Here is a 250,058-nt window from a genome sequence, read left to right on the forward strand (position 1 = left end):
GGATCCAGCTTCTTCCACAGGAACAGAGCTGAGATTCAATATAAATACGCTCTCTGGATCAGCCTCAGGAGGAACTGGCAGATTCTCCTCCTCCTCCTCAATCCAAGGCTCGCCATCCCTCCAACACCTTGAATACCATGGAGAGCTTGCGACTTCTCACCTCCAATGATGTCGAGGACCACATCTGTGTAATCTCCCTCTTAAATGGCTTGTTGCCTGTTTGTGGGTTTTTGGCTTCAGCATGGTCCTTTGTTGCCCTGGCCTTAAGATTCTTCCACCGCAATTTGATTTGGTCTGTGGTCCTCCTCTGGCCAGACCCTATGGCAATCACATTTTCTGTGATTAAAATCCAAACATCATTTTTCTTTTTGTTGGTATCCTTAGCAGAATTAAAACTTCCCACTATTGTTCCATAATGGCACCGAACACCCTCTAGTAGTGCATTGGTTTCAGCAGCAGTGAAGTTACAGCTTCTTGAGTCCATGGTTCCGTTGCTTTACTATAGTGAACATTGTTCATCAGTTATAGGCCTTGGGTCCAATTGCCTCAATTATCAGTTGTAATAGGTGTGTTTGAAAAGACCAACTACACAGCCATATAAATCAGCCTTTCTCAGAGGATTCACAGAGAGACAGTGAAATGGCAGGTGTTGTCCACCGCCGCCACCACTTTGCCAGGAGAGGATACCGTCAAAGGGTGTATGTTGAACGTACCAAGCCACTGGAGCAATACACCTCTGAGGAGCAGTATGTCCGGTTTCGCTTTGGGAAGGCTGATATAGAGTACCTTGTGAACCTTCTCAGGCCAAAACTTCAACACAGAACCCAAAGGAGTCATGGTCTGTCTGTGGAAGACCAGATCCTCATTGCTCTCCGATTTTATGCATTTGGGACTTTCTATCAAGTTGTTGGTGACTATATGGGAGTGGTGAAATCAGCTGTGTGTGATGTGGTGAGAGATGTGTCAATCGCACTGGCCAGCCTGGTCAATTAATTTGTTTCTTTTCCAAAGGACAACCAGATTGCCCAGGCCAAGCACAGCTTTCTTCTTTTGGGGAATATGCCCAATACTATTGGAGCAATCGACTGCACACATGTGCATATACAAGCACCTCGTGAGAATGAATGGGAGTTTATAAACAGAAAGGGAGGCACAGCATCAATGTCCAACTTGTGTGTGATGCTGACCTCATCATCACCAACTGCGTTGTCAAGTGGCCTGGGTCTGTCCATGATGCACGCATCCTGAGGGAGAGCTCTATATAGAGACCTCCAAACCAACCGACCGGATGGCATAATATTAGGAGACAGTGCCTACCCACTCCTACCATGGCTGATGACTCCTTTTCTAACAGCAAATACACCGGCGCAGGCACGCTTCAACACTGCTCATTGCAGAGCAAGATGTGCAATTGAGCGTTTAAATGGAGTTCTTAAGAGGCACTTTGCATGCCTTAACTACCTGAGAGCGGAACCACAGAAAGCATGCAACATAACCCTTGCCTGTATTGTCCTGCACAACATCGCTACTAAGCGCAATGTCCCTCTCTGTGCTGACAATGATGCACCTGAGCACCTTGGAGACCCTAACCAACCTCCTGCATTCTGCCAAAACGAGCAAACAGGACGTGCAACAAGGGACGCAATAGTTAGACACTATTTCTGATTTGGATTTGTTTTGGATTTCAAAAATCAGTTATTGCCATTCTTTGCATTTTTTTGGTTATTCTGTAATCATTGCATGCATCACTAATAAATATTCTAAAAACAAAAATATTTTCGATTGTGATGAATATATATATCAATTAGTGACAGAATAAAATTTATTGTTTTTGGTCGATTTTGACAGCTGTTTGGAGGATTATTTTATGAGGCCAAACTCTTTCTATTTTGCTGTAGGCCTATACTGAAAGGCTGAATACGTTAAAGCCTACCTAATCACTGTAGCCTGACGGATGAACAAATAAAATTAAAACCTTATGAATAAATAGGATATCTTGTAAGATACTGCATGATCCAAATATAGTATTATTTGATACATTTTTAAAGTTTTCATTACATTTTGGGCATGAAATCCACGCTGAATTCACCCTTCTGATGGGATCAGTTTAATCCAGATTTTTTGGATCAAAGTGATCCAAATCCTACAAAAAAGTTCTGAAAAACCCAAACTAAAGGTTTGATCCGGATCAAAACCAAGATTGGATTACGTGATCTAATCCGATTATGTAATCTGTTTTTTCTTTTGAAAAACCCATTTTCAAGATTTGATCCAATCCGTTATCCAAAATCCTAGTGGATTACTTTTGAAAAACCGGGCCCTTATGTCTACATAATATTGTTTTCTCTGTTATCACTATTGTTTATTGACATGGCTTGCGTATATAAAGATACTGAGGGAGGGCCGCTCACAGGAATAACATAATAAATGGACTAAGATATTTCTCCACCTAGCATCCATGGATTGTATGGACAAAAAGAGCTGAAATGTGCTTATCAAAATCTTCTGCTGAAAATAGAATGTCATACGCATCTGGGATGGCTCAAAGGTAAGTAAATCATGAGAGACTTTTCATTTTTGGGTGAACTAACCCTTTAATTACACACATAATGTGTGGCTTTGCTCTTCATTTTCTTGCTATGGTACTAAAAAAGCTTTTTGCCTTCGCCAAAAAACGTGTTTTATGTTTCTATTATTCCACCCAATTCGAACACTGCATCTACTGGATTAACAGACAAAACAATGAAAGCTGAAAAACACCTAACCAGTACTATGTTGGGAAGATAAAAGAATACATAATTGTCCAATGGTGTTTGACAATCAGGTCTAAAGGCTTTACTGAAACCGGTCAAATCCAATTTGTTTTTACTATATTTGCCTGTAGATGAGTCCTGACTTTGAACACACTGAAACCTAATCGTAGGCATGCATTTTCCAAATATAGAGCCAAAGAGAATGAGATTTGTCACAAATGTCTCACATTTTTTCATGTAAAACATAAATAAGAGGATTATGAGTCATTATAACTGCCATTAAAGCCCTTAGGCCAAGCAAACCACATGTGATTTTGATTCCCCCTAACTTAGGGATAGTTTATTTTTCTCTTCTGTTAATGGGATGTTCCCTCATTTGCAAGGTGATGGGCCATGTAGGCAAAAGGTCTTGGCATTCCTTCAACAGTTGTGCTATTTGCAAAACCACACTGAGGTACACCAGGAAAGGTCACCCACAGTGGGCAGTAATATTGTACACAATGACATGTGGGAAACAAGTAGAGGCAAAGGCTGCTCCTTGAAATAGCTCTGCTGGCCTTCTTGAGGTTTGAAAAATGCTGCCCCATGTAAACAAGACACAAGGAGACAAACTGACAACACCATACCAGCCAAGGTTTGAAGCAAACACTCAAAAGTATTAAGAATGTTGATGCCTGCTGGGCCCATTGCTTCTTTTATGGCTATCTAACCCTACCCAACCTACTTAATTAAAAGAACAGTACACCCAAAGATTTACATTCTGTCATTATTTACTCGCCCTGATGTCGCTCCAAAACCATATTACTTTCTTTCTAATGCGTAACACAGAATGAGATGTTTTAATTAAATTCATGATCATTCTTTTCAATACAATGGCAATAGATAGTGCCTCACTTTAGAGCTTAAAAAAGCACCCAAAAGTATCATAAAAGTAACGATTCACATGTCAAATTCCAAGTGTTCTGAAGACATACTATAGGTTTTGGTGAGAAACAACCTGAAATGTAAATAATTTTTCAGTTAAAATCTTGACATCTGTTGTGCATGAGTGCATAAGGGAAGCTTGTTCACAGTGACACGCGTGTACAAAAGAGTTTTACTGAAAAAGATGCAATAGGACGCACAAGCTGTATGATACTTTTGAGTACCTTTTTTAAGCTTAAAAGTGAGTTACTAACAACTACCAATGCATTTATTACAGTTTTCCTGTTGTGTTTCGCATTTGAAAGAAAAGCATATGGGTTTGGAAGGACATGAGGGTGAGTAAATAATTACAGAATTTAATTTTCCTTTCAACTAAACACTTTACAATAACGTTCCATTTGTTAATATTAGTGCATACTGTAGCATTAATTAACATGAAGTAACAATGAACAATACTTTTACAGCATGCATTAATCTCATAATTCATACAGATTTTATAGGCTGCTGATAATTGTATTTCTGATGATGATTATATCATAAGGCGGGCCGCAAAAGATCGCAGAGGGCCGCGTGCTGATTAGCGCTGCATTAAATAATGTGCTATGAACTAACATGAACAACTGTATTTTTATTACCTAACATTAACTGAATTAATAAATGCTGTAAAAACATATTGTTCATTGTTAGTTCATGATATCTAATGCATTATTATATTGTTAACAAATGTAAAAGTGTTACTGCTATTCCTGAAGCCTTGCAATAGGTGGCTTCTTCTCTGTTGGATAATCTTTGTTACAAAAGAGGAGCTTTTGCAATATTGAAACAGTGGCCTTGTCATCATAATAAAATGGTTAAAGGTCATATGTGTCAGAATGGATGCTTGGAGCTTGTGAAAATTCAAGCCAACATCACAAGATAAATGGCGCTTGCAGTTGTTTTTCACGCAATGCACATCATGATGTTGACACATCTGTTTCGAGACCACAACGGACAGCAATGCAAATGTTGCCTAAAGCCTTTTGAAACACTTTACAGCAATATCATAGTCATGTAAGAACATCTAGCTCATTGTGAATTGTCTATTAATGTTTTTCTAGGCAGAATTGACATAATCACCCTGCAGTTTCCTGCTTAATACCCTTTGGTTAAATAAAGGCAGGCACCAGTTGAGCTTACACTAATCAGCCACAACATTAAAACCGCCTGCCTAATAAAGTGTAGGTCCCCTTCGTGCCACCAAAACAGCGCCAATCCGCATCTCAGAATAGCATTTTGAAATGCTATTCTTCACACCACAATTGTACAGGGTGGTTATCTGAGTTACAGTAGACTTTGTCAGTTCGAACCAGTCTGGCCATTCTGTTTACCTCTCTCATCAACAAGGCACTTGCATATGCAGAACTACAATTCACAAGTGGCGGTTCTAGAGGGGTGGCCCGGGGGCAGAAGCCTGGCACCCACGACCCCCCGGATGAAAAAACACACAAAAAGAATTCACCATTCTGATGGTTGATGTCAACAATAACTGAAGCTCCTGACCCGTATCTGCATGATTTTATGCACTGCGGCCACACAATTAGCTTATTATGTAATCTCATGGATGATTGTTGATGCCAGACTTGCTGGTTTTAGTATTTCTGTAACCGCTAATCACCTGGGATTTTCACACACAACAGTATCTAGAGTTTACACAGAATGGTGCCAAAAACAAAAAACATCCAGTGAGTGGCAGTTCTGCAGATGGAAACACTTTGTTGATGAGAGACGTCAACAGAGAATGGCCAGAATGGTTCAAACTGACAAAGTCTATGGTACTCAGATAACTGCTCTGCACAATTGTGTTGAGAAGAATAGCACTCTGGGGGACCTATACAAAATTAGGCAGGTGGTTTTAATGTTGTGGCTGATCGGTGTATGTTCAGATGTATCGTGTCCTGAAGCGACACCGCGGAAGCGGAGAATGGGAGGAGACGTCGGTGTAGGCTGGCCGGTGTTCGGTTTCCCCAGCTCACACGTGATAGTAATGGCTGCTTCTGTGATCTGTACAGCGCATCGTTCCTCTGCCGCCCAGTGAATATAGGCTACGTCAGTTTTCTCGCTTCGCTGATCTGTCGCTGGGGATACGTGCCACACTCCAAAGCAAAATTCATCAAGGCATTTCTCACTGTTTCAGCAGAACACTTTACTGGCTGAGAAGAACGACATTCTGGAAAGAAATAAAACCGTCTCTGGGTTAAACTTCGACCAACCAACACAGCGGTAGGAGGAGTCAACAGGTATTGGCGCTCTTTATTTACGTGACAATACAATTGCCAGGCTGACAGGTAGCCAAATTGCACGACTATCCCTCTTCTGTCAATAAGCGAAAGATAGCGTCTTGACAGATCTGGAGAAGTGAATAGGCGCGTCTTTCATCCCTGCATGCAGTGTGCTACTTAACTGTAAAGCTGTCCGTAGAGTTTGATCGAAACCACATACGGGGAGAATAATGACCGCTCTGCGGCCACGTAATAAAATGCGATGTATTGTTCTCTATCCTGAATGAGAGTTGTGTCGTTGAGAGCTTTTGCAGCAGGTCTTTCATGGAAAGCATCGTTAGGGGCCATTCACGTTTCTGAATCCATCTGCTCTGCTTTCAATAGTATTTCTATGCAAACCCGCGCTGAACGGACGTCATTGGGACCGTTGCGTTTTTTTAGACGCCTTGTCAAAAAAAAAACCCTGCGTTCTGTTATATTCGTTGCCCTGCGCCTAGCTTTTTTAATAGCAAGAACACGTTCGGTCTGAACGGCCCCTTACACTGCAGTGACTGAACTGTTCTGTATAAAATAGGTTTAGCCGGCAGTCCATTTATTCGAACAATATTATTGTTTCAATATTGATTATGTTATTATGTGACGTCACATGCCCATAACTCATTTCATTCAAAAAACAAAACTGGAAATTACTATACAAGTAATTTCCAGTTGTTTCTGCTGGGATTTATCAAGTTAGAGCAGCTCAATGCAGATTATAAGCATCTGAACAAGTGAAATACTTCTGCTGAGAAATGCTAAATCTGCCTTTTAGCTGTCATTAAAGATGGATAAAATGTGTCTGGATTGTGATGCATTGAAACTATATTACGTATGGTACAAAAAGCTATGTGTTTTTGGTTAGTTCTGTTTCTACAGTTAAATGGGAAGTTCCTAGACCATCTGTCTGCAATAGAAAGAGGAATGGGTATAGTGTTCGATATATACTTCCTTAAAGCACTGCCGTTTACATGCCCATAGTCTGCAGAGACATATGCCACAGAGCTTGACATGTTGTTTTTTTGCACTCATGAAAGTATATGTATGCTCACAATATCACATTCTGTGGTATTTGTCTTAACATTTTCGTCAGGGCTCTCTAATGTTCCCTGTCATTCCAAAATAGCAGGGAGGGGAACACAAAGCTGACTGAATCAGGGCACTTTTCAATGCTGTACTCCTTGCCATCTAGAAATCTGATTTTAACAGATGTACACACTGCAGCATTTTTGCTCTCTCTATTTCTCTTTTTCCCTTCTTCTCTTCCAATGGATGGATTTTAGCATTCTTTCTCATTAATCATTTCAAGTTGTCTGCAGTATTGTTAATGGATGGGACTGATGATTAGGAACTCACTGACTGAATTACATTTTATTTGAAAAAAATACAAATGTTCTTAAACGTAGCAGATGCCCTTTTGTAATTTTGGATTGTGGCCTGTTTCTGTGCTTTGTTGCTCTGATTCATTGATGAAAAAATGACAAGCCTCAAGCAATAAAGGACTCTTGAGTTGGCAGAGCAAAATTATTTCTAGCAGTCCATTGCCAAATATAATTCTTTCCAAATAAAAAATGTGTCTTCATAATCTTTAATCAACGTGCAATAACTTGCTTTTCTGCGGAAAAGGCTGTTCTTTTCCGTTGATGTAACCTTGACTACACGGGTTATTGGATAGTGTTAAAGCTGATGTGTGTACATTTTCTTGATTCCATGAAAAGTCAAACACTGTGGTGCTATCAAAACATTTCTCTCTTTGTTTGACTGTTCCGACCAGGGGTAGCATTAACTGAAAATTCTCAGTCATTTACCAAATTTAAATATTTTTTCAAACACTATCGGAAAATATCGGTGTACTGTTCCTGGTAATATGCGTCTCTTTTGACAAGTGGTGTTCGGATTTCATCTGATTTCATGACTGCATGCTTCAATTATTATGTCAGTGGGTTACTGCAGGATAATAAATTGCAAAAAAGTATAAGAACTAAAAGAAAGTGCAAAAAGTGGTGTATCGACTATGCCATTAAACATGCATTGAATCTAAGCACAAAAATGAAATTTAGAGCAGAATTCCCAGTTACCTTTAACTGATAATCTAAGCACAAGCATGAAATTTAGAGCAGAATTCCCAGTTACCTTTAACTGAGCCTTAGATGTGTGTGCTTCTCATCTGTGCCACTTTATGTTGATATCAGGCACACTGAAAAAGTTCAGTGAACTTGTGCAAGTATGAATGCACTTTTTTAAATTTTCCGACCGGACGGTTATTTCCTTTTAAAGCTGCACATAAGCTGCAGAGTTCAAAAATCTTGTTTGAGTGCAGTGGTTGATTTACAGGTATAACGTTCACCATAGAACTCCTTGTATTCACCACACTCAATTGGGGTGTCAAAAATCAGATATCCATCCAGATATCTATCCATTAGATTTCCATTGTCATATACATGTATATTCTGTGTGCACTTGTTTCTCCTATCACCAAAAAAAAATCCTTGTGTGCGTGAGAACTCTTGGCAATAAAGCTCATTTTAATTCTGATTCTGATACCATTATAATGGATACTATGCCCCTAGTCTTAGCCTCAGGTGGCACGCCCACGGACCGAACACGGTCCATATACTAACCGTCTGATGCTTGTGGCACACAAAATTGGAAAGTGCTTTCTCAATCAATCAGCACAAATCAGATTGGCTGGTTTGATGGAACTTCATCAGGACGGTTCATCAGTCCGCCTGCAAGCAGAGTTGTGTTCACAAAGTTTCACGTTGATAGAATTGGTGATTTTTGGGCAATTGAAGCAGCTATAGACCTTAGACCTATGCCGCAGTCATCAGTCTGGCTACGTGAGACTACTACGCCCCTGAATGTAGCCCTAGTCCTTATGAAACGAAAACGGATAAAAATAGACCATAACGGAAATGTAACAACTCAATCCATCAGTATAAAAAAAAAATTCTAGCACACCCTCTTGTCCTGAGCAGCCCAACACAGCAATATTGAATCAACCAATGTCATGAGTTTGGGGCAGGACTATCTGTTTGCTCGACCAATAGCAGATGGTGGGAGTTTTAGAGAAAGCTGTTTTAAAACGTTTGTTTATTTTTGCTGTTGCATTTGTCATGCTAGTGGTGCAGAAATTATACACTAACCAATAGCCAATAGGCTTTAGTCATTAGTTTAGCAAATTCGTGATCAGGTCTGACTCCATTCTGGTATGGAATGCACACTTTTTACAATCCAAACACTTCAAGATAAAATCAGGTTCCATTCTACCCTACATTATTCCTTGCTAAATATCCTGTTTGATTTCAAAAATTAGTCACTAGAAGTAAAATGTTTTGCAATGGTCAATAAGAGTAATTTATTTGTAAACCTATCCACCTTTTTCCTGGGAGTCATTCTGGGGAAACGAATGTGGGTGGGAATTCTGCCGGAATTTGTTCTACAGCAGTGTTTCCCAAACTGGGGTACGCATACCCCTGGGGGTACGTGAGGTGACAATGGGGGTACGAGAATACAATTCTGAGATTTGCCGATCTTTTAATTTCGTCAATCTAAAATACATTCAAACCCAGTTCATGTATTTCTCACTGGTAAAAATAATTTTGTGTGCCCTCTAGTGTAGAAACACCATAATGGTTGTGTTATAAAGGTCAGATAAATATGCAATCAAATAACCTTATCTTTTGCGGTTAAAAAAACGCATATACTCATGCGTCGTGCGTCACACAAGTATCTTTTTTCACCAGCCTAGCATACTGCTAAGTGACATAGCTTAGTGATAGAAAGTTAAATTGATACATCACTGTTTTCAAAGACTCGCACATGTCAGTTGTCCACGATTTCTTTTTGCGTTGTTTAAAACATACTTTGTATTTAAGGTTACTTGCATAGGGAGTTTTGATTCTGATGGTATAAGTTCATAAGATTTTACAGGTGTCAGACATCTGGTGTGGTCAAATAATTTTCCACATTTGCACACATTAATTTTCACTCATATTTGCTTGCACGCTAGAGACCTGTTTTTACATTGTTGCATGATGTTTTTAAAAGAGCACATTGATCTGACCACGCAATTGCACAGATACTTGAAACCAGAAATGCTCGAAGTCTGCTGGCGTTGACGTACCTGCAATGATGCACAATTCCAGGCACAGAACTGAATGCTATTCTTGCATACATCGATGCGATGAAGGGGGAGTTTTCAAGTTATGCAGTTATATCATATCTAGCATACCCATCTCAATCGGTAAGCCATTTATTCAATATGTACAAAATGTACAAATATAACCTGTTTAATATAAGGGAGTTGTTTTACAATGATTATTGTGTTAAAAATACATATTTTCAAAATACCTTGTGTGAAAGTTATCTATGCGTTAGAGAGGGGGTACACAAAAGGATGTTGAATATTTGGAGGGGTACGTCACTCTTAAAAGTTTGGGAACCACTGTTCTACAGTATTATATACAGTATATAGCTCTAGCTGCAGTCATTACAGACTGTTCATAGCTGGTAATAAGATGCAAAGGTCAGCGCTAAATATAGTTGTAAACGGGGTGCAACATTTTTTGTGATTGGATCACAAAAAACACATACAGGGGTTGTCAAAAACCACATCGAATTTGAGGTTTAAAACGCCATCCCGGACAGCAGCAAAGCACCCCATCTCACCTGTCAATCACTCGCTGAACAAATGCTTAAACTTACGTGCAAATTTAAAAGGAAATAACCATCCAATCGGAAAACTTGAAAAAACGATTACATAGAAAAAGATGAGAACTTTACTGCTCTTCCTCAGAGTGTCTGTCTGATTTGAACACGCAGGGTGACAAGATGACAAGCACACACATCTGAAGCTGAACTGACACAGGTGCTCTACTAAAACAACCAATAATTTTGCTCGAAATGTTGCGTTTGTGCTTAGATTAAATCTCAACTGCATCTGGGAGAAACAACGCGCTGGTTTTGTTCGCACTTTCTTTGTCTTTATTACTTTTTTGCAGTTCGTTATCGTTCAGTAACACACTGATATAGTGATTGATATAAGTCAATACAAAATCATACACGCTCTCCTCAAAAATCCAACACCACAACGAAAGAATTAATGGACGTTCACCGCAACAACAGCTGTGTTAACTTGACAATGGAAGTAACGCCCATATTTCTCGCTAAGAATCACAGGACGTAGAAAGAAGGTGAACACATGGAGATTTAATGGGTTAAAATCAATCTGAATTCTGAACACCATTTTACTCAATACAGTCATCTGCTCTTGTGTTAAGACAAGGCTAGCTGAGACTAGAAAAATTGCTGAGCGTATATCAAACAAATATAAAATCTTTTTCAATAATAAAAAATGGCAGCTGCAAATAAAACACTTTGACCTCCATAGATAATCATAAACAAATTAAGGAGTTTGTGGCAGGGCGGAGGGCGGGGCCGGGTTGTGATTCTACACACCCGGTCCCTTATCAGGCTAATCAAGCCTCCGAGAGGGATAAAGGCCGACTGCGGAGGATGGTGCGGGAGAGAGAGAGATCGTTTAGGACATGTCCGTCATGTGTGTGTGTTTGTCTTTGGTTTAAATTAATCATTAAAATATGATTTATGTCGTCAAGCTGGTTCTCGCCTCTTCCTTTCCATTGAACTGCATTACAGAGTTCAAATGACAAATAAGCAGGAGCTCCACATATTGTATAAATCTGAGTGAGATGGTTAAAAACTGACATTGTTTTCTAGAGTCTTCTTTTTATTGTTCCTAAGCCTTGGTTTGCTGTAGTTTGTCATACACAGTTTGTGGAAGTAGTACAGTACAGATAATGTTGCCTCTGCCAGTTGCTCAGCCATGTACACGGTGTACCACAGCACTTTTGGCATCTTTATTTTCTCCTTTCTGGCCGCAGTTCTCTTTTCTTTCCTCTTTTTTGGGACTCATTCAGGTACCTCTCTCTCTCTCATTGCCAAATAACCAACCGGGCGAGAATCTGTGCTCAGACGCCCGACAATGTTAGTGCCTCATTAGACCTGCTGCTATCTTGTGATCCAGATCGTTAAGTAGTGGTAGAAAAGGTGAGAATGGGTTTCGTGACTGATGTGGATTTTTATTAGGATTGCAGGGAATGTGATTTCCTTCTGTGTAATGTAAGGACTGTGAAAATTGCTGATCTTTCTTTTAATGGGGTATTTTACCACACTGTTTTCATAGTCTACCTGACTTTCACTCTCAGCTTGGTAAACAGATGACGTCTCTGCTAGCACCCTGTCAGTGGCTTTGTCTCTATTTATGCTTGTGTGCTCTGTACACTTTTACATTTGTTGGCATGGGCTGTGACTAGATTTCTGCCTCCCTAAGTTACTAGGCCTCTTTGTAGGTAGCAATGGCATTGTTTACACCTGGTATTAACATAGGTCTCTGGTGATCCGGCCAACAACCGAGACACACTGCCATTGCTCAGTGATGGTATTTACATCTCAAAGTGCCTCATGTGTTCACGGTAGAGTTTCACTGAGGGGAGGGTCTCTAATGTCGTGACTACATACATCATTCCCAAGCCAGTATGTTACTGCATGTTGATAAAATGCAATCGAAACACCAGAAAAGTTGGCAAGCTGTTGCTTCCCAATATACTTGAATTTTATGTCACCTTTATCTTAATATCATTATGAAGCAGACATTTTAAACAGAATGCTCTTTGTTATTTTAGTCGAATATCTGTATGTACATCACTGGATACGAATGATTCACATGATCTATTATGTCAGGTAGTGGTAGATGTTTTAAAATATAATATTTGATTTTTGGAACTATCGAATTCTAAAGAATTCTTTGGTTTTACAGTATAACTGCAACCTCTGAAATAAAAATATTTATCAACTCCACATGGAATTTGTTGTACCACGTGACTACTCTATTTGTAGAGCTGGACATAAGAAGCTGATGTAGTCATGATACAGTAAATCAATAATTTAAGACAAACAAAATCTAATAATGAACCGAAGAGGTTTTGTTGATAAGTAGATGTATGTTAATCATAAGTTCATGTTAATATTTATGTTGATTGACCATTTTTTAATATTTATTGATGTTTGACCATTTTTTAATTTATAGTGTTTATAATATAATTTAAATGATTGTAAGAGTGCATGTTTTGTTTCCCTAAGCTACAATCAGAATCAGCTTTATTGCCAAGTATGCTTACACATACAAGGAATTTGTCTTGGTGACAGGGCCTTCCTGTGCACAAAAAATACAAAAACAGCAGCAAGACATAGATAATAATAAAAAATAATTATACACATATGTATAGATACACACATACACATACATAGTGCAATTCTAATACAAATCTGTTATGTACAGTTCAAATTGTTTTGTTTTTTCTCAGAGGAATGAAATGGCAGAAGAGTTTAGATGTGTTGGATAAATATAAAAAAAAGACTACCGGGAAACTGTATATAGCACATAATTATTCTCAATGGGGCAATTTTAACTGTTCATGAGATGGATAGCCTGAGGGAAAAAACTGTTCCTGTGCCTGTCAGTTCTGGTGCTCAGTGCTCTGAATCGTCGGCCAGAAGGCAACAGTTCAAAAATGTAATGGGCTGGGTGAGTGGGGTCCAGAGTGATTTTTCCAGCCTTTTTCCTCACTCAGAAAGTGTACAGTTCTTGAAGGGTGGGCAGGGGGCAACCAATTATCCTCTCAGCAGACCGAACTGTCCATTGTAGTCTTCTGATGTCTGATTTCGTAGCTGAACCAAACCATACAGTTATTGAAGTGCAGAGGACAGACTCAATGAATGCTGTGTAGAACTGTATCAGCAGCGCCTGTGGCAGGTTCAACTTCCTCAGCTGGTGAAGGAAGTACAACCTCTGCTGGGCCTTTTTCACAGTGGAGTCAATGTGGTTCTTCCACTTCAGGTCCTGTGAGATGGAGTGCCCAGGATCCTGAATGACTCCACTGCTGTCACAGTGCCGTTTGGAATGGTGAGGCGGTCAGTGTTGGAGTGTTCCTCCTAAAGTCCACAATCATCTCCCAATTTTGAGCGTTTTCAGCTCCAGGTTGTTTTGAACACCAGACAGCCAGCTGTTCAGCCTCCTTTCTGTATGCGGACTCATCGTCATCTGCACAAACACAGACATTTCAAAATAAAGGCCCGCTATACTTAATTTGAAATCGAAGAACGAACAGGTGTGACGTTATTTAGAATAAAATCCGGTCCAAACAGGAGTTGTTTTTGAGTTAGTTTCGGTGGTTCGTAAAAGCTTGTCAGGGTGAACTTTCATCATTCTTTTGTCTGTATTATGAATATTAACACTCTTTTATACACCAATCTTTGCAGTAGTGACAGTGTCATGAATTACAATAAAAGAGTGTAATCGTTCCATATCATGGCCACGTATAGCATATTAGCACATTATCGTCATGAATTTAGAATGTAAACTTGACAAATTGCGAATTTTCTTCTGCATTTATATAACTTTAAATCATCATTGAGTGGTTAAAAAGCATATTTTATTGATTTAGTGTGAATTCTACTCAGAATTGGGCATAAAGTCTTTGATAAAAAATGTTAATGTCACATTAAAGTTTTTATGTACTTAAAATTTAAATGTACTTCTAAAGGCCTCCCTCAGCAGTGTGGCGGGTGTCTGAATGTTTGCAACCAGTATGTCATTGCTCGGCTGTTTCAAACTTATTTTTAGCCCTGAACTAAGTACTGCTCCGAAAGTATATCGGGGCCTTACAGGTCCCTGGTGTATTGTGGGCTTGTTCATAGTTAAAAGTCCTGTGGTATGCGCCAAATCATATTTTTTCTGGTTATTATTGTGTTTCTTTTGTTTGCACAATAAACGGTATCTGGGATTTTATTTATTTTGGATTCATTTCACGTCTTAGTCTTTTCCTGTCACAGTAAGTGTAAAAGATTTGAAAAAATATAGGCTGAATAATCAGTTATAGGCCTTTCCCACCAGCTTATTTATCGGTATTTACAAAATCCACTATCAGTTAACCAATATCAGGCTTACTGAAAATGCTTCATGCAGTTTTGTGTATGTTTTGTGTCTAAAGTTTCCATCTGAATGGCTATTTTAGCTGCATGTTACCAGAAAAGTTTAAAACCCTTGTTTTAGCACAGTTGTTGATTGACAGGTGAGTAGTGGGTCCTTCACTGTTATCCGCGGTAAATCAGGATGCATTAGTGTTTACACTACAAATGCAATGTGTTTACATGCATTTGACAAGCTACAAATGTGGTTTGAGTGATCCAATCACAAAACGTTCACTTGTGATTGGATCACCTGAGATGGATGTTAATACCAGGCCTGTTTTTCAATTCCATTTCAAGCCTCAGCATCTTTTGATAAGTGTCACCCAATTCTTTAATCCTTCCATGTTTCTGGACTTTTCTATAACATGTCCTTCCATTTTCTGAGCAAGATTGTCTCCTGGTACATTTATAAATGATGTTATGTCTGCCCATCGATTTGTATATTTGAATGAATAGGCCACTCATGCTTTGCTCACAATTCAGAATCGTACTATAACATCCCCTAACAAAGACAAGACATTTATGACTAAACCTTTAGGACATGCAGAAGGTAGATGTGTTTATTTCCTGTCAGTCATGATTTCCTTTTTAAAGCATGATTTTTTGCTAAGCAACGGATCTTTGTTTTGAACCCAGCTGCCTGATGAGCAGCATCACATGCAGCCTTGGACAATGCAAAATGAAGACACTCGATTCTAATGACCGGAATGATTTCACAGTCTATATAGTCTGTGACACACTCGCTTTGTGTTTTTATTTTATATATATACTTAAACATGGCATTTATGACTGGTAATTGCAATAAGATTGGATTTCTTCCTGCTAGGCATGTCTCTGATGTTGGCATACTGAGTATAAAGTTGCATATGGGGAAAGCTAGTGACTCTTGCTCCTGGGCTCTGCAGCGGGAGACAGATGGGTGGAGGTAAATTAAACAGGCCAGTCTGGCCTTCTTTCCTCACTATGTCAGTGCGCCAGCCGCGGCGCCGTGTCTCTGTGTCTCTGTCATTATTTAACGGCCAGTGTTAATGGGCTCTCTCTGCCCGCCACCACCCCCAAGAGAAAAAGAGGGAGAGGACGAAATTTGACAGGAAAAGGTTGCCAGTGTCGTGTGCTTGAGCGTATAGTGTGGGTGGATGAGAGTTTACTTGTTTCCTCTCAGAATTTCCTTGTTACTCTCACTTTGTCTTTAAACACTAGCTGGTTCAGATTTAGGTTTTCAAACCCATCATTGCTTGGGCCCAACATTGCATATGCTGTGTTTTGAATCCAGATTCCCAGCATTGAATGCTTTTGTGCTGGTGTCCAACCTAGGCTTCTTAAACCTATAATGTATGTGGGTCAAAAATTTCAACTTTTTGACTATTTTTTCATGGTGATATTTTGATCTGCCACTCCAGGTTTTCCCTTAATTAAGGTGTTTTTACCATGTGAACAGCATTTTTAACATTTAATTATGACCCATATGTGTTTACTATGGAGTTCAATGCATTTGACACTTGTATTACTCTTGTAATACATTGATTGTTTTCAGTGTCTGTTTGTTGAGTAAATAGATATATGTAAAACACCATGTTCACATTCATATTTTTATTTATGTGCAGAATGCAATAATAATAAGTTGTTATTCAGTCGATGCTTTTATACAAATTGCATGGCATTACACCTATTGCAGGGACAGCCCCCATGGAGCAACCTGAGGTTAGAAGCCTAGTTCACAGTAAGGGCACAATGGTTTTAGCTCCTGAACCACCTATTAGTGTGTTTGAACTTGCAGCTTTTTGTTTTTCAGTATGCCTTACCCCCAAACAACAAATACAGCTACATAGAGTATACAGAAACAAATGTTTTGTTGTTGTATAAAACTTTTTATCCTAGTCAGTTTTACTTTTATTATGTGTTTGTGTGGGTAGAGATGTTTAGACCTTTAATATTTTACCACCAAACAGAAATTGCCCATATGTCTGTTATAAAGCCTTTTTAAATACTGTCATCCAAAAGTCCTACTTAATTTTCAAAGAACTCTTCAGAATTAAATTAGTTATTTAATAAAACACATAGCAACCCTTTAAAAATGCAAATAATGAATACAATTATCATTACAGTTAATTTACTTTTTATTTTATTTAAAAAAAAACAATTTTTACAAGTAGAAACATCTATATGGTAACTATGTTTGATTGTTCATATCTTAAAAATGCATAAATTGCTTGATTTTTGGTGTACTTCTATGACTTTTTGTAAACAACAAAATGATTCCACTGTGACATCGTGAGCAGCAACTTGATACAAATAAATAAGTAAATCGTTTGGCCCAAAAAACAAACCCCAAACCACATTGTGAAAGAGAAGAACCTAAGTTTGCTGCCATTGAAAATGTAGCTAAATGATTTACTTATTTATTTGTAGCTAGTTGTTGCTCTCGATGACGTCACAGTGACATTTGTATTGTTTATTTTTTGTGCCACCTTTAGATTTCTTTTTCAACATGTTGTTCCAAACCCATATAACTTTCTTTCTTTCGTTAGGCAGAATGACAGCCTAAGTCACCATTTACTTTCATGGCATATTTTTTCCAAAATGAAAGTGTTTGTGTGGCTAACATTCTGCCTAACATCTCCTTTTGTGACCCACTGAAGAAAGAAAGTCTATGACTAGAATGCTATGCCTACCACTCAGATACAGAAAACACTGAAGTCCTAATCAAAATTGGATTTCCTGTTATTTGCTGCAGCCCTTTAAGAATGAAGGGACAGTAGGAATAATGAATAAAAAGGGATATGATAAAGCTGACAGGTCCAGAAATAGATGAAAAGTGAACACACTTATGATGAATTGTTTGCGATTTTTCTTTTTCTTTTCTTTTTTCAAGTGCAGTGTTTGTGTGCATGCATGACTGAATGGAGCGAATTAAAAATGTCATGCTGGAGGTGAACCATCAGTATACAATTACTCAAAGACATACCACACCCCCAATTTACTAAATGATTTTGCCACACAGTTAATATGTGTTCCAGATCTTGGGAGTCACATGCACCTATTTCATGCTTAAAAAGCATGCCGATTAAAAAAAAGAAAAGAAAGAGAAAGGCTTTGTGTCTGTGAATGCTTAGTTCCTCATGTGTGAATGATTCATAAAATTTTACATTTAGTCATTTAGCAGATACTTTTCTTGAAAGCAACATACAAATGAGGAACATTGTAACAGAAATTAAACCTTTACTTTTCCTGCAGAACTTTGTTCAAAGCATTCACAGACACAAAGATTTTAGCATTTTGTGTATAAATTTACCTCCTAAGAAAATTGGTTTTAGACCCCATTACATCATGTCTAATGATCTACAACAAATTCAAGTGGGCTTTAGAGATAACCAAGCACATTTTTAGTTAGTCCAATGCTTGGAAGAAAGTTTGAAAGCATCTTAGTAGATGGAATGTTACGCTAACATTGGATTCGAACATGCTTTGTTGACTGCCTACCTCCGTATTTCTTGCAAAGGTTGCATTTTTCAGCTTTAAGGCACAGCCAGACAAATGACAAATGCATCTGACAAATGAAATGTATTGTTTTGTTAAGAAATGCTATCTTGTTGTTCTTGTATTAGTCCCCTGCACAAAGCGAATGAGTGCCGTTATGTTCAGAGGTGGAAAAGGTGGAAAATCTGTTGAAACATGTCAGACAGAGCCCCTGATCTTTAGAGGTGCATGACACTGGGCCTATGCACATCTCACCCGTGAGTCTTTGAACCTCCTTGTAGCATGACACAAAAGTTCAAAGGCTTCTCTCCTTGCTCAATGCGCTCGTAAAAACACAGATAGGGTGTGTATATCTGGAACAGAAGTGTCACTGCGCTGGTTCCCTCACTGATTTATGGCCCCCAGTGCATCAAGTTGTAACCCAGCCATGGCAGACCGCTCCCCTCCACCATGTATGTGGAGCATGTAAAAGTGCTTTTAGCTTAATCATTCTATACATTCCTCATTCGCTGTTCATCAAACTAAATAGGGGTTTAAGATTGCAGCTAGAAACCATTTAAACTTCAGATATCAATGGTTGATAAGGTACAGGAAACTGTTTAGTTAGGAAAGTTCAGTTGATAGATGTTATGAAAAGCCCTTTATCAGCCTACAGTTACACTATGTTGTTTGTTAATGTATAACAAATAAAATAATTTTGCCAAAGGTGATTTGAAATTCAGATTTACACTAAATTCTCATTTAGTGTACTGCACCGCATTCTCATCATTGGGATGTCATCATATTATGTATCTGGTTACTGGTCATAAAAGTCACTTGCTACCTCTGTGGAGCACAGTAAAGAACAATTTGATTGCTGTAATGTTTTGTAGTCTGCTTTGGAAATGTATTGTTAGTAGTTGCATCTTGATAATAATCTTCAATAATAATCCAGAGACCATTTCAACTCTGTGGTCTCTTTGAAAGATAAGTATAGTTGATCTGAGGTTAATGTCCTGTTCTGAGTGCGAGACTTAACAGGTGGCTGAGTTAGTGCCTGGTCTGGCGGATGTGTCCTATGATGTGATGTATGATTCCTCTCTTCTCTCCTTTTCAAATGGAGGGGTATACTAGTGTGGCCTCAGACACTCTGCTGACCCTAAAAAGAGAGGCCATTTGGTTGATTACCATGACAATGGAGCAGACCTTTCTAATGATTGCTAGAATGCAGCCCAGATGAGCTATGAGAGTAATTCTTCCATCTAGGCTCAGGCTGTTTCTGTGCACAATGATTGTGATCATTATGTACCGTCTGGTATTGGATCTGTATTGAATAAAGCAAAAGGAAGTGCTTCAATTCGTTTTGTGCTGTAAGGACATCCACATGGTTTAAAATGTACTTGGTATTTGTTATTCAGTCCTGTTGGTCCTAATGGATTCCATGAAGAAAACATTGTGATGTTGATCAGTGAAAAAGTCTGAAGTAGTCTATTTCCATCCAAATTTGAAAGAAAACAGCTGCTTTTAAGAAATATTCTGGGTTCACAACAAGGTAATCTCCAGGCAACAGATGCTGTCGATTACCACTGAAAATAATTGTGACTCATCTCTCAGTGTGTAAAAACTAACAAAAATCATGTTTACAAGAGTGAAAGTCTATGGGGAAATGTATTCCGAAGTGATTAAAAGTGGCTTGCATTAATTCATCCATTCAAAAATGTTTTATTTGAGCTGTAAAGGTGTTTCAATTGTTGCTAAATAACTTCTGTTCTAGGCAGATGATATTCAGATTTTGCTTTACTAATTTAAAAGAATAGTTAACCCAAAAATTCATTTTGGTCATTTACTCACCCTCATGCCAACCCAGGGTGAGAAACAGATACATATTTAAGTCCTTTTTTCCCTTTAAATCGCCACTTTCACTGTCAGATGTGAAGGTGGAGATTTATAGTAAAAAAGGACTTTAAATATTGACCAGTTTCTCAATTTTTTTTTACATTTAAAGTCAGGAAGATTCTAGCATTCTAGCATTTTAGACTGGCCATACATTTCCAGCCCTGGTGAAAAATTGGCTCAGAGAAAACGTGTTCCCTTACAAGTGGAGTTAAGATTGGACAGGGTCCTCACGTGAGCTATGCTGATACCAGAGACACAGGATATCCTGTGGGGCAGGGGCTGGAACAGGAAGTGCTGCCACGCCACTGGCACCAGTATAGGAAGTGGCTCTGAGGAGACGCCTGGGATCTTGGCAACCATTTTAGAGGTGTTAAGTGCTCCAATGGCATCTGTTTTAAAAGGGACTTCCCCCTTATGGTGACAGTGAATCACCTTTCCTCTGGAAGATCCTTGCAAATATTAGCATGGATGTATGTATGAGTGTATTAAACACTTCTAAAGAGATAGTACACCCAAAAATACAAATTCTCTCATTCTTTACAGAATGTTTGGATTAATAATTTCAGCATGTTCATTTCGAATCCCTGTGTTCCATGGAACAAAGTAAGTAATAACAGGTTGGGAATAACATGAGAAACTCTTATGACAGAATTTTCATTTTTGAGTGAACTAACTCTTTAAGTACCCTTTAAATTGTCCAATAAATGCTGACATGTTTTTAAACAGCATGACCATTTACATTTTATATTTTGGCAGTCTTAAATATTTGTTTGACCACAAGCATTGCTTGATGCAGCACATTCATTGCTTGGTTGATCTTGACAGTAGCATTATCGTCATGACCGCTTTTAAGACTTTTCCTGCTTAAGACTTGAACTGGACCAAGAAATCACCAGGGGCCTCCACAGCATCCCTAATTGCCTCTTGGCAAACAGAATAGGAACTAAGTTCCATTGTCTTACTGAGGTCTTTGGTTCTGCAGTAAAAGCACCATAAACTGAAAGAGGCTGCTTAAAATTCCTTAATTCACACTTTGTTTGTCACACTGTGCTTGTGACCTTGAGAAAGACATTTACCTCCATCTGCTCCTTGGTCACCCTGCTCCCCTGCTTTGACCCCCTCTCTCTTGTGCTTAATCAGAGAGGGGAAATGCAAAGCTATTGTAATTCCAAGCAATACAAGAACTAAGGACGTGTAAAACGAATTCGTCGGTTGCTTGAATGACCAGTCAGCCAATTGGTCTTAAGGACACCCTGTATAATTAGGCTGGTTTCGTATTCACTTGACCACTATCTGACACATTTAAATATGACACATTCTAGCATAAAAAAAATAACAGCAAGATATAGTGCCATGGAATGGATTAGAATGTCTCAAGATGAGATTTTAAAAGATTGACTACTTGTTACGACACGTCTAAAAAACAAAACACTTGTTTAGGGTAGGGATGCACCGATACAACTTTTTCTCTTCTGATTCTGATATTGGAAATCTCAGTATCGGCCGATCCCAATCCGATACCAGTGTTGTTGTTTTTTTTTGCATAATCAGTTTAGTATATCTTTATTGTGTGGAACTAATTGGAGTACACTTTAATATGTAATGAAACACAAACCTCTAACTACACATTATTTCAATATAAATGTATATCTTATTAAAAAAACACTTTATTATTAACTAGTATACTGGATAATGAAGCAGCAAAATTAACAGTAATTCCAGCCTTCAATCTTCAGAAGAAAAGAAAATGGTGTTTTATTTTTGCCTTTTTCTATGACTTCGGCAAAGGTCTGGTCTCTATTGCAGCATCAGTTGGTCAAGAACTGCACATTTAGACAGGAAAAGCCATCTAACTGTCATGTTAAGTGACCAATCACAGTAGGTTTTGTCATTACGTGGTGTTTAGGGGCGGGGTTATTGGAGATGTTTCATACCATAATAAAAGACAGACATAGGGAAATAAATAATTAATATAATGGTGCGTGAATCTCAGAGAGCGAGTGCACAGAAAACACATGGGAAAATAGCACAGACATAACTGAGAAAACAAAGGAGAAAATGCAGCTCTGTACATTGACGCATCTTTAAAAAAAAGTATTTATAATAGATCTCGGACAGACTGATGAATTTAATTGCAAAATAGATTGCGATGGACTGCAGGTCATATAATATGTTCAATATAATACCTTCTAAAGCCACTTTTTGTATTGCCTAATCAATACTTTACTCTTCTGCCACAATAATGCTTTTTAATTATCTGAATTATTATATTTATAATATATATTATAATTATTTAAATATAACCTTATAATTATTTAATCATTACATACGTATTATTGTTATTTGAGGGCCATTCTCCGCAAGTATTTATATATGAAATTAATTCAATGAAAAGTTGTAATCGATTTGCAACCCTATTTATAATGTTAATTATTCATAATATTAATTATTCCCTTTTTGTTAAAAACATTGTAAAACTTTCAGTTTTACTCCTAAACAAAGTCATCCCTTACAGTTGGGTGATCTACCAATGCGTTGTGTATCGGTTGGATCAAGTCAATAAAAAGAAATCGGTTCAATCAATCACTGATTATATAGGTCAATAGCTGTGTCTGTCTGGTCGATTAACAGAACTGAACTCCCTTGGGTTGGGTTCAAAATCGTTCAACAGCCTTGTCAATGGAAAATGAAAATGTTTCCTTTTCAAAACCTTTTTTAACTTTGAGTAAATGTTTTAAGTGTTTGTGTATTTCCACAATTTTATTTGCTATCATTAGATTGCATACGGTTGTTTGATGACTAATTGTTGTCTTGACCCATCCCTAAAAAGAACCAAAGGCGAAAAAGTCCAATAAATTTGGACATGCATGGAAAATAAACAGAGCAATGCATAAAACAGTTTCTAACTCCAGCAAATTGCTGGTTACATCTTGGAGCTCAAGCCAAGATCTCCGGCACAAGATTCTGGAGCAAGTGAGACAGAGCAGATGGGGTGGTAAGACTAATACTTACTTGTGTAATTTTAGCTGATTAATCAAAAACACTACTTGTGGAGAACTGAGGCAAATTGGTCCCATGAATCTGATGCAAACTGTCATGAACAAAGTGAATTACAGAATCATTACAGTATAGCAGCTCCCTCCATTTGCAGAAACAGCTTTCACCACTGCATGTATAATCCTTCACTCTGCCCTATAGTTTGGAGGGCCCTAATTTGGCTGCTTACTTTGGCACACCAAATCTAATGAAGTAAGCCAGAGTTGGAGTGTGTGGTCTTTCTAAAGCACCTGTGTGTGTTCCGACTTTTGCACATGCTTGTGTGTTTAGCATGTATGGGATTGAAGACGTGGATGTCATTGCTCTTTTGTCTTTTTGTATATCCATATTGTCTCCGCTCATCTATATTGTCTGCCTGGTTTAGCGTGTGTTTGACTGCATGTTTGTTATCTGTGGTTGTGATTTGTGAGCGTCTAGCTAAATGAATTAGAAGGGTGTGCTTGTGAGTCTCAGTCTAGTAAAATAAACACTCTAGTCCACTAGCCCAAGAGATTACACTACATGCAGTATATGATTGCCTCAAAAAAAAAAAAATAAAAAAAAAAATACAACAGCTGGAAGGACCGCATAATTTCCTTGACCTCATTCTGGCAAGATATTATTAGTGAAAATCAGTGTTTATGCGTTGTGTGTATGGTATGTAACAATTTCAAGGGCTTCTTTCCTGCATTTTAAATGCTGTTGTAAGCCCATAAATTGTTCCTGAGTAATTTTGTTTGACACATCTACTCCACGCCTGCCAAATACCTGTATTCCCATCACATCTTCTCCATGTTTTTAGTGTGTGATTGAAGACAGATGTGAATCAACATCAGTACAGCATGGGCAGCATCGCAGTGTTTCTACACCTGATGAATCTGTGAATCTGACAGTGTTGAGTATCTGATGGTGAAATTTACAACCCAACACTCAGGTTTGAACCTGCAATTGTACACATTGTACCTGTGGACATTGTCTCTAGATGCTCTGGATGACAGATCCAGTTGTTACAAGTCGCCTATGGTTTGACATTAGAAATGCATTCTCTGCACGGGCTCCTGTTTGGATGATCAAATGGATCTGCATCATATGAATACCAAATCAGGCTCCATTTACACAGCTTAATGCACAGATATGATATTTGTAGTTTTTACTTTTAAGTCATATGTGCTTACATGAATTACCTGCCAAGCCGCACTCGGCTGTTATTCAGCACTTTGTAGTCTTGTTAGAACTATGAATGGTAACAAATATGCCATTATTTCTTTGAAATATCGATAAACATTACAAGAATGGAATTCAATCTTCAAAGAATACTCCTCCTACACTTCAAATGTAAGAATTCACAGTGAAATTACATTTTGCTCATTATACATTACCTGTAGCAATTGTATAAGCTATTGTCAATTTGTCAGTATACTACTGTTGCTTTAGATTACTTTGACAGTACTTAGATGACGTGCTGGTGCTCTCCTGTTCCATCTCTGATTGGAACAGCCTCAATGGTCTAAAAGCAACTTTGTAGGGCAGGGTTTTGAAAATAGGGGCATGTCTAATTCAGTAGCTGTGTCTCACGGAAGTTCCAGAATGGCTAACGTTGCTTACAGAACCTTAAATAACATCTTTTTTCCATCCCTCTTCATGAAGCCATTGGTTCAGTTTGTGCAGTATCATGCACAGGATTCAAAATCACTTATCAGATCTTCAGGAGAACTTTTTTCACCTGTGGAAATGTCTGTTGTGAATAATAATACTTTTCTTATTCACGCTTAAGAAATAAGCATAAATATTAAGCACGTTTCTGAAAATAAAGTGCTGGGGATGCCCAAAATAGCTTACACAAAGGTACTTTCCAAGAAGCAGAACAAATCAAACTGTCAAAAATAAATAAATAAATATTTAGAAAACAATAAGTGGGCTGGATGAAACTCAGTTATTACCAGCCACAAAGAGATAACTAGACAAAATACACCAGTCCAACCCTGGTTTACATTGTGCAGCCCCTTGAATACAGCCATATTTAAAACTCATTCGGAAGAGAATGAACCAGCTCCACAACAATAAATAAATAAAATAAAAAACTGAATTTCAGGGTTTACACATTACGCACACCCAAAACATTGCATCTGAATATATTGAACTGTTCACTTACTATAAGTACAGCAGCGCACTAAATAGTGATGACGTTTGAAATATTCATTAATTAAACTGTTTACTCACTGTTTTGCGACATGATGCACCAGTTGAATGAAACTGAGTTTCCTTTTCAAAGTTGTATCTTGATACCACGTCTTTTAAAAGCAGAACGAGATACATGACAATGGGCAAAGACGTCTGTCTGGTGCATGTTTATATGCAAAAATAATTTGAAATAGTCCAGATTGGTCCCCTTTGGTGTTAAGGAATAATAAGGCCACACTAGGCCTGTTCGTTCTACTATCTCTCTGTGTCTACAAATGGAGCACCTTTGGGCAGGACCAAGGGTGCGATGACGTGTAGGCATTGGTGTTATTGCTGTAGAGGCAGTCATGAATTAATGGGCCCCGTAGTGACGTAGGGAAGTTGCGGAAATAGAGAACGAAAGTGTGGCAGATTTCGTTTATTGTACATAGGATTAAGTTTTGAGTTCTGAAATTTACGGTTTGTTTTTATAGTAGAATGACCTATTATATGTCAAAATATCAAGGAGCCTCATGACATGACCCCTTTAAAACCAAATTAGATCAAGTAGAAAGATCTTTACATTTTCATTTGACATTTGTTAGTCATTCATGAGACCACAAAAGTCACCATTGCACTAGTGTTCTTTTTGTCTCAAATGTCTTTACGGCTTCCTTTGAATATGTTCTTATCAATAAAGGCTTGGACTTCAGTACTTAGACTGGACTCTGACTGAGTACTTACAAACAGTTGGACAATACACCTGTCAACATCACCAGCCGATAGAGGCTGATCAATAATCTGGAAAATCTGGTTCCCTGGGCAGGGCAAGAGTCTCCAGTCTTTAATCCTGCTGTAATCCTCACCTTAGTGCAATGATATTGTGTGTGTCTAAGTGGAGGATTGATGTTCCCAGAGGGGAACGGAAAGAAGGTGGAGAGACTGAAGGCCTCTTTATTTATGCTCATAGGCCCGGAGGTGGGAAGTTTAAATTTTTCATGGCACAGCTCGCTGCCCCACTTTTCAGAGTTTTAAAAAATACAGCTCTGGCTAAAATGATTAGATTAGTCACAGCCTCACTTTAAATGCTCAGCTTTTTTTTGTGTGCTAACAGAGCTTCTCAAAACGAAACACAATCTGGCTTTGATTAGCTATTTCAAACTAAATGTTTATAAGCACTCATGAGTCATAGATCCTTGATAGTGATAGCCAATGACTGAAATGTTTTTTTTTGTTGACTTTAAATGAAATAATTCAATCACGTTGTAACATGAGTAAAAACTGTGCAAAGTGTGTATCAGATTTGAGGCAAATAATAGCGATTACAACTGAAAACTTTAGTGTAAGTGAGCACAACTGTTCCCAATGTTTGTACAACCTATGTACTTTGGTACCCTTTAAGTACTATCGCCTGAATCATTAGATGACTAAAGTTATTAGCTTTAATTTACCTTGGAGCTAAAAGGCATTAGAAAAAAACTGGTACCCTTTAGTAAATATCACCTGAAACATTAGATGACTAAAGTTATTAACTTTAATTTTCCTTGGAGCAAATTAGAAAAGAACAAATGTTCTGATGACATGGTGGATGGCAACAGTTGCTAAGGTAGAATTGGTCAGTAATGCTTGTAAAACAAGGTTTAGCGAAGTTATATTGAATGAAAACCTACAAATAAAGGAACATTTCAAGTTAATTATTTGTTAGTTTTAAATCTCTTTATTTTGCCTGTAGCTCCTGTTTGTTTATTGTCTTTTCTAAGATGTGGTTTCCTCACAGCACAGTGACACTCAGAACAGAAAGTACTGCCGTTGAGCTCAGAAATGCAGCCTAGTATTCAAACGTGCACAAAGTTGCACACTGCCTCTGAGGCCAGTCTCCAGAGGCTATTTCTGGGCAGAGAATCGATCTTCATGTAGTGGAGTCTGGGTAGCTGGTCGATAGCAGCCTATTAAAGAGATGTACCTGCTCAGGCTTGGGTGCCACTATGTGCGGTCGCTGGCTTGAGTCGCACTATCTTCTGGTATGTACTGTAGAAGAATGTGTTTGCATGATTGTTTGGTGAAATGCGTTTTGTCTTTTTTACGTGGAATTAAGTCGAACAGAATAAGAGCTTTATTTACAATGTGTTTGCAGCGATTGCTGTGATACAAAATTAAGCAACATTGTGAAAGTTACAATGAGTTTAGTTCACCTTTTAATTGGCCATTCAAGTTTTTTTTTTGCTAAAATGGCATTCGAATTGTAACGTTTGTGTGTGGGTGAAAAAAAACATTAAGTCCTATTTTTACTATAATTTCTCCTCCCTACCCAGTTGGTGGGGATTTGTATGAAAAATGCAAATCGACAAAATCAGGAAAATGTGAAAGTGAAGATTTATAGTGAAAAAAGACTTGAATATTAATCAGTTTCTCACCCAAATCTATCATATCAATTCTGAATATATGGATTTAACCACTGTCTTATGGATTACTTTTATGCTGCCTTTCTGGGCTTTTGGAGCGTCCACATTTTGGTACCCATTTACTTGCATATGGATCTACAGAGCTGACGTGAAAATGTCTTTGTTTTCAGCAGAAGAAAGAAAGTAATACACAGGTGAGATAGCATGAGGATGAGCAATTGATTAGAGAATTTTCATTTTTGGGTGAACTATTCCTTTAAAGTGAGTTATTTTTTTTGTGCCACTAAAGGCACAATAAAGGCACAATATTTAGGAGAAATCTACCATCAAATGTCTAACTTAGAGTTGTTTCTGTGCATTAAACTGCGATAAGTGAAAGTATTTTACCATAGAGCAGAAATTCATCACATATTGCGGTTATAGCACACATTTTTAATAATTTCTGCATTTTCGATATTCATAATGCAGGTAATACCTGCACACATTTATTCACTTTAGCATGTAGTTGAGAATTACAAATATACACAGATGAAGAAGTCATATCAATAATTTTGTCTTTCTATCAAATTATTAGTCCAGCATCAGTGCAAGTAAATTGGCGCGTCCTTAACCATTTTCAGGTAGGATTGTTATGAAATTTTGAATGTTTTTATTCCACCCAAAAGTGCATAAATCCCCCCTATATGAGGCACCCCCCCCTTTTCAGAAATGAATTTCAGGCCCTGAAAGAAAATACAGAGTGCACCTTCAAGGCTTTGCTTAATTATATTAATTATAATTAATTTATAATTGATTTTGATGCGACACTGCTGGGCATACTCTGTGATCCATGCACAGTAATGTTACACCTTTATTGTGATACTTAATTTCAGTTTTCAAGTGCATTATTGCCATTATGCACTAAGTTCTGAGAACAGCTTCCTTCCCACAATAGACAATTAAAGTAAAAACTGTAACCTGACCATAAGCCAGCTGACTCAAATACTTTCACAAACTCCAAAAGTAGGACGATCTGATCTTGTCAGTATTCACAGCAGCTACAAGATGCACCACATTTCAAACTAGTTATTTACATTCACGCTTCCCTTGTGCATTGTGCTTCGATACATGCATCATGACTTTTTTTATTGGAATATTGCATTTTCTGAGACCTTCCAATATCCGGATGTGCTCTCGCATTATGTTTGACTGTGTTGTATTGGCCGGCACCACTTCCTCCCCTTTTTACTGAAGACGACACCTTGCCTGACCTGACCCTTTAAAAGCAACTATTCAATATTATGCCTCATTTCCAAATCCGCCTCACTTCTAATACATCTTACCACTGTGATCGCTGGTGTAAGGTTTCAGACAATAGCATGACACTGATGCTGAATCAGCTCCTTAGCCCACAGCAGTGGTGGCTGGTGCCTTTTAAGAACAGGGAAGTTAGAAGTCATATATCAACTGGTATTCAGATCTACTAATCAGTGAGTTTACTTAATGAAAGTAGAGCTGCAACTAACGATTATTTTGATAATTGATTAATCTAATGATTATTAGAATGATTATTCGACTATTTTGCGATTATTGCAATGATTAATCATTAGCTCTTAACCTATTTTTCAGCTTGTGCCCTGATATAAAAGGTTGTATTAAACGTGCTTACTAACAGTAAAGAGGACAAAATCAGCTTTTAAAAATCCCTCTAAATGACATTCACTGAATTAAAGGGGGACATTTTTTTTATTAAGTTTAATTCAGTAAAGAAATTCACTGCAAAAAAATCCTATTGTTATCAAGTGTTTTTGTCTTGTTTTCCATTTAAAATAGTGTAAAAATCCTTAAAACAAGATACAGTTACTTGAGAAACAACATATAAGATATTTAAACTTGATTTAATAGTATGAATCTTAAATAAAAGTGTAATTTGTATATAAGTGTATTTTTTCACTTGATTATAATTCTGCAAGTGCAGTAAAGACAAAATATACTTATTTTCAAGATCTATTCTCTAAAGACAAGTCTAAATATTGTATATGCTGCTTCTCAGGTGAATGCATCTTTTTTTAAAGGATTTTTAGGTATTTTAATATATTTGTATTTTTAATATCATATTCAACATTCTCAGAAATTTTATTTTCTTCTGCTGTATAGCTGCTAAAGTAAATGTACATAGTTTTAAATGAGTTTTAGATATTTATATTGGAAAACAAGCCAAAAGAAAAACATATTTTGTTGCAGTGTATAATGGGTATAAAAATATGCCAGATTACGATACAGTATACAATAACGAGATTGAGCTGTGTGGTAATGAATATTAAGATTTTTTTTTTTAATATAGATAATTACATTTCCACATTTTTTATGAAATGTCAAAGGATGCCAAGCCTCCCATGCTGTCTTAAAGGAATAATTCACAGAAAATAAAAATTCCATCATTATTTACTGATGTCATCATGAGAAAATCAAGACCAATGGGGTATGATGTTTTTGACTTCCAACCTGTGCCATACTCACCATATTAAATCTTTGCTGCAAATGGGGGTTGATTCGAATCAATTTTCACAATGTGATGTTATGACTTCAAAAGACTTCAAAAGGAATTTAGTCCACAAGATGTATAGACTACTTTTGCTGTGGTTTTATGTTTTTGTCCTTTTTCGAGCTAGATAGCCCTAAGACACCATTCAATTTAAAGGAATAGTCTAGTGTAAAGGGAATAATGGAAAGGAGGAGGCAAAAACCTTAACAAAACTTAAGAAGAAACTTAAACAAAAGCAAACACACAAAGGTGTCGGACAGCTGTCCGTAAATCTCTCTGTCCCACTGCAGTCTCCAGTCGGCCTTTATCCCCCTCTGAGGCATGATCAGCCTGATTAGGGATTAGGGGTGTGTGGAATCACGACCCGGCCCCGCGCTCCGCCCTGCCACATCTAGGGTTAATACAAGTTAGGCTCAATTGACCACATTCTTGACATGATTTTGATTACCACAAAAATACATTTTGACTCATCCCTCATTTATTAAAAAGAAGCAAAAAATGCTTGGAATTGAATAACACCAGTCCATAAATGCTAAAATACACAGTAGTCAATAGTCAATCATTTCAATAGTTTAGCCACAAGGGGTAAACATGATATTGGTTAACATGATTTTACGGTTATAAAATTAGGTATTTACTGGCATTTACCAAATGACAGGGCTTACCAGTGTTATATCGCCATGAAAATAAAGTTGTAGGTTGTATACAACTTTGCACAAATAAGGTTAGTAAAATTTTTTATCAAATCTTAAAGGAATATTCTGGGTTCAATACAAATTAAGATCAATCGACAGCATTTGTGGCGTAATGTTGATTACCACAAAAATTTATTTTGACTCGTTCCTCCTTGTCTTTAAAACAAAAAGCAAAAATCAGGGTTCCAGTGAGGCACTTAAAATGGAAGTGAACGACGTGAATGACCTAATATGTAAATGCTAAAATACCCACTGTTTTAAAGGTATAGCTACAATTCATAAACAATATTTGTGTGTTAACATGAATTTAGTGTGAAAAAAAACTTTTAAAGTGTAAAGTTATATCAAATTTGACAACTTTGTTGCCAAGTCGAATGTCAACAAACCCTAAAACCCTAATTTACCTGTAAAAACAATGATAAAAACAACTTTAAATTTCAAATAATACATTATTTTAACAGAAGAATGCATGTTAGTGCATTTATAAAATTATTAGCATCACATTTCTGCCGTTAAAACCTCAAAAATTTGGCCCCATTCACTTCCATTGTAAGTATCTCACTGTAACCCAGATTTTTGCTTTTTTTTAAAGAAAAGGAAGGACGTGTCAATTATTTTTCGTGGTAATCAACAGAATTACAAATGCTGTCAATTGAGCTTAACATGTATTGTACCCAGAATATTCCTTTAAGCCAAATAAAGTTTACGTATTGGCTATAAAAACAGTGTGCATTTTAACGTTGATGGATTGGCCCCATTAACTTCCATTGTAAGGTTTTTTTTTATGAACGAGGAACCAGTTTTAATAGTTTTTTGGTAATAAACATTATGCCATAAATGCTGTCAAATGAGCTAAACTTGTTCTGATACCGGAAAATTCCTTAAATTAGATAGACAAAAGCTGTTTAAGATTTTCAAGATTTTACTTTTTGTGTTCCCCTAAAGAAAGAAAGCCAGAAAGAGTATAAAGTGATGAGGTGAGTAATTAATGACAGATTATAATTTTTTGGGTGAACTATATACCTTTAAAGCTGGGGTGCCAATACGTCGATCGCGATCTACCAGTCGATCGCAAAGGCAATGCTGGTAGATCGCACAAAATGTAAATGTACTTTCGTTAAATTTTAAGAAAAATAAATATAATGTCTTTCCTTCTTTTAGTTTCTGTCTGACTTGCACTTGACGAGTAAATATTGACCAGGGGAGGTTTTGTTTATTCAGTTGCCATGACAACTAGGTTTGCGCATACCCGCCTTCCAAGGACTTCTGAGAACAGAGCGCGAAATTGCGATACTTCTGCCCGGATTAGGCAAAACTGAATGGAATCAGACAGTTTTGCCTAATCCGGGCAGTAGCATCGCAATTTCGTGATAATTTAGTTTATTCAGTTGTCATGGCAACTGAATAAACAAAACCTCACCTGGTCAATATTTTCTCATCATCAGAATAAGGTAAATGCCCTGGCTATTGTAATCTATTGTGCTGTAGGTGTTTTGGGTTTAGTGTTAAAACTGAATGATATCAACATTGAACATTATTATATATTTTTTATTAATTAGAAGATGAATTCCATGTAGGGATACATGCAGTAGTCCCAACAAGCATTTTCTTATTTTAAATGAAACTGTGTTTTTTTAGTTGGTAGATCTTATTGAGTTGCTCATTTAAAAGTAGATCATCACACAAAAAAGTGTGGGCACCCCTGCTTTAAAGCAATTGCCATTGGTTCACAGGGAAAGCACGTGGCCATTCAGTGCAGTGGCATACACTTCAGCAAGTACAACCCTCTCTCTGGCTCAGGGGACCCAAGGACTGTTTGGATTTTATCACTCGATTCCCATCAATCGTCAGCTCCCAAGGACAGAGTGTTCTGAGCGCAGGGGCTTCCCTCCAGGGATTGCCTGTTCCCGTGATTCATCCCCCCTCTTCTCTTATCTCTGCTAAAGCCAGCGCCATGTTGCTTTTAGTCACCTGCTTCATCCCTGCTGGCCTGACTGCTGTTACTCAGCTTAATTTAGGCTAGAGTTCAGGCTGCCACGAGAGGTGTGGCTTGTCCTGTACACACAGACGACACAAGCATTGCTTCCTGTCTTCAGATCTGTCTGACCGGCTGGGGTGGAAATGAGGGAATATGTTTATCTGGATTGTCTCTCCTACCCTCTTGCTTTCTTGCCCTCTGTCTGTTTAGGTGGCTGGATTTGTGTTTTCTTGTAACTTTGTGGCAGGATCTATTTTCTGACCAATGGAAAATGGTAGGAGTGTTCAGGAAACCTGTTTAAATACAGTTATACATTTTGCAATTCTGTATGGTGGTATTATGAGGAGTGTTACTCAAAATAAGTAATCCGCTACAAATGATTAATTACTTCTCTTAAAAATGTAAACAGATTACTTGACTGAATACTTCACCTAAAAAGTAATCACATTACTAATTATTTTACTTTTTAAATAACATTTCCTAGAAAAGGTTTTTGATTTTGCTCAACTTCAAAATGTCTATAATTCCTCCTAATTATCGCACACCCTTCAGCTGTCACAAAAATACTAACAGATGTACAAATGAAGTCATAATTTAAATGTGTTAAACAGCACATATTACTTTAGCGCAAGTAATGTACTTAAAATTAATTTAATTGAAAGTCAGTAACTGTAATCTGATTACAATAATTTAAAATCTAATGTAACATTACTTTTTGACTAATAAGTAATTAGATTACAGTAACTAATTACTATAATCAGATACACTCAACATTGATTATGGGATAGTACATTGTCCAGTGTTGTGATGTTCGGGTTGGTCTTCCTGATTTTCCAAGTAAAGTAAGTAATTTTGCAATTCCATTTGGTGATATAGTAGCACAGAAATGACAAACTTCACCTTTAAGGTGGGCTAATTGTCTGGCTAACAGATACACTTTTTGTCTGGAGAGTTTGTCAAGCTATTTTTTCGTTATACTTTGTTGATTGGTGCATTTCTCTCTACTGTGTGTCATTTAGTGTAGGAGCCCATCTGCTTAGGATTTTTTGATTTCTATTCTGGACAGGGGTTGACACAAAGAATACACACAACTGAAACTCACCCCGTTGAAAGATATACACACTTACTCAAGTGACATTTATATTGCCAATCGTCTACATATCTGTTTATGTCTCTCTTTATTTCTGTATCTCTCTCTCTCTCTTTTTCTAATGAATACAGACATACACTGGGAGGTCTTGAATATAGTGTATCTCATTCAGACCCCCACTATAGAAAATTGTTTTTCAGAGTTCAGCGGGGTAGAGGTGCTTCATCTTGTGTCACTGGAGGGTGGTCCTATTTAGATAGGCCAGGATGAGGGGGGATAAGGTTGACCTTTAGACTTTACAGGGTCATCATCCATTAGGAATTGACGGTTGAATGTCACTGGTCATCCTGCTATGACAATTTATCTTCTAGAATCATTTTTTTTTTCTGTCTGTCTGACTGATCCTGTCAAGCTAAATCCACTCCTCCAAAAAACAAATAGGTTATGCCTCCATTCCAGTGGCTTGACCTTTTACTCCACTCTACACTTTCAGATCGAAGCCCCCTCACTCTATTTTAGTAATTCCATAAGTAACACATGCTGCTATTTTATCCGTAAATGACACAATTAGACATTTTGGAAGAATCGTCACTATGAACTGTACTGTAGTTTTTATTCAAGAGATGTGTAAAGATTCTTCAGAAATGTATTTTTTGGGTGTGTGTTCCCCAGAATGAATAACAGCATATGGGTGAATAAATAATGGCAGAATTTTCATTTTTGGGGTGAATTCTTCCTTTAAAAGAAATAATATTCCTGTTTTATCAAAATTTATGCCAGTACTTTTAAAAAAACTTCAATCAGGGAAAAGGCAGTCTACTGACACCATGGCCTCCACATTTGTTCTACTCTCTGTCCTTGCGTAATCATTTATTTAATGGCAGGAGTTGTTTTAAAGTGTTTAGCCGCATAGCAGTTAATTCCTGGAAAGGAATTTCTGTTCACACAACATTGTCATCACGTAATCCTAAATACATTGACAGATGCCATGGCAGCATTGGCCAGAAAGCAGATTACTTTTGGATGTCTTCCTGAATTAAGTGGAGAACACAATCAACCAATTACAAAAATGAAATCTAGGTATATGGTAGTAAATCTCACAGAGCCCATCAAGAACATGTCTGGGTCATATTTCTCCCCAAAATCAAAAAACATTTTTTTTAAGAAATGATATTTAGCATAAAGAAAATGTATTTTAATTATAGAAAAATTTTTAAGACCATTAAGATTTTTTGCATTGGCATATCATTAGGGCTGGGTATCGTTAAAAAAAACTATTTATCGATATCGACTTTTTTTACAGACTTAAAGACTCTCCTGAGCCTTCTGGTCTCCTCATGCCAGGGTCGGCAGAGGCTATAAAATGAATGTGAAAAGGAAAAAAAAAAACAAGAAAGCTAATCTGTTAATTCAGCCAACCCTAAGGATCAGTACAGTTTAATAAGATTAGTTTAATGTGAGTTACACTTGATCAGCTGCTGTTAACCTTAAAGCATTTTTAGCATCGATTTATCTAGCTATCTATAGCCATACATCCAAACAATATCTAGGTCCCAGTTTATAGGACAATGTCATCACTCACAGAAACGTTAATTTAACAAGTACACAAGCATGTACCACTACAAGTTAGCCGAATTTGTTTGTTGGTTTGTTTGCTAAACGTTAACCTTACCTGTCGGTGTCCCAGTCATAGCGCCGCTGCATTCATCAGAAGTTTTGAAGGAAGCTCTGTGGCAGGACGCTGAGAAGATGACCGCACCAGTTTCTTGCAGTCGAAGACGGAGCAACTTTCTGCTCTTAAGTTTATTCAGTACACTGTCAAGTGCTTCATCAGATTTGTCACGTTACCAATTGCAATTATCTTGTCACAAATATTGGATCACGCACTGTTGGCTTCGAGCTTGGTGAAATGTAGCCACACTTTTGATCTTTTCCACATCTTTTACATCTATGAGGGTGGAGATGTGTAACCCTGGTTAAATAATGGGTAATTGAAAGGAATTAAGTTTCATTAATTTATTATTTACTAACATCATATTTCCCTAATAAAGGTGAAAAGAAAGTATAATGTCGATTTAAGATATTTAGTTGATTAGCGATTTGACCAATGAGAGCTCTCCATCATCACGCGCCCTCCGTGTGTGTCCGCGTGCAAGCGAGACAGCGGGAGAGTGAGCTGAGCATGACAGAGGAAAGACTGATCTTTGCGAACGAAGTTGAACAAATATTGTTAAAAAAACTGAAAAGTGTACAGAAAAGTGGTTGAAGTTCATGTATTTTGTGCCAGCCAGTATTTGAAGAAGCCGATTAATTATTTTTGAGTCACTTTTTCTCACGTTCACAGACGCCATTGCTGGACACGTGCACCTGTGTAAGAGAAAAACGATTAATATAGAGGCCAGGTTTTTTTCCTTCCTTGTGTTTTCCTATTTCTTGGTTCTACGGTTTCTGTTACTTCTGTGAGCTGAATCTTCACATTTGATGGCGAGCCACCCAAATTCTACACTGGTACCTAGAAAAGAGGACAACAAATCATAAAGAAGAGGATAATTTCCTTTCTTTCATCTACCATTCCTGCTTCATGAAAGTAAGACAATTACAAATTGGAGAACTACCGCGTCTGTGGGCGTAAAGTAGTGTTTTTCCTTGATGCCTAACCACAGCCAATCACCAGCACTTATAGATTTGGGCACATCTAGCATGCTACATGCTTATCACTGACATTGACGAGATTAACCCCATAGGTATCGAAATTTGGTACCGAACGACAAGACATTTTTTGATACTCGATTGTTTAAGAAGCAATTTCGTCGGTGCCTAAAATGTATCGAACTCGATACCCAGCCCTAATTATCGTGAAAGAAAAATCTAATTTTCATTACCATAAATCTATTTTTTGTTTTATAATATACAAATTATTATTCCAAAATTACATTTGATTGGTGACTTAAATAAAGCAGAATTTTAAGTATTTATGTTGTTTTTAAGATGCCCCTCTCCCAACTCAAATGTTCATATGCATTCCAAGGTGCCATGCGATATCATGTGATAGTTTTGCTAGAGGCTCTTTACAGCTTGTACTTGATAGATCCTGAAGTGACACTTTTGGCTAGTAATACAGCAGAAATAGTTTTAAGAGTTAGTTGGGATCATTGTGTTTCCCTGTGCTATTGCTGTCACCTTTTAAAATGTCACACTCAGTGCACGTAGCAGCATCTGAAGGTCAGACAAGTGATGGGACCATAGCTGATTGTGAAGCGCTTGGACAGAACAGGTGACCTGCTGACAAAGCTCTCTCTCCTTGGTCATCTGTGTCAAACTGAGTACAAGGCGCATGTGGCCTTGACACAGCATGAAACAACATTTCAGTGTTCATGGGCAAACTGCTCTTGACGGGAGATCACTGGCACCTTGTTTTTTGTTTCTAGTTGGCAGAGAGTGGTCAAGTAACTTGGAACCAATCAGGTTCTTGTGGATTGATGAGGTCATCCTTTAGCGGACCAGTTTGATGAAGTGCTTGCTCTGGCTGGTTTTATTTAGATTAATTCTGTTGTTCTACATTTTATTAATTTAAAAAATTAGGAGAAGGAATGTTCTAGAGAGCATTTGATTGGATTAAAAATTTGTGTATTGCAAGATGAGTCATCAATATTTTTTGTTTGTATTCCAGAAATGGAAAACCGTAACTTGTAAATGTTTATATCTGCTTAAGGATATTTTAAGGATAGGAGTACATTAGCATATAGATGGCTTCAAAGCCAATAGACATGGACTATTGCCATTCACTGTGAGGAGAAAGTGCTTTACTATACATTTCTATACTGGCTTCAGTACAGGCTTTGCTGGAGTTAGAGAATAAATCTTTCATAACATTTACGTTAGTAAAGATGGAGTCAAAAGACATTACTACTACTAACAGAAACCTGCAAACACATTTGCTCACTCACTCTTAGTGATGTGAGGCTGTCAGACACCACACACACACACACACACACACACACACTCTGCCTCTCTTTTTCTGTCACATATTTCTTACTAAGTATTCAAACACAATAAGCATAAGCACATGGCAGGAGAGAAAATGTCAGAGAAAGAAAAACACTTCATGTAATTCAGTGTGTCTTCATTCTATACTGTATACTGTATTCACATATATACAGTAAATGGAATCCCCCATTTTTCATATGGTTTCTGTAAAATTTGGTAGCTTTGTTTTTTAAATGGCAACATTATAATGCTTGCCACTCTTATTTGTCATAAGCTAGTTCCATTTCCACTCTAAGCCTCTTCTTATAGAATGAAAAGTGAAACATCCATCCATCCATCCATCCATCCATCCAGCAGACAAACTGGCACATTATCCTTTCCCTCTCAAAAAGTAACTGAATGTGTTAAACTGTTAATAAATCTATAGAATCTGTTTAATCTCTATCACTGTTTCTCCTTCAGAAGCCAGTGAAGGGGTTCCTTCATGGTCAGGTGCTGTTCCATTGAATATTGAAGAGATTTGGGACAGAAAACGTCTGGGAGAGGTACAGTAACTACCCAGTTATAAAACGTGTTTTATTCTGCTTTTTTAAGGATATTACAGCAATAGAAATGGAGAAAGGAGGGTATGTGTAAAAAAAGGAACACAGAAAATGTATGCATGTAATCTTTTATTGTCATGTAGCTTCTGATCAGATTGTAGCGTCTTATAGAGTTGTTAGAATGCCAGCCAGGATATGAGCTTCATGTGAAGTCTGTTTCCCTCCTCCAAAATCCATCACAATAAATCATGTCACTCTTAGTCACACAGCAGAAGCCTATGTTAGCACAGATGCAGAGCCCTAAAATGGATACAAGTTTTCCCGAATATGAAATGAGTAGAAGGTGGGCATAGATTTGACTAAATAAAGACAACTGAACAATACCTACCAATGCTTCTAGTAAATGCATTTGGGACTGAATGCAATGTGCTGTATTTGTTGTGTGTTTCTAGGTCATGTTTTCTTTTGTAAAATAAAATAAAATGCTATTTCACTTTATAAATTAATTTAACTGTATGTGCACTGTCTAGCATATGAGTGTAGAAGATTTAGAGCTTTAAGAATATTTGCATTTAATCAAATGGCACTAAAAGTATTTTTAATAAAATCTCCAGTGAAGGTTTTTATTCAGTGTACAAAAGGTAGTGAGCAAATACTTATGTACTTAATATAAATATTCTCTCTTAAATTAACTAATCAGCTGTAACAGGTACTTTCTGTTTAGGCGAAAACATCTGTATAGCTTGATTGATTTTAAATTCATAAAATTTCTTCACTTAAGTTGTACAACAGAGGACAGTTATTAGTTCATCCCAGGCCCTTTTATTGCTAATGAATTAACACTTAAACTGCTGAAATTACTTTCTGTACTCTGTGCATTAACTTTTTAATTTGCCCTGCATTGCACCTTATGTTTCCAAGAAGGATTTATGAAACCATTGTATCTTTAGTTACTCCTAGTTCTCTCAGTACATCTTTTGCTTTTCAGAAGGTATTTAATTAGCTCATGATAACTGCATACAAGCCAGTTTTACATCAAAAAGTTGCATAATGACCTCTCAATGCCTTGTCAGTTAATAAAAAATACAGCAAATTATTTATTGTCTCTTTCACTCATTAGCATGTAGTTTACATCCTTGATAATCACAGAAGAAAACATGTGCTTTCTCCTCCACGAGCTGGTCCCCTGTGGATTCGTAGAGGGATCTTGGCTAGCATGCATCACCTCCAAACACTGCAATGTTATCTTCTCGACTTCCTCCTCATTTCCACGGGGACTCTCATCCTCGCTTTGAAGTAGCTGCTCATGAAAAAGAATCTCATGCACGCTGAGAGCTGTAATATAGAAAAAAATGTTGAGAGGAGATGGGTTTTGGCTGCTTGAGTTAGAGGGATTAGAGGTTAGGGGACTCAAAATCTGCGTGCTGCAGTAAAAGAACATAATTGTTGTAGTTGGTCAAATTTGAGCAAGTGCTGTTACAAGAAATAAGTTCTAAGCGAAGCATAGTAACCTACAAGCTGTCCATGAGATGTGACACACTGTCTTGTCTCCTCCAACCCACTCAAAATATGGAGAGCTTTTCTGTCTCTTCATTCGTTTGGAAAAACATTGTTCCCTATTGATTCAGTTCACTTGACATTGCATTTGAATGCTATGGGGAAAATCCATTTTCCATGACCTAGTTGAAGCCCTTGTATCATAATGGCAATCTTGTGATTGGCAATGATGTTTTAGCTCTACCCATTTTGGCACACATTTGCTCTATATAAGCGGGCCCTCAAACATAATTTCGGCAGAATTTCTTCCTTCAAGACCAACATCGTCTCATCTTGACTACGATGGATCATCTCATCTTGATCAGCCCGCTATTCGACATCGATGGACACCCTTCAGCGCATAGCATTTCCTGCAGACGTATCAGGACATTCTACGCCTGAGTCCAGTGCCTGCAGCGAAGATTTACCCGCCCCCTCTAGTGTTCTGGCAAAGAAGTCTATCCGCCTTGCCGCCAGATCGGGTTCTTCACTCAGTGAGACATCTACCCGCTTCCCGCAGCATCCAGGCAGGAGTTATATCCTTTCAATATATATAATATAATTATGTCCGAGTGACGTAAAACACACATAAAAGAGCCGCTTGTGTGTATGTGTCTTTTTAAAGATGTCAAATCACAAGTGTTACTGTGAGTGACACATCGCTCCGTCAGATCAACATGAGAGCTGCGTTCGCTGCCTGGGCCACACCCACACCGAAGCAGCTCTCATGGGGACAGACTGCCCTCACTGTGAGGACATGAGTCTCAAGATGCTCCGCTCTAAGTTCGCCTATGATTCCGCCTCCCACACCCTCCCAACCGCTTGCTCTGTGTTAAGTCACATAAGGAAGCATGGCGGGCCACGAGGTAGAGATGGCAGAACCTGAGGAGAATCTTGCACCTGCGTAAGATCCACGAGCCCTTCGATCTTCCCATGCAGCGTCTTTGCCAGTGCAGTACGCACGTGACGACATCCGGCCATCTATGAATGAGCAAGGTGTTGTCGTATTCTGCGGGTCTGACGATGATAACGATGCCAAGTCCCTCGCAGCATCGGAGAATGGTCCATGGAGGATGTTACAGCCCCTCCCCCCAGCAAGAGTGAGGAGTGCACACTGGCCATTGTTTCTCCACATCATTGTGTGGGCGGTCGAGGATCTCGTCCTTTCGAGCCAGAAAATTCTCATCATGATTCCTGCAGACCGCCCGCCGTCAAAAGACCATGGTTCGGAAAGCAGTGTTGTTCTTCCCTGAGGTTCACACGGAGCTTACTGAGACAAGATCGGAGGGGCTGCCGTCCTCTGGCTTACTTTAGCATACTTGTAATGTTACGCAAATAGCACTGTCAGTCCCCAGCAGGAAGAATCCCCCTGGAAGTATAGCGTATATAGGAATCTAGAGCTCCTGCCCTTTTCTATTATGTTTCGACTCACCCTTCCACACTATTCTCGCCAGGAACGTGTCAGTTTTTATTGCAGTGCTTCCTTACATTGCTTGATTAGTGTGCGCACCTCGTAGCGGCTGCTAGACGTGCACTGAAGGCTGAAAAATCTCTTTCTTCCCCTCCAACCAAACTCAATCGCCACGTTGGTCTGCAGTCAGTCTGAAATCTTTAAATACCAAAATTTTATTGAGCTCATCTTTAACCACAAAAACATGGAGAATAATAATTTTGAGTAATGATACATTTAACAGTATTGTCCTTCAAAAGTGTCAGAGATATTGGCAAAAAAAAAAAAGACTTGCATATGTTACCCGGTGGTTTACAATAAAAATTAAATAAACATTTAAAATAAAACTAAATTTATCTTGTAACATGAAGTTTAGCTGCATACACAAACTCTGTCATTGAATAATATATTTATATCCTAAAAAATATCCTAAAATTTTATTGTGAATGGTGGTCAAAAGAAGGCTTTTTAAGCAGCTCGTTAATGCTTTGAAAATAGCCAATCAATAATAAATAGGTGCGGTTTATCTGTTTAGAGTTGCTGTCTGCTTTAGCAATGATGCTTTTTTTCCCAACTATTTAAAAAGATACACAGTTAATTCCTCAAGCAATTATGGACCAGTTCAACAGTGTGTGGACCACAAGAGACTACAGAAGCTGACATGTGTTGATACATTAGGCCTAAAAAGACTTAATGTCCATAATTAATAATATTTAATTTCGATATGCTGTTTTTAGTAAACTGTTAGAGACATGATAGAGGGTGACTTGACGCAATTACGTTTTTAACCTCGGTGAAACTGCAATGAGAGCACTGTCTTGGCTGCACAAACAGCAAACGCCCGTGTCTAGTGAAACTGCCTTGTTTTATTTCTATTACGTAAATAATATATGTATTATTGGATACATACCTGTATTTTTGTTTTTGTTGTGCCAGTCACCTGTGTAGTCGATGTTATTCAGTAGTCTCTGTAGTAACATTCAAGCGTATTGGTTGATTGACGAGTGTGCCTGTGCACGTGCGTTTGTGTGTGCATGTGTTTGCTTAAACACAGTCAAACAACTCTGGCTATGTCTATGACTTCAGGAGCTAATACTGCTGTATACAGACAGAGATGTGTTCATTAATTTCTGTCTTGTTATTTACTTGTTTTTTTTATTGCACCACAAATGTCATGGACTAAAAAAAAAAATAAGTCACAAAGGCTTGAGTCCAAGTGAAGTCTAAGTAAAAATGCATCCAAGATCGTGACAAGTCCAAGTCCATTAAAATTGGATTTGTGACTCGGACTCGAGTCCAAGTCCAAACTTGAATACCCCCAACACTAATTGATGTCTATTGTTAGCTCGCTTGAGCCTTTACACTATTAACACTGTGCACGGATGCACGACTTTCTCTGAGTGAAAAGCTGCCATCTGTGCCCATTATCTGCACATTTTGCCAATCACAAGGCATCAACCCACACTTCACAGAAAATGTATTTCATTTACTCCCGTCTTTTAAACGGCTGCTCCCTTCAACACACATGCGAAACGCAGCAGTCACCCACACATTACGCGGTCGCGTGGCATGCGTTACCGAGCATTTCTCAGTGTGTTAGAAAAGTGTGCAGTTATACATTCCGGTTCTTGACGTGGCCGCGTCACTTCAACAGCGTTCTATCCTCCATGTTGCAGTGCAGGACATGCACATTATGCGCTCCGAGGTAGTAAATATCCTTGTGAGAGATGCGGTAGTGGCACAGAGAGAATGTCACAGCCATTATTTTCTCATAAAAACACAGAAAAACTGTGGCCTCCGGCCTATCTGCATCTGTGACATTTTAATTGAGTCCTCTTTGGGTTCTGTTCATAAAAATTCTCTCTGTTATGTTTGCAACCTCATAAACAATGCCTTAGTGTACTTATTAACTTTGGCTCAGGCCATTCTTTAGAATTTGCCTTTTTTCACACGCTGTGCACAACTGCTTCCCATTGGTGAGCGGCAATTAATGTAAAATATAAAGTGCCTGCTATCCCGTTATGCAAACCCGCGGCGGGCGCTCACGGGCAAGTCTGATTGGGTACTAAAAATTATCGAACACAGGTATTTGATCCAATTTGCACGCAGACTGCCTCACATCAACAACGTTTTGTCCTTGATGGTTCCGTCATGGGATGTGCCTGTTATCACGTGCAGAAATTCACAATCTCGCAAAAGATGTGATAGAGATTGTTTCGAGCTGCCACGCGGGCATCAGCCGATTTTTAGATCTGAGACAATTGAACAGCGTGCTTGCAAATGTTAACTCAGAAACAGATCTTATCTGCCCACAGGACTGGTTTGTGTTAATAGATCTAAAGGAAGTGTACTTTTATATCTGAATTGTAAGACATCACAGACTGTTCTTGAGGTTCGCGTTTGAAGGGATAACATATCAATTCAAAGTCCTTCCTTTCGGATTGACTCTGGCCCCATGCACATTCTCGAAATGTGTCGATGTGGCGCTCGCCCCTTTGAAGAGGAATTGCATGGGCATTTTGAATGACCTCGATGATAGGCTATTACTGGCCTCATCAGAGGCTCTGCAATGCAAGATCAGGGACTTGATACTTGATAACATACTGATAACAGCTTGTGTCTCAATGTCAACTGGGCGAAAAGCAAACTTTCTCCCTGCCTTTCTCCTTTTTGGGGGTTCGACTCTACTAAATGAGCATGCATGCCCATTTGGTTGCTGGTTCTGTTGGTTGCGCCAAAATAGCCCAATCAGCCATGGTTTCCGAAAATGATGGAGATATTAGGCGGCCCTCATTGGGAAATACTGCTGTGGAGGGATCTGCCCTCTCAAGCGCAGGGCACAATTTGGCATCCCCAGCCAGATCTGTGGAACCTACACATATGTCCCCTGAATGGAGCACAGCGCACAAGCCGGAATTGGCTCAGTCTATAAAGAACACCATTTTGCAAACTAGAGCACCATCTATGAAACACCTCTATTCACTAAAATGGCGCGAATTTGCAGATTGGTACTTCTCATGCAACAAAGACCCAGTGAATTGCTCCATATTGGAGATCCTTACATTCCTTCAAGAGCAGTTGGATGCAGGTCTTACTCCGCCAATGCTTAAGGTCTCTGTAGAGACCATATCAGCATTTCACACCCCAGAGGCTGGTTCCTCTATAGGCAGACATGATCTGATCATAAAGTTTCTTAGGGGAGCGAGGCGCTTGAACCCTCCTCGCCCTGCCAAGTTTCCAACATGGGACTTAAATCTGGTGCTGAGGGCGCTCACAAGCCCCCCGTTCTAACAATTGGAATCTGTTGAGTTGCGTGTGCTCTCTTTAAAGACTGAACTGCTGTTGGCTCTGGCCTAAGTAAAGCGAGTTGGTGATATACAGGGGCTGTTGGTTGACCGTTCATGTCTGGAATTTGGAAGAATATGTGCCTAAGGTGCTTTCCACACCCTTCAGGGCTCAGATGTACCTACAAGCTTTCTCTTCTCTACCGTCTAATTCAGATGAGGAGCAGTTAGCGCATTTATTATGCCTTGTTTGGGCATTGCACACATGTGTGGAGTGCACTCGCCAGTTTAGACTGTCAGATCAGCTCTTTGTTTGTTATGGAGGATCCACAAAAGGCATGTCCAACTCCAAACAAAAGCTCTCTCACAGGATCATTGATGCGATCGCCCTTGTTTATGAGTAACAGCATTAGATGTCCTATTGGCGTAAATGCACATTTAACTAGAGGAAAGACTTCTTCATGGGCATGGACAAACTGTGTATCCCTACAGGTTATATATGCTGTGCAACAGGATGGTCTTCACTGAATACTTACGCAAGGTTTTATAACCTAGATGTGGTTTCCATCACTTCGCAAGCCCTCTCTGTCAAGAGAGCTAGTTTTCCTTCATCTAGCGGGTGAGCCCAAGCTCCTTCAGGCGGGCTACCTGTTATAATTTTAATAAAGCCACCTGGGTTGGCTGCTGTCCAATTAACACCAACTAGAAATCTCAAGCACTTCCAATAGAATAAAACCTCCCTACCTCTGGTTATGAAGGGGTTAAATATTCTGTGTGGATTATATGACCCATACAGATCCTCAGATTAAGGTTGATTTTGCATCTGGGGTTATTCATTTTCATACACACTTGAAGACCACCTGAAGGGCCGTGACCTCATATACACATTCTTCTAAGTGTTTCTACCCAGGTACATCTAGGGTATGACGCTACGCAGTGCTGCGTGATGGGACTCCGTTCCCCATAGCATTCAAATGCAATGCAGAGTGAACTGAACTGATAGGAAATGTCTCCGGTTACTCATGTAACCTCAGTTCCCTGAGATGAAGACATCGCAAAACTTGTCCGCGCTACTACGTCAGAGTTTAGAGGAATGAGTAACACGTTCTTGATCCTCATCAGAAATTATGTTTGAGGGCCTGCTTACATAGGGAAAATGCATGCCTAAATTGTCAGAGTTTAAACATCTTTGCCAATCACAAGATTGCCATTATGATACAAGGGCTTCAACTAGGTTGTGAAAAAGGAAATTTCCCCATAGCGTTCAAATGCAATGTCTTATTCCCTTCATCTCAGGGAACCGAGTTTATATGAGTAACCAGAGATGTTCTGTATTGTCAGTGTTTATCCTTTCATCATACAATCTCACAAATAAGTACATGTCTTCTAGAGGTTGTCCAATATGTTTTTTTAGTCGCCGATGCCAATTCCAATATCTGGAGAACAGGATGGCTGATATAATGCAGACATATACTGTACATTATATAATTTAAAGGAATATTTCAGGTTAGAGAGATAGTTCACCCAAAAATTTTAATTCACTCATCATTTACTCACCTTCATGCCATCCCAGATGCGTATGACGTTCGTTCTTCTGCTGAACACAAATTACGTTTTTTAGAAGAATATTTCAGCTCTGTAGGTTCATAAAATGCAAGAGAATGGTGGACAGAACTTTGTAGCTCCAAAAAGGCTGCATAAAATAATCCAGACTCCTGTGTCAAATCTATATCTTCAAAGGTGATATGATAATTGTGGGTGAGAAACACATCAATAATACTCATTTTTAATATAATTTCTCCTCCGTGCCCAGTAGGCGCCAATATGCACAAAGACTGAATCGGCAAAAACAAATGAAGTATATGAAGGTGAAAGTGGAGATTTATAGTAAATAAATACTTAAATATTTATTGATCTGTTTCTCCCTATCATTTTACTTCTGAAGATATGGATCACTGAACCACTTGATTCGTATGGATTATTTTAAGCGTATTATTATGATTTTTGGACCTTCAGAATGTTTGCACCCATTGACATGCATTGTATGGACCTACAGAGCTGAACTTTTCTTCTAAAAATCTTAATTTGTGTTCAGCAGAAGAACGAAATGATCACATGTAAGTGATGACAGAATATTCATTTTTGGGTGAACTATCCCTTTAAGCTCAATCAAAAATATTTGTGGCATAATTTTGTTTATACAAAAAATTATTTAGATTCATCCATAATGATAGCAATATCTAATGATTGCAAATATGATTTACACAAAATTGCTAAATTTAAATTAATGCGTATATTACACAATATTTACTCAAAATTAATAAAACATTTGAAAAGTAACTGTTATCATACTGTTATCGGCTGATGCCAATAATCCAATTTTTTTTTTTTAAATCAGCTGCCTAGCCGATATATCAGTCTATCAATGATCTATTATCCCTATAGCTGAGGATATGTTGGGCATACTCTGTTTGTTTACATATATAATAAATATTGTAATGTGTGCTTGCCTTGCTTAATTGCTTCTGGGTTCTTTTAATCAGGCTAGTTTAGTTTTGATGTTCATTTGATGTTAATTGAAACCATGGGTAATGGCATGCTAGAAATGCTGGCAGGCATACTTGTTCTACTTTGCTCGTAGAATCAAAAAGAGGGCTGCAGCTTTCTTCACTTTTCAGTATAACATACAAGCAATCTTTCTATCAAACACGAGGATTTAAGCTGGAATAATATGATGCTACAGGCTTTGGTAATAAAGGAATATATGATGGAGGCTTGTTTTGGCAAGTAACAGCTGGCTGACATAAATGTAGGATGCCCCCTCAATGTTGTTTAGGGATTCTTCATTTTATTCAGTTTGGAAACTGAATTTATGGTTAGGAAGTATGATACCCAGTTTACTATTGTTTGCACTTGTTAACAGTTTAATATTGTATACAATGGTCCAAAAAAGTATTTGGACACTTACGCCACACTTAAAAATGTATGAATCACTTTTTCATGTCATTATGTCAGTTTAAACTAAAAATCAAACCAATGGCATTTATAAAAAATTATGTTAATAATAACAAAGCACTGACACACTTTTAAAGCAAAACATTTTACAAAATTGTCTATTATCATTTGTTTGCAGATGACACTTTTTTTAAATGTTTTATTTTGTATTTAATGTAATGACAGTCAGACAGTTTTAGGATCCAGATATGTTTTTGGAGCATGGTTTATGTATTGTTTACTATAAAATTGTATTTCTATGTTTCCTGTATTGCTAAATTGTGTATTGTAATGAGAGTATTAAAAAAAAAAATATTCAGCATGTGATTGCAAATGACCCCAGAACATGAACGGGTTGTCTCATCACATTTACGTCACATGCAAACAATAACACATTTACATAGAGAGTGTTTCAGGGACATGTAACGAGTGCATTTATTCTCTCAAACTTTTTTGACAAGCCATCTGTGTTTCCTGTCTAAAAATCTCCAAAGACATGAAAGGGTTAATAATTGCAGACTTGGTTTATGGTGAGGCATGCTGTTTGCTCCAAAGCCAATGGTGGGGGTTTGGTTATTGCCGGTAATAGCATCATTAGGGGGAGAAGTGTTCCAAACCATATTATAGCCTTATAGCTGTATCAGTCATGTGAAATGATATGCCTTTGTTACGCCAGACTCAGCCCACCGTTTCATCTACCTAACCCAGATATATGGCTTTCATTGCTACCTGGCTCCGCTGTTGTGATGGATGATGTTGTTTTATGTGCCAATGAAGGCATATCTCTCCGCTCGGCACTTACATTAGCTTCCCAGTGTTAATCAGAATGATTATATTGACTTGGTTGTTATTTAGTCTGTACTCATTTTAAAGAAATTCAAATTCTATCTTCATTTACTCACCCTCATGTTGATTCAAACACTATGACTTTGTTTCTTTTGTAAAACACAAATGAGATTTATTTTTCATAATGCTGTTGCTTAGGGGTTGTTAAGCTTCAAAAAGGACAAAAAGCACCATAACATTTCCATAAAGAAAGTCCATTGGACTTGTGTACTATATTCTTATAAGCTTATAAGCTATTTTATGACTTATGAAGACTTGGAACATAGTGCACAAGTCATGTGGTCTACTTTAATGATACTTTTATGGTGCAATTTTGTCCTTTTTGAAGCTTGATTATAGTGAAGTCCCTTTCAAGGCAGGTCTGTTCAGTCCAGTCCATCTTGTGAATGCCCTGATCAGCTATTTTCTTTTGACATAAGTGGCATATAAGTACAGCTCCTGTCTACTTGAATGGGGAGAGATAGAAATCTCCAAAGTGTGTCGTCAAGATTATGATCAAAGACCAGTTTCTTCCATGCGTTTTGACACAATAGTCCATTTCGTGTAAAAAGTGTCTTGTGATAGTCCCTGCTTACCATTTGCTTTCATTGTATGGTTTAAAGCAGCATGAACATCCTGCCTAATGTTTGGAACAACAGGAGCATGAGTAAATGATAGCAGAATTTTTATTTTATGGTGATCTATCCCATTAGCATCATTTCTCACAATGGTGTGTGAAAAGAAGCAAAAATAAATTTCACTCTGGCTTTTATAACACTTCAGTATGAATATGTATCGCTCACAGTAAGATCTTTTTCCTGTGTCATTTTGAGGTAAGGTGACCACTTGTATCTTCTGTGCAGAAACTCGGCCTTGTGCCCTTTAGTGAGGTTTTGTTGAGATGTTGTGAAAAGATATCTCTTCTTCGCTCTCTCTGGAGTAGAAGGAGTTGAAGGGAGAAGGAGGAGGGTGGTAAGGTATGCATGAGGGGGAAAGAGTTTTTCTCTCTTCAGTTAGGGTCATGTGAGCCATTTGACGGATAAGCCTCTGTGGCAGACAGAAAGCGCTAGAGGCGCAGTGCTGATTAAAACTCAGACTGCTATCTATCATCTGCCCTCCGCCCCTGCCCCTTCCACCCTCCTCGAGCGCCGTCTTCCTCATATTATTCTTTAGTGTGGGCGCCACGTAACAGATGGGTTTCCCAGAATCCAATATCGTTTGCTGGGGTAAAAAGCATTTGCATGCGCCCATCACCCACCTACAGAAAACACCCATATTCCTCACAGTGTAAGTAGCGCTCTATGGCATGCATCTTTCACTCTTTCTCTTTCTTTTCTATCCTTTTCTCTCTCTGTTCTATCCTTTTCTCTCTCTGTATCCAATCTCACCATGCTCTAATTTCTCTCAACCAAAGCTTTTTCTCTCCGCTCTTATCTTTTTATGGTTGCTTTTCTTTCACTGACAGATTCTGTGACTGTCTTTCCCTCTTTTTTTTCTCTCTCTAATTCTTTTTGACGATTCAATATTCAAAAGGAGCTCTTTTTTTTTTTTGCATGACAAACAATGTTTACGTTGCTGAAAAATTTTGTAAAGTGTGGTTTTGTTTTTGTGTTAAAGGGATAGTTCAACCAAAATAGAAAAGTATGTCTTTATTTTACTTACCTTCGAGTTGTTCCACACCCCTGGGAAACAAAAAAGATATTTAGCAGAATGTCCAAGCTGCTGTCTTCCATACAATGAAGGTGAATGGCGACCAGGGGCTGTCAAACTCCAAAAAGAACAAAAAAGTATGAAATATGCATAAGAGCAGTCTATATGTCTACCATATATGCTATATTCCACTTCTGTTGCCATATGCTAGCTTGGTGTTAGGAACAGGACAAAATGTATGCTGTGGTCACCATTTACTTTTATTGCATGAAAATTATAAACTATAAGTTTTGTAGTTTTTTTAGTAGTATTTATATCAATTTGCTGGTTGATTCCCCCACAAGTGTAAACAACACTGCGCTCTATGGTGCTATCAAAACATTGATTTTTCTGTTAAAGACAGAAACCAGTGGCATGAGTTTATTGTATGACCAATGGCAGATGGGAGAGTTTGGAAAACCTGTTTGAAATCAATTGCCAAATTCAGAATATCAACTACTGTACTTCTCTTACTATTTCTGGAATATCTATCTATATGTTGCAAATCATTATTTTTGCAATTCCGTTTAGTGTTGTTGGTCTTGTTTCTGTTCCACTGGTCCATTTCAAAAAGATTTGTGCATCCTGGGGTTTCGTCTAACCAATATGAACATTTACAGTTCATGCATTAGATTTTCACTGAAAATTGCCAGTTTGTGAAATTAGGATAGAAGGTGACCCTAATTTGTGAAGTTGGGGCACGAGGTCTAGAAATGCAAACTGTTTCGATCTCATTTTGTGTGCAATAAGAGCACAGCATGTCTTCTAGCCAGGGTCTGTCTCTCGCTCTACCTCTCTCTCTCCCTCTCATTTTCTGTGTCCTGGTGGCCTGCTTTTAAAGCCCCACAGTTATAGGATTATGTGTGCTATGGTTGACTTTGTAAAAAAGGAAAAAGAGAAAGAGAGTTGTCAGCACACAATGTTCTCGATGGGCAAGCACAAATGGAAAGGCCTTTAAAAAAAGATCACCTGGTAACATGAGGACACCCTTGAGTTTCTGGGAAACAGTCTAAGTAGGTGATCACAGACAACATGGGCAAAACAGACACAAAATCACGGTAAAGACTAAACTCATACTGTATGTTTTGTTACCATGGAAACATACTAAGTGCACACAAAATTGTCTTTAAACCAAGTCACTCATATGCTTGTAGTCATGCATGTATAGTCTCTCTCTCCCTTTCACACACATAGATACATTTTATAATTAGGCTTTATCTGAAACTATGGCATGTATGTTCCAACCCTCACTGCAAACAAATGTGGAAACGAGCTGTAGGCTGCAGATTTGCTTTTGTTTTATCCTTCCTATGTTTCTATCCTGTCTAATCCATCACTTCCCTCTCTTACATAATGACCGAAATACTTAGCTCTAAAACTCATCTGCATCTGTTGGCTACTGAAATTATGTAAAGGACTGTTTTTATTCTGTTTTGTTTCAGACTTACCCCTTACATCTGTATAATAAACTGTACATATTCTGCATTATATACAGTATATCACTGCTAGACGCACACAGAATCTATGCTCATAGAGTTTTGCATAAAGCTCTGCAGATTTACACAGAAATGGAACGCCCGTCAGTCTACATATTCCTCGCCCCTTGAATGTGTGTTAATTATAAAAATAAATTGGCTAATTTTATCATGCTTTCAGCTACCAATGAGAGTGCAGTAATTTATGCTTTAATAAATCATTTTACAATGTTTAAATCCATTCTTCAAATTGTGCTCCAAAATCAAAGTTCTATCTAGGCTGGGTCATAGCTTGTATAATCTATTACAAATGCCTTCCCTTTTTTATTTTCTTTGTCATATTAATTTCTGTGTATGCCTATATATTTGTATATGCATATATTAATGTCTAGCTTAATGCATGCACATATTCTTACATTTTTTTGTTTCGTGTCATGATCACAGGGAATGATGAGGCTCAGGACCCAAGTGCATAGTTTTAAAAAACAAAGGATTTATTAATATAATAAAAAGGGAAAAAGAACCAAAACAAACATAAATTCTCTGAATAGAATAGCTGGACTGGGACAGACAGACAGGGAATCAGGATCAACCGGACCGAACAGGGGAATCACAAACAGGACTGACACAACAACAAACAGGACTGACTGATTACACAAACACACAAGACGAACTGGCACCAGACAGCACACGAGGAGACTAAAATATGGAGAGAAATCAACACGTGAATAAGATGGCAGGAGTGAATATTAAGCTAATAATGGGCAAACAAGGAGGCAGGTATTACGTAAGACAGAGAGACATGCAGCAATACAGAAACAAAACAAAGCCATGTGCTCCCACAAGACAACAAAACATCCAAATGGCATGAGCACTCATCGCCAAGACAATAAGGCAAAATACGCTCATGCCAACCGACAAACAAGACGAGAGAATGCGTAACAACACCAAACAAAGCGATGCCACACATTATTACACTAATCAAAACCTGAGCGTACATCGCAAGGCAAACACCACATGATGCACGCAACAGAAACAAGGCAGGACACCTGTGCCACACACAATCTCGAAACCCTAGACAGAAGGGACCAAACCTCAGCACAACGTGAAGACAGCTCGTGACCCGGACGTGTATCGCAATGCGAGGCACACCCATTTTCACGAGAGACAGACATAAACTATTGACGTGAGTGCATGCCGCCAAGATGACTTAAGTGCTATGTACCCACGTCAAGAACAGACAGAATATGGAGCATGAGTGCCCGGATCCCGACACAGACCGAAGCCGAATCAGACAGGAAGTCGGAATCCAGACACCATGCTCCAGACATGAAATAAGACAGACCGAAAAGCGCACGGCAGGGAATTCAACCGAAATCATGCACGCTCACAAAGACAGACAATGAAACACAAGACAGACATGGGATGATGATGCCATGATGAAACCCAGACTGACAGAGTGACAGTACCGTGACAATAGGGTTGGGTTCGAGCCCACCTTAGTCGAGTCTACGTCAAGTCTGAGTCTTTAAACAATCAAGTCCTAGTCAAGTCTGAGTCCGAAAGGGGCCGAGTTGTACTTGAGACCGAGTTCATAACAGTCCGAGTCGAGTCTTGAGTTCGAATGAATCTGTTCGAGAATGTGAATTTAAATTGTAACCGTACACTCAATATCAAAATTTTAAGCTTATTATAACCTTCACAACTAAGAAAAACAATTTGTCAATATAAATAAAAAAAACTAATGATTAGTATGCTGCTGAACAAGCTTCAAAGTGGTTTCAGAATGAAAGCTTTAGGCGTATGAAGACAAAACTGAAACTAAACATTTCAATTATTTGTTGATTTTTTTTTTTTTCCCTTAACTCAAACATAGACTAAAGAAAGTGAAAGCTGCATCAGTCATTACAACCTGAGTTATTATTGTTTCTTATTTTATTTAGTTTTTTCAACTTCATTTTCAATTTGTCCAATTAATTCAGTTTAATCTAAAATGATGGGTCAAATACATTTAATGTGTTTAATATATTTAAAAAATGGTAATATGAAAACATTTAATAATGCCCATAAAATTAAATACAACAACAGAAAATAAAAACAGAAAAGATCAGATACCATTACAAAATATATTTATAAACTACAGTACAACACTTCAGTCCTCCTGCTGTGTCCAGGTGTAGCCTACCTCCCTAGTCAAGTCAACATAACATTTTTGAAACAATTGTACAGATAATAGGTGAATAGGGACTTTTACCCTCACTTGTGTTCTTCATTCTATTTTCTTTTTTGCCATTGAAACGCAAGTGCCAGCTTTACAGGTAACACACAACAAATATGTGACGGACTGAGTTGCACACTTACCATCATTTTCAGTTAGAAAAGACTTTGCGTATAAGCGTAAGTCTGATAAAACATGTGTTCTATTTAATAATTTGCAGAGTTGGGGATCTTACTTTTTAACGTGTACTTACATTATTGATATTTCTGGATGACAGCGGCAGAGCACGTCTGGCGATCTCTTTTCCGCACACACATACAGCAAGCGTGCGTGGGCGAGAGAGTTAAAAAAGTACTTTGAAAGAGTGCGTGCAGCTGGTCTCAGCCAGAATAATCACACTTGCTGCCATCTAGTGGAATAAAATAAGACTTTAGAGGGAGATGGTGTGAACGGAACCAGAATTACATGCTTACAAAGTTAGGACAACAACAATATATATTCTATTCATCATAAGATTGTAATACAATATTATTTATGAATAATTGGAGTCTTTTTTTTAATATATATATATGTGTAAATGGTGAGCTTTTAAATTTGAGTGTGAAAAATTACAGGCGTTAGCCCAAAAATTGGCCAGAGTTGAAGAGGTTTGAGTGAGGGTTACGGTTTGTTTGTATGTTTGTTTTTATGCCCTTTTTTCAGTTAAAAGTGGGTAAAGAGGTACAACAGAAAATCTATGCAAACAATATTTTGTGTTTTTATGGTTTCCTTTTCTTGTATTTCTTTTTGCTTAATAAAATATGTTGGAAAAACAAATGCAGCAAACAACTATAGTATTAAGCTATGAATTTTGCAGAGTGTCATGGAAAACTTGAATTTTCAGGGAAATTAAAAATTGTGATTTTCAGGCCCGGAAAAGCAATGGACATTAATGAAATCTTAAAATCTCATGGAAATTCCTATAGGAAACATACAGTTAGACGACCTATGCTCTGAAATATTTAATCACTAGAAATGGCTGTTTGTGAGGGTAGTCTCCTTCATATCTACCTACTAAGAATTATAGAAAGAACCGAATATCATAGCAGGAACAGTTTAGCATACGTGTCTTCATTATAGTATAGTAGATAGCTCAATCTTCATTTATCTAGTAAATATTTAGCCTAACAACAGGAGCTTTGGAATTTGGGAGACATTCTTATCTTTGATGGATGCCATTACTCTTGCTGACCTCCTGCCGATAAAACACACACTTAGGGGTGTATCCAGCCTGTAACCTTTTCTCAAATACCAGGTGTGTGCGTTTCTGCTTGTGTGTAGCTGCTTTCTTTCATAAAAGAAGTGTCTATCCTTGAGTGCCACTTTTCAGATAATAATCTTGCAGACTGTTCTTTTGTACGCTCTGGACCCAGCTGTTTATATTTCATCCATACTTGTAATTTGTGTGCCACTAGCATCACCAAATGGATTTGCAAAGAAAAAAAAAAAAGGTTTTTCCAACAATCCCCACATATGCCTTTGGTCACATAAATGGATAGTCCTGCCCCAAATTCACACCATTGGTTGAGCCAATGATGTCATAGGTAAAGCAAGCTTTTTTGTTGGTACATCAGAACTTCTCTTTCTTTGCTGTAAAAATTTTGCAACATAATGGCTGTCTCAAAATCATACCCTAATAAAAAAAAGTACTGTATGTGAGATTTAGAAGGTATCAGAATGTATGTCCATGGTACTGTGGCAGAGTGGAAATATACCGTGGTACTTTAAGGATCCGACACAATCCCTTATGGCACAATATACAACAGTTATTTCCAGTCCTTGAATTTGATTGGACGAGAGACGTTCCATGAGCACTGATGGTCTGACACCATCAGCACTCCGACGCTCCACTATTTGTGTGTATCACTCCGCTTGTGTTTGTGCTGTTCTAAACTAAATTGTTATAGCAGTGCAGATCTGTTAAGAGCTATGGTTTGTCTTTTTTTTTTTTTACATTTCATATGGCAAAAGATCATTTTTGTGTGTAATATGAGCTAGTTCGGTGACGTGAATCTGTGTCAGCCGTTTACATACAACAGCTCTTTGTGATCGCTTACTACACTACTCAAGCTAAGAAATAGCTTTAAACAGCTTTAAACAAACAGTTTCCACACTTACGGCTCATCACAGCTGAGAGACTGATTAATTACACAATAGCTGCTGTTTAAAAAGGTGAAGGACATTGCCGTTTCTATAGTGATCAACTCTTGCACACTGGAGAAATACCCCCGCTTGGACTCTATTTTTCCACTGAGAAAGCTGACCTTCAGAAAGCTGACAGCATCTTTGCTTTGGTGTGGCAACAGGTGATCGTACATGCTCCATCTCTCTCTCTCTCTCGCTCGCTCTCTCTCTCACACACACACATCCATCTTTGTTCATCCTATAACTTGTTCGAAACAGCACAAGCCGTGAAACTATTTCTGAAGTGACATTTTTTTAATTACTAATGGAGGCTTGGACGCATCATTTGGTTTGAACCAGCAATAGCATAATCTGATCCGTCGCATAAGAAAGTAGTTCCATGCACAAATGCATTTTTTATAACCATACTTAGTTTTTCCACATTTTTTTAAATTTACTTGTTCATTGAGCTGTTGTTTATAAGCAATATGACACTCGCAATCATGCTATATGGCCCTAAATCAGCACTGCTGTGATTACCTACAGCACTCGGCCTGCGGCCGTATCACAGCAATGCTGATGTAGGGACATATCACTCTTTTGCTCGTGTGATATTGCTTAAGTATAAAATGGCTGCTCGTTAAAGTGAACCAGGTGTGACAGGTGTGGTGGAAAACCAAGTATGCAGAGACGTTTGAGGAGCAAGATTTGTCATTGTGTACTGTGAGTAATGGGAACACCATTGGAGGAGAGAGGACAAAACCAAAAAAGGGACTGATAATCAGCACTTCCTGCAGCATGATATAGATAGAATTATATACCGGGACAAAGCTACCAAACAGGCAACTCAAGTTGATGTGGAGTACAGAACCTGACCCGCCGAAGTGCTCTACTAGTACAGAGTTTTATTGGAGCTAATTGTCAAAAGGTAAAGGTTGATCTTCTGACCTGCCTAGATTCCCTTATTTTTTTACTCTTTCTCTGCTCTCCTACATCTATTGCCTCACTCATCCAGGTACATGCAAACTCTCCAGACTCAATGCAGCCTCATTCCACTACCCCAAAACACCTGAACACATATTCTCACACACCAAAATGTTGATTGTAATGGTAATTTGTTTTTTGATTCATATGGACTATTGGCATTAACATTGATCTGTTTGATTGGTTGTTGTTTTTGGAATAAACAAACCAAGGATTAAGGTATTGATAATTGTGTTATATTTCTGTGTTTTATGTGGTTTCTTATTTTTGCTGAGATCGGTGTTTTTTTAGAGAGCTGTCCAGGGTTCAATTATTACATATAATGCTTTAATATAATGCTTTTGCACCCGAATTTCATAAAAAATAATTTTCTTAAATTTATTTTGGGGCCACCACCATTGCAGTACTTTGATATACAGTGATGTGAAAAAGTATTTCCTGATTTCTTCTAATTTTGTGTATTTTTCATACTAAATTGGTTTAGATTTTCAAACGAGATATAACATAAAACTAAGGCAACCTGAATAAACATAAAATACAGTTTTTATATATAAATTGTTGAAGCAAAACATTTATCCAACACCTTTTTGGCTCACTCTTTTTTGCAGAACTGCTTTAGTTCAGTCATATTGGAAGGTTTTTGCGCATGAACTGCCCATTTAAGGTCCTGCCACAGCATCTCAATCGGGTTCAAGTCAGGACTTTGACTAGGCCACTCCAAAACTTTAATTTTGCTTCCTTTGAGCCATTCAGAGGTGGACTTACTCCTATGCTTTGGATCATTGTCTTGCTGCATAATCCAGTTGCACTTGAGCTTTGGCTTTGGCTTTTTTGTGACTTCCTGGATGAGTTGTCGCTGTGCTCTTGGAGGTATTTTGGAAGGTCAGCCACGTCTAGGGAGGTTTGCTACTGTACCAAGTTTTCTCCATTTGGAAATAATGACTCTCACTGTAGTTCTTTGGAGTCCCAGACCCTTTTAAATAGCTTTGTAACCCTTCCCAGACTGATGTATTTTTTATCAACTTTTTCCTCATAATTTCTGGAAGTTTCTTTCGACCTTGGGATAGAGTGCTACAGGGTGAGAACTTTTAGCTAACTTAATGCTGCTTAAGAAGTTCTGTTTAGATGTTGATTTGATTGAACTGGGCTGCAGTAATCAGGCCTGGGTGTGTCTAGTCCAGCTGACCTCAATATGAATGCAGTTTAATAGATTTGGGGATTTAGTAACTAAAGGGGCAAATACTTTTTTGCTTCAATAAATAACATTATCATTTAACAACTGTATTTTGTGTTTACTCAGATTGCATTTGTTTTGTTAGATTTTGTTTGAATTTTTTAAACAAATTTTGGGGAAAATACTTTTTCCCAGCACTGTATGTCATGGTACTGCATACTTATCATATTCATATATCTTGGTATTTACTTGCTACTCCAGGGTAAATCAAAGAATACTATTGTATTACCATGATGATAAGGTCCAAAATATCTTGTTTTGGACACCATAATCTTACAAAATTACTTTGGCCATACCATGATACAGTGAAGGCCTCAGATGGTAACACTGGTACACGGGAACTCAATATGTTGCTACAGAATGTTCAGGTACCCTGACATCAACCCCATTCTGGCGAGTTACTGACAAGTGCCATCTCCTATTAGACATCTTTGCAATTCCAAAGTGTTCACCTATTCATGTGGCATGACTGAGCACATTGCGGGAGCAGGCTAAGAGACCTGGGTTCTGGTCCAATGGGAACCAGGAAGTAACTGAGTTAACAATCAATGATGAGCATGATTCAGAGGTTGCATTTTTTTCCACTAAGATTACATTTGTTCTCCACTGATGTTTAGGGTTGGGGATTGCGTTAGGGTGCATTCTTTTTGACTGTATTACATTATTTACAAGTAAAAACATGTCTCTTTACAACTCGCTTTTTGCACCACTTCAACATTTATGGGACACTTCACCCAGAAACTGAAGCTCACACAAACCCATCCTTTCAACAACACTTCCTGCTTTGGCCACTGGTTTGAATTTTGGTAAACAAAGACTGAGTTTAGCCAAAGAACCGAATTCTCAATGAGATCATTCTGTCATGTTACATGGTATGTACATGATACTCAAAGAATCAAAAAGGTCAAAGAATGCCATGTGCATGCTAGTGTACCTTTGTGTATACCGTAATTTCCGGACTATAAGCCGCAACTTTTTTCTCACGCTTTGAACCTCGCGGCTTATACAATGACGCGGCTAATATATGGATTTTTCCCGCTTTCAAATGTATAAAAACATTCTGTGACGTGCTCAATTTTTTGGCGGCGTGAAGCTTTCATTAGACCAATGAAATTGCCGAACGGGTTAAGGTCAAAACTACTTTTTTTGTTTACTGTTTAGATTAAATCGAGCGTGCTCAAACTTCCCATCATTCTGATTACGGTAGTAATTTTGTCACCCTCACCATGGCAAAGACATGGAGAAACGCATATGATGCTGCTTTCAAGTTGAAGGTGATTGATCTGGCTGTTGCACGGGAGCTTGGTCTTAATGAGTCGATGATAAGACATTGGAAACAGCAGCGTGAGGAATTGACTCAGTGCAAAAAGACAACTAAATCTGAGGCTATTCAACTCCGACACCGAAGGAGATGACTTCAGTGGTTTCAGTGCACAGGATGAGGAAGATAGTGACCAATGACTTTCTTGGTAGGCTACTATTTACTGCAAATGTTTTATTACAAGCCGTGTGTGGCAGCGGGGGCGTGGTCAAGCGCCCGTCCGGGAGAGAAAAGCTGTTAGGGCGCTTAAATTATGTCTAACACCGGTGTGTAATTTCATGTGCCCTGCTTCACATGTCCTTCTTGGGAAAACTGTCACACGGGCACCAGTGTGATAGTTTTCAATAGGGCACTTGACGTTCCAGGTAAGGCTTTTAATGGCCACAGCAATGTTTACAATCAATTTTATAAAGTTTCTCAATTCTTCTATGCGTCAACACTAGACTGACGTGTGTCACTCTCTCAGCTCTGTGGCTGCTGACTTTTTATGCCGCTCTCCCCATGCTTACTGAAATTAGACACCGGTGTTAGACATAATTTAGCTCAGGTGTAAGCGCCCTTACCGCTTTTCTCTCCGGACGGCGCTTGACCACGCCCGCTGCCACACCGTGTTTCGTTAAAGCCTATTTATTTTTGTTACAAGCCGTGTTTCTTTAAAGCCTGAGTAAAGTTCATTTGTTTCAATGTACCGGTAGGCACCTGCGGCTTATAGACAGGTGCGGCTTATTTATGTTCAAAATAATATTTTATTTAAAAATCAGTGGGTGCGGCTTATATTCGGGTGCGCTCAATAGTCCGGAAATTACGGTAATTGAAATGCTCCCTTGGCTTGCTCTATATGGCAATGTACATGTCAATTTAGCTCTCCGTCTCTTTCTTAAAGGCGATAGTGCTTGTTTAGTGGATAGATTTATTACCTCTGCTCATCTTATACCTATAGTAATGACCTTTGAAAATTCCCTCTCTCTCTCGAACCTCCCTCTCTCCCACTTGTATCTTTTACCACATGTCTGTAGTCTCAATTAATTTCCCTTCATTTCATTTGGCTGTCTTAATGGACGAGGGGAAGGGGAAATAGAGCCCATTACTGTGCTATGGACTTTCATCATCTGTGTCTGTCCTTCTCTCCCCCAACCTCTCTCTCTCTCTCTCTCCCATGGGTCTCTAATGGCTAATGCTAATGAGCATAGACATCTTTAACAAAAAGACATTGAACCAAAAACAACTCTCTATTTCCTCTATTTGAGAGAGGAAATTGTGTTTTACGGTTCTCTCTCCCTCTCTCTCTGTCTAGGCTTGTGTGTGTGTGTGTGTGTGTGTGTGTGTGTGAGTGTGAGTGTGATAGTGAGTGTGTTTTGCAAGCACTTTATCTCAGAGTGATGCTTGTAGACATGGCCAAGCCAAGTACAATGTATTGACCTCTGGCCTTGAACAAATGCTAATCAATGAGTCCAGCAGAGTCCAAGTCCAGGAAATCCTAGGGGACAACATTTAAAACCCCCTGCTTTCGTGGTCTAGACAGCAGGCCAAACCCTTCTTTAGAAATAATGTACTATATAAACTTTCATTGGCTGATTTAACCCAATAACTTACCCCCTTATATCTTGTCAGGTAGGTTTCAAGGTCTGTTCCCTTAAAGGCATAGTCGTTCCAAACCTGATGACTATCTATAACCTGTAGAACACAAAAGTAAATTTTTTGTAATGAAAGGCATTGAGGACAGGGGCTGTCAAGCTCTGAAATGTCAAAAATGTATCATAAAATTGGTCCATGCTCCTTGTGTGATATATTCCAAGACTCCTGACGATATCTGATAGATTTGTTTGAGGAGTAGACAGAAATTTAAGAGGGTGAGTGTGAACTATTCTTTAAATTTTACCTTCTACATACCCTGCCTTCATTATTTCTGCACTAGTCCATACGCCCTGTTTTTTCTTTTGAAAGGTTGCCAGATGTTCTTACCTTTACTCCCCTTTAATGTGTGGTCTTTTTCCAAGGGCTTTTGGCTTGACGTATCTTGCAGCACACTAACTGTCCCCAGAGGAGCGTTCTCATGGAACGTGTCAAATTCTTCCTTGCATGCGCTCACACATTTCTCTGCCTGTCTTTGCAGTTTGGCTGCACACATGGATTGAGGGAGTTTTTATATATATAGTGTGTGTGTGTGTGTGTGGTGTGAGTGGATGTCGGACAGATTAGGGAGTGTTTTATAAGGGCGGTTTCTTCCCCAGTGGTTTTGGTTTGTTTGTAGCAGGAGAGCAGCTGGCCCTGTGGTCGTATGTCATTGTGTGAGTATTTGTCTCTTTTTATGTCTGTGCATGTATGAATATTTTTTTACATTTTTTTTTTTATATGCCTTTTGCCAGTGATAATTTGAGACCCAATCTGGTCTCGTAGAATCATGTTACTATACCTACACTTTTGCAAAAAGACTCGTTGTATGTATCACAACAGTTTCCTGGTGAAATAAAAAAATAAGAGGCATTAAAACAACAATGGCTTTTATTCACTTTGACACAGATCACAAGGAAAGCAGCATATTATTTGTTCATAAACACTTTTCACCTGGCACACAGTGCTATATTATTTCATCTAAACACTTATTAGAGCGTGTGAATTGTAAGGTGATGCATTTTAATGTACGCATTACGTAACTAACCACATTTACATGCTTGTTTAAGATCAAACTACTCACTAGAGTAGCTACTAGAGCGTTGCACTTGTGATGCAAAGGAGCAGGGTACAATGTGCGAGTCAGGAGTTTCATAGAAGCTCCACAAAATGAGGTGGTTATTTCAGCTATTGCATTGTTTTTGTGCCCCTTGACAGGCACTGCGTGAAGGGATACCACACGAAGGGGTGTTCCAAACGAAAGTAAGCAACTCAAGCCCTCCACGAAGGGCCCTTCCTCAAGGCCGTTAGTGAAGGGTACATGCGATGGTCACTTCGAGGAAGAAATTTGACCATTTATGATCATGTGACATGTCCTCGGGATATATTTTAAAGCAAGGTTGACTATCAGAATATATTACATGTTCAAACGCTCGGGAAAGCGCTATAGCCTTTTTATAATGGATACTTCTCCTCCGCTGTTTACATTTGTACTTATGCATTAGATAGTAGACAGCCATAAACAGAGAGATACTCCAAAAACAGGGTACATTTTTTTTCTGTAGGCTAGGACAAAACCTGTTATTATTTTTATTTTATTTTATTATGTTTGATTTTTTTTATGAATTTATTATCAAGACCTCTCATACACCAAATGGCTTTCTGCGGGAAACGTTCATTCATGTGTTTTGTATGCATTTATGTACAGATATATTACTATTATTATTATTATTAAAACAGCAAATTAACAGCAATAAATTAGAGATTCCTGTTGTTAGAACAGCCGAGCTGCGTCGTTATGGTAACGTTTCAGGTGAAGTGGAAATGACGTATGTCTTTCATTACTTCCTTCATCCAGGGTGTTCCAAATGACCATACATGAGACTCGAGTGCCCTGCTCCCTTCAGAGTTCCCACTTCAAGGGCTCCGCCCTTCAAAGGGAGTAGGGCATAGGGATGCTCACTTCCCTTTGAAATTCACCCATAATTTCATTTTGCAGAAATGTCGCCACAGTCAGTGTTGGGTGTTATCCAATTACAAAGTAATTAGTTACTGTAATCTAATTACTTTTCATCAAAAGGAAGTGTAATGCTCTACTTGTAATCAGATTACAGTTACTGGCTTTCAATTAATTTAGTTATTTTTAAGTACATCATAGGGTTATGCTTCTTTCTAATATATTATTTATGTAGAATACATGAATTATGGCCCTGTCATTGTGAAGGAGAAATGTTAGGTGCTGAGTGTATGACTTGTGTGCAACAATGAACAAGAAATATTAACAATATTTTGAATTTGTTACAGAAGTAATTAGTCATTTGTAGTGGATTATTATTTGTAAGTAATTTACCCAACACTGGCCCTAGTCAGGTAATTTTCATGAGATTAGGCTGATGAGACCCCTAGAAAGATCAGTGGTAGCTATATCAGTGAAACTAATTAACTTCTTTGGTTTTAGCTACTAGAATCTTACAACAACTAGCCATAGACTAGAATATATAGAATACAGTTTATGCTTTCTGTGCACTATTGTACAACACAGTGAATCTTTTATCATGAAACTACAGCAAAGTAAAGTCTGTTTTTGAAATTAGTACTCTGAATCACACATTGTTTCATTACAGCACAACTGTGACACCTGACATGATTGCTGGAGATAATATTATATTACTGCATCAATGTAATGGTTGCACAGAGATTGGGAGAAAGAGATCCAATCAGCAGAAAGATTTGTGAAAATTATAATGCCTAAATTAAAATCACTAATAGGCCATTTTGGATAGGTTTATTGGTTATTTCGAAATAAAATCCAGAAAGAGCTGCAAACTGTTACTGCTTCTGATTCACTTTGCAGGTTGCATGTATTTTTAATGATTAAGTCTGTTGCCGGGTTATAGTTTGGCAAGGTAATGTACAATAAATGCTGTTGGCAGTTGCAATCTACCCCAACACATGCACACCACTGCTGCTGAATGCTGGTCTCAAGGTTTTACTGGCTGTGACATTCAAGTCATTAGTACAAATATGTGAGACATGGACCAGTGCCACGGGCAACTGTGGAAAGTGAAAGAAAAATATTGAGGTGTGTGTGTGTGTATGTGCGCCTAAATTAGGTCCACATGTCTTTCCCAATTATGCTGAAATAGCAAAGGTCAAGGTTCCTGAATCTTTGGTCATGAACCTTGACCTTTTATTATTGCATATTTCCCCCCAGTCCACCAATTTCTCTCTCTCTCTCTCTCTCTCTCATCCACTCATCATCACCCTTAAGATATGCCATTTTTATCCCCTGTTGTCGTTCAAAAATAGTGTGTCTCCATAGTACAAGAAACAAGCACCCAGCATGCAAGCTTGTTGTCAAGCACATAGTGTACTGTCACCTTCAGGCTTATAACACACTTTCTGAATATGTACACACACCCACACAGATGTTACGCATACTGCTGGTTAAGGCAAGTACTTAAATATTCAGAAGTGCAGATTATGAAGGGACAGAGATGATCTGTTGAAGAGCATGCATGAGAAATTTTGAGGACATTGTGAGGACAGTATGTGTATATTAAACAATATTTAAATACAAAATTCATGTCAATGTTCATACATTCTATATGTCCATATTAGTAAGATCGATAATTATCAGAGACTGTGTAGCAGAGATGAGATATGAGACACTTCTATTAACATTAATGGAATTGGAACGCCCAACGGATGTAGAAAGGAAGTCCGGCCTTATAGGTAAAATAGCCAATCCCCTTTTAGAGACAGACAGCCTGTCAATCAACTCGAGAACGTGCCTGCGTTTTAGCTATAAAAGCTGGGAAAATTAAATTTTTTAGCCTTATCTGAGGTAAAGAAGTACAATTTATGATACCAGTGTTGTCAGATTTTACTACCGATTTGAAATATGTTCTTTGATCATTTTTGAGAATTCGGTTTTCCCCCATTTAAGTAGATTGCAGCTGTACTTTCATGACTGGAAATAGCTTCCCGGGAGCATTCCAAAGATGGCAGCTAGTGGACTGACTTGCAAGAAAGACTTTGTTATTACTTACTAATTAGTTCTGATGGCAGAGATATAGATTTCTAAATGTTTTGCATTTTGCCAACTATTCTATCCAAAGCAACCTATATATTTTAGCAGTACTAGCATTCTTTGGGAATCAAACCCATGTCATTGGTGTTGCTAGCAACTTGCTGTACCAGTTGAGCTAGAATAAAACTTCTAATGAAACATTTCTATCCTATATGTGAGAGGTTGACATGTCATGTCTTTTACCCAGGACACCATAAACAAGTAAACGTATGTCTGCGAATAGATTTTTGAATTTATAGTGGAGTTTAGTTCATCAGTAGTGTGTACTTGAATTTAAGCCTGAAAAGTTCAGTTTGCAGTATGTTCAGTAATTATCTGGAACATTTTTTATTGTGTGCGTGAATAAAATATAGAAAAATGACATAACCTTTCATTTTAAAATATCCCTTCCATCATATTTTAGCAACACTGCAAATTTTGAGGTCAATGCAGAATAAACAAATCAGGTATGTTAAACCGATCATGTCTGTAAAATAGATACAGTATGGTTTTGTTATAAGTAATGGCGAATTATTTGGGTACCTTTTTATAGGAAAGTTTATTCAAACAGCCAGAAGTGATATTATCTTTAAGAACTTCGACAGGTCCAGTCAGTTTTGTCTAGTGAATATTATCAACATGGGCTCTTCATTATTATTTTTTTCAAATAATACACAACACTGTTAACACAAATATACAATATATATATATATATATATATATATATATATATATATATATATATATATTTTTTTTTTTTTTGTTTTGTAAATTTAAAACTTAAAGTTGAAGTGTGTAATTTCAGTGCCACTTGCCTCATCAAATGGAATTGCAAAAATATTGACTTTTTAAACAGGTTTGCCAAACCATCCCCCCATCAGCCATTGGCTGGACAAATGGATAATCCCACCCCAAACTCACACAATTGGTTGAGCCATTGTTGCTCTGTCAGGCTGGTTGGGATGCTCAAACAAACAGCAAGGGTTTGATAGAGCCACAGTGTTTACACTTTTTGGCAAAATCAACTTATGAATGGCTTATAGTTGACTCTTCACATTAAATTGTGATAGGAGAATGTGTTTAAACCTCGGACTAATTACACACATTATTTTATGTATTATTAATGTATATAACTTGTGAGTATGTGTACGTCAGTGTTTTTGCTGATATATGCACTTTCTGCAGTCTTGCGTGATTGATTAACATATGAAGTTGTGTGTGTGCTTTCACATGCTTTTATTGTTTGTGTGTGTCCCTCATCCACTTTTAGCAAACACAAGCACCTACAATTATGTCTGTCACTTCAGCTGACAAGTGGTTTGGTTCTAATTGTGTGTGTAATTATGAAAATGTGCATTTAAATGTCTGCATGAAAAAGGGGTGCTGATTGCAAATAATAAAATGCAACTAATCATATAATTGTGTATAGTTATGATGTGTATAGCCAATACATGGGCTTATTAATTTTTAAAGAGAAGGAGAAAGCGCTTTAAATATACTTTGTTGTTAATGTCAAAGGCCGTGCTTACAATCAATCTCTATGGCATAAAAGTTAAGCTGTGCATTTTACAAAATTTTCAGTTTTCCTATTCAGCCTACGTCATGTTAATAATTTTGCATTTTTGGGGCCTATGCAGTTCCTAGAAATAGTATATTGCAATTAATATAGTTCTTTTGAAATGAAATTGAAATTAATATATTTCAAAACACATTAGATTTTAAATGTATTTTTGTTTAATTTTGTTTGCTAAAAATGTTGTTACTGTGTTGGGTCACCAGTTGATGTCTGATGCAAACTCGGTGTCGAGGCAAAACCAGATGTGAACCACTGGTATTGTTGATATATTTAGAGAGGAGATTGGGGTGAAAGATATGACTTGTTCATTATCAATTACTAATTTCAAGTACAACTATTTGATTTCATTGAGTATATTGTTGGTGTACCAAACCTTTTCAATCAGATGTATAGCTCCTCTTCTCTTTGTGTCTCTGATTTTGTTTTTTTTCTGTCTTTATTGTTCTCCCTGTCTTTCTCTCTCTCACACATATACACACACACACACACTGGGTCCACTAATCTCTCTTTATCACACATTCTCAAACACTCTCTGGCATTGAATTAGTTTGAATTAGTGAGTTCATTGCTATGTAAAGGGGACCTGTGGGGTTTAACCTACTTAGTGTGGCGTTTAATAATATATGAGTGAGATTTGAGAGCTGTGTGCAGCACAATAAGGTGTCTTCACTTGCTCTTTTTCTGCTTTGATCTCTCCCTCTCGCTGCCTTCTACTTTTTCTCCCTCTTTCTCTCTCGCATACATTACTGCTTCGAGCTCTATCTCGAGCGGAACCACCATGATTCTTTGCATGCCTTCAGGGAAATTCATAATCCATATTCCATATGGAAGCAAATTTGAATTATATTTGAGTATATGTTGAGTAGACTGGAGAATAGATGAGTAGAGTCAAGCAAAAAGATGAAAGATAGAGATATAGTAATATAAATGGGCCAGTGAACGTAAGGACTTAGTTTGGAAGACCATAATATCTGGTCACCAGCACATATTGTGTTTTGGATGCTGGGGCCATATTGCAGAAACATCCTAGATTTCTAACAGAAGAATCCTAGATTTCTGTTTAGTAACCATGGTGTTTTCAGAATAACAACTTTGGCTTGAATATCTGGTAACACTTTAAAACAAGGTTACATTTGTTAACATTAGTAGATGCATTAGGTTTCATGAACTACCAATAAACATTTTTTTTTTACTGCATTTATTAATTTTTGTTAAAGCTGAAGTATGTAACTTTTTCTGCATTAAAATGAGCCTGTCTCCAAAGTCTATTTTTAAAAATGCGGTGTAGTTTTATTCATAATAGCCAAGAAGTGCAGTCAGATTTTGTGTCGTTTTTAAAGGCGGAGACTTAATTTTATGCTGTACACAGAAAAAAGCTTGCAGGAACCTCATTGTTTGTTAGATCATCTTCAAATTTGAAACATAACTTCTTTAGACTTGTTGCTTTGAGAACATTGTATTTCTGGGTTGTCTTGGCACTTTTATTATTGTTTTTTTAGATTATAAAAAATATTTTGTGTTCAGCACAAAATATTTCCATTACTATAAACTTCAGCTTCTCTAAATGTACAAAAATAACAACATATTACTAATTCTGAAAATTGGGAAATAAAGCCCAAAGTGTCTTCTTTCAAAAGATACTACAACTGTGTCCATACTCCAAAGGGTCCAGTATTTAAGTTCAGATATGTCATTTTCATGGTTTGTGCTCAAAAAGGGGGTGTGTATCAACAGGTTAAAAATGTATTACTTTATGTTGAATTGAATATAACCTAAGATAAACAAATTCTTTATAAGTATTGTTCATTGTTAGTTCATGTTATCTAATGTTGTTAACTAATATTAACAAATGGAACCTTATTGTAAAGTGTTACCGAATATCTTTTCTTAAGGCCATGTCCACATTAATATGTTTTCGTTGAATAATGGGTTGTTTTTTATACATTTACGTCTCTCATCCCAACTGGAATGGCGTTTTCCTCCACCGAGAGCTGTGCCACTCTCTAGTACATCCTGGTCTTTTTGTAGCAGGGGGTAGACGGGTGGTGGAATTGAGAAAATGCACAATAGGCTTGCAGACAGACCGACTGATTGCAGATAGAAAGTTCTTTTCTCATCACTGGTCCTTCAAACAGTATTTTTCTCCTTCTCTCATAGCTCGTGCGCTCACATTTCCAGGTTATGCCCGGATAGATAGTGTTAATGAGGGTTTTTGACAGACGGTCTGTGTGAAGATCCTGCTCTGTGCTCCTGAGGGAACTCAACAGTTAACAAGCTCACTGGGGAAGGCCTTGGCAGCATTTTCCCACGCTGTCAAGCTGGGTTCAGGGCTTCAGAACAACCATTGAGTGTTAAAATTGTAGTCTTCCTCTCTTTCTTACTTTAACTCGACAGTTTATTTACACTTAACTTCAACTGAAAGGCATGGTGTCAAATTCTAGATGTTTTGTGAGCTGTTCCAGATGTATTGATGTCTGTCAGCAAAACCGTAAGAAACATTCAGACTCTAGACCATATTTTAGCATCACATCTTAGCTAAACACTTGAAATAATGGTCAAATAATATAATGGTCAATGCCATTTCCAATATTTAGAGAGAGCAAGTTGGCAGATAGCTGATATATATTTATACAAAATCTGATTGTTCGAGTGTCTTTTTTAAGAGTGTTGATATTTGCTATAACAGCACTGGGACGCTTCATTTGTTGGTATCATTCCGCTTGTCTTTATTCAGTTGATACTGCTTTGACTTAATTGTGTGTAAGTTACTTTATATGAATTTTTTGCTTAATAAACTGTTGTGTAAAATCAATGTCACACTTGCAGACGTGCTGTTAGACTAGGTGTGATATTACTTTTATGCAACAGATCTATAAACAAAGTTCATATTGAGTAACTTACGATTCACAAAAGATGTGGCCAATTAGTTTGTATATTTTACATTGTATTTACTCAAAAAATAATGGAAACAGATATTGTGCATTATCCAATTGATAAAGGATTTTGGTATATATTAGATTCGACACAAGGGAGTGCAAACATTAGTGTTAATAAGCCCAACTGACTCAATATTTGGTATGGACACTTTTGCCTACAAAACAGCACCAATTCTCCTACTTACACCTGGACACAGTTTTTCTTGGTTGTTGGCAGATAGGATGTTCCAAGCTTCTTGGAGAATTCACCACAGTTATTTTAATTATTTAGGCTGTTTCAGTTGCTTCTGTCTCTTCATGTAATCCCAGACTGTCTCAATGTTCAGTGGAGGCTCTGTGAGGGCCATGCCAGCTGTTGCAGAGCTCCCTGTTCTTCTATTTTATTCTATTTGCAAAAGGAATGTTTGGGAGTCTAACATTTATATTTCCTATTGACACTGAAGATATAAATAACCATATTAAGACAAATGTTTTTATTAACAGTACTGTGTGTATATATATATATATATATATATATATATATATATATATATATATATATATATATATATATATATATATATATATATATATATATATGCATATGCATGTACACACATATTATACATGGTATTTGATACTCAAGCAGGTGCTGTTGTTTCAGTGATTGACTTGATTGACATTTGACATTACTACAGTATTTGATGAAGAAACAATGTGGGATTTAACTATAGCAAGTCCAACACATGAACAGTATGATATAACTATTGTCATTTGGGTGTACTACTGAAATTATTGTTTCAGTTGTGCATCAATTTAGACTCCATATCTGCCTGAGAAAATGCTTTTTATTATGTGTTATGTGGAGCTCGATATGCGTTTAACAGTCAGTTGTGTCTTATGAAATTTCATTGTGAAAGCAATGAATCCTGTTCTAGATTTGTCCTGATATGTTATATTTTCTCTTTGATATATGAAAAATATTTTTATTTTATTATTGTTTTGAAAAATATTTTGAAAATGTTATACTATCTGGGCATTTTGTAGATCCCTTTGTGATAGACACAAGTGCCAGGTCTCTAAGGAACCAAATGGTGTTTGGTGAAATTCCCATGATTAATCGGCCTGTCACTGCTTGTAATATTCTTAAAATGCATGCATGCAAACAAGTTTGTTTATTTGTACCTGACAACTATAAAATATCTCCCTCTCTCTTTCTCTCCACCCTTTTTCCTAGGTCAAAAAATAAATTCACTGTGTTGGACTGACACTCTGACAGGTTTGACCCAAGAGCATTTTGTGACCTCTGGAGCACCACTTCTCATTTCCTCTTGCATCAGTTTGTCCTAACCGGTCCTCCTAAAACCTGCTGGATTTGAGTCAACTCCTTAAATTTCAGTTATAGACTGCTGTATAACAGGCCCTCCAATCCTCTCGAGTTCTAACCCAACCTTAACAGAGCCATCCAGCTACCATTACCAGCCTTCACAGGAGGACATACAGACAAACAGTGCTGGACTTTACTGCCTCACTCTTTTATTGCAAGAACTTTAGTATTACATCCAGGGAGTTACATAACACCAAAACAAAGACTTGTACACCTGTGAGCACTCACTCTGATCGAATGGCGTCATAACCACTCAAACACACAAAAGATTGCCAATTATTTACCTATTCCACCTTTCTTACACACACACACGCACACACACACGCACACACACAATAGCAAGCGCACACACAGACAATACATTAGTATTTGGTAATACTAGTTGGATTACCAAAGTAGCTCACGATGGGAAAGTAGATTTCTGACACCACGGATAGCCTGCACAGAGGTCTGGGACACAGTTTTGTGCCTGAACGTTCCATGTCTGGCAACGGCAACCCCTGTCCAAGCCCTGGAGGGTTGGGCAGCCCTCTCGGGGGCTTCCCCATGCACCACTACCCTTACTTCTTCCCTCATATGCTAGGGGGGCTCTCCCCTCCAGCCCTTTCAGGACTTCCTGTCAGTGGATACAGCACTCCATCTCCTGCAAGTGAGTTTCCTTTATTTCCTCTATGTATAGTGTGAAGTGTGCATCTGCAGTTTGCTGCTGTAGTAGATGATTTTTGGAATGTGAGAATCGTGAGTATGCTATTACAAAGCATACTTAAAAGCTACACACTAAAACACTTTACCCAGGGCTAATCATGCAGGACAGTTGCAGCACAGTTAAACCTTAAAGGTGAAGTGTGTAGTTTCTGTGCCACTAGCGTCACCAAACGGAAATGCTTGTTTTACAAACAAGTTTCCTGAAACACTCACCCTGTCTTTCACTGGTCGGATAAAACGATAGTCCCGCCCCAAACTCGCGCTATTGTATGAGCCAGCATTGCTGTGTTGAGCTGGTCGGGATACTCAAACAAACAGAATAATCAGTGTGTAAACTGTTTATACATGCAAACCAGTATGCTGATAATGAGCAAATACCATCTTATTAAAAAAATCCAACAAAACAAGAACCACATTTACATGAGATTTTAAATCATCTGATTATTCCCTGCTGTTGACGTCAAAATGTAAAGAGTAAAGTGTGCAAAGCTTGCAGACATTGGTTAAGCTGTAAGAATGTGCATTAAAAAAAACATTTGTGCTGATTTTTTTTTACTTTGATAAACTGTTTAATGCGATAGCATGACCAGTGATCACACACATTGTCAGCATACAAAACACAATCAGTGTAAGATTATGTATGGAAACGTATTCATTATGTTTTAAAGTGCTACAATGTTTACACTTTTTAAGGGAAATATACCTACAAATGGCTTAATAATAGAAGCCATAAGATCATATATCTGCATATTAAGCTGGGATAAAAAAGTACAAAAAAATTTTTCATTACATTATACACTTCAGCTTTAAGATTTAAGAAGGAATATTCCGGGTACAATACAAGTTAAGCTCAGTTGACAGCATTTGTGATTCTGTTGATTTCCACAAAAATAATTTTGAATTGTCCCTGCTTTTATATAAGCAAGCAAATATCTGGGTTCCAGTGAGGCACTTACAATGGAAGTGAATGGGGCCAATTTAAAGTAACATTAAATCTTCGGTTAAAACTTGTGTATTATTTAAGATGTAAACTTTATTAAATAATTTTATCATTGTGAAAAAAACTTGCTTTACTCATTTTAGGGTTTTAGAGTTTGTTGACATTACATCCTCATGGCAACAATGTTGTAAAATTGGCTATAATTTTACACAGAAATGGTTAGTAAGCAATTTTATCACACTAAATTCATGTCAACAGGCATATTGTTTACATCTTGTGGCTAGAGTTTTGAAACATGAGTATTTTAACGTTTATGGATTGGCCCCATCACTTCCATTGTAAGTGATTCACTGGAAGCCCGATTTCTGCTTTTTTTAAGAAAAGGAGGGATGAGTCCAAAACAATTTGTGTGGCAATGAAAATTATTCTGTAGAGATAGCTTAACCGGTGGGTCCAAAGGAGGGTGCTATATTGCGAAAAAAGTTTACGCTTAAAACGTTAAAGTCTCTGTATAAATAAGTCAGGCATATGAGGTATCATTTGAATTCTTATAATCTGAACTTTCAGAAATATCCATCACTTCTGCATTTATGTTACTTAAAATAACTTAAAATTAGGCCTCAAAACATTTGTGTCAAAAATTAGCAGAAATATTTTAATAAAAAGAAAAGTCCTTCACATAGCACATAAATGGACAAGTCATATATCAAACAAAAGCCCTCACTCTCAGGAATGTGACTGTACAGTTTATATCACAAAATGAAATATGATTCCTGTAAGTCATCAAATCCAAATGTCTCTTTTATGCTCTTATAACTGTTGCTGTAAGCCCCAAATAGCTAAAAACTTTATATATGCTTTTACCACAGGAGATTCTCTAAATATTCAACCATTGTTTATTTGCCAGTAAGCTTGCTTGGCTGAATAATCCAAAGTTAGATCTTAGATGTCCAGAACAAAATATGCCATCCAGAAGAAAAAACATGCATAACAAATCATCAGAAATATATGTTTTCGGCTTTGAATGATAAAATGTTTTATATCATCATGAAGGAGAGGATTTCAGCTTTCTAATGATACCTAGATTGAGCTTCTAATAACTGGAGTCTTTTTTTTTATAATTTGGGTGTTTCTCTGAAAAATGAGACATTTCTTTGCAAGAAGTCCACAGTATTTGTGAATGGTGACTTTTAAGTTTAAATTGCAGGTGGCAGCCCCCAAATGCACCACAGTTTATGGTACTGAACCAGAAATATTCCTGTTAGGTGTTCCTGGAGGAAGAGGAGATTTTAGTAGATAGTCATTAATAGCATGGATGGTCTTTTGCATTTATGCTCGCAACAATATAGTTAAGCGCAATATAAATCTATCCTTGCAAATTTGGTGATTGATATTGCTGTGTAAACTTTACAAATCATCCTCTGGCCATATTAAGATTGTGGCCTTAGGAGACCCTTGATTAAATACTGTTAAGTGGAATGTTGAAGACTAGCTACAATTTTTCAGCAATCACTATGGGAACATTTAAAATCCTTAGAGCGTGCAGGCTTTATGGCTTTGTTCTAAGTTAGCTCTTAATATATTTTAAATGTCCTGTTTCATCTTGCAGAATGGCTTGTGTGTTCATAGCTCTATAAATGTATAGTAGGTATGCTTGTAATCAATATGCTATAAATCTCTCTCTCTCTCTCTTTCTTGAGGTTTTGGTAGTTTGTTGGTTGTGATGGTCAAATCCACAGATCTGGTTGATGTAACTAACATGCATTTAGTTTAATCAACCTATGCACATGATTCCTGCTGTTTCTCGAGGCCCATTGCTTCAATGTGTCAGATCTCTTTGGTTTAAATCAGCCTATGTCTTGTATCTGTTGTTAAGCCTGTTCTGCACTTGAGGTGCAAAAACCACTGGAATGTTTTCATGCAAAACTGAGATGCCATGCTGCCCACTGTGCCTAGGGTTATGGGCGTCCTTATGTGAACCGTGTGTGTTTGCGTATCTGTTTGTGCATGAATACTTGCATGCAAGTACTTGATGATTACTGAACAAAACATAATAGACGGTTTCATCATTAGCATGGCTTCAATCATAGCTGCTTTAAAATGACCATTACTGGGACTAGGCGACATAACCAAACAAATTATAGCTTGATATTTGGCAGCATTTTGATAATGCTCTATATAGACCTGTATCAATGTTTATGTATTTGCTCTGAATGGCTTACATTTTTTTACTTATTTATTTATTTTATTAGAAGAACCATCCAATGCCAAACAACAACCCATTCCTGCAAACACAGAATGTTTGCCTTATGTTAGCGTATGGTTCCCGTTTGGTTATTTTTTCAGAACCAATTCCTAACGTTCTAGGAAAGTTGTTTGTCTTGATTTGTAGATGTAACAGTAAATCAGTGCTCCTAGAATGTTGAAGGGAGGTTTTTGTCTGACAACCTAATAAGAAATTAAACATTCTCTAATGGTTATTTTTAGGTTTTATTTTTATAACCATATTGTTGTCCAGTAGATTCAAAATGTTTAATATAAGAACTAAAACAGTTCAAATGTAGTTAAAAGTAACCAAAGCATGTTTCCCACTAAAAGAACACAGAGATGAATATATGATTTTAATTCATTTTATACATTATAAACACTAATGCTAAAAATATGAATTGTTCTGAGTAGGGAAAAATGTAATTACTTTAATAACTTTAATTTGGAACTTCAATTTAACTGAAACTGGGCATTTTCTCTCCATGCTTTGCATGAAACTCAACAGGGAGAGTCAATGTTAAAATGAAATACTATATATTAAGTGTTAGATTAATGTAATGGCTTACCATTATGGTGAATAGAGGAGCTTGACCTTAGGATGTGGACAGGTAAAATTTCAGATTGTTCTACAGTATAACGCTTAACTCATAAAGCAATTGCTATGCTTATCAAAGCATAGTGAGTCCAATAAGCATTCTGCATGCTATCATTCACTGTTATAGCTAGTTCCAGATAGTCTTAGCTAGTTAGGTTCACTCTAGTTAAATTTAAAGTGAATTGATATTAAAATGTATGAGTTATCTTGCTCAATATTTCAAGTAAAGAGCAATTAACATGCACGTGTAGTACAAAATCAAAATCGGAATGTTCTATTAACTTAAAAAATTATGAAACTGATTGCCTCAATTTTTTTAAGTTCTGCCAACTTATTAGGGTTTACAGTGTATATGCACCAGTATAGCAATATATAATAATGAACGGTAATATTTACCTACATATATTTTACAAAAACATTTTTGAGTGAACATATTTTAGTGGCTAACAAAATGTTAAGCCATTTAATACGGACAGTTTTAACTGATTCACGGAAATTAGTTGAACTTACCTAATCAATGCTCTTATGGCATTTCCATAACAAAATTTACATTTAAATCAGATAAACTATTAAAATATATGTTTGAGTGCAATCGTACTCGTGGTTCATGAGACAAGTTAGGGTTGCAAAACTAGTCAAATTACAGTCTGTGTGAAACTTATATTAATGGCCAAATATAAGTGCATTATCATATTTATTATAATGTTGCTTTATTTTAACTAGCCAGCAGACATACCTGTATATCAGTTAGCCCTTACCATATATGAGTAAATTAGTATGAAAGGCATTTTTTTCGGTGCTAGAACTGTAAACCACAGTGCCTTGAATCAAGCCTTGAATACTAGCTTTCCAATCAAACCAGCAGAGAAAACATTAGACAATTTTAGATAACATCAACATTCCTGTCCACTGTGCACACTTGAAATGACAGTACATAATGTTTTGACTCCGTGGAGGGAGCGCATCTTGACACAGCTACTGCTGCAAGTGCCATCGGCAGGGAAGCTTTGACAGTCAGTCAGGGGCAGCTTCCTCCTGGGCCCGGAGCTCCTAATGTGCCTCTCTGCATAGTGCTATATGACAAACAACTCTGACGCTCACGGGGGCTAATTATTACACACCCCCCGCTGACTCGCGTAAAGATTCTGCAAGCTGTCAAGTGAGAAAAGGCGCACTGCAAAATTTTGATATCCCATGTGAAGAAAGGAGTCTGAGGGTGTTGTGGGAACGTTATTATTTTGCTTCCAGACGATGATGCAAAAGTTTGCATGGGATTGCTTAGGTTAAGCCTATTAGTCAAGGAGACTGTATCACTGCAAAGCCCAAATAATATTCTGTTGGTTTTGCTGTGGGCTGTGTATTTGCATGAGGTCCAAATGAGGTCTGAGAGATCGATGGGGTGGGGAGCATATATTTATCTTCTATGAAAGTGTTGAGTTTTCATTCCATATGTGGTGAGATATAGAATATGGATGGATATGGAGGAGCCTGTTATTGCAGAGCTCTCCTAACTCGGTTGCTTCTTACTTGAACAGGCGCTAGAAGGAATCCCCAGGGTGCTCCTTGTCACTTGCTGTGCTGTAATGAAGTGTCAACTGGCAGGCACAGAATTCCAGCAGCTGGAAGGCACTGTGATTAGATTTAGGCTCGCTGGAGTTATGTAGATCTAACAGACTTCTACCTTCTTTGGTCTTCTTAGTTAGGATGATATACAAGTGTTTCAGGGTAGTTTCAAGAAAAGCAGTGGGAAGGTGGACCTGTGTTCTCCTAATAAAGATTGAGAGTCTAACACTGTTCCACAAAGTTTATTATAGACTTTGCTTTTATTTAACCCTGAAAGAATCTATGAATTATACAGTGATATTGCCATACTTCATCGCATGAACAACATTTTGGTTAAAATTATATTTAATTACAAACATATTTTAAACGATATTACCAGAATGGAAGTGTGTTATTTAATAAAGTCTTGTAAAAGTAAAAGATTTTGGGTTAATTTTACCTGTCATCTCTCTGAAATTACACAAGCTAGCTAGATCATTTAATTGTAGCTTGACCTATAAACTTTGCGAGCAATATCACGCAATCTTAAATTATTTATGGATAACGTTAAATTAGATTATTCAGACAGAATGCACTTTATCAGCTGTTATCATTTAAAATGTATATACTTAATCCTTTACACACACACACACACACACACACATCACAATATTGTATCGATAATATTGATCTCTGTATTGATATTTTTATTAAACTATTTGTGTATTCATGTCATGTCTAGCAGTTTAACAATGAAGAATCAGGGGTCCTGGGTAGCTCAGCGAGTATTCCACCAAATTGGCTGGTTGCTAGGGAGGGTAGAGTCACATGGGGTAACCTCCTCGTGGTCATTAGTGGTTCTCGCTCTCAATGGGGTGCATGGTAAGTTGTGCGTGGATCGCAGAGAGTAGCATGAGCCTCCACATGTTGTGAGTCTCCGCACTGTCATGCACGGTGAGCCACGTGGTAAGATGCATGGATTGACATCTCAGATGTGGAGGCAACTGAGACTTGTCCTCCGGATTGAGATGAGTAACCGTGCCACCACGAGGACCTTCTAAGTAGTGGGAATTGGGCTTTCCAAAATTGGGGAGAAAAGGGGAAACAAAATACAACGAAGAAGCAGGTCGTCTAAATAATCACAAAATCTGAGACCGGCATTTCTCATTACAGTTGATATGCTTCGTTGATGCGTAAATGAGATTGAAACTGTGCTTGCACTGTTACTCTCTGTGACACACTGGGACTTTCTCACACGTTTGTCACATTTTCAATTGTAATCAAATTACGAAATCGTCTTGTAATGCGATTTATTTTAATTGTTACATATGTATTGCGATACATATCGTATCGTAAAGTGGCTGGCGATACCCAACACAAGATTATATGCCGGCAAAGCTGCTTTAAAGGAATATTTCTGGTTCACTACGACAGCATTTGTGGCAATAAGTTGATTACCACAAAAATACTTTGACTGGTCCCTCCTTTTCTCTTATGAAAAGCAAAAATCAAGGTTACAGTGAGGCATTTACAATGGAAGTGGAAGGGGACAATTTTTGGAGGGTTTAAAGGCAGAAATTAATGATGTATAATTTTATAAAAAGCAATTCTTCTGTTAAAACTTGTATTATTTGTGCTGTAAATTTGTTTAAATCTGAATTTTTACAGTATTTTAAGAGTTTAGAGTTTAGAGAGTGCTGAACTATCCCTTTAAAACTCTTGTATATCAAGCTCTGTCAGACTCTACAAAGTCTCAGAAAGATATCATTGGTAAATTAGTGTGTTTTTTTTGCAATACAGCATACTATGCAAAAACTGTGCATGCAATATGCACATAACTATTGAGCTCTGGAATAGCTACAAAAAAATGAGATTTAAAAAAAAAATGACAGTCCAGTCTTTACACACAATAAATTCATCCACATCTGAAGCCTGCACAGAATTCTGTGCCTTTTCACAAAGCTGTTCTTTGTGTATAAATAACAGATGGACTTAGTTTGAGGGACATCTTGAAGGATTAGGGTGTCTTATTATATTTCTAACCTCCTGGTCTGTTCTTCATTCAGAGGAAACTGACTCAATGTGGGTAATCACAATGTCATACCAGTTTGGACCTAGATTATTAGTCACATTGTTTGATACATGTAGGCATTAATTAATTACACTGTATGTTCAGATTTATGTTTGGAAATCAAAATTCTGTTAACACATTGATTACTAGATAGTAACCTTCATGCTGTGCAACCCCTTGGCAGCAGCACATGTGCTTTCTAGAATTTCTAAAGCACGTTTGTTACCATGTTTACTCCGTTTTTCAGTTACCCACTCGTTCTCTCTCAACAAGGAGCAGGCTAATGAAGTGTTCTGCTTGAGCATTCACATATATATTAACAAATCTTTGCTGCTATGTATTCTTTTTTTGTATAGCCCTAATCCTTGGTAGCTACATTTCCTCAATTTCAAAACTCTATTCTGCCCCCGGCCCCCCAAGCGCCACTTGAGTTAAATATATAATGCCGTTTAATGCCACAGATTGGATGGCATCAACTACCAACCACCCCTGCCTCCCTCCCTCCCTCCAGGGCCCCTGCAGAAAGAGAATGAAAAAGATTCAAAGCAGGGCAACCTTACTCTGCTCTGTAGGGAAATGAATATGACTCTCCTTGGTTCAGTTTATTCATTTTTAATATGTTGTTACTGCTGTGACTCATTGGCTAACAGCAAAGCAACAACAGCATCAAGAGTTGGCTAATGCTGACATGAGTATCTTTTTATACGTCTTAATTTCCCTTGATATTTGGGTGGCCTTTAGCCTTAAAGTGCGTGCTGTGTTGAATCATTCAGTACTGTGTATGTGTATAGACACACTCTAGGGTTGCATGACTAAAGTAACATAATTTTTTTTTTCCATCTCAGTGCCTAAAAGTTTCAAAAGTGCCTAAAATGAAACTGCTGTCATCGTTTACTGACTCTCATGTTATTCCAAACCTGCAAGTGGAACACAGTTTTTTTTTTTTTTTTTTATCATTTCCTACTCCATTTTCCATACAAAGTTAGTACATATTAACCAGTCTGTCAATCCCTTAAAAGGTCATAAAAGTAGTCCATATGATTTGTGCGCTTTATTGCAAGTCAACCTTTGCCATAGGTGCCATATTTTATTTGATATTAGGTTAATTTTGCTAGGTTTAACGTTATTGAACAATGCATAAATACATAAAAAATGAGGACAAATACATTTTGCTGCTTTCTGGCTGGCAAACGTTAACATTGGAACATGTCCATGTTAATATGATGAACAAAAACTGTGGTTACTCTGCCAGGACACCTGAAACGATTTTAACCACCAGTGGTTAAATTCTTATGATACTGTGGGTAAGAAACTGATCAATATTTAAGTCCTCCCTGCCCAGTAGTTGGCAACATGCAGGAAGAATGCAAATCACCAAAAACAAAAGATGAATGTAAAAGTTAAAATGGAGATTTATAAATATTTATCTGTTTCCCACCCACACTTATCATAATGCTTCTGAAGATATGGGTTTAACCACTGGAGCCTTATTAATTACTTTTATGCTGCCTTTATGTACTTTTGGCACTCCAAAATTGTGTTACATATTCAGTTGCAGTGTGAGGACCTACAGAGCTGAAATATTCCTCTAAAATCTTTGTTTGTGTGCAGCAGAAGAAAGAAAGTCACACACATCTGGGATGGCATGATGAGAGAATCTTCATTTTTGGGTGAACTATCCCTTTAAATTAATCTTATATTACACTTCTACGACTATGTCTAGTACATCTTTTTGATGCTTTCGAACCCAGTGGTTTGCAGCCAATTCCCAATGCAAGAGCTGCCTATCCTACTCCAGCTGTCTGAAACACATTTTGATAGATGTCAGGCCACAGTCAATCACTATGCACACAGTGTGTGTGAGGAGATGGGCCTGTTCATGTTAAAGCATCCCTCGATTCGCTTGGCCTCCTGGAAGTGTGAAAATGCTGTCGTCTGATATGGCAGGGGCTGCCGGTGTCGTTTAGCTTTCAGATGTCATCAGGATTCCTCTGAATGAGGAGCAGACCACTATTGTTTGTCAGGCCTGCTGTTTTTCCTCTTCGTCACACTGGATATTTTCCTCAGTGCTGGTTGTGTAAATGATGGATTTGCATGTGGCAGCCTCCGCCTGGTCTGGGCGTTCAGCCTGCGGGCTTGTCAGTGTGATATTTATGTCTCCTAACCTTCCATCCAGGACCACCGTGTCACTGGTTCATTCATATGTATGTGAGGATTAGAATGTTACAGTAAATCAGTTTCTTATGGCAGAGATTGGATTAATTAGATCTCAACTAGTAATTACTGTGGATTTTGAAACTCCAGTAAGGTCATGATAAACGGCCATCCAAACCCAAAATATTTTTCATTTAGTGTAATTTGCTATACAGTGGTCAGAGCTGTGGCTTAGATCACCTGCTCCAGACACACTGAGCTGTGGTGCTCACGCAGAAGATGCAGGTTTAAATCTGATCCAACTCATGTCCCAATCCCATCCATCATTTCATGTCATCTTTCTATTTTCATTATCAATAAAGTTGATGTACAGTGATAATATGTAATCAACTGATTTTGGACATCTTCGCCATGCTCAAAAGAGCATGTTACCTGTTTTTGCTGTAGGTCCCCAACCAGCACTAATCATTATAAACCTGTCTAAGCTGGTCTTGTCAGCAGGGTAAATATGTTGCCAAGTGCACCTGTAATTCTGGGTACTGGATAAAAAATATACCGGGTGAATTGTCACTGCTCATTTCTGTGTGTCTAACACGGTTGCCCTTCTCTGGATGCCCAGAGCAACAGACTAAGCTCATGACATTCTCACTGTCACATCTTGCTCCTGTCTAACACTAGCATGCCTATCATTATTTGAGCAGTCTGATTTGATGCATGTTGATGTTGTTTACTTGGATGTGATTTTATTGCTCAACGCTGCTGAGATTTTCAGGCATTATCTTAACCCAAGCAGTAGTTTAGGGTCTTTTACTTCTAAAACTTAATTTACTCATTTAATTGAAATAAGTGGTATCATTATTAAAGTGGAAGACTTACATCTGAAGTTTATTTCCTATTAGTTTTACCTACACTGGTAACCATGGATGATTGTTGCCGGAAGTTGTTTACTATTCTGTGTATCAGAATAGTATCATATCAGCTTTAAGACAGTCATTGCTCTCCTTAAGATTGCTTTGTCAATGCTTACTTTTCACCTGCATTATATATTATTTGCCTTTTTGACACTTTTTGATTAAGAGAGGACATGAAATAAGTGGGCAAGAGGGGTGATTCAGTCATATGATGTGAGTCAGACTTGAACCTGCATCACCTGCATGAGCAGCCCATCTCAGCATGTCAGAGCATGTTTGCTAACCGCTACTAGGCCCTGGCCCCAACTAGGCTCCTCCTTGACAGCATGGCAATTCACCTAAAGCCCATTTTGTATCAACCACAAATGTACATCATTCAGACACATTTGTTTCCAGCGCTGACATGGATATATGCAATTACCTTTAACTCGGGATTGTGTTATCAGTTCAACCACGCAGTCCTCTTATTACTGAACATGAAAAGATGTTACAAGCCGTAAAAGTGGAAGTGCTTATGAGCAGCGTAGGACGTGATGCTGCTGTATTTATTCAGTGCTGTTCATCATCAGACAGTAGCTCTGTTTTACAAGTGCATCCTCAGGCTGGTTGGCATTACCATTTGATTAGTCATAGGCCCAGACTAACAGCCATATGCTGCTCGCGTGCAGCGCATCTCATGTTGGCTCAGGCGGCATCAACTGATCCCAGTGTCCGTACGGCATGCATCGGGGGGGGACCACCAGTCCAAGCAGACAGGGTGGCGTCCATGCAGCCTGCAGGCATCTTAAATCACCCTGGGTCAGGCGGCCTTTCACAGAAGAATCTTTCCTTTGGGTCTTGAATTTCTTGCTTTCACTCTCTCTCTCTCTCTGTCTCTCTCTCTCACTCACTCTCACTCTCTCTCAGTCGCATATCTTCCTGGCTAAATGACAGCAGCCTTTTTCCTACATTAAGAAATCAATCGTGATTTGTGTTGGTTATTGTTAATACAATTGCATACAATTATTTCTCTGACGTGCAGGTTGAAGGGGACTGCTTAAAGGGATAGTTCACCCAAAAATTTAAATTCTCTCATCATTTACTCACCCTCATGCCATCGCAGATGTGTATGGCTTCTTTCTTCAGCTGAACACACGCGAATAATTCAGCTTTGTAATTCCTCACAATGCAAGTGAATGGTGACCAAAAATATGAAGCTCCAAAAAGCAAATAAAGGCAGCAAACAAGTAATCCCTAAGATTCCAGTGGTTAAATCAATATCTTTAGAAGCGATATAATAGATGTGGGTGAGAAACAGACCAATATTTAAGTTATTTTTTACTGTAAATTCTCCTCCCTGCTCTGTTGGTGGTGATATGCACAAAGAATGAGAATAGGCAAAAACAAAAGAAGAATGAGTGGAAATTTATAGTAAAAAATATGACTTTTTATTGTTTATTGTTCTGTTTCTCACCCACACTTATCATATCACTTCTGAAGATATGGATTTAACCACTGGAGACTTATGGATTATTTTTATGCTGCCTTTATGTGCTTTCAGGGCTTGAAAGTTTGGTACCCATTCACTTGTATTGTATGGACCTACAGAGCTGAGAAATTCTTCTAAAAATCTATGTTTGTGTTCAGCAGAAGAAAGAAAATCATACAGAGTAAATGATGAGAGAATTTTCATTTTTGGGTGAACTGTTCCTTTAATAAATGAACACTTAAAAGAATGGTTCACCCCAAAAATGAAAATTCTTTCATTGCTTTGTTAATGCTTACTTGTCACTGGTATAAATCATTTCTTGCCTTTTTGACACTTTCTGATATAGAGAGGAAATGACGGGGCAAGAGGGGGTGAACAGAATATGATTTAAATCCTGAATATAATAAATGAAATCCCAAAAATGAAAATTCTGTCATTCAAGAGAAATTTTATTTGTATGATAAAAGTGCTCCATATGACTTATGTTCCAGCTATGTTCCAAGTCTTCTGAAGTCATAAAATATCTTTGGGTGAGAAACAGACTGAAATTGAAACTATTCTTTTGAGTCAGAACTTTTCAATAAATCAGTTAAACTGGTTCACAACACCATTCTGAATAATATGAACTAATCTGATGTTTCTACTTTTCTTAAACATATCAGTGAGGTCTTGGGCAGATGTCAAGATTTGCCATGAATGATGACTTAATGTCCCTTTTTTACTCATCCAAAGCTTTTGTTTAGCTTCAAAAGACTTGGAATATAGTGCATGAGTTGCATGGACCATTTGTATAATTGTATAGTGCTTTTTTAAGCTTTAAAGCTCCATTTCCCTTTTGTTGCAACTGCATGGAAAAGAGTAACAGTACATTCTTCCAAATTTCTCCTTTGTGTTCCACTGAAGAAAGAAAGCAATACATGTTTCACTGACACGAGGGTGAGTAAATGAAGACAAATAATTACAATTTCTAGTTGACCAATTCCTTTAAATGTAGTCATTACACTGAGGTACGTTCAAGTGCCAATATTGCCTCAGAACCAAAAACATTTAGATGCTTTGAAGGCAAAATTGAAGACCCCTGGACCCCTCCAACGTGATAGAATGGGATGGAGGGCAGTGTTAGTGGAGGTAGGGGGAAAGATAGAGATTTCCTTAAGGAAAGTATGGTCTTAGCATGCCTTTGGGAGAAGCCTCAGGGTGACACTGTTAAAATGATGGCACTCCCAAGTCGCTAAAAGCCTGTTAAAGTATCTCCTTTTATTGCTCCTATTCTGATCCCTCGCTTACAGTCTCGACCTTCACGAGTCCTTGCATTGGAAATGAGGGCAAGCAGGAAGACTTGCCTTTAAAATACAGGGAAGTGTGTGTGCATGTGTGCGTACGTGTGTGCATGTAGAAATGTATGTGTGTGTGCACGCGCACTGATTAGTGTAGCATATGAGGTAGTGCGCACAAGTAGGAGTGTGAAAAGCACACCTTCAGTTGTGCACCAGTGAATGAAAAAAGGTACCCTGCAGTGAATGAGTTTTTACACTCAATGGACCTAATTAGAGCATCAGCTGAGGTTGTTTTGCTGTCTGACTCGTAAAGAGGCTGTGTGTGTGTGTGCGTGCGTGCTTGCGTGCGTGCGTGCGTGCTTGCGTGCGTGCGTGCGTGTTTCAAAGCTTCATTGAGCCCGTCCTGTAAAAAAAAAAAAGAAGTGTTTGTACATTCACAGAACAGTTTCTGAAAGCAAAAATATCTTTAGTCCTGTAGTTTGCTTCTGACATCAATACTGCAGAAATTTAGAAACAACAATATCAAAGTATTGTCCAAAAACATTCAGAAATATAGGTCAAATGTGATCATGATTTTATAAATGCTTCTCTTGTTACAAACACATTGTCCTATATTTGTAACTCTTAAATTAAGGGATTATAAGCAGGGTTCAAAAGTGCCAAATCATGTAAAAAATGTCTTTGGTGAGTTACTGGTTACAGCTTGTCAGTAAAATTTTTAGGAATTCCAATATTACATTCTGTTACATTACATTTCTTGTCATAAAATGTTTCATTTTGTGTTCTGTGTCTTTGTCTTTGTCTGTTTTTTTGTTTTTGTTTCGTTTCTTTTGTTGTTGTTGTTTTATTTGTCTAGTCTATTCACCTGCCATTGGCCGATGTGGCAAAAAGTACACTTTGGACAGTAATTATAAGTGTTAACCCAAAAAAGTTTATTTGTAGGTTAAAGTCAGTGTTGTTTTAGCTCTACTGATTAGTTTTCACTCACATCACTAATGGTGTAAATAATTTTTGAAGGTTAAAATCTTTCAAATGTTTCTCATTTACGGCCATAAATAAGATCATTGCAGAAATGCTGGACAGGAGGTGTGTGTGTGGTTTCCTCTGGTTCTGTGTGTGTGTGTTGGCCGATGGCAGTGAGGATGTGGGAAGTTTTTAGTGCAGAGAGAGGGACACTGGCCTCTCATACACCCATTAATATTTGCACATACAAACAGCCACACACGTACAGACTCGCACACAATGTCCCGTAAATCAGGGCCCCTGGGAGATGCCTGCTGCTGTTAACTCCTTAAGTGATTTAATAGGCCTATTTGGGGGTGAATTTATAGAATGATTTAGCGCGTGTTAATTTCCTGCACTTGTTTACTCAATTCTGTCAGACTTCTTCAGAGAAAACTTTTATGAGCTTTTAAATGTTTTCAGTAACCAATGCTGACATAAAAGGAAGTGAATTCAAATTTGTACCAACTGCATGTGCCACAAAAGATTGTGTTACTGTGACATAAACAGCTTTTGTGAGCTAAGCCAAAACAAGTACTGCTGGCACCAACTCTCTCCACCGCTTACTTGACTGCATTATGGAGTCTGATAGGTTTTTAAGTGCAACAATGGCAATTTGGGCTATGTGGCATGTTGTAGTAAAGTCATTCAATATAGCATTTGCATTTAGCTACATGAAGCCCCAAAATGTTTCACAGGCCTATGAATTTGGAGGCACAGTGTTCCCAAAGTATCTAAAACAAAAACTGAAATGTGCTGTCAGTCCACTTTGTCTGGTTTTCCCAGCTGTGATGATTTTTTTTTATTCAAACATCAAACCATAAACTGGAACATGCATTATGTTTGCTTTTGACTTGATTTGTCAATCTAAAGAAATTACAACCATGTGCCATTTTCATGCTTCTAACCCCCTTAGCGTACTACTGTACCATGTAGTTGCAGAAGCATACGTTTGTGTAAATGTTTGTTAGATGTGTGAGAAGTTATTTTTAAGTGTCTGCTGTTTGCATTGACAGATGTTCCCGATCCAGCTGTGACAGACTCAGCCTGCTCTGCACTTCATATCTCATGTGCGCATACACACACACGCGCACACATACATACATACAGGAAATGTTGGTGTGTAGCAGGCAGGATTTCTGTTGTAGCACATTAGCTGACATAGCACAGCTTTAGACACTGAAACAAGGTGAGAACTTTCAGAAAAGTCTGACTTTAACTGAATGAGTCTTACGCTATCTACCCAAGATGCCTAAGATTTTAAAAGTAATTTTATATTTAAAAAACCTTAAATGATAGGTTTGGTAATTTTATTGTACCTTTCATTATTAACCTTTGAAATAAATTCTTATAATGCCGAACAGATAATTGAACATTTAATGTATATTCAGATAGTTAGATATATAAAGATGTACATTCATATAGTTAGCAATGTCATGAAACTGATTCTTATATCATAAGTTCATATTCATATTGTATTTGAATGTACATTATTGTTATCAAATGTTTAATGCTTAACCTTTAAGCTTAAAAAACAAACAAAAAGGGGGAAGTATAATTGAAACAATTCATTTAAATTTCTTAACTGAAGTATTTAAACTTGCTAACACTTCATGTACATTTAAATACAAATAGTTTTTACAAACACACATGCCTTGAACTGACTGTGCTGGGCTGTTCAATATGTAAGTGGCCAATGGACACTTATTTTTATAAAAGAAATGGACATGACATGCAATTAATTTGACCCACGGAGGACAGGAGGAGCTTGTGTGTGTTTATGTGTTTCTATGTGGTCTGTGCACCTGTGGCCACCCAAATGTATTGCTTGTATTTGTAATTGTTAGCTGCCATCAGGAGATGAGAAGAAGCTGTTCTGTTATTGCCCAGACGTTTATGGGAGCATCTGTAATTGTTTCAGAGCATGTGCTGTTGCTGGAAATCTAAGAGTCTGCTAACAATTGCAGATGCAGATTTCAATTTAATTTGTTATCAAACTTTTGGCTTTTATGGCACTAGGGGGGAAAAAAGGATAAAGCATAACACATCTGGAAGATGTAGCTGCTTGTTCTATGCAGTGTGATGATAGCCTATTCTAGTTGTCTACCGTTATGGGGTTTTCAAATGCTTGCAGGCTGCCGAAAACCCAATTTTTACTCAAACTCACAAAAATATTTGAAAACAGAAAATGTGCATTATCTATTGAGAAATTAGTTTTTAGTTTCAGACACAAGACTGAACTTCTGCATCTGTAAAATAGGTAAGTAAGGGATAATCCACGGCTAAGTGTGCATTAAATGATTTTAAATGCATGAAATGGAGGCAAAGAACCTCCACGAAGTGAATTTAAAATAGTTTAGCACACCTAGCCATGGATTATCCCGCTTATACCATGGTCTCTTGCCAGTTACAGCTGTCATAAATTATTTGTAGTGCAAATTTTGACTGGAAAAACAAAAAATATCAGTTAATTGTATCTAAGGGTCATTAGATCAACAGCTCTGCCCATTGAGACACATTGAAAAAGTAGTGCAACCACACACTTGGTCAAAACTGTTAATTTAAATGCACAAACAAGAAATAATAATATCCACAGAATGTATAGGTGATGGCACTCCACAGAAAATGTATTATTTAATTTTTATTAATTGGCATTTTCATATAAATGTGGAAAAACCGACATTACAAATGTGGCAGTGACAGTATAAGTAGCACTTACTGTATGATAAGGGGAAAACCATTCAAAACACTTTTTTTGAATGGTATGACCTCTAAGACATCAGTATGGTATCCATCAATGCTGCACGATTGACTGAATTAAGAATAAAATTGCAATTTGTCCACAAACTGTAGCGCTTCACCAAAAAATGCTGTGTGCATTTTGTAAACAAAGAGCCCTTATCCTTCAGTGTTTGAGTCAGAGATGTGTGAGCGCAGGGGGCCTCTAGTGGCTACAGGCGGCACTTCAGCACATAACATAGACAACGCATTACAGATGAAATCGACTTGCATCGCATTGTGGGGCAGCGAAGACACATTTAGTAGGTCCTGATTTCCTTATCTCACCTTCCATTATATTAGCTATGTGGTTGAAAGTGGTTAGGAAATGTTTTCAGTTGCTATAGCTCACTCTGCTTGCTCTGTAATGGTATGTTGCTAGGGTTACAAACGGTGCATTAATATTGAAATGTGATTAAAACTGACCGGAACTACCTGTGCATTCCAGCCAATCAGAATCGAGGATTCGAACAGACCATGGTATAAGGATATTTAATTTGTACTTGCTTGGTGAACAAGCTTCATTTAGTTTGCCTAAAACATTTTTTTAAATTCACTGATATTCTGCTAAGGTCTGTTCTGCATAGGTCGTTTGTTTGGTAATATTTAATCTGTTTGTGCACATACCTCATATTCTTGACCTAGAAACCTACATTTTCAGACATTTTCATAATCGATTGTTGTGGAAATGTACAATCAATTAATCGATTAATTGTTAACATCAATACAGCAAAACACACAATAATATGTTCATGTACCCTACGGTTAAATATCATTTAAATGAATACACTTAAGAAATGCATGTACTGGCATTTTCCTCTTAAAATATTCTTAGTTCAGTGTAGTAGTTGACCGATATGGGCTTTTCAATGGCCAATGACAATACTGATATCTAGAGACCAGGATGGCCGGTGACCATTATAAATGCGAGGGGGGGGGGGTGGCTGGGGGAGAGAGATAAAAGGCAGCCAGAGGCACCAGAGAGAGAGAGAGAGAGACACACACACACACACACTTTTTCCTTTCCTGACCGAACTGAGGTCTTGTACAACATAATACAATTTAATAACAGCAAATCAGATCTATCCAAAATTTCTAAATTGAAACAAACACTTTTTTAATTCAATATTATCTCACATTGGCATAAACCTGAAAAGAAAAAACCTTGAAAACAAATTGTTGACTGTCCATTGACAAATCTTTTGTCTATAGATTTTGGAACTGCTGCTGCCGATAATTGGCCTGGCCGATATATTGGCTTATCACTAGTTTAATGTATTTTAATACATTTAGGCTGTCTAGTACTAATTTGTGAATTGTATCATTAATGGTAATGAATTACTGTTAATAATAGCTTGTATACAAGATACATTTTGTTTTTATTTGAAATTAAGTCAAATCATAATGTACTACATAAACACAGTACATAACATAAGGCTTCTCTGGTGCTGGTGTGGTAAATGTACCTTCATGCTTTCCCAGCAATTACTATATAATTGTAGGTTGGATGAAACAAGGAGACTAGCAGATCAACTGCGCTTGTTGTCATGTTCTACTTTAACAGTCTATCATGATGAATGTAGAGAATAATATTAATTTATAGAGAAACGCTCCAACAATAATTACATTGAGCCTGCTTCATGTTTACAAGAAAGGAAGTGTAGGATCCGAATCTGTGTGGTTTTTCTTCTGTGTTGCAAACAAGACGTGACATGCTACAGACAAATAGCCTCTAGTGGCAGAGGACTGTATAGACAGTCTTTTCTACATCTGCTGGTGTGATTACTGAACACATTTGTACTGAAATGGATTAATCGACGATCAATAAGCATAATCAATCAAATTATTAACAACAATTAATAGAATATCAATAAATTATTTACATACCTACCTAGGAGAACTTGGCTAGTCGACCAGCATTGATGATTGGTTAAAAGTAATTGTGGGTATGGGTTCAGCATGACATTCTGTCTTTATTTATTTTCCTCAACAAACTAATTTTAAAACGATGCTGCACATAGTATAAACGCAGCCTTTGTTCACCTAGGGTGCTTTTGTTCGTTCAGGGGGAAAAAGATCAGCTTCTTCCATTGTATAAATTAGGTTTAAATCAGATACAGTTAATTGCAGATAATCCCGAATTGTCCCAATATCATCAGATTAACCGGCCTGGCCAATATATCCATCTAGTCCCATTTTAAATTGCTATTTTTCAACCAAAAGTGAACCAAAGCTATTGTAAAGTAAACTTTAAAGTCAAGGATGCAGAAAGAAAACCCATACTAAAGATTGGTTTCTTTGTAAAAGTCAAAGTTAGATAGAAAGTCTGTAAATATAACCAGCATTTGTATTATAATTTTTCTTCATTTGATCAATTATTTGCACAGCTAATGGCACCAAATGTATCCTGCAAATGCCCATTCTTGTGGTTACACCTCCCTTGTATTTTATGTTTTACTTGCTTGACATACAGCAGGTGGTATTCCTTTAAAAGTGTAAGTTTGCTTGCCAAATTTTAATCTATGCACTCATTACAGAGTTAGCCAGTAAGCCACCATGTGGTTTTAGATGCTGTGTACTGTAAATGAGCTGAAGCAGACTGTAAATGCCATTCTAGTTATTGAAATGAAATGGTCATGTTTGAAAGATATTGTCTTTTAATTTGTGCCTTTAAATCACTTTTACAGTTGAAATTAGTGAGTGTATGATTAATAATAATTTGTCTCCTAAAAGCAGCAAAAAATCCAAATGATCTTCCATTTACTTACCCTAATGTTGTTAAAAACCACATATGACTTTCTTTTTTCTGTGGAACACATGAGGAGAATTTTTTGGAGAATGTTGACACTTCTGTTTTAGTTTTCATACATTGCAAGTGAATGGTAACTAATGCAGTTCCTAAAACTTGCCTTAACGTTTGTCTTAAATCTCCTTTTGTGTTCCATGGATGAAACAAAGGCATAGGCTTTAGAAAAACATGAGGGTAAGTGTATTTCAGTTGCAGTGTATTTGGCTAGTTTCTTTCAAACATGAGTTTTATTTGTAGTCTTGATGATCAATGTTTCATCTCCTGTGTTTATTCCATAGTTGAGCCTTTGATGTACACCATATGTAGGCCTATCTTGTCCTTCTAAACTGTTTATCTTTTGTTTTTTTTATTGTAAATTTGTGTATGTGTGTGTGCGTGTGCGTGTGTGTGTGTGTGCGCGAGCGTGTGTGTGAGTGTGTGCGTGCGCCTGCATTCCCTTCCTGTGGGCCTCCAGACCAAAGCCTCCTCGTAGTGAGAGAATAGACTGGTTTATTGGAGGCCTGTCAGGCTCAGACTGAATTTACTGCCCACAGACAATGTTTATCACTCAACAGAGGGTAATGTGAGCAGAAAGCAGTGGAACCAGAGAGGGAGGGATGGAAATAAAAGACGAGAGGGAGGCGGCAAAGCAGATCCAGAGGCAGGGAGGGCTTTCTGGCCCACTTCTCACTAGAGCTCATAAATCTCCAGACCCCATCCTGAGATACGTGTACTTACAGAGAAAGTGAAGGAGAGGGAGGAAGAGAGGAAAGTAGGGAATCGAAAGGGGAGAAGACAGCATGACACCTCTTGATGCCGTGCTTTTCTTTTTGCTGAAGCATGTAATATTTTGGTGTCTCTGTCTATCTCTGTGGTCTTTGTGCCTTTGTATGCAAGCGTGTGAATACGTGAGTGAGTTTTGTCTATTAGGTAGTTTGTGGAAATATAATTAATCCAATTTTAAACATCTGTTCATTGAATAATCTAGACATGAATAGAGGGATCAGTCTGACACTTTCATGGTCCTTTTCGAGTAATATTTGTAATGCATCAAATATTAAAACCCTTGTCTAATATAAGTTGTGGTGTTTCTTAAGGATGCACCAATATAGAAATTATAGCTGAAACCAATCCCTAATAAATACTATCGTTTATCTGTGTTACCAATTGATGTCTTATTATTATGAAATCTTATTGCTTGACATATCGAGTTCTCTTGAATTTTGTGTAAGTTCCTTGTTGTTGTTGGTGTGCGTGCGTGTGCGTACGCGTTTGTTCACGTTTGTGTGTGCGTGCATGCGTGCGTGCGTGTGAGAGAGATGGCAGGTGTGAAACTCTGTGACCCAAAAGCCATCCTCCCTCACACCTCACATTCACGCTCTCACACTTCATGGCTGTTGACATTTTACTGTGCTGTGGACGATGTTCCAGGCTGACCAGGCCTGAGGAGAATTGTGGGTGTTTCTGGATGGATAGAGGTTGATATAGCTGAGGGTGTGTATGAATGTTTATCATTCCACACTTCTGTATGTAATTTCAATCTTTCGTTTTGCTTGTTACTAAATACATACACTCTAAAAAAGGACATTCCCTTACATGATCCTTCATTGTATTAAACTAAATAGTTCGGTATGGCAACTAGGCACATCAATAACAACAAATCTCATTACCGAATGTAATGACGTCAAAACCACACAGTAGTCGCCATATTTATTTATATTTGGGTGCTGCAAACAAGAGTTGATCAATGGCTTGAATTAAAAGTGAATTACAATCAATAAAACTAAAAACAAATAAAAGAGTGAAATTACTTTAGTCTTTTTATAACAAAGTGAACATATGGCTTCAGAAGACTTGAAATATAGTGCACAAGTCATATTTATTTTTGGTCATTTGTAGAGAATGACAGCCCAGAGTCAATATTAACATTTATTATATGGCAAAAAAGGTATGTGAAGATTGTATAACATACAAACAAAAAAAAACAAAGAGGGTAATAAAAAAAAAAAATTACCCAAAAAAAATATAGATATATATAGATGGATAGATAGATATATTTCATTTTTTGCCAAAATGTACTTTTATTTATTTGTTTTGTATTTTTTTTCTTATTTGACACTGGGTGTAAATAAGGTGTCTAATAAACTGCTTTTGTTTTGTTTCCATTCATGTCAACTCTATCTGAGAATGTTTTTGTGTCGATATGACAAAGCAATCAAATGTATAAGCATTACAAAAAATTATTGATCGTAATGTCCAAAAACTTCTCCATGTGTCCAAAGGCCTCTCCAAACAAATAAAACATAACAATTCTTCATAAAAAACAATAACCAACAGTATGCATTGCATGGAGACAAGATTTTAGAAGTAAGATTTCACAGAATGAGTGCCTTTTGACTCTATGATTCTGCATAATTGAGTTTGTGTTATTTCCTTGGCACCATCTCCTGGTGGCCATATGTGCTTTGTGTGGATTTTCTAATGATATATGCATCTGATTACCTTTTGTGTAAAGATAATCACCCACTCTTAAGTAATGGTTTGTGATATTGTATGTTCAGTTTATATTTGTGAAGTTATCAAACATGGCAAGCAACACTAACATAATTGTCAAAGAAAAATGCTTAGCTATTACTCACTATATTTTTGTCTGTGAGTACAACAAATAGGCTGGCTGTATTCTACTCTTTGAGAGCTTTCCAACAACATATAACACATGGCTATTTGATCAGTTTGATATTTTTGCTGATTGCGGTAATATCTACAATGTTTTTTATAGATATAAATTATCAAAAAGGAATACTTCTGAAAGCACTTTCAAAGCACTTGTTCAGTTTTGGTCATAATGCATGCATTCATTGGAAAGTAAAGATTCTATGCTTTCAAACAATACCTATTTTGTGTTGGTCAAGACTGTAATTATTAATATTTTGACGATTATTTGATTTTTCACAGGCCCATCTGTGCTTGAAGGGTTAAAGGTATTAACAACTTGTTTGATGCCAGATGCACCCTGTGATGTATCTGAGCAATGCTACATTTAAGCACAGCATCTTTCACATACTTTTGGCAGTTTCCTCTTCCGTAGTTGTACTACTCTCCCCTCACCCTTTCTCTATTTTTTTCACACCCTCTTCCTCTCCCTCACTCTCTTTCCTGGCTGTAGGGCTCCCTATCCACTAAGGTGCTGAATAATTAATGGAGGCAGGCTGGGTTGATTAAACAACACATCAGTCTGACCTCATTTAGTAAAGGCATGACTCAATGACAGGAACCAGCAGTGTCCTCTTAATGATAGATTACTCTTGACTGGGTATGCTACTTTAAGGGGATTAGTCTTTTGTAGAAACAAACACACAAATTCAAATATACAGAAATCATGAACAATCAAGGCACATCTAGATGGTGCATGTACTAAGTATACACACACACTGAACAGTGCACATGAATGTAATTAAACTTACTGGACATGAGACAACTAGATTTGCATTTGCTGAAGGAATAACATTGCTTGCTTGTCATGAAAACAATAGTGTTAAAGTTTTAGGTAAGTTAAGCATGCGTCTTATTCTGTTGCTTGTGCACGAGAATTAACACATAATGCAATGCAATGCCATCTTTGCAGTGTAAATGTGGTTATAAAAGTAGCATGTGCATGCTAATAAAATATGTAGCATGTACATTTCTACTAGCATGTACAGGCTACAGCTAGAAAGTACCAAACTAGCCACTAAGCTAATGTAGTTTGGTTTCCACTAATACAATTTTTTTTAAATGCATGAAGGTGGAAATATGTACAGTATTAGCTTCAGGAGAAGTTGTGTGTTAACAAAACATTTCCTGTAATTTGTGTATTTGCTTTTTGAAAGAAAAGAAAACATTATCTCTTGAACATAACTTCGAACACTACCGTAGCCCACGAAAAGTGGTGGGGTGTTCTCCCATTCTTTTGTCAGTATTTTTAGAGTCTTCTCTTTTTTTAAGCTAAAATGTTCATACTAAAATTTCTGCAAGAGCAAATACAGCTTTTTTTCTGTGCATGGACTGAGAAGTCTTTGACAGTAGATACAGATGTGTCAGCAATTGGCAGCAATATTCTACAAGCTCCACATCAAATGCACCATTGATTTTCAGGGAATATCTGAATGTCTGTGTGTTTTGATGAGTAACTATAAATTCTGTCATAATTTACCCTCATGTTGTTCCAAACCAGAATGATTTTCCTTCTTCTGTGGAACACAAAATTAGATTTTAAGAAGAATGTAAGCCTCAGTCACTGGGTTTTTGTTAGCTGGGGTATTTTTTTCTTCTTTTTTTTTTAAATATGGTATATTTTTATCTGCCATTTCTGTTTTCATTTCCTTTTTTATTTTATAAACGTATATAATAAAAAAAATTTAGGTTCGTCCGATATCTTTATATAACAGTCAATATTTACATTTTCAGTAATTCCAAAGAACTTTTCATAGAAGTAGCAAAGCCAGGGCTGTAGCAACCATTATAACCTGGGGTGATTTCCAATGCCAGGCTAATTACTCTAAGGTTGTTTTCAAAACATGGTTGCGTTGCTGATAATTAAGTAATTATTATAATATAAAGTAATTCTTATAATTCATAACTTGGTATGGAGAGAGTAGCGTGTCATTTTCTTTCGAATTAAAAAGTGCCATTTTCTCACTGTCAGTTGCACGAGAGCATACACTCTCATGCTCTTTTTCTCACTCACACGTACACAGTGCACGCAGGGAGACAGAGAGTGAAGCCGCATAGACAGTGGTTCAAAGGAAAATTAACACGCTTGGTTGTATTCTTTTATGTTTTTAGTTGTCAAATAGAAGACCGCATTTTGAAAAGTCTGTCAAAGTTTTTGAAATTCAGTTAATGATGGAAATATTATGCAACCTCATTACTCTCTCACAAACTCCCTGGAGTTTCCTTACGGCCCCCAGGGGTTAGCAAACCCCGTTTGGGAAACCCTGGCCCGTAAAATGACATTTTCAGTCCTTAACAATCAGCCCGACATCTACTTTTGTGCTCCACAGAAGAAAGTCATACTCAGATTGCACATGTACATCTCCAAAATGTCTGTTTAAGTATGTTTTATCTGGAAAGCATCACATTCTAATTAACATTTTATAAACATCTTAAAAAGAGCCTTAACGTACATTCAAAATCACAAACTGTCCTTTTGACATCCAACCGAAAATGTCTTAGATAATCAAAAAATGAAGTCATTATGCTTACGTAATTGAATTTGACAACGTTTTTTTTTCAAGCAATTTAATTTCTTTCATTCAGATTAAGTCATTTTCAATGAACAAACATTATTATGGAAAAATCAGTGTACTATACTAGTTTTAACTCAACTTCGTTTGGTTAGTCAAAATCAGTTTAACAGTGTTTAATTTTCTTATGTTGGTCCAACTTAATTTATTTTATTAATCATTATTATATGCTGTGAGCACGTGTGAGGACAGTGAAACTGTTGCACTGTCAATTTGATTGCAACTGCTTATAGAGATTAGCAGCACTCGAATCAAACATCACTTGAACATCGAAGCTAAGCACAAGAAACAATTTACACCAAAATAGGAACCCCCAAAACTCCAGCCTAACAGACTTTTCTTAAATACCAATATAACAGAACATTAAACAAATATCCTCCTATTTTAATTTAGCTCAAAAATACATAAAATAGCACTTAATTTCAACATTTGTTCACCCCATCCAGTCCAGTGAAAAGCATGATGGGAAATAGAAATCCCCTGCCCAGTTTCATTAATGCTACAAAAAGTATTTATGTAGCCCTAACTCAAATGGATTAAGTAAACTCAAACGTTACAAATTTAATTGGATGGAACGCAATAAATCAAGTTGTGACAAAATGTTCTAGAATTGTGTTGCTTTAGTTTACTATTTTATTTAGTAAACTGAACAACCTGCAAAAATCTTTATTTTAATATATTGGAGATAAGTAAACAATCTAAAAAATACATCTTCCAGATGTAAACACACACATCAAATAGACGTCTAGGTGATGTATGTGTGCTTTCATGGAGACAGATGTGGAACAACATAAGGATGAGTTAATGATGATGAGAAGAATCTGAAACAAAGCCAGTAAGTATCAGTTTGGTGAAAAATGGAAATGTGAAGCATATTGATGATTGTCTAATTCTTTACCATAAGAAACGGGTGGCAGTGCTTTTGACAAACCCATTGCCAACATGTCTGTATCAATTACATCCCACTCCACCAGCTCACTGGTATGCACTAGAAAGAATTGATTCAGGAGGCTGGCAGGGAGGAAGGAGGGATGAATAAGCTGCCTCTTTCATCTACTTCAAAAAGTAAAGTTCATTTGCTAATCATTTGTGGCACATGAAGCGAGTTCCTTTTCGCTAATTGTGTCCGAGAGATGGTATTAGAAAATCTGCTTTGATTTTTTACTCTGTCCTGTGGCAGCTGACAATGGCTGTTGTTTCTTCTATGAAGCGAAGGTTGACAATTGAAATAAAATTGGACAAAATGCCTAATTGCACAAACTTTGTAACTGACGTCTGAAGTAAAATTATATGCATGAAGCTGGTCTGAACTTAGCTAATGTATTTCTGTTTTGTCAAATCAGACACTTTCTACAGCATCCCTGCCCCATTACCATTTGCAAACAACTAGCAAGTAGCAAATCACGGTTGGTGAATGTGATGCAATTAAATTCTATTGGGGGGGTGGTCCTTCGATATTTTCCATCCAGACTTGCTACTTCAATAGTAAATATGTCATCACAGGAAATAAAACTGTTGTATTTGAAAATCCCAGGAGATCAGCCGTTACAGAAATACTCAAACCAGCCCTGGCACCAACAAACATACCACAGTCACAGAAATCACTGAGATAAACTTTTTTCCCCATTCAGATGGTTGAAGTGAACATTAAATGAAGCTCCCGACCCGTATCTGTATGATTTTATGCACTGCACTGCTGCCACGCGATTGGCTGTTTAGATAACCACATGAATAATTAAGTGTACATGTGTTCCTAACAAAGTGCTATCAGAGTGTCAGCAGAGTAATATTCTCATTAGAGACTGATAAGTCTTTTGTTTTTCGCAAAGCTAGATGTAGTAGTTAGCAATTCAGATGTCGCCAAGTCACCGTGTGTACTAAAACTCTCGATTACATCACATAATCACAGGGACAATCACACTCATGAGTATGCATGTTTTGCAATTTTCCAAGCGCTCTGTCGTTTCTTGAAGCTCTTGTGTACTTAATGTGTTCAGCTGTTTCACATCAAGGTCATCTTTGACAACATACTGGTACGTGGCCAACTGATTGTGTCATGAATGTGCTGATAGTTTGGTTTTGTAATTTTTCCATGAAGACTGATGTACCATTGAATTTATTGGAGTTTGAGTATTATCAAACTTTTAGCTAATTTTATTTGTTGAGCAAATGCTGTAGTTTTAAAGGAATAGTTCACTCAAAAATGAAAATTCTGTCATCATTTACTCACCCTTATGTCATTCCAAACCCATATGACTTTTTTTCTTTTGTGGATAACAAAAAGAGAAGCTTTAATTAATATATTGAGGGTATTAACATGAGGGTAAGTAAATAGAATTAAAACAATTTTTGCTGAACTTTTCCTTCAAGAGTTAAGTTTACTGAAAGTTAAGAAATCTGAAACTTAAAAACTTGAAGGAAGAGGGGAGAAAGGCCTCAGCACAGATTTGCTGAGCTCAGCTCTTTTTGATCTCAGTGCCTTGGCTTGAAGACAAACAGAACGGTGTATTGACATTTAGAGGAGTGTTTTGCTTCTGGCATGGAGGGTATAGAGCAGGCAGAATGGGGAATGTTAATGTTTTTGTTCATGTGCTTTTTTCCATTCATAATTAGTTGAGAATTAAAGAGGCTAAAGGTGGTACTATTGTGCAATGAGTTGTGTAAAACATATTTGTTTCAGAGCTCTTATCAACATGCTAAATATTTCCAGGACTTTGAATGGTTTTGATTAGTCCTTATACTAATTCATAGATCCTATTGAACACAGATGCTATTGTACAACCAAATTATCTTACAAAGCTACAATATGAACACAATTGACCTCTCACCCTCATAGTCAGTGTTGGGTGTAATGCATTACTAAGTAATTAATTACTTTATTTAAATTACTTTTTCATTGAAAAAAGTAAAGTAAGTGATTACTCTTAATTTTTCAGTAATTTATTTACAGTTCTAATATAATAGTGTTAAATACTGTATAGGCTATAGAACAATTCTATATAAAACAATAGTGAATTTAGAATTGAAATGTAAAGTCTTATGTTATAATGTATGTTTTCTAATTTAATGCAGCCCCCTTAAATTCTTTGGCCAGTTCATGAATAATATATTTGATTTTAAAAGAACATTTTCATGTCTATCCTTGTATTTTTCATCTGGTCGAGGTTTACTGCTCATAGTAAAGATCTGTTTTCAAGAAGGTAATGTGGAGTTGGGTGTTGCAAGGGATTATCAAATTGTTAGTTGAACCAAAACAGAACAGAGCAACATTTTAATCATAAAAAGACTGTTAGGTTTTAGGGGAATTGAAGATTTTAAGGTGTATTAAAGATCCATTAAATTCACTCGACAGAACAGTTTTCTTTCCGGTGTAATGTATTTCCTATTGGAACAGGAAGTTTGGAGGGTAGAAGGGCTAATCCCCTGTTTTAAATAGCCAATAGGGTTTAGTTTATGCCACAGCCATGAACCATGATTTTCTGCTGTACTGAATGCAATATTCTCTTTAACAAAAGAAATATTGCATAGAAAATTAACTAGCCCTTTTTGATGTGCTCGAGTCATTTAGCTCATGACTTAATTACTTATTCAGAAACTTTTGATATGGGGATTGACTAATCTATTTGGCAAATCTATTTTTATTAATTATACTCACTATACTACATTATTGTTAGACATCAATGTTAAAAGGCAGTAACAATAGGCTATAACTCTTGTTAGAAGGAGACTTGAATAACATGCATTGTTTAGGTCAAAAACAAGCTGTACTTGTGAAGAAGGAAATGTCCTTTAGCTCAGTGAACATATTCTCCAATCAAACTTCCGTCTGTTCCAGAAGAAGTTGGGTTTACTGAAGTACATTGAAGCGCTTCTGGAGTAACAGTATGCTTGTTTTCTTAGACCACAGTTTGGAGACGGGAAGCGCTGTGGCTCTCGGACTGGGGACCAGAATGGCTGGCCAATTGGGCTGGGGGTTAGTGTTGTTTGTTCCTGTCCATGTTACCCAACCCCCCCAATGGGTCAGCAGCTGCTCAGGAGAACTAGGGGGAATCCCAACCTTACTCTTGATGCAAACTGTAAGACTGAGAAGAAACACATGAAGGTAGAAAATAGGACTGAATGTACATGTCCTGAAAGAAACTGAAGATTTTATTTAGACACATTTTTAGGAATGTGACTTCTGAATAAAACATGCAAGCAACTTAGTCCAAATAGCCTTCATTGTGATATAAATTTTAGTGGTCTTGATATTCTAATTTTGACTGGACAGGAACGTGCCTGCTCCTGTGCAACAGTGTCTATAATAAATTAATATCTCTATTTTAGAGGTTTTACACTGGGAGTGAGCACTTTAAATGGTTGACTTTATTTATTGATGTAGAGTTTTCTTTATCATGTTGGATTTGTTTTGCATGAGGTAGGGTAGGATGTGTATTGTAAATTTTTCCAAATAACACAAAAGAGCGTCGCTCGTTTAAAAGTAAAAGGGAGTTATTCTGTCAGAAGAGGACCCAGATGTGAAAGTTGGACTGTTGATGAAGGGAGGGGGGCTGGTTCCAGATGGTCCACCAGGGTCTAGTTAAATATTATCAGTCCAATCGCCTCCCCCACTGCCTCTCTGAGCCTGTAATCCATCGTAACTACCCAGCCCTCTTTCATCTTCCTCCTTCTCCTTTTCCCCCTTTCATTTCCCTTAGAGGAGGTGCTCCTTATTCTGCATTCAAGAAGTACACTTGAAACAGAGAGAGAGATCTCTTCATAGCAGACTGTGGGAAAGTGTGTGGGTTATGTGAGCATACACCACTGCATGTACTAAAGATATATTAATGCAATGAAATGTCCAACTTAAAATTTAAATTTAATAGAGAAAAAATTATGCTGTGTCTGCCAAAACAAAGTTGTAATACTTCTTGTTTTGTGCAGTTAAAAAAGAATTGTGCTTTTAAGAACCCAGAAATCAAAATGTGGAATCAAATAACCATAGACCATAAGCCACGTCCACACTTATATGTTTTCGATTGAAAACTGTGTTTATTTTGCAATGTTTATGCTTCTCATCCACACCGGAACAGCATTTTCCACCAACGAAAACTAAGAATTACGAATACGCTTCCTAGTACCGCTTGCTAGTGTGGAAGTGGCCATATTCCATTTTTTCACGATTGAACAAGGCTGTGAGGACCAAAATGTATACTTTTGAAAATCCTCTCCATAACTGCTTACTGGTAACCGATGGCATTAAGTAACTAAATACAGAGGTTTCAGACTTAAAATGATTAGTGTGGACATGACCCGAAGAGCCCTATACAGTGAAAATGGTTCTTGAAAAGTTAAAGGCCCCAATATATGTAATAAGAAATTGAAGAATGAACGTGTTACGTCATTTAGAACAAAATCTGATCAAAAGAAGGTGTTTTACATTCGTTTGGTGGTTCATAACTGCTTGCCTGGCCCGAACTTCTAGGTAAAAGGCTGCTAAACACCTTCTTACTGCCATTGGTCCATTTCATCGCTAGGGGTGTCCTGGAGCTCTACCTACCTTGAGTCCGACAGCTTATTTTGTTTACGTTGTTTAGTCAGTAAAAATCAGTCAACATGAACACACTGGCGTGTAAATTTATTAGCGAGCTGGTGCAAATTTACCTAGATCTGTATGATTGTTTGATTATAGAAATTTTCCATGACCATGTCATTTGATTTATAAATGTTTTTGTTAATACAAATTAATACCCATTCACCCATGAGCCATCTGCAGCGAAAGCCATTCACACATCTGCCCAATGTAAGAAGCCGTTCATCATTCTTTTGTCTGTATTCTGCACATTAACAATTTTATACACTCATCTTTGCAATAGTATCTGTGTCATCATAAATTACAATAACAGAGTGTAATCATTGCATATTATGGCCGTGTATAGCATGTAACGCATTAGCTTCATAAATGTAAAAAAGACAAATAAATGTTTTTCTTCTGCATATATATATATATATATATATATATATATATATATATATATATATATAATTATTTATAATTATTTTAAATCATCATTGAGTGGTCAAAAAACCATATCTTACTAATCTAGTGGGAATTGTACTCATAAAGCATAAAGTGGACAAAAATGTAAGGAACCATTGAAGAACTGTTTCTTCATTTTTCAACCTTTTTAAGACTGTCATTTTAAATGAATGGCATGTGAGTAGTTTTTTTCTTTTCAGTATGTCTTCTCTTTACCTCAATTTGGTATACAAACAACTCATTAACATGTCCTACTTCATTTCCATCTGAGTTTCTTGTCCCTCTTCAAGCAGTGAAAATATGATCTACTCTAGATTTCCTAAAATTCTGAGCCTGTCAATGCACAGCTTCACATCCTGCTCATGGCCTCAGTTTGCCTCTCTTGCCCAGCAAAAGTGCATGAGGGAGCTTGAGGAATGCTGTGCCTCTTTTGTAAATGTATCAAGGGGAGGGGGAAAGATGGGTTAATTACCCTCTCAAAGTGGCCAGTGCACTTGGAGAGAAGGGTCAAACATGTCATAATGGTGCATTTGCCAGGCCATTGTTAGAGTACTGTAGCAAACTGACTAGCTCTTGTTCCGAGTTCAGACTGCTTTAGGGGGCTTTCGCTGATTAAAGGGGGGATTTGCGTTGCCTGCTTTCATGGGTCCTTGGCCAAGAGAATCAATATGTCAATAGGCTTGGTATCTATATGCAAAGCAGGGGTTTGGCCCGCACATTCAGGGCTTTTTGATATGCATGGCACTTAAACTTAAGCCACTGAGCATTATCACAAAGGTTGCTTGATGTTCTTATTTGTGCTGATATGGGATCCTCCATGGGGAGTGGATCTGCTTTGATAAGATAGAGAGCTGGTGGCCTGGAAGGCTGGCTGGGTTTGGTCGACTGAGATGTGTGTATGTGAGGACTCAGAACTGTATCTCTTAAATGGAGAAATTGCTGGCCTTTATTTTTGGCCATGTATACAATGTACCAAATTCTTCCTGCCCCACTGGGTTTTTGTGAGTGTGTGTGTCCATATGAAAGGGAGTTGGAATAAGAAGAGTGAGTATGTCAGGGGTGAGGGTCTTTCCTCTAGGGGGTGTCAAGGTAATGGCCCAGTATAGAGAGAACCCCTATCTGTCTCTCGCCCCCTCAATATCTCTCGCCCTCTTCCCTGTCGTGGCCTGGAGGAGAGTTGATGGGGCTTCTTTTCATGCCATTACAATCCTCAGAAGATGGAGTAGTCCAGGGACAGTGGTTGGGGTCAACAGACCTCCCCCACCCCATACACAACTCCACCTCACTCATAGCCTCTTTGAAATGGTGATGATGATGGGGTGACCCCATGCCCCCCAGTGCGACGCCCTCAATGAGGCTGGGGTTTGGTAGATCATTCCACTGCCCCTGCTTTTCCCTCCCCAGAGCTCCACAGCAACCACTGCCTGGTCTCAGCAGCATTTGTCATGTCCAGACCCCGCAAGCTGCACCTCTATGGGGCTTTTGTTCCCCAACCTGCTGGCTAAGCAGGGGATTTCAGATGGACCATTAACATTTGAACCAGCTCGGCACATTTCCCTATTACACTCAATCTGCGCTTGGGCCATTACTTGTAAAAAGAAAGAAAATGAATCTTATCGGTCACTATATATCGCATGTAATTTGGAAAATGTCCAAATGCCCAATCTCAATCTCTCACACGTTATGAGCTACATGTGAGACTATTAAGAAGAATACAGGGTGGGATCTGTTAGATGATACAATAATCAAACGTAGTACAGGAAGAAATTTTTAAAGCCTATTTATTTGCTTATTAATTAACTTATTATTGCACATTTGCTAAATATATACCAGGGATGTGCAAAACTACACATTTTCTAAATCGACTAGTCATTGGGTTTGTCTTCACGATGCCCTGTATAATTAGGCTGGTTTGGGGTTCACCTAACCATGATTAAATGTGTTTCTTAGAGGGTGTTTACATAAGACATGTTCTTGTGTTCAAAAACAGCCAGATGGAGAGCAACGGAATGGAAATGCAAACAGGTTTTTGAGAAGCATATTTAAAAGTTGGACTATTTTTACCATGCAAACTGTGTAAAGCCAAAGTTTAATTCGGTTTTCCATGTGGTGCTATATCTCGCTCACAGTCTGCATGCCGCAAATTTAATCATCAGCACAGTACGTGCATACTATCCAATGCAGCCTAATTTTTCTAGAAACGCGAACCGTCCTTATCTGAGCGTGCCATCTGCACATGCGCCTGACATTGACTGTACTATAGAGTATCACGTGAATGCTTCCATACAGGCTCTATATATACAGAGTATATTCCATACAGGCGCTATAATATACAGAGTATATTATAATATATATATAGTATAATATACAGAGTATATTATCGAGTATAAAATCGAGGAGAATGTGGCCAATTTTTGGAGGGTTTAAAGGCAGAAATTTGAAGCTTGTAATTTATTAAAGCACTTATATTAATTATTCTGTTAAAATTGTTAAAACTGTGTATTATTTAAGCTGTAAAGTTGATTACATTTGAATTTCTATGGTCATTTTAGGGTTTACAAGGCTACATCGTCATGGCAGCAAAGTTGTAGAATTGGATATAACTTTACACAGAAAAGGTTAGTAAGCTATTTTATCACACTAAAATCATGTCAACAGGCATATTGTTTACGCCTTGTTATTATACTTTTGAAGCAGTGAGTATTTTAACGTTTACAGATTGGCACCATTCACGTCAATTGTAAGTGCCTCACTGGAACCCATTTGCTTTGTTTGATTTTAGTTTTTTTTTGTAGTAATCAACATTTTGGCACAAAATAAATATATATATATATATATAAGTCTTTCATATATTTTAAAAAAGTATTTCAAAGATAAAGCATTTAATCTCACTATTTAATCAGTCGGTTATGGGAGACCATCGTGAACCATCCCTAATATATTGTCATGGAAATATATAGAGATCGACAAAATGTGAAATATCTACTTGTAGGCCCTGAACATACTTTGCTGACCCTATACAAACACGCTGCACTAGCACTGGCTAAATAGCCATATGTGTCATTGAGCTGTTCATCTTTTGTTTGGGTCACATGGGGTCAGTGGGTCAATAGGGTGTTATGATGCATAGCCAGGGGACAGGTGAAGTGGATGCACAGGCATGGACTTGACCGTCCATGCCACACGCTAATCTTGGTCCCCATCACACTGGCGATTGAAATGCAATTAAATAAAATGTGTTGTTACTGTAAGGAGATAGAGATGCATTACAATCTTGTGATGCCAACAATGATTGGAGTGAATTTTTAATCTGTAAATACCTCACATGCTTCACCTCAAACCACACTATAATTCACCTTACAAACAACTACAAACCATAAGTATGGCTTGTGCAGGGTTAAGAGATGTATCTATTCTCATCTCTTAATCCTTGACCTTGAGCCAGTAGTAATAAGAGAGGACTGCTCGAGCAATCAGGATCATCAGCGGCCCGGCAGATTAGTCAATAGCCTTCACCACAAACATTACACATCTGGAAGAGTGGATCCCAGTAGCTAATTTTCACCATATGTTCACCACAGCAATAAGCACCAGCTGGCACATAGTAGCAGTCAGTGTGAACAAACACCAGTTGTAAGGCATAAACCTCTTAATGCTTTTATATTGCACCATAACTCATGATCTATGAATTTTGATTAATAATGATACTCTGCCTTATGGCTTTTCTGTGCTATAGCCACTCTTTTTATGTAACTCAGTTTCAGGAAATTGCTACAAAGAGGTTCACAGAAGAGTTAATTGTGTGCATGTTTGGAGATTGCGATCAAGGTTATGTCACAAAGATACTCTTCTATGTGATTGAATTTTATTGGACCATGTAAAATGGTTTGCTTTGTAATATACAGTACTGTCCAGAAGTCTTAGGCACATAAGATATCTTCAGCTTTAGTGTGTCAATAGGAAATATAAATGTTAGACTCCCAAACATTCCTTTTGCAAATAGAATAAAAAATAGAAGAACAGGGAGCCCTCAACAGCTGGCATGGCCCTCACAGAGCCTCCACTGAACATTGAGACAGTCTGGGATTACATGAAGAGACAGAAGCAACTGAAACAGCCTAAATAATTAAAATAACTGTGGTGAATTCTCCAAGAAGCTTGGAACGTCCTATCTGCCAACAACCAAGAAAAACTGTCTCCAGGTGTAAGTAGGAGAATTGGTGCTGTTTTGAAGGCAAAAGTGTCCATACCAAATATTGAGTCAGCTCTTTTTCTGTTTACTGGACTTTGTATGACATTAATTGATTAATGAAAACTATTTATATCATAATTTATTTATTTTTTGAATGTTTTTCACAAGTGCCTAAAACTTTTGAACAGGACTGTATATTTTTATATAGCTGTTCTTTTGGGGGTTACGAAGTAAAATAAAAAATAAAGCTGTCATTGTTGAAAATGTGCACATCCTCAGTTGGTATCTGTCTTTTGACCTTTGTGTTAATAGCATGTGGTACATCCATACTGTCCTACAACATAATAGGTCAGCACAGTCACTCATTGTAACAATACTGAATGAGGGCCCCTCCCTATCTAAAAGATTACAGGCATTGTGAGTGAATGCAAACACCCATCTGTTCATCTAGGCAGAGCATTCTGGGACAAACTGAATCATGTGACTTACAGAATAATGATAAGAATTTGCTCACAGAAGGCATTGACCCATGGCAATATGTTCTGTGAATGTCACCAAATGACATGTAGTATCTGCTCATAAACATCATATTTGCTATGCTTGTGAAACGTTGATAAGAACTAAGCTTAATAGAAAATAAAATAGCTTTTTTCATGCATATTTGGAGGTGGTGAAGTGGGGGAGGTGGATTGAGGGCAATAAATAGCCTTACACTTTCAAGTTGCCAGCAGGTTTGCTCATGCATTTCCTCCTAAAGCCCCATAAAGTCTTTGAATTCCTAATAGCCGCCATACAAACCCCCTCCTTCCCCTATATATATTGCCCTTCACAATTCTTGTAGTGTCAAGGTATTGAGAATCTCAGATCATTTTCCTCCTTTGACACATGTAGCTTATTACACTAGTCTGTTAGTTTTTGACCTTTGATGTTCTTGTGAAATGTCACAGAATTCACTGCTCTTGAAATTCACCATGCATTCCACTCAGTGCTATCATATACTGATGTAATCGCATCATTTATTAATGATAAACATAGCATCTAGTAGTAGAAGACTAGAAGTGGCATTTCTTGAGACAATTATGTCCCCCCTTGACAGATAATTTTTACGTTTCGATACTATTAAAGTGTTCAATCTTGATACTCTATTATTTAGCAAAGTCAGAGGTACAGTATAAATTAGAGATGTGGAGTCAGTTTTCAGTGTCATTCTGTGTTACAGTATACTGTTTATATAGTATTACAGTCACTTGGCCTATTGTATGTGGATGTAAGCATTATGCCAAGTGAGAAATATGTAAAGAGGCAGATATGGAAGCAGTATTCCTTAGACCCAGTCATTCAATTTTGCTGACCATTTCATAGCACACATTATGTGGGTCTTTTTGGATTAAAAGCACTGTCCATTAATAAATGTGTATTTATTGAATGAGCAGCGCTTTGTGCAAAGGCTAATATTTTAGATGGTGAAAATCAATATAGTACCTCTTACATGTCAAGGACACAAATGTGAGGGCTGAAGCTGGAAAATAAGGGGAGGCTAATACGTCATTTCACTGATGGATGGAGCTATCAGTGGATGGCAGCAACCTTGGTGCGTTGAGCTGACAGATGCTGTAGGGCTCCAGCCCAAGTGTTCATTGCCTTGTTATGAGCACTACTCTCCAGACAGTGTCTATAGATTTTGTGGTGGGAAACTAGATAGTGTTGCAATGTGATGTTTACCTCACTTTGTATTGATAAAGCAGTTTTGGAGTCAATGATTGTTTGCTTTTTAGAGACACTATAAGGTGGTTTACTTGAGTAGTCTGTGAACTGTGTAATAACACAAAACATGTACAACACATTAAGAAGACACATATGTTAATGTGTATATTTAATTACATTTTTTAATTAAAGGAATAATAAGGAAATAGGTATAATATAACCAACTGCTAAGGCTTATTTCATAGCCAGGGCTGGATAGATTACTTCTGAATTGTAATCTGGTACTGATTACAAATTACATGACTTAAATTGTATTCAGGAACGTAATCTCTTTGATATTTTTTTAAAGTAATCTAATTTTATTTCTTTTAGATTATTTTTGGATACATTCTTGTTTATAAGATGTCACAAGCATTTGACTAGGATAAGCTTGTACCTATTTTACAGTTTCTGAGTGAAATAAAAAAGGCACTTAAAAGGTTCTTACTCTGACCATTTTTGCATTACAAGCACTGTCATACTTGTTAACGTATGTAACAGATCAAACAAGTTATATTAATTAATGAACTTCCAAACAAATTTGCAAAAATTGTCACAAAATCAACTTCATGTACCTTTTGAAGCTGAGTACAAAAGTAATTTGCAAATCTAAATTAAACTTTACAGCACTGTTGCAATCGGTTCTGCATTTATGAATGGATTATTGCTCCATCTTCAGTCTAATTATGGCTAGCGGCTAGTATAAGGTTGGTATGTTTAATTCCATCTCTGACCCCCTCCATTCGAAAATGTTTTACTTACATCATCTGTAGGCTGGTTTAGAATGTAAAATGTCCAAATGTAATTCAGTACTACTCAGCATTGTTCATAGCTAACATTTATTGTCTCCTCAATACACACAATTAAATAATATTTTCATACATTTTCAGTTTTGCATAATTTGGCTAAATTAAAGTTTCATTGAAATTATGCCCCGTGAAAATATTATGCTCACAACTGAGATTTACCTTGATTTTTCTTTGTTTTCTTGAACATCACTTGTCTCATATTTCATCACTTCACACTTTCATTGACTTGGTTAACAAGTACTCTTGTTCCCTTTTGAAAAAGCTTTCTTAGGATCAAAATTGTTTGGTGTGGAGGAAATGACGAATCATTTTCGAAAACATTGCTAAATAATTTTCACACAGTAAATATTGAAATGGTTTGTTTATTTCACTCTTTGTTTATATGATCATAACATGTAATAATTTGTATTTTCATAATGGATTTTCAAAGTTTAATACTGATAGTCTAAAAAGATGGTAAAAATGAACCTTTGTGCATAAAGAACAATTAAATTGTTGAAGCACACATATATGCCTATATATAGTGTGTTATTTAGTATTTAAAGAAATATTCTGGGTTCAATACAAGTTAAGCTCAATAGGCAGCATTTGTGGTATAATATTGATTACAACAAAAACAATATTTTGACTCATCCCTCCCTTTAAAAAAAATAAAATAAAAAATCTGGGTTACCTTGAGGCACTTACAATAGAGGCGAATGGGGCCAATCTGTAAACATTAAAATACTCACAATTTCAAAAGTATAGCCACAAAACATAAACAATATGTGTTTAGGATGATAAAATCACTCACTAACCTTTTCTGTGTAAAGTTATAGTACATTTTACAACTTTGTTGTCATGATGATGTAATGTCAACAAACTCTAAAACGATTGTACAAATTATGACTTTAACAACTTTACAGCTCAAATAATCACCAGTTTTAACAGAGAATTTTTTTTAAGTGGTTTTATAAAATTATAAGCCTAACATGTCTACCTTTTAACCCTCCAAAACTTGGCCCCATTCACTTATATGTCAGTGCCTTACTGTAATCTCTGTATTGCTCCTCTTTTTTTTTTTTTTTTTTTAAGAAAATGGATGAGATTATTATTATTTTATTTTTTATTTTTTTTTTTTTTGTGGTAATCAACATTATGACACAAATGCTGTCGACTGATCTTTTGATCTTAACTTGTATTGAACCCAGAATATACCTTTTTTAACAATATGATAAAATGGGCAGTGAAATAAATTGTTATGGTGACCGATTCTCGTTGATAGATGTTACATTGATCAGACTGAGATTAGGTTTATCAGCAGCCAATGAGAGAGCGCGCAGTCTGAGTGGGAGTGGATGAAGGTGGAGTTTGTGCGCAGCTGCTGAGACTCGTCAAAAATTGTGGTGTATGTGGGATAGCCTCGAAACTGCGCGAGGATCTGAGTTACCCTGTCGATGAGCGCTTTTGTTTTTTTTTAAAAGAGAAATTCCCCAGAAGTATGTCAATGGATCGACGCAAGGTGTTAAAGACATTACTTTGAGTTTGCGTCTTCGCAGGGTCTGGAATCATTGGAGCAAGTTCTTCCCGTGTCTGACCCACAACCTAAAACGGGATTATTCACGAGACTGATCTCTCTCTCTCTCTCTCACACACACACACACACACACACACACACACACCGATGCGGACGATTGTTTGTCTACCGTAAATATGCATAAACAAATCGGATTGTTAACGAATATTATTTAGAGCACGTATCGTTTTGGGAGCTTTTCAAGAACATTCACTCCAGTTTTTGGACATTTCCACGGACTGCCCTCGTCTGCGCGCGGTACAGCGCTTATACTCGTATAATAGTTTTGCATTGATCATTAGGTTTAATATAGAGCCACAATTTCAACAGCTCGGTGATCTAGGTGTTGCAACAACTGGTGCAGGATTTTAAAATCTGAAGAATGTAGTTCATCCCCGTGGACAGCGCGAGCTTCTGTTGAAGTGACACACACACTGAATAACATTTTTTTTTTCAATGCACGGATTCTTGCTCAAGTGTATTTTGTCCCTCGTGGAAACGCTCCCTTTTCATTTTTGTTTATTGGATTTGTATTTTTTAAATCTTAACCCATCGTTTGACAATTTTAGCAGTAATTTCCCACTTACACAGAATATTTTTAGTCTTACTGAAGATCTCTACCATAGGAAGGAGGCGTTCACTTCTGGGAGATTATCAGTTGTTCTTCCATGATGTACGAGAGTGTGGACGTTGTTGGACTGACTGCTAGTCCGAACCCGTTTTTAAGCATGGATTACTACCACCACAACCGCGGCTGTTTGATCCCGGATAAAGGCCTCGTTTCGGGAGCGGCCCGCGGCTTCAGGAACCCGCACTGGAGCGGCTCAAATCACTGTAGGTGACCTTTTGTTTTCTCCAACGGAAAATATCTTATTCTTAACAGTCTCATATCTAACATTATGCGGACAATTTGATTTTGAGTTTCTCCCACCCGACGACTGAATGTTTTGGGGGTTGCGGGTCAGAGGGGCTCTAACAGGGCAACAACTCAATTTCACGTCAGCTGATACGAGTGTGGGTATTTTCCAGCATGTACATGTTGGCTGTGTCTCAAAAGCTAGTGAGCTGTCTACCTAGGTATCATGGGCGTGTTGGAACGTTCACGTGACCAGCTCACTATTTTTGAAGACTTTAGTTGTGGTTTATTCACCGTTAATGTTCCTCAATCTTGTATTTTCAAGCCTGTTATTATAGTTTAGGTTTTATTTTAAGGGAATTTTTCCTGTCAGCATTCCCATGATGTTGGTGGCAACATCATGGCCTCTCTGGACCTCAGAGTTGTTCATAATTTTTCTGGCTCTTAAAGTTAAATGCTTGACTCCATATATGCCAAACAGGTTAGTGGGTTAATTTATGTTTTATGTTAATTATAGTGGATTATTAAATGTTTGCAATTGTGTGTATTATTCTAAATAGGTGCTTTTAAATTTTTTTTTTTTTATAAATACCTAAATTATCTCTAAAATCCCGCAAAATATTTCCAATAAGAAACCGACATAATGCCACAGCTTGTACAAGTCCAGGAGATGATGTCATATTTGAGCTGGTGTCTTATGGTGTATGGTATGTGTTTGCAGCGCGAGGGTGACATTTCAGGGGGCCAGCGTATGTCTGGAAACATGGTCTCCAGTTTTTGTTGGGGCATGTCAACATTGCTAATCTTGTGTAAGCCTGTTTGTGGGATGATTTGTTCTGCAGCTCAGCATCCTTTTCTTATGGAGAACAGTCTTACCAGCCAAAGTATTTATGTCTTTCGAAAAGGGCATGGAGACAGTCAGTGATGTATCCATGGTGCACATTTGCTCAGCTTCAAAGTTTTAAAGTGGCTAACTCTAAATGAAGCCATGTACAAATGGCAAGCGGAGGTCCTAAGATCCGGTAGAATCCTCTCGAGCTGGTCCCATTGTAGTCAAGGAACATTTTAGGGTGTAAACATTTGTAACTCTAATTGTTTCCTTTACCCCTTGAAGATCTTGTTTTGCTACATTACATTTACCTTAAAAAGAGATTGGATTTGAATGCACTCTGAGTTGTTTTGTTTGTTTCTGTGAAGATCTGAGGAGTTTTTTATTACTCTATATTTGTAATGATGCCTGTCAGAATGAGGCTTCTCCCATTCAGATGTGGCATATATGGTCCATAATTAACCATAATAGTCTGCTGTCTAGGGTTTCTCCTTTAACCCATCATAGTTTCCACTTTGCAAAGTAAATCTGTGGTAACTGCACAAAGATCTGGACCATCAGAATTCTCAAGAGGGCCTTTGACTGAATTGCTCTTTCGGATAATCAGAAATAGTCAGACGGCATGGCAGTTTATTGATGACCACATTTGTTTACTTGCATACACACATACGAGACATTGAATAATTTATGTTTTCAGCAGTAGGTTACTTTAATCGACACCGAGTAAGTGGTGTGTCTTGTGTGTTACTATGTTTATCATAATTTCTTCCAAAGTGTGCCATGTGATTTGTTCTGTTGCGGCCTTCAAACATGAGCACCTTCATGGCCATCGGGAGCGGTTTAAGCCCTCTGCCTACCTGACCTCTAGGTCCTGCTACCTCTGCACAGCAAGAGGCTCTAGCGCTTCGTTTCTCAGGAGGCATCCATCACGGAGTGTTTGAAAAGCTCTCCATCATTCTGAAGGCTGCATGGGACCAAGCAGAATGAAAGCAGCCAGGCTGATCTTTCTGTTTTCCCTCCCCCACTTGAAGACCGTTAACTTGTTATTTACCACCCTCCTTATGAAATTTCCAACACCGCTTTTTTTTCTTGTTAACATGCATTAAATTGAAAGTATCCGACAGGGGTCAGGACAATGTTTGGATTGCACATTGTTTAAGAAGACTGCAGTGCATTGTTGCAGCATTTGTAGTAGTATTTACAGGATCACAGTCAGTACATCTACATGCTATGATTTCAGAGTAAAACAATAATTTTAATTTTTAACATGCCTTTTTTGTGTGTGCATGAAGTCAGACTAACAGACCTAGATAATGCAATTGTACCTCAGTGCCTTCCAGCATATATGCCCATTAATAGGGCCACAACTGGCCTTTGTGTTTTGCACATGTAAGACAGAGGTAACATGCAATATTAAACACATCCTCAGCTGACTGACTTTAAATATTAAATTATACATTGTGTAATGTATACATAGATGGACAGAAGAAGACTGTAGCTCGACTACGCTGTAAAAAAAAAAGTGCATAATTTGTACCTTTAGGGGTACAATGGCTTGTCACTGGGGCAGTACCCTCAAAGGTAAATTTGCCTACCCTTAAACATGGTACATTTTTGTACACTTACAGCTTGTACCTTTTAAGAGGCAAATATGTACCCTTGGTGACTAACTTGGACCCCAGTGTTATGGTACTATAATGTACCCTTGGAAAGGGTGTAAATTTGGCCTTTTAAGGGTACTACCCCAGTGATGAGCACTTTGAACCTTATGAAAAGCAAATTTGTGCTCAATAAAACATATTAAAAACTGCCAACTTGATGTTTAATCACGGTTATTTAATAACATGAAACATTCAATAATTTCACATTTTTGTTCACAATGTCACAGAAGTAACACTTTAAACATCTCAGAATCACAATTTGTCATCAAATACAGCAGGATTAAAAAAAAGTTTTTTAGCCATTTCACTTTAAAAATGTTACTGCACATTTCATTTTAACTTAAGCACCCTTTAATACTCACCCAAAAATAAATTTTTGGAGCACATAAAAGAGGAGGTTTTAATGAACATCACAGGCTATCTTTTCAACACAATGGCAGTTGACCGTACCTTACTTTTAAAGCTTAAAAAAAAAAAAAAAAAACAGAGAGAGAACAAAACAAACATGTGAACACACAAATCACCTTGAAGGAGCTTCTCTCATTTCAGGTTGTTTCTCACAAAAATAAATGATCGTATGCCTTCAGACAACTTGATATTAGATGCTCAATTCACATGGACTACTTTTATGACATCTTTTGGATCTCTAAGCCTTAATTCGAGGCTCTATCCACTGCCATTGTGTGGGTTGTGATATTCATTAAAAATATTTCCTTTTCTGTCCCACATAAGAAAAGAAAATCATACAGGTTAGAAAAATCATGAGGCTGTTTAATATGACCATTTTAATTTTTCGGTGTTAATAGTCTCTTCTGGAACACATGATGTCTTTTAATGATTCTTTGCAATAGCACATTTTAGAAAGTGAGTATATTGGCCGAAAAAAAAGAAATTGTGGTTGCAATTACCCCCTCTTCGATTCATATTCCTTATACACCATCCATTTGATCAGGACTTGAACCATCCTGGTGAAAGCCATTTTCATATGGTGTATTACATCACACTTTAATATGAAAACAATGTTAGAACCGTATTAAAACCATGCAACATTTGCAAAAACAACTTTCCAAGTTTTTCTCAATTTACTATGACAAAACTTACAGTATTACATCATTCTGACAAAACAAAAACATTTGTTTGACAAGATTTACTACTCGTATAATCCACAATAATGCCATAGTAAATGCCTGGAAGATCTTCCGCAAGCATCTCCTCCCAATATACAATTGCAATTTACATTGCTTCAATGTATATTTTGTCCAAAAGGATTTTTCTTTGCAAGCTCATACACAATACTAGTGAACCCCTCCTTGAAGTACTGGACAGTTGATGTATGGATTCGGTCAATTTCATCACATAACTGAGAAAAATTGATAGTAATGGAAAGTTAATGATTCACATTAAATTGATATTAAAGTGGTCACTCCAGTCCTATAGAAATAGTTCACCCAAAAATAAAAATTATGTCCCAACTCACCCTTATTTCACTCCAAACCAGTATATCTTTTTCTTCTTTGGAAAACAAAAGGTGAATGTTTGAAATCTTCAGTGTTTATTGGCCTTAATGTAAGTGACTTAAAAAAGCTAAAAAAGAAAATAGGAAAAAATAAGAACAAAGAAGAAAAAAGTAATGTTGGTTTGAAGTTTCATTAGGGTGAGTAAAAGGCAGATTTTTCCTTTTTGGGTAAAATATTAAACTTTTCAGCAATATAAAAATATAAAATGCCAGAGAGACAGAAAAATTCTGCACACTGCAAGAAAGCAGTTCAACAGACTAAGTGTTTATATGAAGAAAACATGACAAAAAAAGTCTTGAGGTGTAGCATATTTGGTGGAAGAATTGTCTCGAGTGTCGAATTATTGAAAATGAATGCAAATCTGAGGCATAATGGCAGCAATGCGATTTACCAATATGGGGTGTGCAATAATTTTTAATAATTCGACAGTCCCTTGTCAATTATTCCGTACAAAACTGATGTAGGAAAACATGTTGGCTTTCTCAAGCCTGTATTTTGGCAGGAGAGCAAATATGGTTAGCATGCAAACCTGTCAACGGCTATGTCAATTGGACAAATACATGAAATACAAGCAGAATACCAATTATAACAACACTTAAATTTAAACGTACCTCTGACTTTATGTTCAGGTTATTTTAACTTAAAGAGAAAATCCTCTGTCGACAGTCAGAAATCCATCATCATGTTGCGAGCATCGGTCTGTTCACATCCCAAACTTCCCATGCACTGCACGCGCGGTCAATCCCATTGGACGATAATAAACTGAAATTACCTGTTGCACTTGCAGCTCTTCCATTTTTCTTGTTAAAAAAAGTTTGTATTAATTTTGCATATGTTTGCACTCTTCGTTTGAATAAATTAAATGCCCAAAAGATCCAAAGTTTATTGATTTTATTTAAAGAAATGGCACGTATATTTTATGCAGGATAACATTGCATTGTTTCTAAACATGTTTGTAATTTAATGTAAAATGTAAAAAATAATAATAATAATCTCAACACTTTTTTTTTTCATCAGTTGTATGTATGAGAACGTGAACTATTTTACTGTATAGCATTTAGTTTTTATAATGTATTATTTATGTTGGTGTTGGGTGATTTTCAATTACATGTTTATTGAATTGTTGAGATCATGTATGGGGCTATGAAGTGCATTTCATGCACTTGAAGGGTTTGGCTTTGGCAACCTTGAACCACCCCATCCCCCACCAGGAAGATCATAGTATTTTGTGATCAGGTACCTCTTTTGGGTGAAATGGTACATGCATGGACCCTATGATGGACAGAAATGTATTTGTACCTTATTTATCCCTAAAGGGTACATATTAGTACCCTTTTTTCTGAGAGCGTACACAAGAACCCGCTGTTGCTTGACTATAGCTGCGCATGTAAATGTACCTACTGTAACATCTGTGGTGTCACCGGCGACTTGATGAGCCTCTTTTAGAACTGCAGTGTGGAAGCCCTAACTAAGGAAATCCATGTGCCGTTTTATTGTTTCCCATGAACCGTGCTGTGCTGGCAGGACCAATAGCCCAGCCAGTTTGCAGTTGGGAGGGGATGGAGAGTGGAAAAAGATTGATTCCTGCGGAAGGGGAGAAGTAAAAGAGTTTTAGAGGGAAGGAGTAAAAGGAGGCAAGAACTACCCTGCTCTTTTGGTAAACCGAGGCTCACTTAGGATTGGGGTTTTTACAGAACTTTAGACCACGTGGCAATCCTGCTATTGAAACATAGAACTGGAGAGCAGCTAGTTTGCATTTTGCCAGGAGCCCTTGTTGGCAATAGCAGCGATTGTGTTGCTGTGGTTTTGGCTGGCTGACCGAGTGTTTATTTCTCCTAGCCTTAAATACAGAGCAGGACTTGCAATATATACAGGGCCTGCTGGCACTCTGGCAGCACACATCCAGGCGGATCAGCAGCACACACACCCCACATCTGTGCCATGGGGGAGGCTGCGGCCTACACAAATGTGACCAGCTGGTGGTGTACCATAAATGGTTGTGGCCTGGAGTCTAGATAACCCAGTTTAAATGCTTTTTTTATTCATAAAAAAATGTGTATTTAAAAAAATGTTTGTGCCTTAAGGATGACAGAAAAAAACCCAATATCAAAGTATAGTCCAATAGAGTGCAACAGTCTGGCTCTGGAAGTAAAAGTCTAATAATTGTTTTTCTGTATTGGGAATTGATTATTAACGATATCTTAAACCCTCAAAGACAGACTTACCATGAGCTCCAAGGTTGGTAATGAATGGTATATTCGTCTGTTGAAGCCATCCATCCACATTCTCTAATCTTCATTAAAAAAATTATAATTGTGTTTTAATAGTAGAATTCCTGGTGAAAAAACTACTCCACCCATGATCCAGAGGGAGGAAAATCCACCAATCAGAGAAACAATCTGAGGCTAACTACTAATTAACTACTAATATATTTGCTAATATCTGAAGATTTTGCAATGAAATGAAAACATGTTGTTTCTATACATATAATCAACAACTTGAAATCAAAGCTTTGCATTATTTGTTTATCGTTTTTTTATCCAAATATGCCATTCACAATGCTACTCATTTAAGATGTGAAGTACACAGTCTTGTGTGTTTTTCCCTGATTTTTGTTTCAAATTTAAGTTTGAAATGCTGTGATTCTCCTCAGAGCTGTTGATTTGGTTCTACGAACTCTTATGAAGGATTTCATGTATGGGAAAAATACATCCAGAACCATGACTGCTTAAAAAGTAGATGGGCACTGTTGCTCTATAAAGATATTCTGTAGTTATTATATGCCTGATGAAAATCAAAACATAACTCAGACACTTGCCCTATCATCTCTGAGATTCCCTATACAGAAATCTCAAATATCAGTTTTCCTAGAGTGACAAAGAGGTGAATTTACCATGAATGACGGAGATGAACTAAATTAGTGTTAGTTTAGTGACAAAGAATGACCCCTGACAGGTTAATGGGCAGATGTTGTGAATGCCGTATACTTGACATACAGAACACCCGTCTGGTGTCTCAAAGATTCACATCAGAGAGATGACATTTACCTGAAGGCTGAACATTAGCTCTGTAATCATGGTGGTAGAGAACGGCGAGATTTGAACCTGCACAAGGCCATAGGGCAAGATTTTGCAACACATGGCGCCCTTCCAAATCAGATGTGCAGCCCTCCAGCTGTAATGGCTGTTGCCTGCTTTAAAGTACTGCCTTACACTAAAAAACCACAACCACATTTTGTACATTAGATCTCTTTTTAGTATGTACTATCAGGTTCTGCTGGATTTCTTTGTGGCTGGATTTCTTTGTTAGACAACATACACAAAAGGTTAGCAAGGACGAGATTACATACACACAGGGAGGTTAGCGATGACAAGGTTAGCATGATTTCCTCTGATGCCCACTTGAATACATTTGATAGGATTTTGTTTCTGTCTGGTTAGGTGTAACCTAATTATAATTTCATACACTGTCCATTACTGATCAGTTCTAAGCTAACTTTTTATAATCCATAGCCGCCTCTTCTGGTTTCTGCTTTTTCTCTTTTACTCACTTTTTGTGTAATTCAGTCAGTCTAAAGAAGTATGGCTGGAGGGGGTAGCTCTATTTAAGTAGCACTAAGGCGGATTTGGTGGGCGCTGTGCCCAAACACATTGACAGATTTTGGGCTAAAGATGGCTAAGCCATTCTGGCCAGTCCCCCATGCTTCAGATGTTCCTCGACTTGAGTGATTATCTAGATTACAGATGGATGGCCCTACATCTGTTTTACCTCCAAACGCACCAAAGAGTGACTGTAAAGACAAATGTGCAAAAGGAGCATAATGTTGCTGTGAGTGACTACGTTGAAACTAGATTTGACTGTTATTGCAGTGTTACAACAGCAGTAGTTGATCATATGTTTGGAAATAAAGTAACAAGCCAGAAGATCTTTTTAAAGATTCATGCTGCTGGTCCGAGATTAATGTTGTCCAGTGATGTGTGATTTGATTAAAAAAAAAAAACTGCATTTGACCCATTGTAGTGTTTCCTGAGAGCCAATGACATCAAGTGAATTCCTGAGGGCCAGATTTCGACACAGAAAAAAGAATTGGGGATGAGGTACTTAAAAACTCAGACAGAGGGGGTTGGGGGAGCATCTCTTATATTGCACGTCATAAAATGTCAAGGAAAATAGGGCAGAGAGAGTAACCAAGACCAGCTATAAACACAGGCAATAAAATTAAGGGAAGCCTGGGGGCTTAAATCTGCTCTGGGGAGGGGCCCATTGGGAAGGGGTTAGACAGCACCTTGTAGGGCGATTGGGGTGGGGAAGGTTAAAAGGAAGAAGGCCAACTAGGATTGTTTTCAGCATGTCTGTAATGCGGCACATTTAAAAAAAATTTTTTTTTATATAGTCTAGTCAGAGGCTCTTGAGAGAAAAGTCCCAGATAGCCTTTAACTTTTTGTTTAGTTTCATATAGGGTTGGTACAATACCAACATTTCTGTAGTCCATACCAATACTAGTACAATTTCACAATTCTCGATACCACAGCAAAAACTAGTACAGTATACTTTTGAACAACACTCTGTTAAACATTTTTTTAAGTCTTTCTCAGTCTTTTTGCATCAAGTTTTTTTTTTCTTTTTTTTAAGTAATTAATGTAAACACTCAGTGATAAAGGATAAAGAAATTAGTTCTGTGTAGCAGCAGATACAGCATTGAATCTGTTCATTCGATATTGTAGAAAAACTGGTCTCATTACATCTTTATTTTAGTAGCAGCTTGATACAGAAGTGCCGATACCCTAGTTTCAACAGCATTATTAATTTGTGTCGTAATGAAATTTGCTTTATGGATCACTTCTCTTCCCGAACTTCCCTAATGTGATGGCATGATGAAATAATGGCTTTGTGTGCACCACTCATCAGTATGTCATTTTTTTCCTGGTAAAATCTCAGATGTCAGTGTATTAAACATCATTGTGTCTGAAATATTCCTCTACACAGGGTAAGAAATGGATCACCTCATCCTGCAGAGCTTGCATTCTCCTCACTTGCTTGATTGTTAATTATCAGAATGAATTCTGTAGGTTGCCGCAAATGAACATTGTGGCCTAATGAGGCGAGTACAGTTAATAGAGTTGTGGGAATGGCTGCTCTACCCATCCTGTGATTGTCTTCATCTAACTGAGGAGTGAAATAACTCATGTCTAATGGCCTTTTGCTCGTAGCTTTAAATCACTTGACAAAAACGCAAAGAAGTGATAGAGCTGCCTCCTCAGTATTCATTATTTCACAGTAATTAAAATTTGTCACCGGAAAAGACCAAAGAGACTGATTGTATTCAGACCAAGGAGGTCTATAATACCTTGAGAAAGCTATCCATTAACATTCCCATTAATCTCAATGGAAGTTGTCCAGATGGCGCTTGACCTCTCGGGAAGTATGCAATTTAAAGTCTGCCTTTACTCATGTGCACTCGGTTCTGCAGACAGGCTTTTTTTAGAGCCGTAAATGCCATGTCAAGAATGCGCACATCCCCAAGTTCTTCACTTGTGTCAGTAGTGAAAGATGCTTTTTGGAACCAGATGCTGTTGTTATGGCATCTACCAACAGGGGCAAACTGGGCCATACTAACCTGCCAAACCTTGACCACTTGATTCAGACTAGAGCGAAGGCATTCTTGTTAATGCACCTTAAGTAATATGTAACTGTTTGTATAGACCTCTGTGAGAGGTGTGTATTTGACATTCTGTTAAGATAAAGGGCAAGTTACAGTGGTCTAACGTCAGTGAAAATACTGTAAATGGATCCTTAACAACCAGTCAAACTAAACAACTCTCTAATCCCACTTCTGACATTTGACCTAGTTTGATTTTCTTTACCTTCCACTTTGCTTCCCTGCCCTCTCAGATTTTCTCTTTCTCTCCCCCGCTCTAACTCAGTCACTCTTTCGTTATCTCAGCGGTCCAACTTATGATACAAGCTTTCTTTGCAGTGTTGCAATGAGCTGTACCTGTGTCCCATAAAGTAAGCAGCAAGCATTGAGGCCTTGGATGAGTTGAGCCATTTTTTTCTTTTGTTTCTGGAGCTCTGCAAAGACCCTCAAAAGCTGTGTGTTACATTTACTTCTCATTCCCTAACTCCTTTTTATATTTGTTTCTCTTCAACCTCTCACCTCCATCTCTCTCTCTCTCTCTCTCTCTCTCTCTCTCTCTCTCTCTCTGTCTGACGTAGATACACTCAGACCTTTTGTAAGAAATACCAAGGTTCAAAAGTCTCTGAACTTTATAGGCAGTGTTAGAAAAGTACTTAACTGGCTCTAGCAGTCAGTGAGACTCTCTCTAGTCCCTCTTTTATTTAAAGTCCCTCTCTACATATTCACTCTGGCATGGGCTTTTACAGATGAATCAGTGTTTCCCATTAATTACCTAGACAGTGGTGGCCCCCCACGGTCTAATTTGTCCTGCCACAGTTTCGTAATGAACCGAAAATATTTTTGCACTTCCTCATAATAACATAAAAAGATCTCTAACGTTGTGTTTTGCACCGTTGCTTCGGCAAAGCATCTCTCTCTTCCAGTAAGTCAGAAATTAATGAAGAACACGCAGTTTTATAATTCGCAAGCGATCTAGTAACAGCTGTGCCCTGTTTGATTGACGGGCAGCATATTTGTGTGTGCTGAACATACACATGTTCAAAAAATGCTCTCGCTAATGCGCACCTGAACAGACAAATACATTTCAAAATTCCACCAATTTTTTTTTTAAAGCTGTTAAAAATCACTGAATTTTAACATGATGAAAAGTAGATTTCATTCCATAGAAGTACCCCTGCTGTAAATGACGGTGATGGAGACTGCTTTATTTGACTACCATACGTAACATTAAATAATTGCCATACGACAATAGCCTCCTACCCAGTGCAGTTTACATTTCTGTCACAGAGAATTGAGTTGATTGCATAGGTACACTATTAGGTTGGGCATCGGGCATAGTGATTGAGGCTCAGGGTTACGGACCAGAAGGTCAGGGGTTCAAGCCCCAGCACCACCAAGATGCCACTGTTGGGCCCTTGAGCATGGCCCTTAACTCTAGGTTGCTCCGGGGGGATTGTCCCTGTAATAAGTGCACTGTAAGTCGCTTTGGATAAAAGCGTCTGCCAAATGCATAAATGTAAATGTAAATGCATAATTTTTGAAAAATATACAACATAAACCTTGACATGTTACTTGAGCATGTAACTTAAATGTCCTTTTTTCTCTCTGGACAAGTAACTGTTTTACTCGGACTAGTGCATGACCAATTTATTTGTCCGGAGGACAAGCACATGATGATGCTTAAATGTCGAGTCCTGGCTCAAATGTATTCTCTGAACTTTTTTTGTGTTTTGACCATTTGTGAACTGCGTTAAACTCTATCTCGTTTATGCTTTGTGGGTGTGACTTTTTTTTTGCTGTGTCATCACATTCATGTTTATACAACCATTGTTTATATGATTAAATTACAAGAGCAGAAAATTCTTAATAGGTATAGCCTCTTAAGTTTGCACTCAAATGCTGCCAGACCCCCCTATAGGGTCCGAGGTCCACCCACCACAGTCTCACAAAATCCTGTGGGAAATACTGGAAGAATGTAGGTCAGTAACTATTACTGGGAGATCAGGGGTTCACCCAGCTATGACTGGGCTGGCCTCATCGCTGGGACTTTTGTAAGGCCACAATATGCGAAGCATGCCTGTCTTCATATAAACTAGGGATGCACCGATATGAAAATTTTTGGCCAATACCTATTTTAACACAAAACTTTAGGCTGATACCAGTATTTTGCCACTTACCTTAGTTTGTAAAATTAATCAAATGAAAACAAATTTTAAAAAAAATTCAACAAACCATTGCATTACTTTTCTTTGGGCCCTATTTAAGGCAAAAGTAAACTTCGGTTGTCCACATTGCTATTTAGAACATGCACAGTATGCCTGATGCAAATTCTGTCGTCAACACATTCTGACTGTCCCGTACAGTCCAATTTTTCTGAACTCGTGGACATTTTTCATCTCTGCGCATCGTCTGTGCATGCTCCTGCTGTTGACTGAGGAAACAAAATAAAAAAAATTATTTATCACGTAGCAGTTGTAGTGCGCATGCTTCAAATGGATTCATATTCGCCAGGGTCAAAAGAGTATACTTTAAAAAAAAAAGCTAAGAACTCGACCATGTGCAAAACAACCCAGAACACGAAGTAGTATACCCAAACGTAGTATACCCAAGCCTTTAAAAGCAAACAAACTGCTTTTAAGGTCTTAGGTCCTGTACAGTTTGTTCTCTAGAGATCCCGCACATAGCTCCTCTTACGCACATTTAGGTAAAGAGCTAATCTCATTACTGACCTTGATCTAATTAAATCCCTTTCCTGTTTGACTGTCTTTTGTTTTGCCTGATTTTTTTTGGCTAGGATGCAGCCCATCTTGAGACTCAGCCTTTAGCATATGCCATAATAAAGCTCTTTGGTAAATGCTAATTTTGTCTCCACGTGCTGCACCACACTTATTTGTTTGCTTTCAGGACATTTCTTTTCCCTCCGCTGTCCAAGAAACCCATAAAAATGTGGCTTAATTGGAAAATTGCTACCTCTTGGTTTGGCCACAAAGAGCTCTGGGAAGCGTGTTAGCTTCACCCTGCTGAGTTCAGCTGTGGTGATGAAAAGGCACGGTTTCTGTGCTGTCACACGCCACCATGTGCTTACTAACAGTGCTGGACAAGTGCTGTTTGGTATTTTATATGTGGTGGGGTGATGCTGCTGCTGATTTTGCTACATTTGTTAAATACTGTTCTGCAAATGTTTGCTTGGTTCTTTCAACTTTCAAGCTCAAAAAGGACACGAAAAACATTCTATTTTTAAATGTCTGTTTATATATTTAGTATGAGGTTAAATCTTGGAAATAAATGCGACTCTTCAAGTATTTTAAAATAAAATATTTTAGATTGAAAGTAGAGATGTCAATTATCATACATTTTCATAATTATTCGTGGTGGAAATTAACAATCGATTAATTGATAACATTAATACAGCAAAACGCATGTGGAGGACTCTATATATCTAAATAATATGTGCATATTGCCTAATTTTTAAATATAATTGAAATTAATACACTTAGGAAATGCAATTTTTGGCTAGTTAAATGCAGTTAGTTCACTGTATTTTAATAAATTTAAGTGGTATTTAGTACAAATTACTGTGAATTACTGTTAATAATAACTTGTATACAATATATACTATTGTATACATATGAGTTCATTGAAATATTGGATCATGAAATATTTCAGAATTTATGATTTATTTATTTCTTATTTTCAATTAAGTCAAATCATAATGCGCTGTGTAAACGCAGTACATAACTCTGGTGATGGTGAGATGTCAGCTGAATGTGCCTTTGTGCTTTTCCGGCAATCACTGACAATTAATTGATCATACATAAATCATTAACTTTCCTAATTGAAATATTTGATAAGGCAGCAATATTTAGGAACTCTTTCTGTTTGAGGTCTGAATGCCATTTTAAAGCTTAAAATCATACTTGACATTGAAGTAACTGGATGATACTTCATGACTTTGTAATCTATAAAAATGACTAAAAATCAAATCATACCAGCTATCCTCCATGAAAATGTTACACAAATGCAGCCATTTTAATCAGATCATGATGGTTAAATGAGTAAGGCTATTGCTTATTTGAATAATGAATACTCAATATCTCCTTTTGTCAAAATCAAATATTTATAAAAACAAGAAGCAAGTCGTTTTAAACTTCACATTCTGTCCATCCAGCAATCTATTTGAACATGGTTAAGCTAAAAAGCAAACATATAGTAGTTCAGCACTGTATAAAAGTGGGCTTCTGATTGCTGAATTAAAAATGAACAATAGTATTGCTACATAATACTATACAGTTCATTCACCAGATTACCACTTGAGAGTGGTAGTTGAATCAGATAAAGTTTGAAACACTCAACACAGTTTGTGCAGGCCTGTAATCAAAGCCTTTTTTACATAAAGATTACAGAAGACTTTGAACAACAATACTGGTTTGCAGGCAAGTGCTTTTCTCGTGACCTTATGTGTGCTATGTGTAAACACTAGCTCATGAATCAGAGCATGAAAGGTGTACTTGTAGTCTAGCGTCTGGGAGCTGGCTAAATGATTAATCGACGTTATCGACAACGTTGACAATAAAAAAAAAATCAACAATTTTCCATTGATGAATAATCGTTTGATCTAATTTAACGTAACATGAGATAACATTAAAATGATGCGCGAGAGCAGCACTGCAGTTTGTGCCTGACTGAGGAGATGAAGGCAATGCTCACAGTCCAGATGCACTCTAAACTTAACAAAAAGCTTCAAGTAATGTTGATCACAAAGTATGAGGGAATTCTAATGCAAAAATACAAAATAAGTAAATACAGAAACACTCTCATTGTGGAATAAGCAGAGATGGAGCTGCTGCTCCGTTAAAGCAAAGCTTCTGTGTCGAGTGTCTTTAAAGGTGACATCCCGGTGTTACATCTTAAATGCAGTTATATTTAATGTGTTATAGCTTGATTAAAGTTCAAATAATACAGAAGCAGATCATATAAATAACTGCAAACTCCGAAACTGGCATTTCCCTGTTCGGTCAGAGCCTCTTCTATGAGTTGAGTCTTCGCCCCATTATATATTGCAATAAAATATGTTTTTGATTTGTTTTTGTCAAACTCATTTAAAACTATGTACTTTAGCAACTATACTGCAGAATAATTTTTTTTTTTATCTGAGAATGTTGAATATAACAAATACAAATATTTAAAAATCCTTAAAACAAGATACATTTTCTTCAGAAGCAACATATACAATATTTAAACTTGTCTTTATAGATCTTTAAGTATATTTTGTCTTTACTGCACTCGCAGAATTATAACCAAGTGGAAAAAATACACTTGTATACAAAATACACTTATATTTAAGATTCATCCTCTTAAAGGAAGTCTAAATATCTATATATTTTCCTTTTAATTCAGTGAATGTCATTTAGAGGGATTTTTAAAAGATGATTTTGTCCTCTTAATTGTTAGTAAGCACGTTTAATACAACCATTTAAGTCGGGGCACAAGCTGAATAATCCGTTAAGAGCTAATGATTAATCATTGCAATAATAGTTGAATAATCCTTCTATTAATCATTAGATTAATCATTAGTTGCAGCCCTACTGCCTAGTACCTTGCAGAGTAGGGAAATACCGTTGAGAAGTGAGGTGGACAACAACTTAAGAAGGTTGCCGCTGAAGTCATTTCTAGTATGTCGCAAGATGGAATTTGACCTGCCAACAGTGTCTGACTGTTACTAAGGAGATTTTGCTGCGCTTGTGAGTTCTCAGAGACTTATAAAACACACTCCAGTCTTCAGTGCAGCTACACTGATTTGATCTACAGCTTAAGATTTTGAGAACTTTCCTTGAAGTTCTGATTACAATCCCTTGTGTTCCACCCAAACATTGCAATGTTTGCACACAGAATCACTCTAGCCTGTATTCAAACTTATCTTTTTGTGTTCCTGTCTTTGAGTCTTCATTTAAGTTTGGTATATTTTGATATTAGCTGCATTAATATGTCTAGGCTAATATTTGTCAAGTAGGCCTACATTTCTATCGTCAGTTATATAACTTTCATAAGCCTTACAAGTCTAGACGAACACTAGCATAACGGGTCCCTGCAAACTGACAAAATTTCACCACCTCCACAAATCGCAAAACAACCCAAGTCATTCCCGTCCTTGTTGACCAATGGGAGAAAAGACTGGGAGCAAGGCGTGATTCAGGCCTGTGACTCACTGGCACTCTGGTGAAAAGTGACCTACATCGTAGTTTCACACGAGTGCATGCTTTTCATCCCACCGATCGTTCATTTTCTCTGTGCCCAGCAGCACTGGCTCATTACCATAATGGTGTTGGTAATGATGGGGCCTTGATTCCATTTGTATCCACCCCCCTCCCCCCACTCACTGGGTTAACTTTGAATAACACAAAAAGAAACGGGGCTCATTTTTTATTGAGTGTGTGTCGGGTAAGTATAGGGAGGCTTAATAGTTGTACCAGGATCCACTTTCCCCAAGAGAACTACCGCCAGCACTGAGAGGTATGCAGCGTTTTCCTTTCATGCTATGCCCTATTTTCACTCTCTCTCTCTCTCTCTTTCTCTCTCACTCTCACACAATCTTTTTTCTAACTTGGACACAAATTCCCATACACTCAATCTTTTGCACCATAATCTTTTTCAGTCTTTGTGCACTAACAATACTGACTCCCTGCAAATTGTGTATAAAGAGTTCCAAAATAATTTTGTATACATATACGTAATATATACATTTATTTTTGTGCTATAAGATTGTAAGAGGAGTGATTTTGGTTCTTTTGGCTGTCAAATTATATTAAATCACTTAGGATGTTTACAGGCGTAAAGGTTCGATTAACGTGTATACAGTTCAGAAGTTTACATACACCTTAGCCAAATACATTTAAACTCAGTTTTTCAAAATTCTTGATATTTAATCGCAGAAAACATTCCCTGTTTTAGGTCATTTAGGATCACTACTTTATTTTAAGAATGTGAAATGTCAGAATAATAGAGTAGAGAGAATTATTTCTTTCAGCTTTTATTTCTTTCATCACATTCCCAGTGGGTCAGAAGTTTACATACACTGTTAGTATTTGGTAGCATTGCTTTAACTTAAACATTTTGGATGGCCTTCCACGAGCTTCTCACAATAAGTTGCTGGAATTTTGGCCCATTCCTCCAGATAGAACTGGTGTAACTGAGTCAGGATTGTAGGCCTCCTTGCTCACACACGCTTTTTCAGTTCTGTCCAAAACTTTTCTATCAGATTGAGGTCAGGGCTTTGTGATGGCCACTCCAATACATTGCTTTGTTGTCCTTAAGCCATTTTGCCACAAATTTGGAGGTATGCTTGGGGTCATTGTCCATTTGGAAGACCCAGTTGCGACCAAACGTTATCTTCCTGGCTAATGTCTTGAGATGTCATGATGCCTTCTATTTTGTGAAGTGCACCAGTCCCTCCTGCAGCAAAGCACCCCTACAGCACGGTGCTGCCAGCCCCATGCTTCATGGTTGGGATGGTGTTCTTCGGCTTGCAAGCCTCACCCTTTTTCCACCAAACATAATGACGGTCATTTTGGCCAAACTGTCCAATTTTTGTTTCATCAGACCAGAGGACATTTCTCCCTTAAAGGCACAGTTAACTTTGTGTATATAAACATCTGACCCACTAGAATTGTGATAGTCAATTAAAAGTGAAACAATCTGTCTGTAAACAATTGTTGGAAAAACAATTGTGTCATGAACAAAGTAGATGTCCTAAACGACTTAAATTATACAAAATTATAGTTTGCTAATATGAAATCTGTGTAGTGATTACAAAATGAGTTTTAATTACTTGAATCCAAGTATATGTAAACTTCTGACTTTGTACATGCTGGACGAAGCCGAGCCATTAGTCCAATTGTAAAAAAATAAATAAAAAATTCAAAAGTGTTTACATGAAATTTGTAGAAAGACTCATTGTTTTAGTTTGTCTGAGATCTTAGTGCATGTAAACATACTGATTGCTATTTTCCTGAAAGCTCTGCTTGTGCATTTTCATGTTTCCATCACTATGTTCTTTGCTGGTTTGTCTTCTCTGTTACATTAATAGACAGGGGTCAGGGCAGTTCATTGAGTTCAGGTAACTGTCTTCGGGGAAACCGAGATACAAGAGCTGCATCATTCCCCATCACCCCACCCATCACTTGTACTACACACGGATAACTAATATTGGCATTATATTCATGCTGTATAGCCAGAGGGGAGTTTTGTGTTCCTTGCAACAGTTACTTGTGTGTGTGTGTGTGTGTGTGTGTGTGTGTGTGTGTGTGTGTGTGTGTGTGAGAGAGACCGATTACCAATATGGTGGCCTATATAGTTGTAGCACTGATATGACTATGTAAAGGTACTAAGAAGGCTGCTTTCTTAAATATTTTTATCATTGAATATTTGACATTATTATTATACATTGTCAACCAATTCTAGAAATGAACACACATAAAAATACAATAAATAGCTAAATTAACATCAGTACTGTATGTTTGGTATCAGTCAGTTGCTGACCATTTAAATAAAGAATAAATTTAAATTATAGCTAAATAAAAATCAGTACTGTATGCTTAGTCAATGGCTGACCATTTAAATAAAGAATAAATTCGAATAAAATAAGTAGCTAAATAAACATCAGTATTACTGTTTAGTATCAGTCAAATGCTGACTTTTAATATTGCCAGTCAATTAAAACAAGAAGCCTTTACACCTGTCGAGTCAAGAGATAAACAGCGGCAGCGGGGTTACACCATATTCTGCTATGCAAGTTCAGGGCAACTTTAAAAGGGTGGAAAACCAGCCTAGTAAAAATTATATTTTGTAAATGCAATGACTGGAATTGTTCAGGTACCAAACTTCGAATCCTGAACAAAACAGTTTGGTGAATACATAGTTACACATTAGCGCCGATCATGATCATTCAAGATTTCTTTCCGACCGCATTTCTTCCGCAAAGATGATGGTTCACCACTAACCTTCCAGGTTTTAATAATGCATTGGACTGTTCGTAACCCAGTTCCAGTGATTTCAGCAATCTCTTTAGTTGTTTTCTTTGCTTGATGCAGGCCAATCATTTGCCCCTTCTGAAACGCAGTAACATCTTTTCCACAACAATGGGATGATACTTCCGACATGGTTTTTTAAGAAATGAGAAGCTGCACACTGCATCAGTTAGAGTTAAAATATTTGTTGCCAGCTGAATCATATTAATAACTGCAATAATGATCAAATCATAGCTTCTTAAGTATCTGCTTATTTAAATCCAATTCTTCTTATTTTTTTTTTAATTTGTGTTTTTTGGCCAGCCAAAATCGAAATGCAGTCTAGGATTGTCTTCTCTGATGCCTTACAATTCTGTCTAGGAGGCCAGTTCATTAGGTCTTGGAACAGATTTTAAGTGTTTGATGCGGCTAATTTAATGTTACATTTACCCAGCCTGCCAGGGGTTGCATTGAGTGGCACTGCAAGATAATGTCAAACAGGTAAAACACCTTTTATAATTGATGTCGCCCCTGTTCAAGTGTGGCATTGGAAGGTGTGCCTCCAGACAAATGGTGGGGCCCAACCAATTTTACAAACCCTTACAGGGGTTAATAAAAGGTCTCTGCCGTGGGTCTTTCCTCTAGGAACCTCTGGGCTTAATTACACCTGATTTCAACACAAGTTGTTCTCTCCAGAGCTACAGGCCAACTAAAGGGTCACGACTAAGACACTTCTCCTCAGAGATGCTACACAGTCTGCACAATTAAAGTGCAGCACTTGATCACAGCTTCTGTGTGCAAGAAGCCACTTGTGCTGCAAGTTTTGTGGTTATTCAGGGTTATTCGGGTTCAAGGGAAATGCTTCTAACCCTCAAAGTTTTACTTGTATAAGAGGGAGGGATTTCTCTCAGTTCAGCTAGGGTCTAAGTTGTTTAAGTTAACACATTTTCATTATTCATTTGATCAATTTTAAAGGAAGTTTGACTCATTGTGGTGCAAGAGTAGACAGAGGCATAATTCTGCACACCACCCAAGTGTCTGCTGTCAGAATAGCAATTCCCATAACATTGTCCTGTATCTGTGCTGAGCTCAGTCCCTGCTATGGAAAATGTGCCACTCATATTGGAACTCTGCAGCAGAAAGAGGTCAGACGATGCTCTAGGGAATGAGCGAATGGCAATGAAAAGGAGAGAATTGATGAAATTGAAAGGGAAAGAGTGTAGCAGTAAGAGTAATTGTGGGAGAAAGGTGAACTCTTAAAGTCTCACCTTCTCAAAGCACTTGTATTCATGAGTGCAGGAAGTGTGATGCCAGCCGGTAGTTTTTCTCACTTCCTGTTCTCTTTTTGTGTGAAAATACAAACTGAAGCACCATCTGCAAGTGCTTCACACTGAGATACCAGATTGTTTAATATTTATATTTCTGGCAATATGGGGGTCTGTTTTCTGTTGAGATAAGCTCTTCAAGTTTAACAGCATAGACTTGTGGACATTTAAGTATATTTACAACATATGGTTGTTCCCCTCTTATTAGGGGCCAGGCACTGAAGTTGCTGTGGCACCTATTGTTTTCGTTATTATTATTATTATTATTCCTCCCCAGTGGGAGTCTATGGCAGCCCATAGAACCATACATACAGTAGAAAAATTATGAAATTTGGCACATTGATAGTGGTAGTCATGAATAGCCCCTAAACCAAATTTAGGGTCTCTAGGACATACACTATAGCGCCACCACCATGTCAATAATTAACTTTTCTTTTGTGTATCTTCTGAACTGTTTGGCCTAGAGACACTATTTTTTTGACTGATTACTCTTGATTATTCCAATGGATTACATTAAAACTCCACCCAATACAGTGGCCGCCATTTTTTGATTGTCATTCATTGTTCCTTCAAACATTACCTAATTCTACAAAGCAAGTCTCCAGACTAAGCCACACAGATTGAATAAATAAAATATTTTGTTTTAAATTTACGCAAAATAATATTTAACGAGGTGGCCATGAATACGTATTTGAGGCTGTATCTGAAGAAAACTTTGTCCTATCAAAACTAAACTTGGTGTGCTTCATGAGGACCGAAGTCTGAGGGCACATGTGACAGTTTTGCGACAGTGTCACCTGTGAGTCAAAAGATGTGAAAAATTGCTATTTTTGTCCCTAACTTTTGAACCGTAGATCCTAAAATCATGAGGACTATGGATTCTGTGGGTCATGGAGATTTCTTTGTATTTCTTTCCCATATCAACTATATTATCTATCCACCAAATTGAAATTTATTACAAAATGATATATATTTTAAATACATTGTTGGATTTCAAAGAAAATTAGTACACATCATGGACATCATTGCCTGATGATACTTGAGCAGTTTGGAGACAGCGCCACCTATAGTTCAAAAGAGAACCTAAACTTGAGTGCTGACTATTAACCTCAGGAAGTCCCTTTGCCACTAAATGGTCATGTCAACTGAGTGGCTTAGTGTGTTAAAGCACTGATTTATAGTTCAAAAGGTTGTGGGTTTGATTCCCAGGTGGACCAGTGTTAAAATTGATGTTATATTGTACCGAAAATCTTTGTATTGTTTACTGAATAGTTGCAGGGCTTATCATGGATCATTTCTTTTTGCAGGTATTCTTCTTTTTTGTCTTGGTGTTCTTCTGATTTATATATGGGAGCAATATCTTTTGAAAGGATTGAAGTTTTGAAATGGCATCACATGTAGTTCAAAAGAACATGGTTTGTTTAGCATGTTATCTTACTACATGCTATGATAGCTTAGCATGAGAATCGGTTAGCATGCTACAATCTATCCATAGGCCAACATTAGCTTAGCATGCTAATCGGTTAGTAATGTTGGGCTGTTAAATTCTGAAATTGTTCTGTTGAAAAGTTACATGAATACAAAATTAATCATATTAACTGTTGTGCTTGGCTGTAAAAAAAAAAAAAATTTCTTAGCATAATATGTTCCTTTTGGTGGCTGTTAGACCAGCGGCTAAGTGGACCATTGGTTAGAACAATGAAATGTCAAGGAAGGATCACTGTTTGATCCCCATCTCAGCAAGTCATGTATTACGTAGAAATGGGAGTAGTGAGGAGATTTTAGTATTGTTCTACTGAATGGAGCTTTTCCCCAATCATATAATGATTTACATCTTCGTTGAAAAGTTACACATGAATATAAAGATGATCATGGTAAAAGCTGTGCTCGGCTGTGATTCATTTAAGCTTGGTATGTCCCTTTTTTGATCGGTCATTTTGTGGCTCTGTGTTGCAGTGAATAGCACACTGAACTGTGGAATGGAAAGTCGTGTGTTCAATTCTGTCCAGGGGCAATGTGATCTGTGCTTGGTCTGAGATCTTTGGGTTGTGCAGTGGTTGCCATGCTGGTGCTTGGCCCCATAATTGCTGCTTGCAGCTATATTTACTATTATGCTGCTGAGCTCATTGACCACATTAACATGCACTTAAGAAAATGGTTTATTCCAGGATTTTTGCTGAAAGCAGCATTTTGAAACGTCATGTTAACAGAAACGTCATTCTCCTTACCATTTAACACACCCAGGTTTCTTCTGGAGAAGCGGCTTATGTGGCCATTTAAACACATTAGCCCCATTCTTACAAGTTTATGAAGAGTGCCCATGACCGTGGAACAGATCGGATAACTAACATCATAGGATGGAGCCGTACATCTTATCAACAAGTCAACACAGCGGACATAATTCAACATTTCTGGGGAAAATATACCTATTTATACACCCCAATTTAAAATATCAACTACTGTCCCTCACGTCCATATATATTGGGAAAACCTGTGGATATTACGTTGCTGTGGAGAAAGCTTCTAACTGACTGAGCTGCATGTACAGTATCTCACAAAAGTACACCCCTCACTTTTGTGAGAGACTGTATATAAGAGTAAAAAAAAAAAAAAGCTGATAACACAATGCATGTAAATGCATATGCCGATTTTACGTCTTTATCAGGTTTCTCACAATAAACGTCTTTCTGGTGTCCATGTAAACCAGCTCACTGAGCCCGTTTACATGCACACCAATACGTTGATTTACATTTGAGTATCTGACAAGACATGAAATCCAAATATACATGACATTTGAAATCGCATTAGTCTCTACTTTTGACATCAAACCATGAAGCATGCACTTAACACGTGCAAATTTTGGATGAGCTGGTAAGAATACCGGATACGGTGTTTACATGGCACGCAAAATCTGTGTAATGGGCAAAAATCTACCTGTTTCAGTTGGGTTATTCATAAGACGTTTATGGCTTTTATGCTGATAAAGGAATGCGGTTCATTTCATTTTACATGACTGCATGCATTGTTGGTTTATTAAGTATAATTGGTGTAAGAATGTGCTCATTGACACCTTTGGATAAGATGCGATTTTTAGTCTCCACATCATACATAAGTGGCATACAATAGAATAGTATGGGATTTAAGAAGTGTGTCATTTCTGCATTCAGTTTTCAAATAGGGATGTGCACAAGTAACCGACTAATCGATAATTCCCATCCCTATTTTCAAACAGGTCTTCTGAACTCTTTTCTCCTCAGCCATTTATGGTACAAACAGATGGCCCCGACCCAAACTCATTCTGTTGGTTGAGCCAGTGTTGCTATGTTAACTAGTCAGGAAGCTCAGACTGAGTATTGTCTTGACAGCACGACATTGTTGATGCTTTTCAGGGAAATAATCTATGAATGAGTTATCCTTGCATATTAAGCTGCAATTTGGTGAAAGTAAATAAGCATTTATTTTAAAAGTATGTGAACATCATCATTTATGCTTTCTATTCCTTATCATTGTCTCGCACACACTGCATTGAACTCTATTGTATTTGCATTTAAACCTGTGGATGGACGCGTGACTCAATGTTGGTGCCAGAATGGGTATTTTTAGTATCGTCTGTGCTTTTTCTGTACACAGGAAATAGACACAGACTGTTGTCCACTGGCTCAGCAACAGTACATGCGTCATTGGATAGGTGAGGTGAGGCCTCATCATTTTCCATGTTTACAAAGAGCAGATCAAACAAGGTGTCTCTTTTTAACCTTAACACAAAACACAAAGATGTGCATGAAGATTTTTTTAGCTGATCGTTAACCTAGTGTCAGCCATTTTCTTAAAGATGTGTTTAACGGTTGGCCAATGTAGCCTATAGGTTTTAATGTCTTATATCTAGAGAACAGTTATATAATGCAACTGATAAAATGCAGATATGTAGTGACAGCAAATACGATGTACCCAGACACAAATTTATATAAACACAAATTTATATGAACACGTATTTGCTTAAAAAATGCCAGTTCACAAATATTTGAAAACAGAACATGTGCTGTTGGCTTTGTTAATGACATGAAGCGCAGTTTCTGTTAATCAACAAATCGGGCACAATTATCTGTAGATGCTGATAGTTTCAAAATGGCCAAAATATCATGGGCCTGGGTTGCTCAGTGAGTATTGACGCTGAATACCACCCCTGGAGTCACTAGTTCGAATCCAGGCATGCTGAGTGACTCCAGCCTGGTCTCTTAAGCAAACAAATTGGCCCGGAGGGTAGAGTCACATGGGGTAACCTCCTTGTGGTCGCTATAATGTGGTTCTCGCTCTCTGTGGGACACGTGGGGCGTTGTGCGTGGATGCCACAGACGAAGCCTCCATGCACTCTACGTCTCGGCGGTAACGCGCTCAAGCCACCTGATAAGATGTGCGGATTGATGGTCTCGAATGCAGAGGCAACTGAGATTTGTCCACCACCACCACTCTGATTGAGGCGAGTCACTATGCCGCCACAAGGACTTGGAGCACATTGGGAATTGGGCATTCCAAAAAGGGGAGGAAAAAAAATGGCCAAATATCAGCCGACATATTGGTCTATCACTTGTTTAGTGTTTTTGAAAAAGAGGAATTTAGGAAATAACTCATGATTCAGGCATTTGTTTTGCTCTATCCATGTTTGCATTTATGAAGTCTATGAGGTAATATCTTTGCTGTAGGTAGATCTGGTCACAGCACATAGCCCTTTTCGTTTTTTTTTTTTTGTTAGGTTTAATTCAGATGCCTTGCTCACTTGAATGTAAAAGCAGACTGTTGTGTTCTACCTTTTTACTATGTCTACTATACAACCTTCACAGACTTCTTTTGTTAGAAAAGGTTTGATGCAGATTCATTTGCATAAAGAAATCTTAATGGTACAGTAGCAAATAAAGTAGAAAAAAGACATGGTGGGAGAGGAGAGGATGGGGGCAGTGGAGAGACAGAGGAGTCTGCAGAGTGAATGAGTCTGTATTTGTGTGTGTTTGGGGTATCGTGCGTGTGTGTTTGTGTGTAAATGTGCATTTACTTCATGAAAATATACTGGTGCCATCATCACCACCATACAGACATTAGTTTATGTGTAGGTGTATTGACATGGACACCTCGGTTTAGGTAGTACACAGATGATAAGAATTTGAGCTATTCTGCTCAATTTGTCAAGACCTTATTGTTTTGTGCCCTTGACATGTTGAGAGGGAAAGACGTACTCTGCTCATAGTTTGAAGTGTTGCAAGTTTCCCTTATGGTATGCGTCCTGCTATTTAAATGGATGGTTCACCCCCAACATCTCCTTTTGTGTTTTATGGAAGCAATAAAGTCATACAGGTTTTGGAACAACCTTAATAAATGATGACACATTTTTTTTGTGGAGTGAACTATCCCTTTAAATAAAAGTGCAGCGTATAGTCGTTTTATAAGCTCTCAGTCGTGACAGCTCTTTGATAGTATGGTTCAGGCACCCCCTCCACTCAAGTACAGCGTATGGTTTCTCCCTCCACACCCTGGCTGACTGTCATGACTTTATTAATTAAGGCTGGCACTGGTCCCAGTCGGTAGCAGCTGAAACTGGGAAGAAAAGCGAGTTAGTGTGTAAGGATAGCATGGCACTACCCTATCTGTCAGCTCTCACCAGCAATGGAGACGTTCTCTTGACAAGCATGACCTTAGCTGCTCATCGGGGTTTGCGTGCATTCTCTTGCTGAGTCTCCCCAGGGAGCAGAGAGAAGATTTGAAGGTTTATGCCGACAATGAAGGTCTCTGCAGACAGTTGCCGAAAATCTTTTCTTGTTGGCAGAATGCTATTTTCCCAAATTAACCTAATGACCCGTGCAGAGTGGGAAATTAAGCATTGGCTGGTGAAAGCTTACCACTTCAGGGGATTTTTACTAGCCTTTTTTTTTATTTATTTATTTTTTTTATATATAATTCCAATATAAAATAACGTTCTATGTATATGAAATTGAAGATGTGCACAAAGACCCTAATTTGGTTGATGGTGGGTAACATAATGTGAAGAATTTCTTAATTACTTCATATATCTGAATTAAAATGAAGCCTGTTCTCTTCTCTTGTAGCTGTGGAGACCCAAAGTACAAGCTCAGAGGAGATTGTACCCAGCCCCCCCTCTCCACCGCCGCCTCCACGGGTCTATAAGCCCTGTTTTGTCTGTCAGGACAAGTCATCGGGATACCACTATGGAGTCAGTGCATGTGAAGGCTGCAAGGTAAGAATACAAACCACCTTAAATTTTGGCAAGCGCGCAAACAGTGGTTCTCTACTGGTTTTTCTTCAAGACAAAGATTTAAATTGAACATTAGTGGTGACTCAACACAATCCCATAACCAATTTTTAAAGTAGTCTGGGTCAGATTTTCTTGGTTTTCGAGGATGAGCGCATGTCACGCAACCTGACAGTGTTGGCATCTGCCAGATTTCAGATATTAAATATGTGCTTGTTTCTACTTGTAAAATCATGAATCTTGGAATTTTCCAGTGGTGGTTAACTTTTACTCAATATATCTTTCTCTTGTTTTGAGGTTTCATTATATTTTTAAGTCTCCCACCATTGACCATCTCCGGTACTGAAGTATACGGTTATAAATAAGCCCTGAAATGGCACCATGGTGAACTCTAGCCTTTTATTTTGGTGCTCCTTAATAATTGAAGGCTGTTAGTGTATACAATATATGACCTACACAGTGTCTCCCTGAGAAAGAGAAACACACAGGGGTTTGGAGTTCATCTAACTGTGATTGTTACAAAGCCCCCTTATCTGAGAGCAGTCGCAGAGAAGCGTGGGTGGAGTGTACACAGCGTGTGCACAAGGTGGTGCTCGATGAGAAAAAAAAAAACATGACTTCATTAAATTTGCATGTGCTATCTTCTCCCTCTCTCTCTGCCTTTGAATTGTTGGAGGACATATCAGCACTTCCTTCAAAAAGCACCCATTACACACTCTCTCCCCCTCTCGCTCCCCTCCACTGCCTTGTCTGTTTTGAGGTGCACAAAGAGAGGAGTCAGCATATCCCTTTTGTACAGGGATTGGTGTCCTGAAGCCAGAAACATGGTTAGAGGCATTGTTTCTATGCATTTTCAGAGTTGATAATGCAGTCTACATAGGTAGCTACCTTCTAAAGGCCAAAGTACACTTCTGTTGTTGCACACAGTGTGCAGTACCTGAATTTTGTCATGAGCAGTGTCGTAGTGCGCATGTGTCGACCACGTCTATACAGGTTCGCAGGCAAAAGAGTATACTTTGAAAAGCTAAGTGCTTGACTGTGCACAGGACTGAACGGCACATGAAAAATGAAGTATACCCTAGCCTTAAGGGGCCATTCTCAGTGTGTGTTTTTTTTTTTAAGTTAGTCTGTGCTTTTTCAGTTGATTTTCTATGTAAACATGCGTTAGACATCTCTGAACGTTGCACCAAGTCTTGCTGTTTTTTTTCAGCATTTTGCGCAGGAGAGCCATGTTTTTTAGACACTGTCAGGCTCTGAAAAAGAGCATCAACTTATAAAAACTCATCTCAAGACTCCTGCATTCTCTTCCATTTTTTACACTGCGAATAGTATTCTCATTTTGATCTCGCTCCATATGAAATGTGTACTCCATTTCCAATGGATTTGAACACACACATAAACACACAAATACCCACTCCTTCACTTTCACAGTGTGCCTGGGGGTTTGTGCTCATGTTCGGGATTAGTGGAGACACTAAAGAGGCTTAGCAGGCCTGCCAATGGAAGTCACAACCGACTACAAACAGTTTCCTTCGTGCCCTCCTCTCCTTCATTCCACCTGGATCTTCATGGCAGGTCAGAGCTGGGTCAATCAAAGGCTTGCAGAGGTCAGCCTATGGCCAGTTAGAGATTAGGCCACAGGCTCACAGATCATTTCTGCATCTATGGTGTCCTTTCAATCATCTATGTCTGCTTTTATCATGCCACAGCACTCCCTATCTCTTAGACTGTCTGTCTCACACATCCCTCATTTCTAGCATAAATCTGGATACAAAACACATTTTTATTAATAATTCATTTATTAATTACATTTTGTATAGCACCATTCATACATAAAATGGAACACCAAGTGCTTCACAGGTCAGAGTATAAAGCACTTAGGACATGACTGAGATGGCATTCTGAGATGATATTCTTCTCACCGCAATTGTACAGAGCGGTTATCTGAGTTAGAAGTCTGGACATTCTCTGTTGACTTCTCTCATCAACAAGGCATTTCCATCCACTGAACTGCCACTCACTGGATGTTTTTTTTGTTTTTGGCACCATTTTAGAGTTATAGAGACTGTTGTGTGAACATCCCAGTAGATCAACGGTTGCAGAAATTCTCAAACCAGCCCGTCTGGCACCAGTAATCATCCATGAGATTATCTTATCAGCCATCATGTGGCAGTGCTGCAGTGCATACAATCATGCAGATATGAGTCAGGAGCTTCAGTTCATGTTCACATCAACCATCAGAATGGGGAAAAAATGTGATCTCAGTGATTTGGACCGTGGCATGATAGTTGGTGCCAGAGGGGCTGGTTTGAGTATTTCTGTAACCGCTGATGTCCTGGGATTTTCACACACAAGTCTCAAGAATTTTCTCAGAATGGTGCCAAAAAGTTCTATGGACGGAAATGCCTTGATGATGAAAGAGGTCAACAGAGAATGGCCAGACTTGTTAGGACGGACAAAGTCTATGGTAACTCGGATAACCACTCTGTACAATTGTGGTGATAAGTATACGTATATTCTCAGAATGCTATTAATACAAACATAAATACAAAACCTAAAATAAAAGGTAGGCCCTAAGCTTTAAAAAAAAGTTTTAAGTAAGCTTATTTAAATACACACCCATACATATATACACGCATGTGTTTCAGTCCAGGGCAGTTTAACTTCACTATCATGCCTGTACCTTGATTCACTTGTCCCTTTCAAAAGCTCACTACTGAAGCCCTGATCCAGTGGAATTAACCAGCTGCACTTCTGTTGCCAGAACCTTCTTCACACCTTGTGATGATATTGAGCTTCATTCCTGAGTCTTTCTGGCCCAGCCAACAGCAGCACAGATGAGAGAGTGTGGCTACAGTTAGAGGAAAGAGACCTTTTGATTGTGGATTGGTGTTACTTTTGTCACAAGATTGTTATCAATGAATCCGCTCTCCAGGTAAGAGAGCAGTTGGGAAGGTTGGCCAGGATTCATGGGATGTCAGCTTCTGATGTATACGGACAAGAAATATTACTGTAGATTGCCTTGTGAGACCGTGTTGTTGATCTGAAATATATGATCAGGTACATACCAGCCAATAATCTTGCCAATGTAAATGCTAGGGGATGTACATGAGTACTTGTAAGTGACCACAGTGATTAAGAAAGCGAAATTGTGTGACTGAACTTTGTTGAAAAGTTTTTTTAAATTAATGTACTTTTGTGTCATGGTTAGGGTATCGTTTTCTGTGGTATCTTGGGATCCAATTCTTCAGAACGCAGTAAATGCCATTTCACTGTGAAAGAAATCAGCAAGAAGCCATTTCTAACTTACACTAAACATTTTAGCGTTACCGGCCTGCTGTTCTTATACTCCATTAGAATAAACCATTTCATCTCCATCTACCACACTGACCTCCAACAATGACCTCTAGAAGAACAGAGTAAGCATGAATAAAACATGGTCCATGAATGAAAGCTTCTCTGTAGGGAGATCAGGCCTCTGGGCAGCGCATTAGAAAACCATTTCAGTTCGGCCAGGCGAGCACACGTTCTGTCACACATCTGCCATGCTCACCTTTTTCTTTATTACTTTTTCATAGCTGGGACCAAGTGTGAGAAGGACATGTCCTTTCAGTATGCAGGACATGCCCTTGGACACACGCTTTACGGAGTGCTTTGGTGAAAAGACATCAGAGTTATTAGATGGCTACCACTGGACAGACCTGTCAAAAGCATGCACACACTAAAAGCTTTCCTTTGTGTACTGACTGATATGTTGAAGGCATTTTTACTAAAAGCCTCAGGGATTATTGTCTTTAAACCAGCGAGGGATGGTATTCTTACTGCGTTTTTACTGTGGGTTTGCTTTAGGAACTATAGAATTGCTAGCGTGCATATTCTAGTATGGTTCGCCAGTTAAACATATACCCAATAAACATTTCCATGTGTGTTTTTAATTTTTTTTTTTTTTTTTTTTTTAGTAACATTCCAGTTTTACCGGTTAAGTTATTTTTGGTGATCTTGATACTGAAGCTCAAAATCTATGGAACCTAAATACAGTTTACACTTATGAAAGTCACTGAGGTTAATTGGCTTAAAGGGCAACGAAAGAACATTAGCAGCCATTCATCCACTGAGGGATCAACAGTTTTAATAAATTATCTGGAGATTACACATTGGTCAGATTTAGTTCATGGCTTGAGGGTCTGAACAGTGATGTTTATTATATCCAAAGCATTGTAATCGTCACTAATAAAACACCTATCACTTTCAATATTTTCACTGGCCCTACCACAAATTTAGTAACATTTTTATGTGTCAGAAAAATATATATTTACATATGGGTCAATGACATGACTACTTTATTTCAAAATCAGTCAATGTGTAGGTAGCCATTTTGTTGTCATTTGAGAAAAAGAAAAAACATACAGAAATTTTTTTTTGACTCAAGACTGTATAAAATATTTATTACTTTGTCATATTTTGACATTTTTATGAAAAGGCACATTTTGTTCTGGTCACATGGTGTAACCCTGAGAAAACCTGATATTCTTAACTCAAAAATTCATGTTATTTGTATATATTATTTTCTTAAAATAATTCATTTAATTTGATATTTTTGGTTATTGATTCATTGTCATTATTTTATATACTTATTTTTATTCCTTATTTTATTTCTATTTTAATTTAGCATTATATTTGGTCATTATATTATGGTATCTTAATATTGTATAAATAATTATATTTATAAATTCCTTCCCTGCCTTATTTAGTTGGATGATTGTATTAATAGTTTTTCACTTGTTGCTGCTTGAACTTTAATGAGGGGAACACACACTCTCTCATGAGGGGTGAAAGTAAAGCGGGGAAAAAGTGCATGTTTCTGGACTCCACGGGAGCTACTATTGTTAATGCTGTTTAATGGGAAGATATTTAAGATGTTTGTACATCTTGTAACTCACGTTATTACCGAAATGCCTATGCCTGACAGCAAGCTAGATTTGGGGGGCTTGCAGCATGAAGCATCTACATGTTTCCATTGATCATGGTATAAATATTGTGGGGGGGGGGTATACTTGCTTGTTTTAATTATGGGGGGGGTGTTACATCTTCCCCACCCCCCTAGAAACTACGCCCCTGCCTGTCGGAAACTGAGAAGATGCCGCCATGAATAAGGACCGTTTCACAGCTCGTGCGGTTTCTCTTTTGCCTTATCGCGTGTGAAATGCCACATTAACAGTACAGTACACACATTTTACAAATTCGCCATACCTCTCCCACTACATTGTTCTTAACTCCTGAATCAAGTTTGTTGTCTTACAACATTATGCCAGTATTCCCCACACTCCGTGATGCCATGACAGTGCTGCTCAAGTCTTAAAGGAGCTGCGTGTCTTTTGCAACATGAGTGATCGGTTTATGAGATCGTCCAGATTACTGATCGAGTCATAGGACGTGAATATCGGTCGATCGATCGGAGCATCCCTAATATGTATATGTACACTCACCTAAAGGATTATCAGGAACACCTGTTCAATTTCTCATTAATACAATTATCTAATCAACCAATCACATGGCAGTTGCTTCAATGCATTTAGGGGTGTGGTCCTGGTCAAGACAATCTCCTGAACTCCAAACTGAATGTCAGAATGGGAAAGAAAGGTGATTTAAGCAATTTTGAGTGTGGCATGGTTGTTGGTGCCAGACGGGCCGGTCTGAGTATTTCACAATCTGCTCAGTTACTGGGATTTTCACGCACAACCATTTCTAGGGTTTACAAAGAATGGTGTGAAAAGGGAAAAACATCCAGTATGCGGCAGTCCTGTGGGCAAAAATGCCTTGTTGATGCTAGAGGTCAGAGGAGAATGGGCCGACTGATTCAAGCTGATAGAAGAGCAACTTTGACTGAAATAACCACTCGCTACAACCGAGGTATGCAGCAAAGCATTTGTGAAGCCACAACACGCACAACCTTGAGGCGGATGGGCTACAACAGCAGAAGACCCCACCGGTACCACTCATCTCCACTACAAATAGGAAAAAGAGGCTACAATTTGCAAGAGCTCACCAAAATTGGACAGTTGAAGACTGGAAAAATGTTGCCTGGTCTGATGAGTCTCGATTTCTGTTGAGACATTCAGATGGTAGAGTCAGAATTTGGCGTAAACAGAATGAGAACATGGATCCATCATGCCTTGTTACCACTGTGCAGGCTGGTGGTGGTGGTGGTGTAATGGTGTGGGGGATGTTTTCTTGGCACACTTTAGGCCCCTTAGTGCCAATTGGGCATCGTTTAAATGCCACGGCCTACCTGAGCATTGTTTCTGACCATGTCCATCCCTTTATGGCCACCATGTACCCGTCCTCTGATGGCTACTTCCAGCAGGATAATGCACCATGTCACAAAGCTCGAATCATTTCAAATTGGTTTCTTGAACATGACAATGAGTTCACTGTACTAAAATGGCCCCCACAGTCACCAGATCTCAACCCAATAGAGCATCTTTGGGATGTGGTGGAACGGAGCTCGTGCCCTGGATGTGCATCCCACAAATCTCCATCAACTGCAAGATGCTATCCTAACAATATGGGCCAACATTTCTAAAGAATGCTTTCAGCACCTTGTTGAATCAATGCCACGTAGAATGAAGGCAGTTCTGAAGGCGAAAGGGGGTCAAACACAGTATTAGTATGGTGTTCCTAATAATCCTTTAGGTGAGCGTATGTTTTAAACATTGTATATGTTAAGCAATATTAACATGAACACTGAAGCAAAGTATTTAGCTAAATCTATATGCTGTAAAAAATTATACATTTAGTTCATGATACATAATGAATTAACTAATGTTAACAAAGAGAAAGTTTTCTTTACAAACAAAAGCAATAATCAAACATCATCAAAACAATAAATTCAAGAATGCACTTTTGTTGGAAAACAAATATTGCATATGGTGCAAACATTACTGATTTTTGTATCATTTTCAATCCATGCATGCTACTTGCAAGACTATGAAAAGTCATTTTCACAGATCCTCATCTATGTTAGCAATCTAGATAATGTACTCTTGTCCACAAATATTTAAATGAGCACGGTTCACAACAGTGTTCAATACATGACAAAAATCCAATTATTTATAATATTAATAATTCTTCCATGGAGTGATGTAGTTCATTAGTTTAATAGTAGAATGATTATGGTTGCCAAACAAAGTAGCAACTTAACACAATATAGAATTCAGTTGATTTATAGTCACAGGTGTTTGCATATCTGAGCAATTTCATGGTGATTGCGAGACATCCAATCAGATTTTGGAGCCTGTACCATCCATTTTATAAAGGCAGGTAAATATCTAGAAAGTGAAGGAGTGGCTTGTTTAATTGCCAAAGTAATGAATCCATATGCTGTTTTTCCTCTCAGCGCAGTCAGTGAATCCAGCCGTTGATATCCACGTGCCCAGCGGTAGTCACGAGTGAAGCTTTCGCTGTTTAATCCTCTGCAAGAGAGATGTTGCTGGAGCAGAGCAGCTTAAATCCCTGTCACAAGCCTGCAGTTACTGTTTAACATCTGCTCTCTGATTGTGTGTTTCTCTGGCTACAGCTCTCACATCTTCATTATGAGATGTGTGTTTTAGGTGTGTATACATCAAACTGACTTTCTGCCCTTGAGAGCTTGACTGAGCATTATTCATTGTGTAATTAATAATAAGAGAATAATGTGAAACATAATCCTCGTCAGTACATCTCTCATTTCTATCCTTCAGCTAGGGTTTTAGCCAGTGGGAACCTATGGGCACTCAGACTGGGAGATAATACATACCAGCCATTGTACTATGGAGTCTAAACTGAGTACACTCAACCACTAGGCCGTCTGTCTGTCTGTCTGTTTTTTGTGTTGTTTAGATCAGTGTTTCCCAACCACTGTGCTGCAGCACAGTAGTGAGCCATGAAATATTGTCATATTGAAGCTGGGTTCAGCCTCCAGAACCAAATTAAAACTGCCATGAGAAGTCATCTGTCCGAGGCAAAGACACAAAATCTACTGACAATTACCTCCGCATCAGTCTCCCTTTAGATTATGCACAGGCCAGCACCCAGTTTAAGTCAAAGCGGATGTTTTGTTCATATTTTAATCGTATTTGTTTTTTGTAATATTGCGTTGTTCTTATGTCGTGTTTTAGTTGCCTCCTGTCACTGCGGGGGGAAAATCATTCATCTGCTTCGTGTGGTGTCTCTATTTTTCATCTGTTCTCTTCATAAATAAATAAATGCATAATCTGCTATATGCTCGTCCTGTAAATTCATGATTAAAAATGAAAATGTGAACGAAAATAAAAGCTATAAAATTTCTTATTAAAATCTGACAATTAAAATTATGGGTAATATACATTGTGACAGAATTTTTACGACCCTGTCCATCTAAATGACGGACGATAAAGTCTAACGCAAGACTTTTTTGTTTTTGCATAGCCGAATTTCAAACGTTACAAGTAAACACGCTACTAAGATTGATGATGGTTAGCTTATGTGGGATAGTGCTGTGCCGTAGAATTTTAGTCGTAAAAAGTGTGCCGTGGCAGAGAAAAGGTTTGGAAACACACTGGTTTAGATTAAGGTGTAGGGTTAGTTTACTCCATTCATTTACTCAGTAAGTAAAAAACAATAGAAGTCAATGGAAAGTCCCCATCATGATAGATAAACAAACGTGTGTGTGTGTGATGGCGGTATCTATGCCACGGGTTGTTTTTCTTTTTTTTTTCCCCCCCCCCCAACTTTTCTGTTTCCTGGAGTTGGCATGTATACGATGTCACTGTAAACATTCTTATTTAGGCTTTAATAAACTTCCATGCCTCCTCTCTCCCTTTCCTTAGGGCTTTTTCCGAAGAAGTATTCAGAAGAACATGGTGTACACTTGCCACAGAGAGAAAAGTTGTATCATCAACAAAGTCACCCGAAACCGTTGCCAGTACTGCAGACTGCAGAAGTGTCTGGAAGTGGGCATGTCTAAAGAATGTGAGTACTTGTCTTAGTCTGTGTTTGGATTGTGGTTTTACTATTCTATCAGGGCCTTTACTATGTTTATTTTCCTACAATACAAGGTCCTATTTAACACTATATTTACTATACTGCACTTTCCATTTGATCTAATATGAGGGCTTTAAGCTATCATAAAATTCAGGATTTGTAAGAGCCACTAGAATACCATGTTTTTTTTAATGCTATCCAGGGCCTATAGTTTAGCGCTGTACTATAGTATACTATACCATTGCACAATAATTGTTAGGGCCTGTAGTATAGTTCTATACTATACTGTTGTATAGATATGTTTATGATTAATCAATAACCGATTTATTGTCGTTTATAATTTGATCAATTAAGCTTGTCAATCTTCGATTAATTAGTTTCACGATAAATGCGTTCAGTAATCATGCCAGCAGATGTTGACTAGGCTGTCTATACAGTCGTCCGCTGCTAGAGGGTGCTTGCGCGCTGCATGTCACGTCTTGTCCACATCACAGAAGAACCACAATCAGTGTTGGAGCGTTTTTCTATAAATGAACATTATGTTTTTTGCATACACTGTGATAGTGTGTTAAAGTAGAACATGACAACAAGCACTTTTGATCTGCTGGTCTCCTTGTTTCATCCCAACCTACAATTACGTCAGTGATCGCCGGGAAAGAACGAAGGCACATTCAGCTGACACCTCACCAGCACCAGAGAAACGGTATGTTATGTACTGCGTTTACGCAGCGTGTTATGATTTGACTTAATTTCAAATAAATAAGTCCAAAGGTCCGAAATGTATCCCATGATCCACAACTTATAGTTTTAACGAACTCAAATCTGTATCTTGTATACAAGTTATTATTAACAGTAATTCATTTAACAGTAATTAAACAATTGACAAATTCGTACTAAACACTGCCTAAATGTATTAAAATACAGTGAACTAAAAATATTTTAAGAGGCCAATGCTTACATTTATTAAGTGTATTAATTTCGATTATATATAAAAACAGTAGGTTACATGCACATAATATTTGGGGTCCTCCATGTGCGTTTGGCAGTATTTACGTTCACAATTAATCAATTAAGCCTAATTGAATTACCACGTTGATCGATTATGAAAATGTCTGAGAATTGACATCCCTTCTATTGTACAATACTATTGAGGGCGTATATGTTACGATATGCTATGCAGTACCAATCTTTACTATACTGTGTTTATTATACATTCCTATCAATTATTCAATCCAGGACATTTAATATGATGTATTCTACACTATACTGTATTATCCTTTGTTATGCTGTACTCTATAAGGCATATACTATGTTATGAGATTTTATACCAGGGGTATTCAGTTATAGTTCCAAAGAGTTATGGTTGTGACATTTCCTTCCCAGCAAAGGTCTGGGCAATAATAACTTGCCATCTATGACAGAGACAATGGCAGCTCTGCTTTTCACAAAATTAAATCAAAAATCTGTTTGTTTATTATGAAAGGTTCATAACATGCTTATTTTTGACAAAAACGTTATAGTCTAAAGGTGCTGTGGAACCACGTGAAATTATCCTGTCACAAAACTTGCTTTGCTGAACTGTTGGAGTCACGTTAGACACAAAGATAGTTTTACTTTGCTTCATTCTCGTTTTCTGCTGTGTGTTTTATCGCAAGATGCTGGTGTCTATATATATTGCAGCTTACTCTGTGTCCGCTTATGTCTACTATGACTGCAGTTCTACTATGCACCACCTTTTGTCTAGGGAGAGAGGAAACGCATGCAGAGCAATAAAGTGTGTAAATGAAGCGTGTTTTTGAGCTAGAGGAAAATATTTGAGGATACAGTGTTGAAAGATCAGTGCTATCTTTGCCCCTGACCACTTGCATTGTACAGTTCTGTTGTTTTGTCGCACTGCTCATTTAAAGTGGTAAAAACGTGAGATGAGGCAAACGTCATGATGTCTGGTGGTCCGGATGGAACTAATCCGGGGTCTGGACTTGGAACACTGTCTGCTAATTGTTGACCGCTGGTCTATACTATATTCTGTTTATTATACTACGCCAAAGTAATTAGAGCCTACAGAGTATGGTGTTTATTATACAGTGTTATACATTCCATGGCCTATGGTATAGTACTATGCTATACTATACAAAACTATACAGTAGTGTTTATTAAACAATACTATATAGGGCCTATACCATAGTAGGCTGTACTATACTGAACCATACTGTACTTTTTGTTATACAATACAATCTAGGGTCTACACTACACTATGCTATAATATGCTTTACTATACTAGCTAATAACTAAACTAAAATATACAGTAGTGTTTATTAAACAATATTATCTAGGTCCTATACTACACTGTGTTTATTATACAGTACTGTCTAGGATCTATACCATAATATACTTTTTACTACACTAAACCATACTATAGGTACTTTTTATTATACAATACCATGTATACATGATGAGCCAAAACATGACCAGTCACAGGTGAAAATAATAACTTTGATCATCTCCTAGCAAGCCCACATGTCACGGTCTGAGTAGATTATACTGCAAGCAAACAATTAGTTCTCGTATTCAATGTGTTGAATGCTGGAGAAATGGGCAGGAATAAAAAGACCTGAGCAACTTTGACGAGGGCCAAATTGTTATGGCCAGATGACTGGGTCAGAGCAAACGGCAAGGCTTGTCGGGTTCTCCTGTTCAGCAGTGTTGAGTACCTACCGACTGTGGTCTGAGGAGTGACAAACCACAAACCGTCGGCAGGGTGCTGGGTGCCCAAGGCTCATAGATGCGAGAGGGCAATCAAGGCTATCCTATCTGGACTGAACTGACAGAAGGTCTATTGTGGCACAAGTCACAGATAATTTTAATGATGGTTACTGGAGGAATGTGTCAACAAACCGTGCATTGCACCCTGTTGCATATGGGGCTGCAGACCAGTCAGAGAGACTGTGATGTCCCCTGTCTACCGTTGAAAGCACCTACTAGAGGCACACGAACAATGGAACTTGACCTTGGAGCAGTGGAAGAAGCTTGCCTGGCCCAATGAGTCCCTTTTTCTTTTACATCACTTGGACAGCCATGTACTACCCCATTTACCTGGGGTAGTGATGGCACCAGGATACACTGTGGAAAAACGGTAAGCCGGTGGAGGGAGTGTGATGTGCTGGGCAATATTCTGATGGGAAACCCTGGGTTTGGCCATTCATGTGGATGTCAGTTTGACTAATGCCACCTACCTAAACAGCCTTGCAGACCATGTACACTCTCCTTCATGGCAAATAATTTCTAGGGCCTATATTATACTGTGTTTATTATACAACACCATCCAGGACCTTTACTGTGCTTATTATATAATACTGTTCAGGGCCTTTACTATCCAGGGCCTATACTATGAGGGTGTGGCCTGATAAATATTATTTAAAGCTATATTAACATTGAGAGACATTTAAGAATGTATGAAAACACACACCATGTTTTCCCTACTTGAAGTATTTTGTGCTTTTTAATATATTATTAGCCATACAAGTCACATTGTTATCGGTACTCTGTTCTATCTACATCACAGTAAGTTTAAGCTATTATAGTTTAGTATAAAGCAAGTTTAGTTGCTTTAGTTTTTGCTTTCAAAAATATAGTTTCCAGGTACTTGTATTCTGATATCAGCTTTTAGCAGGAAAGTGCTAATATAACAGTATTTCTTTCTGTGATGCATACCAAACTATAGTTTGCTGTTTTTCTCATAACGGAATGAAATCTCTGCCCTAGATTTGTTATTTTGCATATTTAGTTCTCCCCCCACAGCTATGATAGCGCACTCTTGTCACCATAAAGTTGTTTGCAAGCAGGTTTTGTCTTTTTGCACATGTTGTGTCGTGAAAGATTACCTCCCTGCACTAATAGTTCTTTAATGGCTCCATTTAGATTGTGTTTTCCAAGCCCACGCTGGTACCCAGTTCCCTCTGGAGAAATGAATATGTGGCTGTGGGGAGAAGCATTCTTTACCACCCCTCTCCCACTATCTCTTTGTGTGTGTGTTGAGTAAAAAGAAGAGCCATCTAGTTATCTTTAGACAAAGAAAGGAATCCTGACCAAGAAAAGCAGGAAAACAAAAGATAAAGGTATGATTGAGACTGCGAAAATACAGAGATTGTGAGCTTCCGGGAAGATGTTGCGCGAAAGAGAGAGAGAGAAGGGAGGAAGGAAAGAGGAATGCAGAGGGAGAGCCTGTTTAAAGCAGGGTGATATCTGTCATGTGACGTGATTAGATTAAGTTGGATTTTAGTGAAAGCAGAGGTCGTTTGTCACAGTTATTAACAGCACCAACATTAATTTCTCATCTCTACTCTGCGCACACCATCAGCAACAACATCTGTGTGTGCTTGATGAAACAATGTGTATAAAAATGCAAATGTTTTATGAATGCATTTGAAATGGCAGTGTGGTTTTAGATTTAAAAAAATAAAATGTAACATCCCTTGGTTGATTAGCTGTTGAGAACACGTTTATCTACAGCCGTGGCCAAAAGTATTGGCAGTGACATACATTTTGTGTTTCGCACATTTTTCTGCTTCAGTTGTTGTGGTGTTGATTCACATTGTTTCTAGAATATTGTGCAGAGTGATCAGATGCTTTTTAAATAACTGCAAAAAGCTTCATTGGCCAAAAAAATGTACTTGATCACAAAAACCCAAATTTCACAGTTTTTTGGCCCTGGCACAAAATGACCAGCTTAATTTCACTAATCATATCAGCAGCACCTGGGAAAGTGTGAATGAATACTAGTCAGGAGAAATCACTCTATCATTCTGATTATAAGAGCAGACTGATTGCTATAAAAGGAGGGAACATATGCTTCCAATAATTGTTCTTGTTAGCAATGGTTACCTCTAAAGAAAGATGTGCAGCCATCATCGCTTTGCATGAAAATGGCCTCGCATGCAAGGAAAATACTGTAAAGAATATTGCACCTGAAAGAACCATTTACCAGATCATTAAGAACTTCAAAGAGAGAGGTTCAACTGCAGTGAAGAAGGCTTCAGGATGTCCCAGAGTGTCCTGCAAGCGCCAGGACCGTCTCCTCCTGAGGAGTCAGCTACGGAATCATGTCACCACCAGTGCAGAGCTTGCTCAATATTGGCAGCAGGTTGGTGTGCGTGCATCTGCACGCACAGTGTGGCGAAGACTTTTGGACAATAGCCTGCTGTCAAGAAGGGCAGCAAAGAAGCCACTTCTCTCTAAGAAGAAAAAAACGACAGACTGAAATTCTGCAGGAAGTACAAGGATTTGACAGCAAAAGACTGGTGCAAGTTATTTTCTCTTCTGACTGTTTGGGACATCTGGAAAATCGATAGTCCGGAGACAAAAAATCATAGTTTTCCAGTATACCATAGAAACATGTGAAAAAATTATCTACAAATACTGAAGCAGCAAACTTTGCAAAACACAAAATTGATGCCACTGCCAATACGTTTGGCCACAGCTGTAGATGCAAAAACTAAATTCAACTTGTATTTTTAACAACGATTCTTATAGGGAATACATTTATAGACATCTTACGTTGTGTACAAAAGCACTGCCTTTGTAACTAATTTGCCACCATTTGCAATACATTTCAAGAAATGAGACCGAAGTGATTCAGACTTCAAATCATCATCTGTGAGCAATGATCTTGTTGTTATGCGTAATCTGTAGTTCTGCCCATCTTTAATATAATGGCTTTTTTGCGAATGGTACACTGGCTTTATAAATGGTGTTCCTCTGAGGAGGACATACTCTTAACAGTTCCCAATCTCACATTTAGAAATAGGAAGACCTCAGAGAATTATATCACTAATCTTTTTTCCTAGGAATTGTTCCTGTTTTTCTGCTTGTTAAGCAATGAAAACTCCAAAACGTTAAGCTCTATTTGAACTGTCACATCAAATCTCTCAGTTCATATTCGTCTTTCTCTTTCTCTGGAAAAACTACAAGGACTATCTATAACAGTGAGAAATTCTCCTCATTGTCCTTTTATTTATATATCCATTTTCCCATATATAGGGCTTTTATGTAGATCCACATGTCCTCTTGGTCACATACGTATCTCCTCCCCTTTCATTCGTTGTTGTTTCAAAGTAAATTAGCTGCCAAAATGATTGAATCACAACAAGAACATACAGATATGAAAGCAGTTTAACAGTGTCTGACAGGAGCTCTTTACACCCCCATCTGCTCATTGTAATGAGCAGCAGATAAAGAGGATTTTACTGCCATCTTGTGGTACATGTTTTCATATCGTAGACACTATGCTGTCACACAGTTCACAATGGTCCATTTCTATGATTAATTTTAAATGGCAGTAAACTGATGACTGTTTTAATATCTGCAGCCGTTCGAAATGACCGGAATAAGAGGAAGAAGGATGACAAGAAGCAGGAGTGTACAGAGAGTTACGTCTTGAGTCCCGATACAGAGCAGATGATTGAACGGGTGAGGAAGGCTCACCAGGAAACCTTCCCCTCCCTCTGCCAGCTGGGAAAATACACCACGGTAAGTCAGAGCAGTTCTTCGCTGCTGTATCCTTAACCGGATTGAACTGTGGGAAATGACGGTGCTCTTAGCTTTTAGACCACAGTTGAGCAAACAGCCTCTCTCCTGTTATCTCGCAGAACAACAGCGCTGAGCAGAGGGTCTCCCTGGACGTTGACCTGTGGGACAAGTTCAGTGAACTCTCCACCAAATGCATCATTAAAACGGTGGAGTTCGCCAAGCAGTTGCCTGGCTTCACCACGCTCACCATCGCTGATCAGATCACCTTGTTAAAGGCAGCTTGCCTCGACATCCTGGTAAGCGCCGCTTTCTAAAGCATATCCTCACTTGTGTCCAAGTCTCACACACACAATATGAAAGTGAATGAATCGATCTACAATACATTTGTGCATCCTGATCTCATGAAATTGACGTGACAATGGCAACATTGTTTCACACCAAAATTACATGCTCCATTACACGTTTGGCTGTCTAGTGGGGGCGCCAAAAGTGAGTGAAATGATGTAATCAGACAAGGTTTTTAAGGTGAGAATTAGATTTTTATAATGAGTAAAACATCCCTCCCTAATCTAAAACTTTAACCCAAACCTAACCAGTAGTGTTAAAATAAGAGGTAAACAAAACTGACATCTTTACCCTAAATCAAAAACTAACTGATTTTAAAAGCAATTAAAAAGCTAGTTTAAAAGTACATTTACTGAAATTTCATGTCCCTTCTATGGCACTTTCGCTTCATTTTCACTTACGTTTCGAGCATCCTTAGCTGGACTCGAGGCTGTGTCTCCAACAAAAGTCAGACACTATCAAATGAGCTACAGCAAAGCTAATCACGTTGGAATAAGTGTATAAATGTTGTTGGGTCTGTAATAAGCATTAAAATGTATGCGTCAGAGTAAAAGTGTTTTGATTAATAACATGGCAGTATGTGAGTAATACAGTGAAAAAAGTCATAATCAGCCGCTGTAGTCGTGATTTGTGTGAAAGTGAATAAAACACTGTTGATGCGCCTCTAGTGTTAATTTCACCAGGAAACTGCAGGAAACCGTAAAGCACCAAATAAAACTCAGTTTGCAAAATGTAGTTATATTAATGTTCATTCTGTGAGACTAGGTTGCATTTGTGGCAATGTGTAAGCTTAATAGTAATTCGTTAAGGTTCTGCTTCATCTGTCTTTTTATTCTCTTCTGCAGATTCTGCGAATATGTACACGCTACACACCTGATCAGGACACCATGACATTTTCAGATGGTCTGACACTGAACCGCACCCAGATGCACAACGCTGGCTTCGGTCCACTTACAGATCTCGTATTCGCTTTTGCCAACCAGCTCCTGCCTCTGGAGATGGATGATGCAGAGACGGGGCTTCTCAGTGCCATCTGTCTACTGTGTGGAGGTACTGCACCTTGAACAGTCATACTGAATGCGATTTTGTGAGATTTCAATAAGTTAATAATAAGCCAAACATTAAATCGCAAATGTATAATCTCTTTATGAGCATCTTTAATAATGCAATTTAGGTGTACATACATGAGCTTACTTTTTTCCCTTGGTAGCTGTTTAAAAGCATATGGATGACAAACAGCACAAGTTTAATAAGTAGTTTATTCAACACTGTCTTCATTTATATCCTGCTACTACTTTCTCCATTTAAATTTTGAACCAGAATTATTTTTTGCATTAAATTTTCTCCCAATGATTAGTGTAGAACGTAATTGTTTTCTGACTTCTGATCAGTTGTTTATCATCTAAAACTTTGTGCACTTGTGCTCAGATCGGCAGGATCTGGAACAGTCAGATAAAGTGGATGTGCTTCAGGAGCCACTGCTGGAGGCACTGAAGATCTACGTGAGAAAGAGGAGGCCTCATAAACCACACATGTTCCCCAAGATGCTGATGAAGATCACAGACCTGAGGAGCATCAGCGCTAAAGGTGAGATTTAATGTCACTCTTGAAGTTGTATTAAGATAAAATATTGCACCAGTGTGCTCAGACAGTGGAATTCTTTCTATCTTTCAGGAGCGGAACGAGTCATAACGCTGAAAATGGAGATTCCTGGATCCATGCCGCCTCTTATTCAGGAGATGCTGGAAAACTCTGAGGGTATAGAGGGCGGTGGTGGGGTGAGAGGTGGAGGAGGAGCCCCACCAGGAAGCTGCAGCCCCAGTTTGTCACCCAGCTCAGCGCACAGCAGCCCATCTACACACTCCCCCTGACTCTCATTTCCAGATAAGGCTCCATGCAGAATTAAACTGGTTAGAAACCAGAAGCAAGCCACAGACAACCAGCGCCAGAGACCAGAATCCGGTAGACTTTGATCTGGGTGGACCTGAACTGTAAATCTGGCCGACTTTCATTAGTTGAAGACCAATTGAGTTCCACACAGGTCGAGCCTAATCAAAACTCACACCGTCATTAAAAGCACCAGTGATTCAGCGATTAAATGATCCCTAGACATTGGCCTCAGTGTAAGAGGAGCAGACTGAAGATGCTGTGAGACCCTGTGTAAGCAGAAGCAGCTCCTTACTGTGTCTTCCTGGCTCTGCTCCATTCACACAAACTGTGAAGGTTAAGGGAACTTTTCTCTTTGTCCAAGGGACACCATCTCTTGGCATGTGACATTTATTTTAGAAATTTTAATCGCTTAAGCAAGCTAAGGACATAGGACGTCAAATGTCCAAACGTCAGGGACATTTTGAACTTTCCAACCGTTTTGGTTCTGTTTCTTTGTTTTCTTACAAAAGATATATGAAAATCTATATTGACAGACATATGAGATTAGAATTTTTTGTCTTAGGTGGAATGCAGAACAATTCTTATCTTTTTTTTCTCACTTTTCTTAAAGAGTCGAATACAGTTATGGTCAACCCACTGTTACACTCACTCCAGAAGTTTGTCATGGTTGTTCTGGAAATATTTGTATTGAGACAAAGACAGATTGTCCTGTTCACTTCATGCACAAGGGCACCATCACACTAGCACTGAAAGAGATGAGATAAGACACAATTTTGTCCAGTGAGGAGAAGAACGAATGATTTGGAGATGTATTATACGTCATCAAAATGGTAAATTGGCAGTTTGTGGCTGAGAAAAGATGGATCTCATGTAAACAAGCAGCTTACACTTGTAAGATAATGTGTATGAGATCTTTTAAAGGGAGCTCTGTCTCCCTGTACCTGTTTTAATATTGTTTATTAACTTTTTGTCATTTTCATTTGTTGTAAGATATGGCAGACCCTTTTACACAGTATTAGCAGATTAGGAAATGAAATGAAAGATTTCCAAAAATAGTTAATCACAAAGAATTAGTTTATAGCTAAATGCCCAAAAGGCCACAAATAAAACCACCACGTCATTTCAAAAATATTGAAAACGATGTAATCAACTTATTTAGCATTTCACACAGAATATTGTGCAGTTTCATGCCTTTTTTTTCTGCACATGAATCTTGAAGCCCTCACTAAAAAAAAAAAAAAGAAAAGAAAATTGTTTTAAGATTTACACATTTTAGACTCATAACAAAATTCCATCAATTTGAATTGTCATTTTTAACCAAAAAAGAAACAAAAACTAAAACTATATTTTTTAATACATTTTATTTAGTTGGAAATTACACGATTCAATTTGAAGGCATTTTGTTGAAATTGAAATGTGTAAATCTTAAAAATAATCTAAAATTTTTAGTGCCGTTAATGTTAGATTTGTGTGTATTTTATCATCTCTACCACATTTTAGCTGTTGCGTGCACCCTGAGATACTTCCGCCTTGCCACATTTTTTGAGACTTATGTATCTGCAGAACAAAAATAGGCGTTTCTCAATCGGTGGCTGTTTTTTTTAACAAGGATGGGTGTTTTTCAACCGCTTGCCTTCTACATAGAGATTCCCTACTTTCATTGGATAGTTGAAAAACGCCCATCCTGGTTTTAAAACACCCACAGATTGGGAAAGTCCCATTATTGTTCCGCAGAGACCTATACTTTCATTTTTCTTACCTGGAACTTACAACATCACTGCCTCTGCTCTCCTGCAACAATCAGTTAACAGTTGTCAACAACAACACTGCCTCTGTGTGACAATCACTTTAAGTCAAGCTCACAAACAATTCTGCCTCTGTAACACACTGATCGCTGGCTGACATCTGGATTGGAGCAAGTAGCCAGCATTCATTGACTGTTGACAGACTTCCACATATGCACTACTGTTCCCAATCTCTGGAACTGTAAAATGTTTCAAAACATCAAAAAAGGACTATATTTACAAGTTGCATCTTTCTTAACGAGCAAGCATTCATTGACTGAAAGGTTTGATGATATGGTGTAATCCTCCTGTCTTGGTGTGGTAATTAAATCTCTAAAAGATAGCAACTACAAATATTTTATGGTTTTAAATGTGTTTAGTTTTATCTGAATTTGCATTTCATTTAGCAACACTGTACTGACTTAAACGCAATTGATTGCCAAAAATGAATAAAGTACTCAAGGGTTTCTCAGTGCTTATGCTACAATCATTATAAAAAAATATCAAATGTGAACCAATTAAATAAATGCAAATTTCTCTATCAAAGTTAAAAGGCTATTTCACCCCAAAATTTACATTCTATCAGTTACTCACCCTCGTGTTGATCAAAACTATGACATGCTTTTTTCAGTGGAATACAAATCGAGATTCTAGGCAGAATAACAGCCTCAGTCACTGTTCTCTAAGTCTTGGAGCAGCATGACGCCGAGTGATGACAGAATTTCAAATGTTGGGTGAACTAGTCCCTTAATAGTGTTCCTACAGATTGTTGTTTTCTTGTTGGGGGGAAAAAATCAGCATCTTTGTCCAATCTGATTCTGGCAGATCAGTGTCAGCATATCATTATATTGTTCCACTTTACAACAATTCTGCCTCTGCATTACGTCTGCTGAGCCAGTCGCCATGAACCTTTGAGCAGTGTAATGGGCAAATGACTTCCTTAACAGAGCGAAGTGTGAACTGTTATCTACAGTATGTTTCACTGCAACTATGCACACAACATGCACAAAGCTTGAGTCTAGTCACTTCTATCTATCTACTTGTTCTGAAAATCACATGCCTCGATGTATCTCAGCATGTCAGTTTGGTTTGATTGTGTATGTGGGCTGGTTTCTGCATTCAGTCACTGCCCAAAGGTTCATTGCTATTGAGCCATAATGTGTCACACACCTCAATGGGACTTTTCTCACTCAAAGGATGAAAAGCATCTTTCAGAGATCTACACAATGTACAGCACAAACTCTGTACTGCTTTAACAGTTGTTATACAGTCAAACGCACAAAAAAATGTTTCAGTTGTGTCAGGTCCCTGGATGATTAGAGTAATGTTTAATAAAGACTTCTGTTTCGTGTGTTTCTGACCATATGTTGAATTTTTTTTTTTTTTTTTTTTTTTAGATCATCTTTATCCAATAATGAATTGCACAGATAATGCTTCCTTGTTTCTTCAAATAACAATTAAATTTTGTACATTCTCGGGGTGTTAATCCCATATTAATGTTGTTTGCACGGTCAGATGTGCCATTCTGATACTGAACGGAGAGTGAGAATTTTTCTCATGTTGCACTTCGTTAGGTTTTTGTGTGTAGCTCTATTGAGCTCTGCTTATTTGAGTTTTATTATGCGAGTATGCATTTCATATTTTTTCAAAACATGCCATTACAAATAGCATGTGTAGTCTGTTTAACTGTTTAGCCAAAGAGTATATATTCGGCAAGCTGTTGAGCACTTTCTGATGGAATTTCGGATTATAAATAACCTTCTACTGTCTATACAAGAATATATACAAAATACTGTATTATATTGTACAGCTGCTCTAGCATTAAACATCCAATGGAAGGCCTAGTACATCAACAACAGTAACAGGGGTGATGGCTGGTTCTCAAGGCTTACATCAAAGTAAATTATTCCAACCATTAAAACCAACCATCTTTTTATTTCCAGCCTACTCATATCAACATAAAATACATATTACCTAATCAATACCTCCACAAGATTAGTATTAACTCTCTAAATCTTAAAGAATGTATGAATTCTGAGCTAGTAAACACATTTAATAAAAATAATTGCATTGCCAAATAAAGGGAGTCACAAGCAGATGTGGATATGACTGGTACAATAACTTTGATCCACTTGGTCCACACTTAATGGGACAAAGCTAGCTTCCCTTATTTTTAATGTCCTTTAGCCAAGTTTCATCATACTTGTTTGTCCTGGAACAACATTCCAATCAACTAGACAGATTTAGGGGTTCGGTTTAGGGCTAGATTTGGGCATGAATAACTGTTAAAGAATACAAATCAGCCTGTCATTAACCTTTGATTTTATGGGGAAATTAATGGTTGGGATTAGGTTTGTGATTAGGATGTCAAGAATATTGTTCCAGGACCAATAAAAGATGTTGGATCTTACCAACAGATGTCCGTTTGTGAAGATGCATTACAGAGTATGAGATAGTGGTGAGTAATCCTTCCTTCTCCTTTTTACTATATATATATATATATATATATATATATATATATATATATATATATAGATCCAACTTTCAATACAACAGCACTTCTTGTTTTCACCTACAAGTTTTCTGATGAGTTGTCCATTTTAGCTTGCATTTAAATAGGTGTGGTTTATTGGTTACAGAGCTGGGCTGTTAGCTGAAAGGTTGCAGATTCAAACCAAATGATTATGAGTTATCACCATTGTGTCCTTGAGCAAGACACTTAAGCCCTTGCCTTGTTTTACGAGGGGGACTTTCTCTATAATGTGTACTGTGAGCATTTGCTAAATGGCTGTTCAAACTGTTATCAGTGGATATTAGTTGGTGTACAAGAAGCTGATGAAGGACATTGCCTCTTGGTGCAGATTAAACCCCCTCAAATTCCTTTGTTTCAACCCTGCAGAAAAGACTAGCTTTGACCAAAGTAATTGTACATGCTTGTCCAAGCTGATATTTGCTGGTTAATGCTAGTCTGCTGGACCATTGTAGCTATGTTGTTCACCAGCTAAAACGGCTTCTTCTGGAGCTGGCTGTCTAAGGGATGCTTGCTGGTTAAGCTAGTTAAAGGAATAGTTCACCTAGTGCAAGTGAATGGCGATCAGGCCTTTGAAGCTCCAGAAATGAAGATAAAGGTGACATAAACATAATCTATCAGACTTCAGTGGTTTAATCAATGTCTTATGAAGACAGCCAGTTGGTTTTGGGTGAGAACAGACCAAAATGTAACTCCTTATTCACTGTACAACTTGTCAATGCAGTCTCTGGACAAAATCACGATTTCAAGCTTGATTACACTTCTTAGTGCTAGACGCATGCAAAGAGCGCTAGATGGTGCTGTAGGAAGTGTAATCGAGCACTTCCTATAATGGACCTTCAGATTTCTAGGCATCGTTCACGTGCATTGAATGGGCCTACAGTGCTGAGATATTCTTCTATAAATCTTCATTTAAAAGCACCCAGAACACAACTTATGCTGGTCTTTCCAACAGGAAAGGAAAGCAACAAACTAATATCTTGCAGGAACAAAGCACAGAGATACCAGGGAGGCCACTTAAAAAAAAAATAGACTGAATTGGACTGACAATACAGCAGTGCTGACCAGGAAATGTGAGAATACTCGCTGATGTTCCCCCAGTGTGCAGTGGTTAGTGGTGGCGTGCTTTTAAATGCACACAAGTGTCAGAAACATTTTCATGTGTCAACCCTGTTATCGCTTGACCAGTGCAGTAAAGCATTTAGGGAACAAGACCCAGTCTTCACAGAGTCTCAAAGACTCATTTGAGGAAACTAGCTTTAAAAAAAAAGACAACACAAAAACCTGTAAGCAACAACAACATTTGCAAATAATGCAGGTCTATTAGAAACTGACTAGTTATTTCTCATCAACAGAAGTCTGAAAGACTGAACTGAAAACTAGTGCAGCATTTCTAGCAATACTACGTACTCTATGTAGATAGGTATTTTCACAACAATGAGTGGTGACACATTCTGTGAGGTCTGTGATCTATAAATAGTCTAATTGAAAAAAGTATTTTTCTTTTGGAGCTATATTACACATACTTTTCAAAGGCACTTTAGTAAATCAATATGATGTAAATGTAGCAGCATCACTAAAACCCTTAATAAATATAAAAAATAATCAGGGATTGGGGCATTTCTTCAGATGGGTGGGGTGGGGAGGAGTTATATTGAACTGATTAACAATCATGTTCATGTAGAACTACAGCCTCATTAAGGGGTTCTGTCTTAAGGGCAGCAGAGATACACATCACATTCATCGAGCAAGGAAGGTACAAGGACCAAAATGCTGAGACAACAAGTCGATTTGACACTTGGTAAATATAGCATTAAAACTTCATACCACCAATTTATTTTCACTGAAGCAATAATTATATTAAGTGTTTACATGTAATTACAAATAATACTAATATTGGTGTATTGCTATATTGTATATATTGTTTATTGGATGTATATTGTGATTGTTCTGGAACAACCCACTAAATTAATTGCCTTGTTAAGTGTTACTTGATTCTGATGAGCTAAACCACTTAATGTATTTTCTAAAAAATAAAAATATAAATAAAAAAAAACAGATTATTATATAAGCAAGTGAAATAACTGCTTATTATTGTTTTCTCTATGACAGCTGTAGTTTTTAATGATTACTTGTTCACTGGTTAGTGATCCTCTAAATATCACAAAGCCTTTGATACATATTAATATATATTATGTTTTATAATGTTAAGGAAAGAGCAGTTTGTATTTGAGGGTCACATTCAAAAATAAAGACTGTCAACTGACTAAATACACTTGAGCTGAATATGTACTTCATTTTCTTGGTTTGAAAGGAGATCAAGGTGTCAGACTGGTCAATGGTTTGGACGCCTGCTTTGGAACAGTTGAAGTCTTTTACAATGACACATGGGGAACAGTGTGTGATGTCTTCTGGGACATTGATGATGCCGCTGTTGTGTGTCGACAGTTGGGATGTGGAAGAGCAGTTAGTGCACATAACCAGGCTCTATTTGGGAAAGGAAGCGGTCAGATCTTGTTAAGTGAGGTTAATTGTAAAGGAAGTGAGTCATATATCACACATTGCCCACACCCGCAAAAAGGATCCAATGATTGTTCTCACAGTAAAGATGCTGGAGTTGTGTGTTCAGGTATAAGAATTTCAGTTCTTCCTTAAAGTGTTATTTTTAAAAGCACACTCAGTAATTTTCCATCATTTAAAAAGGTCTGCCCCTAAAGAACTGAATAGTACTTTTGAAAATTATGTTTAAAATCATGAGCACTCACATGAGATGAAGAATACAGTCATATCTGTGACCTAATAAAAGCTGTTTCATTTTACATGGAGTAGGTCATCCCCTCATGGATGTTGCCATGTTGTACATGACATGCACTTTTACTTTTAAAATAAATGAATCATGGCTGACTGTGACTTGGGCATTTTTACAATGGCATCTGTGAACGAAAACAATTGCTTTTGCATGATGCTACATCCATACCCACTAAGTGTCAGCCAGTGCAACATAAACAAACAAATTACCGAGTGCACGTTTAGTAGATTATTGAGCTTTTGCTACTATTATTGAAAGGACGGTAGACAAGTGACAGGAAATAACTGAGACTATGATGCTATTGATTTTGTATTCATATTTTTCCCTATCATGACCATACTAACACTGCCATACCGTCTCCTGTGTTGAGCTTTAGTGTTTCTTACAGTTTGAATATTTCATTTCTGCCTGAACTAAGTATGTTGGAGGCTCCTTTTCTCTGGACTTCAAGGGGTCAAGCTTCACTTGGAATCTGTCTGCTGTCGATCACGCTGCCTTCTACTATATATATATATATATATATGTGTGTGTGTGTGTGTGTGTGTGTGTTTAAGAAATGCATTTTCAGTTCAAGGACCTATCTTGAGCCACTTAGCATTTTGCTTATTGCGTACTAAGCAGTATACTATATTGTTTACTGGTGGTTCTCAACTTTTTGACTACTTCTTACCACCCCCCTTTTGTTCCGGACAATATTTCATTTGAATATTTTTTTATGTAATTTAGCCCCCAATTCATATTAGTAAAATACTTAATTATTAATCATTTTGTGATTATAAAAGTTCAGAAACTCATCAACATATGATATATAGGCCTATATCTGGATTATATTTTATTTATTTTTTATAGCTGTTTTAAGCATTTTAATTAAGTTAAAATACCCTATTTGTATATAATTTCAAGCCACCTTTAAGCCACCTAATTTATTTTTGTTTGTTTATTTGATTTTTTTTTTGTTATCGCGCTGCTCCCCGGCCCGGGGAATAGGCTTATGTCGCCAACTGACGTCAAGATAGGCCTACAATATGAAATATATAGGCTATATATTGTTCTTGTCTCTATTTTTTCTATTTTTCTGGGCTAAAAATGTTTTATTCTGTTTACCATAGTTGTAGTATTTCATCTTTACTGTTAATTGACATTAACCCCACTTACATTTCAAAATGCGGCAATTGCTGCTGTTTTGCACAATATCCATTTGCGCCACCTGGCGGTCATTTCGCGAATGACTTGAAATGCGACTGGTTTATTTTTTCTGCGGCGATAATAGGCATTTTGGTTGACTACTGTAGGTGTTTGCCAATGACTGTCTTGAAAGGCATCCTCAAAACTGTAGTGAGCAGGAGTATAGGGACGGCAAAAGTAACCTATATTGCGATGGAATGCAATATAAACCATACCTGTCAACACTCCCGTTTTTCCCGGGTTTCTCCGTTTTTAGCCCTATCTCCCGGACCCCTCCGGTTTGTTATTTCTCCGGGAAACTCCGTAATTTGCATGGCCCAAACTCCTTTATGAATAATCGCCGATTATTATTATTAATCGGACCAATATGTTTGTCTAATGTTGATCAGTTGCCAGATTGTATTAAATGCATTATATTCACACAATCCACACACCATTTACAATTTCAACCCATTTGTCACCTCAACCTGGCAACCTAGTATAACCCAGTTGCGCAGTCGCGGAAAGTTTAACCCGAAAGCGAGCCGATAGACATGATGGCAGGTGAAGGCGGTGTCCCCGCAAAGAAACTGAAGTACAATTGTAAATTTCAACAATGTTGGACGCAACAATGTACGTGCATCTTACCCAGTCATATAGACAACCTCCACGCTTTTTGTACGGTATGTCGCATTGATTTTAATGTAGGCCACGGCGGGAAAAATGACATTAGGCAGCACATTAAAACACAGCGGCACCATCGCGCATATGAGGCAAGTAAGGGCACACAGGCGATCTCATCCTTCATCACGAAAGGACAGACAGAGAGTTACAGAAAATCGCATGAGCATGAATAACAGCACTCTTTGCTCTCTCCTATCCTGCAAAATAAACCACACCGGTTTGGTTTCCAAATACACTCCGTCCAAGAGGGCACTGAGAGCAGCAAAATCTGCCACATACAATTACAACACTTCAAAAAATAGTGAGCACATATTCATGTTTACAAAACATACTGTACTTATGTTTACAAAAGAGAGACAGTTATTGATGCTCAAGGAATGAACTGTAAATAAATGTGTTAAATTAGTTTGTACCACAGTGTTATGTGTTTGTACCAGTGTTAAAAACTGTGATGTTTTGTTGTAATAAAATGACAAATAAAAAAATTAAGAAATATTAATAAATTAAGTTATGTTTTCATTTATGGGTATTGCAATGTAAATAATACACTTAACACGTGCAGTACACTTAACAGCATGAGCCTACCTCTTACAGCATGAAAAGGTAGGCTCATAACAATACCCCCAAAAAATCTCCCGGATTTTGAAAACCAAATGTTGACAGGTATGATATAAACTATAAGAAGGGCCTTCTCTCCATTCAGCCTTTTGTCTGATAACCACCGTGACAACTTCAATGCGTGAACATGTTTACATTTAGGCTATTTCAATAGATTTTTTCAGTCAGTGAAGCCAAATAATTGGGTGACAAATAGCATGCATATAGACTATTAATTTTACAGGCTAACAAATGCAGTGTTTGGAAAACTCTTAATTTGAAAAACAATGAATGCATATCCTGCCAATCAGGTTTAGCCCCACCCACAGGGGAAAATCGGAATATCAAGTCGTTTTTCTGATTTCCGTGCAAGAACGGGAAAACCAAAAATCAAGTCATAATTTAGTTTTTTCGTTTTTCAAAAAAAAACGAAAAAACGAAAAAAGGAGTTGTTTTCTCGTTTTTTCGTTTTTATATATGAAAGCAAAAACAAATGAACGAACGATACCCGGACCATTTTCACAAAGCTTGCAGAGCTTGCAGAGTCCTAATCCGCCACTATATTTAGCATGCGAGAAGCTTAAATTAGACGTGCATTACATAATGACCAATTTAAAAAAGCAGCTATATTGAACAAACATCTATCTTTCATTTTACTTGATTAGCATATTTAGCATTATTATGCTGTCCATTGCGTTTCCAGCGCAAAATAAATGCAGAAATGAGATGGCATGATTTTTTTCCAATTTGTCCGGCAAACTTTATTATTCCAACCAACATTTCTTAGCGGAAACACTGGTATGTGTATAATATCTGCAAATATGAACCCTGTAAATCTGTACGTGTCATTTTTCATACACACATTTCTAAATACTTTGATAAATACTTTGATGAAACCCTGTTGTAGGCAATGTATTTGATATCTACTGCCTCCTGGTGAAAGTTTCTGTACTTCAGGAATTTGAAGACATTGTAATATAATTTCTAAGATTGCTGCCTTCATATTTTTATGCACATGTCTTTTTATGGTGAAATCTTTGATGATTTTGATAGAGTAACAATAGATAATGTTTATTATAACTTTAAGAAAGAGAGAGCGAGAGAGAGAACTTTTGACACTTTTCACTCAAGTAAGCTTCACAGATTTGACATTCATAATAGAAAGAAATATCATAAAAACCTAATTGCACTAAAACCTCTCTTTCAGCTTCTCTAATTGTTGTCATGGGTGCTGTGCTAGCAGCAGCAGTGCTCTTACTGTCTACACTGTTAATTATATTCTTGGTGAGGAGAAGAAAAAAGCAAAAGATGAAAGAAAACCAGACATTCTCCTTTTCTAGAGGTGAGACAGATTTACATGATTTATGCCATAATTTCCTTTAGCTTTATTTTGGGAGCCTGCAAAATATGTTTTTTTAACACTACCCTACTAAAGTACAAGTCTGTTTATCAATATTTTGTATCCCAAGATGCTGTTAATAGGAATGAAGATTTATCCCTTGAGGACAGATATGAAGAGAATGATGAGGATGACTATGAGAAAATAGATATTGAAGAGGGACACTCTGAACAAGATGTCAATATGGATGATGATGACAATGGCGACTCTAAACAGGACTATGTCAATGTGGACACAGATCATACTGAACAGGACTATGTCAATGTGGACACAGATCATACTGAACAGGACTATGTCAATGTGGACACGAATGACACTGAACAGGACTATGTCAATGTGGACACAGATAACACTGAACAGGACTATGTCAATGTGAATATTACATGATAGAAGTACAGTGGATAATAACTGAGGATTTATGAAAGTTCTTTTGATGAAAAATGTAATAGCTATTGATAGATACTGGGTAGGGATAAGGAATGAGTGGCAACCTCTTCTCTGCTGCTGGATACCAAATAAACACTGTTATGGAAAGCCAGATTATCTTTTAATAATTCCAGCATCACTCATCATAATACATTTTTTCTAGTAATAATTGCCATTAAAGAGCTCTCAAATTGGAATACTTACTAGTAAAAAATTCAATTACAGAGCTCTCTTATTTAATTTTTACTAGTAAGATTGTCAATTACAGATCTCTCTTATTGAATTACATACATCACTTAAAGCGTGATTACGTCACTCAAGGCCAGCTAGAAGGCCTCGACTGAGACATATCCTAAAGATCACACCCACCCAAAACAATTAAATCAATCTGATTGGCTGATGAATCTGACAATCTGACTTTAGATGCCTATTCACTTGCACTGTTGAGGGATTCTGAAAAAACTCTGAAGGCCTGAGGGGGTGGAGCTCAGACTCAAGCGCTGCTTTCTGGCTTGGGGCATGCGATTTGTGAACAGTTGTCACACTTTGCTTGTAAGCATCAAGGAATAAATTCTGACTGGATAAACTTTTCGTTTTTCTCTATTTGTTTGTAGATTAATTAAGAGTGGAAAGCGATTAAAAATACAAAGGCAAAAAGATGGTTGAGAATGAAAAGATGAAAAATATTTATTTATTTGTCATGTAAGGCCAGCAGAGAAGGCTTTGCTGGCTCTGAGAAATTGCCACTTAAGAATTTCAATTACAGAGCTCTCTAATTAAACAAAATCACATTAAAATGTTTAATTGCAGAGCTCTGTAATTGAATTACTAGTTGTACTATTTTATTCTGTTAAAATATTGTTATGATTATGCAGGCGTAATCATAAAGATTATCCCATTTTATTTTGTCATTAACTCAGCTTAATGGCAAGTAATTTCATTTTTCACAAATTTACTGAGGTGACATCATTATTAATTCAGAAGAGTGAACACAGTGAAAATGCCTTGGTCTCCCGCCATCTCCCGGATCTGCCTTGGTCTTCCGCCGTCTCCCGGATCTGCCTTGGTCTCCCGGCCGTCTCTCGGATCTACCTTGGTCTCCCGGACGTCTCCCGGATCTGCCTTGGTCTCCCGGACGTCTCCCGGATCTGCCTTGGTCTCCCGGACGTCTCCCGGATCTGCCCTGGTCACCCGACCATCTCCCAGATCTGCCCTGGTCTCCTGGCCGTCCCACAGATCTGCTCTGGTCCCCTTGGTCTCCTGGCCGCCCGCCTGATCTGTTCTGGGCTCCTGGCCGTCCGCTTGGTTTGCTCTGGTCCCCTTGGTCTCCTGGCCATCTGCCTGATCGGCTCTGGTCTCCAGGCCGCCTGTCTGGTCTGCTCTGGACCCCTGGTCTCCTGGCCGTCCCCTGAATCTGCCCTGGTCTCCTGGCCATCCCCTGGATCTGCCTTGGTCTCCTGGCCACCCTCCTGATCTGCTCTGGTCTCCTGGCCGTCCGCCTGATCCACCTTCCGAGCCTCATGTTTTCCCCTTCACTCCATGGATGATTTGTTTTTTGTTTTTGTGCGTTTTGGAGCATCTGGAATCCGCTCCTTAAAGCGGGGGTCTCTGTCATATTCCCTGTTGTCTTTTGTTTGTGTACTTTTATGTTGAAATTCTTGTGTAATTCCTGTTTCCTGTTAGTTTTGTAGTCCTGTGTAGTTTTATTCCTTGATTGGTTCTCCCTGATTATTTCTCATTCCCTGATTGTTTCCCTTGGTGTTCAATGATCCCTTGTTTGTTCCCTTGTGTATTTAAGCCCTTGGTTTCACTGTTTCCTGTGTCAGTTCTTGCATGTTTAGCTTTCGTGTTCTGTGCTTGGTTCCCTGTGTTTTGCGTTTCCTTTTGCTCCGAGTTCACTTGTTTGTTTTTCAGTTTAATAAAGCTGCGTTTAGATCCTTATACCTTGCTTGATTCATCACAAGATATATATATATATACCTATAGTATGCATAGATGAACTATGTGTTGTATGGTTTTTGGGCCTGCTTGGGATTGTTTTTTAAATTTTTATTTAATTTTTATTTTTTTGTGTATTTTTATGTCAAGCCATTTCATGTGCCATATTTACTACAAGGTAAAGCCTGAACAATGCAGAGTTTTACAGATCAATTTACTTTCAAGAAAATGGAAAATGACACTATATATTTATCTATTTTTCTCTAAACTTTTAAAAAGCTTTTTTCCTTATTAACTTGAATGGCTTAACATAAAAGTCAAAATTGTATTAAAATGACCAGATATTGCTTTAGTATATTTTAGTTACCTAGACAGGCATTACAGCTTCCTTAATGTGCTCTATACAGCAATAGAATATATATAGTTCACCCTGAATATTGAAAGCAGAAAGCCATTAGCACTTGTGACTGTTGTGATAGAAACAAAATGAAAAAGCTTTGCCTTTATTATCTCTTTGTGATAATTTTTTTTGGAATTAAATTAAAGTCTTGAAGCAAATTAGAACAAACAGGCTAAGAATGGTTGAGAATTAGTTTGTGTCAATCTGCAGGAAATGAAGTAGATTGTGTGAAAAGGGCTGTCAAATATTCTTATCACTTACATCATGTTGCTGTTTTTTTGCTTGAACTATTTTAAAAGGGAACAAAGTGTGGCTAATGCATCCAGTAGTTCTAGGTCTAGGAGTTTTATTTCTGTCTTGAAAGAGGCATTGGTAACATATTATATACAGCTCATTTAGAAACAATGCAAGAATCACAATGCAAAGACTTCTCACTTTAATATTTGGTAAACTCAGTCTTTTCACATTAGATTGTTCTTATAGATACAGTATAAAGGCTGACATTTTATTGTAGTCCATCATAAATTGCATAGCAGCATTTTCTTCTTTAAAACACTTTTTGTTGGTGCTTATGGTGTATCACATTCAGCTTTAATGTATGTATTTGCATCAGAAAAAAATGAAAGAACTAAAATTTGCATTTCTAAGTATAGTCTGACATTAGAGGATTGTATTTTTTTTTAATTTGATAAAGACAAATCTAGTTGCTTATATTTTGTGGTATCTTTAGACTGAAACACAGTATAATTATCAGAAATGTTTAAGATGTCTGTTATTAAGCCACGTGACTTGGTAATTCTTTAGATATTTTATCCTTTTTGTTTTATTGAATTTTGTTTAGAAAAATATTTATCTTCAACAAAGTTAAATGGGCTATGAGAAAAAATTATTTTATTAAAAAAGCTAAGTTTTTCTTTTTTTTTTTCAACAAGCAAGTAGACAATAGGAGAATGGAAAAATTAATTTGCATAAAGTCTGGTCAAAATTGTTTCTTACTTTGGCCAAGAAAGAAATGAAAGCCTCTATGACAGGAACGGGCCATTTGGTCGACAAATAACAGCTTAATTTTTTAATGTGCAATTTAGGGGTAGCGAATCTTAAATTGATGGTACAACAATAATAGATCATGTGAAGTAAAGAGGAAGCTCATTTAGTGAACTCTCATATAATTTAATTTTCCACTGAGAGTTATGTGTTGAGCTTTTAAATTGATCTCAACATTACACATTTTTAGACTTCGGTACTTTACTATGTTTTTAATCCAACTGTCATATTTAATTTCAACAGCCACTGCTGTCAGTTATGTAACTGGTAAGTACACTTTTAAACTGACATTTAGATGCCCATTAATACACAGACCTTGGATTATTTTAGTCTGTAATCTCAATTTACCAGATCTAAAATATGACTATTTTGACTTGTATTTAATAGTACAATACGAGAATTTGGGTTATATCATGGTTTCTTGTTTGTTAGGAAATATCAGACTGGTCAATATTAGTAATGGCTGCTCTGGGAGAGTTGAGTTCTTATATGATGGCCTTTGGGGAACAGTCTGTGATGATGGCTGGGGCATGAATGATGCTGCTATATTGTGCAAACAGTTGGGACGTTGAGAAGCTGTTGCAGCACTGGAGAAGGCTCATTTTGGCAAGGGGAGTGATCCGATCTGGTTGGATGATGTTGCATGCACCGGAAGTGAGAGCAGCCTTACAATGTGCTCACACAGTGGACTAGGTTCAAATAACTGTAATCATGGTGAAGATGAAAACTGAAGATAAAACTGGCAATAGCTATAGATTGCTATCCTTAGCGTGTTTTGTTCTTATGCGGTTATACATGAGGCCTCTGGTTTTGTACCTGTGTAACTATCAAGATGTGTTCTTGTTTTCTAGTGAACTTGCAGCCCAACATTTCCTTCAGTGCTACTGATGGAAGGTTTGACTTGGGGCCTCAGGGGCCAGTGGTTACCAGGGGCCACAGTTTCACTATCATCTGCTCCACTGAATATCAGTATCCTGGAGGCTTCTTCTACCTGTTCAGTCAACCAAATATCACCAGGAGTCAATCAGCTGTCAATCACTCTACCGCCTTCTACTTTCCTGAGGCTGATTATTCACAGCAGGGAAACTACAGTTGCAGTTATGAAGTGAATGTATCCTCACGTACCTTTAGTTCAGCAAACTCTCAACTGCTGATCATCACAATAAGATGTGTGGTATTGGCATGTAAGTAAAGACACTTCTATCTTAAAGGGATAGCTCACCCAAAAATGATAATTCTTTCATCAATTACTCACCCCTATACCATCTCAAACTCGTATGACTTTCTTTCTTCTGTGAAACAAAAACAAAGATATTTTCATAGATGTACAGTATGATGTGTTTTTATCCATACAATGCAAGTCAATGGGGTTCCAAACTTCCAAGCTCAAAAAAGAAGGCATCACAAAGGAAATTCATAAGACTCCAGTAGTTTAATCCATGTCTTCTGAAGCTATATGGATGGTTTTGAGTGAGAACAGAACAAAATGTAAATCCTTATTCACTATAATCAGGACATCTGCTCTGGTCAGGGCAGTTTGGAAAGTCTCCTTGCCGATTACACTTCCTTGAGCTTGAAGCTTGTGCAGAGCACATGTACAGCCCTATGCGTATGTGTCAAGCTAAAGGAAGTGTAATGAACACGGCAAAGAGATTGCAGATTTTAAGATTTATAGTGAATAAGGATTTACATTTTGTTCTGTTTCTTACCCATATAATTTTTAGAAGACATTGATTAAACCACTCGAGTCGTCTGGATTCCCTTACAAAAAAATTTAACTAGCCACAAACTTGCAGCAAATTTGCTGCTTGTTATTTCCACAAGCAAATTAGCTTTTGATTCGATGCAAATTTTTGCCAGAAATGTACAGCTCTTTGCTGGTAGTGGTGAACCTCTGGCAAACCTTTGGCAACCATAGACAATTTGCCACAACTTAGTTTGCCGTAAAGCTAATTTACCTGTGGCAAGTTTGCGGCAAATTTGACATGAACTCTCAATTTTCCTATGGATTATCTTAATACTGCCTTTATGCCCTATCTGGAGCCTGGGAATTTCAGTCCCCATTTGCATTGTATGGATATTAATAAATCATACATCTTTGTTTGTGTTCTGCAGAAGAAAGACATTTATACAAGTTTTAGATGGCAAAAGGGTGAGTAATTGATTGTAAAATGTTTTGTGAACTTTTCCTTTAAGTAAATTTTTTTCAATAGATTGATGGTAGTTTAACTGTTTTTAAAAGAGCTTTTTTCCAGTAAAAGCAACTTATGAGTAGTGTAATACAATTTAGTTTTTTATGTCACATTTAATTCGGTAAAAACTGAAAGCTAAACTAAAATGTCCTCTCAATTGCATTGGGATGTCCAAGTTATTTTAGTGACCTCGTTAATTCGGCCGGTTCATGTAAATCAAGTGATTCACAGAACATTTTACGACATTTTAGTGCTAGTATGCAAATTAGTAATAGAATTTAGATTATTTTTTTGTTTTATATTCATAATAATAATTTTTACATTTAGTGCAAATGTATCCATTTAAGTTTATTGATATCACTATTATTAAGATTCTTATTGTTTTTGGAAAGATGAATACTGCTGTTCTATTCATCTATTATACACCGATCAGCCACAACATTAAAACCACTTGCCTAATATTGTGTAGGTCCCCCTCGTGCCACCAAAACAGCACCAACCCACATCCCAGAATAGCAATTTGCTATTATAATGCTATTCTTCTCTCCACAATTGTACAGAGGGGTTATCAGAGTTACCGTAGACTTTGTCAGTTCGAACCAGTCTGGTCATTCTGTTTACCTCTCTCATCAACAAGGTTTCCATCTGCAGAACTGCCACTCACTGGATGTTTAGTTTTTTGGCACCATTCTGAGTAAATTCTAGAGACTGTTGTGTGTGAAAATCCAAGCAGATCAGCAGTTACACAAATACTCAAACCAGCCTGTCTGGCACCACCAATCATCCAAGCAATTTTCTAATCAGCCAATTGTGTGTCAGAAGTGCAGTTCATACAATCATGCAGATAATGGTCTGGAGCTTCAGTTAATATTCAAATCAACCATCAGTATGGGGGGAAAATTCTGATCTCAGTGATTTGCAACATGGCATGATAGTTACAATAAAAGTAACTTGACTGCGGTGTAGTAGGTTATAGTGGGAAGCTCCAATTTAAATTCAGCTTCCTCAACACTGCTGCTGTTAATGGAATGATACTGTAGATTAACAGAAAATGTTGTCCCTCTTCCAGCCTTCCTGTTTCCTAACATTGGTGCTGCGGTGTAAGCTGTACTGCTCTTATTTGGTGCCCTTAGTATCATCTTATGGTGAAGAGAAGACAAAACCAAAAGAATGAGCAAACTCAAACGAAGTGCTCCTTTAAAAAAGGTAATATTGAGTGCCTTACAAAATTACTGTCTTGTCTTAAGCTTTTTATTTTTTTTCATTAAAAACCCTGTATCAAAATGTGTCATGAATCCCGCCTTTGTTGTTCCTCCCGCTCACCACCAGATGGCCCCATCACCTGGGGATTTACTTTAACTCTCTGGACTCCATTTCCCATAATCCCGGTACCTGTAAAGATTACCTTTTGACCTTTCCAATACATTTAGCTATTTAAGACTCACTTTCACTCTCTCTCATTGTGAAGTCTTGTTTTGCCCTGACTGACATTTCTGAGCATTACCCGTGTTACTACCTTGTCTGTGTATGATCCTGGACTGTTTAAACTGTTTTGACCCATTGCTGCCTGCCTACTGTTACTGCTTTGTTATATATATGGATATAACCTGTAATTGTCTGCCGCCAGCCCCGATCTCTTGCCTGTTTATTGAATACCCCTCTGGACTGCTTTTGTTATTACTGCTGCTGGTGATTTACCCCTGCTTGTCTGAATTACTACATTTCTTGTACTTGGATCTAAACTCTGTTGACTCATCATTACAATATGCTATGTACTTAGGTGCAGTTAATACACATGGAGGTGTGTCCCTTGACAAAAATTAAGTGGATGATGAAAATGACTATGAAAAAGTAGAATCTACTGACGAGGACTATGAAGAGGACTATATTAATCCTGATTCCGATCATTTTGAACAGGACAATGTCAATGTGGACACAGATGACTCTGAAGAGGATTTTGTCAATATTGATATTACACAGTATAAAAGTAAAGAACACACACAAAAAAGAAAAAATAAATAAAAAATAAAAAAATAATCGCAAGATAGTATTTATACTATCTATTTATACTATGAATAATGAGTCCAAAAAAACTCCACTTGAATTAATGTAGACACAAACAGATTAAATATGGCAGTACTATTATTTCTGAAGAAAAAAGTAGAGTGGACATTGAATGCAATGGAATGACAACAAGTGACATTTTTCAAAACTTTGACTACGATGTATTATGTTCTTTGGTTGACTCCAGTGCTGATAAACTATGTCCCAGTACTGAAATTAGTTAGATATGTGGCTGAGAACAGAACTTCTATAATCTCTGGTTTTAGGTGAAAAGGTTAAATTTCCTTAAATGTATTTCAAAAAGTACATATTCACTCAATAAATAACTGTTATACGTTTTGAAATAATTATTATTAAATTAAACAGCCATCTCAAAGGATTTATTTTTTGTTGTTTTTGTTTGTAGTTTGCAGCTGTTTATATACAGGTGAAACTCGAAAAATTAGAATATCGTGCAAAAGTTCATTAATTTCAGTAATTCAACTTAAAGGTGAAACTAATATATTATATAGACACATTACAAGCAAAGTAAGATATTTCAAGCCTTTATTTGATATAATTTTGATGATTATGGCTTACAGCTTATGAAAACCCCAAATTCAGAATCTCAGAAAATTAGAATATTGTGAAAAGGTTCAGTATTGTAGGCTCAAAGTGTCACACTCTAATCAGCTAAACACCTACAAAGGGTTCCTGAGCCTTTAAATGGTCTCTCAGTCTGGTTCAGTTGAATTCACAATCATGGGGAAGACTGCTGACCTGACAGTTGTGCAGAAAACCATCATTGACACCCTCCACAAGGAGGGAAAGCCTCAAAAGGTAATTGCAAAAGAAGTTGGATGTTCTAATAGAAAGTTAAGTGGAAGGGAAAAGTGTGGAAGAAAAAGGTGCACAAGCAGCAGGGATGACCGTAGCCTGGAGAGGATTGTCAGGAAAAGGCCATTCAAATGTGTGGGGGAGCTTCACAAAGAGTGGACTGAGGCTGGAGTTACTGCATCAAGAGCCACCACACACAGACGGGTCCTGGACATGGGCTTCAAATGTCAAACGTCTTACCTGGGCTAAAGAAAAAAAGAACTGGTCTGTTGCTCAGTGGTCCAAAGTCCTCTTTTCTGATGAGAGCAAATTTTGCATCTCATTTGGAAACCAAGGTCCCAGAGTCTGGAGGAAGAATGGAGAGGCACACTATCCAAGATGCTTGAAGTCCAGTGTGACGTTTCCACAGTCTGTCTTGGTTTGGGGAGCCATGTCATCGGCTGGTGTTGGTCCACTGTGCTTTATTAAGTCCAGAGTCAACGCAGCCATCTACCAGGACATTTTAGAGCACTTCATGCTTCCTTCAGCAGACAAGCTTTATGGAGATGCTGACTTCATTTTCCATCAGGACTTGGCACCTGCCCACACTGCCAAAAGTACCAAAACCTGGTTCAATGGCCGTGGTATTACTGTGCTTGATTGGCCAGCAAACTCGCCTGACCTGAACCCCATAGAGAATCTATGGGGCATTGCCAAGAGAAAGATGAGAGACATGAGACCAAACAATGCAGAAGAGCTGAAGGCCGCTATTGAAGCATCTTGGTCTTCCATAACACCTCAGCAGTGCCACAGGCTGATAGCATCCATGCCACGCCGCATTGAGGCAGTAATTAATGCAAAGGGGCCCAAACCAAGTACTGAGTACATATGCATGATTATACTTTTCAGAGGGCCGACATTTCTGTATTTAAAATCCTTTTTTTTATTGATTTCATGTAATATTCTAATTTTCTGAGATTCTGAATTTGGGGTTTTCATAAGCTGTAAGCCATAATCATCAAAATTATATCAAATAAAGGCTTGAAATATCTTACTTTGCTTGTAATGAGTCTATATAATATATTAGTTTCACCTTTTAAGTTGAATTACTGAAATTAATGAACTTTTGCACGATATTCTAATTTTTCGAGTTTCACCTGTACTCTTACTCTGGCAGTGTGATTGGTGGGATAAAAGGAACTTGCTCCTCCTGAACCTTGTTAATGAAACTTCATTTCAGTAGTTTGCAAGTTAATGTCATCCTGTGTTAAAGGGGAACTATCACGCAAAATTAACTTTTACATAGTGTTTGTACATAAATGTGAGTCGGCAGTGTGTGTGTCACCCTACACACACCCTACAATGTTAAAAGTCCACCCACTCCTATTTCTTATAATTCTATTAATCAAAAACAGTGTGTCAGAATGAATGGTTTTTGTTTCTGCTCTAAAGTGACGTCATGTTAGAGCAGGCCTCACCCACGACTTGTGACGGACTCCTCCCCATTATCATAGATCCTCCCCTGAGTGATCTACACACAGTCCGCCATTTCTTTCCACGCTGGAACAGATACAGTGAGAAGAATAATGTCTCAGCTTCGTAAGCGTCATAAGTGTTCTGTTGTTGGCTGTAAAAGTGAACATAAGAGTCTTCATGTACTCCCGGAATCAGACCCACTGAAGACGCAGTGGAAAGTTTTGTTTTAGAAGGAAATGTGCCCCAAAACATACCACAATTTGTGTACGTTTGTGCAAAACATTTTACATCGGGTTGCTTTGTGAATGAATATAATTTTTTTTTATTCTCAACCATGGTTCAGTGCCAACTGTTCCTGTTCCAGCTAAAGCTAAAGTTACCATTGTCTCTGATTGTATTCACGGAGACCAGAGCTATGTCATTATTTTTAGCTTACTGTCTGTATAATTCATAACTGCACCTTTATTATGCACAATACAGTAAGGTGATTGTCTTTTTGAAAACGATGTACATTTTCTGTGAACATAAGAGAGTGGAATGTTTACTTGCAAAGGTCAGCTCATCTGCACAAGATATAAGTACCACGAGGGGTGTTTGTTGCCAGACTGACTCACCACAGCTGTGTAGTGTCAATTAACCATTCAGAAGTGTCCTGGTTCATTCTCACAGTTGTGACTTCTGCCGGAGTCTCTCCTTCATCAGTGTCCAACTCTGGTTCATACATATATGGCTGAACTCTGGTATTTACGCTGTCAGTCATATTTGTTCTGATTTGTTGTTGCTGTTATATCTGAATCACGAGCTGTAAAGACACAGCCCTCTTCCTGAAAGGGGGCGGGAAGCAGCAGCTCATTTGCATTTAAAGAGACACACACAAAATCAGCATGTTTTTGATTCCACCCAAAAAGAGATGTTTACAACATGATATAATAAATTATATGTGAGGTATTTGGAGCTGAAACTTCACTGACACATTCTGGGGACACCTGAGACTCATATTACATCTTGTAAAAAGGGGCATAATAGGTCTCCTTTAAGGATAGTGTAAACATGTGTGGCTCACTGTCCGGGGCGAAGGGCTCGAGGCTTGAGACTTGACCTGAGCTTGATTACCCCCAAAAAGAAGCTTGTAAACAGGACAGGGAGTCTTTAGCTACGGAGTCTTGAATTTAGAAGGAGATGTGAAACTATATGAAACCTCTTATCCCACAAAAGATGAACCGGAAACTAACAAAATGCGGGGGCTTGCTTATCATGTGAGACATGGGCAAGTGTGCCAAAGAAGATCGAATAGAGCTGGGCTGCTAGCTGAGGCAGCCTCATGCTGTCTGTGTCGGGAGATAGGAAACTGGGAGGTGTAGTATAGGAAGCGATTGGAGAGTGATATGCTTGGTCGGAAGAAATATAAATAATCTTGTCGATTTTCTCTTTGGTTAGGGAAGCAAGAAATTTTGCCATATCGAGTAGGATACCTATGAATTTGATGGAAGTGGGAGGGCTGGCAGGCTTTTCTTGGATGATAGGAATTCCTAGGTTGGAGAATACTTTCTTAACCTTGGTTAGGTGGAGAGCCGGAGGAGAATTGTGAGGTGAGACTATGAGGAAATCGTTAAGCAGGTGGATGAGGTAAGGTATGGAGTGATTATTTGACCAAATCCAGCAGATTGCTTTAGATAGCATGTCGAATATCTTGGGGCTGCTTTTGCACCCGAAAGTGAGGTGGACAGTGAAATAGAATTTTTCGTTCCAACGGCCAGAAGATGTCCCAGAAATCTGGGTGCAGGGGGCATGATTTTGAATGTTGAAGTGATGGCAACTTTAGCAAGCCATGCCTCCCTGCCTACTTTTTTAATCATTTATATGGCTTGTTCGACGTTATGACAGTGAAGAAAGTAATTGTTGATTGAGATCAGGCTATTGATGCTTGGGTGAGACCTGCCGGGATTAATGTTATTAATGCAAACATTCTCAAAGGGAGGTTCTGGTCTGACAGGCCATGGCATTACCCATCCACGTCTGTCTCTGTGTGAGCTTTTGTTTGTTATTGCAAGCGTGCATTGTGTCATCTTGGCTGCATGCACTCATGTTAATAATCCTTGTCTGTCTCTGGAATCCACGCACATGCATTGCGCTCACTTTGCGCCGCACGCCCAGGTCGCGAGCTGTCTTCTTGTTTGTGCTGAGGTTCGGTCACTTTGGTAAGGCGTCGGGTGTGTGTGCAGCTGAACTCTCACACAAGTGCCTGCTCTAATCTCATTTGTTGATAGGCATGAGTGTATATCACCTCATTGTCTTGGCGTTGTCTGCTTATGCCAATTGGATGTTTTGTCTGCTTGTGAGAGAAGCAGAAGCACACGGTGCTATAGAAACAATAACAGAGCCGCATGCTTCTCGTTCTGACGTCACACTTCACCTACTTGTTTGCAGGGGTGTAAAGTAACGAATTACAAATAGTCACGGTACTGTAATTAACTACTTTTTCCCAAGAATTGCCCTTTTATAAGAAGTTTAAAAAGGGTATGCTTTTACTTTTACTTGAGTACATTTTAAGTGATGTAACTGTAACTGCAATGTTCTGCTGGGAAACCCTGGGTCCGGCCATTTCTGCGGATGTCAAATTGACACGTGCCACCTACTTGAACATCGTTGCAGACCTGGTACACCCATTCTGGCAATGGTATTCCCTGATGGCAGTGGCCTATATATTTATTTTTCAGAAATTTTTTCAGTTTAAGTTTATGAACACCAAATAGGTATTGTTGACTTGTAAATATGGGTGGTTATTAATCCAAGTATTATGAAACAAACCTTTTTTGAAGCTATTAAAAAAACAGATGGTCATTTTGGACTGGGGAGGAAGTCTTGTGTTCTGAAAGCTACAGAAGTGCCCAGAAATTGTATTTAATTTTCTCCTTTCTCTGCCACTAACCAGCCACTGGAGAAAGGAACCAGCCACTAAGTATTTGCAAAATCTCTTAAACAGTGACTAAAATTGTTTTTTTTTCTGGTAACAACAGTAGTTTTAAGAGAGGGCTGGGGAGAAATATATGCTACTGCCTTCTTCTTCTTCTAATCATACTGCTAGACCAGCAGTGCTGATATGTATCATTTGTTTGCATGTTCAACAAAGGACTATTAATTATCTTGAGGAGGAATTTATTAATTTGTTTAACTGATATTGATTGTCTTACATATTTTACTTGTGCTAACAGAATGAAAATGTATGCACTCTATTTTATTTTGTTTGTCTCAATGCACCCTTTTTTGTGTGTGTCTGTCAAATAAATGTTCCTGTATTTGTTTAAGTGGTATTCACACCACTGGTTTGAGGCTGACATGGTTTGTCAGCATATAGATCACGTCTATATAGGCATATTTCTCGTCTTAAACACTTAAGTCACTTCTTGTGGTTAAACAGTTTTTTGCTCATGTTTAATAATCACTTCACACTGCAGGGCACTTTTCTTTTTCTTCTTTGCATTGGATAATTAGGCTTTTTGCAGTTCATTTAATATGATGTTATCCATCAACAGATCTTGCTGGAATTCTGTCTTCATCTCCATTGTGCCTAATGATGGTGTAATGGTCTTGGTACAGGTTCTACATTCATATCAGTGCCGATAAATATTTAGATGTGTGAAATCCAGCCAAACCATCTACTGTAATGTGTAGTGTTACTTTTACTTATATTTAACCGTTTTTTGAGAAACAGAGCACAGAAGTACAAAGTAAGACTATTATTAGGATATTTATTACAGAGAAATGTGTACATTAGATGCAGGCTCATGAAATAACACAAGCAGAGACATTATGAATACTTCATTCAGCAATCAAACATGGAGTGAGGCAAGTCTGTCTCTATGGAATATGTTTAAGAATCACATGGTCCAGGCAGTTCAACCTAAAACCTCTACTGACCTCTGCAAGCGCCAAGACCAAACTACAGCTTTCCTGTGGAAGTAGTAGAGTAATGTGCTAAAACATATACGCAGATAAACCTTAGCACTGGAATACAAGCAGGTGATTGTTAAATTATGGATGTGCCACTTGTACATCCAATTAACAATCACACACACTTTATCAAACATGTTATCTTCATTGATAAAGTAAACTGGGAAATTTAATGTTTTACTGGGAATTTTCACAGTCCAGACATTAGTTAGTTTTAATATCTCCAACTTAAGAAAAGCTTTGAGATACATTTTTCATTACACTAAATACAAGCACTATTTAATTATCAAAATATATATAATTTGCATGATTCAATGTTCTGATTTTGGAATAAACAACAAGTAATATTTAACTATGTGTCATCATTTTCATTAATGAGACATTCCCAGGAGTTGAATATATTTTACGATTGCCTTTCCTTAAACATTCAAAGTGTAAGTTAAAACACAAAACACTGTCCATTTCAGTCCAATTTAAACTGTTTAAATAAAATGCCTTCAAGACATGACCTTTTCAGACAATGGACATGAATGCCAATTCATTCACTTAGTGCAATATGTGCCCTACTTTTTTGGACCTTTTATAAACAAGTCAATGGTCTTCAATATAATAATAATAATTCCCACATATAAGCAAGAAGAGCTTATAATTACAGCAAACAACCAACCATACACACTAAAAATAACACTGACTTCTCCAGTTAAGAGTAATTTCGTCATCTTTTGTCCATATTAAGATGACACATGTAATTTTAATTCTAAGAAGCCTTTCTCTATTTGGTCTTGGCTGATGATTAAGACAAAGTCTACACAAAGCCAAATCTATTGCACTTTTCCAATACCAGCTCTTTTCCTGGGAACAGAAACCACTTTAAATATTATAAATAATCAGTCACATTGCAAAGCTTTTTATACTTGCATAACTATTAGAATGATTTGTGGTTAAATACACTATTCTTCCAAATCATCATATCATAGGTTTTCATTTGAAGCATGGCGTATTTTTGGATTGTTTTGGAATAATCATTAACCATTAGTGTTTCTTAGCTACCTATGATCATCTTTGTGATAACATTAATGCCCACTAACAACAAACTTGAACAAGCACAGTTGTTATGTTGATGAATTGTTTCTCTAACTGTGCGTTCAGACCAGAGGAGGCGAGAGTGTCAAAATTTGCGTTGGCTGCCCTGCCAACAACGCTATGGAAGATTAGCGGACGCTCTGACGTAGTTGAAATAGTCTGCAACATTCGTTCGGAATGCTTGGTTTTGTGAAATATATTTAAAGGGGCCGCAAAACATCCAGACATGCTGACCGATATCTTTTAGCTGACCTATCACAAGTAGCGTATATCCTCATGAAATCTTTTAAATGTGAAATTAAGAAATCGTTCGATGACAGAAAGTAATTAAAATGATGGTTGTTTGTTACCAAAATAAACAAAATAAAATACATATATCCCTGTAAGCAAACAGGGACAGATCGTATATTACAGGAGAACCAGCCATGGCAAAAATTAGTTTCTCGTCCATTTTGTCTTCGGAACTATTGTTTGGTGGGAACCAAAGTTTACTCTGTTGTGTTCTCTAGATTCACTAGAGCGGAGCACTTCTATATTCCAATAGGTTGCCGCCGAACTGCGTCAAAGCTCATTACCATAATGTTGCCCGCACTTGAACTTTCCTCTGACGCCCAAAACGCCCAAGACACGCCGGCCACGGACGCGGCGCTTCTCGCTGCCGAGAGCCGCTGGCTGCCATTGAAAATTAATGACTTCCGGTCAATTTGACTCTCTGGTCTGAACGCACCATAACGATTATCCATTACACATTTTGGAGCAGACATATTCAAATACAAACACACCATCTTGACAACCCAAATGGAATAAAAGAGTCTGTATCATGGAATGGGCTGCTGATTGCACAGAGAATGATAAACAGCAAAAAAAAGAAAGAAAGAAATAGAAAGAAATAATTTATCTGCATTTTAGTAGTGTGTTGTGTACCAGTCGTTGTCAGTCATCTGCACCAGTTCGTTAACCACATCCAGCAGGTTGTGGTTGTGTTTCTGCAGAAGACACTGGTTTAATGCTCGGTCACCAAAGCCCATCTCTACCAGCACAGCCATCATGGCGTCATGAGAAGCTGCGTCTTCTGGGAGCTACACACCAAATAAAAGAATGTTTCACAGTTAAACTCTTAAGGGGATTTTATAAAGATAAGTGTGCTATCATACTAGTCCAAATGATTAATTTGTGTAAAGTATAGCTAAAACGGTGTAGATTGTATTGAACTACAGCCGCTCCATTTTGTCTTGTATAATGTGTTGTTTGTGGCAACACATTAACTAACCAATTAGAATACACACAAAGGACAACATTTTAAACAATATGTATAAGAATTGTGCAGAAGAGTGAATATGTATATATGCCTCCCTCATAGGTTTACATTTACATTTATGCATTTGGCAGACGCTTTTATCCAAAGCGACTTACAGAGCCCTTATTACAGGGACAATCCCCCTGGAGCAGCCTGGAGTTAAGTGCCTTGCTCAAGGACACAATGGTGGTGGCTGTGGGGTTTGAACCAACGACCTTCTGATTTCCAGTTTACCAGTTATGTGGTTTAGACCACTACACCACCACCACTCCCACAGGTTAGATATCACTACACCACCACCACTCCCAGGTTAGATATCATCGTTATACAAGATTCATCCCTTTTTACAAATACTTTTTTCCAGCTGAGCTATTGTTTAAACCAGATGAAAAGCTAAAGCAACATGTAATCTCACCTTCTCAGAACCAGTCTGTCCAGTAAAAAGAGCTTTATAGGCAGATGCTGCCACAGATAGGGCACCTTTCACTAATCCACCTGTGATGCTATTAGCCCTGAGAAGGACAGAATAGATAGAGAGTAATAGAAACACTGACATAGTGAGGGAGAGATTCTTGAGCCCAATGTACAATACTGTAGACTACATGAAACTCAGCTACAGTGGTTGTGTGCTGTGCAGTGTGACTTACCTGAGCTCTTCTGTTTCAGACTTTAAAGATACTGATGAGTTCTGACTGGGCTCAGAATCTATAAAAAATAAATAAAAACACAGGTCAAATCTCAAGCATGTCTTCATTGATGAAACAAATATTTCTGGCTCTAAATTCTGACTGGATGAGCCACAATGAAGCTTTTTAACATAGTCGATATATTCACACTAGTTCTATTCTACTGGATATTTATTTGCAGAGCCTGCGGTTAAGCTGAATAACTATATTACTTATAGAAGAATTGGGTAACACTTTACAATAAAGATCCATTTGTTAACATTAGTTAAAGGAACAGTTCACCCAAAAACTAAAATTCTCTCATCACCTACTCACCCTCATGTCATCCCAGATGTGTATGACTTTATTTATTTTGCTGAACACAAATTAAGTATTTTAGTAGAATATATCAGTTCTGCAAGTCCTCACAATACAAGTGAATGGTGACCAGAACTCAGAAGTTCCCAAAAGGATATACAGAAGCATAATATAATCCATACGACTCCAATGGTTAAGTCCATGTCTTCAGAAGCGATATAATAGGTGTGGGTGAGAAACAGATCAATATTAAGTTCATTTACACATTCAGCCACCTACTGGTTGGGGAGGATCAAAGGTGGGGATTATATTTGATCTGTTTATCACCTACACTTACATCGCATCTGAAGATACAGATTTAACCATTTGAGTCATATGGATTATTTTATGCTGTATTTATGTCCTGTTTGGAACTTCAAAGTTCTGGTCACCATTCATTCATTATAAATCTACAGAACTGAGATATTTTTCTAAAATCTAAAAATACATTATTTTTTTTTAGCAGAAGAAAAAAAGTCATACACATCTGGGATGGCATCAGGGTGAGTTAAGGATTAGATGATTTTCATTTTTGGGTGATCTATCCATTTAATAAAATTAGTTAAGATGAACTAACAATAAACAATACTTATTAAGCATTTATTAATCTTAGTTAATGTTATTTCAACATATAGAAATATATTTTTTAAATTAAAAGTTTTATATTTTAACATTAGTTAATGCACTATGAACTAACATGAACTAACAATGAACAGTTGTATTTTTATAAACTAACATTAACAAAGATTAATAAATGCTGTAAAAAATATTGTTACTTGTCCTTTCATCATACCTAATGCATTAAATAATTGTAAGGAATGGAACCTTATTGTAAAGTGTTACTAAGAATTGTTTATTGTGATCATTATTATTAATGATGCATTTAATTAAATGATTATGTGTGTAATTTTGTCATTGTTAAAATGCATTCTCCTACCCCAGCTTAATATTCAGAGAAAAATACAAATATGCCATTCATATATTGATTTCTATGAAAACCATCAAAACATTGCTCTTTTTTTCTAATTGGAACATTAGATCAACCGATGGCTTTAGTTTGGGGTGGGGCTATTTATCCAAACAATGGAAGATGGGGGAATTGTTTAAAAAACACTCATCATTTTGGCAATTCTGTTTGATGATGCTAGTGGTGCAGAAATTACACACTTCACCTTTAATGAAAATAACCACTGTATATTGCTTCAATATACCATGGTGTTTCCACTCACCTCTCTTTTTGTCTCCTGGCTCACTTGGATCACTCCCCTCCTGCTTTTCTGCTCCATTCTCCATCTGCTCTTGTGTCTCTGTGCTAGATGAATACATTTCACATCAATATAAATAAAGATCGGAGTCACGTGACGCCATGCAAGGATCGGAGGTGTGAACGGAGAGCCCTGCGAACTTTGCAAGATTGAACACTTTTAATGAAATCAACCGGTGAGATTCGATACACTCTGTTTCATAACTGTTCTAGGAGGACAATATATAAAATAATTCAAAATCCTCGGTCTCTGGAGACATTAAAAACACTTACGTGCTCAAGCTGACACTGCGAGCCTGGGAGTTGATTTAGTCGGAGAGGTGCGGAAAAAGTTCACTGATGTGGTTACAAGAGTGGGGGATGTCGAGTAACGGATCAATTACCTGGAGTCATCAGAAAGGGAATTATCTAATAATCCGCTAGCGACCAAGTTGGATTTGGAGCGTGTCTGGGAGTCTGGGACTCCTCCATGTTGGAGGACATGGAAAACCATAGCCGGCAGAATAACGTCTGAATCATCGGAATTCCTGAGGGCGAAGGGGAACAGGATATGATGACATTTCTGGACGGGCTCTTTCTGAATCTGCTTGACATAGCAGGCCATACGCTGGAAATCAAGCGAGCTCACAGGCTTTCTGCTCGACGATCCGTGGATGGAGACAGGCCCCAATCAATTCTGGCCAAATTTCTGAGATCATACAATAAAGATATTGTGTAATAACCTTCCTTGCTCAAGTCTGGTGTTTCACAACCGTCAAGTTACGCAAAGTGAGGAGTAAAGGAAGGCTTCTTGTTAGAACCACAGCATTTTGTTGTACCCAGACTTTGCGAATTCGACAAGAGAGAAACGTGATCGATTCAAGGAATGCAAGAAACTTTTACATCAACAGAAGGTCGCTTTTGCACTGATATTCCCGGCCAAATTGAGAATAGATGCTAAGGATGGTCATAAAACATTTACATGCCCACAGCAAGCGACACCCTTCATAAAGTCAATGGAGTGAGTGGGTCATCATGTTGGCCTTATATTGCAGCCAAGTGGACAGGCTCACTGAACATTGTCTCTAGAATCTGTGTGCTCTTTGTGCTTGGTCTGCCTATCAGCTGGAGTTAACTTGGTAGAGCAACACACCTTCAGGACAGTTTTATGGATGAGTCTACATGCTCTTTGTATTTATTCCACCTATTGGCTGGAGTTTGTTTTGTGGACTATTTCTTGCAAAGTCATTGCAGTAAGTAATTTGCTTGTATTCATGTTGCAGCCGAGTGGACCAACTCACTGAACATTCGCTTGACTGTTTGAGAAATATGCGTGCTTCCTTTTTTTTTGTCAAATCTTCAGGACAATTTTATGGATGAATTAACATGCTCTTTGTATTTATTCCACCTCTTGTCTGGAGTTTGCTTTATAGATTTCTTTTGCTATGTAAAACCAGACTTGAGCAATCCGACGGCAAAGTTGTTGTGGGGGTTCTCGTAGGTGTGCATGGACTGTTTGAGTTTGGAGTGATGGACGACATCGGTGCTGTCATGCGTGGGGTTAATGCGCATGATTTTCTTTTTTTCTGTTTGTTTTGTTCTGAAGGATGTTCAGGGTTTGTGTGTTGCACTAATGTTGGAATGTGGTCTTTATAATCCTGTTTTTGACACACAATCTATTTTGTCTTATATGTCAAAATGTCAGATGTTAATATGAGTGGATTGTCTCTATCCACGTGGAATGTGAATTGTTTAGGGCACCCCATAAAAATAAGGAAGGTTATTTCTATTCTTAAAATGTAAGAAATATGATAGAGTGTTTCTTAAGAAACCCCTTTCTCCGCAGGAAGTTGAATTATTTTTGATGGACTCAGTCCTTGATCATAGTGAAGCAAATATGTGCAAGCCCACTAGAGCAACATTGACGCTTCACAGGATGTGTAAAAATCTTAGTCTTACAGATATTTGGAGACTTTTGAACCCATCTGGTAGGGACTATACTAAGATTTACTCCAGAATATAATTTATTTAAATTTTTTTCTCCCCTTTTCTCCCCACTTTGGAATGGCCAATTCCCAATGTGCTCTAAGTCCTCGTGGTGGCAGAGGACGAATCTCAGTTGCTTCCGTGTCTGAGACCATCAATCCGTGCATCTTATCACGTGGCTTGTTGAGCGTGTTACCATGGAGACGTAGCGTGTGTGGAGGCCCACGCTATTCTCTGCACCATCCATGCACAACTTACCACGTGCCCCACCAAGAGCGAGAACCACACATTATAGCAACCACAAGGAGGTTACCCCATGTGACACTACCCTCTCTAGCAATGGGGCCTCCCTTTTCTTGATATCTAAGTCCCTCATTTCATCTGTTGTTGATTGCTCAATTGGAAACATTTTAGTCTCAGAGCCAACTTGGTTGGTGTTGTCACATATGGAGAAAAATAAATCATATAGTTGGTGCTTTAATGTATCCCTTTTGTAAAATCCTGAATTCCAACGAATGCTAAAGGCTGAAATCAATTTTTATATGGAGACCAACTGGTCCTCAGTATCCTCTGTGGGTGTGGCTTGGGAGGCACTTAAGGCAGTTCTTAGGGGCTGGATCATACAGTATGCCTCATTCACCAAAAAAATCCAAAGCACAAGAACTCGTGGAATAGGAAGAGAAGATTAAAAGTGCCGAGGCAGAGCTGAAGCCCTGAATGTCATCTAATGGCCTCAGGGAATTGACCCGATTGAAATATAGATATAATACTCTTTTGTTGTGGAAGGTGGAGTTTTGGCTATTCAGGGCAAGGCAGTCAGGGGACAAGGCAGGGAAATTTCTGGCTAGATAGATAAAACAGAGAGAGTCTTTTTCTACCATTCCATCAGTGAAATCTGCTGGTGGTGAAATATCTACCAGCCATTGATGTTAATAATGCTTATAAAGCATTTTATCTTGGTCTACTGATGAATATATAAAAAACTTTATGTAACCATTAGAACTTCCTAAACTGACGACTGAGCAAAAATTCTCTTGATTCTAAGATAAACTTGGAGGTGCTTGGTGAGGTAATTAAGGCCATGCCTTCAGGCAAGGCTACGGGCCAGACGGCTTTTCCGCTGAATTTTTTAGATCTTATGCGACAGAACTGGCTCCACTTTTGCTAGAAGTTGATACGGAATCATTAAAGAATACAATGCTTCCGCCAACCATGACACAAGACTGGATCAGTCTGATTCTTAAAAAAGGACAAAGATCCAAGTGAGTGTAAGAGTTACCGTCCAATTTCCCTGATCAAGCTAGACGTTAAAATAATGTCAAAAATTGTGGCTAACCGATTAAGTTATCTCTTATACATATAGATCATGTAGGGTTTATTCAGGGCTGTAGCTCTTCTGATAACATTAGGCATTTCATCAATATCATGTGGTCAGTGGCGAATCCTCACCTGCCATCTCACTTGATGCCGAAAAAGCATGATATGGTAGAATGGGATAATCTTTTTAAGATTTTGGAAATATATGGGTTCGAGAATACTTTTATTGGATGGATTAAGTTATTTTATAGACACCTGGTAGCGGCGGTATAAACAAATGGATTAATTTCAGATTATTTTACTCTGGATAGGCGCACCCGGCAAAGGAGTAGTGCAGAATCTCATATAATTGGTATTAATTTTACATCATAACATTTATTAAAAAAAAAAAAACTTTTTATCTATTTCAGCTTTAAATTAGATTTTGAATCCCAGATTTTTAATGTGATATCATACTTTTGGACCCCAAAATATAACTAATATGTGATGACTCCATTCATTATTTACTCACCAGGATTTAGCTGAGGGCCGGGGTGCCACTACAATCACAGGAGTTAGTGGCACAGTGTCCAGAGTCTGTGAGGCACAGAGCATATCATTAGCATCTGCAGTAGCAGCACTGGGGCTCTGGAGCTCTGCAGTCTCCACTGATTCCAGTTTCTCCACCTCCACCGATCCCTCTGCAGGCTCTTCTCCAGGCTGGGACAGAGCTGAGCTGTACATGGACTCCCCAAGAGGTCGGCTAGTGTCAAAGCAATCAGGAAGGATGATGATGTAGTCTTCTGAGGATGCAGATGAAGTTCTGCTGCGGGTTTCCTTAGCTGCTACTGCACTCTTCACTTCCTCTTTCTTATCCACTTCCTCCTCTCCTTCCTCTACCTGTTCCCCACCCACAGGTTCCACTAGGATTTGCTCAATATCAGACTCATGACCCTCATCTGAATATAAGAAAAATTACTTTAGTAACTATTCAATTTATTGTGATTATTTGGCAAGAATTTCAAGACAATTACAACATTTGAAATTCACAAGATGACAAAAACTACATTGGTTGATTATACAATAGTCAGAAAGCAAATACTAGTCTCAATAAGGAATTGATATTTCTGAAATTAAGTACTCAAAAACAAAAAATGGGTAATCAATTAGTCGAATATCAAAATAAGTATAAATTTAAATAAGTATGTCGCAAGTGAAATTTATATTTTGTTTTATTCACAAATGTTAAATCAGCAAAACAACCTATGCATCTTTAAAAAAAACACTTTGCAATAAGGTTTCATTTGTTAACATTAATTAACAACATTAGTTAATATTAACTAATAATGAACAAAAATTATGAACATTTATATAGCTTATTAATCTTAGTTCATTTTAATTTCAACATATACTAATACATTTTTAAATCAAAAGATTTATTTGTTAACATTAGTTAATGCATTATAAACTAACATGAACTAACAATGACCAATAGTATTTTTATTAACTAACGCTAACAAAGATGAATAAATGCTGCAAAAAATATAGTTAATTGTTTGTTCAATTAAGGATGCATGATGCATGCAGTAAGATTCTTATTGCATACCAGTAAGAATCAAAATATTTATACTCTTGGATGCATCTGAAAGACACGTCATCCCATTTCGACAGCACCACCCAATGCATTCATTTGAATTCAGTCATAGAGAGATTTAGGTGGGTTTCATTGGGAAACTAGTTCCTACAGCAGGCAAAGGCACAGACTATCTGGTGTAGAATGAGTCCTTGACTAGCCAATTTACCTATTCTCGATGTTACCTGTGCTATTCAGCTCTGTTGGAACCATCAGCAGGGAAGCAGGAGCGGATATCTCAGCCGTCTCTGTCTGGGGTGGAGCGGGGGCAGAGACTCGTGCGGTCTCTACTCTGAGTGGGGCTGGAGCAGATATTAACCCTGTTTCTGGAACTTTCTCTGTTTTCCTCTCACAAAGAGACACCGAACCTTGGGGGGCTGGGCGTACAACTGAAAGATGGCAGAAATTATATAAATGCAATCTTTGTGCACCAGCCATGCAAAGTACTGCTACCAGTTTTTTAACAGCAACAAAACAAACCTTTAGCTGGGCATCTCCCACAAAGTGTAACATGTTCTGCAGCTTCACAAAGTGTAAGTGAGCGGATCATAGATGGACTCACAAACTGAGGCCCAATGATGCTCTCCTCTCCTTTTTCTTGAGCTGGAATTCCCTCTAATTCTGTCCTCTGGGTCACATCTGTTACAGTGACATTAGAAAATGTACAGAAATCTAAAAGGTTGGTAGCTACATAATCAATTACAGCTATACACCAATACAATTTTAAACATTTTGGTGAAAAAAAGTTTACCCAGGATGCTGCTGACCCTTTGGACTTTCGTTTCTTTTTGGATCAGCCCCAATGTTGGTTTCTCCTGAAATGGTCCATCATGAGGCAAAGGTGATATGCATGGAGTAACGTCTTTAGACATATACAAAAAAAAAAACAGAGGAAAAAGAAGAATCAAAAAATTAAGTCAGATTATACGACAACCACCAATTTGACGTCAAATTAAAGACAGAACGTTAAGTCTATATTCTTTTTATTTAAAGACCCCATGAAATCACTTGAAGACCAAGTGACCAACTTATTTCCAACTGAAACAGAACATTTTGAGGAGACATATCGAAAAGGTTGTCCTTTTTTTTTGAATAGCCAATAAGCTTTAGTTACGTCACAGAAATGAACCATGACAGTTACAGGTGGTTTTGGGGGAAGAACATTCTCGTTCTAAAGAGCATTTGATTGGACAAAAATCTGGGTAGTGCCACATGAGTCATCAATATTTTTTGTTTTTAGTCCTGGAAGAGAAAGACTGTACATTTTAAATCTGTATATCTGCTAAAGGTTAATTTCATCAGCTTTTAGGAGAACAGAAGCATATGATGGCTTAATACTTCAAATCTACAATTTAACCTCTCCCGCTCAACATTAATGTGCATAGCCCAAATGAGCAGTCCACAATCATTATTAGGAACACATTAAATAGACTCATTTCAGAAAGGTTACCTGCAGGAGTGTTGTTTGGCACACTCTCCAGCTCCTGCACAATATTGATGTCAAGCAGTTCAAAAGACAGCAAATCCTAAGTAAAAACAAAAGACAGCATATTGAATTGACATAAAACTCTTTACATAACACAACGAGAAAATTATAAACATGAAAAAAATGAGAATGAGAAACTGTATGACTTGATTGTCGAGTGGCCATACCTGAGCTGTGAGTAAATCCACAGATGGAATGTAGAATTCCTGATCACAATCTTGGTTCACGGACAAGAGCAGTTGGTCCCTTGAGGCAGCCAGGCATTTCTCCTGCCTCTCAAGTATGCGAGAAGACTTTTCCTGAAAAGCAAAGGATATGAATTGTATTCCACAGGTAACATGGTGTTCTACCTACAAGTTAATCCGTTTAACCATACATGTCCACTGGTGTGAATGCCCACTAATTTTGTTCTACACCAGTGGATATGGTATATAACTTTGAAAAACAGGTGTATTTCTTCAAAAACAAAATGTGTTTCTGTTAATAAATAGTATTCTGATGTGAGTCCTTGGTGTGTTTCCTTTGTGCTGGTACGTATGAATGGTGTCTTGTTCTAATAAGCTGAATGTATATCTTTGCAGCTGGTGTTTTCTTTCAAATAATAATGTGTATGAGCAAACAAGGCTGCCTCATTGTGGGAATGCGCTGAAAATGTAGGACAAAGATAAAAAGTATTTGATGGGGACATGGCTGTTTACGCAAATGTTTTTAGGAGTTGATGTACTCTGTCCATGAACTGTAACACAAGGTCAAGATATGAGAGGCTACCAAAGATACATGTTTCTTTTTCTTTTTAATAGATAGGCGAGGGATCTCCCACCAATATTTAATTAACAAAGGATGTAAAACATATTGGTGGGAAAGAGACAAGGCAGTGACCTCGTGGGTCAGAGACAGTGGGTAACAAGATAACAAAAAGGTATATAACTGAGAACTTAGTTTCTAGGTCTCATGTTTGTTGGTGTTCAATAAACTACAACTTTGTCATCTGGAACTCAAGACTCTGAGAGTTTTCTTACAACTTAGAGAGATTCATCGTGATTTTCCACGACATGGACACATAGGGTGACAGACTCAAACGTACATAACAATAGCTGTGCAGATAAAGAGTATTTCTGTGGTGTTTTGCAAAGCTGTCATACCTGTGGGGTGACACAAGGGGACACCAGCAGTCCGTCAGCACAGATGGCAGTAGGAGCATGAGGATCCACCACAATGCTACACCACACACGCGGCCCAAACTGCTCTCCTCTGTGTGCCAGGCGCCAGTGAGAGGTATAGGTGCCCTCTAGCGTCGGAGTGCAGAGTGCAACACTGACCACACCCACCTGACCTGGCTGCAGTGTGGGAACTGCAACCTCTCGCCACCTTTCAGCCGAGCCCACTGCCAGGTTCCCCCACATGAACTTCAACTGAGGAGGGATTAAAATAGGACAATCAGGTTTGTATGTTTAACTGTCTATTCTCTTAAGAGTATGTGTGATTACCTTGGTCTCCGAGTCCCAGCACGCTCTTCCGCTGTTTTTCATTTTCCAGTATTTGATGAATTTGGTCCCAGGACACAGGCGTGATCCATCAGGCAGGTTTTCATCCAGTAGAAGAGCAGTCATAGCTGGCACAGCCAGTGGGCATGGGCGTTTAGGACGACTGCAATAACAAACAAAAATCAGTTATAAGATGCATTGCCTTTAAAACACATAAAAACAAAAACGATAATGACAAAATGCAGAGGTTTCAATATCCTTTCAAATGTTTTTATTCATCGAAAGACAAGTAACCTCAGGTGGTAGAGGGTTGTAAGCTCTTACTCTGGGCTGTTTGCCTGTGTGGCCCGTGGCTGCAGCAGAACAGGTGAAGAGTTCCCTTCTCCAGGAGCACTCCACTGCAGTCCTCTTCTCTCCATCCTCAGCTGCTTCCTGATCTCCTTCACCTCCGCTTTAAGCTGTCGCTTCTCTGCTTTAAGACGCTGCTTTTCTGCCTTACGAAAGCTCCGGTCACCCCTTCTGTAGAACCTTCAGAGGAAGATTTGATTATATCAGCCTATTCTGATCTTTGATGCCAATGCATCTAAAACAGAGGAGAAAAGCCCACCTGCTGTGGTCTGGTGCTGGAGAGCCGTGTTCAGGAATGGACAGCGGAGTTCGGGCTCTCACAAGGTTGTGGCTTGGATCATGTGAGAAGCTGCAAGGCTCACACAGAGTGCAGGAGGTACACACACTGCATAAAAAGAAACAAAATGAAAGTATTTCACACCTATTTACTGTGCAAATAATAATTAGTAACTGCTAGCTACCGATCACCTGCTTTTTTCCACATAGCTAACGTTAGACTGCTTGTTGTCTTAGCTAGCTACCTAATAACATTAATTTACAGATAAGCTTACAAAGCACAAATTCAATTTACTGAAAACATTTATTGGTTACATACGTAACCTCGGTTCCTGCGATGAAGGGAACGAGACATTACGTTAATTAACGCATATGGGGAGTGCCTTCTTACACAAACTATTTGAAACCTCTACAATAACGGCAATATTCTAATACTATTGGCCAGGGGCGGTGTGTTCATTAGGGCGATATGGGCGACACACTGCCAAACGGGAAAAGGAAGGGATTTTTTTTCTATCCAATTCCATCATGGCAACAGTCATTATCAGTGTTCTAATCTAGACATTTGATCTGCCAATCAGGCTAAAGTCGTGCTTAATATGGCCCCGCCCCTTTTGGGGCGATTTCAGTCAGATTGAAAATCACCCCAGAAGTCTCTCATAGACTCTCGTGTAAAACATTTTTTTTTTTTAAATATCAGAGCTTTCAATACAATCTCTATGGGTTCCGGGAGGGCTTGCACTTACGCGCTTTCGTCATATGTAACGTAACCATGAGCGTAACTAAGAAAAGAGCAGGTAGCAGCCTCAATCAATTCACATACTACTGTCAAGATGGCTAGCGTTCAGTGCAACTCGATTGTCTCTTTGAAAGAAGTTCCTTTTAGTCTGTGAATGAATCAAGATAAATTGTCAACGAAACAATTAGGACCTCCCAGACAAATTTAATCATTCAACAGGTTTCTACTAAAGGGGGAAAGTCCTACACCCGAGGATTTTCCAAAAATTGGTACGAACGAAAAACCTGGCTAGCAGGCTGCGACGTAGCCAATGCAGTCTTCTGCTACCCCTGCCTACTCTTTCACCCTGAAGGCGGCACGGCAGACAGCACCGCTTGAGTGTTTGAGTTAGCTTTGCGAGGCAAAGATGAAACTGAGGGCTCCACCAAAAGGTGGGTGAGCATTTTAAGAATGCCCATTATGTGCATTGCTATGCGCATCAGCTAAATTTGATCATGCAGCAAGCTACTTCTCGCATCAAAAAAGTTCATGTTTTCTGAGCGGGATTGCAAATTTTTTCCCGGTCACCCAAACGGACCAGCATTCTTGACCAGACTGTTGCACTAAGACTGCCCAGAACTTCATCTACACGGTGGAACTTCAACAGCAGAGTCGTGAACACTGTCTACGAGAATCGAGACAACCTCATACAATGTTTTGAAGCCATCAGGATGGGTTCATTGGGTTCATTTGACCAGCCCACCGTGAGAGAGGCATCTGGCTACATGAGAATGCTACATGATGAAGATTTCATTTTTTTCCTGTGGCTTTTTCACAAAAAAAAAAGCCACAGGAGCTCCAGAAGAAGGACATCAATGCTGTCTTCATCAAACGTGCCCTCGACAGCTTCACAAAGAGTGTGCAGGCCATAAGGTAAGATTAAACAATATTCTATCGTTCTCAAAGCAGAGCCTTTGGAGACTGCATTTGTGTTAGAAATTACATTATTCTCATTATATATGGCCAGTGGTGTAATCTAGCTTACTTTATATACTGTATACTGTGCTGAACATCCAGTCTAGGTGAGACACAAAGGCTAACTTAAACACTAAAGACTTTATGCATCCCTGCCCATTTTAAGTAGAACTGAAATCTTACTATACGTGGATTAATTGCATATACCTGTGCATCACATAGACTTCAGTACTGGACATAGCCTAACAAACACATTGGTCTGTTTGCCTTCAGGGACTCCTCTCAACAGCAGCTGCAAATAGCAACAGGAGCCAAAAGAAGAGGAGAAGCAGAGGCTGTCTGAAGAGGTCTGCGACACCATCCTGGATCACACCAAAAGCAAGGTTCTCTTTCACTGGCCACCTTTTGAGTGCTACCTTACTGCAAGCAGATATGTTTGAAAGGTACTGCCATTAATTTCCTGATGAGGCTCTGAATGCCACTGTGAATGCATACACCATGCTGAACAAGGCAAAACTCAAGACAGAACATTCTCTCAGATCTATGAGAATCCTGAATTCAAGGGCTGCTGTGGTGCACTGGCACTGTACCAGGTTCTCATGAGCTTCAACCTCCAGGAGACATTCTCTGAGACTGTGACTCTGTTGAACATCCTCATAACTACTCCCATGACAACAGCTGAAGCTGAGAGATGTTTCTCAACTTTGACACGAGTTAAGACATTCCTGCGAAATTCAATGGGCCAGGAACGTCTGAATGCACTGGCCATGCTTTCCATGGAGAGGGAACTCGTGCTCAACATGCTTGATTTCAATGATAAAGTAATTGACCGCTTTGCTGTATTGAAAGAGAGAAGAGCACAGTTTCAGTACAAATAATGTAGCCTCTCTCTCTCTCCCTCTCTGTCTCTTTAACACACACACACAAACACACACACACACCAAATCAGTTCACAGTTGATGTTGTTTTAAATAGTTATTTTTCATTCATTAAAAAAAAAGTTAAAGAAAATCTGTTCATGTTCATTTTTACAAATCTATACAAATGGCCAAAATATGGTTGTTCATATTTACAAAGCCAAATAGCTGTGTTTACCTTTCTAGAAATTATTTTCAAATGCTGTTTTCAGGCAGAATGTCTATCACTGTTCATGTACATTTTCACAAATCTATACAAGAGGGCAGAAGTTACTTTGCTTTTATTAAGTAGCAATTTGGTGATATCCTACATTCCAGAAAAGCTAGTTCTAAAGATCCACTTCTCTCAACAATTTGTCTACTTTTATTTTAAGCTGATATTTTATTTGTTTATGGAAATGCAGATTGTTTATGCAGTGTTGAGGAATGTGAAAGAACACCCTTGATTATTTGTACTGTGATAACTTAGATTGCTTTTGTAAACCAATACTTTTGAGATCAGTCAATAAATGCTTCTGGTATTGACTTATATGCTGCCCCCGTCTTTTTAAAAATGTGTCCTGTTTAGCTATTTTACATCACACAACATTGGATTAATGTAAGTAATGAATAAGTGGAATAATTAATTGTGGAGCCATGTCATTTTTGCTTATGAAGGCTCCTGGATGCTAATTTCTTACATACCTTTCCATCTGTAACTTATGTAGCTAGAAGGGAAATCTGTACCCATTGAATGGGTCACCTTAATCATTATCAGAAAAATTGTCTCCCCTGAGAATTTTTTCAGGAGCCGCCACTGCTATTGGCTATGGTGTTTCAGCTCCGCCTGTTTTGGCGGTCCACTATAAAAACAGGTGCACAACCACCATTCCCTTAGAATTTCTAAATGAGAACAAGGAGTGCATCGCTCGTGCCTCAAGAACTCTGAGTCTTGTAGTGTGGCTAGCGTTCGCAATGTCTCGTTCCCTTTGTCTCCAGGAACCGAGGTTACGTACATAACAGAGTTGTTCCCTCACGACTCAGTATACTTGATATTGCATTTATTAACGCATATGAGGAACAAAATCCCATCACGCCATACTACACAATATAACCTCCCAGAAAGCAAGCATGTCGCTGCAGTCTCATGGGACGGCGACCGACATGAGTATGCCGCAGTGAGTGACCCTCATGTTGGGCCAGGAGGTGAGCATTCAGAATAAATATATTAACTATAGTCATATAGTGTGAATTAACACCTTCACGCACCCAGTCGGGAAGGGAGTTTATTTATAATGTAAGTGCTTGTGACTTATGGTAAATTACAACTGTCTGAATGTTGTAAAACCTATTTTTTACAATTTGGTTTGCTCACCATATGTTAGAATGCTCACCATAGGGAAGCGGTTGTGCAAAATGTGTGTACTTTGAAGAGGAAAAGTCTCTTTATTGAGAATGTGTGAGCATCTTGTGCATTTGCAATGAGTGCTGTATTCTTTTTTGCATTCATTGCAAACAGTAGTGGGGAGATGGGGAACAGTGTTTTGTGTCTCAAATCGAGCCTTCTTTGGAGCAGACCAGGAGGGAACCTCGGGCTCTGCTTTCCATTTCAATGGGCTGTGCCCATCAGGAAAGCTTTTGCTGCATGGGGGGTGAGGGGGGTGTTGTTGAGGCGGGCACTGATACGGCTGCTTCCTAACCGGTGGCTCGGCGGCAGCAGCAGGTGCCGGTGCTGATGCAGCAGGTATGAGGCTTTTAGTCAGGCGCTGGCTCAAAACAGAGCTAGGGCAAACCAGCTGTGATATGCTCCACTTGGGCATAAAGTGTCTGAGTTGCGACGTAACGTTCAGCAAACTTATTCACAGAGCTGCCAATGAGGGCAGCTGGAGACACTGGAGCATCCAACAAAGTGGCTTTTTTCTCATCACTAATTTCTTTGTGGTTCAGCCATACGTGTTGATCAAGAACTGCCAGATTGTCCATGGTATGTATCGGTGTGGAGCTCTTTGAATGTCTCTGGATCTAAGCCATGCTCGTCTATTTGCTTGAGGAGTTTGGCTTGAAATACCTGGAGCACCGCCATTGCGTGGAGTGCTGATCCAGTTTGTCCTGTCGCTGAGTAAGCTTTTTCAGCCAGTACGGATGTTTGTTGACACGGCTTGGAAGGATGTAAGGGGTGTGATTTTCACACCCTGTTACTCGCCATTCATCGAGGCGAGACTGTTCAGGTTCCTCTGGGGAAGACCACTCAAGGTTAAGCTCTTTGACCAACCTTGTAAGGACATGGAGCATCTTCCTGTCAGTGGTGCATGCACGCTCCTTGCCCTCGCTGGGGGGAGGGGCAGCAGCATCATCCTCTGACCTTTCACCTCAGAACCGTTTAACGAGACAAGGCCACGCAGCAGGGCTCATCTCGCACATAACGTATCGGCAAATATGCACCTCATGGAGATTGCAGAGATCACGTGGCTTGTTGGCACGAGGACCACCTCAAATTAATCCTGCTCGAGCTTGCGGCCCCGCCGTGCCTCGTCATGTGAATTCTCAGTATCACAGAAGAGGCGGGTGGGAGGGCGTGAGGCTGAATCGTACCTCAGAACGAGGGCTATTCACATGCAAAGCATCTTGAGACTCATGCACTCGCAGTAAGGACAGTCTGTTTTCATGAGAAGTGTAGAGGCGAAGGGTAGAGGGCTTCTAGACAAGAGATGATCGCTGTCATGAAGGAAAACATTTAAAGGAAATGGTGTTTGTGCACCTGTTTTTATTAAGGACAGCTTCGCGCCAAAACAGCCGGGGCCCAAAAAACATAGCCAATATTACAATATTGGCATTATTGTAGATTGGTTTCAACTAGGTTGTGTAAGAAGGCACTAAATAAACGCAATGTCAAGTGTACTGAGTCATAAGGTAACTGTAGTGATCCCTCAGATCCCTCGATTTGGGCACAGTTTACTGCAGAACAACTAATTTTGTCAGTTTGAATACAGACAATGACAGCTACGGAAATTAAATGTTAAAGTTAACGCTTCATATCCTCCCGAAGTTCCACAAAAGAAGTCTGCAGGTGCCTCCGCTACTAATTCATTCAGAGAAGCCGTCAATCACAGCTGTCTATCATAACGTTACATCCCCTTTTTCAGCCAGAACGGATGTTTGTTGACACGGCTTGGAAGGATGTAAGGGGTGTGATTTTCACACCCTGTTACTCGCCATTCATCGAGGCGAGACTGTTCAGGTTCCTCTGGGGAAGACCACTCAAGGTTAAGCTCTTTGACCAACCTTGTAAGGACATGGAGCATCTTCCTGTCAGTGGTGCATGCACGCTCCCGCCGTGCCTCGTCATGTGCATTCTCAGTATCACAGAAGAGGCGGGTGGGAGGGCGTGAGACTGAATCGTACCTCAGAACGAGGACTATTCACATGCAAAGCATCTTGAGACTCATGCACTCGCAGTAAGGACAGTCTGTTTTCATGAGAAGGGTAGAGGCGAAGGGTAGAGGGCTTCTAGACAAGAGATGATCGCTGTCATGAAGGAAAACATTTAAAGGAAATGGTGTTTGTGCACCTGTTTTTATTAAGGACAGCTTCGCGCCAAAACAGCCGGGGCTCAAACACCATAGCCAATATTAGAATATTGGCATTATTGTAGATTGGTTTCAACTAGGTCGTGTAAGAAGGCACTAAATAAATGCAATGTCAAGTGTACTGAGTCATAAGGTAACTGTAGTGATCCCTCAGATCCCTCGATTTGGGCACAGTTTACTGCAGAACAACTAATTTTGAATACAGACAATGACAGCTACGGAAATTAAATGTTAAAGTTAACGCTTCATATCCTCCCGAAGTTCCAGAAAAGAAGTCTGCAGGTGCCTCCGCTACTAATTCATTCAGAGAAGCCGTCAATCACAGCTGTCTATCATGACGTTACATCCCCTTTTTATAGCATCAAATAACTATTTAAAACCACATTTATCAGAAAAATAAACATTTGAACATACATCAACATGAAGTACCTAAAATGACAGAAACCATCTTTGGGAAAAATTTATTTGAGGTGTACTTTGATATTTTTAGTTTGGCTCATGTCCCATCCACTAACATGGAGGGGATGGAGTTCATGACCTATACTACAGCCAGCCACCAGGGGGCGATCGAGACGTTTTGGCTTCACTTTTGGGGAGCTGTCATGTTGTCCATCTTTATATATGGTCTTTGATTGAGGTGCACCCATTGTATATAATTGTAAGAGTGCATGTTTAACTTGTGTGATTTTTTTGAGCAGCTGGGAGCACAGACATTTCAAAATAAGACTCCCTAGGGTTTCCGTCCGCGCTTGTTTATAGTAAAAAGTCCCACATTGTGCACCAAATCTTGGGATTTTGGTTAAACTAAATCTGAGATTATGTCTGTGCCAATCCAGTAAGGAAAGACTAAGATTTTTTTTTACATTTAATAATTAAAAAATATATATATTTTAAAAACTATAGGGCAATTAATAGGTTAACGACCTTTTCCATTATCTTTGTTATCAGTATCAGCAAAATCCACTATCGGTTTACCTCTAGTTGCTTTGTTTCAGCATTTTGCCTCACTCAGATCTATCTAACCTGCATTGGTATCCACCGCCTGCGGTCTGGCCCCGGCAGCTGCTGCAGGCTGGAGCTGAACTTGGGACCCCCGGCAGAGTGGATGAGGTGACCTCAGGAATCTGTGCCTCTGCTCCCACCGGCTTATGGATGCAACATTGTCCAGAGAACTCTCTACAGATCTTCTCTACTGCCTCCCGAACCACCTGGTCCTTAAACTGTACCAGTCATCGGATTTTTAAAGAGAGAATAATAAAGAGAAATTGTCTTCTTAATGATTACTTTTTTTTTTTTAACACAGTTTGGCACAGGACATTTCTCCATTTAAAATGTATTTTTTCTTGTACCTTTTCCATGTATGATGTGAACCAGGCTGGAGGTGTCTTATCCTCTGCTTTCCCACCTTTGATTTCATTTACAATTATCTTTAAAACAGAATCAGTTTCATGATATTAAAGCAGAAGACAAAAAAAAAACCTTGTATTGAACAGATGTATTGAATATCACAATGAAAGCAAAGAACAGGATGTAATCAGAATTCTGTTTGTTTTATAACCACAACCTAAATAAAATGGACCCACTTTATATTAGATGGCCTTAACTACTATGTACTTAACCATTTGTACAATGTACTTATTATGAACATACAGGTTGTTGCACTGTAATTACATTTAAAGAACTTGTATTTAATTACATTTGTAGATACACTGTTAACGTTACCCCTAACCCAACCCTTACCCCAAAAACTAACTCTAACTCCTAATCCTAACCTGAGTGGTGGTGGTGTAGTGGTCTAAGCACATAATCTGGTAATCAGAAGGACGCTGGTTCGAGCCCCACAGAGTTAAGCAAGGCACTTAACTCCAGGTTGCTCCAGGGGGATTGTCCCTGTAATAAGTCCCTGTAATAAGGGCTCTGTATGTCGCTTTGGATAAAAGCGTCTGCCAAATGCATAAATGTAAATGTAATGTAACCCTACCCTTACTCCTAAAACTACCCTTACCTCAACCTCAGAAGCAGCAAATGTGGGAATATTGCAGAACAACATGTAGTTACACGGTAAATCCATAGTCTTGTATGCATTTAATGTTAGTACATAGTAGTTAAGGCCAAAACAATTATACCATAGTCTATGTAAAAAATATATACTAAATGAAAAATTGCAGTCTAAAATTTGTTACAAGAACAACATTGGCTACATTTGTGTTTGTGCAAAACTTTTAGGTCATAAAATCTTACCAATCCTTCCTCTGGCACTGCAGCTTGAACTTTGCGACTCACCACTTGTGCCAAAGTGGGACAGTGCTGAGGAGGCCTGAATCCCTTCTTAGGTTCTCCAACACTAATAGGTTTCACCTGACCCAAACCCACCCCTGGCCCTGGTGGTGGACCTGGTCCTGGCACTCTGTATATATTGCCCCTAGTCTCATACACATTCATTTGCAGTCTGTTCCCCTGTCGTGCAGCACTCTACGGTTCAGACAAAAAGACCTGTAAGGGCTCACATTCTTTCAAGGTCATTTATTTAAAGTAGTTCTCCCAAAAATGAAAATTCTCTCATTATTTACTCATCCTTATGCCATCACAGATGTCCATGAATATATGATAGGTGTTGGTGAGAAACAGATCATTATCCAAGTCCTTTTTTACTATAAATTCTCCTCCCTGCCCAGTAGGTGGCAATATGGACAAAGAATGTGAATCGCCAAAAACAAAAGAAGAATGTGAAAGTGGACATTTGTAGAAAAAAGGACTCTTTATCATAATTATTTATCACCCACACCTATCATATCACTTCTGAAGATATGGATTAAACCAATAGAGTCATATTCAGTTCAAATTCACTTGCATTGTATGAACCAACAAATCTAAGATATTCTTCTAAATCTCTTTGTGTTCTGCAGAAGAAAGAGAGTCATACACATATGGGATGGCATGAGAGTGAGTTGATGATCAGAGAATTTTCATTTCTGGGTGAACAATCCCTTTAAACAAAGAGCAGTGTAACATCAGCACAGTGCACCAAAACAATGGGCTTAATGCACTCTACAATAACTCTAGCCAGGTTGTAACCACCATTACACTATGACCAGCAGTGAGTTAGCAATAATTGTTTACCTTCAGGGCCTCTTCATATTCCACTGAAAAGAGGAAAAAAGCTGCAATCAATGTCAAAGTCATAAAATATTGTTCCCGAATTATTTATGTATTTATTTATTATTACTTTTACTTACATTGGCTGTTTATTGATACCTGAAACCAACAGTTACATACAAAATTATAATTTTTGAACATTATAATATTAAAATATATGAACTAAAAAAAAATCAGAATACATATTAAATGTTACATATTGCTCAATTCTCTTTGGAGAGAGAGAGAGAGAGAGAGAGAGAGAGAGAGAGAGAGAGAGAGAGAGAGAGAGAGAGAGAGAGAGAGAGCAGTATTCTGAACGTCATACTTCCAATATCATGAAAGTTTGTGTGCTCACCTCTTCATTTTCCTCATCGAAATACGTCACTTGTAAGTTACACAGGCCAAAAGACCTCTTCACCTGTGGAAGGAATCAATACCAAAAGTCAAAACACGGCTCACTTTGTAAAGAATGATAGATTGCGTTACTGTTTAATGATACGTGTATACTATAACCTTGTTCCCTTACGATTCAGTTCACTTGACATTGAGGCGCTAACGCTATAGATAGTGTCCTTCTAAATAACATAGTTGAAACCCTTCTACAATAACGGCAATACACACATTATTGGCTATGGTGTTTAAGCCCCGTCCTTTTAGGTGCAAAGCTGTCCAATATAAAAGCAGGCACTCAAACACCATTCCTCAGAAATTTCTTCCTTCAAGACAGCGATTCATCTCTTGTCTTAGAAGCCCTATACATTTGTCGCTGTCGAAAATACACAAGCCAGCGGATGGAATCTTCACAAGCTTAGATGACTCTCCCCTCACCTGAGCACTTTTCCACTTCAAACACCATTATGCACAACTGCTCCCAAATGTGAGAGGTGCATTATATCATACAATGAACACACCAAATTTCCCTCTGTCCTGTTACGTGGACGTGTGGCAAGCCCTTATGGGCATTTCCGTCTAAGTGCTAAAAATGATCAAACATGGTAATATGATCTAATTTGCAAGTCAGCAGCCCTGTTTCAACTGTGTTCTGTCTTCCACGGTTCAGTACAAAGACGCGCCGGTGTTATGAACAGAAAATACACACATTATGCACAACCGCTTCCCAATGGTGAGCGTTACATCATATAATGAACGAACAAAACCGTCCTCTGTCCATTACGTGGATGTGTGGTGAGCTCTTATAGAAAAGAAAGCCAATTTTAGATAATTTTAATTGTGCACTTATGAAGCACGCGTTACAAATTATTACTCAAAACATATCTTAGTGCACGCCCGCCCACACGATTGGTTTTCGTCGATAGATCTGAAATAGGTGTACTTTCATCTACAAATTGTACCACATCACAGGATAATTTTGAGATTAACGTTCGAGTTGTCCCTGGTTCCTTGCACATTCGCAAAGTGCATTGATGCGCTACTTGCCCCTCTGAAACGGAGCGGCATAGGCATTTTAAACTGCCTCAATGATTGGCTATTACCTGCCCAATCAGAGGTTATGTTATGCCAGCAATAAGACTTGATGTACGAGCGTGCGCATCTCACGTGAGAGTGTGTTCAGGCCATTCCCGAGTGTCTGTCTCAGTTAAAACTGGGGAGAACACTTCCACTGAGGTTGTTTCAAAAAGCATTGGGGCTTACAGAGGCAGCATCTGCTCTACCAGAGCTCTACCAGAGAAGTGTCATGCTGGGGCAGGTTTGTCAGGCAGAAAGTGGTGACCACAGAGGCTTCCAATGCAGGTTGGGGTGCATTGTGTGAAGGGCGCCTGGCCTTCGGCACCTGGGCAGGTGCAAGGAGGGCGTGGCACATCAACTGCCTGGAGCTGTCAGCTGTTTTAATAGCCTTGAAGTCTTTTCAGTCTAAAATAGGGAATTACGTTCTGATTCGCTCGGGTAACATATGGCATACATAAACCACCAAGAAGGAATTCGTTCCCTGCCAATGATGAGACTGAAATGTCGCCTCCTCCTGTGGAGTGAGTGCCATCTCCCTGCAGGCGACATATGTCCACAAATGGCCTGTGAAAAGCAAATATGCATTTCCCCTAGTGTACTTCTGTAACATATTCACAGGATGGGCGAGGAGGAGGCGGGAACCGACTGAACAATCAACATAAACTTTTAATGCCACAAAGGAACTTAAAACATAATTTAAACTGCTTTCCAACATAATCAAAACAAAAAACACACTCTCTCCCTCGAACTTGTGTTCCGGTCACGTGTGTCAACATGGCCCGGCCACGCCCTTCTCCTCATCACAACCTCCTTCACTCTGTCACATGCGAAGTGCGAGATGACAAAGAAATGATTTTATTGGTTGTGATGAAGTGGCCCAATCAGTACTGGCTTCTAGAAATGATAGACATTCTGGATGGCCCTCCATGTGTGGAGACCCTGAACGGAGCAAGCTAAATGTGACAAAACTGACTCAGCCGGTTATGAACACCATTTTACAGGCAAGAGTGCCGTCTATGAGACACCTTTACGCACTGAAATGGAATGTGTTCACTAATTGGTGCTTTTCAAACAGCAAAGTCCCAGTGAACTGCCTCATACTGGAAATTCTAACATTTCTTCAAAAGCGATTGGACGCAATGACGAGCTCACTCTGTCAAAGATCAAAGTTTATGTGGTGACTATATCTCTGTATCACACACCAAATGCCGGCAACTCTATAGGCAAACATGATTTAATCATAAGTTCCTTAGGAGAGCGAGGAGGCTAAACCCCCTTGCCCACCTACAATTCCAACTTGGAACATAACTTTGGTCCTAAAAGTGCTTGCAGGGCCTCCCTTCGAGCATCATGACTCTGTTGAATTGCGTTCACTTTCTCTTAAGACCACATTACAGCTGGCTCTGGACTCAGTAAAATGGGTCGGTGATTTACAAGCACTGTCAGTCGACAGTTCATGTCTGGAGTTCAGTCCGAGTCTTTCAAAAGCCACTGTCAAACCCTGAAAAGGCTATGTGCCTATGGTTCTAACCATGCCCTTCAGAGCGTAGGTGGTTCACCTTCAAGCCTTTTTCCCCTCCATTTAATTCGGATGACGAACAGTCCTTGCATTTGTAATGACCTTAGCGAGTGCTACACACATACATTGAGTAGTTGACTGTTCAAACTGTCTGACCAGCACTTTGTGTACTAGTCAAGTCAAGTGGTTTTTATTGTCGTTTCAACCATATACAGTTAGTACAGTACACAGCAAAACGAGACAACGTTCCTCCAGGACCATGGTGCTACATAAAAACAACAAAGGACCAACACAGGACCACACAAGGCAGTGATGCAGCTGCTCAGGATGCTCTCAATAGTCCCTCTATAGAATGTAGTGAGGATGGGGGGTGGGAGATGTGCTTTCCTCAGCCTTCGAAGAAAGTAGAGACGCTGCTGGGCTTTCTTGGTGATAGAGCCTGTGTTGAGGGACCAGGTGAGTTTCTCTGCCAGGTGAACACCAAGGAAATTGGTGCTCTTGATGATCTCCACAGAGGTGCCGTCGATGTTCAGCGGAGTGTGTTCACCTTGTGCTCTCCTAAAGTCAACAACCATCTCTTTTGTTTTGTCAACATTCAGGGACAGGTTGTTGGCTCTACACCAGTTTGTCAGCCGCTGCACCTCCTCTCTGTATGCTGACTCGTCGTTCTTGCTGATGAGACCCACCACGGTCGTGTCATCTGCGAACTTGACGATGTGGTTCGAGCTGTGCATTGCTGCACAGTCGTGAGTCAGCAGAGTGAACAGCAGTGGACTGAGCACACAGCCCTGGGGGGCCCCAGTGCTCAGTGTGGTGGTGGTGGAGATGCTGTTCCCGATCCGGACTGACTGAGGTCTCCCAGTCAGGAAGTCCAGGATCCAGTTGCAGAGGGAGGTGTCCAGGCCCAGCAGGTTCAGCTTTCCAATCAGGTGCTGGGGAATGATTGTGTTGAATGCTGAGCTGAAATCTATGAACAGCATTCGAACGTATGAGTCCTTATTGTCTAGGTGGGTGAGGGCCAGATGGAGGGTTGTGGCGATGGCATCGTCCGTTGAACGTTGATACGCAAACTGTAGTGGGTCTAGTGAAGGGGGCAGCTGGGTCTTAATGTGCCTCATGACGAGCCTCTCGAAGCACTTCATGATGATGGGTGTAAGTGCGACGGGACGGTAGTCGTTGAGGCAGGACACTGAAGACTTCTTTGGCATGGGGATGATGGTGGTGGCCTTGAAGCATGTTGGAACGACGGCGCTGCTCAGAGAGATGTTGAAGATGTCGGTAAGAACATCTGCTAGCTGGTCTGCACATCCTCTGAGCACTCTGCCAGGAATGCTGTCTGGTCCAGCAGCCTTCCGTGGGTTGACTCTACGTAGAGTTTTCCTCACATCTGCTGTGGTAAGACAGAGCACCTGGTCGTTGGGAGGAGGGGTGGTCTTCCTCGCCACCACGTCGTTCTGCACTTCAAACCGAGCGTAGAAGTCGTTCAGCGCATCTGGAAGGGAGGCATCTTTGTCACAGGCAACTGATGTTGTCCTGTAGTTGGTGATGGCCTGGATGCCCTGCCACATGTGCCGGCGTGTCACCACTGTCCTGGAAGTGACTGTGGAATCTCTGGGCGTGTGCGCGCTTTGCCTCTCTGATTGCCCGTGACAGTTTGGCCCTAGCTGTCCTTAAAGCTGCCTTATCGCCTGCTCTGAAGGCGGAGTCTCGGAACCTCAGCAGCGTGCGCACCTCCGCAGTCATCCACGGCTTCTGGTTGGAGCGTGTGGTGATGGTCTTGGAGAAAGTGACATCATCAATGCACTTGCTGATGTAGCTGGTCACTGATGCTGTGTATTCCTCCAAGTTGGTAGAATCGCCATATTTTGCAGCGTCCCTGAACATGTGCCAGTCAGTACACTCAAAACAGTGCTGAAGAGCAGAGCTGGCTCCTGCTGGCCAGGTTTTCACCTGCTTCTGAAGCGGTTTTGTGCGTCTGACGTGCGGTCTGTATGCTGGAATTAACATAACAGAGATGTGGTCTGAGTAGCCGAGGTGGGGGCGGGGCTCCGCCCGGTACGCACCTGGGATGTTTGTGTAAACAAGATCAAGCGCGTTCGCCCCTCTCGTTCCAAAGTCCACATACTGATGGAATTTAGGGAGCACTGTCTTGAGATTCGCATGGTTGAAATCTCCGGCGACAATAAACAGTCCGTCGGGGTGAGCGTTCTGCAGTTCGCTCATAGCCCCATACAGTTCACAGAGCGCTTCCTTAGCGTTAACGCTGGGGGGAATGTAAACTCCGGTTATGTAAACAGTGGTGAATTCCCGTGGTAGATAAAAAGGTCTGCATCTAACAGTCACAATCTCCAACAGCGATGAACAGTAACTAGAGACTAGCATAGAGTTCTTGCACTATTCCGTGTTGATGTAAACACACAAGCCACCACCGCAAGTCGAGCTGTATTTCTGTCGGCATGAAACGAGGTGAGCCCGTCTAGCTGAATGGCGGCATCCGGAACTCTGTCACTGAGCCACGTCTCCGTGAAAACAAAGACGCAGCAATCTCTAAACTCACGCTGCGTAGCCTGCTGGAGTCGGATATAGTCCAGTTTATTGTCCAGGAAGCAAACATTTGAGAGCAGGATAGACGGGAGAGCCGGCCGGCTAGGGTTTGTTTTTAGCCTAGCATGAACCCCCGCCCTCTTGCCGTGCTTCCGCTTTCTCGCACACCGCTTACGACGTCCTCTCCCCCGGCCACCGGCATCAGGCGACGCCGAGGACTGGAGGCCTGGTCTCCGCAGCAGGCCGAGTATGCGTAGCGCCTCCTGCAGGTCATCATGCAGCTTGGTTTTTGCATGAGTCTTATATTTTAGTAGTGTCTGGCGATGGTAGACACGAACACCGGTAGCTCCGATGTCCATGTGCTGCAAAAGTCGGGCTTTTTTAACAACATAGAGGATGAAAAAAGGAATTTCCATCTCCAAACAGACTTTCTCACTGGATTATTGATGCAATCACCCTGGCTTATGAGTCACAGGGTGTGAATTGCCCAATTGGTGTTAAAGCACACTCAACTAGAGGCATGGACGAATGGTTTCCTTACAACACATATATTTTGCAGCAGGATGGTTTCTAAAAAATATACCCATGCCCCTCTTTTTAAGAACAGGCTCCTTGTAATTTTAAACAACCTCCTGCATTCAGACCGTTGTTTTCCCCAAAAGTTACAAGCACATTCATTATAATAAAACATCCTTGCTGACTGGGTTCCTGAAGGGGTTAATTCATACTATATGACCATAGTTCATATACTGTATATTCTGAGTGTTCCCCTCCTGGCTCACAATGATCGGGTCATTCACTTATGGCATACTCTTGTCGGTCGCCATCCTGCAGGACTGCGGCATCATGTTCTTATTAGTTTTATACCTCGGTTCCCTCTCTGGGAGGGTTATATCGTGTAGTGTGGCGTGATGGGACTCTTTTCCCCATAGTGTCAGCAACCCAACGTCAAGTGAACTGAATCGTAAGGAACGTCTCAGTTACTTATAATGTAACCTCGGCTCCCTGAGACAAGAGGAACGAGACATTGTGTAAACTGGCTGCACTACAAACTCAGAGTTTTTTGAGGTGCGAGCAATACGCTCTTTGTCCCTTAGTCAGGAAATTCTAAGCTATGGGGTTTGCACGCCTGCTTTTATGGACATCTTCGTGCCTAAAAGTCCTTGGCTTAAACACCATTGCCAATTTTAGAATTGCCGTTATTGTAGAAGGGTTTCAACTAGTTTAGAAGGACACTCCCCATAGCGTCATCGACGGAATGTCTATTTGCCTTCATCTCAGGGATACCTGTCAACACCACTGATCTATATATATAACTGGATAGCTCATGACGTCACAACAGTGAAGCTACTGCGCCGCCATCTTGGTATTCCCTAACATTCTGTACTCCTATGTGTCTCAATGGGAAATCGTCTGTTTTGGTGAGTAATTTGTACCCATCCAGTCACATTAAAACACATTTCTTATGTCTGCATACACTGTATCACAATGCAATCTTCCTAAATATGTAATTCATTATTTATTTTAACTTTAATTCCCCTGCTTATTCTAAATGTGAGCGTGTTATGTTACTCTTTATTGCAGCAGCATTACGTTCAGAGGCTGCGTGCGTACGTGTTTCAATAGAAACAAGTTTAAGAAACTGAGGTAAGATATCAGTAGACATTTTCAAACATATTTTTTGCAGGCTTTAAAGTTTTTATTCTGAATACATAATTATGTTTTGTAGCTTTTGTTTACGTTGAGCGTGCATTGTGGTTATTTTCTTAGGATAAATGAATATTAGCTATGCAGCTAACGTTAACTTAGTGTGTTATACTGTTATGCATTGTGGTTATTTTCCTAAGTCAGCTTTTTTGGTCAAGTTGAATATCTAATTGCAGATCAACACCGGTTACATATGATAAATATAATGTGGGCTTTCATTAATTCTCTGTGTGTGATTTGTACTTTTTGCAGTGCAGGCCTGAATACGGTCCAGCTCACGGGCATCATTTATAAAGTGATCAATTGGAATAGGCGAGGAGCAGGGCAGGACTGGTAATCTGGACTACCGGACATTTTTCTGGTGGACCGACAAACTTTGGGGCCGATCAGGGTGGACTGGCCATCGGGAGAACCGAGCGGGTCGCTGTGTCGGCCGCGATAATCTAAAACGAGCGCCGCGTTAGCGAACACTACCCCCAACAACTTTTTGACAGTTATGTCAAATCCGGGCCGATTTCTCTTTCCAGTCCAGCCCTGAAAAGGTGCACATGGATATTGTTGAAGTTAAACAAGGTAAATTTGCCGTTTGGATTTCAATAAACATCGCACTGAATGCTAGATAAAATTGGAATTGGTTTGCAACAGGAGGAAAAGCTGTATGAGGAGTCAGCCTGGCTTCAATGAAGAGCTGTTTTAACAGAGTAAAAAATATTATACTGTCTGTTTTTATTTGCAATGAAGATACTTTTGCAACATGCAGTATAAGTCTCATAAAATTACTGTGTTTCAGATAGTTATAACATTTAATATTAATAGAAAAGTTGACCCAAATATGTAAATTCTGTCATCATATACTCAACCTCATGTCCTTCCAAATCCATGTGACTCTTTTGCAGAACCCCCAAAAATGTATTTTGTATTCCATATAATGAAAGTAAATGGTGAGCAAAATAGCTTGTTTTAGTCACCAATGGCTTTCATTATATGGACAAAAACATTTTTTTAAATGTCATCTTTTGTGTTCCACAGAAAAAGTCATACAGGTTTGGAAGGACATGAGGTTGAGTAAATAGCTGTGCGTAAGGTCTTAAGTTGGGGTATAAAGTTCAAGGCTTCAGTAACTACTAGTTAGTTTGCAACTAAGTTGGTGCTTAATTTGGTTGCTCCACCTGTTCTTTAAGTCAATTTTTTTTATGTACTTGGAAGCTTTTGTTATTGAACAAATAAATATGTATGATTTCCTTGAGTGTGCATATGTCAATAAACCTATTTCTGATTCTGATTTAAAATATCAGGGGATTGTTGAAATAATTAAATGCTCACAAGCTGGTATGTACATGTTACAGAAATGAATGCAAATGGATAATTCCATTAAGTAAAGGTAAATTAATGTGTGTGTGTGTGTGTGTGTGCATATATATATACACACACACACATACTACATATGAACTTGTGTGTGTATACTATGCTACATTTTTATATTTGGTTCTGGATTTATTCTAAGAGGTACTGTCTAGTTACAATATCAACACAAAGCTAGTCGTTTTTATTAACTTTAAAATTTGTTGATGTGCATGCACCCCCTAAATTAGTTCACATTTACTATATAATCTAGTCAAAAATGGTTAATAATGTTGGCAAATTATGCAGATGTATAATTTGTCAACATTATGAACAATGAGCATCAACAGATTTAAACTATGAAGGCAGAGAAACATTGCATCCTGTAACAATCTGCAGATGGATAACTTTGCTTTAAAAAGGGGTATAATACACTTTGGTGTTGTATTTTTACTGTTGATTATTAAAGATTATGATCGTTATGGACACTCTACATGGGGATAACGACTAATGTGTACATAGTCATAAATTACAACCTGTGGGCACTTTAGCCGCATCCTTAAGTGAGTGTTGTTTCGCGGTTAAACGCTGCACATGCCGCGATGCCCTCTGTCGGTAGGGAATAGTAAGATGGCCGCCAGAGCACTTCCGGTAGCTTCACCTACTGCTGGCAGTTTAGAATTCTATGAGCTATCCAGTTATATATATAGATCAGTGGTCAACACTCCCGTTTTTACTGGGAGTCTCCAGTATTTCACACCCATCTCCCGCCCCCCTCCCGTTTTGTTATTTCTCCCAGGAAACTCTCGTTATTTGTATGGCCCACAACTTTTTATATGAATAATCACAGCAATATATTATTCCAAGGTTGTCCAGTTGCCAGATCTTGTATGAAACGCATCCTATTCACACAATCGACACATCATACAAATTTCAACCCATTTGTGACCTCAACCTGGCAACCTACAACCTAGTTGCGCCGTTGATATCCGCGCAGGTAGTAGATGCGGGAACTTGAATCAAGGACGGAAGAATTACATTTCATATCTCGAAGCCATATCGACAATGCCCACACCTTTTGCAAAGTGTGTCGCACTGATAATATCAGATACGGTGGGAAAAATGACATTACTCAGCACATTTAATCACAACGGCACATTGTATGTATATAACCTGCCTCTGCCATCCAGCATTTTGCTTTTATGTTAGCTTTACATTATATTATAACACGGTGCTTTAAAAAGCGGACAACAAAACTGATATTTATGCAGCACTCAATTGTTGTTTTTCAAAAGGTAGTGAGCTATGCCTGGAATGATTGTTGGGAATTAACCCGTCTAGTAAACAGAAAAATGCTGTCTATGAAGGGAGTTACATGGGAATACAGACACAGTCTACAGACGTGACAGGATGTCTCCTTTATTTTGCCAAAACGGCTTTGTAATTATGGCCTTTTGGATTGGAAGCCTTTGTACGTCCGATCCGAAATCAAAACTAGGATGCATTTTAATAGTAATACATTTGTGTTTAAAATACTGCTTTGTAATTCGTGTGCTTTCGGCAAAATGAAGGCAAGGCCCACTCTTTCAAAACTATTAGTCTTTTACACCATCCGCTGGCCAAAGGAGCACACAGCAGTGAATGTCAAAATATATGCTTTATAATACTACACTAATCGCACAAATCAGCCGTCGGATGAAAAGGGATGCTTTGTAGCATCAAGGAGAGTGATCAGACTGATCTCACCATATCATCTTTTGCTTACCATGGCCTCCATAGACTCCCAACTCTTCGTCTCTGAGCCAGATAGCAAGAAACTCTTCGCATTCCCTCGGAAATTCACCTTCAAATTGATATAGAAATCCATGGCGCGAGGACTGTTTAAGGCGTTGCATAGATGATAACAGAAAAGCTTTGATGAGAAGTTGATACTCTACCCTGGCCTCTGGATTTCTCTGATCAAAATGGTCCTCTGTGTTTACATCAGCAACGTAAACACACCCACAGCATGAGCTGACAGGGAAATGCCTGACGTCAGATTAATGGGCAGGGCAATATTCTGATCGTGTCTGGAATGGATCCCGCTCTCGTCAACGTCTCGCGCATGCGCAACGCCTGTGCTTCTTTGCTCCAATCTCAGCGTATTGATTCTGGAAAGCATGAGAAACTTTAATATCAATAATATAACATTATTATTATAATTATCGTAGAGTGACTGTTTGCACTAGGTGTAAATACCTGCCACATATTGCGGCTATTTGCACTGAAATAGTCTGCGGGAAACAAGTAAATTAAAGACAAACTGCTACATTATTGTCTTTAATGGCTTAGTGTGAGAAGACGGTGTCTATGTGTTTTTATATGCGGACGACCTGGGTTCTTATCCTCCTTTTGACCCAGTTTTCCTCATCATGTTTTCTGTCTCTGCCCTCAATATTTGTCTTTAACTACTTATAATAACAAATAAAATTAATATGAAAGTTGATTTCCTCTCAGTGATAGGGTAGCAGGGTGTCTGTGGGACTCTAAATAAACACACAGCAGTGATGCCTTACCCCAGTATTTATTTAGGGGTGCAAATAGTAAGTCTAACACTATCTGCAAAGATGATGCTATTTACACTTAGTGCAAATAGCCTCTGCCTTATTATTATAATTAAAAATCCTGTTGTTCCCTATCGAGAGGTCTCTCCTATTGCGTAAGTAGCTTACGCTATGGGAAAACTCTGTTTCTCGAGAAATATTGAAGTCTTTATGTAAAACGCATTACAGCTGCACAGCAGACAGTAATGAGCGAGGCAGCTCGGTCATTGGCTGTGCTGCGGCAACTGCTCGAACCAATGACGGGCGACTCTGAGCGCGCGACCAATGGGCGCGCGCCTCACGTTCGCGCGCTCAGAGCCTGCCGAAATTAGCATAGCCAGGCTATATAATGGGCACTCCGTCATACGAGTTCCTTTAGATTTAATCTCCTTCAGCGAAGACCTCCTCTTTGCTGGATCCTCCGGATTGTTGGAGTCTTTCGCCTGCCGTTGACAAGCCTACAGCAGGACTGCTAAGAGGACGCCGGCGCCTTTAGCCTCCTTCGAAGCCTTCTGCTACGCCATCCGGCGCGCATCACTATATCCTTTTTACTAAGCTACTTTGCAAGTGTTCGCCTTTGCAACAATTTTTGTACTTAGTAAAAGAGCAAATTCGAGGCGTTGTTCCAAATGCCTTCGACCTGCGCCTCGTGCAGAGGCCTTCTTCCTGACAGGGACCATCACATTATCTGCACTCGCTGCCTGGGACCTGACCACGCAGAAGCTGCTTTCACTCGAGGCGGATGCCCCGAATGTGATTCCCTGGGCCTCAACGAGCCGCACGCTCGCTTCGCCACCTACGCCGCGAACGAGCCTGCTACCACCGTGCTGCCGTCCCCTCTGTTCGAGCCGCGCAACAAAAAAGCGCCGCTCACGGAGGCCGCCAGAGCACGCGGACTTCAGTGACGTCACGCCGGGCCAGTCCCCGCGTGCTTCACCACCACCGAGAACTCCCGCCGCCAGTCCAATTCACGCAGACGGACCAGCACCCCTCCAACAGAGCGGTGGGTCTCATCTCGTTTGGCGCGCCAGGGGACGACGGTGAAAAGGATGACAGCCTTTCCAATTGGCGCTGCATCCGACGACTGGCCGGGCTCGGCCTTCGACCCCGCACCGTCGACATTAGCGGACACGGGCACCAGCACGGTAAGAGAGTTCGCTGAACACTTCAATGCAGCGAGCAAAACGTGTAAAACATTACCCAGTCCCCTTACAGGCGGCTGGAAATGTCTGTACAGCAGTCAATGGGCCAGTCACAGAACTCGCTCACCTGCAATCAAATGCCGTTTTAACGGCAACACACAGAAACCACAAGAGTCATTTTCTGCCTGTGTCACTAAGGGGTCACGTGTCCACACTAAAGTGCGCACTCCCACATATCAATACTGTCCAAACAGTGCCGAATACTTTCCCAACTCGAGCTGGACGCCCCATAAATGTAGATCGTGTGCCTATTGTCATGGATGCACCACTACACACAAGCACTGTTCCCACAGTTATAAACACTTCCCCAGTAAAAGCGGAAAATACTATAAATGTAGCGTGCGTGCCTGCTGTCCTGCACGCACCCCTACACACAAAACACTGTATGCATGGCCAAAAACCCCGCCGCTAGCGGGAGGCTTTATGAAAGTGGCGTGCGTGCCTACCACAGTAGATGCACCCCCACCCATAAGCGCTGCCCATACAGTTCCAAACAGATCTCTGGCTCACGCCGCGAGCATCACAGATGCGACGCGCGAGCCAAGAAACTCCCCGCTAAGAGCGGGAAGCTTTATGGAAGTGGCGCGCGTGCCTATTACAATGTATGCACCCCCACCCGTAAACACTGTCGTTTCAAACATTTCTCCGGCTCTTGCTGCGAGCATTACGGAGATAGCGCGCGTGCCTGTAATCTCACACGCGCCTCTGCACTCAACAAAGCTGCTCAGCGCGCGCCCGCACCTCTGAGAGCTGTAAGCTCAGTGATAGCACATTTTCTGCCTGTGTCACTAAGGGGTCACGTGTCCACACTAAAGTGCGCACTCCCACAGTTACAAACACTGTATGCATGACCAAAAACACCCCGCCGCGAGCGGGAGGCTTTATGTAAGTGGCGCGCGTGCCTATTACAATGTATGCACCTCCACCTGTAAACACTGTCTATACAGTTTCAAACATTTCTCCGGCTGCGAGCATTACGGAGATAGCGCGCGTGCCTGTAATCTCACACGCACCCCTGCACTCGGCACTCAACACAGCTGCTCAGCGCGCGCCCGCGCCTCTGAGAGCTGTAAGCTCAGTGTTAGCACATTTTCTGCCTGTGTTACTAAGGGGTCACGTGTCCACACTAAAGTGCGCATTCCCACAGTTACAAACACTGTATGCATGGCCAAAAACACTCCGCCGCGAGCGGGAGGCTTTATGAAAGTGGCGCGCGTGCCTACTACAGTAGATGCACCCCCACCCATAAGCGCTGCACATACAGTTTCAAACAGTTCTCCAGCTCACGATGTGAGCATTACGGAGATAGCGTGCGTGCCTGTAAGCTCACACGCACCCCTGCACTCGGCACTCAACACGGCTGCTCAGCGCGCACCTGCGCCTCTGGGAGCTGTAAACTCAGTGTTAGCACAAGGCAATTTGCCGGTGGGGCCCATACTTCACTGCGACATGCCCCCAGCCAACATTCAGCCCATATCTGTGCAGCAAAAGCCTGGGAAAAAATCCCCGACATGCCAAAATGGGTTTTGAACATAATAAAACACGGTTACTCACTTCAGTTCGCTCGCAGACCACCCCGCTTTTCAGCGGTGGTCGAGACGAAAGTGAGGAAAGATGTGTCACATGTTCTACGCACCGAGGTGCTCGAACTGATAGAGAAGGGCGCTATAGAAACTGTTCCTCCCTCTACGAGCGAGGCGGCTTTTTACAGCCGCTATTTTCTCGTCCCGAAAATGGACGGTGGCCTCCGCCCCATCCTAGATCTCAGACATCTGAACAAAGCTTTTATGATTCGCTCGTTCAGAATGTTAACAACCAAACATTTCCTCGCGCAAGTTCGCCCCGGGGGTTGGTTTCTATCAGTGGATTTGAAAGACGTTTACTTTCACATTCCGATAGCGCCTCATCACAGGCCTTTTCTGAGATTCGCTTTCGAGGGACAGTCATACCAGTACACAGTACTACCTTTCGCCTATCATTGGCCCCGTACATTCACGAAATGTATGGACGCGGCACTTTCCCCTGAGACAGCAGGGAGTGCGAATACTGAATTACCTCGACGATTGGCTAATCATAGCACAATCAGAGGGTCAGTTAACGACGCACAGATCTTGGATTATCAGCCATCTAGAATGCCTGGGTCTGAGAATCAATTTTGCAAAGAGCGTGCTATCCCCCAGCCAGAATATCTCTTCTGGGAATAGTTCTAGACTCAGTGCAGATGACAGCGCGCCTCTCATCAGAGCGCGCGCTCTCTATTCGACGCCTTGCAACATCGTTCAGAGAGGGCGCGCGCGCCCCCGTCAAACGATTTCAAAGAATACTCGGTTTCATGGCCTCGGCATCAGCTGTACTCCAGCTAGAATTGTTGCACATGCGTCCTCTCCAGCGCTGGCTCAAGAGCCGTGTCCCCACTCACACGTGGCGCTCGGGCCACTTTTTGATCAGCGCGAATCACGGCTGTATAAAAGCCCTGACGCCCTGGAAAGCCATCAACTGGTATCAAACCGGCGTGAGTCTGGGCATGAACATGCGGAGAAAAATGATCACGACAGATGCCTCCAAAATAGGATGGGGGGCCCTTTACGAGGGCAGGCCTGTCTCCGGCTTTTGGTCAAACCCGGAAAAGCGCCTACATATAAACTGTCTGGAAATGAAGGCGGTCGCCTTGGCTCTCAGAGCCCTGCTTCCGTACCTGAAAAGCGAACACGTCCTGGTCCGAGCGGACAACATGACGGTAGTTTCAGTATATAAATTGCCAGGGTGGACTTAGGTTGAGCTCCCTGCACTCTATGGAGGGCCCTCCATGCATGGCCCCTCAACGGGTTCCCGAGAACCTCCCCAGTGGAGTTTTGAGAACCATCACTGAGGCGCGAGCACCCTCTACGAGGCGCTTATATGCCCAAAAGTGGAAAGTGTTCAGTGACTGGTGTGATACCAAGAGCTTGAACCCCAAATCGTGTGAGATACCAAGTGTACTCGCCTTTTTGCAAGAGCTGCTGGAGGCGGGTCGCACACCCTCCACGCTCAAAGTCTATGTGGCTGCCATAGCGGCGTCGCACAATCCTGATAAAGGACATTCATTAGGGAAAAACGATCTAATCATTCGTTTCCTAAGAGGCGCTAGGAGGATGAACCCTCCTCACCCCCCCTCGGTGCCGATCTGGGACCTGGCCACGGTCCTGGACGCACTCAAGAGTGCCCCATTAGAACCTCTCCGAACCGTGCACCTTAAACAGCAAAACTGCGCTCTTGCTGGTGCTCGCTTCAGTCAAGAGAGTGGGCGACCTGCACGCGCTGTCATCAAGCGCTGCTTGCCTGGAATTTGGACCTAACGACTGCAGAGTTGTCCTTAGGCCAAAGCACGGGTATATTCCTAAAGTGCTCTCCACACCCTTCAGAGCACAGGTGATATCTCTGGCAGCGCTATCGTCCCCAGCAGATGAAAGCAACGCTAATTTACTCTGCCCCGTCAGGGCGCTCAGAGTATATTTGGAACGTTCTGCCCTGTTCAGACAGATGGAACAATTATTCGTATGCTTTGGCGGCCGCACTAAAGGTCTCGCAGTCTCAAAGCAAAGAATATCGCGCTGGATAGTGGATGCTATAGCGCTAGCTTATGAAGCCAAGGGCCTTCAATGCCCCTTAGGCGTCAGAGCTCACTCTACGAGGAGCATGGCCTCCTCGTGGGCTTGGTCGAGTGGGATACCCATTTAAGATATTTGTGCGTGGCGGGCTGGGCCTCGCCTTCGACATTTATCAGGTTTTATAACCTACGGTCCCCTCATTGCATTCCAACATTCTATCAGCCTGACTGTAGAATGGACTAGAGTATGTATATGCTGAGCATTATCTCCTCCCTTATAAGGTCCGTCTCTGACCGACTTAGAGGTTTTTTTATGCATATCAGTACATTGAAAAATGCATTCCAACATTCTATCAGCCTGACTGTAGAATGGACTGGAGTATGTATATGCTCAGCATTATCTCCTCCATTACAAGGTCCGTCTCTGACTGCCTTAAAGGATTTTTTATGCATATCAGCACATAGAAAACTCAGTACATAAGATATGTGTCACATTTGCAAACAAATGTGTCACCACTCAAGAAATACGTCCACTGAAGTGCGGACGCAATCTTTGTTTAGTAAGATATAAAGTTGCATCTGAGTGAGAACCAGGGACTTATTATACAAGGGGTGAATATGTTACTACTTGACCACCAAGTCAGACTCTGATCAATTGAGCTGGGCCGGGTTCCCCAATAACAATGTATCTTAGCTCTTAAGAGTGCTCTCTACGTGCAAGGTTACGAAGCGTTCGTCGCAATTCCACGCGCGTTTCCCAAAAATGCACTTAACATGAACGCGCGAGAACGCGCTAGAACGCGCTATACATGCTACTTAAGAGTCGCTGTCCATTTGAGAAGTGCTGAAATATAACCTTATATGGAATCGTATTCTGAACGTTTAACCTAATAATTGTCATCTGTTGTGGATTAGCAATCAAGACAAGTCTATATAAAGCACCTACCTAATACAGGCACTGACAAAATGGCTGAACAAAAAAAATCAAGAAAAGATACCTTTCAAAAAGATGAAATTAATGTCACAGGTAATGTGATTTATTGTTCAATGAGGATTCATGAAGTTTCAGTCATTTCTTGTGCAATGTGAAATGTTTTCTATTTGTAGTTATGACTCATCCCATTGTACAATGTCTTTTGCAGGTCATGGGGAACTGAATAGCCCAAATTAATAAAACTATACAATGTTTTTTATGTCCATGTGTTTGTTGAACCATGCACACAAGGCCTAAGGCCATATGAAATACTATAATAATTGTTATGAGTTCTTCCAAGTGTTTCTGAAGTAAATGGCTAATGGCTGATGATTATTTTCAGACATAAGCATTTAAGTTTCAATATTATTAATATATAAAGTCTATATATTTAGCGTGACAGATAGCACAAATATACGTACAGTATGTACTTCATCTAGTCAATACATTTCTACAGGTATAGACAAAAAAGACATGTTTTACCAGTACTGTTCTATGTATACATATTTATAAGAAGCACAACTTTTCATCATTATGAACAGAGGATAGATTAAAGGAATATGTAATCTATACAATCTAAGCATGCCACACCTTCACTTTCTTCAATGTAGGGGCTAATGTCATTACTGAAATTGATGATAGGCAGTGGGATATGTGAACATTATCACAGCCTGATAATCATCACATGGTTCCTTCAATTAGGCTAGGATTAGTATAGAGTTTACACCTCACTAGACTTTCAGAGGAAATCATGGCTGCACTACAACGTGTTCTTCAATTGAGGGTCAGAGAAAGACAAAGACTTTCTTCACCAGTCCAGCGGTGGTCTTTTGTTTGCTCCACAAAAGTGCTGTGCAGTAATAATAGTAACAGCTATGCTGCACAACACTGCAGTGCAGATGAGAGTGCCCTTACTAAACAGGGAGGAAGATGAAGAGGTGGAGGAGATGGAGGAGGTGGAGGACGAAAATGGCATGGGACCACATGACCAACCAAGAAATGCCCAATACATGGCTGGTTTTCATGCACGTCAGCAAGTCTTGACAGATTTTTTTGAAATCATCCCTATTTTGGCCAGTCTTTGAAGCATATTTTCCACATTACTTATTTTATGAATTTTTTTGTTCATTCATTTAATTTAGATGTGTATTTCTATTTTTTCTTCCCTTTTTAATTATTTCATTTATAAATTAATTTAAACAAAACACGATTACAATAAAGTACAATCAAAACCTTAAATTATACTCACGTTGCAGTGTAATCTGTTAAATCTAGATAAAAAGTGTAATCTGCCGGTTGTCCTGCAGGAGACCTCATAAATCTGTCTTCTTACGATGCACTTGGGGATTAACGATTACTCCAGAGCACTCGTAGTTCTACGAAGAATTTCAAGTGCTACTTAAGTTACGATGCTTTTGGGAAACAGACCATAATATTAAGATCAGTCGTACGATCGTTTTTGCGAACTTCTTAGGCTTACGATGCTTTTGGGAAACGCAGCCCTGATTGATTTACTTCACATTCACCAATAATATATGATGACCGACAGTAGCAGACATAGAGTTAAAGTTATCAGATTTATTCTGTGAAATATTTATTTTAGATCTTGAACTTATCATCAAATCTTACTGTTCATCAAAACAGACAATTTAAAATAATATTTTACAAGCGCTCCTGTTTGCTGTGCAACTTCAAATTAACGCGGTGTTAGAATCTCGCGAGATTGACGAGAGAGGGATCCCTTCTAGACACGACCAAATATTCTACTTTAGTGCGTTGGTGAACGTTAACCCAACACTGCCTTAGCATCTAGATATGAAAACTTATTTGAACCATAAGTAATAATAAAGAAATATATTGTGTAGTCTGTCGTTAAGGGGTCCTATTGTCTATTCAATCAAATGAACTACCACATAAACTGTAACCTATATATTTCTGTTCCTTAAAGGAATATCCCGGGTTCAATACAATTTAAGCTCAGTTGACAGCATTCCTTGCATAATGTTATACCACAAATATTAATTTCGACTCATCCCTCTTTTTCTTTAAAAAAAAAAGCAAACATTTAAGTTACAGTTGATTTACAATGAAAGTGAAAGGGGTCAATATTTGGAGGGTTTAAAGGCAGAATTGTGAGGCTTACACATTTATAAAAGCACTTATATTAATTATTCTGTTAAAACTTATGTTTTATTTGCGCTGTAAAGTTGTTCAATCTGAGTTTTTACAGTCGTTTTAGGGTTTAAGGGACATTATATCATTATAAGACATTATATCGTCATGGCAACACAGATGTAAAATTGGCTTAAACTTTACACAGAAAAGGTTGTTAAGCAATTTTCTCACACTAAAATTGTGTTAGCACACATATATTTTACGTCTTGTGGCTATTTAAATGTTTACGAAGTGCCTATTTGTAACACAGATTTAAAAAAAAATGTTTGTAATCAGTGTTATAGCACATATGCAGTTGATTGAGCATAAATTGTATTGAATCCAGAATATTCCTTAAAATGTATAAATTCTCTCAATATTGATGAAAGAATTAATGAAATGTTTATGTGTTTATAATATACTTTATACTGTGAAAATATACCCTTTATACCCCTGTAAATACATTATCACTCTCCAAAGTAATATCTTTTTGCCACAATGATGCCAGCAAGTAATACAATATTTAGAATATAAAAAATAAATATTACTAATGGAATAATTATAGTAATAATAAATATTTTTTACGTAATATTAAGTGGACAATATTTTCCAATAGGTCCTACTAGTTTTCCCACTTATCGCTACATGCCCATATGTTCGAATTAGTATTATTAAAAAGTTAATAATTATTCCCATTAAACCATGTTTTCCCATGTTCTCTTATTTGAGAGCTTTCTCTTCACTTTTGAAAGCAAATTACATGTTGATCTGATCTGAAAAGGTAGTTTTCTTTACTAATCTAAATGAATTGTTGCAGCGTAACTCCCCAATCAGACAAAACACACAGCCACCTACATATGCTTTGTGTTGTCTTTGTCTCCTAGAAGATTATGCAACGGTTAACTATGTGATCCATCCAATTTTTCTACCTTTTCTGTTTTCTTAAAACATTTCTTATTTCTTATTTTTATCACCTTTTTGTTCAATATTAATTTGAGTGATTCTACACCTGTTGAATACATTTTTTATTACGTAATTTTTAATTTAGAATGGCTCTGTGTCGTTTATTTCCCATTAATGTCAATGTAAAATTTCCCTGAAGACAAAAAAAAATCTGTAAAATAACAGTTCATTATCTGGTCTGCAGGGAGCACCGTGACTATTTGCTATTCTGTGAATATCCTCTTAGTAGCTATATTTGAACTGTTATTTCTCTATACTGTTTATCTTACTGTGTCAATGTTGTGTCAATTAAATTTGAGCTGTGTTTAATATCCAAGATCAGAAGAGACAAGGAATAAACCAAGGATTGTTTTTACTGTCTATCCTCGCTCCCTGTTGGGGGAAACAACAAAGCAGATTGCCAAAAGAGTTCACACTGAGGTTGACACTGACGTTGACCAGTTGTGATGCAATGTGACAGACAAGACTCACTGAACTTCTCAGGACAAGAACAGAGTCTCCAAGGACACTTGTTGAGTTAGCACAAAGAACATCTGCAGTTCAAAACTGTGTGTGTGTGTGTGTGTGTGTGTGTGTGTGTGTGTGTGTGTGTGTGTGTGTGTGTGTGTGTGTGTGTGTGTGTGTGTGTGTTCGCTGTCCGTTTCAGTATATCACTGCGGTCAAGTGGGCCGCGCGTTGAAAATACACGGTCAAGCCAGCCGCACATTTTTTTAGGATGCGCGTCTACTCGTGTACTTACGGTATGGGTGCTGGAAGCGGTCGACATTGTTTTTAAGACTCCATTTTCCGCTATTTTACATTTTATTAGGACACAAATAATACATTTTCATAATTTTTTTTTAAAAGTATGACTGTTTTATTATTATTTTAAAGTGTGTAGGCCTATGAGTTACATTAATTATTACATAATATATTCATGTTCATAGTAATGTCAATTAACATTAATAATTTTTACATTTTTATTGTTAATTTTAATGTTTTTTAGAAACTATTTTCTGCTATTTTCCATCTCATTAGGACACAAATAATACAGTTTTATGATTTAAAAAAAAAAAAAAATAACATTACTTTTTTTATTATTATTTTAATGTTTGTAGGCCTGTATGTGATTCATTAATTACACAATTTATTCATGTTCATATTAATGTTAATTATCATACATCATAAATTCTTTTACGTTTTTATTGTTAATTTGAATGTTTATATATATATATATATATATATATATATATATATATATATATATATATATATATATATATATATATATATATATGTCCATCCATCCATCCATCATCAACCGCTTATCCTGTGTACAGGGTCGCGGGGGCTGGAGCCTATCCCAGCTAACACTGGGCGAAAGGCGGGGGACACCCTGGACAGGTCGCCAGTCCATCGCAGTATATATATATGTATTATACATTATTGTACTTTATTTATTAACTTTAATCCATCCATCCATCGTCAACCGCTTATCCTGTGTACAGGGTTGCGGGGGGCTGGAGCCTATCCCTATCCCTATTTATTTATTTTCTTACATTTTTTATGTTAATGTAAATGGCAAATATTTGGCAAATAAATGGCAAATAAATACAACAGGCTTTTGGTGGCTTTTAATCTGTCAATTATAATTGAATTGCATATATATAAGCTATAAACACCTTTATACAATCTATGAAATATACATTCATACCTGAAGTATGAAATATGATAGGCTACTCAAAACACACACACACATACACACACACACACACGCATGCACACGCACACACAAACACATACATTTTATATATAATGGGAGTTTTGCCATTTTACTTCAACTTCTAGCACTTACATCATGTCCCATATTCAAACATTCATAAAAAGTGTTCCTTCATAGGTTTGCCCATTCTTTCATTTGATTCCTGTTCAGAGTGACCCTGACTATTACTGTGTTTATTTTCAAGTCATTTTACTGTATAGTTTTGGAGAAAAGTAAAGGCAAACTCAACCCCATCCATCAAAGTGCATTATAGCACTTACACCATGTCCTATATTCCAACACTCATAAAAAGTGTTCCTTCATAGGTGTGCCCATTCTTTCATTTGATTACTGTTCATATTGACTCTGACTATTACTGTAATTAGTTTAAAGTCATTTTACTGTATAGTTTTGGAGAAAAGTAAAGATGATTGGGGTGAATTGGTCTTTTCTTTTCTCCAAAACTATACAGTAAAATGACTTGAAAATAATTACAGTAATATTAAGAGTCACTCTGAACAGGAATATATTGAAAGAATGAGCAAACCTATGAAGGAACACTTTTTATGAGTGTTTGAAAATGGGACATGGTGTAAGTGATAGAATGCACTTTGATGATTGGGGTGAGTTTGCCTTTACTTTTCTCCAAAACTACACAGTAAAATTACCTGAAAATAATTACAGTAATAGCCAGGGTCAGTCTGAACAGTAATCAATTGAACGAATGAGCAAACCTATGAAGGAACACTTTTTATGAGTGTTTGAAAATGGGACATGGTGTAAGTGATAGAATGCACTTTGATGATTGGGGTGAGTTTGCCTTTACTTTTCTCCAAAACTACACAGTAAAATTACCTGAAAATAATTACAGTAATAGTCAGAGTCACTCTGAACAGGAATCAAATGAAAGAATGGGCAAACTTATGAAGGAACACTTTTTAAGAGTGTTTGAAAATGGGATATGGTGTTAAGTGATAGAAAGCACTTTGATGTTTGGGGTTGAGTTTGCCTTTACTTTTCTCCAAAACTATACAGTCAAATTACCTGAAAATAATTACAGTAATAGCCAGGGTCAGTGTGAACAGTAATCAATTGAACGAATGAGCAAACCTATGAAGGAACACTTTTTATGTGTGTTTGAAAATGGGACATGGTGTAAGTGATAGAATGCACTTTGATGATTGGGGTGAGTTTGCCTTTACTTTTCTCCAAAACTACACAGTAAAATTACCTGAAAATAATTACAGTAATAGTCAGAGTCACTCTGAACAGGAATCAAATGAAAGAATGGGCAAACCTATGAAGGAACACTTTTTATGAGTATTGGAATATAGGACATGGTGTAAGTGCTATAATGCACTTTGATGATTGGGGTGAGTTTGCCTTTACTTTTCTCCAAAACTATACAGTAAAATGACTTGAAAATAAATACAGTAATAGTCAGGGTCACTCTGAACAGGAATCAAATGAAAGAATGGGCAAACCTATGAAGGAACACTTTTTATGAATGTTTGAATATAGGACATGATGTAAGTGCTAGAAGTTGAAGTAAAATGGCAAAACTCCCATTATATATAAAATGTATATGTGTGTGTTTGTGTGTGCGTGTGCGTGCGTGTTTTGAGTAGCCTATCATATTTCATACTTCAGGTATGAATGTATATTTCATAGATTGTATAAAGGTGTTTATAGCTTATATATATATGCAATTCAATTATAATTGGCAGATTAAAAGCCACCAAAAGCCTGTTGTATTTATTTGCCATTTATTTGCCAAATATTTGCCATTTACATTAACATAAAAAATGTAAGAAAATAAATAAATAAACATTAATACATTATGTATAATAATTAATGTATACTTTATATATAAAAACATTAAAATCAACAATAAAAATGCAATATAAATGTATGATAATTAACATTAATATTACATTTCATTAAAGTTAATAAATAAAGTACAATAATGTATAATATATATATATATATATATATATATATATATATATATATATATATATATATACACAGTGGGTACGGAAAGTATTCAGACCCCTTAAATTTTTCACTCTTTGTTATATTGCAGCCATTTGCTAAAATCATTTAAGTTCATTTTTTTCCTCATTATTGTACACACAGCACCCCATATTGACAGAAAAACACAGAATTGTTGACATTTTTGCACATTTATTAAAAAAGAAAAACTGAAATATCACACGGTCCTAAGTATTCAGACCCTTTGCTGTGACACTCATATATTTAACTCAGGTGCTGTCCATTTCTTCTGATCATCCTTGAGATGGTTCTACACCTTCAATTGAGTCCAGCTGTGTTTGATTATACTGATTGGACTTGATTAGGAAAGCCACACACCTGTCTATATAAGACCTTACAGCTCACAGTGCATGTCAGAGCAAATGAGAATCATGAGGTCAAAGGAACTGCCTGAAGAGCTCAGAGACAGAATTGTGGCAAGGCACAGATCTGGCCAAGGTTACAAAAAAGTTTCTGCTGCCCTTAAGATTCATAAGAGCACAGTGGCCTCCATAATCCTTAAATGGAAGACGTTTGGGACGACCAGAACCCTTACTAGAGCTGGCCGTCCGGCCAAACTGAGCTATCGGGGGAGAAGAGCCTTGGTGAGAGAGGTAAAGAAGAACCCAAAGATCACTGTGGCTGAGCTCCAGAGATTCAGTCGGGAGATGGGAGAAAGTTGTAGTAAGTCAACCATCACTGCAGCCATCCACCAGCCGGGGCTTTATGGCAGAGTGGCCCGACGGAAGCCTCTCCTCAGTGCAAGACACATGAAAGCCCGCATGGGCTTTCATGTGTCTTGCGCAAGTTTGCTTAAAAACACCTGAAGGACTCCAAGATGGTGATAAATAAGATTCTCTGGTCTGATGAGACCAAGATAGAACTTTTTGGCCTTAATTCTACGCGGTATGTGTGGAGAAAACCAGGCACTGCTCATCACCTGTCCAACAGTCTCAACAGTGAAGCATGGTGGTGGCAGCATCATGCTGTGGGGGTGTTTTTCAGCTGCAGGGACAGGACGACTGGTTGCAATCGAGGGAAAGATGAATGCGGCCAAGTACAGGGATATCCTGGACGAAAACCTTCTCCAGAGTGCTCTGGACCTCAGACTGGGCCGAAGGTTCACCTTCCAACAAGACAATGACCCTAAGCACACCACTAAAATAACGAAGGAGTGGCTTCACAACAACTCCGTGACTGTTCTTGAATGGCCCAGCCAGAGCCCTGACTTAAACTCAATTGAGCATCTCTGGAGAGACCTGAAAATGGCTGTCCACCAACGTTTACCATCCAACCTGACAGAACTGGAGAGGATCTGCAAAGAGGAATGGCAGAGGATACCCAAATCCAGATGTGAAAAACTTGTTGCATCTTTCCCAAAAAGACTCATGGCTGTATTAGATCAAAAGGGTGCTTCTACTAAATACTGAACAAAGGGTCTGAATACTTAGGACCATGTGATATTTCAGTTTTTCTTTTTTAATAAATGTGCAAAAATGTCAACAATTCTGTGTTTTTCTGTCAATATGGGGTGCTGTGTGTACAATAATGAGGAAAGAAAATGAACTTAAATGATTTTAGCAAATGGCTGCAATATAACAAAGAGTGAAGAATTTAAGGGGGTCTGAATACTTTCCGTACCCACTGTATATATATATATATATATATATAAACATTCAAATTAACAATAAAGACGTAAAAAAAAATGTATGATGTATGATAATTAACATTAATATGAACATGAATAAATTGTGTAATTAATGAATCACATACAGGCCTACAAACATTAAAATAATAATAAAAAATGTAATGTTTTTTTTTTTTAAAAAAAAATCATAAAACTGTATTATTTGTGTCCTAATGAGATGGAAAATAGCAGAAAATAGTTTCTAAAAAACATTAAAATTAACAATAAAAATGTAAAAATTATTAATGTTAATTGACATTACTATGAACATGAATATATTATGTAATAATTAATGTAACTCATAGGCCTACACACTTTAAAATAATAATAAAACAGTCATGCTTTTAAAAAAAAATTATGAAAATGTATTATTTGTGTCCTAATAAAATGTAAAATAGCGGAAAATAGAGTCTTAAAAACAATGTCGACCGCTTCCAGCACCCATACCGTAAGTACACGAGTAGACGCGCATCCTAAAAAAATGTGCGGCTAGCTTGACCGTGTATTTTCAACGCGCGGCCCACTTGACCGCAGTATATCGTGCCCCTTCGGCATATCTGCATAATGCGGTGGCTCATTTCACCTTAGTCCCGGTTCTTCGATCTCCTGATCGGCCCCAAAATGCGTCTGCGCACCGCGTATGTCTCTGCGGTAACGCGCTCAACAAGAAATGTGATAAGATCTGCGGACTGACATCTCAGACGCGGAGGCAACTGAGAATGGTCCCCCACCACCCGGATTGAGGCGAGTCACTACACCACCACGAGGATTAGAATTGGGAATTGGGCATTCCAAAAAAGGGGAGAACATCTCAAAAATGTGTTCTTGGCATTTTATTAAACAGCAACATTATAAAGGATGCATAATATGATATGTGTATTATAAAGCTTTCTTACAAAGGACAGAATAGGGGCAAACAATAGCCTACAATGAAATTACCATAGGAGAAAATCTTGTTCAATCCAAATTCCATTCAGAAAGCCAAATGTGAATGGTGACCATACTGCAAAAGTATAATTAAAGTTAATTTCTTGGGATCCAAATGGTCTCAGGATCTGGCTTTCAATACACTTTGAGCCTATGAAGAAAAACAGGAGTCTTAGGTGTTTTTGGAATATCCAATAAAAATGGGAATTTGTGGAATATCAAGATGTAATATCATCATAAATCCAAAATACACAAATATTATTGGATTTTTGGTTGTAACTGACATTGGTTTGGCAAATAATATTGTCTATGTGACATGATGTAATAGATGGATGGATGGATGGATGGATGGATGGATGGATGGATGGATGGATGGATGGATGGATGGATAGATAGATAGATAGATAGATAGATAGATAGATAGATAGATAGATAGATAGATAGATAGATAGATAGATAGATAGATAATACTTTACACACAAATCACAACGATGGTAACAATCATCAAACAAATCATTGAATAAAAAGTTGAACTTTAAACTATTGCTGCATGACAATTAACTAAAGGTGACAACAAACACAACCAACAGCATAAATAAAAAGAGCAAACAGTAATAATAAAAAAAAATGAAAATAAAATAATGTATTTATGCCACACTGCATGCTGATAATCTGAATATGTGAGTGATGTAAATATAAATTAATATAAATTGATCAATTGTCACACATTATACATACATTTCATGTACATGGTAAAATTATTTATTATTTACATATCCCAGCTAAGCTGGGGTCAGAGTGCAGGGTAAGCCATGATACAGCACCCCTGGAGCAGATAGGTTCAAGGGCCTTGCTCAAGGGCCCAACAGTGGTGTCTTGGTGGTGTTGGGTCAGTAACCCAGAGCCTTAACCGCTGAGCCACCACTGCCCTAATGTAGTTTTCTTGGCTTGGCTGTTTCTCAATGTTTTTGCTTTCTTACATTCTTGTGAACTTGTTTGACATCATCACCCACCTTCAAAAAAAAAAGAAAATAGTTGAGGGGGTTAAGAGGTTAAGAGGTTGTTAGCACATCTCAAAATCCTCATGTCTTCCAAGTTCGCTCAAGTTTGCTCTTGGAAGTTAGGCAAAACTGATTTCACAATAACGCAAGGACGAGAATGTGTTCATAGCATTGAGAAACACCCTTTCAGCTGAATAGTTTTTACAAGTTGAATGACTTATCTTAACTTCACCCAACAAAAACTTTAACTCTACATTTTAAGTTATGATAACTAAAAAGCAAACTATTTTTCCCTCAGTGGATATATGCTGGAAATATCTGACATGATCTAAAAGGGTGTTTCCTAGGTCTACTGTGTAGGTAGGCCTATATGATCGGCAGCAAGTTCAAGTTGTTTCACTTCCAAATTCCATACAAAATATATAGTGTTGCTGAAACAAGCTACTTCATGAATTACCAGAAATTACGCACAGGGTGCCTTCCACATACAGTACTGATGGCAAGTGCCATGCACGGAACAAGTACAACGATACAATTAATGAACAAAAAAGGCTATACGATTTGGGGTCGTGTGTGGATTTTAGGGCGAGCAGCCCAGGTGGGTGTGGCTATAAATATGCTACCACCACCAGTGTACTTACTACGCGTTCTTCATCCATCCATTCCTCACTCAGACGCGACCGCGTTACCCTCGAGATCAAAGGCGAGGTCGCTAAAATAATGAATTCTCTATTAAAATACTTACTGATACTTCTGGGACTTATCTCGGTGATCATTAACATCGTGTTGGTTTGCCTGAATTCAAATAGGCGTCCAAAATGCCTGTCCCAGCCGCAAGAATCCTTACAAGTCAGACACTCGGATAAAAGTCTAATTTTCGCGGACCTCACTGCAGAGGAGTACAAGTTAGTTCGCGATTACATGTGGGCTCAAAATGACCTCAAGATCTCCCATTCAGCCACTGCGAGACCCTCAGAGAATTTCATCTTTTTAATCGACCTCTTGCTCCCGAAAAAGGCTGACGCACTGCGCTACTTAGACGCCAACGGACAGAAGCCGCCGCGTGAAGCTACTGTTGTTGTGTTCCACGGCGTTCACGGTGGTTACCTGAAGGAGTACATAGTGGGACCTTTGCCTGGTCCACGGCAGCATAGGGATGTTACTCGGGAGAAGTATGGTACTACAACCTTACCCTTCACAGCCCGTCCGGTAACAATTGGAGAGTATGTTCAACTCTTCCAACTCCTTGATCAAGTTTTCAAACAACTTGAAAAGCCACTGAAGGAAAGTTTTGGTTACATACCAAAAGAGCGGGAATTGCTGCCGTTTGAGGGTATGCCTAGAGGCGTAAAGGCTGGTGAGCGCAAAACATGGATATCTTTTTTTCGCGATTACAGTGGCATGTACATTCATCCCGTAGGCTTCGAAATCTTGATTGACCACAAGAGCATCTTCTCGTCAGACTGGACAGTTGAGAAGCTACTGTACAATGGCGAATATTTCGACAGCATTGACGCATTTAAAAATAAATATGAAGCAGGTGCTGTAAAAAAGATAGTCTACAAAGAAATCCCAAATTACGCGTCACTGAAGCCGAAGAGTAAACCCTCGGGTTTAGGACCACACCAGTATTATCTTAGAGGCAAACGTTTCAGCGTTAAAAACAACCAGGTGATTTATTTAGACTGGAGTTTTGCATTTGGCTTGAGTTCTCTGACTGGTATGAGGGTTTTTGATATTCGCTTTAAAGGGGAGAGGATAGTGTACGAGCTCAGCGTGCAGGAGGCGATGTCTGTCTATGGCTCTATCACACCTGGGATGATGCTCACGAAGTTCCTCGACTCAAGCATCGGAATCGGTCGCTTTGCGCACGAGCTGGTGCGCGGAATCGACTGTCCGTACGCTGCCACATATGTCGACACGTACCGTTATATTGACACAAATGTCACGCTGCGTTCCAGAAACTCCATCTGCGTGTTTGAGCACGACGCTGGCCGACCTCTGCGACGACACTTTTCAGATTTTTTCCATAATGGTTATGGTGGTATGGCAAACAGCGCTCTGGTGTTTCGCACTATCACTGCTATAGGGAACTATGATTACATATGGGACTTCATCTTCTATCAAAGCGGCTCCGTGGAGGCAAAGGTTCACGCCACTGGCTATATATCATCCTCCTTTAAGATGAATGGAAGTCTGGAGTATGGTCACCAGGTTGCAGAAAATGTCATTGGGAATATCCATACACATTTTATCAACTTCAAAGTCGATTTGGATATCTTAGGTAGGTGCCATAAAATAATGAATTAGCTTAAAGTATGCACATTTGTTGTTGTTGCGATAGTTAAAACGGAAGTATGCAATTTCTGCGATTCCAGGGTCACCAAATGGAATTGCAAAAATAAACATTATTTTCAAAACAGATTTCTGAAAATGCCCCGCCTGCCATTGGTCAAACAAAGAGATTGTCCCACTTCCAACTCACGCCATTGGTCTCTCAAAACAAACTGAGTAATTTTTATATAGACACAGAGACACAATGTTTACTGTTTTCAAGAAAATTAACAGATGAATGGCTTACTTATAGTTGTATCCCTGATAGCACAGGTACATCACCCAGGCATTTATTTAATATGTCTGTAAGATGTATTTTTTTACATTGGTTGCTCATCTGCAATATGTCTATAAGACATACAGTATGTAAATTACATCTCAGCTGTCAATAAGACATTCAGTTGATGTCTATGAGATGTTTATCAATTTGATTGATTGTAAATCTGATCTTTTAAAGATGTTTAGCAGTTTGTGATGCTATCCAGATGAAAAGATCTAAAACAGACATTTATGATGTACGTATGTACAATCAGATGTACGTGTGCTGTCTGTGATATGCATATTACTGTAAGCTGGGTTAGGAGAAAGTATTATAACACAGAAAAAATTACATCAGCTTTAAAAGAGAATATCTGCTAATCCAAGACATAATATCACATTTACATAAGTGATAAAGTAATATTTTAGTTTTTTAAACATATGACACAGGCCTGTTGGTTGTAGATTAAGCGTAGGGGAGACAACATATACTGTAGAAATACAGTATTTATGTTATGTAATTATGTTATGTTAAAATAAGGCAATTAGATAGCAGAGACTATCACAGTAAATAGCCTCAACAGATGAAGTTCGCAAAACAGTTAATATTTTTTTATTTTTTTTTTTTGCAGGTGTGAAGAATGTGTTTCAGACTAAAGACATGGTGTATAAGGAGGTGCCATTACCATGGTCACCCTCATACAATGCAAAGATACCACAGCTGTTGGAGCAGCAAATCAGGACAGAGAAAGAGGCTGCAATGCTGCATAATAGCAAAACACCTCGTTACCTTCATATAGCCAGCAACCACACCAACCGCTGGGGCCACCAGCGCTCTTACAGGCTTCAGGTGGTGAGCTTTGCTGGGGATCACCTCCCTGAAAGTGAGCCTGAAGAGAAGTCCATGTCCTGGGCTCGGTAAGGGCTTAATCTCTTCAGTCATACACACAATATGCTGACTGAGATATATTAATTTTATAGAGGTGTGTTGTATTGCTATATATATTATGTTAAAGTTATGTAAAGAGTCTCTTTTATTCTATTTCTCTCTTGTAGGTATAAAGTTGCTATAACCAAGCATAAAGATACAGAGCAGACAAGCAGCAGCCTGTACAGTCAGAATTACATGTGGTCCCCATATGTTGACTTCAGCAAGTATATTGAAGACAACGAGAAGATAGACAATGAGGTATTCATAAATCATTCCATAATTTACAGCTTCATCAGAGTCAGTCTGAATTGGCATTATTAAAGTGATAGTTCACCCAAAAATGTAATTAAAATTCTCTAATCATTTACTCACCCTCATGCCATCCTGGATGTGAATGATTCCTTTTTTCAGCTGAACACAATCGAAGATTTTTAGAAGAAAATTTCCGCTCTGTAGGTCCATACATTGCAAGTGAATGGTGACCAGACCAATGAAGCTGCTAAAATCACATAAAGGCAGCATAAAATTAATCCATACATCTCCAGTGGTTTAATACATATCTTCAGAACCGATATGATAGATGTGGGTGAGAAACAGGTCAATATTTAAGTAATTTTTTTACTATAAATCGCCACTTTCACATTCTTTCACATTTTGAAAGTGAAAGTGAACATTTATGGTTATCAAACATAGTGGAACATATCCATAGTTACACCTGTGTTACTTTGTTAACACCTTTGTTACCTGCGTGAACTTGAGGGTAAATGAGTTCATACATCACAACAATCACATTGACACTAGTTTGTTTAAGGTCATTGCAAAAATGTCTCAGAAAAAGTTAGTTCAGAGGAAAGACCTAAAATCATTTGTTTGATATATTTTCTATGCAATAAAATTCATAAAAACTTTTAAAGTGTGATTCAGTGTCAAAGACTTTTTAAGCCACTATCCTCTTATTCATTCTGTTTAGGTTATTTTTTATTTAGCAGATGCTTTAATTTATAGTAAATAATAATGTATTATCTTCATTCAATCTTCTTAAGGACTTGGTTGCCTGGGTGACAACTGGCTTTCTACACATTCCACATGCAGAAGACATCCCCAACACTGTTACTGTGGGCAATGGCGGTGGTGTCATCCTTAGGCCGCATAACTACTTTGATGAAGATCCATCCATCCACTCACCTGATGGAGTGTATTTCTCTCCAGGCTCTGAGAGTGACTGTGAGTACAACACAATGGCGTGCCTGGAAAAGGATATGTGCAGTTCCACACTGGAGCCATTCACTTACCACGGCTTCGAGGGGGTTATGAAGTTTGAGTAAGGGTCTTAGTTCAGACTGTGATATATGTAATGCTATTACACTTATGCCAAATGCTGAAGTCTTATAATGCAAAAGTATTAGCTTTATTAGCAATCACTTTGTGCTAGTTACTAGTTAGACAAGCTTTCCTGCTTTTGTATCTTTTTATGTAAATATTATGAATATTCTCTCTGCTTTTGCTTTTGCAAATTGATTGTGTGATGTGATCAAGAATCAAAATTTTATGACAATATATGCATAGACATTTTAAGGGTATATACTTCCTTTGGTAGGATATTTAAAAAAATAAAGCCTAAAGAAGTACAAACATGTCTCTTTTTTACTGAGATACTTCAGATTAGAATAGAGACTGATACAACACCACAATCAATTCTCTCTTTTTTTATAAAAAATGTAATTTATGCAATAAAATGTAAAGGGTGCCTACATGTTGGTTATTCTGGTCATAATTTTCTTGCATACTTTTATTTCCAGATGGCATAAGATTATAAATGGTTTATAACTTAAAGTGATAGTTTACTAAAAATTAAAATTCTGGAACTCAAAAGTGGATATTTTGATTGTCCAGGCTGCTCTTTTACATGCAATACAAGTGAATGGTCATTTATACTGTCAGTTATGGTTCTGCATGTTCAAACTTGGCATGTTGACTATTCATGTAAGAACCATTAAAGTTTGTGCACAGTTTCCTCTCTACCTAAGTCTTATCTGTCTGTGACATTGAGTCAGATATGCTAGATTTTAACGGTTGTAAGTCAAGAGATACTGTAGATAGATAAATAGACAGACAGATAGATAGCACTGCTCTACTATTCGGTGTCAGTCTCAATGGTGTCTTTGGAGGGAGGTGTTTTGGAAAGAGGGGCTGTGTCCAATTCAACGGCTTAGTCTCGCGGAAGTTCCAGAACGGCTAAAACGCTTACAGCTCCTGAAACACGATTCACTGTTATCATTATTAAAGCATTAAATAGTCATGCCCTCGACAGTTTAGATTTCATTATCTGATATTTAAAGTACCATTTAAATATAGTAATTGAGTGCTTATACAACCTTACACTCATCGCCATGCAGGGCAATTTCAAGCTCTTTTTTATATATACTAAAAGCCCATGTGCTTAGAGCCCCTAGTTTGGTTGAGGCCCCCATATGCTCAGAAACTACCTTGTTGCTGTGATTGTTGCTTAGATCATTGAATACATTTATATGTATGTATTTGGTAGACGCTTTTATCCAAAGTATCTTACTTTGTATTCAAGGTATACTTTTTTAGTATCTGTGTTCCCTGGGAAATTAACCAATAAGTATTGCTAGTGCCATGCTCTACCACAGAGGTCTTCAACCTTTTTCAGTCCAAGGACCCCTTGCTTGGTAGAGAGTCAAAGCAGGGACCCCCTTTTACATATTTAATAAAATTGAGCATTGTGATTTATGCCTATAATAACATGTGTTTTACCATAGGAATGTGTGTACATACTTTTTTATGTTTATATTGCAGAGCCATTAAACAATGCAGGGCTGGATGATGGGGTGGGCTTTGCCCCCCAAATTATATAGTGGATTAAATAACTCAATGGATTTCTTTTATGCTGCCTTTATGTCCTTTTTTGGAGTTTGAACATTTTGGACCCCACTGACTTACATTGTATGGACAAAAACACCTTCAAAATATTTTGGTTTGTGTTCTGTAGAAGAAAGTAAGTAATATGAATTTGAGACGGCACAAGGATGAGTATACTATGAGATAATTATCATATTTGGGTGAACAGCATATTCACTATCCAACCACTCCAATCCTCACTGTTACATAAGCAAAATGCTATAATAAAAATTACATATACTTAAGATTTCAGATTTCATTGTCTGAAATTGAAAGCACAATGTGTAAAAATGTCGTGTTTATCCAGACCAATACTAGTTATTATGATTGTTGTTTTGATTTTTGAACAAAAACATTTATCAGGGCATTCAGTCTCTCCTTGGAGAACAGCCTTGTTTGGCCCTTTTCCACATTCCCTCTGTTGTATGGAGACTGTTCAGCTCTATTGAATCAGATTCCTTATAAGTAAACAGCAGAGACATGCAAATGATAGGCCCAATTTCAACAGATATGGATCCAGACCTATTAAGAGCATGACCTCTCAGAGACCTGTAAATTATGTAAACTGGTGTTGCATGCTAAACTTCTGCCAGGATTAATGATGGTTGTTTTGCTCTCTGCTGCCTCCTATTTCAAAGTATATACATGCAATGAAAGACTGATGTAGATATATTAAACACATTCCACACTCTCTCTCTCTTTCCATGACTCAAAGAGACACCCACCTCCCACTCATACACACACACACACATACTGTATAGCTAATCTGTCAAAATCTGTACAGTTAAAGAATTCCAGATGCTACATTTGCAGAGCAGCAACCACATCAGTAATGACCATGTTGATGTGTAATTTACTCTCAAACTCCTGCATTAAAAATTACACAACAGGTTACGCCCAGAAGACTTACTTTGGGATATCTGGACTCAGAGCGTGGTAATGTCTTACAAATAATAGAGGATGGTGACTATACTATAATGCTACTATAAATGCAGCCATTCCACAAACATGACATATGAAAGGCTCTGTCTGTTGCTCTACTGTATATTACCACACTGCAAATTATTAGAAATTAAAATCTTGAGAGATCACAAAAACAGTTACAAACAATAAAGCAACAGCTTATACTGTTGAGGAATTTTTTTTATTAAACTATACTGTTTAAGGTGTAATAACTGTCTTTGGGATGATACCCTCAAAGGGTTCTTTTTTGTCCCACTAGTTTTTGTAGTTTAGTTTTGGGCGCATTTAGTTTTGTACTACTTTGCATACTCAGATGGAAATGTAGTACACCAAGTGTTAGATGTTCTCTTGCAGTGTGTCCTTGTTCTTTTGTACCATCCATTCTCCATTTCCTTTTAACAAGATGGCCAGTCTCTGTTGATGAAAACCAATCCCAACATGATACTACCTACACAATACTTCACCAGAGGTGTGGTGTTTGTTTAGACATGGGTAGTTTTTGACTTAAAAAAATATTATTATTATTGTTCTCGGATTACAATATTTCCCCCCACATTGCACCATAAAATCTTTTTCAGATGTGTTCTTCTAACTTCAGATGTGTTTTTACTTCTTTTGTACTTCCCTCACTTATACAGAAAGCTCTAGACTTGGTTGACTGGTACAACTTCACACCATTCTAAGTAACTCTGTAGCTCCATCAATGTATTTTCAAACTTCAAACAATGTCAAAGAAAAACATTTCAGTGGTTAAGGGGGAAAACCTAAGTAGGATTTGTAATTTCCCAGGCTGCAGCTCCAGATCCACAGAGGGGAGTGACAAGGGGCTGTGTATCATGTACTGCGGAAATTCCTAGAAATGTCAGAGAGAGTGCTCTTAAAATTCCATAGGATAAAGGGTTGCACAAGTTCTAGATCCAGCTGTTCCCTCAACTTTCTCAGAACTGCCTCTGGGAATACAGATCAAGATTTCCACATATGTGGGCCTCACAATTAGACATATAAATTGAGCAGCAAAATAAAGGGAAAATCAGTGTTTTTCAAGGACTCTGCAGACTTCTCTTTGTGTGTGGAAGCCTCCAAATATTTCATACATTAGCCTAAATAAATACTGTAACTTAAGTGACTCAAGATAGCTTGAATTATCCATACAACCCAGATCAGAAACATTTAGTTCTAAAAGCATAAGAACTATTTGGAATTGGTACGGTTCATGATCATGCATTATGTGCAAATAAACAAATTGTTGTAATAGTGTAAAATGAATCAGTAAACATAACATTTTAAAATATTAAAATACAAAGTCTAAAAAGTTGTTTTACATTTCTTTCTTAAACTACTACCCTGTACCTAGTGAAATAGAAATGTGCATGAATAAGTAGAACATTTCGTGGTGGTGATGTTAGTATAAAATGGCATGCAATGTTTATTTTTGCCAAGAAATAAAAATTTTTAAAAAAAAAGGCTAAATATATCTATCCTCACAGGAATTAGCATTGTTTTCATGATTACCCGCTGCTAATAGGAAATGTATGCTTGGATATGACCTGATAGCGTGAGATTGTGTTGCCCTTTAAAGCACTAAGCACTTCCTGTGTATGTGAGCTACATTTGGCTCATGAGAACAGAATTGTAAGCTTTTACATTTACAAAGAATTCAGTATATCAGTAAACTTTAAAACAGTGCAAGATCACTGAATAATTTTCAGAAACAGTGTCAGCACTAAGCATGTTTGCATTACTAGTAGGGTTACCACTTTTGAAGTTTTAAAATAAGGGACACTTAAATGGGGTGTGGGGAGGGCCTAACCATATCCTCCACAGTTTTAGCAATAAATGCATTGAGTTAATATGCGTTATTAATAAAAATTGTATATCCTGACCCATGACTTATATAAAAAAACATTAATCATTTATATCTTAATCTTTCCTTTATTTAAACATTTTCTTTATCTTATTTATGTATACATTTCGGATAGATTATACATATTTATATATTTTTTATTTATTTTCAATACATTTTATATAGTATGTTTATTTTTTCCCTTCACCTGTACTTGTCTTTATGGTTGTATTCATACATTGTTTGATCTTATTGAACATTTATATAGAAAAATCTCCAGTTTTACCACCACTTGTGGACTTTTTGGATGGTCCCTTATCACACCCTTCACAGTGTTAGCACATTTTAGCACACTGTCTAGGGGTCGTGAAGAAAACTAACAAGTGATAAGGAACTAAAAAGAAAACACAAACATGTTTGGAGGTCTTCACTCCTGTCCCAGCCAATAATAACCACAACAGGATACGAAAACAGTTTACAAGTTTATTTTCATATATAAATACAAAACAAAGAGAAGCATTTAAGTCTTCAAGAGGGGACTAGGCCAAAATAATAAACAAAAGGAGTCCAGCTGAAGGGAGGCACAAACTAATTACCGTTACAAACAAAGAAATAGAAAATTAACAACATAAATCTTGCCTCACTCCCTATCTAGCCATAAACTGGAGAAAACACGTTTTATAACAAAGAAAATGGCGCCCACCTCTCTGCCACTTCCGTAGATGTCAACGGGTGTAAATGATCACACACCCAACAAAGGATCTAATAAATTACAATGTTTAAAGTAAGGTACCTGTTTAACATAAAATACAACTTGTAGTTCTGATGAACAACAACACTAAGCACAAAGGCTACACACACTGGGGCAGGAGGACACACATTGACTCCATTGTGAAAAAGGCCCAGCAGAGGTTGTACTTCCTTCGCCAGCTGAGGAAGTTCAACCTGCCACAGGCGCTGCTGATACAGTTCTACACAGCATTCATTGAGTCTGTCCTCTGAACTTCAATAACTGTCTGGTTTGGTGCAGCTACGATATCGGACCTCAGAAGACTACAGAGGACAGTTCGGACTGCTGAGAGGATTATTGGTTGCCCCCTGCCCCCCCTTTAAGAACTATACACTTCCAGGTTGAGGAAAAAGGCTGTAAAAATCACTCTGGATCCAACTCACCCAGCCCATTACCTTTTGAACTGTTGCCTTCTGGCTGACGCTTCAGAGCTCTGAGCACCAGAACTGACAGGCACAGGAACAGTTTTTCCCTCAGGCTATCCATCTCATGAACAGTTAAAATTGCCCCATTGAGCAATAATTATGTGCAATACAAGGTTAAGTCTATTTATATTATCCAACATATCCACTTCTACCATTACATACAGTGCACTGTTCATACTATACTGTATTTTTGTTCTTTATATAACAGATTTTTATTACATTTGCACTACATGTGGGTATGTATGTAGGTGTTTGTCTGAGTGTATGTACGTATATGTATAATTATAATTTTTTTATTTATTTGTTTAATTATCTATGTCTTGCTGCTGTTTTTGTATTGTTTTTGTATTGTTGTGCACTGGAAGCTCCTGTCACCAAGACAAATTCCTTGTATGTGCAAGCATACTTGGCAATAAAGCTGATTCTGATTCTGATATACATGCAACAAGGAAATAAAGAAAGATACGCCCTGGGACGTAACAGTGAACTTTTCAGGCAGTCCCTTACCCACTGGCAAATTTTCAAACTTGTTAAATTTGTGATCTGGAATGATTTCACCTTGACGCAATTTGACCAGGTTAAATACGGGAAAAATCACAATAATTTTATCTATAAATACAGGAAGATGCCGTATATTACGGGATGTGTGGCAACCCTAAAATGCATAACAAATTAGCCATTTTTTTCTTCAAAAGCATGAAAGTGAAAAGAGTGAAATGTTAATCAGGGTATTTTTCACATGACCAGGATGTTCTGTCTCACTGAAGATGGCAGCTGTAAACATGGTGGAGCTCTTAACATCTGCAAGTAGTGCTCTTGTTTACAGTCTGCCCTGGACATGTTCATCTTTGTTTTTCCACATAGTCATGTTGTTCTAGTCACAGCTCTCAGAAGTTCTGGAATCCAGTGAAAAATTTGCCATCTCACAGAAACGTGAGGCAGTGCATGAACAGACCTCCTAATGACCTAAAAAACTAGAAAATTACACTGTAATCGAACAGCATGTAACAATTATCGGACCACTTCTTGGATCACTTCTCTTAAAATGGAATACATTGACCATAAATTACCAATTAAAGCCTTTTATAAGTCAATTAACAAAGCATATTGCATACGTGCACTTCCGCAGGCAATTCTGGAGTGATTTCAAAGATACTTAATTAGTAATCTTGCAGTTAAATTAAAATCCTGTATTTTTAAAAGATTGACCACAATGTATCTACTTAGTTTAGTCAATATATACATGACTTGTGTTACACATAGAGAACTAATATTGGCATTATATTCATGCTGTATAGCCAGAGGGAATCTGGCTCCCCCAGCTGAGCCTGGTTTCAAAAAAGTTTTTTTTCTCCATTAACTAACATCTTATGGAGTTTTGGGCTACTTGCCACTGTCACCTTTGACTTGCTCGCTATGGGCCTAATTGTTAAGGCTTGATTTTCAATGACGTTCTTTTTTTGTTGTAATTTTATGTATTTATTCATTTTGATCCTCTTTTCTCCCCAATTTGGAATGCCCAATTCCCACTACTAAGTAGGTCTTCATGGTGGCACGTTTACTCACCTCAATCCAGGTGGCGCAGGACATGTCTCAGTTGACTCCACTTCTGAGACATTCAATCCACTCATCTTATCACATGGCTCATTGTGCATGACACCGTCTCTGCATGTGAAGGCTCATGCTACTATCCGCGATCCATGCACAACTTACCACATACTCCATTGAGAGCGAGAACCACTAATCATGACCACGGGTAAGGTACCCTTCCTAGCAACCGGGCCAATTTGTTGGCTTAGGAGACCTGGCTGGAGACACTCAGCACACCCTGGATTCGAACTCGCGACTCCAGGGGTGGTATTCAGCGTCAAAACTCGCTGAGCTACCCAGATCCCCTTCAATGACGGTCTTTAATTAAACTGCTCAACAAGGACTTTAAGACATTACAGACATTACGGCATAATTTCCTGTAAAGCTGATTTGAAATGATAGGTATTGTTAAAAACGCTGTACAAAAAAAATGCCTTAAATTGACTTGAATGTAAAAAGTGTTAGCATACATTTGTCACTTTAAGGAGCTTTCTCGACATGATCCAGGGCTGGAATGGGAAGAGAAATCGGCCCTGGATTTTCCATAGCAACTGGCCCAAAAATACACAGCAACTGGTCCCAAAGTTGTTGAACGGGGTGTTCGATGTCCTTTTCTGCATAACGGGGCGGTTCATTTTAATTTATTTCATTCAATTCAATTCATTTTGCGGCGAACCTCTCCTTGTTACAATGAGTTATTCAAAAAAGTAATACACTAAAAATTACTGATTAGTTCTGTAATATTGTAATCAGATTACTTTTCTGATTACTTTATGGAAAAAGTAATCACATTGTTAATTATTTTACTTTTAAATTACCTTCTAAAACACTTTTCACAGAAAAGTTTTTTTTTTTCTAGTTCTTTGTTGAAAGCAAATCCAGTAACGTGTTACTCCCTTAAAATGACTTGTTATGGGGTCGTACAAATGCAATCGTATTTTTTTCTACACGTATTCTATATAAATAATGTTATTTTAGAAATAATAAGAGTTATGTACTTAAAAGTAATTAACTTAACTGAAAGTCAGATTATAATTTTTTTTTATAATTGCACTACTTTTTGACAAATTAGATTATACCTAACACAATCTAATCCTTAACATTGATTATCCAATGTATTCAGGTTTAATTACACAATGGCCTTCTCGGACATGGGAGGGAGACAAGGGGAGGGAAAAACAAAACAAAAAAAGAGAGAAAAGGCCAACACGGAGCAAAACCTTACTCACAGGTTCTCTGATATCCAGTACCCTGGTCCTCGGTCACACTTCCACCCTCTAATGGATAACAGCCCCTCCTCCCCTCGCGGTCGTCATCGTTCATCCACTTTCAGGCTCCTCAGTCCCCCGGCAGATGGCCGTGGCTGCTGCTTTGGGGTGAATGGTAGTTGCGAGGACTCTACTACGGCACATCCTTCCTCCTTCCTGGGTTTCGGCACCAAGGTAACAGGGTAAATGTGAAAGGAGGATGCGAGAACCAGCTTGACAATATAAATGATGTTTAATGATAAATTAAAACATAGACAAAACATAAACACAAACGCATACAGGGCAGCTGCCTGTAGCTCTCTATCCCCCAAACTGACACCTTCAGCCGCCTTTGTCCCTCTCGTGGGCTTTATTAGCCTGATTGGGGGCCGGGCATGCATCATCATTGCCCGGCCCCGCCCTCCTCCTTGCCACACTAATGTATTCAGGTTGTTTTGGTGATGTTTAATAATATTTTCACTTGAATGAAACCAGTTCATTTAGATGTTATCACATAAAGCAAAAGTTTTCTTTCGCTCTAGAATTTTTTGGCATGACAATAGGCCTAGCAAATCTGTCTAAAACTGATATCAAAAGGACACTTCACCCAAAAATGTAAATTATCTCAACATTTATAAACAAAGATTTTTAGAAGACTGTCTCTGCTCTTTAGGTCCATAAAATGCAAATGAATGGTGATCAGGCCTTTCCACCAGGAATGGGTATGTAACAGATAAGGGCAAGAAGGAGCGGGGGAGCAGTTCAGGTACTATAGCTCTTTTATTAAACTTCAGCTTCACAAATCAAAATACGGGCTTTCCAGCCACAGACATCAAGCTCGGGATTTTCAGCTAAATAGGAGGTACATTAGGACACGGCAATCTCTGCTTTCTCGAGTCATTCTACCTCCCCTCACTGGCATTCTCAGCGACTTTTCAAGCCTGTCTCCGCCGTCACTGTAACGAGACACAGGTGTTATGTATCATTAAATCACCAGGTGATGGCCCTTACCGCTTCCTCTCTCCCCAGCAACAGACACATGACCACGTCCCACTCCACAGGGTACCAATATTTTATTGATCCAGAAGCACATAAATGCCACAAAGTCATTCATAAAACTCCAATGGACAAATCTTCAGAAGCAATATGATAGGTGTGGGTGAGATATTGAAGTCCTTTTTTACTATATATCTCCATTTTCACTTTCACTTCCACATTCATCTTCTTTTGTTTTTGGCAATTCACATTTTTCATGCGTATCGCCACTTACTGGGCAGGGAGGAGAATTTATAGTAAAAAAGTACTTCAATATTGATCTGTTTCTCACCTACACCTATCATATCACTTCTGAAGATATAGATTTAACCACTGGAGTCTTATGGATTACTTTTATGCTGCTTTTCTGTGACTGTTGTATCAAAACAAACTTTAAGTACAAACAGTGCTGCTGATTCCAAGTCAAGTGAAGTCAATTTTATTTGTATAGCGCCTTTCACAACACACATTGTTTCAAAGCAGCTTTACAGAAGATCAGCATTAACAGACGATAAAACTGTAATGTCTATAATGTCGATGAATCATCATTGTGTAATTAGATAAAATACAATTCTTAATCGTGTTTAAAAATAAATCAATAATAGTTGTATTAATAACTCCAGTGAGCAAGTTGTAGGCGACTGTGGCAAAGAACACAAAACTCCATAAGATGTAGATTAATGGAGAAAAATAACCTTGGGAGAAACCAGACTTCCCCTCTGACTAACATCATGAATATAATGTAAATATTACTTATGTATAGTTAAAGTCATGGTTTAAAATTATTAAACTAAGTAAGTGTTAAGGGTCAGTGTTTAAACATCGATTGTGTTTGAACTGTAAGATTAATAACTAATGTCGTGGAAGTCCATCCTTGATTAACTGCAGAAGTTCACATAGATGCAATTGTCCTTGTTAATTGGCTGATGAAGGCTTTTGTTGGCAATAGTTAGTCTATGCATTCCATTTCAAGATTGTAGTCCATCAATAGACAAGGTGATTCAGGTTGGAGTTGGCACCAGTTCATCCTCTGAAGTCCATCATAATAGACTGAAGTGATGTTAGGCTGGCACCGGCTGCATTTAGTCATCATCATTCAGCGACACGTAGCAGTGGAGTCCAACACGAAGCAGGAATGGAGCTGGATCCAGCCGGTTCTGGTGACCTCAGGATAGGAGTCCCAAGGTTGAGACATGGAAACAAATATAATTCAGTAGAGCATAATTCACCTAGTAAGTGTCTTTATCATAATCGAGAGATAAATTTGGGACCCAAAATCTGCCACTTCACACATGCACAATGCGTTGCGTGAGGTCCCTTCTTTAATGACCTCTGTTTAATGTTTGGAGACAATTTACCCTCTATTTACTTCACCGAGTCCAAAGTTCATGAAGTGACCAGTGACTAGGCAATTCAGAGGATGGATAAAAGGTGCAGGCTGAGTTTGTGCAGGTCGACTACAGGCCGAGAATCTGGATTCAAGACATCATAATGCTGTTTGCCAAACTTGGAAACAAGATAACAAGATTTTTCAACCTGAGACTTTTGCCTGCTAAGATTGACAACTTTAAAGTCAGTGAACATAAATTAGGATTTTAACTGCATTTGTGTCAACAGTGGCAGACCTACATACAACGCTTTTATTCGTTTTTTTCCCATCTGGTTCCACCTGCAATCAGCAATATGGGTGAAGCTGGTCTTGGTTGCTGTTGTGTGAGACTGGCTCAATTTAGTCCTTAAGTGGTAACTGTTAAATGTTTTTCTCAGTATCCAGTGATACAGTTGTTAAAATAAGTATTTGGAGCCACTTGATACTGAATGTATAATAATTGTAATACCAAGGCAATAAATCCTTGGAATAATCACAAGTAAACATTGCAAAATCTATCTGGAAAATCTAAGAGTAATATAGTGCATTTATCTCTAGTAATTGACCATGAATATTTTCCTAATCAGATTTTTTTATGAAATCAATAAACAGGCTACTATGTGGAGAGCATCCTTATTGGTGTGTTAAAGAAACGGTTTATTACGGTAACTCGACTGTTCCACAAATCAAACAGTTCCCCATGACCTGGGAGTCTGGCCCTGGTGAGCCATTCCGAATGCTTCTCATTGTAATTATACAGCCCAACCAACCACACTGAATCAAAAACAGATTTCTTGGCAGTTTCTGTCTGTTCTTCTAGGAAGCCCCTCTAGTCATGCAATGGGATCTGCAGGGGTTTATTATGCCATTGTCACGTCGCTGTCACTGATTTTTAACCCTGTTAAAAGATGGTGAGGAGTTCTGTCCTATACTCTTCCCCCATCAAAAAGATTAATTCCTTTATTTTTAAGCTTATCTCACACTGAATAAATGGAAATGCTCTACAATCACAAGGATTCCTCGACAAACATTGAGAGATAAAGAGCAAGGAAGGATATCTGGGAATTTGTCTGGGGACTAGAAAAACTGCTTAATTATAATCTATCACACTCCAACTCCAACTGCATACAGTCAAACGGAAATACCTAATTAGCGACTAGTACACTCATTTATCTTAGCGCCTTTGCTTTATCTCCATAATGAGTTGTATATTGTAAATACACAGCGTTGTTATAGTAAGCAGATGTGTCATAGATGATAATGGCCCTATTACTGATACATTTACATTTAATTAGACACTTTTTTAAAGAGACTTCAAAATGAGCAACATCACAAGCATATCAAATCTAAAAGCTTATAATATCCTATTTTTCTAACATATGCTTCTCACCCTTGACTTGATCTCAGCAAACTGTATTTTAAATCAAGTCAAGTAATTTGTATTACTTTAGCACTTTTCACAAAGCATTTTTTCAAAGCAGCTTTACGGGAAATCATGCATTAACAAAAAACTAAAAATTAAACTATGTTAAATTAATACTATATTAAATATGATTGTAAAATGTGTATAGAAATTAATGAATTAAATAATAATTTTATTTAGAACCCCTGTGAGCAAGCTGAAGGCGACTGTAACAAGGAACACAAAACTCCATAAGATGTTGGTTAATGGAGAAAAATAACCTTGGCAGAAACCAGACTCACTGTGGGGGCCAGTTCCCCTCTGGTTAACAACATGAATATAATGCCAATATTAAATATTTGTGTGCAGTGCAAGTCATGGTTTTAAATTTGTAAATTAAGTAATCCAGTGTTCTAATGTGTTTTAAAAATATTATTATTATTATTTTATTTTTTTTAAATTAACTTTAAGATTTATGACTAATGTCTTGGAAGTCCATCCTGGATTAACTGCAGAAGTTTACATAGATGCATTGTCCTATGCTTAGTTGGCTGATGAGGCTTTTGTTGGAAATTAAATCATAGTCTATGGATTCCAGTTCAAGAGTGTAGTCCATCAACAGACAAAGGTGATGCAGGTAGAGATTAATGAGGTGCATCACAGTTCAACCTGCAGGTCATTTCGGTGAGGTTTTGCGGGGTCCGTCCGAAGTCCAAGGTTCAAACAGAGGCATATGTGGTATCCGATGTCTTACAGTTGTAGTTGATATCATTTATCCTCTGAAGTCAAAGGACTGAAGTGATGTCTGGCTAGCACCGGCTGTAGTTTTTCGTTATCTCTCAGTGACATGTATCAGTGGAGTCCGACACCAAGCAGGAACGGAGCTGGATCTGGCAGGCTCTGGTTGAGACAAAGAAACAAACAGAATAATATTAGCGTAGATGCCATTCTATTTTATGCAGAGTTATAGATCATGATGGATGTTTCTGGTTCCAAGAGACATAAGTAAAGCAGCCTAATTGTGAGTTGAAGGATAAATTAGGTGTATGCCCTGTTGAGTCTTAAATAGTTGAGTCTTTAGTCTAGACTTAAACTGAGTGAGTGTGTCTGCATCCTGAACAGTGTTAGGGAAACTATTCCATAGTTTAGGAGCCAAGGATGAAAAGGATCTACCACCTTTTGTGGATTTTGATATACTTGGAATAATTAACAAGCCAGAATGTTGTGATCATAATGAACGTGATGGAATATAGCATGGTAGAAGGTCACTTAAGTACTGTGGAGCTAGACCATTCAAAGCTTTGTACATACGTAGTTAACTGAATTTTA

The 250,058-nt window shown here is 38.4% G+C and overlaps 4 protein-coding genes across 10 annotated transcripts; 3 read left to right on the top strand and 1 right to left on the bottom strand.

Moving 5' to 3' along the window:
• Positions 1-5,708: 5,708 nt before the first annotated feature.
• LOC127652910 (retinoic acid receptor alpha-B) lies at positions 5,709-159,608 on the top strand. 7 transcript variants are annotated; one of them, XM_052139356.1, is made up of 11 exons: positions 5,709-5,953; positions 38,709-38,791; positions 71,373-72,171; positions 138,548-138,696; positions 147,558-147,699; positions 148,355-148,414; positions 154,076-154,236; positions 154,356-154,532; positions 155,427-155,631; positions 156,010-156,168; positions 156,256-159,608. In XM_052139356.1, exons 3-11 carry the CDS (start codon positions 72,003-72,005, stop codon positions 156,450-156,452), a joined length of 1,419 nt encoding a protein of 472 aa, XP_051995316.1. In that variant the 5' UTR covers positions 5,709-5,953; positions 38,709-38,791; positions 71,373-72,002; the 3' UTR covers positions 156,453-159,608. The 7 variants fall into 7 exon arrangements, with proteins under 7 accessions (XP_051995316.1, XP_051995317.1, XP_051995321.1 ...); XM_052139357.1 differs by having other exon boundaries at positions 38,712-38,791; XM_052139358.1 differs by lacking the exon at positions 5,709-5,953 and adding an exon at positions 27,514-27,591.
• A 2,918-nt stretch (positions 159,609-162,526) lies between these two features.
• LOC127652931 (scavenger receptor cysteine-rich type 1 protein M130-like) lies at positions 162,527-168,207 on the top strand. The gene is made up of 4 exons (XM_052139388.1): positions 162,527-162,586; positions 163,100-163,414; positions 167,247-167,381; positions 167,509-168,207. Exons 1-4 carry the CDS (start codon positions 162,556-162,558, stop codon positions 167,823-167,825), a joined length of 798 nt encoding a protein of 265 aa, XP_051995348.1. The 5' UTR covers positions 162,527-162,555; the 3' UTR covers positions 167,826-168,207.
• A 13,304-nt stretch (positions 168,208-181,511) lies between these two features.
• LOC127652875 (next to BRCA1 gene 1 protein-like) lies at positions 181,512-214,751 on the bottom strand. The gene is made up of 21 exons (XM_052139294.1): positions 214,536-214,751; positions 204,548-204,610; positions 204,291-204,309; positions 204,175-204,197; positions 203,296-203,526; positions 202,404-202,481; positions 202,078-202,274; positions 194,862-194,987; positions 194,579-194,782; positions 194,258-194,417; positions 193,913-194,182; positions 192,938-193,069; positions 192,735-192,810; positions 192,036-192,146; positions 191,765-191,923; positions 191,470-191,673; positions 190,184-190,610; positions 186,356-186,438; positions 184,752-184,809; positions 184,520-184,616; positions 181,512-183,886 (listed from the first exon to the last, which is right to left on the bottom strand). Exons 1-21 carry the CDS (start codon positions 214,635-214,637, stop codon positions 183,713-183,715), a joined length of 2,994 nt encoding a protein of 997 aa, XP_051995254.1. The 5' UTR covers positions 214,638-214,751; the 3' UTR covers positions 181,512-183,712.
• Positions 214,752-232,280: 17,529 nt separating this feature from the next.
• On the top strand, positions 232,281-238,252 carry LOC127652881 (primary amine oxidase, liver isozyme-like). Its single transcript, XM_052139306.1, has 4 exons — positions 232,281-233,904; positions 234,845-235,130; positions 235,269-235,401; positions 236,187-238,252. Exons 1-4 carry the CDS (start codon positions 232,341-232,343, stop codon positions 236,466-236,468), a joined length of 2,265 nt encoding a protein of 754 aa, XP_051995266.1. The 5' UTR covers positions 232,281-232,340; the 3' UTR covers positions 236,469-238,252.
• Positions 238,253-250,058: the final 11,806 nt, after the last annotated feature.

Source organism: Xyrauchen texanus, chromosome 12 (genome assembly GCF_025860055.1).
Source record: "Xyrauchen texanus isolate HMW12.3.18 chromosome 12, RBS_HiC_50CHRs, whole genome shotgun sequence".
Taxonomy (NCBI): domain Eukaryota; kingdom Metazoa; phylum Chordata; class Actinopteri; order Cypriniformes; family Catostomidae; genus Xyrauchen; species Xyrauchen texanus.

Bases quoted from the DNA above. Each gene is read 5' to 3' on its own strand.
- LOC127652931 (XM_052139388.1), top strand. From the start codon at position 162,556: ATGCTGAGACAACAAGTCGATTTGACACTTG. The intron at 162,587-163,099 runs GTAAATATAGCA...TTGGTTTGAAAG, and splicing joins ACAAGTCGATTTGACACTTG to GAGATCAAGGTGTCAGACTG. The intron at 163,415-167,246 runs GTATAAGAATTT...CCTCTCTTTCAG, and splicing joins TGCTGGAGTTGTGTGTTCAG to CTTCTCTAATTGTTGTCATG.
- LOC127652910 (XM_052139356.1), top strand. From the start codon at position 72,003: ATGTCTGGCAACGGCAACCCCTGTCCAAGCCCTGGAGGGTTGGGCAGC. The intron at 154,533-155,426 runs GTAAGCGCCGCT...TCTCTTCTGCAG, and splicing joins CAGCTTGCCTCGACATCCTG to ATTCTGCGAATATGTACACG. The intron at 155,632-156,009 runs GTACTGCACCTT...ACTTGTGCTCAG, and splicing joins CATCTGTCTACTGTGTGGAG to ATCGGCAGGATCTGGAACAG.
- LOC127652875 (XM_052139294.1), bottom strand. From the start codon at position 214,637: ATGGATTTCTATATCAATTTGAAGGTGAATTTCCGAGGGAATGCGAAG. The intron at 192,811-192,937 runs GTATGGCCACTC...GTTTTTACTTAG, and splicing joins TGGATTTACTCACAGCTCAG to GATTTGCTGTCTTTTGAACT. The intron at 184,617-184,751 runs GTAAGTCACACT...TGTCCTTCTCAG, and splicing joins TCTGAAACAGAAGAGCTCAG to GGCTAATAGCATCACAGGTG.
- LOC127652881 (XM_052139306.1), top strand. From the start codon at position 232,341: ATGAATTCTCTATTAAAATACTTACTGATACTTCTGGGACTTATCTCG. The intron at 235,131-235,268 runs GTAAGGGCTTAA...TCTCTCTTGTAG, and splicing joins AAGTCCATGTCCTGGGCTCG to GTATAAAGTTGCTATAACCA. The intron at 235,402-236,186 runs GTATTCATAAAT...AATCTTCTTAAG, and splicing joins ACGAGAAGATAGACAATGAG to GACTTGGTTGCCTGGGTGAC.